The sequence below is a fragment of the Pleurodeles waltl genome, chromosome 8, assembly GCF_031143425.1.
Source record: "Pleurodeles waltl isolate 20211129_DDA chromosome 8, aPleWal1.hap1.20221129, whole genome shotgun sequence".
Taxonomy (NCBI): domain Eukaryota; kingdom Metazoa; phylum Chordata; class Amphibia; order Caudata; family Salamandridae; genus Pleurodeles; species Pleurodeles waltl.
In genome coordinates this window covers 120,804,139-121,092,496 of record NC_090447.1, presented here as the reverse complement: position 1 = coordinate 121,092,496, position 288,358 = coordinate 120,804,139, and the positions used below count along the sequence as shown (strand labels likewise).

General features: G+C 43.2%; 1 protein-coding gene across 1 annotated transcript; it reads right to left on the bottom strand.

Moving 5' to 3' along the window:
- Positions 1-57,072: 57,072 nt before the first annotated feature.
- Positions 57,073-251,888, bottom strand: ACER3 (alkaline ceramidase 3). Its single transcript, XM_069203905.1, has 11 exons — positions 251,676-251,888; positions 154,343-154,453; positions 109,869-109,921; positions 103,674-103,726; positions 90,812-90,893; positions 90,413-90,448; positions 84,643-84,701; positions 84,367-84,468; positions 72,163-72,267; positions 63,345-63,390; positions 57,073-58,467 (listed from the first exon to the last, which is right to left on the bottom strand). Exons 1-11 carry the CDS (start codon positions 251,776-251,778, stop codon positions 58,414-58,416), a joined length of 804 nt encoding a protein of 267 aa, XP_069060006.1. The 5' UTR covers positions 251,779-251,888; the 3' UTR covers positions 57,073-58,413.
- Positions 251,889-288,358: the final 36,470 nt, after the last annotated feature.

The window sequence follows — 288,358 nt, the reverse complement described above, 5'->3', positions numbered from 1 at the left end:
GCAGTCTCCTTGCTTCCATCTGATTGAAGGATGCAATGAGTGTAGCAGGCTGGCTCTCTATGTAGTGTGCAAATCCAGGCACACTGTGCAGAGAGTCCGGGCAATCACATGTTGGTTTACTAAGGTAAAAACTAGACTACCTAATGGACTAATTTTTATGGTAGCTTGGTCAAGTAGGTAGGCCAGTCTTGGAGAAGCGCAACGCATTTGTTGTACTCACAGTATCAATAAAGCAAAGCACATTCTCAAAGGAATAACTCAAGAGCAGCTTACAAAAAAACTTCAGAATTTCGGAAATTCAGGTAAGTACTTTTTAAGTCATGATTTTTCAAAGTTTGGAATAGGTCTTGTTTCTGTGCGTAATTATGCACCATAGGCATCAGTCGGAGGACACTTTGAGAGAACACTTTGACAATACATATAAAATCAGGCAATGTGTTTCCCAATGACTCCTTTTGATTATAGTACACGTTCGTCAAGAAGTCCTGTGGGTCAGCCGAAGAAGTTCAGGCGGTTCCCAGCTTTGGCAGGAAGAGCAGATGAAAAGTCATTGGAGTTGGTGCAGGACCACTGCGGGGAACCACTTGAAAAAGCAATACACAGGTGGGCTTCAAGGTGAGTCCAGTTGGTCTTCTTGGAGTTTAGAGTTGCAAGGGGTGGGGTACCCTTAGGGCACAGTTGATTTTCCGGTGCTGGGCCCAGGGAGGCCGGCTGCAGAGCAGATAGATGAGCCAAGAGCTGTGCGCAAAGGTGCCATTGTGAGCAGGAGGTAGGTCACTTTAAGGGTCACTTGCAGGTAAGCAGGGCCACTCTGGTGGGTGGTTCTGGTGGTTTCTAAAGTTGCTTGATTGGGACTTCCCCCTGGTACTTTTGGAGTCCAGAGTGGACTTTTCTTCTTTGTGTCCGATGTTGAGTGACCAGAGCCCTGGATTATTGCCCGGTTCAGCCACTGGAGGTTGCAGTGCCACCAAACTTGGCACCCTTGCAGAATTTGTCCTCACGGTCTGTCAGGTGAAATTTGGTCTGGCTGCGCTGTCCTGTTCCTTGGTCAGCAGCTGGTCAGTGAACTGGATTTCACTGGTCTTTGGATCTTTGTTGCAAAAGAATGATACCTTCACTCTGGAGGGAGATCTTTAGTGATTTTCAGAAGAGTGGAGGTCCTCTGGGTTTTTTTAGAGTCTGTCTGATGTCCGAGTAAACCCTCAGCGGCGATTGTCTAGTCCTGGGTGCAGCAGCCAGGGTTTGGTGCCTTTTTCTTTGTACAGCAGGAATGCAGTTCTTGTGTCCTTGGAATCTGATCTGCAGTTCTAGGGGTGCCCACTATATACTGCATTTAGAAGGCATTCAGGGGAGTACCTACTAGTGACCAACGGGTCATCTACCTTAGGGTGATTACACCCAATATGTGACCACGTCCTGTGGCCAGAGGTCACTTCCCTACCCCTGATATGCTATTTTCCTACCATGCAAGACAGAGGAAAATGAAATGGAGGTGTCACCTCACACACAACATCTTAGGGGTAGTGCAATCTTGGGGTGGCCACTCCTATTGTCCTTTCTGCATTTTCCTGCCATTGCTCCCGCCAAAAGTGGGGGTTTGAAACAGGGGCGGCCATCTGCTGCTAGCAGCAGGGCTGGGGGTCAGGTTTCAAGGGTGGTAAGCCCTTTGAAGCTCTTAGGCAGGGCTGTGCACATTCCTGGGGAAGGAGGTGTAACACCTCTGCCCAGGAAGGGCTCTTTTCTCTAGACCCAGAAAGCACAGGCTCTCACCCCAGGGTTATAAAATTCTGTCTGGTGCTGGAAGGCTGGTTGTGATCGGCCAGCAACTATGCTGGATTAGTTATCTTTTGCAGGGGGCACCTCTAAGGTGACCGCTGAGTACATTTTGCAATAAATCCAAAACTAGTACAATGTTGGATTTAGCATTCTGAGTTGCTTGATACCAAACAACCAAGGGTGCAGAGTGGCCATCATGTTAGCAGGGGCCCTGGGCACTAACAACTTTTAAACCACATGTAATACAAGCAAAATGTGGGAACCAACCATGTCAAAAGAGGCATTTTCCTACACGCCCTACACCAAACGAAAGAGGATGAGACTACTCTTTCCCTAGTGATTCTTAATCATCTAAGTGTAAGAACCTGGAAAGGCCATCTGCATCGGCATGGGCAGTCCCAGGTCTGTGTTCCACTTGAAAGTCCATTCCCTGTAGGGAAATAGACCAGCTAGGAAGCTTGTGGTTTCCACTTTTCATTTGTTGCAACCATCTGAGAGGCCGGAGGTCTTTTTGAACAATGAAGTGAAAACCAAACCGGTATGGCCTCAGCTTCTTCAAGGCCCAGACCACAGGAAAGGCTTCCCTCTCTATGGCACTCCATTTGTGTTCCCCTTAGGAATAGTCTTCTGCTAATACAAGCAACAGGCTGGTCATGTCCCTCATCATTTTTCTGGTCAAGGACCACTCCTGCCTCCAATTCTGAGGCATCTTTTTATTTTACAATCTATTTATTGTTTATAAATTATTTATTGTTCGGACAATAAACTGCCGGGGAAAGCAGTATCAGGTCGCGATGGACAGGCAGAGAGCTTGACATTAGAGTTCAGGAGGAAAAGAAGCAGGTATGACAGGGAAATAAGTAAACATGAGTGGAGAAAGGGAAGGCAGGATAAGGTTATAGGGAGGGGGAGGCCAGGTTAGGGGAGGGGGAGGATAATTTGGATAGGTGTTTCGATGTCTAGTGAGGTTTTGTAAGGCAGAGGCCAAGGTTTACAGGATTGTAAGTGCACCTGTTCCAATAAAGCGGCCTTTTCCACACAGCAACGGTGTCATGGTGTCGTTCCCTCCTCCCCAATGTTCACTGTAAAGAAAGTACAGCATTTCTCAGGAGGTCTATAATTCATAGGAGGCTGTAGTTCTTGTATAAAAGACCATCTCTAATTTCCTTTCTACAGGTGACTTGTGACATGCCTGTAATAAATAAATGGTGTATCCGCTCAAATGTAATGACAGAGTACAATTGAGTTTTGACGTCACAATGCGAAAAGTGGCTTTTCCTTATTCTGCTCTGTTATTCCAGGTTAACAGAATGAAAGAAAAAATAGTTACTGATGATGTTTATTTTTTCCACTAAATACCAGAAAGGAAGAATCTCTCCATGTTTCTACACATTCTGAGCTTCAGCGTTTTAAAAAAAAGACAAGTGTTAAATGAATTCCAAAATCTTTTTACAACAGGCATTTAGCTACTGTTTGGTGCGCTTAGTTTTGCACTAGAAATTCTACGCTTGCTCTTTAGATTTACATGCATCCTATCTCTTTCATTTGAAAGAGCATCGCCCAAGGATACCAGTGGTCTGTGGGAAAGTAGTCCTTGCCACGCATAATAAGGGTATTGGAGGTCACCTCAGAGTTCCATGAACTTATATAGAACTTGGTCTTCTGCCTTGTTCCTCCATATGGTCAGGGAACTCCTCGCTGACCTGCAATATACATATAATGTACGGTGGAGGTAATTTATCCCATATATTGTACTAATGAGGAATGGTGCAGCACATGAGACATTTCACCCTTGTATTTCCGTGGAGGGACCTGATTCTGAGACAGAAAGGGCTAAAAGTCCTCACTCCCCCCGCCCCCTTTTTTCATACTAATGCCCTTGGCTAGGGTTGTGCAGGTTGCTCGAGGGGGGTCTGTGATATCTGGTATTGACGACTGACTGAACCATGCCTTGACTGCCACAATAAGCGGATAGAATCATTCTCCAGTGTTTAGCTTCGGGTTAGTTAGGCTGATGCAAATGCAATTTCTCATTATTAAATAGCATCTTTGCTCTGTTCTGTGACCCACTGCCAATATCGTAAACCATTTTGCACCAGCTTTTCAATGCTGTCATGCTATTATTTAAAAATATTCTTTGTAATCTCACAGCATAGATAATTCAGGGGTTCCCTCTCTTGGGTCATAATGGAATTTGATTGACAAGTTCTTACACCAAAAATAATCCGCTGAGCTCCTGTACGAAATGATCCATCCACAGTCAACACTGACAAAAAGTGGCACAAATCACTGTTTGTGCTGGAAAAAGTGCACACTTCCAGCGTAAAATACCTTCTACATTGCCAATTAAATACCCATTCAAGACTTTTGCTCTGCATCGCTGCAAAATCATTACTCCACTGCAGAACATTTTATCAGCTGGAAGGAAAGTTTTACACCCGGCTGGTAGGATCATATTACATTCCTCTTCCCAGCCTGACCAAGGCTTCCTGCCTCTTGAAAAAGGAACACATTTCTTCAAAGATCTGGATATACCCATAGAAGCCTACAGAGAAAATATTTTTGGGGGTGATTTGGTTTGGTAAGTAGTGCATATGAGTGTTTATCTTTTCTTGCACTCACAATGTTAAGCTGTCTCCAAAGGTAACTTGGAGGCAAGCTGCTTTGCACAGTGAAGCTGTACTTGACCGGAAGCTGTACTTGGTCCAGAGGGCATGGAGGGCAAAACCAGAGCAGGAAAAGCAGGAACTGAAAAGCAGACAATGTGCTGGCCAATGAGAACTGAGTAAATTAGATCGACGTTGGAATGAACAAATGGTAAGTTCAGGTCAGTAAGGGGCAGGTTCCAAGCCCCTTCTAAGATTTCTTTTTGTTCACAAAAGATTTTGCAAGCACAGCACACAAGAGTGCATGTGAAACCTAAAAAAAAAAAGAGAGGAAAGGACGACCCAAGTAAGGCACAGTTGGAAATGAATAAAGGACTGATCCATGTAGCTGAGGAAAGTTTTATTTAAAAAAAAAAAAGAAAAAGAAAAGCCATTTGCAATCGAACATGAAGAACAAATGTGTGCAAGCACCTAAAGAACTGATGCTTCCAACAAATTGTGGATAACTAGAGAGAAACCATCAGTTGTGACAAATATAAGAACCCCGCTAAAGACAAGTCCATAACAGAACAAATAGACAGATACAGATATGGACAAAGATGTCAGAGATGCTCCACAAAATGAACCAAGGATAAGAGAATAGACGAAAAGTGAGGGAGGTGGGGTGATAAAATAATTAAAAAGTGGTAAATAGCAACTGGAAATGGCATAAATATACTAAGTAGATTACACAACTAGTTCAAACCATCCTCATATCCCAAAATGAAAATTAGAAAATCACATTTTACAAGTATAATAAAAAGCAAATAAATATGTGGCTGGCATAGAGATTCATATATAAAAGAATAATGTTTCTGAAAGCATTTTTATAGCCAAACTGGAGAACCTTATTGTACTTTCAGCCTTACATTTAATTCAACACCAGCCAAGAGTTTACTGGAAGAGAAATAAACGAGTTGGTTTCCATTATAGTAGAAAGAGTAAATTACTCAATGAAGACAACACAATAACCAACGGCTATCACTATCACATAACATATCTATGTTTCAGCTACGAACGAAAAGCCCTCTTTTCTTGTTGTTCGCAACCAAGATCAATATATATGAGCGCTTAGTGGTTTTAAATATTTAGTATTTATAGAAAGTGTATTGTAGCTAATTGGGACTAGACACTTCCAGGGCATGTAAAATTTAAAAGTGCATATCCTACTTTTTAAGTACCCTTCACCCTGCCCTCAGGGATGTCCAGGGCCTACTCGAGGGTATTAAAAAGGAAGGTTTAGGTCTAGCAAAAGGTTTGTTTTATTAGGTCGACATGGCAGTTAAAAAACTGCACACACAGGCTACAATGGCAACCCTGAGACATGTTTAAAGTTGCTTAAGTGGGTGGCACAATCAGTGCTGCAGGCTCACTAGTAGCATTGAATTTGCAGGCCATGGCCACAGATAGTGCCAATTTACTAGGGACTTTTAAGTAAACCAAATATGGCGATTGGATATAAGACAATTAGAACTTGTTTTAAAGAGACAGCACAAGCACGTTAGCACTGGTTAGCAGTGGTAAGGTGCACAGAGTCTGAAGGTCAGAAAAATTGATGTCAGCAAAACAGGAGGTCTGAAGGCAAAATGTTAGGGGGATAACCAGTCCAAGGATCCCAGGTCTATCAAGTACCCTTTTCATTTATTGCTGCACTGCAGCATGTTTACTTTCTGCACCTTTGGCGTTCATGAGGCCTCGTGCATGGTGATGGTCTGGCGGGGGCTTGCACGGTGCTGGGATCGTAGGATGGTGTGTGCCAAATATGACCTATCAAAGGTCCTCCCACTCAGACCATTTATTTTTTATTCTTTACCCTCTTTTGTCTTCATCTCTCTTCATAGCAACTGTGGCTGATGCAAAGGATGGGAAGAAACATTCTCATACTGGTGGTGAATGAAAATAAAAACAGTGTAAAAGAGACTCTTTGGCCATCAACTGGTTGTCAAAGACTTCTGAATTTAAGCCGCTGGGAAAAATGTGACAAATTATTTGAGAACAGAAATGTAGCTCGAACAAAAATACAAGCATGAGGTAATAGCCACGAAAGCCATCTTTCTTCAGCGAAAGACCCATACCTTCATAAACAAACTAAAAGACTTTATCAAATTTAGAATAAAACTACACCCAAACCCAGAACAATTCGAAGGAGAAACATTGACATTATAGAGTTCTTGTGGTAGGCTGCTGGCGGTACAGAGGGGTCTGAGACTTAAGTATGGTGAGTGATTTTTATTTATATTTATTTATCGAATGCAGTTCATGTGCTGTACAGGTATTGTGATGTTCATAAGTCTTGTTGATCCTTCTGTTATCTTCTAACCGTCTTGTCTTTATTCTTTCCTCTAGGCTCGGCGGACGTCTGCTCCTCTTGTCTCCTGCGGATACCGGAAAACAAACATAGGAGATACCAAAGGTAAGTTTGTTGTGGGGTGTCTTGTGCGGGGATTTTATAGGGTTGGCATGCAAGGAGGGAGGGTTCTCAGGGTTTTGGTGGTGGAGGGTGCCCAGTGGTGACGGTGTGGGGCTCAGGTACTTTCGGCACGCTCTGTTTCTTCTGTCATCCAGAGCTATGCCCCAAAGTGCTTTCCAGTGCTTCACCGGTGTTCCCTTTCCCCTGGCCCGCCTCCGACCCTCCCCTTTTCCCCCCCGGTTCCCTTCCCCTGTGCCCCTATTGCTTTTGTGTGGGTTTTCTGTCCTAAGAAGGACCGTACCTTGTATAGCCACGACCCTCCAGGGTCGTGGCGGGATTTGTAGGCCGTTGCGTCTCGACTTCCAGTGGAAGCTGCCTTGCTTGTCTCTGGCGTCTTATCAGGACCGGGGAACTCCCTCTCGGCGTCCAGCGGTCTTTTCTCCTCCGTCTTCCTCGGCTCCGTACGACACACCCCTTCCGTTAAGTCCGTCGTTGCTTTTCTCTCCCGAATCCGGAAATCCGTCTCTGAAGCGTCCGATGGCGTTCCCATGGTAACATGGGGACGCGGAAGTGAGTTGAGAGAGGCGCGCGAACCGCGCCAGCTCTGGGAGTCACAAGACGCAGTCGAGGAGACCCGTCTACAGTTCTTCTCTACCGAAATTTCATTAATAAGCACACTTGGAAATACGTCAAAGCAATCCAGTTTAGGAGTCGCACTTCCTTTCTTCAGAAAAAGCACTTAGGTATGTTTGTTTTCAATACCAAACTATCAGTTCATTGAAATCCACTCTCTATTTCGGCCATCCTTTACACACTACTTTTATCAAAACTGACGTACAGCTTTTCTCTAATATTAGCGCCACATCATCTACTATTAACAAGTATTTGCAATGCAATGGGTCTTGCATGTGCTCAAGCTAGAGCTATTGGTGTTGTAAATTCATAACTGCCACATTCATTGAAAAGTAAAAGTAAAATAGTTGACATAAGCGAGCCAATTCAAAGCGCTATGGCTGCCATGAGAATGAGCATGAATAAGACGCACAAAAGGAAAAAGACATTCACTCAGTCAAACATATTGGCAATCGTGCAATTATCCATGTAATATAGTCAGTCTGTAAGGTGGTAACAAAACCTCCTGAAGGGGGGACAAATGTAAAACATTTACCAATGATTATAAAGGATTTTTGAAAGGCAAGCCCATGAACGAGTGAAAGTGATGGGCGTGAGGTGGACATGGTTAAAAGCCCACAAGACTTACAACAGGCCAAAGCGCTTGCACAGTCAACCTAAAAATAAAATAAAGTCAACTCAAACTATAGACCATTTACAAGCTTTTCATGAATATCTACTGGCCACCCATCAATTATGTGTTCGTAAAGACAGCAGCGCGTAAACTGCTACCACCAAGATTCTTAATGATAATCAGCACGTGTTGGACCATGGAGGAACTGGCTTCTTATCCTTCTAAGCAGCCCTTGCCACAATTGACCATTGGAGGCACAACGAGACCATCGAGACTAACAAAGGATTCAAGGGTATGATTCAACTCATACCGCATCAACCACAAATACCAGTAGAAAATGGAAAATACTTGCTCTGACTCTGCCACAGTCTTGATCATTACATAGTTCAGTCTGCGCAGAGAGCCGCTGAGAGTCTTGATAGAGGAGGAAGGTTGCCCATCTGCCCATGTATACATATATATATATGACACTCAACTATACGTGAAAATTTTATCTTTTCCTGACATCATTACTCGTACAAGTTGCCTAATAATAATATATGGCCCCAGGTTTACTCAGATTAATCCCAGGAAACACGAAATTCATCCCCATTGCCAGAGAACACAAACAAAAATGTAATTCAGTTTGCTTGAGGGTTTAAAAATTGCTTTAATTCTATCAGCACGCAACTGTGTCTCATTTACCTTTCAATCTGCGCCGGCAGCTTGGACCAGGAGCGGTGCAGTCCCTACCAGACTCTGGTGCTCCCCATTGAACCTGTCTCTAGTTTGCCTGGATTCCATATATTAATATTTAGTTGGAATCTTTTCCATTAAAACCGATAGACAAGGACTAACGTTCAAAGGTTACTCAAGGAAGATCAGTACAAAAATGCATGAGCTGGGCCATCAATCAATTAGGAAAATAAGTATACAAATGGGATAGTGGCCTGCTGGGGTCAGCAGACCGCCATGTCTGTGATTGCTTTTAAATAAAGCACTCAAGACAAAATGGAGCCAGTTTTCCTTAAAAGAAAGCAGGATGTGTTTAAAAATAAAATAAAAGTTACACAAAACTAGTATGAACCGAATGCTAAAAATCCTTCCGGCGACATTCAAAAGGGAAGTGGCCACTTGAAGACCCCTTTCCCCATTTGTGAGGGGGGTACCCCCTCCTTTGCGTTGGGGGTAATTGATTAATGTTTTGAAACTGGATTTTGGTCACCAAACATTAACACATACCAAAAGAAATAACTATTTAGAAAGAACGCCCTAAACAAGCTTGTTCCAAATAGCGATTGCTTGTTGTTTCCTAAACTCATTAAATGATGTGAAAAACCTTTCTGAATCATTATGTGGGTTTAGTACATTTCAAACAGTTTTTAGGGAGTCACACACCCTCAGATTTGCCAATTCTGAGGGTGTGCAACTGTTAAAACAATTTGTACATATGGCCCATCGTTCAGTAAGGATAACTCATATGCATGAGGATATTGGGGGCATGGATGTAATTTTGGGGTTGTCAGGGTTTACAGCTGAGACCCCCAGCTTGCCCTTTGCCACCCCTGGCACTGCCTTTGCAACCTGTGACCTCAGAAGTAGCAAAATCAGCACCAGGAACGCAGTGGCATCTCGGTCGGTTGGGGCATCACTCTGTTTTCTCCCATTTTTCTATTCCACTAATAGTGAATCATTGCCCTATTCTTCACAATTAGTGTAATACAAAATGGAGTGAATTAGGTTGAATATGACCTTCCCTGGCAGCTTCTAAATACATGTTGTGTATGTGCTTGTGGGTGAGTGTGTGTTTTACATGAAAGACAGAGGAGCTCATTACGAGTTTGGTGGTCAGACGAGTGGACTGAGAAACTCACATGGATGAGGCGGCCATCATCGGGCTGTCTCACCCCACCATATTAGGATGTTCCCACTGGGCTGACCAATGGGAACATAGTATTATGATGTTCCCACCGGTCAGCCTGGCGGGAAAAGTGCTACAGTGTTGCTCTTGGCTTCGTCAAGGGAGCCGAGGCCAATACCGTAGCACAACAGCAAAGCAGACAGTGTGCATTCCGAGTGTGCTGGGCAGGGCCCCCCCCGGCACTGTGTTTCTGCTAGCCTTTCCGTGGCAGGGTTCCCACCATGGAAAGGCTGGTGGAAACAAGAGTCGTGATCAGCACGGCAGTGCTGAGTTCAGCGCAGCCATGGCTGACCACAAGTCGGACTGCCGGTAGTCCATCAGGAACCAGGTTCCCAGTGGTGACAGCGGTCCACTGCTGGTCCGACCACCAGAGTTGTAATGTGGCAGTCAGACTGCCTAGAGTCCGGGGGTCCGACCGCCAGTCTTGTAATAAGGCCCAGAGTGTGTGTTAATGTGTGTGTATGTGCAAGCTTGTGTGTAGGAGTCTGGCCCAGTGTGTGGTGGAAACCTTTGCCGTAACACCTTATATTGGGTCAAGGCAACCTTTATTAGATAGTGTTACAGTGTCTAGGTAGCCAGGCTCTCTAGTGGTAGCTGTGGTGAGCAGCCAAGACTTAACTAGGAGGAGTGTGAAGCACTTGCAATACCACAATAGCCACACAGTAATTTATCACACGTGAAAGGAACCACACAGTGTTGCACAAATAAAGGTACTTTATTACAGAAACACCAAACTAGATTACTACAGGCAACCCCCTTCTGGAGGTAAGTACACATAAAAAATGCACAGGTAAGTATCAGGAAATAGCAAAAAAAAATTAGCAAGGGCCCTATAGTGGGGCCACACCATATAATAAGAAAGTAGAATTTGAAAATGGGTCCCCCACCAGACGATATGGAGTAGTTAGCCAAGGGGAGAGTGGAACCCCAAGAGGTAGGTATCTAGAAGACCCCCAACGACCAGGAGAGCAGAGGTAATTTACCTGTTCATCCAATAGGCTAACATGGGGACTCGTAAATAAAATATTGCAAGAACAGGACCGGTGGAACCCAACTGTGGTTTCTAGATGATGAGGACCTGCAAAAGAAGGGGACAGAGTCCAGTCCACGCAGGAGGATCCAGGTGGGGCAGGAGGCAATCCTTCTGTGAGTGAAGATCTGCGTCGACCGTGGTGTGCGGAGTCCAGCACCGGCAGAGGAGTTCCTTAAGTCACCTAGGTGATGTCTATCGATGGTTGCCAGATTGCAGATGGATCAGTGGTCAGGAGGACGACCAACAAGCACAAGCAAATACTGGAGCTGTTGGAGATTTGCAGAGCTGAAGAGGACCAGCAGGGTCCTGGGGACTCGACCCTTTGACGGGAGTGTGAGCTGACACTAAGATGACAGGAGAGCCAGCAGAAGCAATTGGAGCCCCTACGAGCAACCCACAGGCAGCAGGCACAGTAAGTTGCAGTGAGGCCCAGGCAGTACACCTGAAGAGGAGTCCCACGTCGCTGCAACAGCAGAGAGGAGACTGCCCTTGCAGAGGTGAGTGCTGTGGACTGGGGCTACTTGGAGTCTGAAGATCCCTCGGAGCAGGAGTCAACAAGCCTTGGCTGCTGCAACAGTCATGGTGCACAGGGATTCTGTCTTGGAGGAAGATGCAAGGACTCAGCATCTCTCAAGTTGGACAGAATGCAGAGAGGACCCAAATGACCCCTCAGAACCACTACCTGTGTTGGAGAGTCTTCGCAGGTCCAGAGCACAGAAGATCCCAGCAGCCGGACGTTGCTGCCTTAGGTGCCTGCAGATGCAGGGGAGTGACTCCTTCAATTCAAGGGAGATTCCTTCTTGCTTCTTTGGTGCAGCTGAACTCGTGCCAAACCCAAGGGATGCACAGCCATGGAAATGTTGAAAGTTGCTGAAAGGAGCCAGAGAAACAATCTGGGTGTTGCAGTCTTGTTCGGTTCCTGTGAAGTCCAGCAGCAGGTCTGGTGGCCAGGAGCAGAAGAGGTCATTGCAGAGGAGTTCTGGTGGAGTCTTGCATGCCGAATCTGGGGACCCACCCGCAAGGTAGTCCCTATATAGCCCAAAAAGTGGCTTGGTCACTATGGAAGATAACCACATAGTCAGATGCTCCCAGGGGCCTCTGCTCATCTTGTTTTCAAGATAGCAGAATCAAGTGGCCACCTGGAGGAGCTCTGGGCAGCCCCCGGGGGTGGTGATGGACAGGGGAATGGTCACTCGCCTTTCCTTTGTGAAGTTTCGTGCCAGGGCAGGGCCTGGGGGTACCTGGACTGGTGCAAACCAGATTATGCAAGGAGGGCACCAAATTTGCCCTTCAAAGCAAGCCGGTGGCGTAGGGAGGCTACCCCTCCCCAGCCTTGTAACACTTATTTCCAAGGGAGAGGAGGTTGCACCCCTCTCCCACAGGAAATCCTTTGTTCTGTCTTCCTCTGCTTGAGCTGGTCAAGCAGCAGGAGGGCAGAATCCTGTCTGAGGGGCTGCAGCAGTGTGGGCAGCATAGGAGCAATACTGGGGGGTCCTCTAAGGAGCCCCCAGAGTGCATAGAATCATGCCACCAATACTGGCATCAGTATTGGGGTATGATTCCAACATGTGCGATACCAAACATGCCTAGGTTCGGACTTAGAATTATGTAGCTGGACCATAGGTAGTGACCTATGTCGAGTACATAGCTAAAATGGCTTCCCTGCACTTATAAAGTCCAGGGAATTGGAATTGGAGTTCATGGGGGCACCTTTGTCCTGCAGGGGTGCCCACACACACAGGGACCCACCCTTAGGGCTGGAAGGGCCTACCATAGGGGTGACTTACAGTGACCTGGTATAGTGACCAGCAGTGAACGGGTGCATGCACCTTTACACAATGGCTGCAGATGGCAGGCCTTCAGACACAGTTTGCATGGGCTCCCATGGGTGGCATAGTACATGCTGCAGCCCATTGGGGAGCCCTGGTGTACCTATGCCCTGGCTACCTAAGTACCATATAGAAGGGACTTACAAGGATACAGCCAGTATGCCACTTGTTGGGTGTGCAAGATACCAAGACAACCACATTTAGAGGAGAGAGCACAATCACTCGGGTCCTGGTTAGTAGGATCCCTGTGAAAACAGTCTAAGCACACTGACAACAGGCAAAAAGTGGAAGTAACCATGCTAAAAAGAGGGAGTTTCCTACAATGTGTATGAATGAAACTGAAGGTCAAAGTGTGTTTGATACCACTTTTGCTACTCCTGGCATTTTTGTGAATTGACCTTCATGTTTGGGCGTTGTGCCCCGTTATGTTAATGTGACCAAAATTACTTTAGCACTCCATGGCGCCGTGCGCAGTCAAAAAGCATAACACGTCCTTGATTCAAAAACAAAAACGCACCATGCACATTTCAAATAAGCTCAATAACATTCTCATAAGACTAAAATACGTTTCTACAGTCCTCTAGACCCTCATAGTTACTTCACTACTATAACCTCTAGATGGCGTACACAGCACAAGTAATTCTGAATGTGACTGTGCAGAACTTTAAGTAATAACTGAGGCGCTCATAGCATGTATGCAGTTTGTCTCTGACGATTTTCATCTGCGTTTGTATGAACACACAGAAAGCCCGCCCACTACGTGTGCCCAACAAATACCGGGCTTTACCTAATCCTATTATCGCTCCCAAAATGAAATTACATGTCAGTTTTGGGGATTCGGCTGAGTAGGGTGACCAGACGTCCCGGTTTTGCAAGGACAGTCCCGGTTTTTTAAGGGCTGTCCCGCTGTCTCGACACTTTTTGTTAACAAAATAGAGATGTCCCGGTTTTTGAGAGAGGGTCAGATGAACGTGGACATTAATCACAGAGTTGTGCAGGCTCACGTCTCATCCGATCTTCTTATCACACCAGAGACACAACTTAACATTTGCAGAGTCACCTGCTGTGCTGCCTCGCATCTTTCAAGCAGCACAGCAGGATTTATTTAACTAATTATTAATGTAATTAAGCCAGGACCAGGCCCATCAACAGTGGGACCCTGGAGCTTCTGACAGCAATGGGGGGGGTCATCATATATCACTGAACGACATCATTCAGCGATATATATATATATATATATATATATATATATATATATATATATATATATATACACATATATATATATATACATATATATAAATATATCGCTGAATGAAGTGTCAATATTTAGACCTATGTCTATGTTTGTGCTCGTCCAGGTTTTTGATTGTGAAAATCTGGTCACCCTAGGCTGTGGTGTGTGACATGTGCCCCATACCACTGGTTCAATACATCAATAAGCAAGGCTAATGAGGCTCTCAGGCCCTGGTGCTACAGCCCCTGCTGCACAATCGAACAAAAGGTTCAGCGCTGTTACTTGGTGAAGCCCACAAAAGGAAGAGGATATTTCATGTAAGAGTGTAACATTCCCACACAGTGTTACGCACAACATGGAACACAGGACTGTGTAGATATGAACTGAAAGGATGGGGCAGGCGAGGCACCTAGCTGGGGGCAACAGGGGAGCCTGGCCTGCTCTAGCTGGACACAAGCAGGGCATAAGTCGGGGGTATACGCAAGTTCACGGTGTCCACCCACTTCACCCTGCAAGGAGTGGATCCCACTGACTGAAATATACTGAACATGTCGGGGTGTAAATTTCAGACACCGAGGCACATTCAGCAGCGCCTGCACCTTTGTCTGCTTTCATCAGAGCAGTAATGTGCAGGCTGAGAGGTGGCTTACTTCTGCTGGGCCCATAACAAAGGCCGAATTTAAGGGGCCATCAGGCTTCCTTTTGTTCCATTTACCTGAGGGGGAGCTATCTGATTCTGGTATCGAGATGGAAACGCAAGGGAGGGGGAAACAAAGGCAGCTTGTTGCTGTCACTTCACAAATATTTAGAAGAGGCATGCTTTTTCCAGTGTTCAATCCCTGTATATCAGGCTTAAGCATGCACTGTAAGAGTTTTGATGTTTTGGTATGTTCCAGTGTTTACACAAATAACAATTTACTCACTATTTTGTTTTATTTCTTTTATAACGCTACTCATCTTAATTCAGGGTGTCATAGCACTTTACATCACACATACACATTATACCTTGACAATAAATCCTATAAATGTGTAAATCAGTATACACAATGTGTGACATAAGACAGTGAGGGTTATAAGGTGTAGGAGTCACATTTATTTCATTGCTTGCTATTTTAGAAGGATTACAGTTAAGGAACAGTGAGTAACAAAAGGATGTTTGTGTTAAAAGCAGTAACTCACTTACCTAGCTACATAAAACAAAAATCTGTCATCTGCATGTTAGATTATCTGGTTTGCAGGAGATGTATTAACCCTCTACGCTGCTTTGATTCAAAACTGGGACAAGCGGAAACACAGGTCTCTCCACCAAATGCATTACCCTCCAAAGTTATCTTACCATTATTAGTGTTCCTTGGGATTTACTGAGTTCGTCCCTCAGCCCGACCCTCTTCAACGTCTAGATGGCCCGCTTGCTAACATCGCCCGATCCCACAGCCTCAATATCATCTCATACGCCGACGACACCCAGCTGATCCTCTCCCTCATCAAGGACTCCGCCAAGACCAACCTCCACAAAGGAATGAAGGCCATCGCCGAATGGATGAAGAACAGCTGCCTCAAACTCAATTCCGACAAGACAGAAGTCCTCAACTTCGGCTCCACCCCTCCGCATGGGATGACTCCTGGTGGCCTGCCACTCTCGGAGCCGCTCCAACTCCCACCAACCACGCACACAACCTAGGATTCATTTTGGACTCCTCACTGTTCATGACCCAGCAAGTCAACGCAATCTCCTCCTCCTGCTTCAACACCCTCTGCATGCTCCGAAAGATCTACAAATGGATCCCCACCAAAACCAGAAGAACAGTCACCCAAGCCCTCTTAAGCAGCAAACTGGACTACAACAATACCCTCTACGCAAGAACCACGGACAAACTCCAGAAGAGGCTGCAACGCATCCAGAACGCCTCCACATGCCTCATCCTGGACACCTCCCGCCACTGCCACATCACAGGCCATCTGAGAGACCTGCACTGGCTCCCAGTCAACTAGAGAATCACCTTCAAACTCCTCACCCATGCCAACAAAGCACTGCACAACACCGGACCAGAATACATCAACAGACAGCTCTCCTTCTACACCCCGACCTGCATCTCCACTCCACCGACCTCACCCTCGCAACCGTCCCACACATCCGCAGAACCACAACCGGTGGCAGATCACTCGCGCACCTCGCCGCCAAGACGTGGAAAACTCTTCCCACCCACCTGCGTCAGACCAAAGACCTCCTTACCTTCAGGACACTTCTCAAGACCTGGCTGTTCGAGCAGTAGCAGCACCACCCCGTCATCCCCCCAACTCCCCCACCTCAGCACCTTGAGACCCTCACGGTGAGTAGTGCTCTTTACAAATTCATGATTGATTGATTGGGCACACAAAGATCTCTGCAGCAGGTGCATTAATCCCATAAGATATTTTAAAATGCATACTTTGCAACCAATTAAGCAGAATAGATTTACAATATGTTTTTCCTTGTTGCCAACTTCTTTGTGGCAGAGTTTAAAAAAACATTTTTATAAATTGAGGCCCACATTTTGTGTCGGTTTGCTTCACATGTTTGGCACAACCCACACACAAAATCTCATCTGTTAAATCTTATAATGTGCTCATATGTACTCATTATAGACCTGCGAAATGTGTGTGAAGAGTTAAGATCTCGTCACTTCTTGTGATGTCACCTCCTGTGAGGTTATGGGTTGTGATGTCACTTCATGTGATGCTGTAATGTCGTGCTGTTATGTCATGCACCATGATGTCACTTGCATACTGCCTAACTTGGTTAGCCCCCAACTTCTGTTTTTAGGACTTGTGCCCTGGACACATGTTTCACTGACCAGCAGCTTGTAGCTTTCCCATCCCAATCCCAATTTACTGCGGTGTTACCCCTCCTGACAGCAGTGTGAACACTGTGTATGAGAAGATTCAACCACGCAGCTTTTAAATTGAGCAAGCTGTAATTTACTCATCTTAATGACAGACAAGTAGGGGTGACTCGTGGGCCACCCGGTGTTCTGTCAGCTGACATCTACCTTGAATAGAAAGTCTAAGCCACTGGAAGTACAACACTTTTCATGATAAGAAATATCTACCCCACCCTTCCCATTTTAAAATTCCAATTGTTAGCCGATGCACTGCACCGTGAAACACGGAGCAATTAAAAGTAATCCCCAGTTGTCAGACTGCCAAGTGTCCCATGTGGAATAATGGAAGGGGGCATCTTTGTCTTCATCTCGTGGGCCCCTAGGGCAGAGAACATGAAGTTTGCCATAGTAGAACAACAAATGTGTATGGGTGCTAATGCACATAAGAGCTATTCCTCTCCCCGCAAACCCTGGTTGGAAGTAACAGACATAATGCGGGGGCAATGTGCCTTGTGATAGCTGTGCCCCTGGGTAAAGGGCATCCCTTCTATTCTTTTACATCAATAGAAGTGTTGCGGCTGCCTCAGGAAACAAGATGGCAAGGTGCACCTGCAAGCCCTTTAATTATCATCAGGGTCACATTGACTTTATACTTAAAGTTAAGATGACTGGCCTAACAGTGATGAAATCTCCTGTAGGCCAGAGTTTCTTTCAGAGTGTCTAATGCCACTTTATATAAAGCCCAGTTACTATTACTATAGCGTGGATAGAAGCAAGGTCAAGTCTTATTTAGATATGACTGCACCGATGAGCCAAAAACAGTGGAATGGAATGCACCTGGAGGACTGCCATCACTTAGACGAGGGTGCAGTAAAAGAGCAGCCGCAGATGGGTCTGTTTGTCCCCGCCAGCAGGTGCTCAGCTCCCAAACAACAAAGAGCAATTCTGCTTTTAAATGATGGAGAAAGGGCCTGCATGGGGCTGAGCTCTACAGGAAGACATCCCCGGCCTCATTTCCGGGTACCAGGTTCACAAACAACTAGTAAATCTGCAACCATAGTAGTCCTCCTTAGAAGTGATGCAACTTTACTACTTTTCGCAGTTGACAAATACTGCTAGTAGTACGCCTGGAAAACAGACTAGCCTAGCCTCCCTGGCCTGCTACCAGGGACATTTCAACACAATATTATTTCCCCAGTGTCCTGTATATAACACAGAGCACAGTTCTGCAGTCGGAAAGTTATCCCCAGTAGGATACTGTAATTTCTTTTTCACTTCTTTCCTCTACCAGGAAAACATCTTTCCTCCATGAAGCATCCTCCTTCCCTACGCCAGGACAAAGCGTGGGGGTGCTCTGTTCCCTTTTCTATCTCGGAAGGGGATTTTCTCCAGTCGGCAAATGTCCACAATTTCCAAGATGGTAAAGGTTTCGAAGAGTTTTTGAATGAGCCCATTCCGCCCCTACCACTTACAAGGGGTTTACGTCTGCGTAATTGTACTCACACAAATACAGGTAGCTGTGGGAAAATGCTTCTAGCGCAGGATTGGATTTGGTGAACGCTTTAGCAGGCAATAATCAAGCACTGGTGCTACCGCAATAAAAAGCACCCCACTGCCTAGGGATGTCTTCATAGCTTCTGGCGGTGTGACCTTCACTATTGAGAGTTACTTTCATTCTATGTAATGTAGATTTTCCAAACAATTTATGCTGTAAAGTCTTAATTTTATCAAAGACACGGAGGCGAGTATTATGCTTACTTTTCCTGCTTTAATTTTAATAACAGCTGCAGTCAAGAACAATAACCAATCCCATAAACTCACGTTCTCTCAGCCAACGTTCCCTTTGGATTGTCATCATCTTAATTCCATCAAAACTACGTCTACGTTTTCTCTGGACTGGCTTCAAGACTTATTAGCTCTAATTTTAGCTGCCTGTATAATTGCTTGCATATTTCCAATGTTTAAATCCTTTTAATGACTTCCTCGCAGAAGAAAAGAGGGCTGCTTGCAGTCAAGCATGGTATATCTTTAGGTGTATTGCGTTCTGATTGGTCCTTTCTATCTCTTTGTTTCCCATTGGTAGCTTGTTCTGCTACGCTTATGGGATTGGTTATTGTTCTTGACTGCAGCTCAGAGCTTAATTTGTGCTTGTTCTTTCCAGTGCTGAGCACCGGCACTTATTTTTGAGGGCCGGGTCTTATTCTTCTGCCTAAAGCATTTGCTTCAAGCAAAAGACACAAATGGGAAAGACGGATGAAGGGAAACACGAAAAAGCGTCACGAAGGGAGAAAGTAGAAAGCTGCAAGAGTTAGCTGAAGGGGCAGGGAGTGGCTTTATATGAATTGAAGAGGCCCGAGATGGCTTCAGGATTACGCCGCCTCAGTATTCAGTGTTCCCACATTTAATTGCAGCAGCCGCATGTTTATGAGGAGGGCTTTGGGCACCGGCACGTTTTTATTTACAAATTAAGCACTGCTGCAGCTGCTATTAAAATTAAAGCAGGAAATGTAAGCATAATAGGAGCCTCTGGTCTTGTCATAAAATTATGCTTTTACGTTATCCAACTGCAGCCTTGAGGAAGTCTGTTGGGAGGAAAGACGTGTTGGCTAGATTGATGTATGTTTTCACCTATTTATCAAGATAAACTACAAATGTTGTACCAAGAAAACTTTGTGGACTATTGGATTTCCGTACAAGTTGATTTGAGTCCTGTGAAAGAGAACCCTTTTTATCAACTGCATAATTGTAGGCTTTCATGGCATATAATTATGCAATTTTGCTTACATTAATGCCTTCTGGGTATCCTTTTGTGGTTACAGACCTTCTTAAATACAGCCATTTTCGGCAATAAACGCATGTTTACAGCTAGAAATGGATGAGGCCCGTGTTTTTAGTGATAACTAAAGAACAGCCATTATCCCTCGAAGTAGTGGGAGGAATATTTAAATAAAGAACAACAGATTTTTCTCAGAACAATGCATGTCACTGAGGTGTGACACGCAGAGCGCTAAGCTAATAACCAACCCTCGTTGGTGGCAGCTACTATAAGGTATCAGGTGTAAATGTAATGTGTTCATGATGAGTGTACCCCAGACCCTCATCCACAGATTGTGGCATGCATCATCATCGGGAAGCCTGTAGAGGGCAGTATGAGCTGTAGCAGAAGTTTGTCTTACACTGTCCGGAGCAAACTATCTTCTGTCCACATTCTGACAGCAGGCCATGCATCTATGCAGCAGACAGAAGCATGCACGGTTATATTTGTGTCACGTGCATTGCTCAACGGGTGACTGAAGGGCGCTGCTGCTTCCAGAGACCCTTTGCAAATTCCTCAGACACCTTTACTGAATTCTTGCTCTAGCAACTACTGTGCAGGTCCAGATTTTTTGCTTGACAGATGTGCCATTGGCTTCACAATGAAAATGTCTAATTTTCTCCAAATATATAACCGACAGAAGTTTGCAGCATGAACCAGTACTTTCATTGTTTGATGGCTGCCTGGCATACAGAGGGGCACAAGTTGATTTTCTGGCAGGCTGGTGCCTTTCACATGCGAGTTATGCTGCTGTATCCCAACCCAATTTCATTTGTCAGAAGTCGTGGCCTCCTTTGAAATCTCCCCCTTCTCACATGTACAGCTATAAATACTCGACCTATTCGTGCATTACAACACTTTCACTTTAAAAGAACAGTCCACTTCACCCTAGGTGGCTCCCATGCCACCCTAATCTTTGGTTCACCTCCAGATTCTCTCAAACGTATTGGTGGACATCAACATATAACTGAAGAGCAACAATATTTACAAAAACATACATACGTACTAGAGGCGGTTGGGACCCTTTGAAAGTGGTAGGGCGAGTGAAGTGCTCTACCACTTCCCCCCAAAAAAATAATCCGCCTCCCTCCAAAACCCCAAAGTAAACCACCCCTACCTAAAAAAAAAAAGCCCAAAATAAAATAACCCCTCCCTCAAAAGCCCAAATAGAAACATAAATACAAAATAAACACAACTACTACACTTACATGCATTACACACTTAAATGCATTACACATTTAACGTAAAATAAAACAACACTTGCCCCGAGGCTGCCCGTCCTCCTCATGTTCTTCTGCTCTCTTAGAGGAAGAGCTCCCCTAACGAATCCAGACACTGCTTTTATGCTGTTAACTAGCATGAGAGAAGTGCCTGGATTGGATGGAGTGGGCTGGGTGGCGCTCCTTCAGGCCCTGGAGGCCTGTGCTTGGTCTCTACTGAGCTGTTTTAAGACAGCTGAATGGAGAGCTTCAAAGTGCGCATGTCACTTTGGCTGGTGCAAAACAGCCGACCAAAGTGACGTGCACTTTAGAGCATCCAAACAGCCCTGCTTCTGACCTCTGTTGCCAACCAGCAGCAGAGGACACACCCAGTATGTTTCTGGGCTCAGGGCTTGTGCACTGTGTGCTGTGGCAGTAAAAATAAAATGGCAATGACATTTTTCATTGCCATTTTATTTTTGCCTGTGTGGCTCACTGGGCAGGGGGTGGAGGGCTGGGCGGGATTCTCCCCCACCCTTGAGAAAAAAACACCGCTAATACGTTCAGTACTGGATATGTCAAGATCGTTGTGAAGTCTCTTATCTATATTCAACTTAATAATAGCACTACTCTATTGTGGGCTCTCCTGACTAACAGGGATTGTTTTTGGAGTATTTATTTTAGTAAATCTCTGATTATTCCCAGCTTAACTGCTATGGACATGCAGATATATTTGTATTTTTTTCTATTCACATATATGGTGCTTTGCTTCAACTTTAACCAGCTTATTTTTTCTTTTAGATTCTGGCTCCTGATCCCAGCACCTGTTGGCCTGTCCCGGGGATCTGGCTAGCTCCAAAAACCGAAAATGACACGTGAGGGAGGTGTTACCTTTACGTTTCCTTTCCTACTAGCTTCGCTTGTTGTTTCTATTCTTCTCATCTAATTTAAGTTTTGTTGGCACTCTAACAAAATCAAGAGGGTCTCTCAGACTTAGTCCAATGCTATTAATAAAACTGCACACTATAAAACTGTAAAGCTATCAACTTCGAGGCAAAGGACTCTGACAAAGCAAAAACAACTCCGCAAATGTCTTGAAGCAAAAGGTCTGCTAGCCAAAGGTCGTGCTCACCTCCAAATAGCAATTCTTTATTAAAGTTTTAGGAACAGAAGGGACACACATTTCATCATATGGCATTACATGAAGGGGATGGAAAAGAAGTGTTTCAATTATTACAAACAATCCATTAGTTCACAAGGCACCTCCAGAAATTCTTACTCCCAAATGGATCTAATTTATTAAAGCTGTACATATTTAATTAAGGATATAATCATATGCTTATGAAATACAGATAGGGAATAGGTTGTTTAACTAAAATGGAGCTTGGCTGAGCAGCCTTTGAAAAACCTGTAACAGAAAGAACATCCTGTCTTTCTTCTAAGGCAAGAACAAATATAATCAAATTGAATAGCAGAGACACTATGGCTCAGTCTGGATTTTGATGACACGCACTTTGAATGTGAGACGATGTTAGATGAGTAGCTACAGTCCCAGCTTCATCATCTGGAAGTGGAGCTAGGTTGAGCAGCTTAACACGGCATGTATGGCACTTAGGAAAATGGTATGGGATAGGGCGTGTCAAAAAGCAAAGACCAAGCAGGTCTCATGTTTTGTGAATTATGAGAAAATGGGAAGGTTACCTGCGTTCCAAATCGCAGACATGAAAAGCACAAGTGTTATTTGAGGCATTGAAAACACCCTGGGTAATATTGTTACAGAACACAGTGAAATATTGTCAGTTTTTAGGGAATACTACTCTATCGTGTATCAGGATGACTGCTTAGCCCCCCCAGAAATGGTGGAGCTCTATGTTCATGCTCTAAAATTGAATCAACTTACAAGCCATCAACCAGAAATTATTGATGTCTTAGTTGTTCAGGAGGAAATGAAGAAGGCCATGGGGCAGCTTGCGGCCAGCAACGCCACTGCCCTTGATTTAATACTGCTTGAATTCTATAAGGTATTCTCTAGTTTGTTGGTCCTCGTCATGTTAGATTTGTTGAAATTCTCAAGCCTTGGTATTCTCTGTGCCAGCAACATCTGGTGAGACATTAATAGCAGTTTTGGTATTAAAATAAGAACGTCTCTCACATCATCTCTTATTGCCCAATTTCCTTAAACAATTCAGATTCAAAAATTTATGCCAGGATACTTGCACATTGTCTTACAGCCCTGGTAGTGAAAAACTCACAAATTAATTTTCACTGTTGTGTGGCCTACCTCTCCCATAAGATAACAAGGTAACCTTATTACATTTAATAAGTGATAACTTCAATTTGGGAACAGATAGGAAAATAATGTTTACACTCAAATGAATTGTAATTTAAAACTTGCTTTAATGGTAGAGACTGATCTTAAGTCAAAATTCCGAAAGTGCCACTTTTCAAAAAGGTGGCATTTTCTTGTCTTAAACATTTGGTACCTGCAGCCTGTGTTACATGACTGAGTGCAGCTGGCGTTTGTGTATTCATCCCAGACAGACACACAATAGAGGGACTTGGTGTTGGTATAAAATGAGGACCCTCAGACCTACTCTTCAATTCACTTCTGGACCTGTGGAAGTAATCTCAGAGGACTGCCCTGATTTAGTTATAGAGTTTCTGCAATGTTAGGTCCTTAGAGATAGGAATTTGGTGGTTTCTTTCCAGACTATTAGATTTTTGAACAACAAACAAAGGAATGGCAACTCAACTACTGAAATAAATGCACATTCTAATAGTTTGATCAACACAAAATAAGGGTGCTCATACACTAAAACACATCGTTGCCATGATGTGTAATACCGGATTCCTAAAAGCAAGCCAGTAAAGTGAACTGAACAAATACAAAATTAGTGGAGCACACCAGAAAAAATTCAATATTTTCCCAAAATTATTTTCTACCTGAAAATAACTATCTTATAAATCGAAACAAAGAATCAATCCTCAAATTATTGATGTCCCTGACATTTAAAATTGTGCTGTCCCCTAATTCAGACCAGAGGGACAAAAGAAAGTTGTTAATAACACTTTATGGACTACACCTTGAAGATACTAAAAGACGGGTTTCTTTCTTGCTAAAACCGAGGTGGACACGGGGCCAAGTGCCATTGGAATGCTCAAGCCTTGAAGAAGTCCGGTTTGGACGAAACACGTGTCGGCTGATGTCCTTTGTATTGTTCATCTATGGATTGTGTTTAGTGTTTGTATTATATGTACAACACTGTGACTTTTTTATGACATAAAGTATCTTTGTTTGTTATCTTTTGTCTACTTATCAAAAAAATTTCTGTATGTTTATTTATTCATACTTTTTACACCAATAGTACTAACACCATCATAAAATATCATTTACCAATATCATTATATATGATCATAAGAAATAATTTGAGGATTGATTCTTTGTTTCGATTTAGAGGATAGTTATTTTCAGGTAAAAAATAATTTTTGGAAAATATTGAATTTTTTCTGGTGTGCTCCACTAATTTTGTATTTGTATTAGATTTTTGAACATGGTGGCCTACCAGCTAAAGGCCTTCTAGATATGGCATATCTTAAACATACACACTTATCTTGTAGGTTTACCACAATAATTGTCAGTCAGTCACAGTGATCTGTGATGTGTCAAGTTTAACTGCTACACTTCACTTGGTCATAACCCATATCTGCCTTCCTTTTTTAACAATAGTTATTTACATTACTTTAGAGACTTGGGTTTTCATACATTAGGTCAATTTTATTTGGATGGAATACTGAGATCTTTTGAAGATCTATCCAAAGAATTTGTAATGCTTTGCAGAGGATGTTTTAGAGGTTTACAGCTAAGGGATTTTTTGAGGCTGCTCCTGACCAAGGAGGCTGTGCTTGAGAATAATGAGTTTCTACACAAATTTGTTAGGCTACCGAGTCTGGGCACTACCAGTATCTTTCATAAAATCTTGGCGGGCACTTAGGACTCTGAAGTTAACATCAAGAATTTGGCTAGCAAATGGCAGTGAAATTTTGGCTTTGAAGTCTCCACGGCTGAGATCACTCAGAATATTTTCTTATCACAAGCTGTCCTCAATGTATCTCAGATCAAGGTTCATTCTTTTAAAATGTGGTACAATCTGTCTTATACACCCCATAGGCTTAATTGGGGCTTAGAGAGACTTTGAATTGTTTCCGATGTCAGAATCACACAGGGTATACCAAACATATTTTTGCCTCCTGCCTTAGTACAGTGCTCTTCTGGGCAAAGGTGTTTGATAAACTCAAAAGGGTGGTTAAGCTTAGAGTTTGTTCAGAACCTCAGGTTATCTTGTTTGGCCATTCTCCTAACATACCATCTTATCAGTCAGTGATATATTCCTTCGCTATCGCAGTAGCTCATCTGAGTGTGGCATGAGCATGGTTACAGATGAGAAGCACCTGATTTTAAAGAATGATGGCAGGAGCTTATTTTCTTGTATGGGCGTGAAAAGTCAACAATTGGCTGTGTTAGACCTGTCTGCCTTAGGGTGGTCCTCCCCCAAACTTTTTGCCTGGCTGCCTTCAATTTTGCTGAATTTGTTTTTGTTGGCCTCAGGACTGTGCGCACTTTACCACTGCTAACCAGTGCTAAAGTGCTTGGGCTCAATTCCCTTATTATGGTTTGATTGGTATATACCTAATTTGCATATTTAATTTACTTATAATTCCCTAGTAAAGTGCCCTACATGTGCCCAGGCCTGTAAATTAAATGCTACTAGTGGGTCTGCAGCACTGATTGTGCCACCAACTTAAGTAGCCCTTTAAACGTGTCTCAGGTCTGCCACTGCAGAGCCTGTGTGTCCAGATTTAAACTGTGATGTCAACCTGGCAAAGTCAACCTTTTTCCAGGCCTAAACCTTCCTCTTTAATACATATATGTCACCCTTAGATAGGCCATAGACAGCCCCAAGGGCAGGGTGTAGTTTATTTAAAAAGTTGAAAATGTACGTTTACGTTTTACATGTCCTGGTAGTGAAAAACTCTTACATTTGTTTTTTTTACTACTGCAAGGCCTATCTGTCTCACAGGATAACCTTGGAGCTGCCTTATAACATTTTTATTGGTATAACTTCCAGTAGGGAAGAGAGAGATTTTTCGAGTTTGGTGTCTCTAGAATCTCTATTTAAAATCACAACTTATGGTGAAGTCAGATTTTAAATTGAACTTCTGAAAATGCCACTTTTAGAAAGTTAGCATTTTCTTGCCTTAACCATTTGGTGCCTGCAGCCTGTCTCTAGTCACATGGCTGGGTGCTGTTGGCAGTTGGGCTTTATGTATTCCACCCAGACAGTCACACAATAGTGGGATTAGGTGTGCTTCCAGGGGCCATCAACCTGCTTGAGGGGGGTGGAGCTAAGCAAAGCCCAACTTGCACTTGAATAGACTGTGTCCTGCCCACACACATAGGGCTTACCTACCCTATATTGTCTCTCCAGCCAGGTTGGAGCCAGGGCAGGGGAGGAAGGTAATTCCTTACACTTCAAAGCCACTGTCTAGAAGCTTCTCCCACCTTCCAGAACCAAGGCACCAAAGTATAAATACTGGACCTCAGACACCACTACTTCAGAATACTTCTGGCCCTGTGGATACTCTGCCAGAAAAAAGGACTGCAGTGCTGCTGAAGGCCTGCCACGCTGATGGACTGATGTTTGCTGGACTCTTCTTAGCGGTTATGACTGTGCCTGCTTCCCTCTTGCCTGGGAGTGAGAAGGGCAGGACCTGAAGCTCTCCAACCTAGAGCCCAGAGTGACTCCAAGGGCTAGTTTGCTGGCCTCCTGCTCTGAAGTATCAGGGACATATAGACGTCTAACCCCTCCCCTCATCCCCCCCACCTCAAGCTGCTGGACTCTGCCACATGTGAGTCTGTTCTGCCAAGTGGTGCCACTTATATCCTAGACCCTTTGAAGTGGCCTAAGGCCTATAGAAACACCACAAAAATGGTTATGGTTTGATATCACTGCATCCTGAATAGTTCCCACAAAGAAGGTGCTCGTTCCCAGGGCCAACCAACCAAACAAATGCCCCAATACTTCCTAATATCATGACAGGAGGGAGAAACACTCCTATACTAGTATATAGCAAAAGGTTAAGACTAAGAAAAAGGGCCTAATATCCCACAGAGAGTCAAAGAGCAGAGTTATATAAATCTTCAATCAATAAGTACAAATATTATGGAACAAATGTAGAAAAGACCTTACTTCTTTATTTCTTGGTTGTACTTTTAAACATGGACAAAGACACAGCCAACACGTTTCGTCCCACAGCACTGGGACATCTTCAGGGCACAAATATCAATGGAGTGCAATTACTAGCCAATATGATGGTATGACATTCTTCCCCGTATTTATTACGTAAATTTCCAAGCGCAGAAGTATATTTCAAATTAATTTTGTCTTGAGTCCTGACGTTTCACCCAAGACTAAAGTTATAGCATTTACAGGAATGTGCACCAAGTAAAAAAGAAAGAGAAGAATTTCTTTCTAAATACTATCATATTGGGTACTTCTGGTATGCCATTGACGTTTGTGCCCCAAAGTTCAAGCAAGAAATAATGAATGTCTTTACTACATTTCATTGAAGATTTATGTAACTTTGCTCCTTGACTCTTTGTGGGATATTAGGCCCTATTTTTCACTCTTAAAATGTTGCTATATATTAGTATAAGAGTGATTACATTGGTGATGATTTAATACTGAACCGTTTGTTTCCAAATGATGACCCATGTGACTGGAAGAGAAAGATTCAACTGACTTGAGTCATGTCCCACCCCATATACATAAAGGTTAACAAAAGTAGAGAAATGTTCTTGCTTTTTTCTTCTTTTATATGTCATACTCCGCAAGAGAGAAAGTGTTCAGTAGAGCACATACCAGCTCATTTCCATTGTTTACATTTACAATAAAGTTGGATGTTCCAGACAAAAAGGCAACAGGCCTTTTGAACAATAAATGTAAAGTGAAACATGCTACTACTCAAAGTTTCCCAGGTAGACAATGAAACGTGCAATACCAAAATGTCCACTTTTCAAGTTGTATCTGAAGCTGCTGACTTTCTGTATCCATCAAAAAAGCCCACTTAACTCCACTGAAGTTCAGCAGGGACTTTAAAATCTTCATCTCCTGACTGAAGAGACTCAAAAAGCAAGTGATGAGATCTGTAGGATTCAGGTTTCGTCTGTGTTATGACCAAATTAAAGGCTGTCTTCCCCATGGAAGACATCTATGGGGCTACCTGTTATAGGGATTAAGGTTTTAGTATGAGAGTGGGGATTCGGGTTAACGATAATTCTAAAAGACACCACAAGCTGGCTAGATTTTAATGAATTGCTAATAAAATCTAGTTATTTAAAATATTCTGTAATCACAAATAAAGAAATAATCAAGAAAGGAATGAAAATAGGGAAGTTAATAAATGTATAAAGTGAAAGACGATTAGAATTTGTCCATGAAATGTAAACAGCCTTCGAGAATAGGGCAAAAGAAAAAAGGGCTATGACTCCTCATTATTTACAGACATTAGTCTATGACATTATTTGTTTTGAAGAAATTTATCTCAATTTTGATGAAACTAAGAAAAATATGCAACTAAATTGGACAGTTGAAGTTTTTGTCTCAATATTAAGTTCAAACATCTGTGAGCTGGCTTTCCTGGAATTTAAGACCTTTAGTCCAAAAGTTAGGGATAGTTTGGTGATAGTATAAGTCCTAATTTGTTAAAAACCAGTACAGTAGTGGTGTAACACCAATAAGTGGATTGCTTTTTTAAAAAACAATTCTACTGCAAACACCTGTAACATTTTCCTGTCTGTTATTTAAGGAGATTTTACATTTCTGTTGAATGTAAGGATTGATAAAAACTAATCTTACTTTAGTAGATCATCTACTTAAAATAAGGTGTGTGGCAAAGGGGATTATGGAACATCTCCAGCTAGGTGATACCTAGATGGTTCTATACAAGGATGAAAAGGGAGACTAATCCTATTCCACAAACCATAAACATTTCTCCAGAGTAGTACTTAATCCCTGACAGGCTTAATAATGAAACGGTATTATATGAGAAAAATCTGATCATACTATGGTTTCTCACACACTAAATTCAGGTAAATCCATTTCTGTTTCATGACAGCCTTATGTAGTTATGTCATTAGTTGTGGACTTTTGCAAGGAAATTGCATAAAAGATTAGATTTTTTTATGAATTATAGCACTCCTGCTGAAAATGCTTTGTTTAAGTGGGATACCTAAAAGGCATATTTAAGAGGTTGGTCCATAATAGCCAATGTAAACCATAAGAAAAAGAAAAAAAAAATCAAATAGCTACATTAGGAGAGGAATTGCAGAAATTAGAGAGTGAGTATGGGCTGCGAGCCAGAAAACGTTCATTCAACTTTTATATGAAGTAAAAAACAAAAGCTATTACTACCTTGAGTAAGAGGTAAAAACTGAATGTAAATTAGCAAGCCCACTCAAATACAACAAGATATATATGTGATAATGACTTGCTAGTATCAGGCATTATTCCAGTTTTGAGGAGTTTTTCTTTAAAGGGAACATTATTATAAGAAAAATTAAAAGATATTATTGCTATATTAAGCTGACTGATGGTCAGATTTCTATTTTGATTGTATCTTTAACAGGTCAGGACATATGTGAGATGTTAATGGGGGTGGCTACTGGGAAAGCAGCAGGCTCTGATTGAGTTGCAGTGGAAATGCAAAAAAGCTGTGCAGAAGTATATGTTCTATTGCGCCATAATTTGTTTGGCCAGATTTGTTAATCAGGTGCTGTTCCACAATTAAGGAATCCTGCCTTCCCTTAATAATTCTCATTGTGTCAGTGTAAGTTCCATCCTTATTTGTAATACACAGATCTGTCGTAAGATCTTAGCTAATAGGTTGGGCAAAGAAATAGAGCGGTTTATGCATGAAGATCAGAGGGCTCACTCTCTAATTCATGCGGTTGATACTGCAATCTCAGAAAATAACCATTTAGGTATAAAGGTAGTTGATGCTGCAAAAGCATCTGAGCCTCTGGATTGGAGGCATTTGAAAGGAACTGCCTTATTTTGAGTAACCAGAGTTTTGCTGAAGGATTTAGTGCCCTGAATGAAATCAAGAAGCTAAGGTGGTGAAGGAGTGGCATGTGAATAGCTCATTAAGGATCAACAGAGGGACCAGGCGGTGATGTCCACTTTTCACGTCTACTTGCCCTAACTGTTGAACCTTAAGGGGAAACATCCTAAACCACAAGCCTTAATAATGAAATGCCTTAACCATGAAGTCTTAACAACAAAAGCTGTTACAAAGAAAGTCTTTACCACGGATGCCTTTTTCAAGAACAAAAATGTAAGTATTTTGCAGGTAAGTATAAAGCCTTTAGATGTACGTGTGTGTGTGTATATGTGTGTGTGTGTATATATATATATATATATATATATATATATGCATATATAGATATGTGTGTGTGTATATATAGAGCAGAGTAGGGGTGTTTTTAGGAATTAGGGTGGGAAATTGAATTTTGCATGCAAGTATAAAGCCTTTAGATATTTTCATGTGTGTATATATATATATATATATATATATATATATATATATATATATATGGTGGCAAATGTATTTTTACGGTTTAGGGTGGGTATGAGTTTTTTGGGTTGCAAGGGTATTTTTAGTTTGGGTGGCAAGTGTTTAGGGGCTTATACATATGTATGTATGTATATATATATATATATATATATATATATATATATATATATATATATATATCACCAAAAGTATTCACTGCCCTCCACGAGGTTTCAATAGTGCATATTTATTCCAAATAACAACCACCAATGTGTTTCAACTCCCTCAGGAGTCTTGTTCACAGTGAGGGAGTCCCTTTTCCCTTTTACTATTTATACCCCATAGTGTTACATCATTCACAATGCATTATGGACAATGTAGTTTCCAATTAAAAAGAAATGTTATACTTTTCTAAATAAAAATAAAAATTAAAATTAAAATATATAATTCTCAATGTGTAATGCTCTTTACGTTTGTTCTCTTGTGTGATACTTTTCCTTTCTGATTCATGATTTCATACTGATTACATCTGCTACTGATTAATTACTTCACTATAATTATCGAAACTATATATGTATGATAATATTGTCCCTTTAAAATCTTGCATATATGTATTTAAAGAGTTAGTGTCAGACTAGTGTTTCTAAATTTTCTTAGTCAAAACATTTCTATATATCTGCAATGATCATAAAGTTTTGAGATTTGTTTATTTCATTCATTATTATACTTATAACAGTCTTTAACTTTTTTCACTTAATTAATTCTGTTCTACATAGATATTAATGAACATCAATTCTCTCTAACTTGGTATCTATCATTACTTGACAAGAACATATCATAGTTTAGTAGTTTTTAGTAATTCATAATCAATAGCCATCCTGCATCATTGTTACCATGTATTTATCCATATTGCATAGTCACAAATGCACATGTAATTCCTCGTCCATATTCAGCCCGTGAGGCATCTTTGTACTCTCCATTTGTCTTAACTTTTTAATTCTATCCCCTCCTCTCTCACTCTTTTTCATTTGCGCTATACCCATGAATCGTAACGATCTCCAATCGTTGGTATGTGATTTTGCAAAATGTTTTGCCATTGTATAGCTCATATCTTGATTGGTAATGGCTCTAGTATGTTCCAAAATCCTTTTCTTTAGTGGACAAATTGTACTCCCAATGTATCTCAAACCACATTCACATTCAAGCATATAGACTACATATTGACTGTCACAAGTCATTCTTTGTAGAATGTGTATAGTTTTGCCACTGTGATCCATATAAGTTTTACTGTTTCTTGCAATTTGACATACTTTGCATTTATTGCATTTGTAGAAGCCCGTCATCTCGTTCTTTAACCAATTCCTCATAATTGGTGCCTCATAATGGCTTTTTACCAATATGTCTTTCAATGAGCGTGACTTCCTATATGATATTTGTGGTTTGCCACGTATTCTTCTTGCCAGATCTCAATCACTTCTCAATATCTTCCAATGTTTTCTGAATACTGATTCTATGTCCTTGCTTTCCTTATATATATATATAAATAGTAAAAGGGAAAAGGGACTCACTCACTGTGAACAAGACTCCTGAGGGAGTTGAAACGCGTTGGTGGTTGTTATTTGGAATAAATATGCACTATTGAAACCTCGTGGAGTGCAGTGAATACTTTTGGTGATTTATATTTTTCGAGACTGGTCCTCTCCGTCACTGGCACCGGCAGTGGAGTGCGCCGCCCAACAACTTTTAGACCATCTTTGTTTGAAGATATATATATATATATATATATACATACATATATATTCACTTAAAAAGCTAAAGGTGACAGGGAGTTTATAGTTAGGCTCAGATTTTAAACATACAAAACCACAGAAATTCACCAGTTATAGTTACCTCAAGTAACTATAACTCGTACCCTAGGGTAACTATAACTCACCCTCGTCACGCACAGTTTTTTTAATCAAAAATGTTACTGCAAATATTACATTGATATTATGAATGATGTTAGCAAAGATGTCATGAGTGCCATAATTTGTGGGTTAATTAGCAGTGCATGGCTAGGGCGTGAGTTAGTTACTTTAGGGCACGAGTTATAGTTAGTTGAGATAACTCTAACTATAACTGGTGAATTTCTATGGTTTTGTACGTTTAAAATGTGGGCCTAACTAAAAGTATAATTTTGTTTTTTAAATGATAATAAGTCCAGCTGGATTCGAAGGTCTGCGCCCTTCACATTGAGCTATGCTTTTTTTTTTTAAGCCCTCTATGGGCTTTTAGGGAGCATGAGGAAGCCCTTAAGGGCTTCCCCGTGGTCCCTATATATTTTTTATTCATTTAAATATTTTTTTTTAAATGTTTTTTTTAAATAATCAAAAACCCTTTGTGGGGTATATGGGACTGAGAGGGAGCCCTCAACGCTTCCCCCCGCAGTGCCATTGCTTTAGCAAGCACAGAGCTGATTTGATGGAAACTCTGTGCTTGCTGAAGCATTTCATCTCTGTTCTCGGCACGCATGCAGAGGACTGAGATGAAACTTCGGACTTTGACAATGGGACCTGCTTTAAAGGTCCCGCTATGAAAACCCAAAGTGTTTGCTGTGGCTTGACTGCAGCTGCAGTGCTGCAGCCAAGCCATAGTAAACAACTATGTCCCGGGGGTGGCACCCTCGAGACATAGCAGGAGCCAGCCCTGGGGGGTGGCGGTCCCCAGGTCCATCAGAGGCTCCTTGAGGGGGCCACCACCCCCCCTCCAATGTTTACATAGCCCAAGGATAGCCCAAGGGAGGTGGTGGTCTCTGGGGTGCAGGGGTTCCACAGGGACCCCGTTTCTTTTTGTAAACATTTGCCCCAGGAGTGGTGGTCCCCGGGTCAGTGGGGTGGGGAGGTAGGAGCGGGGGTATGGTCCCTGGGGGGGGCACGCAGCTTCTTGCTCCAACTACAGTGTTGCCCCGTGGGGGGGGTGGTCCCTGGGGCAGCAGTCAGGCATATATCATTAACGCCCTGGGGAGGTGGGGGGCCTAAAAAAAAATGACCCCTGGGGAAGTGGCTGTCTGGGGCATCGGGAGGGGACCAGAAGCTCCCCCCTGCCCTTTTTTCTTTAAAAAAGCCATGGGGCTTGGCCCACCCAGGAGCATTAAACTAACGAAGCGCGGGAGACCGAGCTTTGTTTTAAAAAAATATTTACAAGCTGATTCACGGATCCACTTTGTCTCCGCTCGTAAAATTTAAAAAAATGCTTTTTTGCCCCGGGGGTCCATTTAGGACCCCAGCACCAGAGCTACAGGGTCAGGGTGTTCTTGCCCTGGCCCCTTTTTGTTTTTTTTTTACTTTTATTTTGGGACTAACAAGTCTTAAGATGGCTGACAACACTTCAACAGCTTCTGTTGCAGAAGTGTTATCAGCCAATCAGATCTCAGCACGAGATCGTTAGGGGTCATGAATCCTTCACGTCCCTAGATATACAAATTTGTTTTCCCCTTAATTAATCAAAAACTACTGAACGGAATTACACCAAAAAAAACAAAAACAAACACTATCTGGACCTGGATCTACCGTCTTGCCAAATGTGGTGCAATTCCATCCAGTAGTTTTTGCCCTGTTGCTGTTCAAAATCCCTACGGAAAAATAAATGGGGAAAACATGTTTTGGGACCCCCCCTTTTATTCTTGCCCGCCCTAGATGGATCACCCCAAAACTTTTCAGGCAGTAGCTGACAGTACTGGCAAATATTTTTGGAAAGTTGTGAAGATTTGTCAAGCGCTGCCAAAGATATAGACAAGTAAAAAACGCTTTTTGTATAGAAACGTAGTCCTGGCAACTGCCACTATATATATATATCCCAAACACGAAAAGCCCAGGCATCAGTCCATGTTAAAATCCAAGCATTTAATAGCTTTTCTGAGCAGCAAGACAAAAAATCCTGACGCGTTTCGGCAACAGCATGCCTTGTTCACAGGTAAGTAAGAGCAGGTTTTGTGGGATGCTTCGCCCCAGTAACCCAGGCCGCCCTGCAGGGTCTGTGGCCCCTTACGGAGCAGGAGGTGACAATGATATATATATATATATATAATGTCACTTACCCAGTGTACATCTGTTCGTGGCATGTAGCTGCAGATTCACATTCTATGCATTGCTTCCGCCATCTAATGTTGGGCTCGGAGTGTTACAAGTTGTTTTTCTTCAAAGAAGTCTTTTCGGAGTCATGGGATCGAGTGACTCCTCCTCTCGGTCATACTGCGCATTGGCATTGACTCCTTTGTTAGATTGGTTTCCCGCAAAAGGGTGTAGGAAGGAGTGATAGAGTGTAAGAATGTAAATGTACTATAAAAGTAAATGTAAATGTATATACATATGTACAAATAAACTGCAACGACTCCAGGCTTCTGGGGAGGAGGGAGGGTGCATGTGAATCTGCAGCACTACACGCCACGAACAGATGTACACTGGGTAAGTGACATTTTCCGTTCAATGGCATGTGTAGCTGCAGATACACATGCTATGCATAGACTAAAAAGCAGTTTGCTCCCCAAAATAATGCAGTGGCTAGCCAGTAGGAGTTGAAGTTGTTTGAAACAATGTTTTTAGGACAGCTTGACCAACATTGGCCTGTTGCTTTGAAAGTACATCCACACAGTAATGTTTTGTAAATGTATGTGGTGTAGACCATGTGGCAGCTTTGCATATGTCTGCCATTGGTATGTTTCCTCAGAATGCCAAAGAAGCACAGTTTTTCCTAGTGGAATGTGCTTTAGGTGTTATTAAAAGTTGTCGTTTTGCCTTAATGTAGCATGTTTGAATACATTTAACAATCCATCTAGCTAGTCCTTGTTTAGAGATAAGATTACCTTTATGTGGTTGTTGAAAAGCAACAAAAAGCTGTTTAGTTTTTCTTAACTCCTTTGTTCTATCCACATAATACACTAGAGCACTTTTAAGATCAAGGCTCCTTCTGCAGTTTAATCTGGCTGTGGGAAGAAGACTGGCAATTCCACTGTTTGGTTTATGTGAAAAGGTGATACAACCTTTGGCAAAAATTTTGGATAAGTTCTAAGTACAACTTTATGTTTGTGTACTTGGAAAAAAGGTTCCTCGAGAGTGAATGCTTGTATTTTACTAACTCTTCTTAATGAAGTAATCGCTACTAGGAAAGCAACTTTCCAAGTTAGAAATTGAATCTCACAGGAATGCATGGGTTCAAAAGGTGGACCCATTAGTCTTGTGAGTACAATATTGAGATTCCAAGCAGGAACTGGTAGTGTTCTAGGTGGAATGATACGTTTTAGTCCTTCCACAAAGGATTTCATAACTGGAACTCTAAAGAGAGGTACGTTGTATAGTCTGCAAATACGCTGATATGGCAGTAAGATGGATTTTAATAGATGAGAAAGCTAAATTTGACATTTGTAAATGAAGTAGATAGCATACAATATCTTGTATTGAAGCTGTAAGTGGGTCAGTATTTTTAGATTGACAGTAATAAACAAATCGTTTCCACTTGTTAGCACAGCATTGTCTAGTTGTAGGCTTGGGTGCTTGTTTGAGAACTTCCATATATTCTAATGGAAGTTTTAATCATCCAAATTCTATGACTTCAGGAGCCAAATCGCTAAGTTGAGAGCACTGGGATTGGGATGTCTGATTTGTCCCTCGTTTTGTGTTAGCAAATCCGGTCTGTTTGGAAGTTTGTAGTGAGGTACTACTGACAGGTCTAGGAGTGTTGTGTACCAATGTTGGCGTGCCCACGTGGGGGCTATGAGAATCATGGTGAGAGAACTTCGACACAGTTTGTTGACCAGAAATGGAAGTAATGGGAGAGGGGAATTGCCGTTGGATAGAAGTTTTGGCATTTTGCATTTTCACTTGTTGCAAATAGGTCTATTTCTGGTGTCCCCCACTTTTGAAATCACTGTTGAAAGTACCTGAGAGTGAATCTCCCATTCGTGTATCTGTTGGTGTGTTCTACTTAGGAGATCCGCTAGCTGATTGGGTATTCCTGGAATGTATTCTGCTAGTAGATGAATGTGATTGTGAATTTCCCATTTCCACATTGTTTGGGCTAGAAGGGACAGTTGAGATGAATGTGTCCAAACCTTTGTTCTTTAGATAATACATGGTTGTCATATTGTCTGTTTTTATCAGGACAGTTTTGTGTTTGAGAAGTGGCTGAAACGCTTTTAGGGCAAGGAATACAGCTAATGATTCTGAATGGTTTATGTGATAATTTAGCTGTTTTGAATCCCATTCCCCTTTTATGGTAAGGTTGTTGAGGTGAGCTCCCCAACATATCATCGATGCATCTGTTGTTATTGTGGTCTGAGGCACAGGGTCTTGAAATGACCACCCCTTCATTAAATTGCTGAGATTCCACCATTGAAGGGGCCTGTGTGTTTGGCGGTCTAACCCTAGATATTGCAATAGACCCTGTGCTTGAGACCATTGCTGTGAGAGGCACTGTTGTAGTGTTCTCATGTTTAGTCTTGCATGTGGTACTACTGCTATGCAGGATGCCATAATTCCCAATAGTTTCATGATAAGTCTTACAGTATATTGTTGATTTGGCTGCATTTGTGGTATGAGATTTTGGAAAGCTTGTATCCTTTGTGTATTTGGATATGCTAAGGTTTTTTGTGTATTGAGAATAGCTCCTAGGTAAGGTTGCACCTGTGCTCTTTGAAGATGGGATTTTTGGTAGAGAGTGAACCCTAATGTATGTAGGGTTTCTATTGTGTGTGTTGTTGACATTGTATAAAATTGCTTGATTTTAATAGCCAATCATTTAGATAAGGAAAGACATGTATGTGTTGTCTTCTTAGGTAAGCTTCTACTAATGCTAGACATTTTGTAAATACCTTGGAGCTGCTGTTATGCTGAATGGCAGAACTTTGAATTGGTAATGCTTTCTGGCTATCACAAACCTTAAGTATTTTCTGTGAGCTGGATGGATGGGTACATGGAAATACGCATCTTTGAGATCTAATGAGGTCATGTAATCTTGTTTTTGTAGTAGTCGAATGACGCCCTGTAGAGTTACCATGTGAAGGTGTTCTGACAGAATATATAGATTTAGTGATCTGAGATCTAGAATGGGTCTGAGAGTGACATTTTTTTGGGAATGAGGAAGTATAGTGGATAAACCCCTGTTCCGTGTTGGGATTTTGGAACTAATTCTGTTGCCTTTTTTAGTAGTAGCGATTGTACTTTTTGTTGTAATGGAATGTTGTGTTCTGTGGACAACCTGTGATAACAAGGAGGAATATTTGGAGGGGTAGAAATCAATTCTAGGCAATAACCATTGCGGATAATTGAGAGTTCCCATTGATCGGTGGTGATATTTTGCCATTGGGAGTGGAATTGCTGCAGTCTACCCCCCACAGGATATGGGTGGGGTTGTGGCCTGCTTATGAAGTTACTGTTTTTGATGGGGTAGTGACGTTTTTGAGGCCCGGAATTTGCAGCTGGCTCTGAAGTGTTGTCCTCTATAAGAGCCTTTAAATCCCCCTCTCTGGTACTGCTGCCCTTGTTTAGGCTGGGAGGTAGAAGCCTCCGTAGATTGGGGCTTGAATCCTCCTCTAAATTACTGCTTACGAAAGGAACCTCTATAAGGTGTTGTGTATAAGGCTCCCATTGCTTTGGCAGTGTCTGAGTCTTTCCTACGTTTTTCTATTGTGGTGTCAACCTCAGAACCAAACAGGTGTTTTTTTTTTTTTTTTTTAAATCGAAGGGCATATTCAGTACTGCCTGCTGTATTTCTGGTTTAAATCCAGAGGAACGTAACCATGTGTGTCTGCGTGTGGTGACAGCAGTATTCAGCCCCTTTTCTGGCGGCACGGACCACCACTGAGTCTGGAGGTACTTGATGGGTAATGTAGGCAGGGTCTGTAGGTGCAGGCTTATATTTCTTATCAATGCATGGCGTTAAATCCCTAGCTTTAACCAGCTCATTAAATATCTCATCTGCATGTTTGATCATGCCAGGTAGCATTGGGAGGCACTGGTAACGTGAGTGCGTGGAGGATAAGGTATTAAAAAGGAAACCCTCTTCCAGGGGCTCACTGTGCATAAGTACCCAGTGGTACGCTCCTGCCCTATAGCTGACCTGCGTGTATGCGGTAGTGTCTTCTGGTGGGGAAGGTTTGGAAGAATATAAGTTTGGTTCATTAGCAGGTATGGGATCTGGATCATACAGATCCCAAGGATCAACCGTATCACCATGACAATAAGTCTGAGTTGGTGAAGGCAAAGGTGGTGGGCTAGTGGGTGGTGGTGAAAAAGAAAGTTGTGGTGAATGAGGGGGAGAAGTATGCAGAGGTAATGGCTTCTCCTTCCGTTTAAAAATCTTTGCTGGTGGTGGAGCAGTATCTAGATGTACCTGAAAGGCCAACTTTCATTTAGTCTGTGGAGAAGGTGCAGTAATGATTTTGCCAGTCTCTTTATGGATATGGATCTTTGATTGTCTCTCATCCATGATTTTGAGAATGGGTTGAATTTCAGTGTCCTCAGAAATATATTCTGATGGTTTTGATGATTTAGAGGACTGTTTATCACATGGCTAGGAGCTCTGCTTTAGATGGCTCGAAAGTATTTGTTCCTCTGTGTAAGAATACTTTTTCGGCTCCAAAGTTTGCAGTTTTTTTGGGCCCGAAGATACAGCCTGTTGTTTCGGCTCTGAGGCAGGACCTCGAGGTTTCGACTTCGAAGAGTGTGGATGCCGACTCGGTTCGGAAGTTGAGCTTTTGGTGGTTTTCCTGACTCCGGTACCGAAGGTCAGTTGTCGAGTATTTTCTTACGGGTCGAACCATGGCTCTCTGGCAGTGGTGCACCCAAGGCCTTCGAGGACTTTTTTGGAGTGGGCGTAGGGACAGTCGTACTCACGTGCTGCCCAGCAGTGATGAGTGGGCTATCTTCCTCCGAGCCTTCCTCGGAGTCGGTGTCCTGAATGGAAACTGCTGTCTGCGCCTGTTCTTCCTTAAGTGTGTTGATATACTCAGTACTTTTCGACGCCATCTCCAATCTCTTGGCTCTCCAGTCACGTAGCATCTTCTTGGATCGGAACGATCGACAGGCATCACAGTCCTCTTCTTGGTGATCTGGAGAGAGACACAGATTACATTCTAGGTGTTGATCTGTGTATGGAAATTTCATGTGGCAGCGAAGACAGAATCGGAATGGAGTCCGATCCATCAGGCTTCAACGCGGTAGGCCCGAACAGGCCCCAGATGGGCGCTCGCGCACAGAAGGGCAAAAATTGGTTTTCAATGGTACTAACATCTCAACTATAGATGAAAAGCGCGATTGAAACAATGCCGATGGTGAAAGAAAGTTATCTAGATTTTCCGATTCGAAATCTCAGAGCGAGAGGAAACACGTCTGAACCCGACAGCGGAAGGAAAACAATCTAACAAAGGAGTCGATGCCCATGTGCAGTATGACTGAGAGGAGGAGTCACTCGATCCCATGACTCCGAAAAGACTTCTTTGAAGAAAAACAACTTGTAACACTCCGAGCCCAACACTAGATGGCGGAAGCAACGCACAGCATGTGTATCTGCAGCTACACATGCCATGGAACATATAGATAGATAGATAGATAGATAGATAGATAGATAGATAGATAGATAGATAGATAGATATGTCCGCTTTATACTTACCTGTGAAATACTTACCTTTTGTGGTAAAGGCACATACGTGGTAAAGGCTTTAGTTCTAAAAGCATTTGTTGTTAAGACGTAGTCATTGTTAATACTTCGTAGTTAAGGCATTTCATTGCTTAGGCAATAGTTGTTCTGACATACAACCGCTTAGTTGGGAAATATGATATTCACACCCCCTGAATGGGCTTAGGGTCCCACAATCGTAGTTTAGAAGAAAGATTATCAGCATTTAGTTACAAGGACTTGAAACTGAAATCTGTATTCTATGCTGATGATCTGGTTATTTATAGAGATAATATTTTATCCTGTTAAAGGAAACAACTAAAATCTTTGGTCAGTTTGGGTCTACAGAGTAAACACTACTAAAAGTGCATCTGTGTAATAGAGCTCCAATTTTCCAATTGAGTTAGAAGTCCCCTAAGGCAAGGCATTATGGGTAAGGTTCAACAAATGATCCTGAAAAATAACTTTGATTAATTTCTGATCGAGGAAAACGTTGTGTTTAGAAAATGGCTTCCTTATACTTAAACTTAATTGATAGGATTAAAGCTGTGAAAATGGCAGGCTTCCTAAAATTTAGATTTCAGGCCCTCTCTATAAAAAATAATAATAATAAATATATATATATATATATATATATATATGGAAAATGTCACTTACCCAGTGTACATCTGTTCGTGGCATGAGACGCTGCAGATTCACATGCTGTGCATTATCCTGCCATCTAGTGTTGGGCTCGGAGTGTTACAAGTTGTTTTTCTTCGAAGAAGTCTTTTCGAGTCACGAGACCGAGTGACTCCTCCCTTTCGGCTCCATTGCGCATGGGCGTCGACTCCATCTTAGATTGTTTTCCCCGCAGAGGGTGAGGTAGGAGTTGTGAGTATACTAGATGTGCCCATGCAGAGTAGGTATGTATGTACATAATGTGTATTAAAATAATAGTTATTTACAAATTTACAATTTTCATTGAACTAATAACGGCTGCAGGCTCCCGGGGAGGTGGGAGGGCGCATGTGAATCTGCAGCATCTCATGCCACGAACAGATGTACACTGGGTAAGTGACATTTTCCGTTTGGTGGCATGTGTAGCTGCAGATACACATGCTGTGCACAGACTAATAAGCAGTAATCTCCCCAAAATGCAGTGGCTTAGCCTGTAGGAGTTGAAGTTGTCTGAAATAATGTTCTTAATACAGCCTGTCCTACTGTGGCTTGTTGCGTTGCTAACACATCTACACAGTAATGGTTAGTGAATGTATGAGGCGTAGACCAGGTGGCTGCCTTACAAATTTCAGTCATAGGTATATTCCCAAGAAAAGCCATTGTGGCGCCTTTTTTCCTAGTGGAATGTGCTCTTGGTGTAATAGGTAGATCTCTTTTTGCTTTTATATAGCAAGTTTGAATACATTTAACTATCCATCTGGCGATGCCTTGTTTGGATATAGGATTCCCTGCATGAGGTTTTTGGAAGGCTACAAACGATAGTTTTGTTTTACGAAATTGTTTTATTCTGTCACTGTAATACATTAGTGCTCTTTTTATGTCTAATGTATGTAAGGCTCTTTCAGCTACTGAGTCTGGTTGCGGAAAGAATACTGGGAGTTCCACTGTTTGGTTTAGGTGGAATGGTGATATGACCTTTGGTAGGAATTTGGGATTTGTACGGAGAACCACTTTATGTTTATGTATTTGTATAAAGGGTTCTTGAATAGTAAATGCTTGTATCTCACTTACTCTTCTAAGTGATGTGATAGCTATTAGGAAGGCTACTTTCCAAGTTAAGTATTGCATCTCACAAGAGTGCATGGGTTCGAATGGTGGTCCCATGAGTCGTGTTAATACAATATTAAGGTTCCACAAAGGTACTGGTGGTGTCCTTGGGGGTATGATTCTTTTTAGTCCCTCCATAAATGCTTTGATAACTGGGATTCTAAAAAGCGATGTTGTATGTGTAATCTGCAGATAGGCAGATATTGCAGTGAGATGTATTTTAATGGAAGAGAATGCTAGATTAGAATTTTGTAAGTGTAATAAGTAGCTTACAATATCCTTTGTGGAGGCATGTAGTGGTTGAATCTGATTAGTGTGGCAGTAATAAACAAATCTTTTCCATTTTTTTGCGTAACAATGTCTCGTCGTAGGTTTTCTAGCTTGTTTAATGACCTCCATACACTCATGTGTAAGGTTTAAATGTCTGAATTCTAAGACTTCAGGAACCACATTGCTAGATTGAGCGATGCTGGATTCGGGTGTCTGATCTGTTGTTTGTGTTGTGTTAACAGATCTGGTATGTTTGGTAATTTGATGTGAGGTACTACTGATAAGTCCAACAGTGTTGTGTACCACGGTTGGCGAGCCCAGGTTGGTGCTATGAGTATTAGTTTGAGTTTGTTTTGACTTAGTTTGTTGACCAGATAAGGAATGAGTGGGAGAGGGGGAAAAGCGTAAGCAAATATCCCTGACCAACTGATCCATAGTGCATTGCCCTTGCTATGAGGGTGTAGGTACCTGGACGCGAAGTTTTGGCATTTTGCGTTTTCTTTTGTTGCGAATAGGTCTATGTTTGGTGTTCCCCAGCGGAGGAAGTGATCCTGTAGGATCTGGGGATGAATTTCCCATTCGTGAGTTTGCTGGTGATCTCGACTGAGATTGTCGGCCAACTGGTTCTGAATGCCTGGGATGTATTGTGCTATTAGGCAAATGGGATTGTGAATTGCCCAATGCCAAATTCTTTGTGCTAAGAGACACACTTGTGACGAGTGTGTCCCTCCTTGTTTGTTGAGATAATACATTGTTGTCATGTTGTCTGTTTTGACAAGAATGTGTTTGTGGGCTATTAGTGGTTGAAATGCTTTTAATGCTAGAAACACTGCCAACAGTTCTAAATGATTTATGAGCAGTTGTTTTTGTTGATTGTCCCTTTGTCCCTGTATGCTGTGCTTGTTGAGGTGTGCTCCCCACCCCATTATGGAAGCATCTGTTGTGATCACATCTTGAGGCACAGGGTCCTGGAATGGCCGCCCTTGGTTTAAATTTATAGGGTTCCAACATTGAAGCGAGAAGTGTGTCTGGCAGTCTATCAACACTAGATCTTGGAGTTGACCCTGTGCTTGTGTCCATTGTTTTGCTAGGCACTGTTGTAAGGGCCGCATGTGTAATCTTGCGTTTGGGACAATGGCTATGCATGAAGACATCATGCCTAGAAGTTTCATTACAAACCTTACTTGGTAGTGTTGGTTTGGTTGTATGTTTGATGTTATATTTTGGAACGCTTGGACCCTTTGTTGACTTGGAGTGGCAATCGCTTTTTGTGTGTTGAGTGTTGATCCCAAGTATTGTTGTATTTGGGATGGCTGCAGATGTGATTTCTGGTAATTTATAGAAAACCCTAGTTTGTGTAGAGTTTCTATAACGTATTGCGTGTGAAGAAGACACTGTTGTTGAGTGTTGGTTTTTATTAGCCAGTCGTCTAAGTATGGGAATACGTGCATGTGCTGTCTCCTTATGTGAGCGGCTACTACTGCAAGGCATTTTGTGAATACCCTTGGGGCTGTTGTTATCCCGAACGGTAACACTTTGAATTGATAGTGTACGCCGTGTATTACAAACCTTAAGTATTTTCTGTGAGAAGGATGGATGGGTATGTGAAAGTAGGCATCCTTGGGATCTAATGTTGACATGTAGTCCTCCTTTTTTAATAAGGGAACCACGTCTTGAAGTGTTACCATGTGGAAGTGATCCGACTTGATGAAGAGATTCAGTGTTCTGAGGTCTAATGTAGGTCTTAACGTTCTGTCCTTCTTTGGAATTAGGATATATATAGTGAGTAGACGCCTGTTACTTTCTGATGGTTGGGTACTATCTCTATTGCTTGTTTTTGTAATAATGCTTGGACCTCCATTTGTAATAGAGGTAAGTGTTGTTTGGACATATTGTGTGCCCTTGGGGGCACATCTGGCAGGAAATTTGTGAATTCTATGCAATAACCATGTTGGATAATGGCTAGGACCCATGCGTCCGTAGTAATGTGTGTCAAGTTTTGATAGTATGCGGTAAGTCTCCCCCCCACTGGTGTTAAGTGTTGGGATTTTGTGACATTGAAGTCACTGTTTGGTTTGGCTTGTTTTAAGTGTCTGGAACTTTCCCCTTCCTCTTGGGAATTGTCCACCTCTATATGAGCCACGAAACCCTCCCCTCTGGTATGGTGCCTGATAGGTGGGTCTGGTTTGCGAGGTGGAAGGCTCTGGTGTTGGCATTCGAAACCTCCCTCTAAATTGTGGCTTTCTAAATGTGCCTCTGCCCTGTGGGGAGTAGAGCGCGCCCATGGCTTTGGCCGTGTCGGTGTCGTCCTTTAATTTTTCAATTGCTGTGTCCACTTCCGGCCAAAACAATTGTTCCTGGTTAAAAGGCATGTTCAACACTGCTTGTTGGATTTCTGGTTTGAATCCAGAGCTTCGTAACCATGCATGCCTGCGAATGGTTACCGCAGTGTTGACTGTTCATGCTGCTGTGTCTGCCGAGTCTAGTGCGGACCTTATTTGGTTGTTGGATATTGCTTGTCCTTCTTCCACAACCTGCTGGGCACGTTTCTGGTGTTCTTTGGGCAAGTGCTGTATGATGTGTTGCATCTCGTCCCAGTGTGCCCGGTCATAGCGAGCAAGTAGGGTTTGTGAGTTTGCGATCCGCCACTGATTGGCTGCCTGTGCTGCCACTCATTTGCCCGCTACGTCAAACTTCCTACTCTCTTTGTCAGGCGGTGGAGCGTCTCCTCACGATTGAGAGTTTGCCCTCTTTCTTACTGCTCCTACAGCCACCGAGTCTGGTGTAAGTTGCTGTGTTATAAACACAGGATCCGTTGGGGGAGGCTTGTATTTTTTCTCCACCCTAGGCGTGATAGCCCTTCCTTTAACTGGCTTCTGGAATACCTGTTTTGCATGTTTGAGCATGCCCGGGAGCATTGGCAGACTCTGGTAGGAAGTGTGAGTGGATGCCAAGGTGTTGAACAGGAAATCATCCTCTATTGGCTCAGAGTGCATTGCTACATTGTGGAACGTAGCTGCCCTTGATAGTACCTGCATATATGCAGTACTGTCCTCTGGAGGTGACGGCTTTGTTGGGTAACAGTCCGGACTGTTGTCCGATACTGGTGCATCATACAAGTCCCATGCATCAGGATCATCCTGCGTCATCCCTGTATGCGTAGGTGACTGCATAGGAGGTGTTCCCACCGGAGACATCTGTGGTGAGTGTAGTGGGGAAGGTTGTGGAGAAAAACTTGGTGGTGGTGTTTTGTCTCTGGCCACCTTCGCCTTCGGCTGCATTTCTGACTCTTGAAATGCCAGTTTTCTTTTTGTTTTAATTGGAGGAAGAGTTTGTATTTTTCCAGTCTCTTTCTGGATATGCAACCTCCTTTGCGTATGGTCTGGCTCATCCATACTTATTTCCTGCTCAAATCTGTGTTTTTCATGCATTTGGCTGGAATGTCCTTGCTCTTCTGTGTAAGAGCTTCTTTTCGGCTCCGAAGCCGCTTTTTTTGGTACCGATGTTTCCGATAAAGTCTTTCTCGTTTCCAACGTTATTTTCCTTGGGTGAGTCGAACTCTCGGTGTCGAGATCTTTTGGTGCCGGAATCTCGACCTGAGTCAGAAGTCTTCAGCAAATCTATGGCCTTTTTCGGTGCCGATGTTTGGTCACCTTCTTTTCGATGGGTTAAGCCATGGCCTGCTGGCAGTGGCGTCCCCTTGGCCTTAACGATCTTTGTCTGAGTTTTGGACAGGGCAGTTTTACTCACTGTTTTCTGCATCGTCGTGGGTCGCTCACTTTCAGATTCGTCTGAGTCCGTCCCCTGGATGGAAATTCTTTCCGCCTCCTCGGCGTCGAGTTGTTCTCTCGGTGTCGACGCCATTTGCAGTCTTCTCGCTCGTCGATCACGTAGGGTCTTTTTAGATCGAAACGCTCGACAAGCCTCACAAGTATCCTCCCTGTGTTCTGGTGATCAACACAGATTACAGACCAGGTGTTGTTCTGTATAAGGATACTTCGAGTGGCACTTCGGACAGAAGTGGAAGGGGGTCCGGTCTATTAGTCTTCGACAATGGATGTGGTCGGGCCGAACAGGCCCCGCTGAAGAACGGAAGCCCCGAAGGGCCGCCGAAGCGCTTCTGCGATCGGTGACGATACAATAACACTAACCCGGTACCGAACGAGAACAATACCGTCGAATTTTCGATATTTAGCTAACTTTCCTGATTCGAAATACGGAGCGAAGAGGAACATGTCCGAACCCGATGGCGGAAAGAAAACAATCTAAGATGGAGTCGACACCCATGCGCAATGGATCTGAAAGGGAGGAGTCCCTCGGTCTCGTGACTCGAAAAGACTTCTTCGAAGAAAAACAACTTGTAACACTCCGAGCCCAACACTAGATGGAAGGATAATGCACAGCATGTGTATCTGCAGCTACACATGCCACCGAACATATATATATATATTTTGAGCCTAATCTTTTAAGGTCTGACCTCCTTAGACAACTGTCCAATTCCTCTGCACTTAATTCATCATGGTCCTTAATTAGATCATAGTAATGATCACTAAAGAACAGGTTCATCTCTTACAGCAAGTATACCATATTCACACTAGCCATACAAATGCTCCTAAGAGCTCTTCCCCGCAGATGGAAAGTCAGGCCAAGAGCCTCACCCATTTCATCACCATTTACATGAGGCCTAGCTAAATATTACTATACTCAAAGCATCTTAACCTTTCTTCTCCTCTCCTCTTTCTATCTGTCCTGCATCACCGGGTCCCAGATCTTGCTCGTTCTAGTTCCTCAACTGTTGCTCTTGGTCCCCTAATTCTCCTTCAAAATACAGTCATTATGCATTTGCCCAAAATGACCACCTTAAAATGTTCCCCACTCTACCAACAAATCTGTGGTTGCCCTCCTGTTCTCCTGAAATAAGTATTGATGTCGTCTCAGATCACAGCTCAAGATGCAGAGTCCTCTAATGCACTGGCCTGCAACATCCTTGTGGAAACAACTGCAGGTAACGTGCCCCACTGAAACGCTATCAAAGTGGGGCTATGGTCTGAAAGCATTTTGGCCTGAAAGTGTTTTGCAAAGTTCTGTCTTAATAACAAGTCTGTATATGAGTCAAGCAAACTCTATAAAGCCTCACATTCAAATCATACCATGGGGAATGGAATGAGTGTGCCTTAGCAACAGGGAACTGTCATTTCCATGAGTAAGTAAGTAAGTAAAGTAAGTAAACTTCGTACTTGTAAAGCGCACTCCGACCCCTAAGGTATGGAGGCGCTGAACGCATACCGCTGTAGAACCCCTCCTGGCTTTTCCCTGTGAGGTGCCCACTCCTGGGCAACCCCCAAGGTGAAGCCAGGCATCCCAGCGCTGTTGGGGCCGTTATGGAGATTAAGCAAGCTATTGCCCAGAGTTGCAGAGTGAGACCCATGAATTAGATTAGGCACTGAGGCGAGAATTGAACCCTGGTCCCGGGCCAGATCTCTGCATCAGGGTCTGCCTCTCTAACCATTATGCCACACTTCTCCATGAGTCCCCCAATCCCCAGCTAGTCAGTCTGTTCCTCGGTGAGTGAGCCACCCTGACCACTACTCAGTCTGAAAGAAGTTTGTGAGATCTGTGCAACATCCCATCTTAAAATCAAAGGTACTTAAGCCAGAGGCTCAAAGTGCCTTATCGCAGAATTGAGTGTTTAACACTAGGAGCCTAAACATTGCCCAAAACCACGTCCAACCCATTCAACTTAACAACTACTATGGAAATCAGCCAGTAAAGACAATCCCTTGTCGAACCCTGTTTGAAGCTTCTCTCAAATACAATGAGAAACCTGTGTAAAACAGTTTCTACCTTTCAACACTTTTGCTATCTGCTTACCTTCTTGCATGAAATGGGTTTCTTGCAAATGCATGATAAAGCCTGAAAACTTCATGTGGGGGATAAAACCTTGGGCGATCCACTCATTCTTCCTGCTTCTGTTGAAAAAGAGGGAGTGGCACTGATTCCATCAGTCATGCATTCAGTCGAAGCACTGGGTTCATTAAGGCGAACTGAGGGTATACCCTCTCGAGGGGTCAGTGTCAATTGATTAACCAACATCAGCAAGAATGTTCTCCCTTGCTGGGTAGTTTTTAAAAATAAATTGTATGTGTGAAACGGCTTGGGCCACTACTTGAAAGAGATTGCCGGCAGAATCAATGAGGTGGGCAAGTGGCCTGGAAAACTGTCAGGATTTGTTTTAAGGGACAAAACTCGCCCGGGGATAAGGTCCCTATACCCAATGGTTCACCAATTCCAGCCAAAATACTGGATAGTAAAACTCCATTTATGAACCAGGAGAAAAACTGGGAAGGGGTAAGAAACCGGAGACTCTGTTTCAGAACGGTGACCTCAGCAGCCCTGGGTCATCCCTGTACCACTACTCTGTTACCTTGAGAAAATAAAACACAGGACAAAGAATGCACTACACACGAATCAATCAGATGAAGAACTTACCTTTCGCTAGGCTTAGGAGGACTGCGGCTAGTCCTGCTCCTGCCAGGATAGAGGCCTTGAGTGTTAGACACAAAGCGGAGCAGTACTGTGGAGGGCTGAGGACATCAGAGGGCCAATGGTTGGGGGTTCACTGATTAGGTAAGAAGTTGAAGGCAGAGAGAGACAGGAGTCTGGAGAGGACTTTAGCCACAGTATAGCTAAGGGAACCAAAGGAATTAAGAAACGGAAAAACGTGAAGGGAAAAATTAAATTGTAGCGACACCATGCTGTGTGATGAATTGAAGAGGAACCGAAAAGCCGAAATAACTAGGAATGTTGCCAGACACTGATCCATTGCCAGAGTCTTGCATACAGATGCTGCCATAACTGCCCCAGAAGTTTCAACTCCAACCCAGAAGTGCAACCACACTATATTCTATGCTGGTTCCCATGTCTTCGTCTTTCAGTCTCCCTGCCTGACTTTTGCTGAACTTATGCGAGACTCTGAGCCCTGGGCCCTGGTCAGTATCCCATCCTGTGCTCTTCTCTCGTTCCTTACGTGTACAGAGTCCCAGTTAATTTCTTGGATTACCCTCGCCCTCCTAAAGTGAGCACACATAAGAAAGTGGGACTAGTACTTTATAAGATTTTATTCAAAACCACGCTAGTGCAGAGTATGTGCAAAAGTAATGTAGCAAATTTAACAAGAATGTTGGTGACTAAAAGCAAAAAGAAAATAAATAATATCAAACTGGCCAACATGTTATGCACATAATTACATCTCCTTCTGAGTCTTTGCTAATGAGAATTAGTATTGAAAAGTCTGTCATCGAGAGAGCTGAAGTACATCATCGCATACCTGTTTGCTAGTCTGCATGAGGGTGGCAAACACAGGCTCTGAAAACCCATCTTATCAACCAGTCCCCTCACCTGAAAGCCAACGACGTGTTTGTAGTGTTGCCACTGCCTGCACAGACCAAATTGTTGGGCCTGTGGTCTACCAAATCAAGCCCCTCTGACCGCTTGTCAAGGTATCCGGGCAGACAAAAGGAAGAGAGAAGTTCGGAAAGTCAGGTCAGTCAGGCCAGGTCTGTACCAGGTCAGGTCAAGCTAGTCACAACAGACAGGCCCGTCAAACTCAGACAAGGTCAGTACAAGGAGATCAGGGCAAGGCAGAGTAATATTAAGCAACGGGAAGTCTCAATCAATCAGGTGTTATTTGTATAGCGCAGCTTGTTACCGAGTGCGTATCCAGGCACCTGCCACAGGTGTTTATTCAAAAAGCCACGTTTTCAGTCTCTTTCTGAAGTGAGTCAGCGAGGGAGCAGAGGTGGAGGGGAAGGGTGTTCCAGTCATTGGTGATGAAGTGGGAGAAGGAGCGTCTTTGCAAGGGTGATGTATACCGAGTGGAGGTTCCTGGTCCTTTGGTGGAGGTGAAGGCGGTGGTTAAGGTAGGCGGGTCCTTGGCTATGGAGAGCTTTGGGTCAGGAGCTTGAAGTGGCATCTTTTCTGGATTGGGAGACCCAATGGAGGCCCTTCGGGTGCTGGGGGATGTGGATTCTCTTGGGCAGGTTGAGGATCAGTCTGGCAGCTGCGTTCTGGATCGTCTCGAGCCTCTGCATGGCTTCGGTGGTGGTGCCTTCATAGAGTGCAATGCTGCTGAGGGTCTGCTTCTCTGTCTTCCTTGTGCCAATGGGGATACACTTAAAGATCTTGCTGAGCATGTGGAGCGTGTGGAAGCAGGCTGGGGAAACAGCACTGACCTGGCATTTCATGGACAGTTCGCTGTCAAGAATGATGCCTAGCAGTAACTCAGATTGAATGATAGTCCATCATACCCAACTGTGAGTATGGAAACACTGACAACAATGGCAGGTCGTAAAGCACAAGATGCAATTATGGAAGAAACGGAACAAAGACTACTACATGACACCGCACACCAACATCATCCGATCACAAGACAACACTGTCGTATCCTATGCTGATGACACCCAACTCATCCTCCCCCTGACGCACTAAGACAACCACCACCAGGACCAAATTCACCAACTGCATGACCATAGTAGCGGAGTGGACGCGAACCAACTGCCTGCAGCTCAACTCTGACAAGATAGAAGTACTGGTTTTTGGCAACAAGACCTCCCCATGGGACTCCACCTGGTGGCTGTTGGAGCAAGGATAAACACCTACACCCACAGACCACTCAAGAAATCTAGGGATCATCCTATATGACAAGCTCAACCTGATGGCTCAAGTCAACGCAAAGTGCAGCTCTTGCTTCCACATCCTACACATGCAAAGATCCTCAAATGGTTTCCTTAGAACACCAAATGGACCGTCATGCAAGCACTCATCGCCAGCAGGTTGGACTATTTCACCACTTTCTATGCTGGCATCTCCAAACAACTCCTACACAGACTGCAGAACATTCAGAACACTGCTGCAAGACTCATACTTGACCTCCCATGCCACACCCAAATCACACTGCACTTCAGGAAGCTTCACTGGTTCTCCATTCACAAGCGCAGCCAATTCAAACTTCTCACGTGCACATACGAAGCTCTAGGCAACACAGGGCCAGAATACCTGAACAGCCACATACACTTTCACCAACGCACCAGACACCTATGCTCTACCTCACTCTCACACACTCCCCGCATCTGCAAAAGTAAAACGGAGGGTCGCTTATTCTCCTACATTGCACCCAATACATGAAACAACCTCCCTCAACACATCAGAGTCCCCTCTTCACTTCTAAGAGTTCCTCAAGAAGCTGAAGACCTGTCTCTTTGAATAGGCATCTTGGGGACCACACACACCTGCCCAAGCACCTGAATACCGTCTTGGGTGATTAGTGCGCTATACAAATCAATAGAACATAAGGTATCATTAAGGTATAGAGAAAAGCAGGTTCTAGGCAACACTAATTTATGCGAGGGAAGGGACTGGTCACCGGAGAGTTTGTCTGCCTAATGTTTTACCATTTCACTTTATGCTGATATAAGCAAAAGAATGTTAGACTTGGCTTACCATGGTGGAAGTGGTACAGGCCAATATCTTGACTCTTGTCTAAATCAAGATGGCAGAGGACTCACTTCAAGAGAAAGAGCTGCCATGGAATAGAAAACCCAAACCCACCTATTCCAGGGTTCCACTTGGCCCTGTGGCTCTTGAACTGGAGTCCAGAGTATCCTCCAGTGAGCAAAGGGAAAACATGAATCTCCATTTCACACCTCACACACGTTCTTGGCAGAGTCCTGAGATATTTTTCACCCAACACCTTACGTCAGGCAAAGAAGATGGTTCCCAAATAAACGCATCTTGAATATGTGACAAATTTCTGTCACCTACCCAGGTGTAAACTTGAGCACTTAATCACCCTCTCGCTGAGTGAATGTATAAAAAGAGAAGTTTTAATAACGTTTGATCTAATTAAGTTTTATAATTCAGGGTTCTGATTTGGGGGTTTTAGCGCCACATCTAGCATGGATTAGCCAGGCTTTAATCTGACAATTAGATCCTGCTCGTTTGCGGGGACCTGTCATGTTGATCTAGCTTGGCATGGCTCACGTTGCTAGACAGCATTTTTAATCCTGCTCATAAAGTTAACGTAAGGACCTGGTCTGATAATAAACTATCATTTAAACATCAGAATCCGAACCTCTGGTCCTTCTGCCCAATGACACCATACACCATGAAGAAGATGCTCTCATTTAACCTTCTGATAAACCTACTCAGGTGGTAGGCTCTGTGATTGTGCCCTCCCCCACTCGATTACTATTAAGCGGTCACCTTGGTCTTCTGGTCACTCAGATCAAGAAGTTGCAAAGAATTCAAAACATGGCTGTGCTGCTGGTTTGTGTACTGCAAAGTTCTAAGCATTTCCCAACATCTTGCTGTGCTTAGCACTGGCTCCCAGTGACACTGCACATAAACTTTAAGGAGGTATGTCTGCTCTATAAGGCCTCCTATTGCACTTGTCCTAAAAAGTTCCTCAACAGGAGTTTACACTATCTTCCCTCCAGAACCTTTCACTCATACTAACTCTTTCAACTTAGGACCTCACACCACAACATGGAATGCAGACTCGGTAGATCATTCCTAACTATGAGTCCCAGACTTTGGAATGCCCTCCTGATGGACTGAACCAAGACCTCTAACGTTGCTCTCTGTAACTCTAAGATGACAACTACTCTGTTCTCTTAATCTTTGTCTGTCCACTGTTCCTCTCCTCTCTCTGCTCTCTGATCAGGTGCCATGCTGCCCTCGAGTGAAAGCTGTGCTTTACAATAAACACAAATAAGTGAATGTGGTAGAACACACAGATAATGTCATGCACAAACACACATACTATTGGTTTTGTCTCTCTCTGCAACCTACAACACTGAAAGCTTGGAAAACCAAAAAACAACACGAAAGAGGCACGTTGCACAAAGACATCACAGAAGGTCAACGAGACTTTAGTTATGCCGGTTTGCACGAATTAGCACATAAATGGCTCGTAAAAGCTGCTACAGAGAATATTTACTAAAAAAAAAAAAAAAACAGGATTTGGAAATTATTTTTTCATTGTTTCAATAATGACATATGCTTTTCCAAAGTTCACTTTAGAAAGGCGTTTCGCATATATTGTTACTTTACCTAATGTGTATATTATTTAGCAAACATGAATGTTCATGAATGATTTTGTTTAATGAATAAACAGTATTTGTTGCCGCAGGAACTAACGTTTACATAATGTTACTGCTTTTATTGACCTCTACTTGTTCATAAATAATCTATAAATTTACACTCCCTAGTAAATTAGGAATGAATGAAGATATTGCTTTTAGCAGTTATTAAATCTTGCTAACAGCTTTCCTGTTTATATGCAAGTCTCCAGAACTTAAAGAGCAGTCATAGGCAGGCGTTGCAATTTGCATCTTTCAGATGCCCTACCCAGATCTTTGCTCCAGACAGGTAAATTCCAACATGAAAGGAATAAATATTAATACTACGCACTTACACTGTAGTTTTTGCAGGAGTTACTATTAGCCAATGTAAGGGAGTCTGAGACAATTTATTGACTTCAGGAGTATGAAAGGCCGAGTAGGCCTGCTATGATCTGGGTTTGTGGCTAGAAGGCCAGAGCAGTCAGCAGTGAGCGCTTAACTCGCTTGCACACTCTTGCCCCTAAAATGATAAATTGCTGCTATAATCGTGCTTCAATACATTCACCGCGCCATTTTAACCAACTCTCTTACTGAAGGGCTTCTCGGTCGATAGAGACTATGGGCCAGATGTACCAATGCATTTTCCCACCTCATTCTGACCCTGGCGGTGTCTCACCGCCAGGGCAGAGGGCAGAGGAAGCACCGCCAACAGGCTGGCGGTGCTTCCGGGGCATTCTGACCGCAGCGGTAAAGCCGCGGTCAGAAAAGGGGAACCGGCGGTTTCCCGCCGGTTTTCCCCTGCCCCAGGGAATCCTCCATGGCAGCGCCGCCATGGGGATTCCGACCACCTTCCCGCCAGCCTGGTTCTGGCGGTTTTCACCGCCAGAACCAGGCTGGCGGGAACGGGTGTCTTGGGGCCCCTGGCACTGGCATGGGCACTGCAGGGGCCCCCTAACAGGCCCCCAACAAGATTTTCAGTGTCTGCATAGCAGACACTGAAAATCGCGACGGGTGCAACTGCACCTGTCGCACCCCAGCAAATCCGCTGGCTCCATTCGGAGCCGGCTTCATCTTTGCTGGGGCTTTCCCGCTGGGCCGGCGGGCGATCTTTTGAAGATCGCCCGCCGGCCCAGCAGGAAAGTCAAAATGCTCCCCGCGGTCATTTGACCGCGGGGCGGTGTTTGGGCGGTTTCCGCCTGGCGGGCGGCGCCCGCCGGGGTCAGAATGACCCCCAGAATGGGTAAAACCCTTTGATACATCTGGCCCTATGTTCGGCCAACAGAGCTGCATCAGTAGCCCCTTCACAGATACCTGTAGGTCATCTACTGTTTTGTTGCTACTTATTGGTTATTGTTTGAATCTTGCCCGCGGTTTGTGTCCTCAAGCCTTTTCCCTCTGACTCTTCCTTCGATAGCCCTGATCACTATGAGGTGACTCCATATAACTATCACTGTGCGATCGATGTGCGCTGTAGACTGCCAACAGCTGGATCTCTTCTGCGATTGATGATTTGCAGTGAAATCTGCACACGTGAATGCATCTCATCCTTTTCAACATCTGTAGATCTCATAGTGCTGCAGGAACTCTCTGCCCTCGGTCTTGGTCTCCTATCTCTCCTCAAGCCATCCTCTAACATAACGTAAGAGGAGTGGCAGGATTTCTAGTGGTCTAATTCAAAACCAGGTGAGCAGGAGATACTCGGGAAAGGATCCACTTGGTTGCAACCTTCTATGCGGACTTGGATGTAAATCCGTGCTACGCCTTCCAATACGAAGCCAACCACTCCCCGAGGGCCGATCCAAACTGTAAACGATCTGGCCAAAAGAGGAACCGGAGAAGTGGGATTATCCAATGTCACATTTTGTGGCTGTTGTCCTGTGGGTTCATCTAAGATTTGAATTACATACAGACTGAGCAATGGCTAGAGAAGGCTGACCCAAAGCCCTTCTCTATGTATTATGTCTATTATGCAAACAATATGGCAACAAGGATAAAGCAGTGTTTTATGTCAGACCTAAAGATCTTCTAAAATCATTGTATTGGCTGCAAAGAATTCAGAATCCTTAAATAAGGGATATGTGATTTGTTTTAAGAGGTTAAGCCTTCCGGTTTGTGAGCTACAAAAGTCACAAGAGACAAGTTTAACTATGAAGGAAAATATTAAGCGCTCTCAAACATGTAATCCAAGTACCTGCATGACCAGCCAGAGTGGTGCTACATGTATTACGGTGAGTTTAGAGTGCACTTTATTAGAGAGTCCATATTGGCCAATAGCCAGTCAAGTGTTCTGAAATCAAAACAGAGCATACAAAAAGCAGATTCTTGGATTCTCCTGCAGCAGCAGGGAGTCTTAAAATTTACAATGTATCAGCTCCTTGGCAAGTTACTGTATTTGTAACTCTATCCCACAGTACTTGTATACCCCAGCCCCCTTGAAATATGGGCTACACTTCTTAAATGTTGCTTCCTATTTTATGCGATTATGGATAAATTCAGTTATCTCCATGTACATGACCAATTGGTGCAAACTCTCATAGTGGAGTAGTACATAATATGCATTTTCAAGACTACCAGTATCATCTTTCCAAAGCGCGTATTACCTGGTAATATCCCAATGTAGGGCAAGAGAGAGCCACCTGATGGCCTACAGGAATAAGAAGGTAGAACAACCCGAAGGCGTTGCCAATGTTTTAAAAGAAGGCCGCTGCAGAGATGCTGAAGATACTTTGCTTCAGGAGGCGGTGCATCAGTGAAACTTCTCGATGAAGACTTGAGGACTGCGTCATAGAACGCCTGCTGCACAAGACACAGGGGGACCAACTCACAAAGGCATTCTAGAGTAGGTAAAGTAGTACTACTGTATGTATGTGTAATCGTGGTCACATATAATACATCACATTGCAAAGAGAAAGTAAGATGGAACACCCCTTTTAAGCCCCTTCCTAAATCTGATGTGGAGCAAGTCAGTAAACCAATTTTGCAATTTGGAACGACTTTATGACATTGGAAAATGGGTTTACTAGTTAGAAGAAACCTATTTTTGTTCACTAAACCTATGAACTTACGAAATGCAGGGTTTGAGACTGCAAAGTGGCTTTGTGACTACAAAATGGCTACGTATTTCAGGTCTCAGCTCCCTTGCTCATCACAAAATCATGAACTGCTACTTATACATTGACCCTGTACTTGCATCTACAGGTCTGCGAATTTGCATCATTTGCCTGCATTTCCCCTCCCCTGTAGCTTGTCTTTCACCAATGTCTTAGTTGTGTTTATGTACCTGATCTCAACTATCCATTTGCAGGTTTAACTTATGGTTTTCAATCTTTTGCTTCCACTGATTAAGAGCTGTTTTCTGTGCTCTGTAAATATATTGCCTTTCTTTTCAAATGCTAATTTGCAAGTGTAACATAAAAAATCTGAAAATATATTTTTAGGTATTAAAGTTTTCGAGAACAATATTGTCAGAGATAGAAACAAACCGTGCAGTTAGGGCTGGTTTTCCTCACAAAAGTTCTGACTAAGGACACTGGACAACACCAACTATCCTGGAACAGTGAGGACATGTGGTTCTTCTGCAAACGTTGCCTTTAAACCCCAGACTGAGAAACAATCCGGCCTCACAGGACATTAAGAAACATCAAGAGTAACACGCCAAATGACCACTAGACACTCCAAATATGAAAGAAATAAGCACAAGTTAATTAAGGAGATGTAAGTTTTTATTTTTACATCATTTGGCAAAACGAAGGTATGACACTGGAGGGAAATGGAGGCTGAACTGGAGATGATACAAAGGACTGATGTTTTGCATTGAAATGTACATTTTTCGGCATGAAGCTGGTTCCAGGTCTCCAGCAGGAATACTTGCATAAAAGCTCTAAAATGTGCCCAGAGTGGATGCATATTCTTAAACATTCACACCATAATGGATTTCTAGCAAGTTGGGATGAGCGACTATCGGTTTACACCTTGACTAGTAGCTCCACTGACGGTGTGTAGCGCCTGGTGGATGAATGTGGCAAGTTCTCCAACACTGACCACACAGCACTGCTAGGAGACAAAGGCCGAAGTCTGCGAGCTCGTGTAGTTTCTACACTCGTACTATGCATGTTACACCGTCGATAGACCTTGAACCTCAAGGTCCCCACCACTGCAAAAGGCTTCTCTTGAAAAGAAATGAACATTTAGGTGATTGGGTCATCTGTTCATTACTGAAGCTGTTGCATATCAGGCATGTGGTAGGAAATATTAGCCAGATTTGGTGCCTACCATAGTGGCAGACTCACCACAATTGTTTTTGTCATGGTAAAGGTCACCGACAGCGAGTTTCGGAGGCACAAACACACTTGTAAAATAATACAGACCATGCTTGAATATAGTTGATTTCAGACAACTTCACACTGCTGTTATTTAGGACCAAAGGTCGATAAAAAACAACTTATGTCCACTGCCCATTGACATAATTAAAGAACTTTGTTGTCAGCAAAGCACAGTCCTTCCACAAACTGCTAATACCATAACCCAATTCTGATCGTCCATATTGTAAATATATTTGGGGTTTAGTTGTGAAGAATGGGAGAAACGTTCAGTTCAGACCACACCCTCTTTCTCTTGCTTAAATGATCTGGATTTCGGTTTTTAAGCTACACAAACCAATAAGCAATAAAAGAAAATGCCCATCCCATCCCAGAAAACGTCAGTTTTCCATAGCCACAAACAAATCCAACATGCCTGATTCTACCCAAAAGGTCAAGCCTTATATTTAAAACAGTCAAAAATATAAAAGACTATCTTACTCATTAGGTTTTAACACCATATATTCAGAAAAGCAGAGTTCCCCATGGATCATCCATTCCGGTCTTTGTGCTGTACCTAGCAGTACCACTTGCAAACAATTACACATAAATAGTCCCTTTACTGCAGTTGAACTTGGTCGCAGCGCTTCATATGACACTTCTGCATTATCACACAACTGGAATGTCTCTATCCTTCCGCAAGCTTCGCCTTGGGTGCCTTTGCCATCAACAGCATGGTCGCCCCTGTCAATTCTTCTTTGGCCGCTCAACGAGGATCACAGGCCAGATCCCAAACAGGAACTGTCGAAAGGTGGAAGAACAATACAGTTAAATACATCACTTGTGACAGATGAAACCAAGGTGATTTCAAAGACACATCAATCCCAGAGGCAGCAGCCAGGTACAGATACTGGGGGGGGGAGAGGGGGACAGAAGATGAATCTCAGCCAATCAGTCCCATCTTTGGACCATGCATCTTACCATCTACGTGCATTACGGTTTTCCTACAAAAAATGGGATTGAAGCAAAACGTATTTCCCACTATTGTACGCTTACATACATTTATTAGATTTTTTTTTTAGATGGTAAGTATCCGATTGCATTAATATAAACAAATCTTCTGATTTTGTTATGGAAAAGGTACGTCACATCAACTAAACACACCTACATGTAAGGTTTCAGTGCATGTGTTCAATATTCATCTGAAAACCGGGCTTAATGTAACACTTGACATGCATGAACAGGCTACATGTGCCTCAACTTCCATCCTAAATCAAACCAACGGCGATGGAATAATTCACAAAATTATTAATATCTTAAGCTACCAAGTTTGGGTTAATCAAATTTGCTATGTAAATCAGTAGTAGTTGACAAGTCAAAGGTTCAGCTCAGCCCCTATGCATTCCAAGTCTGTGAGGGTACAAAGCAATATTTCAAATACGAAATATATATTGACTTATGCCTATAAGACATTCAAATTTCCCACAGAACAATAAGAGAATATAAGATTTCACTGACACTGCTGCACTCCTGATATTAAAATAATGGGAAATGCCGATGGTCATTTTAATTTAACTTTATTTAATATGTATCGAAAAACAAGAGAATCTCAGAGGCATTTTTGGCCCGATCTATGAAGTTTTATTTTGGAACAAGTTAGTAGATGCTGGGAAGCACCTCAGATACAGATTAGAAGTTTTATTACATTTAGTACAAAGGACTGCACTTTGACAAAGATTAGCCTGGTTTAAGAATGATAATATTTGCGGATTGTAGTTGCACACAAATGCCTTAAAGATCTGAGCACCACTTGCTTTGCGGCACTGAACATATTGGAGAATATAGCAGAAAATGTTGTAATCCTCTAACTCCCACATATTAATTTGACCTGGATGAATCCATTGAGTTTAATGGTCAACGTCATGACGAGGACAATACATGTCAATTGGAGTGATGGATACAGATTTACATAAATAGCTGCATTTGACAAGACAAAGCAACCCAAAACAATTCTAGGTCACTGCGTTCACCACAGTGTCCTTGGAACTTAATATGGATTTTGAACCACCATTCATCCCAAATACATTTACAAGGGTAACTGCTACTTCCAGAGCCACAGAATCAGATAAGAAATAGCGGGTATTTGCCCTTGCAAAAGTGATTTAGAATTTCCTTGTGGGCACATGTACTGCTAGTGACAGGTTTGTGGGTGTTCATGGGTGGGTCTACCAGCAGTATTTGATCAATTCAGAATGGTTGTGTCCCGGAGAGAAGTGTGCCATTGAATATCTGATGTCTGTTTCAGGTTCTGTAGTTTGCACCTCATGCTTTCCCCAAATCAGCATGTATGGTCCTGGATCTGAGAAAGGCATTTGACTCACTGGACTGGAGGTATATTTTGAGTTTCTCGGACAGTTGGAAGTTGGCAGACGTATGCTCAAATGTATTCAAATGTCTTGTACGCTCCTTTCAGCACGGGTCCATCTTGGGCACCGTATCTCAGACCCTATCACTATCTACAGGGGCACGAGAAAAGGCCGTCCTTTTCCCCCTCTCCTCCTCTTTGCACTGGGGATGGAACTTATTGCCATTTGTTTATGCAGAAAGTGGGTTGTGTGAGGCATCCCCCTGGAAATTATGCAATTGATGTGCTATTACACTCCAAGGATCTCGCTGCAGGCTGCACAGACATTGTGCTGGTCCTAGGTGACTTTCACAAAGCCTTGGGGCTACAGGTTTACTGGCTTAAATCTTGTCTCTCCCCCTCATGCTCCACAAGTGACACTGGATATAGGTGGCCTTGTGCTCCAGTGGCAGCGGCATACCTTCCAATTCCTAGGAGTACGTGTCTACCAAGAAGATTGAATCCTGCTTGATGGTAACGTGATGCATGCTGTCAGTGTTCCAGAGACAGATGACGTTCTAGGGGTCACTACCGCTGTCAGCGCAGGGCAAGACTTTTCTTTCTAAGATGACTATGCTCCCACAATAACTTTATAATTTCACTAATTTGCCAATCCATCTGTTTATAAAATTCTTCTGTATTGTAGCTACTCTTCTGGAGGATCTGATCTGGAGCAATGTACTGCCTACGGTTGCATTACCTAAGCTTCAAACTTCCACTGACATGGGCAGCCTGGATGTTCCCTGTTGTGAACATACTATCATGTTTCCCAGCTACAGTGGCTTGGCTGCTGGGTCACTGGTGTTTGCCTTGAAGACAATCAAACAGCGTTGGCACCATGGACACCTGCCAGGGTGCTCCAGCTCTTTTGACCAGTGATGTGATATTCCAAGCCTTCCCCCCATCTATTATGGGTAACATACATCTGCTATTGCAGACCCTTGTGTGGGTGGCCCTTGTGCATCGGCCACCCCACTCTGGAGCCTAACGCATATTGGATGCCCTCTGGCTCTCGCAAACCTGAAACAATGTCATTCACTTGGACTGGAGACTTTAGGCGACCTTTTCCAGGCTAGACACTCACGGACACGTACTCACCTTTGAAAAGCTCAAGGAACAATACAATATACCTCAGGGCCAATTCTTGACTTATACTGCATTAACTTAATCATTGCAATATCCGCTGGCAAGAACAGCCACCACATGCAGTAATGCAGGCGAGCCACACTATGGGCACCTTTTGCCACTTCATTAGGTGGCTGACTATGGTGCTTGTTGCCCACACGCGGTTCCCTAATTCCAGACAGATGAGAAGCAGAGTTTGTTAGAGAGTTCAACAACACTGAATGGGGCCATATATTACCTCACCCGCTGCAGTATCTAGGAATATAGTTCTGTATTCTGCATAACATCTTCTTGACCCTTTGGAAGATAAGATAATTCTTTCCAAGAGCCAATGTTTGTTGTCCTCCATGCCGGTTATTAAACATGGATGTGCCGCATCAGTTTTGGACATGAACAGGGTTGGCCCAATCAACCTAGTAGTGATCAATTAGACCAGCTATCTGGGCACAACAATCTGTGTAGATGAGATGTGTGTGCTCTGGGTTTATTCAAACGCTCCAAAAACAAAGCATGGACTCCCCTCCTGAATGTAGGTCTTCTGCTGGCAAGGTGCTCCATCCATCCTTTGGAAGGGCACTACACCTTCTTCCAGCCTCTGCGTGGTGTTGTGCAGTCTGAGAGTATGCTACATTGGCATGAAGAGATAAGGGGACTTCCGAAATACCCCTTTTGCTGAGGTGGGACAGGCTCAAATCAAAGACAATACCCTCCCTCTGTGGACGCACCTCTGTGCATTGAGCATGCTCTATTTGATGTGCTATCTCTTAACTACTGTTACCCCTGCTTAGAAGCAGCTATCTGCCACTGTTACCTGCTCCCTTTCTCAAGTTTGCGCATGCAGAACGCTAAGCGGTCTCAACTCTCTATTTGCATGGCTTTTTTCTCCGAAAACATCACTCCACATGGCAGGAAGCATCAACAGTGTTGTACTGAGTGCATTTAAACCATGTTGTTCTTGTCACAGTAGCGATTATGCTGATCTAATCGTTCATACACTATTTTGTATGTAACTAGCTGTACGATTGTACTAATTCAAATGTTTAATACAATTAAGTTTCAAAATAATCAGTGGTGTTCTATGATAAAGCTGGACCTGCTGATACATCAAATATTATAGAACAGAGCAATCCACACTGATGTGCAGTACAGCAAGCAAAGCTAAAAAGTCCTTGAAAACAGGATGGAAAGTGAAAACACCCTGCATGCCGGTCCAAAGGACCAGGAAGTAGCTGATTTAGAGTCTTTTAAGAGTTACCGCCTGACGTCTATCTACTTGATCTGTTGGAAAAGTATCTTCAGATGCAATGGATCCACCTAGATGGACCACAGTAAGTCAGTTGTTGCCCTGTATGATGCACATTCTGCACAGGGAAATAGCCACTGAAAATCCATCAAGCTCCGGCCATTCTTCGAGGATAACCTCTCAAGTAGCAGGAAGAAAGGGATTCTTGAAAATTGAATGTGGCCTATATTGTTTGTCAATGAGGACAATGGCGCAAGATCCACAATCTTGGAAAGCCTACATGTGGGCCAGGCCTTGCCACAGCTATGATGTGCCTCCAACTAAGCCACGAAGTGGCAGGGACTTACCAGGAGAACACGTACTCTAGGTCTAGACAGGACTACAACAACCAACATAACAAAGAACACCCCATACAACAGACAAGAAGACCCTAGAGGACGAGCTTAGATAAGACTTTTTCCAGAACTCAAAGGGAAACCTGTTTTGAAAGGACTCGGTCAAAAACTGAAAATGGAAGGGGCTAAAGGTAATTTTGTATTGTCCCAGGGCCGGGGCTTCATTTGTTAAAAGAACTAGAAATGGAAATTATAGGATGGGTGCCTTTCTCAACATAATGTAGTGCCTCGTTCAGTGTGGAAGCAGGCCATATAGTTCTAATTCTTACTGTTTTATGTTGATTGTTTAAAAAGCATGTTTACTTAAGTGACATTTTGTTAGTATTAAATTGTTATGAATAACACTGGCTAATAATTTTTATTGCACGCATATCTATAGGAGTAAAATGTATTTCAGTATAGTGAAGGCCATAGCTTCGTCTCCCTTTCTGATTATACGGAAAGAAAAATGTACGATTTTGGGTGGATCATGTTAAATGTTACTTTGAATGCACTTGATGTAATAACTTACCTTCACTTTTGGCCTGTATTTAAGGTAAAGTGTTCTTGTGTAAAGGCTGAAAGGAAAAAAAAATGATATACTTATAATACACCTAAATCAAAAATGCACTACATGACGGATAGAACAAAGTAGGCACATACAAATTGCATGTAATACTACTATGTTCAACCAGCCCCAATCAGAAGCAATAGGCAAATCAGAATTAGAGTAAACATGTTCAATTCATAGGGACCAAAAATGCAGGTTCCTGAATGAAATCATGGAGAACATGCCTTTTTTAATACCAGAAGTTCAATTGAAAAGAATACCTTTAAACATCAATACATGCTACAATACAGAGAGCAGGGTGTCCCAAAAGTCACAAAGCCATACATGAAACTCATTCTGATGACCAAATACTAATCGGAGAGTTTATACAAGTGACCAGAAGTAACATAGTTCTGTTTTGGGAGATGAAGTCTAAAACGTACACGTCAGCAATGGGAATCCCCTGTTTGATAACGGTGAAGATGATACAATACTTATAAAGTGTGTAGCGCTGTCTGACTAGGGCGTCTCAGCGCTAAAATTGTTACAGTCAGTGGGATGTAGCGAACGCTTCTGTGCACAGTGAGGCACAGTCAACAGCTATAGGGACTTTTTATTTGACGAGTACTCTCCGTCAAAGGTCACTGGAATTCCAAATTATTAAGCATTATATATCTGTGCAGGTTTCTATAGGCCTGTTAACACCATCCTATAAGAAGCTGGATTAACTAATCTGGCATTCGCAACCAACCAACAACTCTGCGACCAAACACATTTTATTGGTAGTGTGTTGTTTAAGATGACATCCTAATCCCAAACCCGAACTAGCGGCAGGACAAGAGGAGCAACTCTCTGGAAGGAAAAATGTCAACAGGGATTTAAATCGCGAGATGACAGGGGAAAAATAAGATCAGATCACCGACTCAACGCAGTATTGCGAAGAACAGTTTATTACCTTGGAATATAGAAAGGTAATGAACCATAAATTGGTGAGATGGTGAGCCCTATTATCTCATTATCAACATTGCTTTAAAATATAAGATAATTGTGTCTTATATCATAAAGATTTCATGTACAGCTGACATAACACATGATCCTCTTGTGTACATGAAAGCAGTTCCATAAGAGCAAAGGGACTAGACTAGATTTGGGGGACGGGCTACTACGTCACAACAGTGACAGATATCCCATCCAATGAAATATAATGAAAATGTCACTTACCCAGTGTACATCTGTTCGTGGCATCAGTCGCAGTAGATTCGCATGTTCTGCAATAGCTCGCCATCTGGTGTTGGGCCGGAGTGTTACAAGTTGTTTTTCTTCGAAGAAGTCTTTCGAGTCACGGGACCGAGTGACTCCTCCTTTTGTCTCCATTGCGCATGGGCGTCGACTCCATCTTCGATTGTTTTTCCCCGCAGAGGGTGAGGTAGGAGTTGAATTGTAGTAATAGTGCCCATGCAATGGAGTGACGAAGTATGCACTTATTTAAGGTTGAGATGATACATATATAAATAATTGAAGGTAACTTCCAAACTGCTACAGGCTCCCGGGGAGGCGGGTGGGCACATGCGAATCTACTGCGACTGATGCCACGAACAGATGTACACTGGGTAAGTGACATTTTCAGTTCGATGGCATCTGTCGCTGTAGATACGCATGTTCTGCAATAGACTAGTAAGCAGTTATTTCCCCAAAAGCGGTGGATCAGCCTGTAGGAGTGGAAGTAGTCTGAAATAATGTCCTTAATACAGCTTGACCTACTGTGGCTTGTTGTGCGGATAACACGTCTACACAGTAGTGCTTGGTGAATGTGTGAGGCGTAGACCATGTGGCTGCCTTACATATTTCTTGCATTGGGATGTTTCCTAGAAAGGCCATGGTAGCACCTTTCTTTCTGGTTGAGTGTGCCTTTGGTGTAATGGGCAGCTGTCGTTTAGCTTTAAGGTAGCAGATTTGGATGCATTTAACTATCCATCTGGCTATACCTTGTTTTGAAATTGGGTTTCCTGCATGAGGTTTTTGAAATGCAATAAAGAGTTGTTTAGTCTTTCTGATGTTCTTTGTTCTGTCAATGTAATACATTAATGCTCTTTTGACATCTAATGTATGTAGTGCCCTTTCGGCTACGGTATCTGGCTGTGGAAAGAACACCGGAAGTTCCACTGTTTGATTTAGATGGAACGGTGAAATAACCTTTGGCAAAAATTTAGGATTGGTCCTTAGGACGACTTTATTTTTGTGTAGTTGTATAAAAGGTTCCTGTATAGTAAACGCCTGAATCTCGCTTACTCTTCTCAGGGAAGTAATGGCGATGAGAAATGCCACCTTCCAGGTTAGGAACTGTATGTCGCAGGAGTGCATGGGTTCAAATGGTGGACCCATAAGTCTAGTTAGGACAACATTTAGGTTCCATGAAGGAACAGGTAGTGTTCTTGGTGGTATAATTCTCCTAAGGCCCTCCATGAATGCTTTAATGACTGGTATTTTATATAGGGAAGTTGAATAGGTAGTCTGCAGGTATGCAGATATTGCTGCAAGGTGAATCTTAATGGAAGAGAAAGCTAGGTTAGATTTTTGTAAGTGAAGCAAGTAACCCACTACATGTTCTGGAGTTGTGTGTAATGGTTGTATTTGATTAATATGGCAGTAGCAAACAAACCTCTTCCATTTACTTGCATAGCAGTGCCTGGTGGATGGCCTTCTTGCTTGTTTTATGACTTCCATACATTCTTGGGTAAGTTGTAAGTGCCCGAATTCTAGGATTTCAGGAGCCAGATTGCTAGATTCAGCGATGCTGGATCTGGGTGTCTGATCTTTTGGTTGTGCTGTGTCAACAGATCTGGCCTGTTGGGCAATTTGATGCAGGGTACCACTGATAGGTCTAGCAGCGTTGTGTACCAGGGTTGCCTTGCCCAAGTTGGTGCTATCAATATGAGTTTGAGTTTGCTTTGACTGAGTTTGTTTACCAGGTAAGGAAGGAGAGGGAGAGGAGGAAAAGCGTAAGCAAATATCCCTGACCAGTTCATCCATAGGGCATTGCCTTGGGATTGTTTGTGTGGGTATCTGGATGCGAAGTTTTGGCATTTTGCGTTCTCCCTTGTCGCAAACAAGTCTATCTGAGGTGTTCCCCAGAGTTTGAAATAAGTGTTCAGTATTTGGGGGTGAATTTCCCATTCGTGGACCTGTTGGTGATCTCGAGAGAGATTGTCTGCGAGTTGATTTTGTATCCCTGGTATAAACTGTGCAATTAGGCGAATTTGGTTGTGAATTGCCCAATGCCAAATTTTTTGTGCTAACAGGCTTAACTGCGTGGAGTGCGTCCCTCCCTGCTTGTTTAGATAATACATTGTTGTCATGTTGTCTGTTTTGACGAGAATGTATTTGTGAACTATTATTGGTTGGAAAGCTTTTAGTGCTTGAAAAACTGCAAGAAGTTCTAGGTGATTGATATGCAGTTTTGTTTGATGTACGTTCCATTGTCCTTGTATGCTGTGTTGATCGAGGTGTGCTCCCCACCCTGTCATGGAAGCATCTGTTGTTATTACGTATTGTGGCACTGGGTCTTGGAAAGGCCGCCCCTTGTTTAAATTTATGTTGTTCCACCACAGAAGCGAGAGGTAAGTTTGGCGGTCTATTAACACCAGATCTAGAAGGTGACCCTGTGCTTGAGACCACTGTGATGCTAGGCATTGTTGTAAGGGCCTCATGTGCAGTCTTGCGTTTGGGACAATGGCTATGCATGATGACATCATGCCTAGGAGTTGTAATACCATCTTTGCTTGTATTTTTTGTGTTGGATACATGCGTTGTATGATGGTGTTGAAATTTTGAATTCTTTGTGGACTTGGAGTGGCTACTCCTTTTGATGTGTCTATTATGGCTCCCAGGTATTGTTGTACCTTGCGTGGCAGAATTTTTGATTTTGTGAAATTGACGGTGAACCCTAGTTTGAAGAGGGTTTGTATGATATGATTTGTGTGATTTGAGCACTCTATTAACGAATGGGCCTTGATTAGCCAGTCGTCTAGATATGGGAACACATGTATTTGCTGCCTTCTGATGTGTGCAGCGACTACCGCTAGACATTTGGTAAAGACTCTTGGTGCGGTTGTTAATCCGAAAGGCAGTACCTTGAATTGGTAATGTATTCCTTTGAATACAAACCTTAGGTATTTCCTGTGCGATGGGTGTATTGGTATATGGAAATAAGCATCCTTGAGGTCTAAAGTTGCCATGTAGTCGTGCAGCTTTAACAATGGCAATACTTCTTGTAGTGTGACCATGTGGAAGTGGTCTGATTTGATGAAAGTGTTGACTACTCTGAGGTCTAGGATTGGTCTCAGTGTTTTGTCCTTCTTTGGTATCAGAAAGTACAGTGAGTAAACTCCTGTGTTTATTTGTGTGTTTGGCACTAATTCGATTGCATTCTTTTGCAATAGTGCCTGCACTTCTATCTCTAGGAGATTGGAATGGTGTGTTGTTAAATTTTGTGCTTTTGGTGGTATGTTTGGAGGGAACTGTAGAAATTCTATGCAGTAACCATGTTGGATAATTGCTAGAACCCAAGTGTCTGTAGTGATTTTTTCCCATGCTGTGTAATAATGACCTATTCGTCCCCCCACTGGTGTTGTGTGGAGGGGGTGAGTGACATGTGAGTCACTGTTTAGTAGTAGGGGTTTTGGGGCTTTGGAATCTTCCTCTATTTCTAGGGAATTGCCCTCCTCTATATTGTCCCCGAAAACCTCCTCTATACTGTCCTTGGTAACTGGACGGTGTGGCTTGTGAGGTGCTGGCTTGTGTGCTTTGACCCCGAAACCCCCCTCGAAAGGGCGTTTTACGGAATGAGCTGTAATTCCCTCTGCTCTGCGGGGAGTAGAGTGCGCCCATGGCTTTGGCAGTGTCCGTATCTTTTTTGAGTTTCTCAATCGCTGTGTCCACTTCTGGACCGAACAGTTCTTTTTCATTAAAAGGCATATTGAGAACTGCTTGTTGAATCTCTGGTTTAAATCCAGACGTTCGGAGCCATGCATGCCTTCTGATAGTTACAGATGTATTAATTGTCCGTGCAGCTGTATCTGCAGCGTCCATGGAGGAGCGGATCTGGTTGTTGGAGATGGCTTGTCCCTCCTCAACCACTTGTTTTGCCCTATTTTGGAAGTCTTTGGGCAGATGTTCAATGAGATGTTGCATCTCGTCCCAGTGGGCTCTGTCATAGCGCGCAAGTAGTGCCTGGGAGTTCGCGATGCGCCACTGGTTTGCAGCTTGTGCTGCGACTCGTTTACCAGCTGCATCAAACTTGCGGCTTTCTTTATCTGGGGGTGGTGCATCTCCAGATGTGTGAGAGTTGGCCCTTTTCCTAGCTGCTCCTACAACAACAGAGTCTGGTGGCAGCTGTGTTGTGATGAAAGCCGGGTCCGTAGGAGGCGGCTTATACTTTTTTTCCACCCTTGGTGTGATTGCCCTACTTTTGACCGGGTCCTTAAATATGTCTTTTGCGTGCCGGAGCATACCAGGGAGCATAGGCAGGCTTTGGTAGGAGCTGTGGGTGGAGGAGAGTGTGTTGAACAAGAAATCATCCTCGACCTGTTCTGAGTGGAGGCTTACGTTGTGAAATTGTGCTGCTCTAGCCACCACCTGAGAGTACGCGGTGCTGTCTTCTGGTGGAGATGGTTTTGTAGGGTATGCCTCTGGGCTGTTATCTGACACTGGGGCGTCGTATAGGTCCCATGCGTCCTGGTCTTGGTCACCCTGGCTCATGGTGGTGTGAGCTGGGGAGTGTGATGGCGTTTGTGCTGGTGAAACGTTAATCACGGGCGGAGGAGAGGGTGGTGGTGTAACTCTTTTCACCACTTTTGGTTGTGGTGCTTGTTCCGTCTGGAACTCCAACCTTCTCTTTCTCCTAATGGGGGGAAGGGTGCTTATTTTTCCTGTCCCCTGCTGAATGAAGATACGCTTTTGCGTATGGTCCGCATCAGTTGCTTGTAGCTCTTCCTCAAACCTATGCTTCTGCATTTGGGAGGTTAGCGAGTGCTCTTCTGTATAAGAGCCTGAAGCTGGGTCGCTTGCAGTTTGTTTCGGCGTGGAAACTTTGTCTGCGTGTTTTTTCGGCTCCGAGGTGACTTTTTTTCTTTTCGGGGCCGAAACCTCTCGGCGTCGATCTGTTTCGGTGCCGCTGTCTCGGCGTCGAGCCGTGTCCACACCGGCATCTCGGTGTCGAGGCTTGTCTCCAGCACTTTCTCGGTCCCGAGAAGGCTGCGTGCCGGTGTCTCGACCGGAGTCGGACGATCTCGGCACCGTTTGGGCCTTTTTCGGTGCCGACGGTCGGTCACCGATTTTATGGGTTGAGCCATGGCCTGGTGGCAGTGGCGTCCCTTGGGCCTTGTAAATGTTTCTTTGTGTGGTTTTCGACGTCTTACTCACGGTTTGTGTATCGTCGAATCCTTCGGAGTCTGAGTCTTGGATCGAGAAGGTACCTTCCTCTTCCTGTTCCTCGAACTCCCGTCGGGCTGTCTGTGCGGACGCCATTTGAAGTCTTCTGGCTCGACGGTCTCGGAGTGTTTTTCGGGACCGGAACGCACGACAGGCCTCGCAGGTGTCTTCGCTGTGCTCAGGTGACAGGCACAGGTTGCAGACCAAGTGTTGGTCTGTGTAGGGGTATTTATTGTGGCATTTGGGGCAGAAACGGAAAGGGGTCCGTTCCATCGGCGTTCCTCAGCACGCGGTCGGGCCGACCAGGCCCCGACGGAGGATCGAAAAACTACCCCGAAGGGCACCGGAGCTCTTCGATCTTCGATGCGGTGTTGAATGTAAGTACGCCGATCCCGAACGCAACAATACCGACGAAAATCTTCCGAAATTAACTATTTTTTCTGTTCCGAAACTCGGAGCGACAGGAACACGTCCGAACCCGATGGCGGAAAAAAAACAATCGAAGATGGAGTCGACGCCCATGCGCAATGGAGACAAAAGGAGGAGTCACTCGGTCCCGTGACTCGAAAGACTTCTTCGAAGAAAAACAACTTGTAACACTCCGGCCCAACACCAGATGGCGAGCTATTGCAGAACATGCGTATCTACAGCGACAGATGCCATCGAACATCCCATTATCTCCTATGGGATTTAGATTTCAGTAGACGGGATATTCGACGCCATTGTGAAGGAGTAACCCATCAGCCAAAACCCGTCCACCAAAATCTAAATCAGGTCCAAAGATGTTTAAACAAAACTTCTAAACCTTATGTGATTTTTTTTAAATATCTGGGCATCATCTGGGAGTGAACTCCTAAACTGAAAGTCAGTGGTGTCAAATAGTGGTGTACCAGCAGAAAATATTTCAGACATGTGGAGAACTAACTAGTCTGGACTTCCATCAATGACCTTAAATGGTAGTATTTCAAGCTCAACTGAACAAACAAGGACTACAAATCCCCTAGCCCAGAATCTGTAAATTATGGTGACACGCACATTTATGGAAATATCTAGCAAACCTAGTAACACTGCAGTTCAGTATGATGTAATTTTACTGACTTAATTTCCCACAACAAATATTTTGGTATTTATGACGGTGTTCCAACACGTAGTTTTTAATTCCCTCCTCTAAAGGGTTTTTAATGTGTTCCCCTAAGTTGGTATTTTGCAACGGTGTTGATAAAAACCAAACACTACATGGTCACTATTCTACTTGCCTCTCACTTTCATCACCCTGTAATGATATCTCTGTACAAGCAGGAAGTGTGCCCCATACAAAAAATGTTTTAATGGGATGAAGTAGATAAGAGCTGCTTAACCACTTTAAAATAAGTGACTTAAGTAAGGCAGTTCAGTTGTAAACAAACAATAGAAGAACAACGGCAAATGCCTGTTCCCAGATTTGGGGACAGATATATAAATAACAGGTGCAGACTGCAACCAGTCTAAAATGTTAAGAATTGACCTATGCTGTAATAGGTCGGTTCTTAAAATTTGAAATCATTTTGGGACACAGTCCAACCTTCCTCATGATACTGAATCGTGACTCACTACAACTGGAGGCCATAACAGGGATGCTGGAGACTACCATATCTGCATTTGTTTGTAATTAAAGCCAACTTTTTTTTTAAATGAGACCAATTTGCTTGAAACGGGGCTGTGTTTTTTTGTTTTGTTTTTTTAAAAAGGTTTTTTTTAATTCATTTTTTTAAGTTCTATCTGGGCCAAAGTTTACACTTCAACAAACTTTTTATATTCACAAAGGGGAATGAGTCCCAAAGTCAGCTCTGGACCCCTTGCATGGGTGATTACATTACTAATCCTTTAAGTTACCAGTAAATTTTCAATGATCAGCGTCAAGATATGATAAAAAAATATTGATATTCAAGGTAACAATTCAGCTTTTTGAAGGGATGCCTACAACACACTACTTCTGGATCCAGAGATAGTATTAATTTGGAATCCCATTTTAGGAGTAATGAAAAAAATTGAATTAGTGCACAGAAAAAAACATTTTAATCGTTGTAAACGATGAATTGGAGCATCTGTGACTGTTAAAATGCGTATAATATAATTTACCTTGGATCCGCAAAAAACAGTAAATAGAAATATAGGCTAGACGGTGAGAACTCCGCAAACTAAAGTTGTCCCTCTAAACAGGAAATGTAGAAAGAAGAGACATTCCTTGTGCTATTCTGCAGCCTTTAATCAAATGAACATTATAATTATGACAGAGGAAGGCGCAAATTGACGCAAGGGAACTCCCGCTCTGTAGGTTCAGAGACTCCACTGAGGTTGATTAGTAAAGTTGAAGGAAATGCCAAGTTCCTACCTGAAAAGAATATGTAAGTAAGAGCCAAGGCCAGTCAGTATATGCCACCAGGCATGAAACTGTGTCACAGCTCCCAGGACAGGGGGCATCTTCTGTCGTAGTCCTCTGTTAGAAGAAAGGACAAAATACATTTGAAGTAAAAAAAACAGAGTTATTAGGAACCAGATGCATGGATTTTACAGAAACAAAATGATTACTTTCTACCTTGGAATAGAGGACTGCCTTAGACTCACGCCTGAGGTCAACACCGTGAGGATTGGCTGCACGGTGGGTGTTCAATTATTTTGCCTTGGATTTTTTTTCTGGGTCTTAACTATATTATATGCATGCCTTTTATTTTTTTTCCATATGATACAGACATTGTAAGTACACTCTGTGCTTCCACACAGTTTAACACATGCATGTAAGCAAGGATGACCCTGGACTTGTATCTTAGTTGCAGCCTGCATCCTGACCCGGTAAAAATTCCAAACTTCAGCGATCTCACTTGGTACTTCCTTAAGGGAGTATGCTGGATGTACAAAACTAAAAAAGTCAATAATCTATTACTTACATCTGGTGATTTTTAGTTCATAACTTGGGTCGCTACTCAGCAGACCACATTATTATTTTTTTACAATGATTTAGATACTGGCCAACCCCTCACGATAGACTTGAGGCCCACCAGATAGTATCAAGTGAATGCTTTGTGAAATTTGATGTGACCTCTGTGTTCTTTACAGCGATGGAAGGGAAGACACACTTGGTGTGCCTTAGTCTGTTGTATTGCCAAAAAAGAATATCTCCATTTATCCATAGTTATCATACACCTTTACACATTTATTTGGTTTATTCGTATAAAAACCCCATAAAATAGTGACCCCATTCCTTCACCAGTAATAAAAAGCAATGAATAAGACTTGAATACAATTGTACTGAAATAATTAACACAACATGCATAACATTTAAAAACTTTTATTTACCTTTTATTGAATTTCCTTTGTGTCGGAACAAGGAGTAAAACACCACACTAGCGAGTGCGCACACACACACACACACTTTATTCAGCCGAAATTCGACCATAAAACCACAAAATAAATAACTATTTAAAAATTTTATAACAAAAATAAATCACATTATTATAAAAAGAAACCATAATAAAATTAATCTTTTAAAATGCATAGGTTGCGTCCTTAATTTAATAGCAGCAGTAATATAGCTAGGTACAGCATTACAAATTTCAAATGATGATAAACTTTGCAAATAGATCAGCGCCTCTTTATAGGAAGGAAAGTGCTTATTCAAAAGAACTGGACGTAGACAGTGCAGTCAAAGAGTCAGGCAAAGTGCAAAAAGGCATGAAGTGTGCAGTGGATTGGGCAGCAATAGAGTTCCAAGGATAACATGGGAGGGAAGCAAACCAGGTGGGCCCTGAGGGGAAGGCCACTGAAAAAGAACTGTGTTCAGTCTCAACCTGGTGAGATAAAAAGCTATGCTCTGGGTTGGTTATCCATTTTAAATAGGGTTCCATGCTAGAATTTGTAAACGTTTGCATGTACCTAACAACTGAAGGCAAGGTACTGTTCAAGTCTAATTCCCTCTTTATAGGATTCAAAGCTCACTTTGACTTTCAATTTAAGATTAGGGCTAATGCTTTCAGGTGATTCAAAAAGGTGACTATGCTCCAGGGCATAGAAAGTTTTATTTTTTATTTTTATTATATATATATATATATTTTTTTTTTACAAAGGCCAGCCATGGGATAGCAGACAGGTTATCTAATTTTAAGTCATACACCAGCACCTGCCTTCAATAATCTGCCTAAGTAGTACACCACAACTTTAAGCACAGTAAAAGCGGTGCCATGGAAATCTGATCCTTAATGAATCCTATTCCCAGTTCCAAATGTGCAATGAGACTCAAGGAAGATTTAGGCATGGCTAAAAGCCTATACACGAATCTATTCTCGGCTACTTGAAGTTTCCTGGAGGCAACATAGCCCCAAACTCCGGCTCCTTATGTGCCCACTGATAGGCGCTTGCTTTTATAGAGTGAATCATCACCTGAACCGGCAGGTGGCCTAGCCTTTTAGCAGATCTAATTACATCACCAGCTGCCTACACTTTTTACACTCTCAGGGTCAATAACCTATCCCATGCCCCATTTGCATCAAGCAGAATTCCTAAATAATAGAAGGAAGATACTTTTTCCATAGGTGTCCCCCCTTATAAAAAAGATTATGGACTTAGTGTGTTTGGGGCCGCAAGTCATAATAAGTGATTAGCTGGTTCACCTTGAGTTTGAGGCTAAGCATAAAATTATTAAAATCATTCAAATGACCATGGAGGCCATTTGCTGTCAATGCTAAATGTACTGCATCATCTGCGTAAAGCAATACCGGGAAAGCCTGTATACCAATCCTGGTGACCTCTTTGATGCATAGTCCTAAAGCAGTATCTAAGGAATTAATATAGAATGAAAAGAGGAAGCAGGCTAAGATGCAGCCCTGCCTAACCCCTCAGGCCACCTTCATTGGAGCTGTGCACTCCCCATTCCGCATGAATCACACTCATTGTAGAGTTCCAATGCAAGTGCCTTAAAAGATCTAATAAAGGGGCAGCAACTCCTGCCTGTACCATCAAATCTCACACCATACCCCTGTCTACAAAGTCAAAAGCAGAGGAGAGGTCCATAAAAGCGATATGCAAGGCCTCTCTCCTGGCTTCGACATATTTACCCAGAATGAGTGTCAGATTGAGCACTTGCCCTGCGATCTCTCAGCCTGGTCAGAAGCCATATTGGACCGGACAGAAAAAAAAAAAAAAAAAAAAAAAAAAAAAGAGTTTGCCTCTGCCCAGTCCTCCATTTTGCCCAAAATGACCCACCCTAGGATCTTTGCCGTAGAATCAATCAACGAAATTGGGCGGTAACAGGCAGGTGAATTGCAATCATCTCTTTTGTAGATGGGTACTATAATGGCTACTCTCCAGGAATTGTAGAGGTCGCCTTTCAGTGCTGCCCGCAATACAACTGTAACAAGCAGAACCCAAAACTCTACATTGCTTTTAAATAGAGCAATTCCCATTTGCAGCACTCATGATGGCTTTGGTAATGAAGATAGGTTTACAGGGTCAGTTAACCAATACTTGTTTATATGATGGTGGTCATAGTCAATCCAATTTTGTTCAATGTTAGAAACTCGCCTGTCCCAGAAAAGGGTCAATTGACTATATCCCACAAAAGTCTGGTATCTTTCAGGCGGACCGCTTTGTTTAAGTCTTCTCATACTTTTGCTCTGATTCTGGTTTCCTTTTCTATAGAGCTCACTTGTATTTATTTCTTGCTTCCTGATATCACTAATACATCATGTAATTTTATTGGTAGCTAACTTTAGGGCTTTGAGTGCTACAGTGCACTCAGGACTAAACAATAATTGCTCAGCTCGCTCTTTTGAAGGTTTATTTCAACCAAGGCCTTGGGATATAGCTCTACAGATCCCAGTGAAGCTGTCCCGAATTTTGATGGGATCATCTTCCATGGAGAGACAGCAAGAAATCCCATTAGAGGCCTCAGCAATCGAAATATTTAAAAAATGTATGTGGTTCGATGAAGCTCCAATTTAAATGAACCCCCATATTTGCTGCATAACTAGCAGGAGGTATAGTCTTGCTGGCATGCCATAATGGAAAGAAGTTTGAAAACTTAAAGTAACAGGGTTGTGATCATCATAAGGGAGTGAGCACACCTCATAATGCACAAGATCTTGTACCAGGTCCCGCGATACTAGAACAAAATCTATTATAGCGCCATTACCCTTTCCTACAAAAGTAGGTGGATTAACCTTACCACTGCCCTGAACATCAGAGGAGAAGGTTAAATTATGCGAGAATATCAGCTGATTTAGGGCTTCACCATAGTTCAAGTATACAAAGTGGCCAGTGTCATCTCCTTGGGCGTAAGTAAAACCCCCTATACGATCCCCTCTATGCAAACATTTAGAAATGTTAAAATCACCCACCCAAATAATTGATATGAGGATTTTCTTCCTATGTATAGAATCTGAGACTGTCTTACCCACCTCTTTAATAATACCCACTGGGTGGGCAGAAAACAAATTAAAATAAACATTATTAAAATAATATTTAACTATTTTGCAGAATAAAGATTTAAAATTCGATAGCATGCCTCTGATGCAAGGACCTTGACCTTCACATTTCTGATGGTGTATTCTACAAAAATAGCTAAATCCCACTTCCCTTTTCCAGTAGTAGCAGTTGCCTCAGAAAAATAAGCTTTGATCCCATTAATAGCTATAAGGTCAAAGGCCCAAGTCTCGCAGTAACATAATATATCAAACTTCTTGATAAAAGACAACAGGTCCTCATTATGAAGTTTATGACGGATCCCCACAATGTTCCAAGATAAAAACTGCATGCCCCGTCTGCCCTGCTTGAGCCAAGATGTCCCTGGCAACCTTGGGTTTGCGAAAGTTAATAATTAGAGTGTCACCAGGATAGTTCCAATCTAGGGGTCCAATACCTCCCACTAGGCACACAAACAGAATCCCATGGTTGAGGACCCAGTGACAATTTACTGTACGATTTAACCAGAAAAGAACTTTGTTTCTAAGGGGCCCTGTTGATTCAGAGGAACCTAAGGGCAGACTAAGTGCATTTGCCAAAATAATAACATAAGGGCAGGAAGCAGGGGGAAGATCAATCGCAGGCAAGGGAACCAGGTTTGAGGTATTGCTTTCCAGCTGTCTTCCTTGATGTGGTACAGCAGATGCAGCTGTTGAAGACACATCATCATGGTGTGTAGAGTGGAGCACTGTTCCTGCAGTAGTAGTCAAGTTTTGACTATCCACCCTGCCATTTTCACTCAATGCCATATTACCAGTTGGAGGCTACAGGGCAGATTGTAAATCCAAAGTTGCGGGGATTTGCAAGGGGGACTGGTCAATAGATGTATGTGGGTGGGTGGCCTCTGAATTTGCAGGCCATCCCTCTGTGGATTTTATGAATTGGATTAAGCTGGCCCCAATAACGGTGAGGTGATCGTAAACAGGGTGTAATCTGGCATCAAAAAGGTTGCAGATATGTTTACTTAAGGCCTACCAAGAATTTTATGGGTACAGGGTGCGACAAATCCACTTGACCACTCACATTGGCAAGTCTTATTTGCTCAGGTCCAGCTATTTTTAATACTTATACTTACTTGCCCTTTCTGGCAAGTTGACACTGAACAAAGTGAACAACTGTTCAGATGAAAAGTGGAGGGGCAGTAAAAGATGCCTTTAAATCTTCTTCTTATGTCACATTTGCTCTGTCTCCACAGACGGGTAAAAAGTAAGATTTTCCTACAATTAATTTTGCTTCCGACTGCAGAGTTCCAGGACTTTGTAAGGTGAACTGTGTGACCTGCTGCTTAGAATGTAAAATTAAGGGATATAGGGTGTCAGGGTTTTCCTAACACACAACATTTAAATGACAAAGTGAACTGTGCAAACATTTTAAAATATATGTCAGTAGTTGTGAAAGCCCTTTTTTATATTTCTGTGTGATGAGAAAATATTTCAATAGGATGAAAACAAATCAGAATATTTTACACGTTGATGTGTAAATGATAGGTTTTCTGAAACGCAATTTTCACAGATTGTTAATACACTATATAGTTTTATAAGTAAAGCTGCAAATTAGGTTTTTGGACATTTCTTGGAAAGTTACTGTGTGTAGATGACAATATGTTACCACATCATGGTTTAGTAATATATTTATTAAAATTTAGTGTTTAAACAAACTGAGAAACACTCCTGCCCTGATGGCAATGTTGTTAGTAAACTAAAAGCTATGTGGGCTAGATTCTTGTGATGCATGCAGCAAACTTTAGTCTACTTAATCAAACAAAAGAGGTTTTTGTGCTGCAGAAATGCTGAGCTCACATATTTGAAGGTGCAGTCATATGTGAGAATTAAAAAAAAAAAAAAGGCGACTCTGTAAACTATTTGCCTAGAATCACACAAATTGAGACCCGTTTACGGGTCAAGTACATTACAGTTAGGTCGAGTAGATTATTTAAGTTACTCGACCTGCAGGTCTAGTAAAACTTTTAGGATTTTTCGACCTCTGGGGTACTGCATCAGACTGTCCGCATGTTTCTGGCACCTATTTAGATAGTCATTCTTTGTTTGGGGACTCTTTTCCTACACTTGACCAGCGGCATCAGATTTGGTGAAAACACAGGAATAACTGGACCACTGACCAAGTTGGGACCTTCTGACAAATCAGGGCTAGAGTGGCCTGGATCCCCAACAGCACCCTCAATAAATGTATTAGGCGACTTAATAAGAGAGACTGCAGCATCAATAGTTTCAGCATTCCTTGCCACGAAGGCACGGGCCAGTCAGTTGGGGACAGTTGTGATAAGGAGGTCGTCTGCTGTAAGTGAGAGACGCCACTCTGCCAACTTTATCTCATCTGCCACAAGACCAACCCCCCCCCCCCTTCACCCAAAAAACGTTAATAGTGGCGCATGGATATTGCTGCAGTTCAGTGCTACTCGTTGGGGTGCCTTTCTTGTACTCATATTACCAAAAATACCAGAAGCGGGTGAGCATGAAAGAACAAGTAAAGGAGAAATTAAAGACACAAATATCGTCGGAAATGGGAGGCAAAACCACTATCAGATGACAGGGGAGCTGAAATCCAAGGGCCAAAAAAGCAGGCCCTGTCTGGGCTCTGTCAGACTATGACGGGCTAAGATGGGCCAGTCTTGGCCCCAGCACACACCCGGGCACGTCTCATGCTGCAGGAGCTGTAAGCACTTTTTAAATGAGTGCCTCCTGGGTAGGGTGACCAGACGTCCCGGATTAACCCGGACAATCGTGGTTTTTAGAGGACTGTCCCGGTGTCCCAACGCTTCTCTTAATTTTAAACAAATGTCCCGTTTTTTTGGACAAAGGTCAAATTATTACATAAATGTCTCGGTTTTTGGGACAAAGGTCAGATTATCTAGGGAAGAATAAATTAAAGGTATGCTCTACTTTAACAGACGCATACAAAGAATGCAATAATTAAGTAATTTATCTGTTACTGTCAGGCAAAACAGTCCCCTAGATATATATATATTAGATATGTAAACACACATGTATAGGAACACATTCACAAAGCTACGCAAAAAAACGGGACAGGCCAGATATAAAAGTGAGTGTAAAGTCTTTAGTCCTTCTTTTATGTCTGGCCTGTCCCGGTTTTGCTCCTCAAAATCTTGTCACCCTACTACTGGGGTTGAAATGAAGTCAGCCTTTCTGCTGCAAAAGAGCCTGATGCGTGTGGTTTCTGGCCCCCTCCTCTCTTCACCAGCAAAGCTCTCTTTTTCGTGCCGTGGGAGCCAAAAGCAGTTTTTAAACGAGTGCCTCTGGGCGAGGAAATGCAGTTGGAGGTCTCCCTGCCGCAAAGTAGCCAGGGGTGTGTTGTTTCTGAGCCCCTCCTCTCCGCACCAGCACCGCTGTCCTTTCTGCGCTGCCGTAGCAGAAAGCTGCTTTTAAACTAGCACCTCTGGGTGTGGAAATGCAATTGGCGGCCTCCCTCCCGCAAAAAAACTGTGGGTCATGTGGTTTTTGGACCCCTCCTCTCAGCACCAGCAAAGCTCTCATTCCGGAGCTGCTGGAGCCCAAAGTAGTTTTTAAACTAGCACCTCTGGGTGTGGAAAAGCAGTTGGCGGCCTCCCTGCCACAAAGGAGCCTGGGGTGTGTGGTTTCTGGCCCCCTCACCTCTGCACCAGCAATGCTCTCCTTCCTGGGATGCGGGAGCCCAAAGCAGTTTTTAAACTAGCACCTCTGGGTGTGGAAACGCAGTCAGCGGCCACCCTGCCCACAAAGAAGCCTGGGGCGTGTAGCCTCTGCACCAGCAACACTCTTCTTCCCCAAATAGCAAAACAGTTGAGCACAACAGCACATACTTTTAGCATAGTATCTTATGTTAAAAGCCCAAGAGACTAGTAAGAGCTAATTTTCCCAGCAGTTTCATCAAGTGGATAGGATTGTACAATCTTGCTTCAGTCACATAATCCTTATTGTACTTGAATATACAGGCTGTAGCAGTGCTTCATTTTCTTGTCACCTCTCCATCTCGGAGGGCGAATGAAATGGGACAGAGTGATCGAGTACATGGAGGGTACATACTCTCATGAGAAGGGTGGAAGCCCTTGACATTTCATTTGACAAGACAGATATTACCTCCACCGTAGAAGGTTTTAGTTCCAACTGTAAGCCAACTCCTAGTCTATAATGTGTCAGATGAGAACCACATATATAAGGAAGATCTAGGTTATAGCCCGAACTATTTATGCTTGAAGCAAGGATGTAATGCACGGCCCCATGGAGAAAGTAGATGCTGAAAGAATAGCCATCAGGGTACTCAGGGTGCCCATCAGTCCACAGCCACATCCACAAAAATGAGCATCTTAGTTGAGACGGGGGTAAATGCTCGATTATCCCATCCTTCATGCAGGACCAAAATGGTGTGGCTTAAGGAAGTGACATTCATGATTTTTTTAAAAGAGTTTTCAACAAATAAACAATTCACATCTGTCTGTTCCCAGGGTTCAACCCCATAAATGGAGTTACCAAGACACCTAGCAATATAAAAAGTAAAAGCAGGTATAAAGGCAAGGCCTCCATACTTCCAGTTCAAGGACTGCGAGCCGGCAGCTACTGAACTTGGAATATCTCTGGGGGGTTTCCCAGCTGTTTGTCCTACTTGCCAGATGCAAATTGAGTAATCAAACTTTTACACTTGGGCCAAAGCAATTCCTTTATTAAAAAAAATCTCTTTCAACTTTTTTTGCCTGGAGGCCACAGCTTGTCTCTCAAGACTTTTTCACCTTCTGAAGTTTATTTTCAGTGCAGTACCTTTCGAAATCTGCCAGAAGAAACTCAAATTGGTAGTTTGTCCAATCCCAATTTAGGAACATCACGCTATATTGCCTTTAAGGCAGCATTGAGACCCTTAATGAAGATATTAAAAACAAAGGAAGTTAAAGTACAGCCTTGTTAAACTCCTTTCATGATGATTAACTCCTTCGCACATTTTCTGTCCAGACCATTCAAGGCTCTACGCCCAGAAGTAGTAAGCGGACCAACATTATCGAGCTTACATCATACTCCGCTGCCTTCATGATATTATTCAATCAAGATCTGTTCACCACCTCAAAGCATCTTTTAAATAAAAATCCTAGATACATAGTCAGATTTTTTAAGATTGACATTTTATCCTAATCAACATTGAGATTGTGTGCACAGCGGAGGACTTTCTTTACGCCAAAGGGTGTAAGAAGTACACATTTTGCAGGGATGATTCCAGCTGGAGTTGGTTAACTATATACTTTGTAGCTTCAACATCTCCTCTGTGGGAAGACAATTAAATGTTTGAAGCAGTGGGCACATTTCATTAGGTCAAGGAGTTAGACCTAGAGCATTAGAGGCTCCATTGTGATGTACCGTTAGATGATTATTTTTTCCTTGGCCAGTATCTGCTTCAATCAACCCAGAATTGAAAACTTCCAAAGGTTTACTAAATGTTAATGCTATAGTGTATGAATGATTTTGAATCTCTCCGGCTGATTATTGAATCCAACCTTGCAAAGGATCTGTCACATCATTCAGATTTGCTGTGCTAAAGATACTTTTACAAGAAAAGTTACTGAGATTGAAAGAAAGAACTTTCAGGCGGACCAATTATCACTATGTATTCAAACACATGGACTCACAGGTTAGTCGCAGAGGGTGCCAAGGTCCTGGTGAATCCCATGAGGGTTGGGGACCCTCATTTTTTTACATTTTTGGATTTCCCAAAGGATAACTTTGAACACTTTTTCCAGTGCTTTCCTTTTCTTTGAGGCAATACTAATTTTCTATTGCCTTTTTGGTGCCTATAACAGACTGTCATCATTTTGTGACCTTTTTTAACACAGCTTTTAGGCCTTTCAACTGCCTTGTTTTAGGAATTTTAAATTCTTATGATGAACACCTTCAAAGTACTCCCAATCACACACTTGACAGACATCCTACAAGATACTAAGATGAAATCATACCATTCACTACTGAAGTCATCCTGCATTGAATCCCTTATCCAGTTCCCAATAGGAAAACATTTCTTATTCATGACATGTTATATCAATGTGCAAAAAATATGATAACCATTTTTGGAAAGAATGCAGCCACTGCACATATTCTGAAAACTATCAATCAACAAAAAAAGTTGCCATTGAACTGTGGGACCAAGTCAACAATAATCATCTTCTACAAGAATACCACCACAGATTTATACTGTTGCTTCCCCAAGGGTATAGCCACAAAGTCATGAATGATGACTTAACAACAAGAGCTACCCTTGCATCCCAGTCTTGTTCAACCTTTCAGCAACCTTCAACACCACCGATCATCGAACCCAGATGAACATCCTGTGAACTTGCGTGGAATATATAGTTAATGCACTCAGATGTCTATCAGACCCACACCACCACACCAGAATAAGAAAATGTAACGGCTACCATTTACCTATGTAGTACATGAAGGCTCTATCCCTTCTTGTCCATCACTTAAAAATATGCCTGGAGCCTTGCAAGAGTCCTCCTTGCCACCCATAAAATTAAAATTTGCCAATTGGCGAATGGTACATTGTTTCATCTGAAAAATACCACAATCAAAGACATCCACCGACTTAAGGCTTGCTTGAACAATATCTAATCCTGGGTGTTGAATATGTGGCTTCAAACTACGCTTGAACAAAATTAATTGATTATCAAAAACAACAGTAAAAATGCAGAGATTCCAACCTGAAGCTGGAAAGAAGTCATTTGGCATCACTGTTGAAGCTCTACTACAAAGCACACAACATACACACAAGAGAACCATACTCTGTTACCAACTCTTAGTGCTATGCAGCATAAACCCTTTCCACCAAGAATCGGACTCTGTAACCATGGTCAAAAGCCCATTCCCCTCCTAATGGGATGCTGGCAGCATCCAAACTGCCAACATCACATACCAAACACTGATCCCCTCTAAAGGTGTTCCATTCTCCAGCAAACTGACTTTTACAATGATTCTAGAAATTGGACAACATCCCTTTCACACAGAGGAACATGCACTGGATGCCTCACTAGAACTGCATCATCTTCCAGACCTGATGCATTACCTACAGAGTACAAACAACCTATGCACTATTGTACACTACAGAAAAAAGCTGCCACCTTAGGAGTCCAGGGCAATACACGCAGTGACAATGTGCCCATTCTGAAAATGTAAAAAAGGAATAAAAGGGGCAAGCATTCTCAATATATGCATCTAGTCTCTGGACCAAAATCTCACAATATGCGACACTTGTTATTGCAGCTACGTAGTTCAGAGAGGCACTAATGAATTATCACTTTAATGGGCAATCTGTAGGTAAGAACATCACACACCCTTCTGTCCCAAATATCCACACCACCGCCACTGACTCTGACAGAAGACAATCCTGAATCATTCCCTAGCGCTATGCTCTAGAACAAAACGTATCCCTCTTCAATACGTACGGCAACCGCTGCTGCATAGCTAGGTTTGTGCTTTATAAATACCAATTCATATGTAAGTTAACATTCTATGTCTCAGTAAATACGCACATGTTTTCCACTTTTTAAAATGGAGGCTGCAATTCTTTAGCGCACCAGAATTCATTGATCACATTCTCATGGTAGTAATATTTAGGATAGGAATAGGCACTCTTGCCAATCCACGCGGGAGCCCTCTTGTGGGATCTTAAATGTATTTACGGCCCAAAAACTACTGTAACGGATGCTCATGAAGACGGACTTCTTGGAACCCAGAGAAAAGGCATGACAGCTACTGTGATTGGAACCACCTTAGTATTTGACCACGATATCATAAGACCAATTTTAAAATCTTCATCTCAGAGGCCTCTACTCTCCCTCAAGGGAGATGGTATTTGGAAAAGTAACTACAAACAATTGTAGAGGCATGGCGTTATCAGCACAGACATGTCTACGGTCTACTGCACAATGAGAAAAAATAGTTTTTTTCTTTGGAAGAGAGCCATTCTCAATCAATTTTGTACAGCTACAGATATTTCCAGAAATGATTAAATTCAATTGATGTTAGCATCTGTCAAATAAAAAGTTCTGACAAACTCAAGAAATGTTATAACAAGTTATCGTAAAACTCACCTCCATGTCTCACAGAAAATGTTGTCTATGTTCCAAAGTAAAAACCCTAAGAAAAATAATCCTAATGATGTATAAGCGAGACCCCTAAGCCATGGGTACACCCTGTGGATACAAAAAAAGCACTTAAGTAAAATTCTAATGATAGGATCCTTGCAATCTATGATGCACAATAAAGTGTTTTTATTTACAAAGGTTGTATTTTAAAGTATAAACAATAAAAATAATGCCAATGAATAGTTAAATCCCCTACCATAATAAATCTAGATTCCTACTTACCACGTAACAATGTAAACAGATCGTAGTACTAAGCAAGAAACCAGGAGCCCGTACATAACCTGAGGATGGAGAGAGCAGGAATAAAAAGTAAGCAACAATGTTTAAATATCTCTAAACACACACAATTTTCAGGACTTGAAAACGGCTTGGAATAGGCATAGCGAATAAACAGAATAAACAAATTCAAAGTAAATACTGAGGGTCTGATTCACGAAGAGCCTCTGCGCGTGTGGCAGCATCTCCACAATGAGATAATTGTGGAGATTTGGCCATGAGAGTGAAGACTCCCTCGTGCCCTTCCGCCTCTGCCACCAGTGTGGAAGTCCTTTGTGAATCAGGCCCTGCGACTATGTTACGTTTTTTGTTGTTGGAGCTGTGTGTCAATGGCAGGCTGGACATTGGCAGATCTTGCTGTGTGTGACGAAATGCACAATTTCTTGTAATAACCAGTTCGAATCGGCGGCTGCCTCCTAGATGAAGCCGCAACCTTCTCCTGTGATTCCTAAAGCTTTATGGGTGAGGTCTGAATTCAAAAGCTACTAATTTACTGCTGAATTTTCTTGCACTGTTTCACTACCCAACTCCTTCTTCATACCTTTTAAGGTACTAAGCAGTGGAAATTTTCTTTGATGTGACATTGAAGATAACAAGCACAAATACATCCACTTTGTGGTTGTGACAGTACACTGCTAAGATTTATACTGCTATGTGTGGCTCTCATAGGGAGCCACTATCAGGTATTTCTGTTTCTAAATATCATAATCGACATAGCAACAGTTGATAACAAAACTGGTTACCCGATGTTGTGATGTCATGAAGGCCTTCCAAGCCATGTGACTGGGCTCTCGAGAGCCTCTCAGCAAAGCGCTGCTTTTTTTGTTTGGGGACTGCAGGTAAAGATTTTTTTATTTTTTTATTTGGAACAGGAAAAGGAGCTGTTATGGATCCCCTCCCCCTCACCCCCCCATCCCCCTCCCTTTACTCCACTGCCCCTGCATAGCAGTTATAGGCAGGGTAGATACAGATGGGTAAAAAGTGAATTACAGGGATGACAACTTGAGCTTTTCTGTCATCTATCTGATGTCACTCAGAAACCCCTGGTGAAACACATCTGCACAATTCATATAATTCTATATTTTGTACAGGGTTTCGAGTGAGCTATTTAACAAGTCTTCTCGTTAACCAGCAGCAAGGCATGTTGTTTCTGTAAACGGTTGTTAACGCAGGGAACGTGTGATATGTGAAGTTTTGACTGCTAAGGCAACCACAAAGCCCTGTGATTGACAGAGGGTCCGATTCGCTTGAAGCTGTGAGTTTCAAGCAATCAGCTATGAACTCATTCTGGACATAATAATCAAAGACTTCACTTAATCAGCTTCTAAACGTCCCATCCTGCACTAGGGTTTCATCTGGATTAGTGTGCAATTCACTTCTGAGTCGCTCTCGGCACTGGAACGATTGTTCACTGTTGACCAGGCGGACCTTATAGTTTTAGGCGGGCCGCTTGGAGGTCCACACCAACACCCTTACAAAGGAGTTCACAGCTTTCTCCAGAATAAGTCATAAAGGGGCCGGGAGACAGCACAGCATCCTGAAGTAGGGATATCAATGTTGGTGCTGTAGCCAAAATTCCTGGGAAGGTGGCTGATTTTCTGAGAAGCAGGTGGACAGCTCTGCGGACATTGTGGACCCCCACTTTGTATTCCTGCAGAACCCAAGATGTACATCCTATGGAAAGGGACTGGGGAGCTGCTGGATATCCCATTACTCAGCAGCGTGCTGGAGGTCCCTCTTCTGGCAGCGAAAAGCAGCTGGAAGTCCTACCCCGCAGGAGCCAAAAAAACACCTCCAAATTATGAAGTTGCAATAATGCTGTGAATACTTTGCCAGCACTACCTTTAGGGTTGGAAATATGAGAATCAAAATGCTCAATTAATAATTGCTCTGGGTGCATTCTATGCCATCAGTGTTATGTGACTTGAGTCATTACAGGCAAGAACTAACAGGCAATTAACTAATGGTCATGCACCAAAATGGACCATTCAGCTTCAAATGAAAGGCCACATCACCTTCTGAACAGCACTGCAAATACCCTGATCTGGTAAACTCAACGTTGCATCACTTGAACCTCTGGCACTTCGGAGGCATAATATTTAGGAAGCACGCCAGGAGCCTCCTGGGAAATGCATACAGAGCCGGCTTTGTTGAAAACCCTTGACCAGGATGGGGAATTCACAGGCATGAGTTGGATTACAATTGCCATATTCAAAAGAATCAGGCAGAGGTGAATCACCGCCATAGCTTTTAGCCATAGATACTGCTGTTAGTATTGAGCTGCCATGCTGGATCCGCGAGTGGTTTATGAACAAGCTGCATGAATACTTTGCATATATCAAATCACTTCATGCACTTAGGTGTTGGAGTAGTAACTGGAAAAGGTGTTAACATATAGGAGCACATTATAAAGCACAGCTAAGCAATGCTACTAGATGCTTAGGGGAAGTAAAACACTGCCTTGGTGGGAGTGGCTGAGGGCTTGACCAAGATGCACTCAAAAAATTCATAGCAGGCCATGGGACCTCCTTCTAAGCAACAGCATCAGAACAGAGCTGGTCATCATCAATTTACCGACCCGTCAGTGTTTCTGTTTTTGCGAAGGCTATCATATTTAGGTTAAAAATAATATACTAAAATTGCACAATGCTTATGCCTTCAAAGATCCATTAATAACACAATTCAGTCATTCAGTTAGATACATAGCTGCCTTGGACAGCAATGTTTTTGAAACGCAGGATGACACAAACAACTACATCTCTCCCTCACACCTACTGGACATAGTGGGAAAAAGAAATACAAAACATAATTCTATGCTGTCCTGGGCAGACAATCATGGGACTCTCTTATCATACCGGAGTACAACTTACTGCTGCAGCTAGCTAGTTAAATCATGGTTCAAGATAAACAGCAGACCAAAAATTATAAAGTGTATCAAAGAAGACCCAATCTTATGAAAATGCATTTTAGTGGAAACAGCAAGGTTGTTTGATAAAATACAACACAGAATTACTAATTTTTTAAAGTGGTGTCTGTGATGGCAGTTCTTCCAATGCTTGGCATATGGACTAATTAGCGCCAGCTACCAATGTCGATTGTTTTCAATATAGCGGCATTGAAGAAAGCAGCAGAACTGAAGTAGGGAGGCATATTTAATTCCAATTATAAAAGCAGAATACATACCTTGTTTTTAATATCTGCCTTAACAGAAATTCAGAGGCGAAGCACAAATGAAACAATTTCAACAGTCATCTAAATTATTTTAAATGAGCTGGAACGGGGTGTTTGATAAAAAAGATAGCCTGTAAGATCTCTTCCAGCTCATCTGCTACCAAAGTGCCTGGGCCTGCCAAGCAAATACAGGGTACATTCTGCGTTCCAGAATTAATTAAAAATCTACATCATACCAGAGTACATAATTAAATGGACATGTCTGTGTTATAAACTATTAAACGTAACAATAATCAAATTCAAAATAAAATGTAATTCCTTATGAAACTTGATACAAAGATCTTTCTAAAAAATGAATAATCCTACAACAAAATCAAACACACACAAAATATCTAAGAACATACTATAACATTCTAAAAATTGCCTAAAAGTGTCTTACTGCAAACAAAAATATATCTTAAGAGTTCTTAATCTTAGTTTTTAGAAGGAAAGAGAAAATCTGCCAAAACCCAATATGCTATTGTCATTAGTGAATATTAAACAACTATCAATACTACAATTTCTAAACATCAAAGGCTATGGCAAGATTACCGGACATGTGGCCTGACCAGCATTGCATGCCAGGCACACCTTTCTTGCTTTTCTTTATAACAAACAAATACTGGTAAAAGAGCCCAGGATTCCTTCTTGTGTTAATACTTCAAACTCTATTTGTTGGTACTACAGTGCTTAACGTGTGTTTAACATGTTTCACACTGGTGGTGTCTATACAGGTAACCAGACCTCCTGAAGGGCTGCCCACTGATTTGCATGCCAAGTCTTTTACACAAAGTGCTGCACACCTGTTAACTTTGTAGCTCAGTAGTTTTTAACATTTTGACTTCTGTGGTCCCCTAATTATTACTTGAAATCAGGGAACCTCCAATGAATCGTTTTTGGAATCAGGGGCCCTCCACAGAGTTATTACTGGAAGTTGGCGGCCTCCACTGTGTCAATAGTTGAAGCCGGGGATCCCAGCCTAAGCAATTTTGATGATTTAGACCTCAAAACAATACACAAAAATACAGAAACAAGTTGGTTAAAAAATGCTAAAACCACATACATGCATAGAGAGGCTCTGGGTCAGCCCTCTTCATGCATTGGTCTGTTTCACCTGTCATATATATTTTCTTTCCACCCACCAGGAAACACAGCAAGGGGCAACGGGTAAGCACACTTCATCCCTTGGCCCACTGCGTGTGACATTTCACCCCATCACATGTGTATTTCCAGCTAAAAACAAGTGCACCGCAAAGCCACGGCTGATGCATTTACAATTTTCCCTGCCAATGTTTTTTCTCCACATTCTTTATCCTTTTTTTCCATTTTTTAGTCATAGTTGAGTATTTCAAACTATGGCCTTCATTACGAGAGTGGTGGTCTCAAGACCGCCACAGACAGGGGGGGTCCGACCGCCCTATTATGACCATTGCACATGGGCCACGGTTCGACCGCCGGCACCACCAGGTTGCCGCTTGTCGACAGTCTGGCGGTCTTGGCAGTCGCAATCTGCCAGACAATCAAGCAGCACTGCACTGGGAATTACGAGTCCCCTTTCCACCAGCCTTGGCATGGCGGTCTCACCGCCATGCCTAAGCTGGAGGAAAGGGGGCATCAGGAGCAACATGGGGGCCCCTGCACTGCTCATGCACTTGGCATGGACAGTGCAGGGGCCCTCATGGACAGCCCCGTGGCACATTTCACTGCCCGCATTATGGGCAGTGAAATGAGCAACGGGTGGTAAAGCACCCGACGCACCACAACATTACGAGCTGGCATCAATGTTTGGTGAGTTTTCTGCTGGGTCAGCGGGCGGAAACGTTGTTTTCGCCTGCTGGCCCAGTAGAAAACTCATATTATGGCGGGCAAAAGACCTCCATTACTGGCGGTCTTTTGCCTTCAGTGGCAGGACCTCATAATGAGGCCCTATTTCTTCAGTTTCTAGGAATTAAAAATTAATAGTACATTTTTTGTGCCAATAAGAATCATTTTTCAGATCGCCACCCTCAGAGGCCTGACACTGGAATCCTAGTTATGTATTTTCCTCATTTTCCTATGATTGTGAAGGTTCTGGCTCAGGTGAGGAGGCACAAAAGGAGTCCCATTCTGATCTCACCAGTTTGGAGAACTACAGCGTGATTTTAAGTTTTAATGAAACATCTATGGATTGTTCTAAACCTCCTTCTCCGTTACACATACCTTTTCATCCCTGAGGGCATTCCTCATACTTTGACACAGGATTATTTAGTGACTCTGGCAGCAAGGAGAGTTCCAAGACTAGGCGAGGCAAGTAACCTTGGGCCTTCAAAAAATTTAGAAAGGCGCACCAGAATCTAATACAGTCAGGATTCACTAATATTATCTGTAAACATTCCTAAAAACAAACCATTGCAAGTGAAAACTCATCATCTTTGTGTTCAAACTGACAAACTGAAAATAAAGGCTGACATTCAAAGTAACATTTAACCTACATATTTTCAGTAATGATCTATGGATATGAACTCACCTGATGAAACACGGGCTCTTTCCATCTTAAATAAACCTGTAACAATATGACGAAGAACAATTTAAAAAATGAAACAAATTCAGATAACTTTGACTTTTTCACTTTTGCGCGGTTCAGGTACCTCTGCCAGAAATCTACCACAGTAGGATGTAATTTGAGAACAAATGTAGTATTGAAATTGTCATGTAGTTTAACCAACTTGATGCCTCAAACACGAAATGCGCATGTTTTACATTTTAATTTAGCATTATAAATTAACTTTAAAATATTCAATTCTGTATGAGGGCTTACATCACTGGGGGAGGAGTTAGATTTATTCTAAACAAATGCTAAGATTGCATTTGACAAAAATCAAATGAAAATAACATTAAGGAAAGGAAGAATTTAAAAGGCACTTACTGTAGTTACTGTTAAACTGAAAAGTAGTAGTATAAATATAAGTGCATAATTGTATGAGTTTCTGGATTTGAAACATTCATACCTGGAAGAAAAGCATGAATCCGCACGTTAGAACAATGTGGTGGTGTATGCAAGAACAGAAGAATATGCAGTTTTGCATCATAGATAAAAGGAATCAAACAATTTGGAAAAGGTATTTGACACCGAGCTGGACACTTACGCACCAAAACACAGCACATAAAGAAAAGCAGGAGTTCTGAAATTGCTTAGTCAAGTTGTGGAAATATTGCAATTACCTTATAAGGAACTGTATGGAAAACTAGTTTGATTCAGGCAGGATGGGATCTAGAGCAAATCAATACTAGGTTGATGTCAGCAGGCAAATGACTCCATTGTCAGGAGAGAAGAGGCAGCAAGATGTTATTTCACCCATGATCGCTAAATCCCTGCCCCACGCCCTAGAATGCCATAGAACATAAAACACAGTTTGAGCCAGACAATGTCCTAATAGCGTCAACCCCATTAGTTTGTCTGACCATTCCTTTCCTAACATCATTACTTTGACTGCCATTACTAAGATGCAGAATCACTTTCACCAAAATAACTGGACTTAGACTTTTAAAGTAAGTGTAATTTAGCTTTTGGGCCATCATAATTTTTTTAATTTAATTTAAATGTCCTTATTTAATATGGGGTATGGTAAAAGTTAGTCTTCATTATTCTAAGTTAAAGGTTAGGTTTAGAATTACTTATTGTTTTACTTGATTTAGCTAGTGTTAGTATAAATATAATGTATTATAATTTCATATAGGGCTAGGTTCAGGGTTAGCCTAAGGATCAGAATAAGATTACTTTGCTTTTTATCTAGTTCATTTGGGGTTAGAGGTCGTATTTGTTTAATTTAATGTTAGCTTTAGCATTACGGTTAGCATCAGGTTACCCATTTGAGTTATTTTTTATTTTATTTAGGACCAATATTAATTCAATATAAATTGAATTAAGTGTTAGGCTCAACTTAGCTTTAGGACGTCAGTATTATTACTGATTAATCATGTGGTTGAGATATAAGACATTCAAAAACAAAAGGAAATGGTAGACGACCAGCTAGTTTAATGACATATTGCGACACAGCACAAATGGCTTGGCAATGCAACACAAGGGCCACAACAAACCCTTTGACTGTGAGCAGCACCAGAGATAACAATAGTCAACATTTGGCAGGATACATAAATTGGAACAGTGATGAAGTGAGACTAACACAAACATATAGAGAAGCAATAAAAATAAAACAAAGATCTGCAAATCATCTGCAGAGGGGTGGGATCTAATAGGCAAAATATAAAATATTACAGGAAAACTTTCTAAAGGAATTGTCTTACAAAGGAGGAGAATGCGCCACTCCTGTCTTTAGCAATTTGAATAACAGTCCCTTCCCACAGGGAGCCTTCATCATTTTCCAGAGACAAATACTCTGGCTAAAGACTTCTAGTTTCCTAAACTTTTTCCAATCACATTACTGCACAAGGTGACTTCCATTTAAAACTGGGTGACCTCATCTGCAAAAAATAAAATGTATATATCATGAGCAAACACTTACTTTTGCCAAAATCCAACACGACAATAAGATAAGAGGACACACAGTCCTGTAATTATACCTGTAATTATAGCCCAGTCGAAGACTGATAACTCCATAATCACACGTAACCCTTAAATTATAGGCACAAAATAAATCTAATCCTATTATAACTATTACTGTGCAATATAAGAATATCTAAAGAAATATCTTGACAAAAACGACTTAAGTGGTTAGAGAAATCCAACCATTGAAAAATGTAATTGAAAACCCTGACAAAGCTTTTCTGTTGATTTTCAGTATCAACTGAGTATACACATATCAACTAAGTATACCTGGTTAGTGAGGTCTAACTGTGGATATTTAAGGCACAATTTCTTATTCCCACATTGGAATGATGTGTGCTTCAATGAAGACAATGGCTCTGCAGAGGGCCAGTAATTAAACAATATTATCCAAGGGTGCAAAGCACCCCAAGGTAGTTATTAACTGGGGTGCAATAAGGCCTGATTGTAGTGGATTGGAATGGGACCCATAACAAAAATTTACTAAGATTATAGTGCTTGAATGACAGGTTAAAATCAAAGACGGTACTGTCCTACAGAATGTACATTAGCAGTACTGGTGAGCTAATGAAAAAATAGAATAACAGTTTCTCCCAAAGAATATTCACTTCCACTATGAAATCTAATTCATTTTCAATGACAGTTAATGTATAAGGTAACACAACCGCAAGGCACTGTAGCTATTGACTCAACAGATGTGCACTGGCTAACAATTGTCCACTTCATAAACTCTAATTTATGAACTAAAAGCCAAAACTTTGCCCCATAACCATACCACTGCATCTCCCAATATTCATGTTTCTTCTTTAATGGGAGTGACTCAATTTAAACCATAATCCACAGTATTTGTTTTAGATAGTTATATTTCTCTTTAAAAAGATACACAAGACAAATTGCAGTTATGTGTAGTGATGAATTGGGATTCTTCATTTCCTCAGGCACAAGCTGGTCAAGTATATAGAAGTGGAGGATGCCTGTTCAAAGAAGCAACGAAAAGCTAATAGGTTTGTCCTTGGCAAGCTGGTAAGATTTTGAAAATGTCACTTACCCAGTGTACATCTGTTCGTGGCATGTAGTGCTGCAGATTCACACACATATCCAGTCAGACATCTAGTGTTGGGCTCGGAGTGTTAAAAGTTGTTTTTCTTCGAAGAAGTCTTTTCGAAGTCACAGGATCGAGTGACTCCTCTCGGTTCCATTGCGCATGGACATCGACTCCATTTTTAGATTGTTTCCCGCAGAGGGTGAAGAAAGGAGTGATAGAGTATGTAAGAGAAAGATGTCCATGCAAATGTAAATGTATATACATATGTACAAGTGTTATTAACTTAAACAACTACAGGCTTCAGGCTTCCGGGGAGGAGGGAGGGTGTATATGAATCTGCAGCACTACATGCCACGAACAGATGTACACTGGGTAAGTGACATTTTCCGTTCGATGGCAAGTGTAGCTGCCAAACAGTTGTTTGAAATAATGTTCTTAGGACAGCTTGTCCTACAGTGGCTTGTTGTTGTGAGAAAACATCAACACAGTAGTGTTTAGTAAATGTATAAGGGGTTGACCATGTAGCTGCTTTACATATATCAACCATTGGTATGTTTCCAAAAAAAGCCATTGTTGCACCTTTCTTTCTTGTAGAATGTGCTTTAGGAGTGATTAAAAGTTGTCTTTTTGCTTTACATAACATGTTTGTATACATCTAACAATCCATCTTGCTAAACCTTGTTTTGATATAGGATTGCCTGTATGTGGTTGTTGGAAAGCCACAAAAAGTTGTTTTGTTTTTCTAAACTGTTTAGTTCTGTCTATGAAGTACATAAGAGCTCTTTTGAGATCTAGGGTATGAAGAGCTCGTTCTGCCACAGAATCTGGCTGTGGAAAGAAGACTGGCAATTCCACTGTTTGATTGATGTGAAATGGAGATACTACTGTTGGTAGAAATTTTGGATTTGTTCTTAGTACAGCCTTATGTTTGTGTACTTGAAATAAAGGTTCTTCAAGAGTGAATGCTTGTATTTCACTAACTCATCTTAAAGAACTAATAGCCACAAGGAAGGCAACCTTCCATGCTAGAAATTGAATTTGGCAATAGTGCATGGGTTGAAAAGGTGGTCCCATAAGTCTTGTAAGTACAATATTTAAATTCCATGATGGAACTGGTGGTGTTCTGGGTGGACTGATGCGTTTTAGTCCTTCCATGAAGGCTTTAATAACAGGGTCTCTGATTAAAGAACTATGTTGAATAGTTTATAAGTATGCAGATATTGCAGTAAGATGTATTTTTATGGAGGAAAAAGCCAAATTTGATTTTGTAAATCAAATTTAAATGAAGTAAATGAAGTAAGTAACATACAATATCTTGTATAGATGCTGTAAGTGGATCTATGGTTTTAGATTGACAATAGTAGACACATCTTTTCCACTGGTTTGCGTAGCACTGTCTAGTAGTGGGTTTTCATGTTTGTTTAATGACTTCCATACATTCAGATGGAAGTTTTAAGTATCCAAATTCTATGACTTCAGGAGCCAAATTGCTAGATTCAGAGCATTAGGGTTTGGATGCCTGATTTGACCTTTTGTTTGTGTTTACAAATCTGGTGTGTTTGGGTGTTTGGAGTGATGTACTACAGATAGGTCTAGTAGTGTCGTGTACCAAGGCTGACGTGTCCATGTTGGTGCTATGAGTATCATGATGAGTGACGTTTGAGGCAACTTGTTGACCAGAAATGGAAGGAGTGGGAGAGGGGGAAAAGCGTAAGCAAATATCCCTGACCAACTGATCCATAGAGCATTGCCCCTGGATAGGAGATGTGGGTGTCTGAATGCAAAGTTTGGCATTTTGTGAGGTCATTACAACTTTGGCGGGCAGCGGAAAACCGCCGCGGTCGTAATACGCCAGGAAGCACCGCCAGCCTGTTGGCGGTGCTTCCGTCGAAACAGCCCTGGCGGTCTTGGACCGCCAGGGTTGTAATGAGGGCCTTTGTGTTTTCTCTTGTTGCAAATAGATCTATGTCTGGTGTTCCCCACCTTTGAAAGTACTTTTGAAGTACTTGGGGGTAAATCTCCCATTCGTGTGTTTGTTGGTGATTACTGCTGAGGACATCTGCCAACTGATTGTCTATCCCTGGAATGTACTGTGCTATTAGGTGAATTTGATTGTGAATTGCCTAGTTCCAAATTGTTTGGCCTAGAAGGGACAGTTGTGATGAATGTGTCTGTGGTAGGTGGAACGGTAAAGAGACAACTGAGAGCTGTTATCGTGATAAGTAGGTGTTTTATTAGTGAGTTTTCTTTTCCTTTGTCTTTCAGTCATACAATTCACAGTATTATTTAAGTTTCAGGATGGTATCTTCTGATCTTCTAATTAGACTTTTCTCCTACTTCTTTGTCTTTTAGGGCGAGGATTCCTGGGTCTCCGGCAGGGTTCCAGAGGAATACCGGGAAAAAAAGAAGAACGCCAAGGTAAGTTTTGACTTACTTCTGGGCTTTGGGTTTTTACAGCAACCACCACCAGGGGAAAAAAAAGGAAGGTAAGGGAGTGCGAAGGTAGCGTTTTGGGACACCTGTGGACAATGTACACACTGGTGAACGTGATATGCCCCTGTGCCCGGTTCTCCCTATATAGCTGCCTTTCCACCCTCCCCCTCTTTCTCCTCCCCAATTCCTTTCCCCAGTGCCTGTTTAGGTACTACACTCTCCCTGTGTCCCCACAGGGACCGTACCTTAGTAAGCCACGACCCTCCTGGGTCGTGGCTGGCTCCTGGGCTTTGGGACCCCGGTGCTCCTCCTTGAGCACCTTTCTTCTCCTGGCTTCCTCCTGCAAGTCGGCCGTCCTCTGTCTCAATGCGCTCCACCTTCGTTGTCGCCGTTCTCTCCTCCGCGCCTGTCACTCCTCTCTCCCCTTCTCTGCTAGGCGCCGCGTTTTCATCCTCCCCGGCCCGGAAGTCCTTTTCTGTTGCCCTGGTAACCGGGCACTGCCGCTCTCGTTGCCAGAGCGTTCCCACGGAAACGTGGGAACGCGGAAGTGACGTGTGGGGTGTCCCCGACACGTCAGTGCCTGCCGCTTCCGGCCCCGCGATCGGCTCGACCCGATCACAGTGTCCCTCCTTGTTAGTTGAGATAATACATGGTTGTTATGTTGTCTGGTTTTATAAGAACATTCTTCTGTTTGAGAAGAGGTTGAAATGTGTTTAGGGCAAGGAATACAGCTAATAACTCTTAAGTGGTTTATGTGTAGCCGTTTGACATCCCATTGCACTTGAAAGGTGGGATTGTTCAGGTGAGCTCCCCAACCAATCATTGATGCATCTGTTGTGATCATGGTCTGAGGCACAGGGTCTTGAAACAAACGCCCCTTCATTAAATTGCTGCAAATCCCCCATTGAAGGGACATATGTGTATGGTGGTCTATCAATACTAGATCCTGAAGTTGACCATGTGCCTGTGACCATTGTTGTGCAAGGCACTGTTGTAAGGGCCTCATGTTTAATCTTGCATGTGGGACTATTGCTATGCAAGATGCCATAATTCCGAAGATCTTCATAATAAATCTTACAGTGTATTGTTGATTTGGCTGTATAAGTGGAATTAGATTTTGGAAAGCTTGTATCCTTTGTGTATTTGGATACGCTAGAGCTAGTTGAGTATTTAGGATTGCACCTAAATACGGTTGTACTGGTCCTGGTTGAAGGTGTGACTTTTGGTAGTTTATAGAAAATCCTAGTGTGTGCACAGTTTCTATCACGTAATGTGTATTTTTTGGGCATTGTGTACGATTGTTTGATTTTATTAGCCAATCGTCTAGATATGGAAAGACATGGGTGTATTGTCTTCTTAAGTATGCTGCTACTACTGCTAGACACTTTGTGAACACCTTTGGAGCTGTTGTTATGTTGAAAGGTAACACTTTGAACTGGTAGTGTTTTCCTTGCATGACAAACCTGAGGTATTTTCTGTGAGCTGGGTGGATAGGCATGTGGAAATACGCATCTTTGAGGTCTAGGGCCATCATAAAATCTTGTTTTTGTAGCAGTGGAATAACATATTTCAGAGTTACCATGTGAAAATGTTCTGATATGATGTAAAAATTGAGGGGCCTGAGGTCTAATATTGGCCTAAGGGTGCCATCTTTTTTGGGAATTAGGAAGTATAGTGAGTATACTCCTGTTCCTTGTTGGGACTGTGTAACTAATTCTATTGCTTGTTTGAGTAGTAGAGAGTGAACCTCTTGTTGTAACAGTACTGTATGTTCTGGGGATAACTTGTGATATTTTGATGGAATATTTGGAGGGGTGTTTATCAATTCTAGGCAATAGCCATTGCGTATAATTGATAATACCCAGTTGTCTATGGTGATATTTTGCCAATGAGAGTGGAACTGCTGTAGTCTTCCCCCCCACAGGAGATGTGTGGAGAGGAAGGGAGGGAAGAAAGTCACTGCTTTGGTTGTGTTGTTGGTTGTTTAGAGGTTTGGAATTTACCTCTATTTCTAGAGTATTGGCCTCTGTATATTCCGCTAAACCCACCTCGCTGGTACTGGGTTTGATATGGTTGTTTTGTTTGTGACGTGGAAGCCCCCGAGGATTGTGCTCTAAAACCCCCTCGAAACTGAGGCTTACGAAATGATCCCCTATTTGGTGTAGTATACAGAGCACCCATTGCCTTTGCTGTATCAGAGTCTTTTCATAATTTCTCTATTGTAGTGTCCACTTCTGGGCCAAGGAGGTGCTTTTTATCAGAAGGCATGTTTAACACAGCCTGTTGGATTTCTGGTTTAAAACCAGAGGTGCGTAGCCATGCATGTCTTCTGATGGTAATGGCAGTGTTCCTTGCAGCTGTGTTAGCAGCATCAAGGGCAGATCTTATTTGATTGTTACTGATGGCTTGCCCTTCCTCGACTACTTGTTGTGCCCGCTTTTGGTGTTCTTTTGGGAGATGCTGTATGATTCCTGCATCTCATCCCAATGAGCTCTATCATACCGGGCTAGTAGTGCTTGAGAATTAGTTATTCTCCATTGATTTGCTGCTTGGGACGCAACTCTTTTCCCTGCAGCGTCAGATTTCCTGCTCTCTTTATCAGGAGGGGGTGCATGTCCTGAAGACTGGCTATTTGCCATCTTTCGGGCTGCACTAACAACCACTGAATCTGGAGGCACCAGATGAGTAATATAATCTGGGTCAGAGGGTGCAGGCTTATATTTATTTTCTATTCTAGGTGTGATGATTCTGGATTTCACAGGCTCATTAAAAATTTGGTCTGCGTGTTTTACCATGCCTGGTAACATTGGGAGGCATTGGTACCTAGAATGTGTTGAAGATAATGTATTAAACAAAAAATCTTCTTCCAGTGGTTCAGTGTGCATTGTTACCCCATGATAAGCTGCAGCCCAGGCTATGACCTGGTTGTATACTGTGGTATCCTGAGGTGGAGATGGTTTGGATGGGTAGGTATCTGGGTCGTTATCTAGGACGGGATAAGGATCATAAAGGTCCAATGGATCTACTATGTCTTCTTGCGTATAAAAAGAGTGTGTTGGAGAAGGCATTGGTGGAGGGCTGGTGTGAGGAGAGAGAATTAGCTGTGGAGAATGAGGAGGAGAAGACTGAGGAGGTACTGGCTTCTCTTTTTGCTTCTGCACTTCAGCCGCTGGCTGGGCAGTGTCCAGTTCTTCTTGGAATGCCAGCTTTCTCTTTGTTTTTAGAGGAGGTGCTGTAATAATTCTCCCTGTCTCTTTATGGCTGCGTATTCTAGATTGTCTCTCATCCATAATTTGTAGAATGGGCTAAATGTCCGACTCTTCCTCAGAGGTTTTATGGCTTTCTTGTAATTTCTTGGAAAGTCCTTGCTCCTCTGTATATGATGTATTTTTTGGTTCTGAAGTCTGTTGTTTTTTCGGTATCGAAAATGTTGTGGAAGGTCTCGGCTCCGAAACTGCCTTTTGAATTTTCGACTCTGAAACTTGGTGTTTCCTGCTGGAGTCCAAAATGGAGCCCTTTATAGTTTTACTCAACTCCGAAGTAGTCGGAAGAGTGGCCTTTTTTGGTGCCGAACCCAGAGGTTGGTCGCCGACAGTCTTTTTTCGGGCTGACCCATGGCCTTCCAGCAGTGGTGTACCCAAAGCCTTAGGATGTTTCTTGTGTGGGGATGCAGGGGCAGATGTACTCACATGCTGGCCAGCTGTGATGGGTCTGTTGTCTTTGGATTCCTGTTCAGAGTCTGTGTCTCGGATAGAGACTGCTGTCTGCGCCTGCTCTTCTTCGGTGACATTGAGATGGTCACTGCTCTTCAATGCCATTTCAAGCCTTCATGCTCTTCGATCTCTAAGAGTCTTTTTTGATCGAAACGATCGACAGGCCTTGCAGTTTTCATCCCGATGTTCTGGAGAAAGGCACAAGTTGCAAACCAAATGTTGGTTTGTATATGGGTACTTGGCGCAGCACCGGAGGGCAGAATCGGAATGGAGTCCGATCCATCAGGCTCTCCACGCGGTCGGCCCGAATAGGCCTGAGTTGGGCGCACGCGCCCCGAAGGGCGAACAAAGTGATTTTCTGATGGTACTACCAGCTCGATGCTAGATGGAGAACGCGATTGAGACAATACTGATGAAAAGGAAGATTTTCTAAAGTTTTCCGAATCGAAATCTCAGAGCGAGAGGAAACACGTTCAAACCCGACGGCGGAAAGAAAACAATCTAACAATGGAGTCGATGCCCATGCGCAATGGAACCAAGAGGAGGAGTCACTCGATCCTGTGACTCCGAAAAGACTTCGAAGAAAAAAAACTTGTAACACTCCGAGCCCAACACTAGATGTTGGAATGGATATGCATAGCATGTGTATCTGCAGCTACACATGCCATCGAACATATATATATATATATATATTTTTTTTTTTACTTTTCACCGGAATCATATTTTGCATGAAGAAAAAGAAAGCATTCCTCCACCTAGAGTTTACGATCATATCCTTGCTAAAAAATTAAATTTAGGAATAAATGAATCATTGCATAAAATGTTACCATTAAGCCAGGAGGCAAGGGAACTCATAACAGTCATGGAAGCCATTTTTTGTTTTATTGAACATCACAGGAAAACATGGTTCCTACTGGCAAAAAGGGAATGTACTATTGTCTTTGAATTACTATATTCTGAAGATCAAGTTTTAGCACACAGGAAGACTAAAAAATACAATTTGATACAGAGAGGAAAGAAAAAAAAAAAAATCAGCAAAGAAAGTATTGGTCCGCCATCCCTCTTACTGAAGTGAATAGCCTTTTTTGGAAAAGCTAGGAAGGGGAAAACGATTGTCATAGTGTGGCTCAATCTGGTCACTGCTTCTGGGCAGGTTCGTCCCAGCTCTTGGGACATCAAGCTCTTAGGTGGGATGTAGGAGTGAGTGATAGGAACTCTCTGCAGGTTCAAGACCGAATGCCTTACTTGATGGGGGGGGGTGTTGACCCTTGCTTTTCGTGCCGTCAGAGAGATACATGATGATAAAATTGATAGGGGAAATACTATTCTTGAAAGGTGGTGAGAGGAATGATGAGATAGGTCAAAGTCCTTCTTAGCTGAGAGTAGGGGGCAGGAGGAAAGTTCCCTCTCATATGTAGAGGAAGCAAACCGTAGTTGGCAGAAATTCAAGTTAGTTCAGATGGATGGCAGGTAGACAGATGGCAGAGTGACTGCATTATGTGTAATGTATCCATGAACAGAAGGAGTAATATTAGTAAACACTGGTTATTGGCCCTTCTTAACTGGTAATCCCTGAAATTGTGCTTTTCCACCAAGGCTCTAGCTTCTATTCTGTGCTTTAAGATATTCGGTATAGCAGATCTGAATAGTCGCATGCAGTGCCCACACAACACTGCGAAGGGTGAAGTCACTTCATGAAGATATGGAGTACTTTACGAAAATGAAATTAACATGCTTAGAAAGTCACAAACGTTGAATAGACAACACAGCTAAATCATCCAGAATATATCCTAGAGAGAAGGGATATTAAAAAATTAGAAAACAACTACCTCTAGATGACAGAAGAAGAGATAAGGGAACAAGTGGTTGTCTTTGTAAGTGAATACAGTGGCTGAGGTTACTTTGTGAGTGGCCCTGGTTTTTGTACGGGAAACCGGTCATATGATCTATTACTTACTCAGGTTTATGTCTCATTTAAATCAATTAAATGTATACAGTGATATTTTCAAAAAGCTACACACAATGAAATATTATAGCACAAAAAGACAGTATAAGGTGGAATTGCCCAACATTGCAATAACCCTAATTCTAATTGAAGAAAAAGTTGATTCTTATGAAGAGATTGAAATGAATGCCCAGCAGTATCACAAAAGAGAGAAAGGGGGAGTGTACTCCCGTGTTAGAGAGAAGCAGAGAGAAACATTGAAAATCGAATTGGACACAAGGAGGATAAGGACTGGCAAATCAAATTTTAGTGGGCGAATGAAGGTTAAGAATGGGAATGTAAAATGCAAGAATAAGTGAATGATTTAGAGTGGCAAAACAATGAACACACTTTAAGACAATACAGGCTAACAAATCAGGAGACGAGAACGATTCTGCAGTTATTGAAGATAATAAGGATCAGATATAAGTGCTTGAACACTAGACTAACAGTATACTTCAATACAGGAATGAAAACTGAAAGATCATGAGGAAAGAAAGAACACTGGTCCTGCTGAGATACGCAAGGGCAAGAATGAGGAGTTTAGAAGCATGAAAGTCAAAAATGGTACATATGTCTGCTATTATCCAGCTGGAAGTAAAGGGCAAGAGCAATACAAGAGATGTGGTTAGAGAGAGTTCTGGCTAAAAAAGTACCACTATGTTGTGGGGGAGACAACGTAGGAATAGAAAGAGGACCATTAATAGAATCAGGAGAAATTGAAGCATAGGAAGAAGCAGTAGAAAATGATAGAAATGTAGTTTAGAGGGATTACAATGAAGAAAATGACAAACAAAAGCATTCCTAGACCTTGGATATGCACCATGAAATAGTAACATGAAGATCAGAATGAAAGGACAAAGAGATGCATTTGTGAATCGTCCATATGGAAATGGCAGGACAGACCAAAAGAGCAATTAATTAAAGCAAGGCTGCTATAGAAGGGAGGAGGGTAAAGGCACCATTTAGGGTTCAAAGATAATAAAAAGACTGACCAACCATGGAGATGAAAATGGTGCAGTCAGAGAGAAAGGACAATGGTCAGGTAAAGTTATATGCAGAAACCCCACGAAAAGCAAAAGGCGGAGCAGCAGTAGAGTTGTCAACCATATCAAAAGCAAATTGATGATAAAAGGAGATAGACGTACAGCTTCTTAAGTGAACAAGGATTTCCCTTCAACTAACTAAAGAAGGAATGAGGCGTCATTTGTGATTAAAACAGGTCATGGTGTGTACCTTATTCAGAAACGTCTGCTCAGTAAATCTGAAACTGAGCCGGCTCACAGTGCAGGTCTCGCGGCAGGCCACACTGCACTGCTCCTACTGGAGAAGGACCAACGCTGATTTGCACAGTGAACAAAAAAGATGGACGATATGTGACCCAGAGTAATAGCCCATGGCTGTGATGAGTTGAATTACTCCACCCATCTCTTCGTGTGAGTTTCTCACTGATATTAATAACACGATGAGGAAGGAGCAGTCAATCAACATCTCTGTTGAGCATATTTATGCACCTATCACTCTCTTTAAGTGTCAACAGTTCTGTCAGGCCACTTATCTAGGAGGTCTTCCTATGCATTGCCTTTTATTTATTGTATCGACTCTCCTCCTATTTTGTTTTTTCTTTTCTTACATCTGTTTAGTCAACACCCCAGTCAAAAAGAGCTCAATAGAATTCACAAGTAATCACAGAAGTGTGTCTGGCTGCCAATGTATGCCTGGTTCACTACAACAGTACTGTGGAGTTTGGATCCATCAAAAACACTGCAGCCTTTGACAACTTTGCTTGGTTACTAGCTAGCAACTACTGAAAAAGGCTCACGGGCGATTGCATCTTTGTCTGTAATGATTTCTTTCAATTCAATTGGAAATTCGATATTCCTAACAGGCAGAAATCTAAGCAACCACATTGTTTATAACCTGGAAAACATACCATTCTCGTAGTTACTGGTGTCAAAAAACTGCATTACAAGGTTTCAAATATTTAGAGCATCCACCTTAACCTTTAACCAGGCAGATCCCCGAGAATGTCGTTCAACAAGTACTTACAGGCAGTAGACAAAAATACAACAGCTGTAGATCATTGGCAATTCATCCAAAAGCTAGAAAGAAAAAACACAAAGTATGAAAACCGGAAAATAATGAGCCCTTGTACAGAACGAGCTCTCTGCGGCACATTTTCTTGGCTGTCAACTGCAGTAAAGTGATTCAGCATTACATCTCCAGCCTTTAACATGACAGCTGCAAATAATTATCAAAGGGAAACAGAAGCTCATATCTGTGGACCAAATGGCAAGAGGGGATGACGTGTGGAGCATTAAAAAAGGGGTCAAATAATTTTTTTAATTAAAATGCCAATTCATCATATTCCTTCAGGGTGTACCAGAGATAGACGTGTGGGGGGGAGGGGGTGCTTAAAAAGAGGATCATGACAATGTCTGGCCTGGAGGCTCAAAAGGGTAAGCAATAGTGAATATTGGGCTTTCTGGAAAATATTCCCTTTGCTGTTCATTTCAAAACAATGACAAGCATTGGCAAAACCAGTAGGTCGGGCTTTCATGTAGTGTATCATGCCAACACCTGGCATGCTCAGATGTTGTTTCAGTAATTGTGGTGCACTGACAAAAACACCATGGCAGGAAAACAAAATACAAAAAATGATTACTTTCTGTATAAAATGCATGTCAGAGATAGATAATTAAATGTGTGAAGATTAAGGGTAACTGCCAATTACATGAGGTGAGAAGGTAATGCCCGTGTGGGTGGAGCCAAAGCCCACTCTTATTTTTTTTTAAAGACTTTGCAATAATAGATCTGCAAACAGCTGTGCTGTTACGCTAGACCTAACAAATCTGCAACAAAATGGTGTCTTTACGACCTACCTAAAGCCTACAACAGAGGGATAAACACAGAAATACGGTCTTGCACTTGCGATTATGTTTTAATAGAGGAATCCCACAATCAGGAATTAAATCGCAGATAAGTGCAATCAGGACCGTCTACCCTTTGGATTTTCCTGCATCGATACCAGATTTGTGCCACGCTGTCCCTCTCCCTTACAGTTTCTGAATTGGTTGATGGTAGCTGCCACATGGCTCCTGCTGGCAGTCAGTTCTCTTGATGTAGAAGCATGCCCGCCTTCCATTACTTTACCAAAAGGGAGTCTTACTTGGCACCCCTTACTCTGAACCCATGCCTTTTGTGGAACTTGATTGCTTCCATCACTGTAGATCAGTGGCTCCCAACCTTTTGACTTCTGGGGACCCCTACTTTATCATTACTGGAACCCGGGTCCCCCACTGAATCATTATTGGAATCCGGGGATCCCCCACTGAGTCATTACTGAAAGGTGGGGGCCTAATCTGTTAATATTATTTAACTTTCTAAGCAGTCGTGGACCCCTGAGGAGGCTTCGAGGACCCCCAAGGGTCCCCGGACCACAGGCTGGGAACCACTGCTGTGGGTCAATTCTTGAGTTACTTCTATCATTTTACGATTGTTCCCCATTACATGTTGTATTCTAGTCTACACAAATGTGCGTCCTTGCATCACTTCGTTCGAGGTTTGGTGCAGCACATGCACTTTCTACCTGTGTATCTTTCCACTGGACCCTCAGCGTCGGACATGTGGAGGCAGGACCACACAAGTTGCCACAGTACAGCAGGCGAAGCTCCAGTAACGATGGGAAGAAGGTGACTTTTTGGTTGATTAAAGCTCGTGATAAAACCCACATATAATCGAGAGTACCTTGTCAAACTCTTTGGAAACTTTCAAGACAAATAATAAGGAAGACCCTCGGACCATTCTGTTAAGTTGACTTAAAAATCCAGGCTCACATTCTGCTCTCTATGCGTCTATTCACGTCTTCTTAAAACCACTGTTTAAAATTCCTACTTTGGCCCAAGTTATATTTGTTTGGGTATCAAACATGATGCAATCTTTTATGCAACTTTAGTAAGTCGTAAATATGTGAACTGTTTCATGTAAACCTTGGTATATGCATTGTTTATTTGCAAAGTTGGAAGGGTTGTACAGCGAAGAGATGGATCATAGAATTTTGCAAACGTCATGGTTAAAACATGTTAAGAGATGAGAACTCCACTACCATGGTTCCTTTTAATTAGCGCACAAACCTGCTGTTCTAGTTTAGGGTGGGAAGGAGAGAGAGGGTCCAAGCCCTAGGCACAAAGAACTAGAAACCCACACTTTTACTGGACTGTTACAATGGATTTACATCCATCCACACCCAAGTGCTTTTACTACATCCGCCTGGGATCTAGAGGCTAGTCAGAAGCTCATACACCAGAACCTCATCTCCCAGGCAAGTGTTACACTTTATACGTCTGTGGAAGCCTCAGTGTCTAGATGCAGTTAAAATTCATCTGCCAAGTCTTAAGAACAGATTGCCTTCAGACACCTGTGTTCACAATATTTTTCAGCTAGGACGTTTATGAAATACATGACAATCGTTATTGCTGATGCCTCTTTCCATTGCTTTAGGTCTTTTTTCCATTGAATTACATCTTACACTGATGCTTTAATCATGGCCATGGGTGGGATCCACCCTGAGGGATCAGCAACCTCAGTACAAGCTTCTAAAGTAACTGTTAGTAAAAGAACCATGTCTCAGAACCAAGAGCACAACAGATGCTTGCCAACAGTCTAGCCACTGGCAAAGGATTTACATAGTATTTCAACAGTTAGTATTTCAACACGGTTAGTCGCCTAATGTGCCACTCTGGACATAAACCCATCTTATCTAAATCTGTACTGACCCTGCTCCTTGTGGTAACAGTTCAACCTGAATTGCCAGTCGAGGCCCCTTTAGAAGGGAACACAGGCAACCCCAGACAGTTTTGGTCTCAACAGTGAGGTATAGCTTGGACCCTGTGGTGGCGTGAGCAAGGGACCCATGTCTGGGCTTCCCCTTGGCCACTTAGAGCGTTACACCAAACACAAAACGTGATGGAGGAGTGCTTGTGAAACGTCTAAGCACTGACAATCACCTGCGTAGTATTCTAACCCATCGTTTTTGCTCAATTTGCAAATCTAGAAAGAGGCCGACCTTATGCAAATCAGTACTGACCCTTATGCTCATGGGAACAGTTGATCCTGTGAAGAAGTTGGTTCAGTGCTTACCGCGCCACTGGAACCAAGCTGCATCTGACGGCTGAGGTCCAAACAGGTCAAAATGGGTCTGCAGTTGCTTGTGCTCCTGTTCAGGCGGAACCTATCTTGGCAGTTTCCGCTGGAGGAGTCTTACTGGACCAGGATCAAGGCCAATTTGTATATTGCTAGTTCCTGTCTGAGGTGGTATAGTGCACAAATAAACAACAGAAATGCAGCCAAGAGTAGTTACTGGAGGGCAAGATTCAGTCATGTATTCAACCACTTTGTTATTTTCTTCAGTGCAATGTCCTACCTGCGATGAGTATGCCAAGATGTGGATTCTGTGTTCACTATGCACCACTGGACCTAAGCAGCACTCTATTAGTGAGACCCAAATAGATCAAAACCAGTTTGAGATTGCTTGAGTTCTGTTTCAAAGGGCACCTGGTCTGGCAGTTTCAACCAGACGGTTCCTATTGGAGCAGGTTCAAGACTAATTTGCCTATGGATCTTTCCTATCGGAGGGGCCACAGTGGGTAAAAGAAACCATGGACTGACATGCAACCTGAGTAATTATCGGTACTGAAATTAATTCAAGAATTCTACCATTTTGTTTTCATCTGTCCTTTAGAAACAGCATCTTCCAGAGATATCCATCTACCAGTCTGGAAATCAGAACACTTTTGTTATGTCATGTAGATCTGCATGGGACAGCTAATCACCCATGAGGGTATTCAGGCACTGAAGCAGGAATGTAGGCCCAGTAGCGCTACTACTACTGAGCAGCCAGGTCCTCAGCATCTTGCGGAAGCTGAGAAGTGGCGTGGCAGTCCTGATGTGTAGAGGAAGTTCTTTCCATTTTTTGGCAGTGATGAAGGAGAAGGCGCACCCTCCTGTCCTGCTTCTGCAGATGCGGGGGATTTGTGCAGGGCGAGAGGTTGAGCATACCTGTCTGGAGGGTTATGTAGAGTTGGTCATTGAGGTACTCTGGTCCTGTGCTGTGGAGAGCTTTGTAGACAGTAATTGAGCAGCTTGAATTTGCAACATTTCTGGATGGGTAGCCAGTGTAGTTCAGTAAAGTATGGAGTGATGTGAGTGCTTCTGAGGACGTCTAGGATGAGTCAGGAGGCAGAGTTTTGGACTGCATAGGACCTTTCCTTTGATGACGAAGCATGGGTACATATGCGTCTGGACCTTCTGCCAAGTCCTGATCCAGTGCACGCACCCCTGCTGACTTCTAGGGCATGAGTGTAACTCTCCGTCCTGTGAGATAGGCCAAAAGCACAGGCAACTGGCAATCTAGGTTGGAAGAGGTGATATTAATGACTGCCAATACAAGAATTACAAGGTAGTAACTTTGTACTTAATGCTGTGCCCACCACCTTACTCCATACTCACATGAAAATAACAAGGAATCCGAGATGATACTGCAAGCAGACAGCATCTCGCCAGGATCTAATGTCTAAAGCACAATATTTACAAAAAGAGTGCTAGCAGGGAACGTAGCAGCCAAGGTGAACATGATGCTCGATTGACCAGAAGCTGCCACGGCTATGACCCTCAAGTGCAAGGATTAACGAATAGGAGCAGAAAAACACTTCTTTGAATAGTACTCAATTTTGCAGAATTTCGAAGAATTTCAGTTTTAAGAGCAACTCCTGAGTATCTTCAGTCGAGCCACATCCAGTGAGCACCTTGGTAATGGTTCCATAGGAGGAGCCCATGGCAAGGGACCAAATTACAGGTAATTTTGAGCTCCCTCAAAAAAAAAAAAAAAGCCGAGTCAAAAAATGGGATTGCTAACCTTTTAATGCCATGTGCAAAAATCCTACAACTCCTGAGGAGGTAACAGCTGCAAGATGGCTCCAAAAGGCTGTGTATTATAGATGTAGCACTCAAAGGTGTCCAGCTTCCTGGACGCAGACATGAAGAAAGCGACTCTGTAAGACAGGGATTGAGGCAGGAGCCTGTGAGTATTTTTTTCAGGGGCGAAGTGTATGTGTGTTTTCCTCTGCTGTTGAAAGAAACAAGACTACACTGTACAAAAGGCAGTAGAGTTGCTGACAAGGTAGCCATTCATTTTCTCAAAGATAATAGGTCTCGCCTTTGGGACCTACTGACTTTTCCAATGTTTTTTAGCCTTGTAGTACAACATTCCGAATACTGTGCAGCATGGCTAAAAAAAAACAAGGAAAAAAAGCGCTAGGAAGCAGTAGTTGTGCCATTTTGTAGGCATGCGCACCACGTGTAGGCAAGCCTACAAAATGTTACAAGTTTTTTTTATTATTTATCAAGGAGGATCAATAAATAGGAAAACAATAAGTAGTTTGAAAGATTTTTGAAGCACGGGTGGATGTAAGCAAAACAGAGGGTGTGGTGGAGGGAAGCAACAGAGGAGGGTAACAGAAGCAAACGGAGGGCGGGTGTGGGGAGGAGAAGCAATGGATGAGAGAGGAGGGCACATTTGGGGGAAGTGACCCTGAGAGCTGGTGTAGAGAGGAGGAGCAACAGGCGAGCGAGCAATATAAGGCAGATAAAGTAGAAGCAGAAAGACCAAAAAGCAAAGGGTGGAAATACACGAGGGCAAGCACAACATGGATGGGAGGCAAGGAGAAGCACACGGGATAGTCAACAACACAGATTGCAAAGGAAAAGAAGTGCACAACGGAGACAGCTGGAAAAAACATGAATGCTCATGGTGTGCTTAACCCAAAAGAAAGAAATAGAAGCACTGAAGCCAGACAATCTAAAGAGATGGTGTGCTCCAAAGGAGTGCGAAACACAAGACTGAGAAATGAGTGCTAGAAAGGCAATAAACGGTAGGCAGTGGGTGGGTTCCAAGTCACTGTATGGTCTTTGTAAGTCCACAATATGTCTTGCAATAGGCAGTGCATTTGTTGTCTACTGGGCTCGCCCTAAAAAAAAGACTGGATGAACCAATATTATTGGAAACGATACAGTAAAGAGAAGGAATGCACAAAACCAGATTCAATGGGAACTGGTTTCCCGATGGCGTGACTGCACATAAAACCTCCTTCAGCAGCAATCTGAGCAATGATTAAAACAAACAAAAACAGAAAGGTTAAAGGAGTAACAGTACATCTTCATAAATATGAGTGAGGAGAAAATCCATACCTGCATTTCATACTGTAGGGTCATGTGAAAGCACCAAGAGCCTAAGCCGACAGCTGATACAAAAAGGGACAGCATGTTATATGAGGCCACAGTATGCAAGGACACTCAAGAATGTAGACTATTTGGTAAGTATGTACATTACATAGTTGGGTGCTTTTACTGCACAAAATATGCGGGTCTAAAACCCATATTTCACAGGGACCCATGACATCCATCCAAATGACAGCCCCAAACCACTTTGCACGTATTTACTGTTTCACATGGTTTAACCAACTTTCTGTTCATGAAATGTAAACAAAACCTGATCATTCCAATTCCAATCAGTGACTTTTGCTAGCTTCAATTTGCACAGAACAATGTTAACATTCTCTCCCTTCACAGATAAGATACGTTTTTTTAAGCCAAGCATCAGGTGTTTTTCTAAACTTTGCCATTATGAACTACACAACTATGGATTTTTCGCATGTTTTCACTACTTAAGACCAATAAAGTGTAGCCAGGTTTTTGCTTATTTTTTCAATAAACATTTGGTTGTTTAGAAAAACACATTTAAAAGCTATGTGCCCAAATAAGCATGAAAGATTAAACAAGCATCAGCAATGGGCGACCTATTGCCTTTGGCAATGGGGTGGGGGTGGTGAACAGGAGTACAATGGGGGTGGTGAACTGGAGGGCAGGTGGGGGTGTGTGCTTCATCGCTGTGGGCGGATCATGGATGGGGCAGAGTGGCAACGAGACCGCTCCTGTATTTGGGCCCCAAAGATAGTCGTACTGTGGGAGTAAGTGCTCTCGGGTCACCTGGGTTACTGAGAAGACACAGAAAAAGTTGTAGAATTCAGTCATCAAGGAGGGCAGTTGGGGGCGGGATGAGATGAAACAGGACAGGGGCGGATGGGGATGAAGACGAAAGGATGGGTGGGTCGGTGTTTGTCAGGGAAAAGAAGCAACAAGGGACAGATATATGGCATATAGCATAATAACAAGAAATGAGCAGAACGTCACAAACACGGCAAGAAAAAAGCAGAAAACAGGCACAGAGACAAGAAATAAGCAGAAAGACAGAAACAGGGGGTATGAAATGAACAGAAAGGCACACAGTGCAAGAAACAAGCAGAAAGGCACAGAGAACAAGAAACAAGCAGAAATGCAGAAACGGCAAGAAATTAGCAGAAAACGAGCAAAAATGCAGAAACGGCAAAAATAAGCAAAAATGGCACAAACAGAAGGCAAGAAACGAGCAGAAAGGCACAAACAGAAGGCAAGAAACGAGCAGAAAGGCACAGACAAGGCAAGAAACAAGCAGAAAACAGGAAGGGCAGCAGAAACAGAGGGCAAGAAACAGACAGAAAGGCACACATGGGACAAGAAACAAGCAGAAAGGCACAGAGGGCAAGAAACAATTAGAAAGGCACAAACAGAGTGCAAGAAACGAGTAGAAAGGCACAGAGGGCAAGAAACGAGTGGAAAGGCTGAAACAGAGGGCAAGAAACTAGGAGAAAAGCACAAACAGGGCAAGAAACAAGCAGAAAGGCACAAACAGAGGTCACGAAAGGCAGAAACAGAGGACAAGAAACAAGCAGAAAATGAGCAGAAAGGCAGAGGTCAAGAAACGACAATAAAGGCACAAACAGAGGAATAAACAAGCAAAAAGGCAGAAACAGAGGTCAAGAATCGAGGAGGAAGACAGAAAAAGACGGCACAAAAGGAACACAAAATAAGAATGAAGGAAGAAATAGAAGTTAATAAATGAGCAGAATGGCACAAAGAGAGGAATAAACAAACAGAAAGTTAGAAACAGAGGTGAAGAATCAAGCAGAAAGACGGAAACAGATGATATGTAATGATCATAAAAACAAGCATAACGGCAGAAATAAAAGTCAAGAAACAATTAGAATGGCACAAACAGAAATGCACAAACTAAGGAATAAAAGAGCAGAAACAAAGGTCAGGAAGAAATAAACAGAAAACAGGTAAGAGACACAAAAAGAAAATCAGGCATAGGACAACCGAGTGACAGGAACAATATCACTCCTACAGTGCGCCAGGACCAGTCAGCCATTAAAAACGAAATAAAAAAGTAGTCCCAAACAATGGCTGAAAACGTGGACACTGCAGACCTTAACTGTAGTTGGCCTGTGCTCTCGGGGAGGGCTAAGCATGGAAAACGCATGACGTACGTATGCCCTTCACAAATGAGGATACAGAAAAATGGAGCGACTATGGTGGCAGCAAATGGTGAGGCTATGGGCAGACTGAAGTCCACAACGTAGACACAGCAGTCTCGATTCCAGACGCACATGTGCGCCATCTAGAGCAGAGACCAAAAAATAGAACAGTAAAATGGGTTACAAAGTATAGTAACAATGTCCCTGCCTCTATTAGGTAAAAACTAACAACACACATATTTTCATAAATTTACAGAATGTTATAATCCATTGAGGTATTTATACGAAGTTCTCCACAAGCTCGGACTGGGAACTCGGTTTATTGCCTGGACAAAATTACTGTACTTTAATCCCAAGACCAGAGTTCGCACAGGGACTATTATTTCTGACAGCTATGAGTTTGCATGGGGAATTAGACAGGGCTGCCCGCTTTCCCCCTTGCTATTCGCCATAGCGATAGAACCGCTGGCCTGCATGGCTAGGGATGGCAGAGCTTATGGAGGCATCACCATAGCAGGCCAGACCCATCATATAGCACTATATGCGGACGACCTTCTACTTTTTCTTAGGAACGTGGAGGGAGACCTACAAGGGGTAGTCGTTACTAAAAAACTTCTGAGACTTATCGGGCTTGAGAGTGAACTGAAAGAAATCCAGCCTCTTCCCATTCGAGGAGGGAGGGGACCCCCCTCCTCCTCCCCCCCAGCTATAGGAGAACTGCAGTGGGAACCTAGGTGCCTAAAATATTTAGGGGTCCATATTTACTATGACTCCCAGAACTCCTATGAAGGTAACAAAGAACGAGCGCTAAGAGGTATTAAAGGCTCAGTGGGGTTCTGGGCTACACTACCTATCTCAGTGGCAGGCAGAATAGCACTTTTAAAGATGATAGCCCTCCCTAGGCTACTCGATTTTTTTATGGCCCTCCCAGTGTTGATACCGGGTAGCTTCTTTACTAACCTGAACTCTATGCTCACAGGATTCATATGGGGTTCAGGCAGGCGGAGACTCTCGCTTGCAGCAATGCGAAGGACAACTGAAGAAGGCGGTATGGCTGTCCCAGACTTCGAAGCTTATTACCTTGCTGGCCAACTTCAGTGGCTGACCAGGTGGATGGCTGCCCGCACAGTACCCGAAAGTGAAATTTTATCTTTCACTCCTGAATTACGTTCATTGACTGCAGTCATTCTGGACCTGGTCAGCCCAAAGGCCATTGGTCTTCAGGCTTTAGAGGCCATCCACAGATGCTGGAGGAGACATCTACGTAAGACACAATGCCCCAGACCCTACTCCCCTGAAATTCCGCTGAGATGCTTATTAATGTTTCCACACACAGGGAACTGGGGCGCGATTAGGGGTTGGGAGAGTGCGGGAGCCACTACACTGGGCTCATTATACGAAGCAGACTCCTTGCTACCATTCGCAGACTTTCGTGACAGACACCGGTTATCAGTGGGGAGTTGCCTGCTACATAGAGCAATCACAAACACGATAAGAAGACACTGGCGCACGGGACGTACAGAGCCCCCCACCTCGGAGGTTGCACAGTACCTCGTGAGCGCAGAAGGGACACATAAAGCAGTAACCACCCTCTATAGAAAAATCCGAACTACCATGACCCGCCCCTTGTCGGACCTTAAACAAAAATGGGAAACGGACCTGGGGGCAACAATAGAAGACCAGGCGTGGGAGGAAATACTATCCCGGACCACGAGAGGCTCTAGAAACGCCCGATTTAAATTAATCAATATATACGTTCTACATAGAGCATATCTAATGCCGGGCAGAATTAAAAGACACTTTGGGGTCTCAGGTGCTAGTTGCCCGAGATGCCGGGAGGAGGGAGCTGAATTTCTACACATGTTTTGGGCCTGCCCAGTAATACGTGAATATTGGCATGAACTAACACAACTTCTCTCTGACATTACTGGGCGTGCGGTGCCAGAGGACCCCAGACACTGCCTTCTAGGAGGTTATCGGCGTCAGCCCAAACACAAATACACTAACCAATTTCAGGATCTGGCACTTGTCTTAACCAAAAGAGAGATAGCAATGACAGGGAAAGCGGCGACAGGACCAAGGAAACAAGCTTGGACAAGGGAAGTCCTCAGATGGTTTAAAGCCGAAGAGACGATTAGACATAGAGAGGCCAGGAGCCTATAGACAGAGCTAGGGCTTGGAGCACAATGGTAGGTGAATGGGAACTGCGAGCCGAGGAAGCTCAGGGCCCCGGACACACATAAGGGAACGCCAGCAGAATGGCACAGACCCCCGAAGCCCTCCATAAAACACGTACTCTAGCGAAGCACCCATACAGGAATGCCCCAATCACACCCATGAGCGAAACACATTCCAGACCAGCTCATATGAGACCAAGTTCTTACAGACAATAGCTACTACATTGCGCTTACCAGACACTCAAACGTTAGTTGGGAGGGGAGGGAGTAGGGAGGTTTGATCCCCTCAGGAGGAGACATAAATCGACAGCATCTAGAGGGCCACTGTATCATTGTATGATAATCGCCTATCCCTTAATGTAATAATAGATATAAATGAAGATTTATATGAAAATGGCAAATCACAAGTCTGCTGATGCAGAAACCTGTGCAAAAGGACATAATGCCTGCAAGAAATGCTATAATTGGCCATTGTCAGATCTCTTTAATCTACTTGAGGGGAATTTCCGTTATGTTGGAATGTTTGTTTTTCTATATGTACCAAAAATCAATAAAACGTTAAAAAAAAAAAAAAAATGTAGATATGAGATGTCTGTAAAAGCAAAATCCAAAATCTTAAAAGGAAGCACCACTATGGGTTCCATTGTTACTTCTAACATGGACACCAAGATGATACAAAGATGGAGAGGCAGGCAGCACATTAGCACTGCAGTTGCAGTCAGGGGGAGTAAGGCACCTCATGATGGCCCGCAGATCACATAAATAGCTCTAGTGTGGGACACTTTTGCTGGGCATTTTTTCATTGGTGACCGTAACTTTTGCATTAGGCTTCAGCTAGCATGAGCTTTGATTGAGTGCTGGAAAATATATTGCACATACTGTCAGTTGTTGAAAATGTTAGTTTTGGGCTATTCATGAGTCCAAAGTCACTGCAAAGTTGTCTAGAACCAGCACAAATTTTCCTGGCGCAAACATAATTTATATCTGGTGGCTCAATGGGCGAATGCACCCAACGTTGCAGGGACCACAATTTGGTCTCACGGTGACAGGTTTAAAATTTGACTGGCTCGCTCGGCATCTCATCCTTCAAAAGTCAATAAAATGAGCAATTAAACTGGATAACAATAAACTTCTGTCATTCAGTGCCAAGATTCCTTTCTGTCTGAACGAGTACTTTAAAAGGCTCATGTTATTTTATGGTAATATGGTCCAAGGTATTTCTATAGGTAAATTGGAAAAATTAAGAAAGAACGAACTCTTAAAATGGTGGGATGGGGCAACATTAAAACAATATGTCAAGCTCAATCGTATCCCAAGGGGATTACGCTCCTAAATTTTTCCTACATATGATGACTTGGACCCAGATTTACTGACTCTCTGGGACAAAGAACTAACCTCTAGTTCATTAAAACTTATGGATATTCTTATCACTAATTCCGAAAGGAAGGTTTCTAAATTACAAAAAGAAATTGCCACACTCGAGATAGAAATTAAGGAGCTTAACCTTCCAGAGGCTACAGAGAAAAATTACAAAATCCTAGAGGAGATTCTCTCCTCATTTCAACAAGAAATTACTCAGCGAAAGGCAAGAAAATTAAGAAGGGATGAAAGGGATTACGAATCAGGAAGAGTATTTACTTTTGCTCAAAAATATGATCATTTGGTACAATCGAATCTCACTAGGCAAGTATCACAGTCTTCTATTAACTCAGGTTCCACATCCATTAGTGCTCAGATTTCCAGTGACAGCGACATTGAAGGTGGTGGGGGAAGTGTACCACAAAGTAAACAGCCTGGTAGTGGTGGTTTTTTACAAGAACTTATGAGAATAAAGCAAAGCAATCGCGATCTGAACATGAAGACCAATATTCAGGAGGACCAGAAGGGGTAGACGAGGGGGGAAACATAAGGGAAAAAACAGGCATGAAAACAAGATCCTGGGACAAGAGGGTATAAACCAAAGCACAACTGACTCTATAAATGTTGTTAACCTATCCAGTTTGACTTTCACATCTGATATGAGGACATTGTTGGAAAAGGGCCTTCATTTTTGCCCCACTGATCGGGGAGATGTAAATAAGTTGAAAATAGATTTATTTAAATTTGTTCACAAACTTAAACTGAAGAAAAATTTCTCGCTTTATCAATCTGATATACAGAATCAAGACAATGTAATTCAGAGTTTAGATTTAAATGAATTTTCAATTAAAGATATTCAGACACAGCAACATTACTGTCTATCTCTGAACATGAGGAATTTCCAATTATTTTCTCTCGGGTGGTAAATGATCTTGACATCACACATAATATCAGTATAAGTAGTGGTCTTAAAAGTAAGTCCAAATGGGTTCCTAAGCTTATTGGTAATAATAAGTTAGACATGTTCTTTGATTTAGTGTGTAGAGATTTGGATAAAGCTAAGCCACATTTATCAGGTTCGAACCTGAGTCATGGTGAAAAAATGGCCCTGAAGGATTTACGACAGAATAAAGAAATCATCATCAGACCAGCGGATAAAGGGGGCAATGTAGTGATAATGAATATAAATGACTATGAGACGGAAATTGCTTCTCAATTACAGGATAAATGTTGTTATGAGAAACTTACATATAACCCAATTCCGGGATTTATCAACTGTATACAGAAGAAATTGAAGGATTGGTACGAATCAAAATTACTGGATAAAGATGAATACCAATATTTGTTGAATGCCCTGCCTAGATATCCATGTATTTACACTTTAGCGAAAATACATAAAGCATTACCATTCCCCCCAGGAAGACCTATTATTTCGGGGATCTCAGGACCTACAGAAAAAATATCTGAATTTGTAGATGTTTTCCTCCAACCCATGGTCAATAATTTACCATCATTCCTTAAGAATACTACACACATCCTGAGTATTATAAGTGATTTTGAATGGGATACTAACATGACACTTTTCACCTTAGATGTGGTTGCTTTATGCACGTGAAGAATATGATTGAACTTTGATTAGAGAAATCTGGACTTGGACTTTGGATCATAGCAATCTTGGAACAACAGATCAATTAATTCTACTATTTGGATTTGGACAGTGATACTGTAATTGGGGATTATGTTGGAAATAATCCTATTAATTTTCAGAAATATATGACAAAACATTACCTATGTATACTGACTTATGAGTACTATTATTTTTCATGTTATAATGAGTGCCTCTTGTACTTTATATTATTTCTATAGGTGGGCCGTCATGTGTCATAAGGCAGAGCTGTTTGACATAATTAATTAAAATGCAAGATCATATACAACGTTACCAAATCCATGACTGTAACCCAGTTTAAACAGACATTTTAGGGATGTGGATTTCCAATTGCCCGACACCCAGGACATATTGTTTGGGGTCAAGGGCAACAAGTTTTCATGTTTAGTTTGTCCGTGGGAAAAGTAGGCCCACACCCCCTGCAGCACAAACCCTTTGGCTGCCAGTTTACAGAGAAGGGAACTGTCTGAAGTTGAGGTAATATGTGTGTCCATATGTTAATGCTTTTCAAACTTGCATTTGTGGGTCATTAAATAAAAGCCTTAATTATTAGGTTGAATGCTGTAAATAAACGTTTTAAGGTCATGCTGCACTTCTGACACACTGTACACATGTTTGAAAAGTTTAACAAAATAATGCTCCCAGAAATGCTCTCTAATTAGATGCAAATGTTTGCAGACGCTTGATGATTCTTTGCTTTCAAAATAAAACGTACAGGAAAAAAATTCTTTGTTACTATGAAATTTTAGGTGCTATTTCTTTGAAGTATCATTTAGTAAAATGTGTTGATGCGTGCTAGTATTTCCCAAAAATATTTCTAATGGAAAATCAGTGTAACCAATTTCAACAAGATTATGGGAAGCATGAAAATAAACAAGCACTGGCAAAGCCAACTAATCCGACATTTTTTGTGAGTCTTTTGGTTTCCTCAATGTGTCTTGTTTTGAAATGGCCTTTGTGACACTTTATTGTTGTGGGAGCTACCAGGCCCTCATCATTGTAACAAACACTGGCAAAAAAATAAAAGTTTTGGGTCTCAAAAAGCATACATTGCCACCAGTGGCATAACAAAGGGCCCAAAGCCCACCTCCAGGGGAACCCTCACAGCACCTGCCCTGAGTAAGTCTGGGGGGAGGGGTGGCATCTATGTTCTTTTCAGGGGGCCCGTCCAGTTTTGTTACGCCACTGATTGCCACAGTTATTTCTGGCATTGAACAAAACTACTACGTGTGCCAATATGATCCTTTTTGAAGAGCAAAATGCGATCACTCACAGTAAAGCCAGCTGATAGATCGAGAAATAGAAGTTTAATAAAAACAAAATGTCATTGTTAATGCCAGACCTAATTAGGGACCAATTCTTAAAGAAAGTCACAAAAGTGCACCCATGGTATATGTCCTTGAATTAGTGGCTTTTATGAATTCACAATAACTTACAGAAGTAGACCAGGAAATCGTACTCCTAGAAAATATTTGTGAACTGTACTTTAGCACGAGCAAATATGCATGTGTAGATCTGCTCATGTGAAAATCTATTGCGCGTTTACAAGTTCCATTTCCCTTCAACCACTTTTTTCCCCAACCCTGGAAGAATTTCTGCCCTTGTCAGGAGTAAATTTCCAACCTTTCTCATTATGGGAAAAGATTAGAGAAGAGCTGGTGAAAATTCTTAAAACATGCAAGTTAGTAGGTTTGTAGACTCAAAGGCATTCCAGCCCTGGAACTATTGCTAACTGCTTCCTCCAGCCCTAGTATGTAGACCTGCGGAGAGGGGTCAAAATAAGGAAATTGGTAAGTAGGGATTGAAATTGCAATTATTCAAGCCCTACTATACTAGTAGCCCTGGCATTATAGAGATGCTATTATCGGAGCTTTCACATAATGAGATTGCTGCCATAATTTGTCGCCGCACTACATGGCACCAAAGGGGCAAGTAGATTTTTTTTACTGGACAAGTAGATTTAAGAAGCAACCTGTTTCATGGACAAGAAGATATTTTATTACATTCCACACCCCTGTAAGCATTAATCGTAAATCTTTTATAATGACGGAAATAATGTGACTCCCTGAGAAGGAGGAAAACCCTCTCCTTATCGTCCTCACTCACTTCATTTTCACAGTATCAGTGATGGAAAGTGCATTTTAAATATATATTAAGCAAGGAAGAAGGTGAGACGCTAAGGCAACCAAGCCGGTGGGCACATGCCTATTTCTCAACGCTTCTCCTGGGGTGCAAGCTATTCTCTCATCTAAACCACAAATATGAAAAAATTGATTTGTATACAAAACATCATCACCCAATTACATTTAGTGCACTTCATAGTGACAAGGAACTTCTGAATTCTTAACTCCCTCTATGGAATAGCTGGGGCAGGGTGAGATAAAATGTTGCATTCATGAATATGCACTGTTATTGGTCAACTCAGAGCATGCCACAAGATCTGCAGCCAAATGTCAAGGAAAGGATGCTCGGGTTGAATGACTTTTGCAACAGCTATATGAAATAAAGCGTTTAACACAGTGATTTTAATACACTGCCCCATTTTCACAAAGATGACACGCGTGCACTATTTACAATTTCCAGTTTTTTATTTGTAGCATTACTCATTTTGCTGTATTTTATTTAATTTCTCAAACAATGACCTTTGTTTTATTGAAAAGTGATGAAGTTTGGACAGACTGAGGCTTGGGCTAACAATGCAGAAGGGGTCATCCACAGGGGATGCAAGTTGTCTTGTCTGTAGTAAAAACAGCCCATCTTCCAGAACGTTGCTTTCTTAAAGGGGGGAAAGGGCAGGAGATGCAGGCTGATGTACATTGAGCTGCACAGTTCAGGGAGATCACGTTTGATGTCTGTGACACCATAGCAGAGAAGGTCTGAATTAAAAAGATGGATTGCCCCTGTCAAATCGGATAATTCCAAAGCGGCCTGCAAGTACAGCAAGACCTGCATGCCCATTATAATGGTTTGAAGCAACATGCAGCAACCACAAAACACCACTCTCGCTGTAATTCAGCAAGTGCTTCTATGGCATCCTTTGTACAACCCATTCCTTCAATATCTAATGATCAGAAAATAAGAGAAATTAGGTTTGCCATACAAATGGATTTTTGCACATCCATAGATAATGTAGATGGACATAGTGACATTTTCAAAGGATGAATTCCCTGCCTTCCGAATGCACTGTACAAAATGTACAGCACTAATTACTTCTGTGTTAGGCCCATACTCCAAAGACGAAATGCTGAAAGATATCGGAACATCACCTTACTCCTTATTAATGTATGAATCAACAGACATTGAAATAAAAAAACTGCTTTGTATTTGTGTGACGTATTTCAGCATAATGCATAAAAAAATAGTAAGCACCTTCTTTGGAACTGTAGAACTAAATTAGTCCTGTGCCGAAGATATAGCAAATGTAGTCCTAAACTTGCTTGAAAGTTGTAACCTTGAGAGTGAAAATTTAATAGGCAGAGGCACAGATCGAGCAAGCGTCATGTGCGGAAAGCATCACTCAGCATTCACCTTGTTGCGAGATAAGCAACCTTCCTTCCAACTTGTGCACTGCATTTGTCACTCCCTGGACATCATTGCAAAGAAAGCAATAAGGAGCATTCCAAGCAATGCAGAACTAATGATCAGAGAAACATACAACTGGTTTTTCCACTCCCGAAAACACCAGGCCGACTACAGGGAATTGTATCGGACATTGGACGGAGGCATGCCCCTCAAATTAATTACGCCTTGCAAAACAGTGGCTAGTGATGACAGATTGGGTAGAGCATTTATTAGAACGATATGATGCCTTAAGCTTACACTTTAGCACAGCATGCAGCAAGGATGCTCCAAGAAATGTATCACGATGAGACCAACCTACTTTACCTTACTTTCTTGAAGCCTATTCTTCAAGACATAAAGGTTGTTAAAATCTTTCAGCTAGAATCTGGAGATGCACTCTTCATCTTTCCCAACCTATATACTCTGTAGGTGTCCATACTGAAAAGGATACTTAAATCAAGTGTTTTCACCAGTAATCACCAAGAACAGTTGCAGAGCCTAGAGTTACAAAGTTCTGCCATTTACCTTTCTCAAAAGGATGTGGATCTTGGACTTGCTTTCTGTAAGAAGCTAGGAGAAAGTAAAGTCACCTCCGTTTCAAAGGATGGCATTTTGAAAGGCTGCCTGGAGTTCTTGTAAGTATTGGCTTGTGAATATCAATTTCGCCTTCCAGTCACTAAGCATGCTTAAAAAGTTCGAAGTTTTGAGCCCCCAAAAAGTGCTCGCAGATTGCAAACCTCCTGTAACTTACTTACCACATACATTTTTCACATACCCATTGGAAGTACCGGAGTCACAGTGGAGAATTATATCCTTATGTTCATTTCCTGAGACTTCTAACATGGAATCCTTCTGGATGGAAGTGTATAACTACACTGATGCTGCTGGCAAACATTGCTTTCACAAGCTTGCAATGGGTGCTATAGAAATGTTGACACTTCCGACATCCAATGCTCATGTTGAAAGGATATTTTCCCAAATGACGCTGCTGAAAAATGATAGACGAAACAGAATGGGCCGAAAACTACTATCAACTATTCTCTACATAAAGTTTGGACTGAAACACATTGAAATTGAGTCCTATTCGTTTGTGCCCCCCCCTGCAATTGCTTGCAAAATTTAACAGCAGTATGTATGATTAAAGTTGCAAAATTCAGCCCTCCTCCAAGGAATGCATGCAACTCGGACCTGCCTTTGCCACTGCTGGCTGCAGAAGGAGCCATGCCTGTCAACCAGCCCTCTAGTGACAGGACCAGAAGAACACTTTCTCAGACCTGCCCTCGCCACTGTCAGCTGCAGAAGGAGCCGTGCCTGCCAGCCCTCTAGTGATAGGACCAGAAGAACACTTTCTCAGACCTACTCTTGCCACTGTCAATCCCAGAGCACCGCATGGCAATCCTGCAGGTGGTGCCAAGCCCAGTAGAGCACCATACTCCACTTTCTCCTACTTTAAGCTACGGACATTGAAGTAAAGAACTTGCTTGTAGCCTTGAGATTGGAAATTGAAAAGGCATACATGGGGCAAGCGTCATGTTCGGAAAACTCAGCATTCACTTTGTTGAAAGATAAGCAACCTTCCTTGCAACTTGTGTGCTGCATTTACAGTTCTTTATGATCATTGCTAAGAAAGCAATAAGGAGCATTCCAAGTAATATAGAATTGATGATCCAAGAAACTTACAACTGTTTTTTTCCACTCACCAAAACGCCAGGCCGATTACAGGTATTTGTATCTCACATTGGATTGAGGCCTGTTTCTGAAATTAATTTTGCCTTGCGAAATGCATGACTAGTGATGGCAGATTGTGTAAAGCATTTAATAGAACAATGATGCCTTAAAATTACACTTTAGCACAATATCTGCAGGAAAGATGCTCCAGAAATATATGTCATGAGGTCTTAAAATTACACTTTTGTATGGTGTCCTATGTTTAGCACTGGTATGCATCAAGAATCCGCAGCAAAATTTATCATGAGCAGACAAACCTATTTTTCCTTACTTTGATGAAGACCGTGCCATTGCCATGTATTAGCTCTAGGACTACCACAGTTATGCCAGTACAGATGTGGAGATGATCTACGGTTGAAGTCCCAAAACAATTTATGCTCATTTGCTAAGACATCAGACCTGGTAACTTTATGAAAGGAAGTGTGTAACTACACTGATGCTGCATCCACCCATTGTTTCCATGAGCTTACTTTAATGGATCCTCTGCCACTGTCATATATTAACTCTAGGATCACCACAGTTATGCCAGTAAGAGATGTAGAGATTGACCCCCCTATTTTGAAGAAAGGCTGCAACAAGTTTTGGGAACATCTGGATATCTCTTTATTGATTGGTGGCTCTGTGGAAGTAGGCGGGGGACAAAAACCCATGCGCATGTGCCTGAAATACTAGAGTAAAAACCATCACACATTTGTAAGCGGCTATCTTAGCTTTATGGGATTAAAGCCGCCCCGTACAGAAAATGGAGCAAATCTGGTAATAACGTTCTTGCAAACCCTGACTGATGCCAAGAGTCATTCGCAGTTTCCAGTCACGAGCTTTGTCTACCTAAAAGTACATGTCTTATTATGGGTGTTGGACTTGCTTCCGGTCTAAAGGTGAAAGGGAATAACTATTCGCATGGACTCTTTTACAGACACATCTCCTTGCAACCTTCGTGATTGAGATTTACAGTTGTCGAACACGCCAGCTTTCACATTCTAACGCACCTAGTGTGTCTGTGATCCTTTTTGCTGCCACTTCGAACGATATGACATGACTAGAAAAGGAGAGGAATCAGATTAGCATCAGAACCTGATTCAATGAACCATTTGTAGTTTCCCTTTACCACCAGCCATGTACGTTTTTCAAGCAATATGATGTCTTAAAAGTTACACTTTTCTGTGGTGTCCTATGTGTACCACTGGTAAGCATCACGATTGCTCTACGAAACTTATCAAGAGCAGGAAAACCTAGAATTCCTTACTTCGATGAAGAGAGTGCAATTGCCACGCATTAGCTCTAGGACTACCACAGTCATGCCAGTACAGATGTAGAGATGGTCCCTTTCTCTCTTGCAGTTTCAGGTAGTCCCCTGTCATCTCAACAAGACAGTTATTCATTGAGCAGGTTATCCCAGTTGCCAAGCAGTTGCAGTTAAATTATTGCAACATGGGCAAATGGCCTCAATGTATTAAAAAGAGTAGTAGTGGTTTCTGAATTAAAAGGACTGAATGCCCTGTAAAATGAGCTAATACCTCGGCTGCATTCAAGTACTGCCATAAAAAAATGTATGCCCATTCCAATGATTTGAAGCAACCTGTAACAAACAGAGTAAGGGATTTAATGAACCATCGCAGCTTCACTTTACCAGCCATGTTTACTTATCGGTGCATGCCTTGAACTCTGAAACAAGCATCTTGCGGCCTAGGAAGTGACTACTGCCCTTGCTTTCTGTCTGCAACCAAAGGAAAATGATCTGCCTGCTACAAAGGGTTCCAATGCCAAAACTGGTGTCAAAAGGACTGCTGTGAACTTGATGAAAGCGATGTTCAGCCAAAAGCTATGAATCCTAGAAAGGATCAAACCGTATGTGACTGAATTAACCATTTACAGTTTCACTTTACCAGCCATGTTTACTTACCGGTGCATGCCTCGCACTCAAACAAGCATCTTGCGGCTTACGAAGTGGCTATTGCCCTTGCTTTCTGTCTGCAAACAAAGGAAAAAGATCTGCCTGCTACAAAGGGCTCCAATGCCAAAACTGGTGTCAAAAGGACTGCTGTGAACTTGATGAAAGTGATCATCATCTGTCGGTCTCCAAACAAAAGAAAATAAAGTAGCTGCTACAGGCTTAAATGTCAAAAGGTTTGTCAAAGAAGGACTGCTGTGCACATAATCAAAGATTTACGTGTCTCACCAAGTCCAGATTTACTACTTGGGGAAGGAGGACACCTCACAGGACCTTACTGTGTGTAAAAGGCCGATGTATTGGAAACAAGTGCACTCACAATTCATTATAAACCCTTGGCCTTCCGCCTCACAAAACTAAAGCCTCACTATACATTAATTTTCCTACTTCCTCTCTCCCCCGTCCCCTCCCCACTCTCCTCCCCTACTTTTTAATCCCATGTCCTTTTAACCCTTCAACTATACTGCTTTTTCTCATAATCCAAACGTCACGTTACTAGTCTCCTAATGTCTAACTATCTGTCCTAATTGTCCTGCTGTCGTCCACTCCCTTTCCCACCTGAAAATATGTTGTCGGCACTGCCGTCCTTCCCGGTTGTCATATTCCTGCGAACTGTCCCAATCCCCGCCACCAGGAAAAGGCAGCATTGCCTTTTCCTGACTCCCCCCCCCCCCCGAGTTCTCCTTCTCTTCCTAGACTTTGCCTTAAACCTCTCGGAATAAAGCTTTTAAAGCTTCTTTCAATTGTAGCAAGTAGAACATCATGCCCATGAAGGACAGGTGTACACCACCCTCTCAAATAAAACTCCTTGTCTTCAAACTTCAGGTCACCGTGTTCCAAACACGTGATATCCTGCATTCCACAAAATAATTTCATCTCCTTATTAATCTTTCTCCGTGCCTTATCTATGGCCCCTGGCTTTCACGCCCCTCACCAAACCCTGCGAGGTACAAACGCTGTCCATGCCAAATGGCACCCATGCCACAGGCGTTTAATTTCAAGTAAATCCCTTTTCATGTCCTTAAGCACATCTAACCCAGTTCTCTGCACCAAGTTGTTCTCCCCTAAGTGAATGAGGAGTATATCTGGACAAAACCTCTGACCCTTCATATACCTTAATGTCGCTAACAATTGTCGCCACTTCCTCCCTCATTTTCCTGTCCATCTCACCCTATATCTGTCCCGGTCCATTCCTAAGTTATCCCCAATTGCCATGCTCTGAGCTTGACGTTGTGCCCACTTAATAAAGGAGTGTCCGACGACCCATGTATACAGGAACTGCACCTCCGGTCAGTGTACGGAACCTATAGTAAAAGGAAAAAAGACATGTCACTCCACTAGTCAAACAAACCAGAACCCCATTTCCTCACATAACGCCTATACGCGTCTGACTTCCACCTTCCCAAAGTCATTATTCGCCTGTCCGTCCATCCCCTACACCCTGCTTCCGTTGCCATTCCGATCCGAAACGAATGTGTGCCTAATTGATCTCCATCTTGACCAATGCTCCGCAAGCCCGCACACAATACACCTAACAACTGATGCGCTGACACTCTCGCCCCCGTCTGATGCCTAAAAACCTTGTCCTCTTTCCCAAACCGTCCTTTTCAACTCTCAACCCCAACGAATGGGGGGGACACAGAGTCCGGATAAGCTGCCAATATAACCTGCGCCCCGAAACCTTGTTGGTCCGTCTTGGAACTCCCAATTCTCACGACCAAATGGTCAGGGCCAAAATCTATGTCGTCCCAAGTCACCTCGCTCTGTCTCCTTGCTCCAAGGAGCTCCGATACTCTGAAAGCTCCAAAAAACATCCATGTCATCAAAGTACGGAAAAGCAGGCATTTGAACGCATTATAACAAATGCTATCCAAAACGTGCGTCACCGTCTTCAACAAGGCCAAAGTCAGCGGCTGCCTCCTTGATCCATTTCTCCCATCCTCCTTCGTCCAACCGTTCAGAATACGCTGCCCCAACTCCCCCGCAGATGGCGAGTATCCTCATAACAATTTGCCCATAAATGTGATGCCTGCTAACTTCCCGGAGATGGTAATCCTGGACTGTCGTCTCTCTACCAACTCCATAACAAAACGTACCACATCCTCCAATCTATCTCGCTCATCGTCCTTGCGACAAGCTCCGGACCGTGTGAATTCCTGCCAAGCCTGCACATACGCCTGCTGAGTAGATGGCGCCAACGAGTTCAACAGCAATCGTAGCATTCTGTCTCTCCTGCGGACCACAGCGCCGCCGGCATCTAACTCCTACACAATGTTTCTCCCGCAACCAGCTTTATTATAATTTGCTGCTCATCATAAGAAGTGAGTGACCATTTTTCTATGTTTATTTCCATTTTTAGTGTGTAATGCAACGAATAATCTAGGCACTGTGAGTTTCACATACTTGCTTACAACAGAAATTTGATTTCTGCTTCAAAATGTTTGCTTCAGCCTACGATTGCATTATTTCAGTGTTAAATGTTTGGGCTACTTTCTACTTTTTGGGCTGGAACTGGTTCATTTGGGCTTATTTTGGGCTGGTCGTTCAACAGCTTTGGGCTTTAGAAGGCTTTTAAAATCTGGCAACACTGGTCTAGAGCCGGGCCACAAAAATATGTAACAAATATCATAAGCATTATGGTCCTACATTGCTATCTTGGAGTATTATGGCATTTATAAGCCAGATTTCGGCCTTGTCGTACAGTGTCACTGGAAGCCTTCCAAGGAACATGAAGGCCATGTTTTTTACAATTGCTGATTATGTATCCTTTATTAGAACGTGTTCAGATTAGTTTATAGCACAAAAAACAGTGGTAAAAAAACACATTTTACAGGGAGAAAGTGTTATTTGACAAATACCTGTAACATAATGATTTAATTGTTTAGAAGGCATAGAATCAATCGGATTCCTTTACACCAGCTAACCAGTCTGTAGGCATGGCAGTGCATTTAGACAACAATGCCCCATAACTGCTCCATAGGTTTAATCATTGCTCACTGTTTAATTAACCACCTTTTCATGAAAACTAAGCAAAACCTGAACTTTCTAATACAAATCAGGTACCATTGTTACATTTTACAGGAGCAGCTTCAAAAGTCTGAGCTTAGTGTCCGTCTGTTGTTTAATCAGCAGTCTATTCATGGAAGTTAAACAATCTAATTGCAATCATGCCTCACTGTTAGATCGACCGTGCTACACCAACCTTCAAAAATCTCTGCCTGTTTTCTCTACAATTTCTGTATTCCTAGCAGCATATTTCAATGAACTTCCCTTATTTTTATCACTGACAATCGAACTATACAGCCCAATATTTTACTTACTGTTTTCAACAGACATGTTCCTGCTTGAAAGAAAACACTGTTTTATGATAATTGCATCAGAATTAAGATATGCTATAAAAACATATCATGGGGAATGAGAACCATGTTCCTTTGTTGCCACTTCCGGGTTTTAGTGACACATACAAATAACTCAGAATCCAAGCTCAAGGAGGTATTTACGAAAAAATTCTCAAAAGCCAATTAGTCTGGCCTTGCAAGCTGGGGCAGTGGTTATATTTTAATGCATTACAAGAATATACCACAAAAAAGAAATAAAAACATGCTAATAAACATGTGCAAATACAAAAAATAACCTTTCAGCATGTTACTAGACCAGTATGGGTGCTTTGTAGCTGGCAGGCAAACTTCGAAAGGAATAGAAACTCTTTTATTGCACTTCACAAGAAAATATGATCATTATTGCTGTAAAGAAAAGAGGTTTCAATTACTAGAACTTCAAGAAATAATTTAAACACAGAATTACTAAAAATGTTTAAAAAAAAAAATAAAGAATGGAAGGAAAATGTCAATAGTAAAGGACTGGCCGACCAGCCCTGATATTTGGTAGTGTACTTCTTTAAAGGCGGATGTGCACACGTGATATGGCAAAGTACTGTTATGCACAGTGCAAGAAGACCAATGGCTGAAGGGCAGTAACACACTGGTCCATGCGTCACCCTGTGGTGGATGGAGGCAAAATGTGAATGACAGACTAAAAGATCTAAGGATAAACAGGACCGATTCATGGCACCTGAATGTATGAATATATGCTTTTTTTTATTTAATATCTACTGAAGTGCTAAGAAAAGCTATCTCTAGGCCTGACCTAAACAGGACACGGTTTGTAAGTGGCAGCCGCCTGGCAAATTACAACACGTCATATTGTAGGAATGGAGCGCCACTTTAATTATAAATGAGAAGGCTAGCAACCATCATTTGCGGGTCAAATGGCAGAATTAGATATGCATATCAGTTCTGTCCTTGATTACAATCTCATGCATTGCGTTTGCCTTCTATTGGAGTCCTTCAAGCATGTAATAGAGTTTCAACGAGTTGGAACCTCTTGCCTCTGCCAATGATTTACTGGCACACTGAAAGGCACCAGACTCTTAACGTTGGTGTAACCTTGAGAAAGAGGATGAAGTCATGGCACAGATGCGTGACACCGACCAAACAGGTTGATAAAAGTATTTCCAGCTAACACCCATGAGCCACCAGATTACCTTCAGTTTCTCCATCTATCAATGACATGACAAAGCATGAGAAACTACTGTGGTGCCCACCTCAGTCCATGTCATCACTGACTGTTTCCAACCCTGGCCTTAATGTGACAACCTAATGCATTCTGGGTATTGTAGTCTTGGTGTGCTTCCAATGAACCAGTAAGACCAACACACTTGTTAGCGTTGATCCATATGTCCACAGTCCAAGACAGGTAACATGGCGCCCTTGATGACACTGAAAGAGATGGTCAGGCAAGCTAAAGACCACATGCAATAAAAAAAAAAGACAACGGGGTTGGCTTTTGGATAGTGCTTGCACACAGAGGCAAGACACCAACTGTGTTCTGTGGAACACTCACAAACATGCCCGCAGAGCGCCAATCCAACATACATCAATGCACACACAGACCGGAACGTATAGATTCACTTGTGCACTCAAACAAACAGAGAATCAGACACCAAACCTACTGGCTCCTGTGTACATTTAGGCAACACACTTGAGCACGGCTCACTGCAGAAACTGTTAACTCTGAAGGTGAAATGCTTTATGCGGGGCAAACGGAGGTGTATAGCGATGCTGCAGTTACATGTACATATATATATATATGCTTTCAAAGTCCCATGAGATGCGACAGGCACTTATATACCTGTCCACAGAAAACATCCCTACAAGCACACAAATCTGGATGGGTAGATTTGGGTGAATATCCGGACGGATTAATAATCGAATTTGTGTGAACAGATGCTTGGATGGATGAGGTGGGGAGTAGGTGAAGAGAGTATATGGATGCTTGGGTTATGTTGATATATTCACATGTGAATGGATGGATGGAAGTGGGTGGCTGATGAATGGCAGTTACAAATTTAGGTAATGCTTTTAATGCTCACAAATAAGCTTATTTTTATTTTGTTGCTTTCAAGTGATTAAATTACTTTCCCATACTCAGCTCATATTTCCTAAGACTATGTTTTGCAACAGTGATCAAGACCTACAGCTAAACTGTCTAGCATTTGAGTTGAAATCTTTGAGCATCTCTTCTACCCAACCCTAATGGGTCAAGACTGGTTGACTTTAGACAACTGGATGGCCAAGTAGTAGTAAATTCAATGTTTATTCAGACCACAGTCCTTTACCCGGAGTACATAATAGCATATATAACAAGTATAATTACATGTTACACAACACCACTGAAAAATTAAAACCAGCATTAAAATATGATACATAAAGCTTGTACATCTCAATGTTCCTAATGCTAGCAAACTTCACAGCCAAAGCAGCAGTAACATCCAATCAAAACCATGGTTAATTAGGGCCATGATGGATGGCCAAAGCTATCAGGAATTGAATCACTGCACAATGGAAATCTTAATTCTTGGCAATCCTACATTGAATGTTCAGAATGTAAAGTGTTGCAGATGGGCGCGCAGAAGGACAGAGATGCCCAACCATCTCTAAAATCACCATAATAAAAAAAAAAAGTTTATGGGATATCTGATACTGTAGGACTCATTCAAAGTGCAACTCTAGTGCTCCTCAGGGACAACCCTTGGTGTCCTTTGAGATGGGGAAACCCTTTAGTTATTACCACACATGGCCCTCTTAGGACCCCCCTGTACAGGCCGTCTGGTGGCAGAAATGATAGTTTTCTGGGTGAAATAGCTGCGCCAGTGTGGTGGAGGGTGTCAGTGGGCCTGTTGGTTGCCCATGTAGACTCAGCTCAGCAGCTTATGGGAGACTAAGGATTCTTCTTAGTTTACTTTTATGTTGTGCGTTTGAAATATTCACAAGCATTAGATGCAACAGTGTTTTATATTAGAGATCATTAGTGATCAGATCACTAATTCTGCACCGCTTATTAAGATGACCATCAGGTGATCGTGACCAACTGCAAGTTTATAAGAAGTGCAGCTACTAAAAGAAGGATGGATGCAGTCCACCAGGGGTAAACAAAGGCAGATCAATTTCCCCCCCCTTGGTTTTCCTCTCCTGTTTCTTGGATTCCAGAACACTGGCTATCGAGGGATCAAAGCAGCAGTTGATCCTTCACCCCTTCCTCAAAGGTTCTCAGGAAAGAGCGACCACTTCTAAGACCCACATTCTTGCTCCTGATTGCTAGGGCAGGCCCTTGGCGATGCCACCTGATCCACTGTAGTCAGTTAGCACCAACACCGATGTATTTTAGGAAATGAGCAAGGAGTGTCCCAATCAGGATGGACAACAGCTTAGGCAGGGTGACTAGTTAAAAAAAAAAAACTAGAAAGGATGCACAAACTCCGAATAGTAGTGGGCTTTAGGCAACTGACAGAACCTTGAAATGTAAACTGAAACTTCCCACTAACTCAGAGAACAACGAGTACACAGACCAGCAGGGGGCTGAGTGCTGTCAATGTTCTTTGGGCTGGGGTCAAGCCTGAACGCCCTGACAGAACTCTGCTGGTTTGTTGTGCTGCTGGCCTTGCCTGTTTGGTATTATACGGGTAAGGGCGTCTACAAGGGATTTTGTTTAAAGGAATATTAAATCATTTAAACCTAGATTCCTGATGCCTATTATTGACATCCAGCTTCGCTCTGACGCAATTTAGAGTCAGCACAATTCCTTTAAATTTCACAGAAATAAGTAAAAAAACAGGCGTATTTATTGAAAGACTGTATTTAAAGTCAGTTATAGGGTTGAACACAAATCACATTACTTCAGGGGTTATGTAACAGTTGTTTCCAGTACACTGAAATTGTCTGTTATAATACTGTGATATAGAGTAACACCATGATATTTGCGACAGATGGCAATGTAGTAAAAGCCCACTTTTGGGATATTAGGAACATGTATGTGTCAAGGACACACCATCACTTCACTGATGGATTCCAAGCGATTATCAAAGAAAGATGGGACGTGCGTCGACGTTTCGGTCTTTCAATTAAATCATCCACAAACCATCTTCAGGACAAAGTTGTTTATACTTAAACATAAAGGCCCCTTTAGTAGGTAGAATAAGGGGTGTCTCGATCTTTAAGAGATCTTAATGTAGTAAGTCTTTTCTATAGTTTATAACTGACATAAAATATGCTAAATAATGTCTTTGCAGTTTACAGATCGATTTTGTGCTATTTCAGGTCCCAGGTTGGGAATTTTGTTGGCTGAGTCAATTGTGTCATGAAATGGGACCTAGATATGCTGAGTTGTAGAAAAACTTTATAGCATTTTACAGTAAATTGATTTTCCGTGCCCAAAAACCTAAACTGGTTTCTTTGGGGAAGGCTACCCTGTCTCAGTGCTGAAGACAAAGTGCAAATGTAAATGTATTTTCTACAAATGCCTTTCCTACATCCTGCTAAATTATCTGCAAGGTACAAATCAGTATTCACCAGCAATGTAAATATTTGTGTTCAGCATGAAAGCAAAAACTCAATTTCAGTAACCTTTAGTATAGCATCTGGTCACAGCTTGAAAAGTCTGAAATACCTTATCTTTTGAATTATCTATGTCTGATCTCCATTTCACCTGGTAGGCAAGGCAGCAGAAAAGCAGCTGCAGACAGATCACCCTGAAGACCACTTCATTAATACACTCACATAATCACACACTCATTGTCCTTGTACTGCAAACTCATCATTAAGGTGAGGATGCCCCTTGCATAGCTGCCCACCACCGTAGATCAATATATCATGGAGAGAACATGGATTATTAGTTGAGAGTTGATCGTAGTCACAGTTCTTGTTAGGCCTAGTAAAGGTTTCAGTAATGTAAAACTGAGCTCAATTGCCCATGGCTATGGCAAAGAGCATACAGGCTTAACTTAAGAAAGTATGTATTGCATTTAGAAGTACCAAAACAGCTAAAAAGTCAAAAACACAACACAATAATAATCCCACTCCAATGTAGAAAGAGAGAGAACATTTAAAAGAACACAATGACACCAAAACAACAAAGATCAAATAATGGGAACCTGAGATATGAATTTTAAAATCTTTAAGTGAAACTAGTGCCAAAAAGCAATATATGCTAGGCTCGGGCAACTGGTCCCACTAGACGAGGACAAGGGTAAGGTCTGAGGCCAATCACAAAGGAGCGTGGTTCAGATAATAGGCCAAGGTAGGTCCTGGTCAAAGAGTTACCCTCAGACTTGGATTTTTCTCTGGAGAAAAGGTGGTCGTCAATGAGTCAGTGGCTGAGCAAGCTGAAAGATGGATCCACGTTGAGGTTTGATGATGGTGGACTGCTGAAGAGCGTGGTCCCGGTGTAGGGGGAGAAAGCTCTGCATGAGCAAAGTCCGTGCTCAGGAAGGGCTCAATGTTGATCTGCTTCTGCTCAGCTTCGGTCTCAGTGAAGCCCTCCAAGTCTAGACTTATACACTTTTTGGGAAGAAAGACCTCCATCAGTGGGGAAGGCCAGCAAATTGGAACCAAGCAGCAATGATGGCTGTGGCCTGACAACTCTCTCGTCTCCCATCAGTTCTTCAGAGGAAAAGTTGGGAAAAAGTTTCTTAAGCCCAGATTTTGCTGTCTGGATAGGGGGAGTACATTTTAAAAGAGCAAAGTGTTTCAGGCCCTCATGAACAGCGCTTGGGGGGTTGGGGAAGGTGGGTCATGATTCCAAAAGAAGCCACCAGCTGGGTCCAGTTAGAGCTGGGCCCTTCAAGAAACTGAGATTTGTGCAGTATTTTTTTTTGCTCCTGTAGCTTAACAGGAATTCAGCAAACTGAAACTTAGAGCCAAATTCTTGGTCCTGGGTAAATGTGGGAGAAGGTTAAGCCCTTGGGGTTCTCCTCACAAGTCTCAACAACAGGTGCAGTCCTTCTTCTGTCTTCCACAGGTCCGCCAGTGTTCTGAAGAGGGTGCCCAGGGGTGCTACATTTATGTCTGACACTAGCCAGTGGGTTGGGGGTGATATCTGGCCCCTCCCTGGCCAATAGGGAAAATGTTACTCGGAAGATCCCCAACCACTTTTGCAGCAGGTCCCGTGGGCCTTACTGCAAACAATCCCACAGTGCCTCTTTACCTAAAACCAAGATAGTAGACCCTCTCTGCTCCTGTAGCCAACCTAGAGGTGTGACCGGGGAAATGAGAAAACCCTCCTCTGTAGTCACTCAAAACCTGCTCTGGAACAGCTCCTCTCCCACTGGGATGGGTGCCCGGCTGGCTAGTGAGATACCAGAGGGAACAGGCCCAGGTGAGAGCTACATCTGATTATTACAGGGCAGGCCCCTTTGAAGATGATATATTTCCATGGCACTGAACAGATTGCCATCCTGTCAGAGGAACAGGATACCTCTCCACACCAAGCCACATATCTCAGCTCTGGGAGCCAATTCACACCGTATCTGAAGCTATTCAGCTATTGGCTGACTGTGGGAAGCTCAGGCAAATGGGCTTCTAAAGGCTTTAGTCAAGTTAAAGCTAACTAAAGGTAAAGTTTTAAAAGTACTCTTTGGGGAATATTTGTTACAAATCCAACTTTCCAAATTAATTGTATTTGTAATAAAATATGTATAAGTCTAAGAACTAACTTTTAAACTGGATCCTATACAAGGACAACATTATTTAATTATAATGTTAACTACCAATGCTTTCCTGAGGAACAGCTAAACCTGCTGCAAATACATTTCTTTTCAGACCTTTTAACTGTAAGGATATGTTTCACTGTAAACATTTACATGCCCCACTTGTAAATACCATGCACCCTGTCTCATGGGCACTTAAAGCTAACTTAGGGATCACTTATTAATATTTAAAAGGAGGGCTTAGGCTTCTAAAGAGTGATTATTTTGAAAGGTGAAAACAGTGTTTAAACCCGCATGGGCAAGCTACTGGTGGGAGGCCTGCAGTTATGGTTTGCATTGTCACTTTAGTGGTGGCACAACATGTGCTGGAGTGCACTAGTGACATTTAGCTTGCAGGCCATGGGTACACTTGGTACCATATACTAGGGACTTATACATAAGTTAAATATGGTGTTTAGGAGAATAGCCAAATTCAACATGGGGTCAGAGCACACACTCTGAGGCCTGGTTAGCAGAGTCCCAGTGCACAGAGTGAAAAATACATCAACATCAGTCCAAAAAATGGAGGTGATTATGGCAAAAGGCATTTTCTCACAGGGAGTAATAAAATAAAGGTTAAATACCCAGTGCAACATACTAAGATTGCTTGTGAAAGTATGAGTTGTGCTTATTTTCAGCTCTTGGTCAAAAACATGCAAGTGTTTGGCAGCAGAAAGTAGAAGCACTGAAGAGAAATGATCGCTAGAAGGCTCAAAAGAAAATACTATTTAAGTTTGCTCTGTAAGGCTAACTGAAAAGAAACTACTAATAGGAATGAAGAGCAAACCATTTCAAAGATAACTGCATGTCAAAGATTTGGGTAACAATAGTTCACTCATCTCACTGATTGCCTGTCCTCTTGCACCCTTGGTGCACGATCTTTGAAAAGCTCATAGCTAGTTTCAATTTGATAACCCTGATTCATAACCATAGAAAAGTGGCTGTACTCGCACTGCTCTCTTTCCAGTGTGTGGAGTACCGGGAAAGGATTATGTTACTTACACTGTACGCACCTGTTTGTGGTAAGTAGTGCTGTAGATTCACATGCTCCTGTCATCTAATGTTGGGTCCGGATGAGTGCAAGTTGTTTCTTTGATGAAGCTTCTGGAGTCATGAAGTAAAGTGACCCAACCTCTCTGTGATAATGCACATGGGCATCTACTCCACTGTCAGATTGTTTTCCCGCAGTCGGGTGAGAATGGAGTGTGAGTCAAGTGTTAGAAAGAGATGTCCATGCATATAGAAAATGTATACTGCAACGGTCACAGGTGATCTGGGTAAGGGGGGGGGGGGAATATGTACATTTACAGGACTTCATGCCACAAACTGATGCTTACAGGGTAAGAAACATAATCCGTTTGATGGAATGTGTGGCTGTAGATACATGTGCTCTGCATAGACTGTAAAGCAGTGCCCTTTAATTAACCTGTGGGTGTTGCAGTGGTTTGAAAAAGGGTGCGAAGCACTGCATGTCCTACATTTGCCTTTTGGTGTGCTAAGACATCCACACAGTAGCGTTTAGTAAAAGTGTGGGAGTTGACCATGTGCCTGCTTTACAAATTTCAGTTATCTGTATATTGCCCAGAAAAGCCATGGGTGCTCCTATCTTATGAGTTGTGTGCTGTAGGAAGTGTGGGCAGTTTTTTTTTTTTTTTTTAGCTTTCGCGTAACAAGTTGGAATGCATATAATTATCCATCTTGAAATGCGCAATTTAAATACGGCATTCCCTGTGTGAGGGGGTGAAAAACCAACAAACAGTTGCTTGGTTTTACGGTGTCGCGTAGGTTCTCATTATTCTGATGAGGCTACTGAATTTGAGCGGCAGAATCGCCTGTGGTGTGGGGGGACTGAGTCTAACCCACTACAGATGACACCTGTCAGCCTAATCCGGGTTTTGCTCCGGATAACTAGCAGTGCCTCATCTCCACCCAAGAGCAGGGATGATTGGGCAGCCGAGCGCATGACAATTGACTCCTCAGGGAAATCGTGGTCGCTCAGATCACATCCATTTCTCTCAGTTACATTAGTCTCACGTATACAAGGACAAGTATAGGCAGTATATGTTTCAATAAGATTTTAATGAAACAACTGCATCTTAGATAATAAAGCATGTACTGCAATAACCAGGACGATTAAACATGACAGGGTTAAAATTGTGACAAGGAGAGTAAAGCATAAAAATAACGCTGCCATGTTGTCACTAGAGTCATTAAAGTAAATCCTACCTAGGTTATGTTCGAGCACAGCATGTGAAGCTCTAGTTCTGCGCCTCAGGTTCCCCTGGGAAGACATCATCCCTCATACCTGTGCAAAAGGCCTGAAGCCGGCATGAGCAGCTGTAGCGAAGCATTTAGCAATCGGCATACAGCCGTGGTCATCTGGCTGGAATCTCCCTCTAACGTGTATGGGACGGAGAAGTGTTTTTATAATAAAACAGCTGATGTTCTGAGAAAAAGCCCCTACGTAAGGATGTGTATGTTTCTATGAATATCAGAGGTAAGGCATTACCACGTTTACCAGCAATCTTATCTTACTGCAGCCTTGAAAAAAGCACAGAGTGAAAGAAATGTCTTGTTTAAGAACGCTGTGCTGGCCTAGGCAATGAACAGCTAGATAGAGAGAAATAAGACCGCAAATGTGACTATTGTTAAAATAATAAACAAAACTGAATAAAATATATCTAGGTTAAAGTGCACAGCTGCAGGCCTAGTTTGCTAAAATAACGTGCATGGGGCTATAACTAAAAATTGCTACACAGCAACGGAACTCTTTAGTTCTATCAATATAGTACATAAAAGCTCTTTTTTCATCTAGTGTGTGCAGAGCTCTTTCTGCAACTGAATCGGGTTGCGGAAAGAAAACTGGTAATTCAAATAACTGGTTTAGGTGGAAAGCTGAAACCATCTTTGGAAGGAATTTTGGGTTAGTGCGAAGGACTACCTATCTCTGTGTATTTGGAAAAAAGGTTCATTCAATATTAGTGCCTGGTTCTCACTGACACGTCTTAGTGAAGTGATTGCTATTAAAAAGGCTACTTTCCATTAAAGGAACTGAAGAGTACAGTTATGCAATGGTTCAAATGGTGGCACCATAAGTCTGGAAAGTACAATATTGAGATTCCAAGCAGGTGCAGGGAGCACTTTGGGTGAAATTACTCTTTTCAGGCCTTCCATTAATGCTTTAACAACTGGCACTTTAAAAAAGGATAAGTGCAGCCTGTTTTGCAGGTAGGCAGCTACTGCAGCAAGATGCAGATGTACTGAGGCATACGCTACGCCACAAGTCTGCAAATGAAGTAGATAGCAGACAATATACTGAACAGTTGAATTAAAAAGATAAATATGTTTGTCACAGCAGTAGAAAAAATATATTTTTCACTTAGCAGAATAACATGCTCTGGTTGTGGGTGCGTGCCTCCTTGAGAATGGTCATCCATTCCGGGGGGATGTCCAAGTATCCAGACTCTGACTTCAGGAGCCAAATCGCAAGGTTGAGTTCCTTTGGATTTGGATGCCTGACTTTTCCATGGTTCTAAGTGAGAAGATCCAGGTGGAAGGGAAGCTTCTCATGTGGCCCTACCTAGAGCTGGAGTAGTGTGGTGAACCATGGTTGTCATGCCCAAGTGGGAGCTAGTAGAATGAGGGTGAGAGACATCTGCCTTTCCTTCCAAAACCACAAATGGAAGAAGATGGAGAGGTGGAAAAGCATAGGCAAATATCTCTGACCAGTTCATCCACAGAGCACTGCCTTTGGATAGTGGGTGTGGGAGCCTGGAGGCCAAGTTTGGGCATTTTGTGTTGTCTGCGGTTGTGAAGAGATCTACGCGTGGAAACCCCAGCCTATGAAAATATTGAAGGAGTACTTGAGCGTGGAGTTCCCATCCATGGATTTGATGCCACATCCTGCTGAGGAGGTCAGCAAAATCTTTGTCTGTCCCTGGAAGGTTTTCCACTAACAGATAAATGTGGTGTAGTATTGCCCAACGCCAAAAGGTCTGAGATAGGAGTGATAACTGTAGAGAGTGTGTGTCCCCTGTTTCTCTAGATAAAACATAGTTGTTGTCTTGTCTGTCAGACTAAGACAACTTTGCCTGTTAGGTGAACTAAGAAGGCTCTGAGCGCCATATGAATGGCTTGAAGCTCTAGGTAGTTGATGTGTAGGACTTGGTGTCTAGACTCCCAGAGTCCATGAACTGTGAGGGGCTGTAGGTGAGCACCCCATCCTGTGAGGGACACACCCGCTGTGAGAATGATTTGGGGAACAGTGTTGAGAAATGGCCACCCTTTCAATAGGTTTTGTGTGTTCCACCATTGCAGAGAGGGACAGGTGTGGTTGCCAACCAACATTAGATCTTGTGACTTCGACCATTGACTCACAAGACATTCCTGCAGTGGGCGTTTGTGTAGTCTTGCATGTGATACTACTGCAAATAAGGACATCATCATGCCTAAGATGCGTTGAACTGCTCTGACTTATGTGATGATTGGGGTGAACTGGTTGGAGAATGGTTGTGATGTTCTAAATCTTGATTGCATTTGGGTAGGGGTAACCTTAGCTGTGTGTTTAGGACAGCCCCTAGACATGGCGGGATCTGTGAAGGTTGTAGGTGTGATGTTGGTATGTTGATGGTAAACCCCAACTGTTGAAGAAGGTGAAGCGTGGTCTGGGTGTGTTGCAGGCACAGTGGAAGTGTACTGGATTTGATGAGCCAGTCGTCCAGAAATTGGGAAGACATGAATACTCTGTCTGCGCAGATGTGCTGTGACTACAGCCAGACATTTGGTGAAAACACAAGGCACAGTAGTGACTCCGAATGGGAGCACATTGAACTGGCAAGGATTTCCCTGTATAATGAACCTGAGGTATTTGCGGTGAGCTGGATGGATTGGAATGTGAAAGTAAGTGTCCTTTAAGTCTAGTGCAGACACAAAGTTGCCTTGCTGTAGCAGAAGGATCACATCCTGGAGAGTTACCATATGAAAGTGTTTTGATAGGATGTAACGATTTAGTGGCTTGAGGTCTAAAACAGCCCGAAGTGATCTGTCTTTTTTGGGAATTAGAAAGTATAGGGAATATACTCCTGTGCCTTTCTGGGAAGAGAGACCTGCTCAATGGCCCCTTTGTGAAGGAGAGCCTGCACTTCTTGATTTAGCAAATTTAAATGTTCTATGGAGAGTTTGTGTTTGCAAGGTGTGATGTTTGGAGGTGTTCTGATGAGATCGGGACAGTAACCATGTTGGATAATGTCCAGCACCCACTGGTCTGCTGTCATGCTTTTCCAAGTGGGGAAGAAATGTTATAGGCATCCCCTGACAGGTGTTAGATGGCTGGAGAAGAACAAGAAGAGAGTCACTGTGTGGAGGTGTAAGGGGTGGCGTGAGGCACCCTTTCCACGATCCTTGGAGTGGTTTCCCCTATATGAACCTCTGTAATATCCCCTTGAAGGGGAGGTTTGATGTTGCTGTCTATAGGAAGTAGAGGCATCTGATGATGTTGTTTTGGTGCCCTGTTTGTATGTGGGTCATTGAAAGGAGCCATGAGTGGGAGTTTGAAGTGCCCCATAGGGGCATGTGCACTCACTGCGAGCTGTCCTGAAGGAACATCTTGTATCTGCATACTGAGCTCGGTTTTGACATCTGAATAAGAGACAGAGATGGAAAAACTCTCTTCCTCTGCTGCCCAGGCCTTGTGCAGTTCTTCCTCATGTTCAGTATCATGGTGACCCCCAGGTCTTTGCGCTGCATTTCTCTCCAAAGTGCCCAATGATCCTGCAATGTTTTCTTCGACTGAAAAGATTGGCAGGCCTCACAGCTCTCCTCGTCGTTGTCGGAAGACAGATACAGGGGTGTGCTGGTAATTCACGTTGCAGTTGTGAAGGAACCGAAATGGATTCCTTTCCATTAGCAGCGCATTGTCGATCGTATCTGATGAGAAAGAAAGACCCGAAAGTCGCGAGCAGAGTGTTGAATTGATGGATGATGATTTTCTTCTGCTTTCGATGATCAAAGGTAAAATGCGAACAAAAACAATACTGACGAACAGAGATTAACAACGGTCTGAAGGGAGACCGAAAATGGTCTCGAACCGAAGCACAGAACACGTCCGAACCCAAAGGCAGAAAGAAAACAATCTAACAATGGAGTTGATGCTCATGCGCAGTATCACCGAGAGGAGGGATCACTTTACCTCACGCTTCCAGAAACTTCTTTGAAGAAAAACAACTTGCACTCATCCGGACCCAGCACTACATGGCTGGAGTATGCATAGCATGTGTATCTACATCCACACATGCCATAGAACAGTACATTTACCAGAATAAGCCTGACGTTTGCATCTAATTCTTTGGAGAACAAAATGTACGACAATTTTGAGACTACAGGCCGGGTTCATCTAGTGTTTTCAATCAGTAGGAAACTCCTATGGGCAAAGAAATCAACATTCCCAAACAGAATCGGTGTTTCCACACGTAAACCCATTTACTCCTGGTGCTATTTCTGCCGAAGTAGTCTTTTTTTCAGTTGTGAGGGGCGTGAGCAGCGGAATACAGGAAGTGGTCAAACAACGTATCTGCAACAAGCACATTGTTAGACATCTGTGTGTATTCATGAACTTTTTTCATGCACTTTCCATGGTGAAAAACTAAAAAGGTACTACAACAATAGGAAGCAATGTGTGTTTTCAGAGAGAGATGGTGCATGGAATATCCCTATATTTAATGGAGATATAGCTGAGATGGTTTAGAAAACAGGTCAATAAGAAGAAAACAGATTAGCATCCTAATGCTAAACCAGCTGCCTTCAGTTGTCTGCAGACAATTCACCTGACATAGGATTATAATGTGTACTCCTGGAAATATGCAAGTTGTATGTTTACTGAACTTGCGTATCACCTTTATGTAATTTAGGAGCACTGAAGTGGTGACAAAAATACAGTTATGAAAGAAGGGAAGGGGAAGAATGTTATGCCATGCGTCACCCAGCGGGTGACGTATGGCATAACATTCTTCAATCACAACCCTTGTTCTGTACAATTTCAGACGTGTGTCGAAAAGCTCAATTTTCAGGACTTTTTTTTTATTACTTGTGGCCAGTTTCAGGTATTGAGGTTAGATGTAGGGCATTCCAAAGTTTGGGGCCTTTCGTGCACAGGATCTTCCTTTGTGTTTCAATGTCTTGAAGCGCGATTGGATGAGTGGTGTGGTGTCAGTTTTTTAAACTATTGTGCGCTTGCCCTAGTACGCTTTAGAGGGGTTTCGAATCTTAACGTTGATCCTGGAGTCAAATGGAACCCAGTGGAGTGCTTTAATGGAAGGTCTGATGTTGTTCCACTTGTGGTGGTTTAAACACATTCTGGCTGCTTGGCTCACTTAGTCATCAGAGCCTGGTGATGCGTTTTGCAGGAATGCCAGTGACATGATGCTGTGAAAAAGAACATGCCAGCACAACAGCTCTTGTCCGCTCTAGCCCGTGGATGGCTTTGAGAAATAGCAGGCTTTTCAGAGTGAAGAGCAGTAGATTGACAACCTACACTGATTTTAAATGGGGGAGGGGCAAATGTATGTCAAATATTCAACTTTACAACTGTGGGTTGTGCAATATATATATTTCACTTGAAACTCGACATGCTTGGCATTGTCTATACTATTGTTGATGTGGAAAAGTTTGAAGGAATCGCATCCATTAAGAACATGCCTACAACTGTATCATCTAGTAAAAGTTAAAGATGTGATTGATAACAGCAGAGACTGCAAGTAAGATCTGCTGGGAACAAAAGAGTAGTATAAGTATCTGGGGGTGAAGGGTTGAACACACAATGGGGGACGACGAAGTTCCTGGACCATTCAAGGGTATGAAAGGTACTGGGTGGGACACAGAACAGAGAATGGATGGAAACCACGAATGGCCAACCACGTCTACTGACTACAACGAAGAGCGAAGTAATGAGAATGTATACTGTGCTACAGAGGAGCATGCCAGTTCACTTACGGATAGCTGCAAGATGTGTAATGTTAATGTCCTTGAGAGAATGGATAAATGAATTAAAAGATTTTTTTTTTTATTAAAAAGGTGATATTGATCAAATAAGCCTTAAAACTCATCACTCCAGCAATTTAAAAATGAAAATGGTTGTTTCCTCTCCAGCTTTAAAAAAAAACAATACAGTTAGCCAGTTTTAACCACTGCCCTCGGACTTTCTGTTCTTCAACTCTTAGAAATTCACTTGTTTTCTCTAGGCTGGATGACACAAGGATCCTACGCATGACACCCAGACCAACTGTTGGTATGATTGACTTGTGTCATCTAAAATTGAAAGACATCTAGATTTTGCTGGTTCACATAAGATTACTTACTGAAAAGTCTTTATTTTCACTGTAACAATTTGCTGAGTCTACACAAGGACCTCTGCACAACTGCTGTAGAAAGGAAATTATATGAATACTTACTGGATATCTAAGAATTCCTAGACCTTACAATGCTGAAAGGTTTGCAGGTTGTAGCCTAGCCTATGACTGGTACAATTAAACTGCCAAATGGTCATCTTTACCTAACTTTCTCCACTGAAGACCATCAATATGTTTCAGGTGGACAGCTAGTCAACCTTATCCCGATAGCTTAAAAATTATTTTAAAAAACAGAATACATCAATTAGATTAAAATGTAGCTGACAAATGGCAACCGTAGCTTTGTTGAAATAATGTAATTCTCTCTGAGATAGGAAGAGGAGTCTTAACTGGAATCTGCATTTTCTATTTAAAAACCTAGGACTGACGTCTGTGTTAAGAGCACAGTGGAATTCATGTTATTCACACTGTGCCTTCCTTCTTCCCCTCTCTTCAACCTGCTCACTGGAGCTTTACCACGAACCTTTGTATTTACAGCTTTGATGTTTTCATTTAATGCTCAATACTGTAACCAGCCTTTAATACTACGAGGTTTGTTTCTTCAGAGGTGCATAGTTGGGCTGCTTAGGCCTGCACATTACTATGTGTTGTACAATATACTGCAGGTTATTTTTGTAATATCACTTGATAATATGGGTGCCCTGTATGTCTACCTTAAAATAACATGAAAGCATGCCTCCTACCTGAACCTTAGCAGTGTAGCTAATCTTTAATTTAGTAACACATCTGACTAATGCACAAAGAGAAACTCAAATATTTTCAAGGACCCTTTAACACCTCCATGGCCTTTCGTTTACTGTGTAAGAGGAAGAAGGCTTAACCTCAGTATTGTATTCGCATTCACTCTAATCTTCTTATCAAGAGGTACCTTCTACACAGAAATATAATTCCTGGTAAAAAACAAAGCATGATAGTCGTCTTTCCATAAATTGATTATCCTTCCCTTTCACAATGCTATGAAATGAACTATTTCAACGCCTGTAAATATATTAAATTAGGGTTGGGGTACCCTATGTAGTATAAAATGCATATTTTATTAAAGGACACCCAGGTCCCCAAACCAAGACATCTTCTCATGTTTCTAGGATTTTTCGCAGTGAGGAACACAGAGGTATGTAGATCACTGGTGGGTCTCCCGGGGAGTAATCCCTGTTCATTTCTGTTTTGTGCAAGGTGCTCACTCGCCCTGTCATTACTCTTACGTATCATTTTTTATGCAAGCCTGCAAATCCGCATGCACTCTAGTGTGCAAGACACTTACTGTTTACACCAAAAGGCTTGAAGCCCACCCATGGTTTCCCATTTGTTGACTTCTGTTTCACTCTTCTTTGCAACCCCCTAACTGACTAGCTCAGCCAAGCATCACTTCCTTTCCATTCTGTGGAGCAGAGCCGAAGCACAGATTGATTCAACATAATCAGTGTCAGCCCGCTGCTCCCGATGCGATTGAGGTAATATTTCTTCTTCACCCGTGTGGTACACCCTTACCCCGCTCTTGTTTTGTTTTTCCTACAGCCCCCCTAATTCTGCTGTTGGTTATCCCTACTCTCTCCCAGCACCCCTCTTGTTGCCTGCCCAACTGCTTGTTTTTCAAACGTGTTGCACAGCAGCCCAGGCTGCTGTGCAACATGGCTTAAAAAACACACTCATGACTTAGGCTGCATTACAGACTTTTGTTTCATGACTTCACGCCATGTTGTGGAGCAGCTCTTGTTGCAGTGCAACATGTCTTAAAAACATTGACAAAGTTAAAAGATCTCACATAGGCGAGACCTATTGGCTTGCCATCCATCCCTGGCTCTCTGTTTTTAGTGAAGGGCACCCACCAACTGGCATGCCTTAAAGGGGTGTATTTGGCTTCTAAAGCCCACCTCCCTTGCAACACTTTTTGCTTTATTTTTGGGTGTAATATTATAGGATGCCCTCTAAACCAGAGTTTATTTTCTATGTAATGGTGGATCCCATGCTTCCCCTTCGCCTCCTGCTGCACCCCTCCTTTGTGGAAGGTAGAAGAGAATGCGTGAATGACCAGCGAGTGCTGAAGCGGTGGGGAGTATGAAGTGCTGAAAAGCCTGCAGACTGTCAACTTATATGGCTAAATCTATCACAACCGGGAGAGGATGCATTTGGACATTAAGGGCTTCCTTTATATTTGGGTGGTAACAAGATGTTTGCCAAACAAATGATAGATGGCCATGCTTCATTTAGAGGCAGAACAACCTCTGATTTTCTGAAGGGGAATCCACCACTGACTCCGCTACTGTAAACCCAGTCATGATGGGTCACCCAAAGGGATTTAGTGGCCAACATGGCTATATGTAAGGTGGGGCTTCTAGCGCCATGCCCATTTTTTCCGCGCCAGAAAAAATAACCGTATCCCTGAGTTAGTGGGTGTAAACATTAAGAAAAACCACGCTCCCACTTTGAAACTTTTGAAAATGTGGACAACTACTAACCAGGCTACAGTGCTGCTGCCAGTAAGTCTGGCCAATTTATTTTGAATGACGTCATTAAAGTGCCCCTGCTGAGTTGTCAGAGATACTGGTGTGCAATCCAAGTCAACTAGGTGGGGGAACAGGCTGTTAGATGTGTCACTGGCGGAGGTGGGGCACCAGTGGTTTGTGGCATGGGCAACATACTTCAAATTAGGTCCTAAGTCTGCCCACCAGCATCCATTTTAATGCCTCTTTTGCGTTAAAGGGGCTCTTAAGTTATAGTTTCTTAAGATGTTCTGGTCACAGAGAAGGGCACCTCTAAGTCTTGATTTCTGGTGTGTCTATTAAATTTCCTTTATTCACAAAACTAGATGATGCATGTGAAACTTCACCTCCTCCCAGACCAGCCTTGTCTGAGATCATCTAAACACGGAAAGCTTTACACTTGTGTACCTACACATTAAGACAGTTGAGTTATGTTTATACAGTTCTTAAAAATATTCAACAAATATAATCCTATACCCACATAATAAATTATTGAGAGAAGGAAATAACACTACACTGTGGATGGTACCAAATACCATGCAAAAGATGTCTGGAGGCCAAGGTTGAATGAGCACCCCTCTCACAAATGCTGGTCCATATATTGTGCACTCTTGTGTCTCGCTTATCCTGAGTAACAACCAGTGACCAGAGAAGTAATTCCAACATGGAATAAGCGTGGAATTTGATAATTTAGAGACCATGCTCTGTTCACAGATACAGCTCTCTCAATTCCACATTTTTTTCAAGCAGTAAACAAACAGTAGGGTGGGAATAGCATGGCCTTAGGTACAGTTGTTTGAAAGCTGCTTGTGTAGACAGACTGAAAGCAATGGTAAACAGGGAGACTCAAAGCATGCAGCCTTGACATGCATATTAAATGTCTCTGAAAAACAACTAAACCAGCCTCCAACAATGGAGAAATTGGCATGGGTAATTTCTGGAGGCAGGCCCAGCAGAAGAAGCAGCATACTGAGGGACAGGATAATAACAAGCAATGGATGCATTGGAATGCTTCCAGCTTGAGCTCAAACCTGCTAGGAATCATTCTGGCTTTTCTTGCCGCATTATTCCTACATCAACATTGTGCTACAATAGTTCTGCAAAAAGAACAGATGAACAGAATGAGAAACAATGCAAACATTCACCCCAGTCACAAAGATCTGGGTTTAGCCCGTCGTTTTTGTCCCACCATGCCACCCCAGCTTAGACCCAGGCATATGCATATGAGTCTTGACCCTGATCACCATGGGAACAGTCCAGCCCCACTTACCAGTCCATGTTCTCCCTGGACCGGAAACAAGCATCCTGGGACCGGTTTTGGGATATCACCTCTCATCAGCCAGACTAGCTTGAATTCAGTTGTGCAAGTAAGCATCAGACCCACGTCTGGGCATAACCTTCCCACTTAGGATGACAAAGGCAAAAAGAGCCAAATGATGGACAGAATGCTGAACAATGCAAACATTTGCCCCTGTCACAGAGGTCTGTGCTTAATCCACTGATTTTTTTTTACCACCACGCCATCCCAGTTTGGACCCAGCCATATGCAAATCAGTCTTGACCCTGCTCCCCCTTGTGAACAGCCCAGCCTGAACTGCCAGGCCCTCCCAGGACTGGAAATAAGCATCCTGGGACCGGTTTTGGGGTATCAACCCTCATCAGCCACGCTAGCTTGAAACTAGTGGCACAGTGAGCATGGGACCCACGTCTGGGCATACCCTTCCCACTTAGGGTAACAAAGGCTTGTGTAGACAGATTTGAAGCCATGGTTAACAGAGTGACTAAAAGCATACAGCCTTTACATACATTTTACAAAAACAACTAAAGCAGCCTCCAACAATGGGAAAATTGGCATGGGTATTTTCTGGAGGCAGGCCCAGCAGAAGAAGCAACATACTGAGGGACAGATTGATACAAAGCAATGGATGCCTTGGAATGCTTCCAGCTCTAGCTCAAATCTGATCAAATCATCCTGGCTTGTCTAGTCGTAATCTTCCTACATCAACATTGTGTTACAATACTTTCTGGGCCCAATCCAACTCATTTTACTGCAGCATTTAGGAAAAAAATGACTAAAATATCCATTCCTGACAATTCAAATATGCTCCCAGTCTTATCCACACGAAAAGTAATGAGATACACTTGACATAGGTGCCATAATGCCCAAAAACTACACTTCGACAGCACATATTTGGGCAAGCAAATTATTCCACAAGCTTCTGCTGTGCTGCCGTGCATTGACCAGAGGCGGCATGATGCCTTATCAGACAGTCAAGGCAAAATGATGTAGTATTTTTGTACCATGTATCTCAATGTGAATGCATCTATCTATATAGTTAGGCTCTAAATTTACTCGCACATAAGCACAGAAATTCAGCAGTTCTAGTTTGAGTTACTGCAAGTAACTATGGGCCAGATGTATCAAACGTTTTAGCGATAGCAAACAGTCCAATGGGCCTTTTGCGATCGCAAGAATGCATTTTGGTATTTATCAAGTCCAATTTATGATTCAGTAACAGCTATGTCCCGGGGGTAGACACTCCGAGACATAGCAGGAGCCGGTCCCCAGGGCCATCTATAGCTCCGCCTTGCGGCCCCCCTCAAACATTAAACAACCCTGGAGAATCAGTGGTCCCAGGGGTCATGACAGACACCCTTGATTATTTAAATTCAAACCTAGGGGATGGGGGACGGAACGCTACACAACCCTCCCTCTTAATTTACATGAATAGCCGTGAGGAGGTTGTGGTCCCCAAGACTGCGGGGGGAGGAGAGGGCGGCACGACCTCCCCTGCATACATAATTCTTTAACCCCCAAGGGGAAGCGCTGCATAGAATGGGGGCATAAAAATGACCTAGAAGGGGGGGGGCATGTGCCCCCCACCCTTTATTCTTAAATCCCCCTCGGGACCTGGCCCACCGGAGGGCTTTAGTAAAACAATCCTGGGAGCTAGTTTGCAGGAACATTTATTTTTCTGGACTCCAGCACCAGGTCTCCCTGTCCTGGCCCCCTTCCTTTAACTTTTTTTCTCAGACTTGGCTAAAGCTCTGCAGATTTCTATACGACCTTGTTATTATTCGCCACATCGTCGCAGCCAGAGATATACAAATTTGGATTTCCTTAAATTTCTCAACAGCTACCAAATAGATATACACCAAATAAAAAGCGTAATCTGTGTCCCGAAAGCTACCTTTCTGCCAGATTTGGTGTAATTCCGTCCAGAGGTTCGGGCTGTAGACATGTTCAGATTTCCTATGGGAATTAACAAGGGGAAACACACATTTTTTTACCCTCCCTAACACCTCTTCCCCCTACACACACACTTTTTGGGGAACATTTCAGTAAAATTTGTCAAATGGCGCAAAGATATAGGCAAGTAAAAAAAAAAAAAGGCTTTTTTATAGAGACATGGTCCTAACTATAACTACCTACTGCCGACCCCCAGTAGTTAATATATATAGTTATACTCCGGGCCTAGTTTCCATAGGAAATGTGTCTTTTGTTTTGCTAATTACCCTGTGCTGTCTGACAAATCTTCACAAACTTTTCAAAACTAGTAGGCCACTCGCCTCACTTCAGCTTTGTCTTTAAAGTTTTGGGGTGATTTGTCAAGTGGGGGCCGAGAAAAAGAAGGGTCCTAAAACACATTTTCCCCATGCAATTTCCCTAGAGATTTTAGACATGACTACTGCCTGAAATGCTGAACGGAATGACACCAAATTTGGCAGAAAGCTAGATCTTGATCCAGAAAGAGTGCTTTTTATAATTTGGTGCAAATCTGTCCTGTAATTTTTGAGTTATTAAAGAAAAAACATTAATATATGTCAGAGACACAAATCCTCTGTGGATCCAACAGATCTCATGGTGAGATCTGACTGGCTGCCAACACCACTTCAACTAGGAAGTGCTAGCATCCATCATAGGACTCGGGACCAACTCCCCAAAAAAATGCAAAAAACAAAACAAAAAGGGAACAGGGCATGACGGGGGCGCAAGTTATAGTTACGTTAGGGCATGAGTTTCTCGAGATAAGTATAATTATAACTGCTGAATTTCTATGTTTTTGTGTGTGTAAATTCTAAACTTAACTATAACGTTCCTGTAACCTTTGTTTTTTTTTTTTAAGTGTGTGTATATGCCTATATATAGATACATAGAAATAGATATATATATAAAACCTACTGGCCGGCGCCAGTGGATAGTAATAGTTAGGATCTAGTTTTCATAGGAAGAGTATTTTCTGTTTTGCCAATTACCATGGCGCTGCTTGAGGAATCTTTACAAACCTAATACGATAGTCAGTTTAGTTGCCATCTTAAAAGTTTTGGGGCGATACGTCAAGCAGGGTCAGAGAAAAAGGAGGGTTCCCAAAACACATTTTCCCATAGGGATTTTGAAAACACGACTACAGTCTGAACCGCTGGAGGGAATTACACCAAATTTGTCAGAAAGCTAGCCTTTGGGCCACGAAACATGTTTTTGTGATTCAGAGCAATTATGGGCCTGGCCAAAGGCACGGACAAAGGCCGAGCTCAGCGGTGGCTGGATTAACATATACTCATTAAAATTACTTTTTTTTTTTTTTTTTTTAAACCATAGACATTCACTGAAAAAACAAAGGTTACAGGGACATTATATTTAGGAAATAGAATGAAAAAAAACCTGAAATTCACTTAAAAAAGACAAAAAAAACAAAGGTTACAGGTGCGTTATAGTTAGTCTCATATTTTAAACGTACAAAACCACAGAAATTCAGCAGATATCTTTAGAGTTATTTCAAGTAACTATAACTCGTGTCCTAAGGTAAGTATAACTTGCACCCTCGCCATGCACTGCTAATTACCCCACATATTGCAACACTCATGACATCTTTGATAACATCATTGATAAAATGAATGTTATATTTGCTGTAAAACTGTTGAGGAAAAACTGTGCATGGCAGGGCGCAACCTATAGTTAGTTACTTTAGGGCACAAGTTATAGTTCCTTGAAATATCTCTAACTGCTGAATTTCGATGGTTTTGCACACTTAAAATGCAAGCCTAACTATTAACGTCTCTGTAACCTTTATTTTTTTAAGTGATATATATATATATATATATATATATATATATACACACCCCACTGGGTAATTCTAGTTATGACTGTGTTTCTGCAGGAAAAGCATTTCTTGTTTTCCTAGTAACTTTGGTGCCGTTTAAGGAATCTTCCCAAGATTTTCCCAAAACACACGCTTCCATCTCAGCTGCTAACTGGGAAGAACTGTCAAGCGGAGGCCAAGAAAAAGAGGTGGGGGGGGGGGGGTGGCGGGGGGGGTGCAAAATCCATTTTTACCATGAAGTTTTACATAGGAACTTTAGACAAAGCTACAGCCCAAACTGCTGAAGGGATTTACACCAAGTTTGGCAGAAAGATAGATCTAGGTTCAGAAAGTGCGTTTTGTGATTTGAGCAATTAAGGCTCAAAAGATTGTACGTATACATCATGCTGCGGGGGATGCACAGAGCCAACAGATCTCATGCTGAGGTCCAACTGGCTGCCACCACACCAACAGCGCCGTGGCAGCAGCTACGGTAAAGTTATCAGTGTAGCAATGGTGTGGTGCCTGCAAAGCTCATGGTGGAGCTCCTTCCACTTGTTCATTTAATTTGTGAGAAGCATTAGCTCATAGTAAGAAGCTGCGACTGCAGGTACAGTAATATTAACCTGTTATGTGACACTGTATTGTCCTGATAATATCCCATTGATGATCCGTGCAAAGGTGAACACGTGCTGACTGCTAGTAAGCGTACATTACAATATTGGCATTATCTGACAGGCCTGTACAGCAGTGGAGGTCCCGGTCAGCAACTTTCCTGTCCTAAACTGTGCATTACTTGTTCACCACCACAAACTTCCAGGCAACGCTTAAGGGCAAAGTTCATTAACGAGCAAGGGACAAGAAGGCTGTTAAAGTGTCTTATGGGCATTCTTTCTATGACCTAGTGACCTGCAGAGAGATTGAAAATCTCCACGAAACATGGCAAGGTCACAGGGCACTTCAGGTGAGTGCCTGACTTTTAACATCATTATTGCCTTAAAGTAAACATGTGTCCTCAGGAAAAGGTCAAAGGTCTGACGACTGGTTCGCACGATTTTTTTTTTTTAGTAAACACAACCGAAAAGTGGTAAACAGGCAGTCTAGATAAGGCATGGACCATGCGACTAATGCCATGCTGCACACGGGCTTCGTTTCCAAAGCCCCAATGCTTTGAGAAAATTAGGTGAGAGTGAAGAACTGCAATTTCACCCAACCACATTTTTTTTTTAAATGTTTCAGATTTTGTAAAATGTGTGAAGTTCTTTATTTTTTTTAATGGCGTTTGGGAATAAAGAAGTCAAATATCTATTTTTGCAGACAAATAGAAAACCAAGTTGTAGCAGGTTAGCGTTTCTGGAGAACAAAAGGTTTCTGTAAAAAAAAAAAAAAAAAATTATCGAGAGAGAGGGGGGGAATAATCAAAAGCGGAAATAAATTTGTGTGAAAACATCCCCCTTCTCACAATGCTTCATTGGGTAAAAGGCACGCCAGTCTATCACCAATGTATTTGTCTTTACAGACAGGAAGAATGCAGGTTCTCCAAGAAGGCAGTTAGGAGAACGTGAATGACACAAATGTTCGTGTTATGAATAAAAGTATTTTTACTGCTGCTTTCTAGAGCACTTAGAAGTTTAGCAGAACATCATATATTCCAGAACTTTGAGCACTCAACAAACCTTTACTATTGTCCACACATTCATCTCTCTCTTTTGGGACTACCGCAAGATGTCTAGGTTCCTGCTGTCAAACTGTGACGTCCACTTCTGTAATTCTTCTAACTGCAGTCTAAATGTTTCTTTTGACTACTGGCCAGCTAACAGAGAAAGTATAAAACCATCTCCTTGTAAATCAATCAATTCAAATAAAAACATTCAAATAACCAAACCCTACAAAGGGTGGCTTGGGAGGGTTCCTGAATGTATTTATTATATTCCAGATTCTCTTAACACCTTACTTGGAGAATCTCCATTTTATCTGTCAGAACAGAGTATCCTAATGCAGGTTCAAAACTTCTTAACACAGCACGTGGCATGCTCAACTGGTTTTAGGTAGAACTTCACAAGCACCCATCATTCAGCCAGCCTACTGCTCTTAAGATATCCTCCACATGTCCTCCTTCCTGAAATGCCTTACTGACCACAGGAGCTGCAAACCTCTCCAAATCCAAACCCGAGACTCCCATCACCAAAAGAAAACAAATTTAGCTATAGCAGCTGGTGTCCCGGCATCATAAGACACCACATCGGGGCACCTGCCCAAAACACACAAACACGCTTCTCATTTTAAGACACTTAACTACACACAATTTTGGTTTAGTCTTAAACTTGGGGTAATAAAAACAGACAAAATCAGTCTTCATGCACCTAAAAATCACAAGGATCCCCCACTGGTGAAAGTAACTTATTAGTCTCATTCAAAGCACAAACAACTGAAACCCTCCTAAAAGAGATTAGAAAGAACATTCCCTTACAATTCCTCTCAGCTTAAGACCGTCTCTCATGTGTTGGCTTAAAAATACTCTGATGCGGGGGGAGGGGGATGCCTCTCTTTCTCCTGGTAAACGCGACCTCCTCTCCCTGCTCCCCAAAGCAACTCCCTGTGCCTCCAAACAATTTATTTTCTTAGTGTTTTCCTCCTACTTTGTCTACCCTCTTTCCTTCCTCATTTAGAGAGCAGACCTTTTTGCCTAACTCCTTATCCAACTAGCTTTTCTCACCGAATGCACTTTTCAAAGCCTCCCTTAGCTCCAGTACGTCCCTGTGAATAAATCCTCTCAGCATTTTATACTTCACCTCCCCACTTGAAATTGTGGACAACTCTTCCTGTCTCAGAGCGATTTCCCTTTTGAAATATATGCATTTTTGTCAACGCCCTACAAGAAGTATACCAACACTTCTCTACAGACGTTCACTTGGCATCTCAAACTGTCACACCCTGAGGTTACACCCGTCAAGACCCATAGCAGTGCGTCAGAGCTACTGGTTTAACTGAAATGCATTTTCTATAGCTCATCAAATTGACCACCAAATTGCCTAGGATTCTAAAACTCCCAAAATCCTTCTTTACTTGCTATACCTGGTCAACAGGTGAAAAACTGCAATGCGGGGTGGCCTCGGAGCAGCGTGAGCTTCCTCATGCTCCCCTAGGCTTGAAAGCTATCTGCCGAAAACCTCCAATGGCCCTTCAAGAAGGCAGCAAATGGGGACTTCACAAAAAACAAAAAACAAAGGGTGCGTTGGGCTACTGGCCTTGACGGCCATTTTTCAAACTCAATGCTGCATGGGAAACAACTATGAATCCGGAGTAAGCCCTTATTAAATTAATCTGCAAAGATTGGTAAAAAGGACATGGTCAAGATTTTTTTTTATTCTCTGCACTCCTTACCTTTTATTTACACAAAATGGTTATAAGAAACTCACTCATAACCCATTCAGTATTTGTAAAAATTAGAAACTCAACAAAACTAACTGAGTCACATACAACTCAGTTCAGCAGCAACCAAATTTAAAAAATGAAACATAATACAGTCTTTAGATGTCTGGGAGCAGCAAAGAAAAGAGGAAGATACAGAATGTTGGGGATGTCTTCATGGTTTAATTAATGTTCAAAGTTCTGTAATATATGGTGTGGAGTTGAGCTTCTAAGTGCTGCAAGGAGTGGCAGAGTGGCATTAAAAGACTCATCCATAATGATAGCCTACAGTCTGCAATAACATCGCTTGCGACAGTGGCACAAACCTGGTTCATCAGATAATGTAATAAAATACAACGACTTAAGGTTTCTTTGGCAAAACTGAAAACAAAGATCAAAAGTGGAAACTAACCTGCAAGGCCCAAATAGGCAGCTAAGTAGCAGGTTTCAAGGCCATCCTGCAGGGTCTGAATCGCACCATAGATAGGAGGTAGAATCATAATCAGGTTACTGAGTGTGTTCCCTGTGGTAATGAAATAGAACAGAGATTTAGTGCTGGGCACAGCAGCACCCGCATAAACAAAGCTGCAGTCATTCGATAAACAAGGACCCAACAGTGTTTCAAAATTCAAAAACATACACCTTTTCCCTCAAGCCTCTTGCAGCTTTGACATATTCCATACAGATCAGAAATACATTTTTCTAACTTTAATCTTATCCATGCAGCACTGTAATTATTTTTTAATAGCATTTTAAGGTCTATTTATTTGTTTATAAATAACATGAAAAATATCGAAGAAACAGTAAACAAAATTTTGAATGGAGATGTTCGCACAAGTAGATTTCTGCTGCCTATAACAGGGCAGAGATCTCCGGACAGATGTTTTTCACCAATTCTGGGTGGAAGCCTCCGCCCAGTAGTAGGGTTTACAAGTTCCACCTCCCTACACAAGAGGGTGGAAACTCTTATGATGGAAATTACAACTGGATTTCTAATCTACACCTATAGGTAGAGCTCTTCACCTCAGCAACGGAAAACTCAGAATGGAAAAGGACAGGGAAACCGCATTCACCAGACTTAAATAACACATGCCTAGCTCGCATTAATCCAATAAATAGACAAAGCCAGCCCACACCCTAGCTTCTTCCCTCTTCCATTTGGGATGTATGACTTTCAAAATGCTCTATCAACGCACAAGCCTCCGGAAGGCAGTCAAGCGGAACAGGAAGAGGACCATCACTGGGAAGGATACAAGCCCTGTATTTGCCTTTGTAGATCATTATAAGAAAACGACAAGGTCTACCCTCAAATACCCTCAGAGGAGTAGTAAAGAAGACGAGTGGAGAAGGCGGCCATGTGGCAGGATTTGAAAAAAATTGCAAGAGTTTTGGAAGTGGAGATACGCACCATACTGAACCTCAAAGGAGGTTGGCCGGAGAGGAAAACAGAAAAGGGGTAAAGGAGAAACTCTGCAGGACTCATGTGCAAAAGGCTCTTCATGGACGTGGAACTGGATCCTGTCTCTCAATTCACTGTCTCGAAAGCTTTCTCTATATCTATTGACATAGAAGAGGGTATTTGTTGCATCTTGGGACATTCCCCCATGACATGGAGAAAGAGTCTAATGGACATCGAAGTACACATATTGGGAATAAGCCCAGTTTATTTACTAGTACCCAGATGTACCAGCAAGGGGGTTATCCTGGTGGCTATGATCTTGGCTAATATCTTGTAGTCAAGACTGAGCATTGAAAGGGGTCGGTACGCTTTACGCACCTGAGTATCCTGTCCTAGTTTATGGATCTTGCCAAGGAGTGTCTGTCTTGCAGGCTGCAAAGGCATTCCTCTCTCACTTGCCATCTGGTGAAATATCTTTCATTTAGGTCCCCATGCCACACCATACATGGAACTGAACTCCACAGAGTCTATCCCCATGCAGCATTTCATCTGGGGCCAAGTCCCTGATGGCAGCTTTTATTTCCTCAATGCAGCTCCTCAGCCTGCACTGGATAGAGTTATTTTAACACCTGCCTTCTGAACATACATTTGTATTTAGTTTAATTGCTGATAAAATACAGATATTACCCCATTTATTTGTTCTTCAGTGTCTTCTGTATGTGTCCCCGGATTCCTTAGTGATCTGATCTGCGTGTGGTCTGTCTCACTGTGGACCAGCCATGACAGCAAACAGATGGACTTCAACTTCCTTTGTGTGCTGGCTAGCATTTGATGCCCTACTGTACAATATACATTGCCTGTTACTCTGCTGTGTTTTAGAGTCTACATGTTTTGCGCCCCCAAAGTCACTTCCTGCTCTAAATTAAAATATATTTTTCTAAAGTTAAAATATCACGCTTCTGTGTGGATTTAGCTTTATACACTTATGACGCAGATACCACATATGTACATCTTAAAGGCATCCCAGTCAATGCAAGCATCTTTGTTAAGAAGTCACCCACTTCAAAATGTTGGTGTATGTGAGTCAATATGGTTTCCCAAACTTCTGTGTCTTCTAATGCTTCCAACCTCAATTTCCACCTCAGGATTCATGGTCTGTCATGCCACCATCTGAACCTCTGCCATCACTGGTGCGTGATCAGAGATAATTCTGGCCAAGGGTCCCATTGCATGGAGGTCCCCTGCAGTTGCTCAGAATTTAGCAAAAAAATCTAGCCTGGAGAGCAGCTAGTCTACCTGTGAATAGTATGTGTATTTTCTGATCACCACAGGCCTGATATTTGTCAGGCGTCAATGCAAAAACAAGTCTTGTAGTGCAACTGATGCTCTTGCCATCTGTGTTGGCAAGCAGAGGAAAAAACATGTTCATTGTCTTGCCAGGACCTTTTTAAATTCTCACCACAGACTGATGGTATGTGTAATCTGAAGCTATGAAGGGTTGTAAGGTGTTCAGGATGTCTCTTGTTCTATGCTGGGTGATCATACAGTCTAGTCAGCACTTTATCATCAAGCAGCCCAACTGCAAAGAAGACTTTGGCTTCTCCATCATGTCTGTTTATTGCACTGTGAAGGGGATGCCCAGTGTGATCTGGACTAGAGCAACTTGTGCACAGGAAAAATATTCAGTGCAAAACAATTAGCCTCTCCATTTCTTGGGAAGTCTGTCCCCTTCGGCTCTCGTAATGTGGGTTTCTTGAACCACCCCCCCTGTATATTAAAAAATGGCTCTTAATTCGATTTCCCATGCCTCGCAAATTGCATGTTAAAAATCTGTGTCTGTTATTACCTGGCATGCTGGGAAAAGTTAAAATTAGTACAGACAAAGGAAGGTGTACCTTGTTTCTTGTCGAACATAAAATTGACATACATGTGCTATGTGTCACTAATGTGTTATTTGAGGGCAAGAACATTGCTAATGCACTCGCATGCCTAAGCTCATCAATGAGACGCAGCCTAACTCGAAGATTTATAAAAACTGATAAATTACAGGGCAAAGCACAAACGTCCCAGTGCCTATGTACAAATCAGCAAAGAAACAGTCATTCTTAGACTACTTTGGCTGGGGGAGGGGCGCAAATAAATGAGAGCAGCTTATAACTCAGACTTCTCGTAGGGGCTCCGCAATGTTGATTGATGCCCAGTTCACATTGCAAATTGCACTTGCCACAGGAGTTCTGGTCTGAAAAATGTATTTCAGCCATGTTTCCCAAACCACAAGCTCCTAAACCAATCAAAATACTCTACTAATGCACAAGCCTCTGGAAGGAAGTCAAGGCCAATCAAGGGGGAGAGGAACATCACTGAGGAGGCTACAACCATGTACTTACCTTTGTAGATCATATAAGGAAACTACAAGGTATACCCTCATATACCCTCAGTGGAGTATGGAAGGTGAATGGAGAAGGCAGCCATTTAGGATTTAAAAAAAAAAAAAAACAATCAGAGTTTTGGGAGTGGAGCTATGCACTATACTGAACCTCACATACAAAGAACACATTGCCATTAAAGGACAGAAGGTTAGCTGGCTCTTGCTCCTGAAGAAAGCTAAGTGCTTTCTTTCACAAGGCAGCTTCAGGCAAGAGTACTGGTTCTTCTTCATCTGTATGGCTGCAAATCTGTGCTGAACAGTCTCACACACCACTCTGGCACAGCTGAAAGACATCATATATACATCTGCACAGCTCATCAAGATCTAGAAGAAGTTCAACCTCATCACCTCAGCTCTTAAGAATCTAAATTGGTCGTCGAGATCCATATTATCTTTGAAACTAGTGGTCTCAACATCTAAGAAACAAACCGCCTGAGACAGACTGAACCCTACGTGAAACCAGGTCAACACCACACTCAAAACAAGAAGAATGAAAATCAGAAGGCAAGCCTTCTTGAAGGACAGATCCAGGATCTGGAACAACTCTTATACTGACACAAGAACTACTTGAACACTTCAAAACTTTAAGAAAAAGCAGAATATTTTTGCAGGGTCATCACCCTCACATCGCTATGGAAAGCGTCAGTAGTACCCGCTAGCTGCCTCACTGTTCTGAATTAATCATATTCCGGGGTGCCTGCCGGTTCACTGCTCCTTTGCATCCCAGTTGATTTCACACTATACAAGACCAATTACAATCGGTCACAAGGAAAATGATATTAGAACTTGTAAGAGGTTATCACTTCAGACTACACTTGAATCATCAGTGGCATCAATCTCTCAGCCACCACAGTGGAATCCCATCGAAGGGAACACACGGTCGTTGATTGGAAATGCTGCTCTAATACTTGTCATTATTGCATTTTTGGACTTAAGTGATTAAAATTACCTCGTCCGCACTTTCGTGCCCCAGCTCTGACCCCACAAAAGGAACAAATATCCTCAAGAAATATATGCACAATTACCAAAAGATTATATTTCATATTTTAGAAGTCACTTAGCATGTTTTACTCCTGGTTTTTAGCTGCTCGCCATGCACTGTCTGAAAGACGCCTCCAAGGTGATTTTGATGGCAGTGGTCAAGGGATGTGCTTACAAGAGAAGGAAAAGACAAGCACTGGCAAAACCAATCAGTCGTGCTTGTGTGTGAAGGTAGGGAGTGGCTTGGTAATATAGCAGTGAAAAAACACGGGTCAAGCCACACGCCTGCCTCCAAGACGGATGCATTTGGGATTAACAGGCACCACAGTTCTGCCTTGGCCTACAGCTTTTGTCACCATTTTACCAAGTCACTCCTTAATTTTAGATAAAGCAAGACAGATTGGCGTCGAAAAATGCTCGTTTTAAAAAGAACCTTAATCCAACAGGCGAATTTCTACCTAAAAAGACTGGCCAAAAAGCTGTCTGGTTTTATTTGCATATTTATTTCTACTTTAGAGCAAAGGTCAGGGCACATCCCCTGACATGCTGCTGCATTTCTCGTGCCCCTATGTCGATCAACACGCTGAACCTCTGAAAACGCATTGCTTGCTGTTCCAATTCTTTTTGAAGGGTTGTTAACAAAACCATGTAGGACCTTTTGGCTCCAATGTCGCTGCCTCGACCCTGCCTTCAAGTCGTGCATTGTGAAAAGTGCATTTTTTTTCAATGTTTAGGTCATTCTTGATTGTTAAGTGCACATCTGCTAATTAACCTCCTTAAATCTTGTGTGCAAACAGAGTTTTATTAGTCATAATGTTTAGAAAACATACTGATGATTTTGTTAAATATGCCTCTTTAAAACGCTGACATGCATGTCACAAAGACATAAAACTCTTGATGCCATTGCCATGATGCAGTCACTTTGGTCAATTACGCATAAATTGGGCGGTGGCTGATTTTATTAAAGACATGCACCTTCTTTTGCACAAATAATTTAACCCTCTAGGGCAGCCCCGACCTGTAAATGAATGAAACAACAGGAAAAGGGTAGGAAAGACGTTATTTTTTAAACAGTATTTTGCTGTGACTTTCAGAGGAAAAAATAATCAGACTAATCATATTCTGCAATGCCAGGTGAGGGAGTCGCCCGAATGATCGTAATCTCAAAGGGCACTTCAATGGGACATTACTGTGCTGACATTCACTTTGTATGACTCATCTGGGCACAGAAGTGAATCAAGCAAGCTTAACAGAGTTTTAACCACATCCTTGAAATTGTAAGTATCCAAGTTGGACCTTACCAATAGATACTGATCCTGCCATTGGCGCAGCACAGCACCCATCACCTGGATGTGCCTAGACCATGAGAAATCTACTGATGGTGAAACCATTAAGATCCTGTGGGCGGGTTGAACATGGTAAGTGAGGAAAGACACCAATAAGATCAAGCCAAACAAGATTGACACACAGGCAATCAAATCTCGAACAAGGGTTAAGTCACTGGGGTACTGTATACAATGCTGCCGGAAACACATAGAGCTGTGCATGTAGTGAGAACGCTTCTGTAGTATACGGGCGAGCGAAAGAACGAATGAGAGAAATTTAGTATTATAAATAGAAAAAGAGAAAAAAAGAGATTTAGTTAGAGAAATACAATTTTGTTTTGCTACCTGGATTTCCAGAGGGCCATAACAGCTCTTACAATTGTAAAGTGCACATTGTCACCATCTGAATGAGGGGAGGGTATCTTCCTACAAGAGGAAGTTTGCCACCCATGATAATAATAATACTAATACTGCTGGGTGCCATCTCTTATCTTTTATGATCCCTGGCATTGTTAGTTGACTGCTTCGAAAGTTTTTTTGCCCGTGCCCTCACAGTAACTTTCACACTTTGTTCTGGGCTCTGGGTAATGTCTGGTGTTTTAACAACCACGGCCAAAGGTGGAGACATCACTGTCTTTGAACAGCACTACCTTCAGAGGCGGATCTATGATTCGATGGAATGGTTTAACTAAAGATCTTATAAAAGTTTGATTTAAAAAAAAATAATGAATCCTGCATTTTAGGAATGGTGAACATGCAGGAAGCACTACGGTAGACTATAAATACCTAACGAGCAAAGTTTTATATGGAGAAAGCCAGGCCTTTCGCCTATGAAGGATTTACAAATAACCATCCAAACCAGTGGTTGAAGTGCATTAAAAAAGTATAGGAACTGTGATGCTGCGCACAAAAGTGGGCTGGATGAGTGCGTGTGGGGGTGGGGTCAAATGCGTGGCTGAAAAAAAAACAAAATATTCTATAACTTTTTTCCGTCTTTCACCTTAAGGTAACTACATATAAAATAACATACAGCTTAAATTAAAAAGGAATACAAGTTAGTTTAATTAGTAGGAAATCCACTATCCTACATAATGAAACCTCTATTAGTTAATGCACTGCAGAGATCTGTAACCAGAGAGCCACAGAATTGAATCCTAGCTGGTGCACTGGAGGCCTGTCTATGTTTAGTGCCACGAGGTCCCAGGCTGTGACAGAAAGCACTGTGAATATGTAAGGCATTATATTACATTTGCATTACACAGAGTACGAGACAGGCTCCTACAAAATAAGCAAAAATGTTAACGATAAAAAAGGGTTTAAAAACAGGGATTTTAGTAAAACCCAGGCTGTACTAGTGCAATTTTCACAGCGCAGCTGAACTCCATTGGGATATCACTCAAAAAGCCATAAATCAGTGTTATCACAAGACTTCAAGCGATTCCATCAATTAAAGCCATTACCGGCTTCCATGCTCCGTTTACACTTGCAGACTGACCAGTTGAGCATATTTATATTTTTTGAGGGAAGCAGGTACCCTAGCAAGAAGGCTTGTTTAGCTGTTTGCCCCTTCCTCGGTTTCACAGTGCAGGAGGCTCCCTGCCTTACACTTAAGCTGAAGTATATTAATCCTCGGAATTACTCGTCCCAGGACAGTTATCTTTTCAAACAAAGTAGGGGAACTCTTGTTTTTAAATTAAGAAAGTATGGGCACGCTGTGCCCCTCAGATCCCGCCCACTTCCACCACTGATCCAAACACCTCACGTTCTTCAATATCACCTTCATATTTTTTCAAAAGTTCCATCAGACAGAACAAAGATGACCTGTTTGTGTGAAAGAACCATACAAAAAACAGCCCATTTGATTCGAACCAAGTTTCACATAAAGAGCAAAAGAGCATTCAGTTGCTCAGGGATCAACCGGTCATCCACACAACTGTTCAACAAAATGAATAGACAGTACGTTCCTCATTTCATTCTCAGAGACATACCCTGCTAAGATGGCACCAATTACTCAAAAAACGGTACATTCAGGGTGATAAAAGTGCTGAAAACTCATATACTCAGGACAGGGGCTGGTCCAGCTTATCTGACAGAAATTTCTGAGTGGTCAAGAGCAGGTCTTTAGACACCAATTTTTGTGTCTGGGTGTAGAGGATTCCCAGATAAAAATTGTTAGGGTAATATAGTCAAGCAGCGATGACTGAATTGTTATCATCTTTAGAAGGAGAAAAAAAAAAAGATGGTGGGGCTTTACTTAACTGTTTTAGCAGCAAAGAACAGGAGAACCAAATCATTACCTAGATTTTCTTGTTTTTTTTGGCACTGAACAAACATCTCGGTGTCTTATAAAGTCAGACATGTGAGGGACGGGCCCTACAGTAGGAGACCGATGGTAGATTTCCAGAAGTGTTCTCACGTCCTAGGACTATGATCTGTTTGGCCTGTGCTCATTTTAAAGACAAAATAGCAGTCAGCCAGCCCTGTGCTGCAATTGCAAAATTTGGAAACTGTTGTGTTCCAGTGGTGGATACTACGGTGTAGTAACGGTAAGATAACTTGCATATCATCCTTAAAGTTGTAAAGTACAGAGCAAAATAAACTAATTAATTTGGAAAGTGATTACTCATAAATATTAGGTGATACAGTTGATAAAGAAGATCTTGCAGGGCCCACAATCATTTATGTAATCTGAGGAGGTAAAGCCAAGCCTACACCATCAAACCCAATGCTACCCAACCAGTTCATAAAATAACTCCCACATGTTCTTTTACAACTTTGTAACCTTCCCAATGCTTGCAAAATATGCGCAGTTTTATTAAAAAGTGATTTGCGATGATTTCAGAGTATAAACTTGCCACACCCTAGAGGTGAGAATGCTTAGTGCCTTCATGTTCACCTTCCACTCCTAGTTGCATTGCCTACCAGAGCATGACCCTGGAGAAGGTTTCTGTTTGAGATCCACCCATCTGGAGTATTTCCATAAATGAGCACGCCACACAGAAGTGTCCCACCCAGCTTCACCGTTTTTTCAGTGATGGCTTCTGTAGTACCCGGTGTCAACAGGAAGAGCACCATTTGATTGTCCACCCACACAGGTTCTCAATGTCTTCACAGGAGATGTCACTAACTGGACCCGCCTTTATTTCATTGCCTGAGGACTGGATAGTATGCCAAACAGAGGCGGCCGACAAAATAAAATTGGTGGGGCAGTTGCAGGGGGCAGTGCAGGTTGAGAGCACAGGATGGGAAGCAGTATGCCGGGGGAGGTTTAATAATAATAATAATAAACATACCTGGTGCTGCCGGCCACCTCGCACTCCTCTGCTTTCTGGTCCCAAAGACTCACAGTCCAATCCCTGCGCTCTTCTCATGCTATGATCAAGCATGAGAGCAGCGCTGGGTTTGGCCTGAGCGGGCTGGTTTGCTGCTCGCTTAGACACAGGGAGTATGTGCTGTTTGTCCAACCCAGATGTCAAATACAGCTGGGTTGGAGATACCTAACTGCGCATGTATGTTTGGCCGGCCTAGAACGGCTGTCAATAAGACATGTGCAGTTAAGTGCACTTGCTTCCCTCTCCCTACCTGCCTTTCATGGCCCAGACTTTACCCGCACCACCCTGCACAGGCTGGCTCAGCCAGAAGCAGAAAAATAAAATGATAGTTATTAAATATCGTTTTATTTTTCTGCTGCTGGCTCTGAGCCAGAGGGGGGCATTGCGGAGGAGCCGCCGCTGATGCCAAGAATGCCTTCTCTGCCAAATTGTTTCATTCTGAAAGCAGCTAATAAACAGAAATCTTCATATTTTCAAACGCCCCAGGTTTTGGAGCTTATCAACACTTTTTTCAAGTTCTAGCTTGACAAATATATTAATTACCCTTTAACCCATTATATTATCAGTTTGGTGCATCATTCCACCTTGCAGGAAGTGCTTTGACTAGAATACAGGAAGGACTATTTCACACCGGAAAGGTACACTCAACCATCAAGTTGTTTGTCATGTACAATTAATTATTTATTTCCTCAACGTATTCCAGACAGAAAACGTTGGCTTTTGGCTACTTTTTCCTAAAACCTTATTCTGAGAAACATCATTCGTGCATGCAGCGAATATAAGCAGCTTTTGTGAATGCCTGTGCTTACAAAATTTGCCTCAATGAACCCAGATCAATAGCGTGCTAGCGCTTGTTTTCAGTTAGTGGCCCTGTCGACTGACCTCTGAACCCCTTCTGCTCTCCCAGGCAATTCACTTGCATACTAAATCAACAAGCAAACAAGACATTAAAAGCTCCGACTTATGGACCCCAAGAAGGCGATTCCTTTACATTGTGAGTTTCAGAGAAAGCAGCATGTCACGGAGCTGGGAACCACTAGACAAATGTCACAATACAAGGACGAAGGAGCTTTTTCTTTAGTTACGTGTTACACGTGTGCCTTTGCAACAAAAAAAAAATGTCACTAGGTGCCTCTGACTAGGCCCTAACGCTACTCGCCTTTCAGAAGCATCAGCCCCCGATGCTGTGCAGCGTGGCTAAAGTAAAAAAAGAAAAAAACCTTCAAGGCGGACAACCACGTCATTTCGTATGTATCCGTCTACAAAATGATAAGGGCGCCTTTTTTTTTTTTACCTTTTAGGCACCAATCCGAGTTGGATCGGTAAATAAAAAACAAACAAAAAAAATGTGCAAATGCAAGCATATGCATGCTGAGGAGTCTAGGAAGTCCCTCTGATAGCAATCTTAAGAGCTAGGCAGCACACGTCATTGTGTAAGCATATAAAGGTAAGACAAGTACAATAAACTAAAAAATTACCCAGTAACAATCAAGGGTGTGTGCAGTGCAGGAAATGCAGGAAATCCGAATCTTAAGGACACAGAGGCTACTCATTTGAGCTATTTCTGTCACTCAAATTGTAACAATATTTACACACAACAAAAACAACAAGCAAACAATATCATAGTGACTCTGATGTCTCAAACAAGTCAAGGATAATAAGAGTTCTGGTAGGTCAAATTTCACCTTCTTTCTTGATGTGGGGGAGGTTAGGAGGGATGACCAACCAGCCTGGTCAAAACCTGGATTGCCTAAAACTGAAGGCCCAAACAGGAGTGGATACAACATGCTAGGTGTTGTGACCAGAGCAACACTAGTAGACTCAGTTACTTTAATACAATCAGAATTTCTACCCAAATGGGAAATTTCCATTTTACTTCAAGGTTCAAGGTCTAACATTATGCAAGACAAAAGCCATGAAGCAGCATTAATTATAGGCCTAAAATATAACATCTAACCATAGAGGTGCATGACCAATACGCTGGGCTGAGAAAGGGGCCAAGTCCATGCTATTCTGGTGGTCACGGCCAAACTTGCAGAGTAAGGAGATAATTTGGGGTTCTACCTAGAGGGTGGCAAGGGCCTCTAAGATGGGGCAAAGACATTTGGAGAGCACCATTATATAAACTTTATAAATGAAATACAGCTAAACTAACCTCAAAACAGTTAAGGGCCATGTCCTTTCATACAATGGGGGGACTATAGGTCTGAAAATGGTAAAGAATTGCTCCAGCAACCTACAAATTGGGAAGAAAATGGAAGCAAGGAGGCATTGTCATTAAACATTAAGTCGTAACTGGCGAAGTCAAGAAGGCTGTAGTCACCGTTAGCCTTTGGTTGATGGAAACATATGCATTATTTTCAAAAACTCTTATCAACAAAATTGAAAACAGAGGTAAACGCTCTGTGTCAAGACCACTGCATGTAAGCTGTGGGTCAGAAACGCTGCAAGCAGCTGTATAGACCCACAAGGATGCGGAATTCCTGTAGCCAGACTCCCACTGCATATTGTTTGGGGTCAAGGACAATACGTTTTCATGTCTTTTTTGTCCTTGGGACAAGTAGACTCAACCCCCTGCAGCACAAACCATTTGGTTGCAAGTTTAAAGTACATTATGGATCTGGGAATGGCACTGCCAGCAGTTAAAGTAAGATTTGTGCTCACATGTTATTGCTGTTCGAACGTGTATTTATGGTTCATTAATTCAAAACCATTATTATTAGGGTGAGTACTCTAAGGAAATGTGGTAAGCCCCGGAACTGCACTACTGACAGTGGTTCCTTTATAAAAATGTATATACACGTTTGTAAAGTTTAACCATATGATGCTATGTATAATGCGCCCATAATGCTCTCTGATTAGATGGAAATATCTGCAGAATCTTGAAAGCAAGATTCATGATTCTTTGCTTTCAAAATAAATTGTTCACAAAAATGCAACTTGGAAAAAGACGTTTTGCTAAGCTAATTTTAGGTCCTTCTTTCCTTGAAGCGTCATTTAGTAAAATGTGTTGATGCAGTCTAGTATTTAAAAAAAATATCCATAATGGAAAAATCGGGGTTTTGACAAGTCTCAACAGGATTATAGAAAACATGAAACTAAACAAGCATTGGCACAGCCAAAGGTTCTGTTGGTCAATCTTCTGGTTCTGTCAATCAATCAGGTATTTGTATAGGGGTGCTTGTCACCTGCGAAGGTATCCAGGCACCTAAATTAGGTCTCATCCAAAGAGCCAGGTCTTGGACCCCTTCTGGAAGTCAGCCAGCGAGGGGGGGATGCAGAGGTGGAGGATGTTCCAGGCTTTGGTGGCGAGATTGGTAAAGGAGTGCCTGCCGGCACGGCAGCGGCATGTGAAAAGGATCTGTGCAAGAGCTAGGTGAGCGGAGGTTCCAAGGGGGGGGGGGGCAAGGGGCAGTGGAAGTGCAAATGGTGGTTCAAGTAGGTGAGTCCTTGGTCATGGAGGGCTTTAAAGGCGTGGGTCAGGAGCTTGAAGTGGCATCTCTTCTGGACCGGGAGCCAGAGGAGGCCCTTCGGGTGCTGGGTGATGTGGGTTCTCTTGGGCAGGTTGAGGATCAGTCTGGCAGCGGTGTTCTGCATTTTGACAATCTGTGTCTTGTTTTAATATGGTTTTTGTACAACTTTATAGCATTGGGAGCTGCCGGGCACTCACTATTATAAAAAACATAGGTAAAAATAAAATAAAAATTTCTCAAAAAGTACACATTGCCACAATGGTCCTTGCACGGAATAAAACTACTTTGTAGGCTGATATGCTCCTTATGAAAAAGCAGAATGCAGTGACTCACAGCGAAGCAAGTCGATCAATAGATAAAGAGATAGAATTTTAATAAAAACAAAAGGCTTTGGTTAATGCCAGACCTAATTATGGGCCCAATTCTTAAAGAAAGTCACAAAAGTGCACCTATGGTATATGTCCTTGCATCAGTGAAGATTTACAGCTTTGACATATCCACAGGAATCTACAGAAGTAGGCCAGGAAATCAGTCTTCTACAAAATATTTGTGAAATTCATTTTACCACAAGAAAATATGCATGAGTTGGTTTGCTTATGCAAAAATCTGTGTTTACAAGTTCACTTCCGTCCAACCACTTTCTTCCCCAACAGTGGAAGAAATTTTACTTCTGCCCTTGTCAGGAGTACATTTCCAACCTTTCTCAATATGGGAAAGGCGTAGAGAATAGTTGGTAAAAAAAAAAAAAAAAAAAAAAGATATAGGAAGTATTAGTTACTGCTACCTCCAGCCCCAGTAGGTAGATCTGTGGAAAGGTGGCAATAAAAGGGAATATATAGTTTTAAATCCTACTATAGTATGAGCCCTGGCATAATCAGCGAGGCTATAATCAAAGCTCTTATTATAATAATAATGCTGTCATAATTTGTCACTGCACAACATGGCACCAAAGGGACAATTAGATTTTTTTTATTTTTTTTTTTAACAGGGCAAGTAGATTTATAAAGCAACCTGTACCGGGCAAGCAGATATTTTATTAAACTGCATGCCCCTGAACCAGAAAAAGCATCTTTGGATTTTTGTAAGATTTAATTCATTTTTTGTTCTTCTTGATGGAGGAAAAGGATAACACTGAGTTGGGTAGTAATTAACACCAATAAGAGACAAACAATTCAGTGTTATTGTGTGATATATAAACTGCTAATGTTAGTGTAATTACACACCCAGACTTCCACATCATATGAACGTAAAATTGTTCAAATGCAGTTTATTTCTTGGGTGCATTTTTATTACCCCTGATGACCCACTGAGCCAGGAGATCAGGTGCATCCGTATCAACCTGGACTACCTTGGATTCCCACTACCAAGCAGGGAAACAAAGCACCTCAAAATCCTCTCCACCCTCTCCAAGGATGCCTCACAACACTACATTCAGAATGTTTTCAGGCACAGATGCAGGTGTCCTGTTGTGAACATACTGCACACTGGAGGATTTGTGGGAACCATACTGAACATAGCTGCCCGGACTGTAGCACTCACTGCCAGTCCCAGCTTTATCACAGCACTTGGTGTATGAATTTGCAATATAAAATAGATTGACATACTTCATAATGTCTTGTTGGAACTTTGCAGTGTTTGGGAAACTACACATAGTTTGCATTTTTTTTTTGCAACGCAAGACAAACTTGCAAAATGTAATTTTCTACTTTGCAGATTCCGTTTAAGTGGAACAAGATTTCTTGTATGTTACTTAGAAAATTTAAAAACTGTTCATGCAAGCCGTTTCTTACAAAAAGGATTTATTAAAGGAGAAACCGTGTCTCAGGTGGAAAGAGGAGGAAAGTCGAAATCTAACTTCTTGCATCATACATACTTTGCTGACTGCGATTACTTGACTAGGGCTCTGATGATAACTATAATTAACCCTTGTTTGCTCAGCTGGGTGGACCTCTCAAGGATCAGCCTTAGAGCTCATTATTCAAACTCATTCCAACATGTCGCCATCACTTCTAGAGCCACGGATGCCTAAGGGATATCAAATGATGGAGCCACATGATGTGTGCTCTACTTCTTATCCAGAGTACGAATGGCCTCCTCACCCAGGTATCCCCAGTGAAGATTCTCTCAAGTAAAGGGTGACTTCTTGTGTGACTTCCTGGTTCAACCCTGTCCTGGTGAGTTGTGTGCCAACAGTGTTGCTCATTTTGCATTAATCTCGCTCCTATAAAAACTGCCATTGTGGAAGAAGACCTTAGACCATGTCCTGAATAGCATGTCCTGTGCCGCTCTTGATATGTATCCAGAACACTTCCAAATCAGTATATTTCTACTATTACTCTGTTGTTCCCAGTGCTTCCCTTTTGATCATATAATAAAATGTCTTCTGTTTTTTGATCTGTACTCTAATGGGTGGAAAAGGTATCAATTCATCACAGTGGTTGCATATACTTCATCACTATAAAACACTTTCTTAATCTATGTTGTTTTTTTGCAGACTATATCCCAGTTATACCTGTAAGCATGAGCTACAGCCAGGGGTCTCCAACCTTTTTTGTAATAAGAGCTACTAATGTTACAAGAAATTCTTCACAAGCTAGTAATATTATTAGTATTCTAATAGTGACCACATCATACAAGATTAGATTAGTAACAACCATGTCCAAAATTATCAGCAGTGACCACCTCAGTGCATCAGGAGGATTGGCAGCAGTGATGTAAACAAAGGTACTGTTAATCGGGAAAGCCTACATATAGGTAATGCATGCCAGCTACAGCTGCAGTGACCAGCGCAAAATTGATTGTATTACAACTAGGTCTCAGCACATGATTTATCACTAAAAAGTCACCTTTAAAATAGTTTGGAAATTCAGCCTTTTTCTCCAAACATCAGCTTATGATCTGTGAGAATTCACAGATTTTTGTCTTGGAATACACAATTTGTATATGTCATGCATATGTTAATTTAAGCAAGCAAAATGTCCAATTTAGAAGACTGGGATGCACACAGGAGAGCAGCTATTCGTTGGAGAAGCCTGATCTGCACCATGATGATTGGGAACATCTGACAAGGGATCTGTGATGCTGGCAACCCTAAGCCGTTTGGGGGTCATCTGGGCGGATCTGTCATGCAAACTTTGGCCCATCTCATCTTAGCAGGGTGGCTTTGTAAAGAAACAGTGCACATCTGTCAGATTTCAAGGGAATACACTATCCAATCAACCCACATGAACATTTTATTGCAATGACAACAACAGCACTCCCTTACTCCTGTACATCTCACTGCTTCTGCTTGCCCACCGTCCCATCACGACGTGTAGGGCTTCATGCGGCCTCCGTACACCATATATCCCTCTATGCTTACTCACGCCTCATTGGCAACAACTCTTCCTTTTGTACATTCCCTCATGGCCTTCATGATATCTCCTTACATAATTTGCTAATTTCTCTATCCTTTACAAGAAAATGGTATCACTTGGGCAATCATTCTCAACTTCTCCGCTATCCTGTACACCATTACCATTACTCAATATACCCCATTCTTGGGGCGTGTCTGCGGAAGAACTGGTATCTCACCCGCAAATAGGAACAGGGTGAATACATTTCCAAAAGGGACAAACATGAAAAACGCACACAACATACATTCTTCAAAACCTCTGATTATTTAGGCGATAAAGGGTATTATATTTGTAAAAAAAAAAAAAATTAAATCTGTTTTTTCTCTATCCATTTTGCAAAATGTTGAAGAGTGGGAAGAAAGAATACGGAAGTTAAGGTAAAAAGGAAAATAGCATGTATCATAAAATTCTGGGAGAACATCAAGGCTTCTGGGTTGGAGGTCACTGGCTTCCTTGACAAAATATTAGTATGGAGCCCACATAACCTGACGCGTCACTTGGGTACATGCACCCTGTCTATCAGAAACGACCAGACAGTGCAAATAAAAAGAATGAACATACATCAAATAATCTTAAGGAAATAAAAGGGAAATTCAAGCCAAGTAACAATGTCCTTTTGAGGCTTGGCGGGAGTACTACTGTTTGAAATCTAAAAAGGCAATCCCTGGCTACAATGTTTCATAGATGCCAGAAAGAGTTTCCCTCCCCTCTAGTGACTGCCTTACATACAGTTGCCTTTTAACTGATGAGTATAATGCATACCAATCAGCCAGCAGGAACTCTTCTGACTGTAGGTCTGGTCTCTTTCCAAAGCAAACAATGGACCCAAATGATGTGTAGAATTGTGCGCCATGAAATGCAAAACAGCACAATAAATTAAGGCGATTCAGAGAGTTCAGGATTTTAGGAATTGAAAAGTGAAATGTCTAGACAATCTGTAAAGCAGCCAGAGAGCACAAGGATTTACAACTGGAAATATGTAAAGAAAGTCCAAGGGCTTTGTGCTGGCATAGTGCAGGTCACATGTTTGGCTTCTATTAAAACGGCCCTAGACCGCTCTGAACAAGGGGGACATTGTACAGGCCTCACTTAAGATGGATGGCAAAACAGAACACTCATCGATGTGCTTCTTGCTATTCAAAGCTGCAATCTTCTGCGTGCTTAGCATCCCATTCTGTGGTTAGAGCCCATGCTTACTAGTGCTAACTATTACTCACACACTGCACCAAGTGGACCAGCTTTTTTGTACGAGATAATGACTTAAGTGCTTATGAACGTTCACGCCTTTCAGTGTTGTTTTAGACTCATTTTCATAACCTTTCCCGTCAATTTTTTCCAGGGCGTGAAAATCCTCTCTATTTAGCCAGTGCTCGGCTTTTGCTGCTATACTGGCTGGCTGCAGCTTTCTGAGTATGTAAGCTGTTCTTTGGTTTAGTGTGGCAAAAAATCTGGATAATTATGCTCTATTAAAAAAAAAAAAAAATCTGTTCAAGGTCTACCCAAATTCTGAACTTTCTCAGCTGCATGCCTCATTGTCTGTGCTGACAAATTATGCTGTAATGAAAATGTCACTTACCCAGTGTACATCTGTTCGTGGCATCAGTCGCAGTAGATTCGCATGTTCTGCAATAGCTCGCCATCTGGTGTTGGGCCGGAGTGTTACAAGTTGTTTTTCTTCGAAGAAGTCTTTCGAGTCACGGGACCGAGTGACTCCTCCTTTTGTCTCCATTGCGCATGGGCGTCGACTCCATCTTCGATTGTTTTTCCCCGCAGAGGGTGAGGTAGGAGTTGAATTGTAGTAATAGTGCCCATGCAATGGAGTGACTAAGTATGCACCTATTTAAGGTTGAGATGACACATATATAAATAATTGAAGGTAACTTCCAAACTGCTACAGGCTCCCGGGGAGGCGGGTGGGCACATGCGAATCTACTGCGACTGATGCCACGAACAGATGTACACTGGGTAAGTGACATTTTTAGTTCGATGGCATCTGTCGCTGTAGATACGCATGTTCTGCATAGACTAGTAAGCAGTTATTTCCCCAAAAGCGGTGGATCAGCCTGTAGGAGTGGAAGTAGTCTGAAATAATGTTCTTAATACAGCTTGACCTACTGTGGCTTGTTGTGCGGATAACACGTCTACACAGTAGTGCTTGGTGAATGTGTGAGGCGTAGACCATGTGGCTGCCTTACATATTTCTTGCATTGGGATGTTTCCTAGAAAGGCCATGGTAGCACCTTTCTTTCTGGTTGAGTGTGCCCTTGGTGTAATGGGCAGCTGTCGTTTAGCTTTAAGGTAGCAGATTTGGATGCATTTAACTATCCATCTGGCTATACCTTGTTTTGAAATTGGGTTTCCTGCATGAGGTTTTTGAAATGCAATAAAGAGTTGTTTAGTCTTTCTGATGTTTTTTGTTCTGTCAATGTAATACATCAATGCTCTTTTGACATCTAATGTATGTAGTGCCCTTTCAGCTACGGTATCTGGCTGTGGAAAGAACACTGGAAGTTCCACTGTTTGATTTAGATGGAACGGTGAAATAACCTTTGGCAAAAATTTAGGATTGGTCCTTAGGACGACTTTATTTTTGTGTAGTTGTATAAAAGGTTCCTGTATTGTAAACGCCTGAATCTCGCTTACTCTTCTTAGGGAAGTAATGGCGATGAGAAATGCCACCTTCCAGGTTAGGAACTGTATGTCGCAGGAGTGCATGGGTTCAAAAGGTGGACCCATAAGTCTAGTTAGGACAACATTTAGGTTCCATGAAGGAACAGGTAGTGTTCTTGGTGGTATAATTCTCTAAGGCCCTCCATGAATGCTTTAATGACTGGTATCTTATATAGGGAAGTTGAATAGGTAGTCTGCAGGTATGCAGATATTGCTGCAAGGTGTATTTTAATGGAAGAGAAAGCTAGGTTAGATTTTTGTAAGTGAAGCAAGTAACCCACTACATGTTCTGGAGTTGTGTGTAATGGTTGTATTTGATTAATATGGCAGTAGCAAACAAACCTCTTCCATTTACTTGCATAACAGTGCCTTGTGGATGGCCTTCTGGCTTGTTTTATGACTTCCATACATTCTTGGGTAAGTTGTAAGTGCCCGAATTCTAGGATTTCAGGAGCCAGATTGCTAGATTCAGCGATGCTGGATCTGGGTGTCTGATCTTTTGGTTGTGCTGTGTCAACAGATCTGGCCTGTTGGGCAATTTGATGCAGGGTACCACTGATAGGTCTAGCAGCGTTGTGTACCAGGGTTGCCTTGCCCAAGTTGGTGCTATCAATATGAGTTTGAGTTTGCTTTGACTGAGTTTGTTTACCAGGTAAGGAAGGAGAGGGAGAGGAGGAAAAGCGTAAGCAAATATCCCTGACCAGTTCATCCATAGGGCATTGCCTTGGGATTGTTTGTGTGGGTATCTGGATGCGAAGTTTTGGCATTTTGCGTTCTCCCTTGTCGCAAACAAGTCTATCTGAGGTGTTCCCCAGAGTTTGAAATAAGTGTTCAGAATTTGGGGGTGAATTTCCCATTCGTGGACTTGTTGATGATCTCGAGAGAGATTGTCTGCGAGTTGATTTTGGATCCCTGGTATAAACTGTGCTATTAGGCGAATTTGGTTGTGAATTGCCCAATGCCAAATTTTTTGTGCTAGCAGGCTTAACTGCGTGGAGTGCGTCCCCCCCTGCTTGTTTAGATAATACATTGTTGTCATGTTGTCTGTTTTGACGAGAATGTATTTGTGAACTATTATTGGTTGGAAGGCTTTTAGTGCTTGAAAAACTGCTAGAAGTTCTAGGTGATTGATATGCAGTTTTGTTTGATGTACGTTCCATTGTCCTTGTATGCTGTGTTGATCGAGGTGTGCTCCCCACCCTGTCATGGAAGCATCTGTTGTTATTACGTATTGTGGCACTGGGTCTTGGAAAGGCCGCCCCTTGTTTAAATTTATGTTGTTCCACCACAGAAGCGAGAGGTAAGTTTGGCGGTCTATTAACACCAGATCTAGAAGGTGACCCTGTGCTTGAGACCACTGTGATGCTAGGCATTGTTGTAAGGGCCTCATGTGCAGTCTTGCGTTTGGGACAATGGCTATGCATGAAGACATCATGCCTAGGAGTTGTAATACCATCTTTGCCTGTATCTTTTGTGTTGGATACATGCGTTGTATGATGGTGTTGAAATTTAGAATTCTTTGTGGACTTGGAGTGGCTACTCCCTTTGATGTGTCTATTATGGCTCCTAGGTATTGTTGTACCTTGCGCGGCAGAATGTTGGATTTTGTAAAGTTGACGGTGAACCCGAGTTTGAAGAGGGTTTGTATGATCTGATTTGTGTGATTTGAGCACTGTATGAACGAATGGGCCTTGATTAGCCAGTCGTCCAAATATGGGAACACATGTATTTGCTGCCTTCTTATGTGTGCAGCGACTACCACTAGACATTTGGTAAAGACTCTTGGTGCGGTTGTTAATCCGAAAGGCAGTACCTTGAATTGGTAATGTATTCCTTTGAATACAAACCTTAGGTATTTCCTGTGCGATGGGTGTATTGGTATATGGAAATAAGCATCCTTGAGGTCTAAAGTTGCCATGTAGTTGTGTAGTTTTAGCAATGGCAATACTTCTTGTAGTGTGACCATGTGGAAGTGGTCTGATTTGATGAAAGTGTTCACTACTCTGAGGTCTAGGATTGGTCTCAGTGTTTTGTCCTTCTTTGGTATCAGAAAGTACAGTGAGTAAACTCCTGTGTTTATTTGTGTGTTTGGCACTAATTCGATTGCATTCTTTTGCAATAGTGCCTGCACTTCTATCTCCAGGAGATTGGAATGGTGTGTTGTTAAATTTTGTGCTTTTGGTGGTATGTTTGGAGGGAATTGTAGAAATTCTATGCAATAACCATGTTGGATAATTGCTAGAACCCAAGTGTCTGTAGTGATTTTCTCCCATGCTTTGTAATAATGACCTATTCTTCCCCCCACTGGTGTTGTGTGGAGGGGGTGAGTGACATGTGAGTCACTGTTTAGTAGTAGGGGTTTTGGGGCTTTGAAATCTTCCTCTATTTCTAGGGAATTGCCCTCCTCTATATTGTCCCCGAAAACCTCCTCTATACTGTCCCTGGTAACTGGACGGTGTGGCTTGTGAGGTGCTGGCTTGTGTGCTTTGACCCCGAAACCCCCCTCGAAAGGGCGTTTTACGGAATGTGCTGTAATTCCCTCTGCTCTGCGGGGAGTAGAGTGCGCCCATGGCTTTGGCAGTGTCCATATCTTTTTTGAGTTTCTCAATCGCTGTGTCCACTTCTGGACCGAACAGTTCTTTTTCATTAAAAGGCATATTGAGAATGCTTGTTGAATCTCTGGTTTAAATCCAGACGTTCGGAGCCATGCATGCCTTCTGATAGTTACAGATGTATTAATTGTCCGTGCAGCTGTATCTGCAGCGTCCATGGAGGAGCGTATCTGGTTGTTGGAGATGGTCTGTCCCTCCTCAACCACTTGTTTTGCCCTATTTTGTAAGTCCTTGGGCAGATGTTCAATGAGATGTTGCATCTCGTCCCAGTGGGCTCTGTCATAGCGCGCAAGTAGTGCCTGGGAGTTCGCGATGCGCCACTGGTTTGCAGCTTGTGCTGCGACTCTTTTACCAGCTGCATCGAACTTGCGGCTTTCTTTATCTGGGGGTGGTGCATCTCCAGATGTGTGAGAGTTGGCCCTTTTCCTAGCTGCTCCTACAACGACAGAGTCTGGTGGCAGCTGTGTAGTGATGAAAACCGGGTCCGTAGGAGGCGGCTTATACTTTTTTTCCACCCTTGGTGTGATTGCCCTACTTTTGACCGGCTCCTTAAAGATGTCTTTTGCGTGCCGGAGCATACCAGGGAGCATAGGCAGGCTTTGGTATGAGCTGTGGGTGGAGGAGAGTGTATTGAATAAGAAATCATCCTCGACCTGTTCTGAGTGGAGGCTTACGTGGTGAAATTGTGCTGCTCTAGCCACCACTTGAGAGTACGCGGTGCTGTCTTCTGGTGGAGATGGCTTTGTAGGGTATGCCTCCGGACTGTTATCTGACACTGGGGCGTCGTATAGGTCCCATGCGTCCTGATCTTGGTCACCCTGGCTCATGGTGGTGTGAGCTGGGGAGTGTGATGGAGTTTGTGCTGGTGAAACGTTAATCACGGGCGGAGGAGAGGGTGGTGGTGTAACTCTTTTCACCACTTTTGGTTGTGGTGTTTGTTCCGTCTGGAACTACAACCTTCTCTTTCTCCTAATGGGGGGGAAGGGTGCTTATTTTTCCTGTCCCCTGCTGAATGAAGATACGCTTTTGCGTATGGTCCACATCAGTTGCTTGTAGCTCTTCCTCAAACCTATGCTTCTGCATTTGGGAGGTTAGCGAGTGCTCTTCTGTATAAGAGCCTGAAGCTGGGTCGCTTGCAGTTTGTTTCGGCATCGAAACTTTGTCTGCGTGTTTTTTCGGCTCCGAGGTGACTTTTTTCCTTTTCGGGGCCGAAACCTCTCGGCGTCGATCTGTTTCGGTGCCGCTGTCTCGGCGTCGAGCCGTGTCCACACCGGCATCTCGGTGTCGAGGCTTGTCTCCAGCACTTTCTCGGTCCCGAGAAGGCTGCGTGCCGGTGTCTCGACCGGAGTCGGACGATCTCGGCACTGTTTGGGCCTTTTTCGGTGCCGACGGTCGGTCACCGAATTTATGGGTCGAGCCATGGCCTGGTGGCAGTGGCGTCCCCTGGGCCTTGTAAATGTTCCTCTGAGTGGATTTCGACGTCTTACTCACGGTTTGTGTATCGTCGAATCCTTCGGAGTCTGAGTCTTGGATCGAGAAGGTACCTTCCTCTTCCTGTTCCTCGAACTCCCGTTGGGCTGTCGGTGCGGACGCCATCTGAAGTCTTCTGGCTCGACGGTCTCGGAGTGTTTTTCGGGACCGGAACGCACGACAGGCCTCGCAGGTGTCTTCGCTGTGCTCAGGTGACAGGCACAGGTTGCAGACCAAGTGTTGGTCTGTGTAGGGGTATTTATTGTGGCATTTGGGGCAGAAACGGAACAGGGTCCGTTCCATCGGCGTTCTTCAGCATGCGGTCGGGCCGACCAGGCCCCGACGGAGGATCGAAAAACTACCCCGAAGGGCACCGGAGCTCTTCGATCTTCGATGCGGTGTGGAATCTAAGTACGCCGATCCCGAACGCAACAATACCGACGAAAATCTTCCGAAATTAGCTAATTTTCCGTTCCGAAACTCGGAGCGACAGGAACACGTCCGAACCCGATGGCGGAAAAAAACAATCGAAGATGGAGTCGACGCCCATGCGCAATGGAGACAAAAGGAGGAGTCACTCGGTCCCGTGACTCGAAAGACTTCTTCGAAGAAAAACAACTTGTAACACTCCGGCCCAACACCAGATGGCGAGCTATTGCAGAACATGCGTATCTACAGCGACAGATGCCATCGAACATAACTTTACTAGTTACTCAAAACTAAACACCGACCAGGATGCCCTCACACATTTTAGATGGGCTCATATAGGTAATATAGCTATTAACTAATTTAGGAATTAAAGCACAATTTTCTCAACAGGAAAGCCTGTCTCGCATGCTCTCGCCGAGCCCCTGCAAAGATGCTATGAATAGCTGACAAGGCAATTTGCCTTCAAAAAGAAGGCCCTTGCACACACCTGAGAAAACCATGACTGAAGATCTGTGGAATGGAAAAAGTTTCAGCCTCAAGTCTCTATATCTGTGCCTGGTGACTCAGGTGCTGCACTCTCACCAAGATGCTGTGCAGGACCTGGTAGAGAAGAACAAATTACTTATCTTCAGTCAATCTCTCTCCTGTGGATCCTCTAACTGCAGATTCCTTACCTTGTGATTACTCACAGGAACCAGAGTGAATCTGGAAATTTTCTCAGCATTACCCCGTTAGGTGGCATTGTGAGCCTCCTAATCAGCTTTGCCCCAACGCACACATGATGCTGGAGCCACATATATGTATGCCACTCATACACTGACATCAGTTTCTTTCTTCTCTCTGTCTGTATTGTCGGACACTGATACGGAGCTCACTCCTACTTTTCCATGTCATGTTGCTGAATTGTTGCCAAAACCTTCTCTACAGTGTGAAAGGGTTCATGTCCCCTCCAAAGATGTAAAGGTTTAAACCCTAGAATGCCTGCTGGACCCTTTCACGGGAGGAGAGGGAGCTCTTGATTGTCATCAGAACCAGAGTGGGATGGATCATTGTGCTTGGTTTATAGGGTTGAGCCTGCAAGATGCTGTTTTGTTTAGAAATGGGCTTTGAAGCCACCTTTTGCTTATCATTTGTTGCATTGCGTGGCACTCTTCTTTACAGCCTCGTAGTTGGTCACCGCAGGCATTTCATCATTTCCATTCCTGTCTGTGGAGCAGGCACTAAGCACTGATTAATTCCCACATCCGCTGCTCCAGACGTGACTGAGGGACTATTTTGTTGTTTTCAACTTCTAGGGCCCTGCACACAGGAGTGTGACCGGTTATGAAGGTCTGGTAGCTGCAATCAGCTGCTGGGCCGCTCCTTTTCAATGTGCTTTTGTGCGCATTTTACCTTTTTTTTTTTTTTTTTTAGTTTAAAGACAGCTCCAAGATTCAAATTAAAAAAAGGCAGAGTCATGTATACATATACAGTCATCGCTCCTGTCTGTGTTGTAAAGGTGCATGTGGACTTCCTGTGTGCCTAGAGGATGTGTCTCATAGGCTCCTTTTCATTCTTTGTAGCACTTCTTCTCTTCCCATCTCCCATGTATGAGATACCACCGACTCCTGTCTCCCCAAAACATGCATTGGCAAAGCCAATACATTTCGCTTATATGAGAGCTATTGTCTTTGTCAATGTTTTTTAGCCATGTTGCATAGCAGCACAGCCACTGTCCAACGTGACTGAAAGAACAAAAATGAAAATGCTATGACGGAGCCACTGTTGACAGCGCCATACTGTTTTCATTTTCTTTACTTTCAGCCATGGTGGACAGCGACCGCGCTGCTATACAATACGGATAAAAACATGGACAAAGCCAATAGATCTTCAATAGGCAAGACCAATTGGTGCTGCCAATGCTTATTCTATTCTGTATCCTCATTCTTAAGGAAGTTACAAGTTTCCAGTTATCTGCAAGAATAAATACACAGTACTAACTTTTCCCGTGCCGATCTAAATAACACTGGAACAGGAAGTAATCCATGAGCATGTGCGGAAATCCAGCTGTGTTCTCTTGCACATGCGCTAAGCACAGTTAGGTATATGGAATTCACTGCCACACCCAAGTTTTAAACAACTGCTGGATGTAAAGAGGCATCTTCTCCATTTATCTCCTGCCACTTTTTGCACAAGGTAGGATCACTTACCTGCCTCGTCTGCTAATTCGCAAGAGCCTGATTTAGCGGTCTCCTTCTAGTGCACTCCACGATACCGTAGCTTTCCTGAGGGGCCTCCAATGTGTATTGCGCTACTTAATACGCTGTGCCAGGCCCAGCTGGGTTCCAGTGTACTTAGCCAGTTGGAGGTCAAAGCATGGCAGGGAACCTTAATCTACATCCTGGTCCAAGTCATGAGACAGGAAGAAAAAAAAACAGGTGCAACTGTGGGTAGTCAAAGCTATTATCAAGGCCCACGTGGGTGAGCAGGTTCTATGCTCAACAATTCCTACTTTCTGATTTCACAGAAACAACACACTCTAAAGGCTCAATCCTGGACCTTGTTATTTCTAAAGCAGGCTTGCTGACTATAGCTACCCCTATCCATGTAGACTGGTCAGACCACCTCCTCATCCCATTCTCTATTCACCTATCACACTCTATAACTCTTGGCCAGCCCAAGAGGGCTACTTCCTGGTTCCGTGACACTAAAAATATTGACCTCAGCACCCTCTGTGACTCTGCTTTGCTATCACTTCCAAGGCTAGACCCGGACCTAGATGTTAACGAACTCACCTCCCAATGCCTCACAGTCGAAATCAATAATGTTGCTCTGCTCCAAAGCAAAAAGAAAAGGCCCACTCCCTCGGCACCTTGGTTCAACAAATCCCTCTATCAAGAAAGGAAGTTCCTAAGAGCCCTTGAGAAACAATGGAGACAAGCGCCCTCCACTGAAAATTTGGCCACTCTTCGTTTAGCAAGATCCAAGTACCACAAGCTCATCTTCCTTGGAAAAGCGTCGCACTACAAATCCCTCCTTGACTCAGCCAAAAATAGACCCAAAAAACTATTCGACCTCATCAAGAACCCAAACAGCTCTCACCCAACCTCCAAATTGGAAGATTCCACAAAGAAAGCAGAGGAATTCGCTGTATTCTTTGACGAAAAAGTAAAATCACTTTAGATCAGGTCATTCATCCTACCCCTACAGAGGAGCGCAAATCCTTAACCATTTGGCAAAACTTTGACCCCATCTCTGATGATGCTCTCCTTAAATGCATCCTCGATACAAAGCCCTCTAACCACTCTCTTGACCCCATCCCTAGTGCCATTGCCATTGACTTCTATACTAATTCTCTTTCCTATTGGACCACTCTGGTCAACCTCTCCCTCAGTCAAGGCTCCCTTCCTGTTTCCTTCAAAACTGGGCAGGTCACCCCCCTGCTTAAAAAACCCACTGCTGATGCGAACGACCTCAACAATTACCGTCCCATCACTAACCTACCCTTTCTTGCAAAAATCACAGAAAAATGTGTAGCGAAACAACTCTCTCGCCATATCAAGGAAAATGATCTTCTTGACAATTTCCAGTCCGGCTTCATTCAAAACTGCAGCACTGAAACAGCCCTGCTGCTAGTGATTGATGACGCGCTGCGGATACTCGATTCAGGGGAGTCGTGTCTTCTAATTCTTCGACCTTTCTGCAGCCTTTGACACTGTCAATCACAACACTCTCCTTAACACTCTTCAACAGAGAATGGGCATGGAGGGCACTGTGCTCAAATGGTTTGCCTCCTTCCTCTCTGATAGATCCCAAATGATCAAAATAGCGAACAGTCTTTCAGCTCCTTTAGCGGTCAGTCAAGGTGTTCCTCAAGGCTCCATACTTGCACCCACACTGTTCAATCTCTATTTAGAACCGTTGGGAAATCTCCTGAGTAAATCCGGGATCCACTATCATCTATATGCGGATGACACTCAGATCTACCTCAAGGTGGCCTCCACTCATGATCTCTCCTTCCTTAGCTCTACTCTCGACTCCATTCAAAACTGGATGGTAACTCATCAACTGATCCTGAATCCCTCCAAAACAGAATTCCTCCTCCTCTCCTCCTCACTTTCTCATCCCCCAGTGCAAACATGGATGGATCAGATCAATCTAATGAACAATAAGCCCATCATTGTCGAGAGCGCAAAATCCCTTGGTGTCACTCTCGACAAAAAACTCAATCTACTCTCCCACATCGACTCCATTGCAAAGTCTGCTCGACACCAACTGCGCCTTCTTTGGGGGATTCGTCGCTTCTTCCCAGAGCATGACCTTAAAACCCTGGTCCAATCGCTGGTTCTCTCCAGATTGGACTACTGCAACTCTCTTCTTACTGGCCTTCCCAAATCCCACCTTTCCCCCCTGAAGTCTATTCTCCATTCAGCAGCTCGTTTCATATATGGGGCCAAAAGAAGCGACCACATCACACCCATTTTATCCACCCTCCTTTGGCTACCCATAGAGGCAAGATCTATCTACAAAACTGCATGTATCACCCACAAAGCCTTGCACTCCTCCTCCCCTCGCTACCTGGTGAATAAACTGAAACTCTCTGGGGGCTCCAGACCATCACGTAATGCAGAAAAGTTACTGCTTGAACCTCCCATTTTCAAGAAGGAAAGATCGATGGCCCAATCCTTTTCAGGCAACGCGGTGAGAATCTGGAACTCACTTCCGCCTCAGCTTCGGACCACCACCTCTTCCCAGGCCTTCAAAACTGACCTCAAAGCTCTCCTCCTTCAAAGACACTTCCAAATTTAATTCTAGTTCTCTGTTTCCTGAAGGAAGTCCTTCCATTATAGGAAATTCTGTTCTCCACGCCTATAGAAGTGCCTTCCCAGGGTGTTTTTGTGTTTTGAGTGTCTGCCATTTAGTGCAGTTTTATACCTCTACCTGTATTTTGTACTCTTTTGTATCTTGCACACGGCACCTTTCCTTTTACAACGTATCATTTGCTACCTCTTATATCTTGTTTACTTTTGATACATGCACAACGGCCACCACTGCCTCATGTAACGGAACTATTGTTTGAGTGTTTTGAGTGTCTACCATTTATTGCAATTTTTTTTTACCTTTACTCGTACTTTATGTGCTCTTGTAACCTGCACACGTCACTTTTTCCTTTCGTAACGTATCGTTTGCTACCTCGTGGACTTTTTTGCTCTTGATACTTGCACAATTTTCACTATTGCCTCATGTAATGTAACGTTTGTTTTTGTAACAGGCTCACTTGTAATTCTTCTCCTCTTGTATCTCTACTTTGCCTATTGTGAAGCGCTCTGACACCCTCGGGTATAGTCCGCGCTATATAAAAACGCATTAAATAAATAAATAAATAAAATTGGTTTCCCCTTCTAGAGGTGGGATCCACCGGAATAGTAAAAGAAGGTGATGAGGATGGTTTAAGACTAAGGATAATAAAAATTACTGGTGAGTAATTGAGGAGGATATTGCACCGCTAAAGTGAACAGGCAGGCGGTGTCTGCGTCCTGTCCATCTGCCCGCAAGACTCCTCCCGGGACTAATGGGATGCTGAAAACGGAATGAGGGGACTGGACTGTGTCCCTCTCATTGAATACCCCCACATCCCCTGCTCTCGCCGCCTCAGCAGGCAGGCTAACCCCATGTCACCAGCTAGATGCATGCCCAACCTAGAGAAGGAGGTGTTCCCATCCCTCTGAAATGGAGTAAGGCCAGATGAGGGGGTGCTTGGCTTTCCTCGTGTCTCTGACTTTCATTGGCTAAGCATGCTGCATATTTCAATTTGGCCGCTAGTAGTTACTGAGTAATTACGGCTCATCTACCTTGAAGAAATTGGATGCTGAATTTAAAATCACAAAAACGGGGATGTACTGACATATTCCCCATCATCAGGGCATCAACTGAGGTACCACTGGTGTAACAGGTGGAGTAGCAATGGGGTCCAATGAACCCTATTAATTGCTATATCCTACTACCCGAGCAGCAGCCAAGGGGGCCATTTTCCCTTGCTCGTAGCAGGGCTCTCGGCATCCTCGCTAGGTTACTGCATCAGTCACCGTTTCAAACCCTGTCCACTGCAGGTGTGTGGTGGTTCCCGCCAGCACCGCAGAAGCCCTTCCCTCTTCACCCCACTGAGGTCTGTCCTACATTTGAGAACATTTCGTCCAGCTCTGCCTCGAGTCGATTTGAAACAGCAAATTCAAAACATTTTTTTTTCTCCTATCTGTAGATTTCACTTCATTCCAAACACAATGATGAACTCACTTGTACCTCACTCACATCAGTGTGTGATTTTAGGGGGACTGACATATACACAAAGGAAAGCCCCTGGACTCGAACGTCTTCTTTTAGGGGCTGCTTTGGGGCCTAGAGTGGGCAGCTAGGGGCTAGATTTAAATCCACAGTTGAAACAGGAGCAGCCATCTTGCCTGCCTAAAGAAAACTGACTGCAGAGGGGTAGGAACCTCTGCTCACAGATGGGCATGCACATACCCCAACCATCCGCACATGACCTTCACACCAACTGCATAACCTGGGCGTCATGGGCCCATATGAAAGCTAGGAAAATGACCCCCCCCATGTTTACTGTGGTTCCGTGTTAAACTCCTGCCCCTTGCTTACTGTTGTGCAAGTTTTACCTTTAATCCCTCTTCTCGCCATCCTTTTCGCCTCCAATGTCCTTTGTCCTTTTTTCCCCCGGCATTATTATTTTTGGCCCTTTTCTCTTTCCTTACCCTTTTTGCTCGTGCTTACCTTCTTTCTTTTTTCCCCTCATTGTTATGCTTCCCTTCTCCCATTCAATCACTTTTCCCCCTCTTCTCCTCTCCTATCTATCGGTTACCATCTTTACTTTAATCTCTTCCCTCTCTGCCACTTCTCTCTTTTCCTCTATTATCTTACTACCATCCTTCTCTAATGACTAAACCCTGAGTTAGGTCCTCCTCACCCCATGTGGCAGGGTCTGTATTAAAAAAAAATGTATTTGTGAGAGACACTAGCTACAGCAGGCTGGGCCCCTTCCTACATCTGGGCCCCTTCCTACACCTATCGGTACCAGTGAGAGCTACACCCCTGCTTCACACCCCAAGACCATGCTCCGAACAAGCCATAATGGCGCCGTCCTAAAATGAAGGCCAACATGGCTTCTCCTCTAAAGGTAGAAAGAGGCTCTAGTGGGCAGTGGGGTGGGGGGGGGGAGGGGGGGCTGATAACTTGCTATAGTAAATCCGACCTAGAATATTTGACAAACTGCAACTTTCCCCAGAAAAGCAATGAAGCTTATGTGCTATTGTTTAACTCCAGTTACAGAATATTTTGGGTAAAGTTACAATTTTTCCAAATACCTTAGTAAGAGTTTGAATGTTGTAACCTAGCATTACTAGTGGGTGGTACCCCGAGGCCGCCGCTGGAAGCAAGAACAAGGAACACTGGAGACCACTTAGTGGACACCTGGACTCGGAGTTTGGAAGAAGTCGGATTATTCGCCTGTTGTAAAACAAATATTTAATGACTTTGTGAAATACAAAATTGCAATGCCGAGTAAAGGCAGTGTGCAGCCCAGCCTGCACAGGCAAATGCAGAGTCATTTCAGGACAGAGTTTAACCTATTTTAAGAGCACCCATTCGATGCAGATAATAAAACAAGCGTTGGCAAAGCCAATAGATCTCGGCAATGGACTACCTATTGTCTTTGGCAATCGGAAGGGGAGGTAGGAGTGTCTGTTGGCCTACTTCCGGCAAGGCGGGCTCGATTCCCACTCTGACCAGGATGAGAAAAGACACGCATGTGACCATGGGCGGCAATAAACACGAGTTTCACTACCTGCCTCCTCGCGTTTTATTGCTGGTACACATCTCATTCAAAGGTGCCTGGCCTCTGCCAGCCGAGTCCCGCTTCTGAGTCGACCAAGCCATATATTGGGTGTTTTAGTGCCTAGTGGTGCTGAGAGATGCTGCTGCCAGCCAGCCGCTGCAGCAGCACACTGAGCACAAAACCTAGCGAGGAACATGTCTACAGACACACAACATACACTGATGCAGGAGTGTTGGGTCAGACGTGTAGAAAAACACACACACAAGACACATAAATGCTGGTTCTAAAACTAGTAGGGAAAAGTCACAAAAGCCAGAGACAAGAAAGGCAAGAGCGGCCTGAGAACGTGCACAGGGTGAGAAGAAAATATATCCATAAAAAAGAATGCAGACGGAAACACAAGCACACAGAAAAACACAATGGAGCTCATGACTAACATTTGCAAAAACACAGGAATGCAAACAATTTCATGCACGATGGCGGAGCATTTTTTACACATACGAGAAGTAGTAACAAGTGGAGGCTCGTGCCTTGAATGAGCAAGGGTTTTTCCCCCAGTCGTGGTGGGATCGCGCAGCCTTGAGTGAAGTGCCTCTGGGGCAGCAGCGAGAAGTGCTCTTCTGCCCCAAAACGTGCTGCACTCACGATGAGGATGTGCAAGGTCCCAGACTCTGCCGGACATGCGAGCACCTGGCAAGGGAGCCACGGCATCCTCAGCAACCGGTCACCCATTAAAAAAAATAAAAAGTAGCCCCTAAACAATGGATTAAAATGACTGCTGCGTATGTTTAACTGTAGTTGGTCGCTTCTCTAAGGGGAGGGCCAAAGTCGGGAAGAGGCATGACGCATGCATGCCATGACCAATGGGGAGAAGGAATAACGGAGCGACATTGGAGCCAACAAACCGCAAGCCTATAGGCGGGCTGAAGCCCACTACAGTAGATACAGCATGTCTTGGTTCGAGAGCGCATGGTCTAGAGCCGAGACCTAAAAAGGGGTACAATGAAATGCTCAGCAATGCAGGCTCGAACACTTTGTGAGTCAGCGTGTACAGCTGTTTTCTTCTGTGCTCTGTTGTTAGCCCTTCTTCGTCTAATCGTAACCTCCCTTGTTTTTTCATACAGGGTATAGGTAAAGGAATAGGGAAGCATGTGGGGTACAACATGCAGCTTGTGGGGCTAACACGATGACCCAAATCTAGGTCATGACACCCATCTTCCAATTGGTTGCAAATCAGCCATGCTATCAATAACCACATTCATCACCCTCTGAACGGTTTCCACAAATGCTGAATCAAATTAGTTCCCTAAACAAGCACTGCTAAACCCATAGGACTGGCCTACAACTGAAAGTGCTTTTCTCCGGCGAGTTTAGGAACTCAGTCATTCCTTTGGTTGCCTGTGCATCCCGTTCGGGTTCAGCATGCGAAGAAGACAGCGTGGACAAAAAATACAAGGGTCAGAACCAGCAGTTCTAAAAAGCCTGGTTAGGAGAGTGGTGTGCCATTCCATTTAGGATGGCAATTTCAGCCTGCTTAGTTGGGAGATTATTCGAATATGGATACAGGTACTTAGTATGGACCATGGAGAAAAGACCTAGTACCAGTAGAGTGCTGAATAGTCTAGTTGGGTCGGCTACAGTATTTTTTATCCATTTCGATGACCAACTAGTGCAATAAGAACAGACTAAGGTAAGGCTTGTTCTGCCACAGGACTCTTCTCTTTGGACATCACTATCACTACAGCTGGGACAACAAGTTAACTTTCTAGCTTGTCATTCAACGGCTTGCATTGTCCATCTTGTGTTTTTCCCTCCTTTGCAGCATAGAGCCTTTACTTGTATCTTTCCACAGCTCAGTTATAGGGAATGTTTTTTGCTTAAGCATTCCAAGAGTGCATGTATTTTCCATCTGTTTCACTTCAGTGTTTCTCTCCCTTCTGTGATCCATTTTAAACTGGCCACTTTGCTTCTCCTTCCGCCCACATGTTGTTTTCTCACACAAGTGTGTCTCCCCCGTCCTCTTTGCTGTGCTTTTCCTTGTGTGCTTCATTTACCTTCCCTCCACTTGCTATTCTGACGCTCCTCCACACCGCGTCCCCATGCAGTTCCATTTTTTTGTTTTTTTAATTTTAGATTTTTTTGGAAGGGTCAGTCTCCAAACTGCTGCAAGCAACTCCGGTTTATAAAGAAAAGCACTTTCATACAGCTACATTTTTTTTAAATTTACCAATCGATCTCAATTCAGTAAATGATGCATGCAAGTGCCTATAAAATGACGCATGTATGCCCCTTCAAGAAGGCAAAGATGCCTCATTGTGCCTTTTCCCCTCCTTTTGTTTATGCTGTTCAACACTGGCATTTTAGCAGATTCCATACAGTATGAACAAAAGCCATGAGCAGAATCAATAGATCTCAAAGATGAGACCTATTGGCTTTGCCAGTTCTTGCTTAACCTCTACACGAGGTGCAGAGACTACAAACAAGAGGTATGCAATGCTTTACAAAAACTGATATAAATAAATTTAAAATCTACCTTTTTAAAAATGTTAAAGATCATCCTTGCAAAAGAAAAAACAAAAATGCCCCCTACTCCGTACGAGACATAACAAGCCGTCATATTTCCAGTCAAGTCCTCTCTTTCAGTAAAGACATTACAATCGAAAGGCATCATCCTGGTTGCTCGTTCAAGTGATGGGGATTACTCCCTAATCTCTTATGGATCTTGAAAAGAAAGTTCTGCTACTGACAAACCAGTAACACCAGAGCATGCCGCTGTTTGGGTGTTAAAAGCTGTTCAGCAAGGATGCTTTACAATACCTTACTTCAGATAAATGTGCTGTGAAGTATTTATGCCATAACACAAGCTATCCCTTCTATTTGAAAGTGTCCATCTTATCCACACCCCATTGGATATCAAATACATTTGGTAAACAGATAAGAGCATCCAAAACAAATGTGGATGAGCCCTCAATCATAACCCACTTGCTGCCACAACTGACATTAGACCCTTCCTCACTCACTCAATGCATCTTTATTTCTATGTCCAGATGTGCATTCCTCTGACCACTGATGCTCTGACTATTCGTGGTTGGGCTAGAACATACGGAGGCTCATTTCTTTGTTTTGTATGTTGTTTTGTCTACCCAATTAATTAGCAAAGAGCAACTCTATGTGTCACTCCTGGCTTCTTGAAACAAAATTATTTGCCCTATCCTGTGTAAATTCACTGTAGACCGGGACAGTGCTAGCTAACTACTAGCCGATATCAATCGAGAAATATCTCTTAAAGTAAAACAATGAACTGCTCCATTTGGACCCGACACTTGAGCCTACTGTACAACAGTGATGTGTCTGACCTGTTAGAGGTACTGCAACTGCAAACACCAAAAAGAGCTTCTCATCTCCATAATCCAAGACTGTCATGCAGTGCTGACGGACTGTGCTCTCTGCCGTTACAGTATTGTAGACCATGATATTTTCCTAAACAGACCCATAATCTTGTGGCAATTCCAAAGTGCTTGCTTAGTGTAAATTCAATAATTTCTCCAAAACCTGACGCAACAAAATTAAATTTAGATGGATAAATGCTGGAATATAAGACTCCATGTGCGTTTTCTCAAACATTTTACCTCATCATCACTATTCATGAAATATGCACCCAGACAACCCAAAATCGACATCTGAAATTCCAGAGACATGTTCATGAGATTTATATGCATGGAGGAGATGAATTAGGTGGCTCGGTCAAAATCAGAAAGTACCTCATTCATATACACCTTTGAATGAAGCAAATCTAACTTTACCTTGATGTCAGAAAGCAGAGATCCTGCAGTATAGTTAATTCCTGCACAAATGTTAGGTCATTCAAGTGGAAACAATACTAATCTTGGCAAAAGAGTAAAGAACCAGAAACCATGAGACGATCCTTCTCCGCCTAAATCAATAATGTAGTTTATTTTGTGAGCCATTAACAATCCTACATGGTAACAATCAAAAGGAGGTAATCAGTTCCTAGATAGCAAATAGTTAATAGCCTCCTCTGGGTCTTCTGAAAATTAATTGATTAACCAGTTGCACGCGTTGGACCACCACGATCCGTCCGACGGTGCGATGCTAGTGTGTGGACAGCTTCCAGTCGTTCATGCACATGGCACTGGATATCCCTCTGGTGAAGGCACCAGAGGGATTTCCTGCCACCAAAAACAGCCCTGGGAGCTGGGGAACAGCTTCCTCATCTCACAAAGCTGTTTTTTGCACCTTAAATAAATACAAGTGAACTTGAAGTTGTGTAATGGCCTCTGGTACATATGAGAAGTGCCCCAATGCCCTTGGTCCTAGTTCTTACTGTGTAAAACTGCAAAATAAAAATAAAGGCTATGACTGTGTTCTGTGAAAATGAATGATTGAGCTAGTACAAGGCTGGTCGATTGGTGGGCGAATGCATAGACTGAGGAATGCCTGGATGAGTGCACATTTTCCCACCAAAACCGCAGTGAACCATTTTACTTTCTTACTCGAGGGCCAATGACACCAATACTACGCCACTTTTCCTCTCTATCTTTACTCCCGACTCCCTCTTTCCTTTCACCCTCCAAACCATCCCAAATGATATTTTTGTTATGGTGTTTTGAGCATTACACTGTAGTGGCAAAAGTTTATTTCTGATAAAGATTTATATGATAATTGTATACGTTTTAAGATAGAGGAAGAAGGTAAATGCAAGTGCTTTAGTAACATGCTGGGCCACTGGAATTATATGGCTGAAAAAGACGAAATTATGAGGCAGGGCTGGCCAATTTATGTGGCAAGAAAAGTAAATTATAAATTTACAATGCCAACAGCTCTAACTCAGGAAAATGCGAGACCTAATGCATTGCAAATGCTTGTTTCTGAATTGCATGGGGTGGGAGCTGCCCAAAATGGAAATGCCAATATCCCCACCCCTCAAAAGCAAATGGTGACAGTCTTTCTGCCCCTCTGGGGGGCAAATGGGGGTTATATCCTCCAATTTTCTCCCCTGGGGGGGGAGGAGGGGGCAGAAAGCCCACTAGGCACCAGAGACTACTTTTAAAAAAAAAAATGTATTTACTTTTTTTCTTTTTTTAGGGTCGAGCCTGCGTTGCATGCGCTCTCGCATGCGTATCGCAGCAAGACGCTTTAGTTCTTAGAAAAGGGCTCGGAGCCCTGTCGACGTCACACCAGTGTGTTTCATTGGTTCGTGGGCTTGCCTAGTAAAATCTGCTTGCTTTCATTAGCGGAAGGCATGCACACGTCATGCCTTTTCCGGTGGTTAGTCCTCCTCAAGCGCAGCGACCAAGTACAGAAAACATGCGAGGTTCGCTGTTTTCTGTCGGATCGTGGACTACTTTTTCTCTTTTTTCCTAGCTCGATTTCGCTTGGCAGAAGTCGAGCGCTTTACACAGTTAATTTCACTTTTTCGGGTTACTTACATAAAAGCACTTTTGCCGATAGATGAAAAGTCGGGTTAGGAGTTTACAACGCAATCAGCTCTAACATGAGCAAACGTGAGACCCGTTGCATTGCAAATGCTTGTTTGAAAAGTCGAGGGCACAGTCTTTCTGTGGTAACTATCTCCAATCGGCCCCCCATGTGCAGAAAGCACACTAGATGGCAGGGAATATATTTTTTTTTAATAAAAAAAGAGGAGTAGGGACTCTGCCCACCATGGGCATGGACATACCCCCACCCCCAATAAATGGAGATACAGTCTTTCCGCCTGGGGAGCAGATGGAAGTAATTACCCTAGATAAGCCACCCTAGATGGGAGGCAGACAAGTCTACTAGACGCCAGGGAATAAAAACAAGAACAAAATATAGAGGGGTGGGGGCTGCCCACCACCTTGGGCACGGTTATGCTCCCACCCGAACTGAAGGGGCGGGAACAGTCTTTCTGCTCCCTCTGAGGACTAAAGCATCTAACCTCAATGGTAAGCAAGAGGATATTTGACTCTTTTGAGTATGATTTTACATATGGGCCAGGAGAGATTGGCTGACAAATTCAGATGTGCGCAAATAACCACTGCTTCTAAACTCTATATCTTATGTCCATTTCGGAAATACATAGGTTTCCTTGATACTTATATTTCACTAATTCTATTTTACCAAATGAATTGCTGTATACCCTGAGCACAATAAAAAACAATTGCAAGGGGGAACTCAGTTATTGGCTCTGGGTACCTCGGATTCCTGGTAGACCTACAAGCCCTTTAAATCCCTGCAACCAGAAGGGTCTAATGGACGTAACGGTATATTGCTTTTGAAAATCAACCATAGATAAAATAAAAACAAATATTGAAATTGAGTTGAAAACAACAGCTATTTGTGTCTACGTTTTCATCTGTAACTTTTTTTAAGTGTTATTTTCAATAGGAAAACCTTTAAGGATCTACACAAATTACCCCTTGCTTAGTTCTGAATTTGTCTACTTTTCAGAAATGTATAACTTTTTGGGATCCACCATTGGTTTAACACCCGTTTCCACTACAAACCGGAAAAAGGTTGAAAGCACAAACAATGGGAAAAATGGGCTATGCCCCAGTAAAATGCCAAAACTGTGTGGAAAATGTGTTTTTCTGATTCAAGTCTGCCTGTTCCTGAAAGATGAGAAGATTTTAGCATTGCAAACCCTTTGCTGCTGCCATTTGCAGAGGAAAGAAAACCAGACACTTTCTTCTGCAGCACTTTTCCCCCATTTTTCCCCCCCAAAAACAAATTTTACTGTATTTTGGCTAATTTCTCGGTCCTCTCCAAGGGAATCCACAAACCCTAGGTACCTTAAGAATCCCCAGGATGTTGGAAAAAATGAAGAATATTTTGCGTGGATAGCTTATGTGGACAAAATGTTATTGTGGCCTAAGCGTGAACTACCTCAAATAGCCCCCAAAAAAGGCTTATCATGGAGGAGATGAATAGGCCTAGCAGCTAAGGGGTTAACAGCAATGAACAAAAGACCAGGCAGCCAGTTTGTAACTCAAGAAGCACGTTTACAAAAAACCCGCTTCACAAGTATTTGATGGGCTCACAAGAGAGCAAAACAGTCCGCACCTAACCCTGCTTAACAAGTTCCTAGCTATGCACCTCCCAGATGGCTGGGCGAGCTCAATACACTCTTTTAAACATAATTCAATTAGGTTTTTCATTTTAGGCATTACAGTGAGAGTGGAACATCAGAGGCATCACAAAATCTGCAGAGGCATTTGTAACACCTCTCACATACTACGTCTTTAATGGCCTTAAGGAAGAACATTAATAGTTCCACTAACAATGTTTAAAACTTTTGACCTTCTGCACCCTCTCCCTGTACAGAAGGTATTCCAAGAGAGATCCTCAAATAATCATCATCATAACAGCAAAACAGACTGCTAAACATTTTAAAAGCTCCAAGGGAGGTGGGAAGAATAGCCCTTCTAGACATCCGAGAATATGAAAATTAAACCCAAATACACATAGTGGGAGAAAGGTCTCTGCATGAATTTTGCAAACACTGAGGCCCTCATTACAACCCTGGCGGACGGCGGTGTTTTGGAGAAAGGCACTGCCTACAGGCTGGCGGTACCTTTCCCCAAAATATGACATTGGCGATTTGTCTCCGGCCAAACCGCCAATGTACCACTCCGTCCGCCAGGGCAGTAACAGCCGCCGGGCTAGAGACTCCAGTCTCCAGCCCGGTGGCTGTCACTGTCCCACCCGCGGGCTTCCTTACCACCACGAAAACCATGGCGGTAGGCACTATCAGTGCCAGTGAATTCCTTCCCTGCCACTGACAGGGGTCTCCCCCGCCCCCTTCCCCTCCCAGAGTACTCACCCACACTCCCCCTCCAGCCCCCCACAACATAAATATACATTCACACACCAACATTCACACGCATACACACACTCATACCCACATTCACCCACGCATGCATACATACATACACACACACACACACACACATCCATACACACTGACATACATACAAGCACACACGCATTCCACAAGCCACACACCCGCATGAACGCACACAGACACATACACCCACACAACACCCCGCCACCCTTCTCCCCTGTTGGAACACCCGACTTACTTTCTTGCAGGGGGTCCTCGGCCAGGAGACTGGATGTGACGCTACTGCCACAGCAGCGTCCGCCAGCAGAAAACCGGCAGGCCAGATCATGATACGGTCTGCAACGCACCTTACCGCCAACCGCCACCATGACCGTAGAGAAAGAAGAATTCAGTGATCACCATTTTTGTCCCTGGGTTTTACACCCATAAATTGGGGGTGCAGCCATTATGCCTAAATGGGCCTATGAAATCATTAATACCTTTGTGTGACCACTAGGCACCTGGTCCCAGGTCTTGATAGGCTGTTGAACCCCTACCAAATGCAATAAATCAAGATATATGTGTAGGTGGAAACAGATCTGGAGCTTAAAAACACCGGACATGAATGCTAATCATTGTGGAAAGATGCTGTTAGATGCAATGAAGCTATTCAGCACAATGGTGGATGGTATGCTAAACCCCCCCTCCCCCCCATAGCTAATCAGGAAGATTTTGAATGCAAAAGACAAATACTGGAGACAAGGTGGGGTGAGGGGCAATCTGACACATTTGGTATCAGTGTGCCCAAATTGGAGATTTATCTAAAGTGTTGTTAGCAGCCATCAGGATGATTAAAGGAGTCCCCAACCAAAGACACATCTGTAGTTATCCTGAGAGAAACTTACAAATTAGGAGGAAGTTAGATTTAGAGAATGAAAGTTAGTTAACTTAACAGGTGCTGGCATTTGTGAGAGCAGTGACTGCCAGGCACTGAAAATAGTGATCTGACCATCTTCTCCGGGTGGTTAGCAAGGGCATGGGAGGTACTTGTGATCAAGAGACATTCCATGCATTTGGACAAGGATGGAGGTAATTGCCCTGAAATTTGGTACCATCTACTGTACATGGAAGATTTTGCAGGAAAGCGACCTGCCCATCAAACCCACAGATAATTACATTTGTTTGAATATACTTAATAGAGAGTGAAGACCAAGATTAAGGGCCGAGGAGAAAGATTATACCCTTATTGGAGACTGTTTTAAAATGCATTAGAAAAATTGTGAATGTAAAATGGGGTAATAAAATAGCTGTTTGGGTTTCTTTTATGGTACTCCGTGTCAGCTCTCCTGTCCTCTCCTTATATTGTTTGAATGCTATTCAGATTACGATATGAAATCCAAGTAGGCTAATAAAAAGATATGTAAATAAAAAGTTACCAAGAAGGCAAATAAAGTTTACTGAAGGGGAGTTTTGGGCGAACAGTGGTCACGCTGGATTCACAATGCTGGTCTCCCTCCACCTTGATAACTTGAATTCATAGGGCACCCTGCATACAATTCCCATGCACAGAAACAAGGGGCTCTAGTTCTCATTGGCCAACACAGTTTTGAAAGGATGTGCAGAGGAAGAGCCATACTGTACATGTGATCATAGATAGACTTAGACACAATCCCTGTAAGTGCTGTGACCTCATGAAGTTACCGAGGGGGACAAGGGCTCAGGGGACTGGGAGAGGAGTACTGCCACAAGGGTATTGGCACCATCCCATCAGGCAGTGCGAGTGCTCTGACAATCTGATCAATGATGTTTGTTTGTTTTGTAAATCATTAACAATTCTACAAGGTAATCATCAAAAGAAGCCAACCAGGTTCTAGACAGCAGAGAGTGGTGCCATCCTCAGGGTTTTCTGAAAATGTACAGATTAACAGCAATGAATAGAAGATCAGGCAGCCAAACTGTGACAACTTAAAAAGCTAGTGTACCAAAAACCTGCTTCACAAGAATTCGATGGGCTTACAAGAGCGCGGAGGAGTCCACACCTGTGAAAACCACCTGTGCTTAACCTGCCTAACAGGTTCCCAGTTATGCACCTCCCAGGTGCCTCTGTAAGCTCACTAAATATTTTTAAACATAATTTAATTTGTTTTATTTTTATTTTTGGCATTACAATAAAAGTGGAACACAAGCAGAAGCATCACAAAATCTGCAGACGCATTTGTAACACCCCTCACATGCTACATAGGGGTGAGCGATTGATATCCCACTTCTTACACCTTTAACGGCCTTAAGGGAAAACATTAACATTCCACTAAAAATGTTGAAAGGTTTGACCTTCTGCTTCCCCTCTCTGTACTGAGGGTATTCATTCCATGAGGGCTCCTCAAATAAACATACTACCACCATGGCTGCGGTTCCTTTTAGGGCAGTGGTTCCCAACCTTTTGACTTCTGTGGACCCCCACTGTATCATTAATGGAACCCAGGGACCCCCACTGAATCATCATTGGAATCCGGGGACCCCCACGGAGTCATTACGGGAAGCTTGGGACCTAATTTGTAATTATTTGTTTATATTTATTCATTTTCTAAGCAGTCGCGGACCCCCTGAGAGGGCTTCGCGGCCACCAGGGGTCCCCGGACCTCAGGTTGAGAACCACTGTTTTAGGGTTTGCACAGTTGCTAGACAAAGGCCCCAGCAGCCCCCTTGGTCGGGGAGGGGAGGGTTGGGGGGGGGTGGGGGTGGGGGGGGAGCTCTACATGGCCCCGTCAGCACAGTACCCTGGCCTCATGAGAGCTCCTGAGTGGGGGGGGAGTGGGTTCCATGTACTGTGCAAGAGGGACCCCTCAAATTTCATTACGCCACTGGGTTTGAAGGAAAGCAACAATGTTTCTAAAGCAACTAAGGTAATTGCAACACAACCTGACCCCTGTAAAAGAAATCTTGGACTCTAACTGCCCCCCCCAATTTCATTGCTATTGGAAGTGTGATGGGAACCTAGGCATGCACCCCGTGCATATCACCCCAGTTTCAAGAGCTGTAGACAGTTCCATGTGCACATCCTTAGATAATAATGCATGTGGTCTTCAAATTTATTTTAAGAAAAAGAAAAAAAACGTGCACACACGATGGCAGAAAAGATGACATCCCATCCAAAATTATTCACACTTGTGTAGATGATACTACTTCTGTGAAAAACACAACTGAAAAGCATAAAGCTCTTTACAGAAAAATAAACATGAGAGGAAATGACCTAGAAATGAATATGGGGACTACTCCAAAATATATATATATTTTTTAAAACATATGAGCCTGGCAGGAGGCTAAACAAGCATTTGCAATGCAACGGGTCTCGCATTTCTCCAAGTTAGAGCTATTAGCAGTTGTAAACTCCCAACCGGACATTTCTTGCCTCATTAAATGGAAAAAAAACAAGCACGATCCCGCTGCTAAACAAGCGAGATCGCTCTGCGAAAAAAAGAGAAAAAGTAGTCCATAGCGGGCCTCTTATGTTTTCAGTACTTGGTCGTTGCGCTCGAGGAGGGCTAACCACCGGAAAAGGCATGACGTATGCATGCCTTCCACTAATGAAAGCAAGCACATTTTAAAAAGGCAAGCCCATGAACCAATGAAAGACACTGACGTGACATGGGCGGGGCACCGAGCCCTTTTCCAACTACTACAGCGCTCGCAAGCGATACGCATGCGGAAGCGCATGCTCGGCCCTAAAAAAGGGGGTTTGGAAGGAGTTTCACCAACGATAGAGCACTAACACGCAAAATGTAAGGAAAGGGGGAATAACGAAGCAAGGGGCAACTGAAACACACCAACAGGTGCACTCACCAAGCTGGATTCGTTATCTTGGTGAATGCCATTCCAGGAGAAGATTACGAGGAACACTGTTTGATGGGAGAGGCTGGTCAGAACCGGTTTCACCACAGTTATTTTTCTCTAAATTCACAAACAACCTGATAAGGAACGTCGTTATAAAAGTTTGAACTGCCGAATAGGCCAGGCGGGTCCACAATGTAGATATTTTTGGAAAGCCCACGACATCGCTAAAAGAGCAGCATGGCTGTTGCAAACTTTAGGAAACTTTGTGAGCGGGGACAGTTCGCTTGGAATGGAACACTGTGAAAGAATAGTTCATACTCCACAGAGATCTGTGCTGTGTTCGTTGTAATGAAAAGAAGGAGAGTTTCTGCGTTTTCTCCCACACTCTGACCCACTCACATTCTTTCAGAGTTATGATCTGTTCCCTGGAGCATTGCCTCCTGCCAGCCACGGTTTATGGTCTGAAACCTGTGCAATTTCACTGGAAATTCTAGTACATGAGCTACCTTCAAGTGGCAGCTCAGGAAAACTGGTGTTCCCAGAACACAGAATGTCTCAAGGCTTTCGAAAGAAAGACAGGGGAGTTTAAGTGCACTGCAACTTGAATATTTTTGTGCAATTAAACCCCCACCACACAATCGCTGATTCGTCAAAAGAGAAATCCAGGAAAGGGGAGGTTGAACTGCAGCAGTAAGACACAAACATCTCCATTCCTTTTAAAAGCAGCTATTCACAGGAGTTTATTGCATTAAAATTAGGGCACACAAACATTCCTGTCAATGATCTAACAAAATCTTGGAAAACACAACTCCAAATCAAAATATTTAAAGCTAGGATGCACATATTTATAATATTTTATTTTTAATGTTTAATTAGACTGAGATAAAGTAGTGTCCCAAGTTCTCAACTCATCCTGCATTCCAGCTCCCAATGTTGGGCCTTCAGCACTGGCAAACCAGGCAATTGTGCCTCCTCTCCCTCTGAATTCAGGCCACTAGGTTCAGTGTTTGCCCCGCCCACCTGCATGCTTGAGGCGAACGGAGCAGGGGAGTGCATAGCATGACTTGCACTCCATCAGCACTATAGTCTAGTCCAGCGGTTCCCAACCTGTGATCTGGGGACCCCTGAGCGTCCGCAACGGGATAGAAAATAAATTAATAAAGTCTACATAAATAAAGTGGGTAAATGTAAAAGTGAACATTTTAAAACATACTGTAAATGTCAAAGAATTTGAAATTGGAGGCTAAAAATTAAATTAGTATCCTCAGATTGATTGGTAGGAGCAGAGCAGGTGCATCAAACAGAATATAGTTTGGACAGTATGTGGCTTCTATTGAATTTAGAAATGCTTCAACCTTCCTACTGATATTAACATTTGCATTTTATTTATATTTGTGTGCAAATAAAATGAAAAGTTATCATTTGTGTATGTGTTTGATAAATGCTTTTTTCAGTACTTTATGTGTGGTTCAAATTATCAATAATGTTTAGGCCGGGCTCCCTGGCTTCCAGTAATGACTCAGTGGGATGTCCCCTGATTCCACTATAGATTCAGTGGGGATCCCCGGGTTCCAGTAATGATGAAGTGGGGGTCCACAGAAGTCAAAAGGCTAAGAACCACAGGCCTAGTCCATTTATTAAGCTCACCAGGGCACAGCAATTCAGAGATGGGCAAAAATCAAACACTGATGGTAGTTTGGGCATTTTGTGGCATTACTGACATACAGAGGTATGCATATGTCGCATTATGAACATATAAAAAGTGTGCAAAGAGGAGATTATGTGAAAATGTAGGAAATGCAAACAGGAGTTTTAGGGGCACAACCATATTTAGATAACTGGGAAACCACTGAAACGTACAAGTCTGCTAACTGGCAATTAGCATTTGCAAAAAGCTTGCAAAGTGTGCTAACTTGTGCAATACAGGAAAGTGCAACCGTTTGCTGAGGCACTGTAGAATATTGCAAAAAATGTTTGAAGAAGACAACTAAAACCTTTCATAATGTTGTCGTCAAGCTCTATAATTTTTCAATATTTGGCTATTACCTTTCAGAAAACTCATTGAGAATGGTATCCAAAGCCCTATAACCTAAGTTTTAAATCCTAGCTTAATCTTATCAAGGTTACTGATCTGCATTCTGCCATATAGTGCACAATTTTCCATTAAAATTCCCCCAACGTACTGTAAACTACTGTATATTCATATGCCTCATATCAAATAGTAAGTTCAATAGTCATAATTGATGCTGCAGTCGTTTTATCACCACATGTGAGCCGATATGCTAAGTTACGTGTATTTGTAGCGCGCACTATCACCCATGACAGTATCATATCTCCTATGCTCCTCATCGCACGCTCATTTACAATGTGAGAATAACTCTTCAACCTGACTTATCATGGTCGCTTATATTTCCTGATTTGAGATACACACTGCTTTTGGGTTAACCCAGCTACGCGTTTATTATATATACATCATCTATGGGACTCCACAGCGCGTTGGATAACGTGGAAGACATACATTTTTTGCCTTGAAAAAGTCAATCTGACGAAACACGTGTCGGCTGTTGTTGCATGGGACTAGCTGCTCCTTGTTTATTTTTCTTAATCATGGAAGAATAAAAGTTCTGAACGGTGAAGTGTGACTACTCAAGACTCATCTTTTCTGCATGGACTATAAGAACAAATGGGGTGTGCCATGGTATTTTGAACATTGTACTTGCCTAAAACATGTTCTTCACTTTCAGGGTTACCCTCTGCTCTACCTATAGAGCCTCGAGTTTCAACTAAGGATCGGTCCAGCCGAACAATATGGTACATTTCATCAATATTTAGTGTCTCACCAGTAGGCAGTTTAAGATTAGGGACATTTTGGTTATAAAAAAAAAAAAAAAAAAAAAAGTCTGAACGTGTCTAGGATTCTTTTAAAGTCTGAGGACTTCACAAGATTACTTAAGAACGGTTATGTACATCTGCTATGTAAATATGAATGTGTATGTTAAAAAACGCCTTCAGAGCAAAACGGTATAATTTGCCCAGTTTGTTTTCATTAAGCTTATGTATTTAGGGATTTTGGTTGCTGCTGCAGACAAAAGCCCTTCTAAGAGCCCATCCATTGGATATGTACTTGTCGCATCCTTGATTTCCTTAAATACAGCTATTAACAGATGGAAGAAGTCAACTTCTGCAAAGTCTCAAAAGCGTTTCTTGCTGCCTGCATAGAATGTTGATAACTTTTTAAATATCTGAACTAGAGACATTTTTTTTTGTTATTATCTACAAACTATGTAGCATATGGTACGGCAAGAAGCAAATTCGTATTTAGATGGAATAAGAACTAGATATGAAATCATGCTACTTAAAAGATCTACTAAAACCTTACTGATCTACTGTGGCATCATGATCTGCAAACAAGGCCTGACTGATTCCCATAAAAAAGTGTCAGAAAGAAAACTGAGGGAAAAACATTCCCAAGCATGGACTGCTCATTGTGGAACTCTGAGGCATACACAGCAAATAGTGCCTTACCGAAAGGTCACCAAGACCAATGTTTATAGACAATGGAACCTTTGCTCCACAGTAGTGCTAAATCACCCTTTAGGTGCCTTAACTATTTTGACTGATTGATTGACTGGCTAGTGAGCTTAGAGTTCCCCAATCCGGCTTCCGCAGCAATCACAGCACTAAAACTGCCCTGATCGCAGCCACCGACATCCAAACCCCTCCTCGATCGAGGACAAACAGCAGCTTTGATCCTCCTCAACCTCTCGGCAGCCTTTGACAGATAAGTCTGCAGGGCTGAGATTGTTGCATCTGGGTACTAGCCACAGACTGGTTTAGCTGAACTAGGATATCTCTTCTGCGAACAATTAAAGTCGGCTGGATCAGTTGCCCACAACAGAAGTCAACTCAGCTAGAACAGTTGTGTAGGATACATGCCTGCGGCACAGGCAAATTCAAGAGGGTTGAGCTAGTGCTCCGTGATCAAGATTGGAACTATTACGCCAGACCACATGTCAGCAACAACTCCAAAAGGGTAAGGATTACCCCGCTGGATGTAACCCATAAAAAATGCACAACTAAAAAAAGCATACTGATTACCTAAAATGAAAAGCAAGTAAAAAATAAAGTTCAGATAGCCAGGAGAATATAATCACCGCAGCAGGAGGGCTGTACTTTAATAATAGAAAGACAACAACCTAATGGACGACGCCTCCTATCCAAGACCTGTAATTTTTCTAAGGGAACATGCTGCAATGTTATTCAACAGAAAGAAACTAGGTATCAGATCTCACTGGCACACAGGATGGACCAAATCCCTGAATGATCCTTTCACTTTGACCCTTCCCAATTCCACTCTAAGAGACCAGGACCAACCAGTTCCCACATTCTTTCAGTTCTAAATCACTTCCCCAATCCACCCCACACACTATCATTCCCTCCCCACACCATGGCTACTACCACACACATTCTCAAGACTGCAGACATCCACTTGCTCAGGCCTTTCAGTACCCCATACATCAAACCTTACTTCCACAGCCAAAACAACATCTTTCAACTCCACAACCCATGCCTACTACACAGCACCACACCCCAACATAAGCCAATCTACAAATCACCACAAGTATACTCTTATAACACACCTAATCCACCCGCAACCTACTTCCCATCCCAACCAGTAAGTGTACTGCACATGCACTACCAGGATTCTCCTACGAGTAGCTCACAAGCTATTAGTAGCTCTCTAGCTACTTGGAAGTAGCTCTCCTGTGTGCAGCCCTGCCTTCTAGATTAGAAGCTTTTCTTTAGTCAAAATAAATGCATGTATCCCAGAATTGAAAAGTATACATTCTAGATTCAAATGTGTACATTTTCAAAACTTGAAATCTGATGTTTAAAGAAAAATGAATTCCTCAAATATATTTAAAGTTGATATTTGAGTGAAACACCATGCAATATTACTAATATCACCTTGGTGACAAGGATACTTCAGCTATGGCTGTAATGTATTACACATGTAGAGACATTACAAATTGAACAAGCCTTTTCTACATTACTGTTGGCAACCCTGCATGATGCACTGAGGTAATCACTGCTGGTAATCTTGCGTGAAGTGGCCACTAATGTTATGTTGCTTGCCGTGGTCACTAGTAAATCACTAATGTTAGTAGCTCAGGATGCTTTCCATTGAGAACATGAATAGCTTGTTTCACAGAAAAGGCTGTAGACCCCGGCACTACACATTCACAACTCTACACCCCACACACTACACCCACCCATTTCCATCCCATCTGCTTCCTCCCTCATCTTTCTCAGATACTAAAGACTCATGCATTCAGAATCTCAACCTCTTTCTCACCAATGTCCATTCCATGAATAAGAAGCCACTATACACGTTGTATCTGATCTAAGATGCATGTGTAGATATTATCTTCATGATTTAAAACCTAGCTCAGTGATGGGGCATCACTAGCGGGCCACAAAACCACCCGCTGACAATACAATATCACCTACCACAATCCGCCCAGAAAAAAAATAAAGGCCACAAATACTGAACAATTTACCATGACTGAATGAGAATCCTTACTGGAAAGGTATTGACCTATGTTTACCTGCTACTGTTCTTTCCTCCTGATACATAGAGCAGAAGTTTCAAGGTTGAATTGTTTGACACAGTGACGGAGACCACCCTACATCACAGCAACCCATGTACACTAAGACATTTGATTTTACTGCTAAGTTCTGTCTCACAGTAAACCAAATTAAGCCTTGAGGTCCTCAGGTTCCATGAGCTCGTCATCTGGCCAAACAAGCAGCAGGACACACCCTAGATGTGATATTCACCTCCCCAATACATGCGGAGGTAAGAAGAATTTTCCCCACAATATGGAGTGATCACCACATCATCTTCAACGGTAACCTGGCAGAATGAGGAACCATCACCAGAGAATCCTCCGAACAACAACAGAGACAGAAAATTGAAGAAGCTAAACCCTGCAACACTGAATTCATACAAAGTGGAAACCTGACCAAACTATCACCAAACAAAGGTAACCAAACTCAACAATTAAGTCTTCCATAGCAAGCAAATGCAACAAAAAGACCTATGAAAAAATAAAGAAAGAGAAAACACAATTTGGCATTTTACAACACAAATGCACAAAGTCAACTGGCAATAATGGCAGAATCTTTAAAATACGTCACAACAAAGCATACAAAATTATAATAGGGGTGGTAAAGAAGATGTACTCCTTGTCGCGCACTGCCAAGGCAGAATCTTTTGCAAAAGTAGTAGACCAGATTCTCAACAAAAAAGCAAACACACAGCGTACAATCAACATGACTGATGAAACAAAGGGCCGGACCAATCAAAATATAATCACAACCTTCAAATACCAATCTATTCTTGAATTCAATGAACTAATCAAAGCAAACAATCCAACGTGAACACCAAATGGACCCTGCTCCAGCAGGGACTTTCAAATGCAGTATACTGAATACATGTGCTGGGCCCAGGGCGAGGTCTATTGTGAAAAGGTCTCTAGATACAGGTTCTTTCCCATCTAAATTGAAGACACAATTTATTAGACCTCTGCCCAAGAAAAATAATCTAGACCGTTGAAACCCTGCCACCTATAGGCCAATCTTTATCAGGCAGTTTGAGAAAACTAAGAGCGGTATTCCTCTAGCCCGGCCCTTTGTTTAAAAAACTATTTATTCTCTGACCAACAAGCTGGGTTTCCACCAAGACATGGGCACGGAGACCGCATTAGCAGCAATCTGGGATGACCTAAAACTCACAGTGGACAAGAATGGAGCGGCTTCATTATTATTTCTGAATCTATTTGCAGCCTTTGACACTGTTCACCATCAAATGCTGCTACAGAGAGCAGAGCTCAACATACAAGGAAATATGCTAGAATTGGTCTCCTATCTCAAAGAAGAGAGTGCCTGGTAACAATGTTACTCTTGCTCTCTGCTCCCCACGTCCCTCTTTGCAGTGTTTTACAAAGCTCAAACCTCTCTCCACTCTTCCCTCTGCCCCGCAACCTTAATGGACCTGATCAGATCATTTAATCTCACATGCTACCCCTATGTTGAAGACACACAAATCATACTAAAACTGGAAAATGTCAATGACATAAATAAATCAAGACTCGACAAATGCATCCTCTGTATTGATGAAAAGAATGACCAACATCTGAAGCACGACTACTCAAAAATTGAGTTCTGTACCTACAGACAATGGAATAACAAAAAACCCACCTCGACATAGCTCAAGGAAACAATTGGAGGCTCTACTAGTAACATCTTGGGAAATAGGAAACCTCAGTGATTACAGAATCAAACCATTCTCTAAATGAACATTAGTGAAGAAAGGAAATGCATCTTGTATACAGTGTCAACAGTAAAGTGCATCTTTGCTTAATTAGAGATCGTCAAACCACACACCATAATCATCCTCATAATATCAAGGGGTAACTGAGCCTAAAGCTTATGCCTTGACATTAGGAGTTTCTTACCACTGAAAGGATAAAATGATCTGCATTACTACTTCACATCCAACCTATATAGCACGACACCAATACTCCAACCTGGCTACATATATCAAGACTCTCAGCTCAAAAAAAATCTTAAAACAGGACAACAGGGTCAAGATTAGCACCTTAATTTGTCATTGCTGTCCAAAAAAAAAGCCCATTAGCAGATCCTCTTTCTCCATACAAGCAGCAAAACTTTAAATGCCTGTCAGCCCAAATGTGAAAAATAGAAGATCATCTAAAACACTAAGCAATGATGTAAATCCTGGCTATTCCCAAATTCCCTAACAACTGGATTCTCAGGCAGCAGCACAGTTTGGATCTTTACTGAATACACTGCCCAAGAGGGACCAAAGTTCCAGAAACACTATCAAATCATTCATGGTCATGTGAGTATGCTCGAAAGCCACATAAGGATCCTCTGCTGACCAGATGTAATCAGTGCAGGTTGGATAACAGTAGCATGCAACTTGCAAATGAATTATGGTTAATGGAGATTCCAACAGCCCATTAAACACAGCAAAGGCTATGTAAACACTATACACCCTGGCAGCCCTAATAAAGCACACTTATCATGCGAAACTGCTTTAGGGACATGCCACATCATATGAAATCCTACATCCATTCAAACGTACTGAACCTCTCCATATCAAAATGGATAGGCAACTAATGAGGGCTGAGATCTACCACATACAATTACCACCCTGGTGAACTTGAATATAGGTATAATCTATCCAGAAGGACCTGTCCATCTTTGTGCCCCTGACCAATTTTAAGACAGTGGAAGACTGTAATACTAACCACATAGGTAGTCTCATCTTTTCCATCTGCCTGACTCTCCCACTTCCACGCCAATTGACAAGACCGGTCAAACCAGCACCTGCTATCAGCAAGGGAACTCGATCGCAAAGGGCAAGGAACACCATAAACATAACATGTGATCTACAGAGTCATCTGAACTGCCAGCTAAGAACTATAATTTGCGTTTCTCTCACTCAAACCACCTCCTCCATCACAATGCTACCAAAGAAAAGATAAAAGCATCTCTCTGGTCACTCATGCAAATCACCAAAACACTTTCCACATGGGTGCACTACAAATATAGCAATCTTATAACCACACTCTCCCCCACAATATGGCAGGGGAGACAACTAGTCTAAAAATGCACACCACTACCACACAGTAGGATAAGAGGAGCGAAAACCCATAAGAGTAGCAGTCACATGCTACAAGAAGCAATAGGAGTCTTACACTAGTAGAATCACTCTCTACCCCTTACAAACTAGCATCAGAGCCAATGGGACTGCGTGGTAAGTGAACGTGCCTCTTCTGATCACTATATATGTCAACAGAGAGCGTTAACTCACAGAGCCATCCTGCTGGTACATAATCTTTCCAAGTCATTCTCTGTTGCGATGATCCTCAAGGTAGACAGGGCAGCAGGATAGGAAACATTCTCCATCTTAGAAGCAAAGAACTGGAAAGCTTTGCCCAATGCCTTGAGGCGGACTGCAAAACTGTAGTCAATTCACAGTCAGCTTCCACAGCTAATGAAGTATACACTTTCCAGTAAGCTTAAATTGCATACCTACATTTTTCTTAGTGACAACCTAGAATACAGTAGTAGAGAACAAGCACACCATAAACAGCATCACAAATCCTACCACCAGCTGCTGAAAATTGGATTATAGGTTATGAACAATGGAAAAGGAGCAGCTTAACCCGGAGGGCCCCCAACCTTGCCACAGACAATTAAACATTTAATAGGTTTAAACCCATTTTATTGGCATTTAAATTGTCAACTTTGTAATTCTTATCAATTTAACTAGACGAATAGGACAACAGAAAGAACAGCCCATTAAGTTCCCCCCTTTACTGCTCACCTGGTCCCTTGCTCTATCTTCAATTCCCCCCCCCCCCACACGTCTGTCAGTCTTATTATGATTTCAAGAAATTACTTAATCGGCTTTCCCTTGCTCCTCGATATTTCTCAAACTGGGTGTGTGCTTTTTCAGTGGACATCTTAAACATTTTATAGCAAGTGACAATTAGTTTATTTAAATTTTAGGAATTGCAAAGTTGAAGGTGGCGGGGTTGTTAACTTCCAGACAGAGTCCCTGAGTCTTTTGCAGTATAGACTCCTGCAGCTTGCCGGAGGCTACCCAGGCCTCCTTGCACCCCATGTAGGTTTCCAAGGGACTCTCAGACAATATCAAGAGGCCTTCACCAGGATGCCTGGAGGCTTTGTGCTGCCACCCCCTATGGAGGTTTGCATCCCCAAGGGTGGCTAAATGCTGTGGGTCACCCCTCTTTCTTGACTGCTTGCGGCTGTTGGCTGAGGGTTCCATGATCCACTCTCAGATGACTCTCAATCCTGGCATGTCTCCTCCACCGCTCTTCATGGGAGAAGTAAAAGGGCATGCCTGGGAACATGGGATCTGGAGGCACAATCATGCTGCTGCGGTGGGCTGTCCAGTTATCATTTTACTTTTTTTTTTTTTTTTTTTAAAGGAGGAACTGTCCACTTCTCTGATGCTCTAGTGGGTTAGCCAAGAGTGGGAGGTCGGCCCTGGTAGTTCTCCTGGATTTTTTGTTAGTAGAAGGCGCTCCTGGAATATCTGAAGAGAACCATGGCACCAAATGGTCAGAGTAAGAAAATGCCAACTTTCTAAAAGGGTCCTTTTCAAAATTACATTTTAAAATCCAACTTCACCATGAGTTGTGGTTTTAAATTGTGATTCCAGAGACGCCAAACTCGGGGGTCCCATCTCTTCCCAATTGGGAACTACACTTATAACACATAATAAGGTAATCCCAACGTTATCCTATGGGAGAGATAGGCCTTGCTGTAGTGAAAAACAAATTTAAGAATTTTTCGCTACTAGAACATGTAAAAACTTAAAAGTCCATGTCCTACTTTTTAAACACTACATCCTGCCCTTGGGCCGTCTAGGATCTACCGTAGGGGTGACATATGTATTAAAAAGGAGGTTTTGGGTCTGGCAAGAGGGTTAATTTGCCAGGCTGAGATGGCAGTTTAAAAATGCACGCACAGGCTCTGCAATGGCAGACTTGAGTCATGTCTAAAGGTTTACTGAAGTGGGTGACACAATCAGTGCTGCAGGCCCAGCAGTAGCCTTTAATTTACATGCCCTGGGAACATATAGGCCATTTCCTAGGGGCTTATAAGTAAACCAAACATGCCAATTGTGAACACGCCAATGTTAACATGTTTCAAGCAGGCAGCTAATGCCCTTTAGCACTGGTTAGCAGTGCTAAAGTGCCCGGAGTACTAAGTACAACAGAAACAAATTCAGCAATAAGGGAAGGCAAAAAGTCTGGGGATGACCATGAAGAAAAGGCCAGGTTAAACAGAGTTCCAAAGGATGGGTGCCAGCACCCAAAACCTATGCCCCTTGCCCCCACATTCTTACTCTCGTGTGCCAGACTTCCTGGAAATTTTGTGATGGAGACACAACTCCATTTATCTTCACTGGATCACCATGTCCCAACAACAGGGGAAGCAGGTGGACCGGAACAAGACTGGCGACAGCTCCTTGGAGATAGACAACTTATGTCTACCGAAAGATCCTCGCTCTACCGTTTTTTTACAATTTTTGTCTGAATTATAAATGTCAAGTCTATATCTTTGATAATCTGCATTGCAACATTTCATATGCGCTTAGGTATTGTTTCTGTTCTTACGTAAAGAGTTCTCACACTCACAGGCCTCGCTCTATATAAAAATACAAAATATTTGTAGAAAAAAATAACATTGTTAAACCGTTGGCTGTTCATCTGACCTCTTTCCACATTTGTTTCTGGAACATTTGGCTTTATTTTCACTGGCAGCGGTAATTATCACAAGCTGTTTTACCATAGCGCCAGCAACAACGTAGTAGCTGTCTTCTTTTTATTTTGTTTATTTACACTCCAGATTAACAGTGATAAGAATAGGGGTGGGTGGTGAACGCTGTTCCACTCGTGGAGTTTGCAGAGTTTTTCCAACTCTGCGCTCCGCTTAGAGCGCATAGTTCTGAAAAACTCTGCAGAGCAGAGTTTTTTTCCTCCTTCGCGCTTGCCAACTTTAAGTTGGCGAGCGCAAGCTAGGAAAATCTTGCTCCAGACCACCTCCCAGCGACATTTCTCAACGCAAGCAGTCATGGATGGTTGTTACAGGTCCTGCTGAGAGATCTTCCGTTCGTGTTAAGAAAATCTACTCATGGGGCAGAAAAGAACAGCGCCCTCTTGCATGTGGTGCAGTTTGTGCGGATTTTTCACCATGGGACAAACACCTGGTGCTAAAAATCCTAACACACTCCACCGCTTGTGGAATTCCACGTAGTGCAGCAGAGTTTTTTGGTCACTTCACGAGTTCTGAATAGCAGAACTCCACAAACTCTGCCCAGCCCTAGATAAGAGCAAGGACTCCGATAGGTTTAATTCTGGAACTTTACTTCAAGGCATTTGTATTGTATGATTTTTATTCCTATTACAAAGTGCTCCGGTGCGCTTTGTGTTCTGGTTTATACTTTAGAGAGTCTCAAATCCATCTGCCTAAAATAAAACTTATTAAATTCAGCTGCATTTTATCACTTGTTGAAGGTATTAAAGAAGATTAGGTAGGCTCAAGTAAAGTGAGCCAGAGGTTATAATGGTGTTTCATACCGCTTCGTGCTTTAAGCAGCACACATTCCATTATGGTAAATTCAGAGAGTTTGTCAGCATACAAAGATGATGCATGAAGCACAGCAAATTTATACAATATAAATGAAAGCTCTAGAAATTAAACATACCAGTCACCTATATGCTGGCGAGAATCACTTTGAACAATATTTCACTACTTTGGGCTTGTGTGCGATGTTATCTGCCTGAACCTGATGGATAAACTGTTGCTAGATTCTGATCCGTTGTGTAGTCAGAAATCTTCCCCTAGCCGTCTTTGCTAAACAAGGTGGAAGTTCGCTCTGGCTCCCCATATCTGTATTGTTGATGTCTGGCTAGGAATGGTGATTACACCCTCCAAAAGATACCTTGTGTCCAGTCACATTCCTTGCCCCAAGTAGAGGAAAGCAGGAAGAAGCTTGCAAAAGTGCCAGTTGCTTTGATTAATCGGGGATATATCCAAGGCATGATCTTTCAAAGGCCACAAGTGTCACACCAGTGCCCATGAAGTCGTAGAAATTCTGGCCTTTGAAATGGTGTGAGCACTTGTAAGATGCCAACATCAATGTCAACATACACATGGCCCCTCTTGCTGTCATCGTCGGATGTTACGGTATGAACACCGTGTCATATGCCGATGACATACAACTCATCATTTCCCTCACCGAAGATCCGGACACGGGCAAAAGGAACTTTCACGTAGGAATGGAAGACGTCGCCACCTGGATGAGAGAAAGCTGCCTCAAGCAAAACGCCGACAAGACGGAACTCATCTTCGGAAACGCCACCTCAGCTTGGGACGACTCCTGGTGGCCCAAATCCCTCAGCCCGCCCTCCCTGCACTGAGCGAGCACGCCCCCAACTTAGTAATCATCCTTGAATCCTCCCGATCCATGACCCGCCTGGTAAATTCGGTCGCCGCCCCCTGCTGGCACACACTCTGCAAACTCCGGAAGACCTTCAGATGGATCCCAGCAGACTGTCTCAGGACAGTCACCCACGCCTTGGTCACGAGCAAGCTTGACTACAGCAATGCCCTCTATGCCGGCAACTTAACTAGGAACATCAAAAAACGTCCAACTCATCCAGAACGCATGGACCTCCCTCGCTGAGAACACATCTCCCAACACCTGAGGACCCTCCACTGGCTACCGGTCGAGAAGTGAATCAACTTCAAGCTTCTCACCCACATGTACAAGGCAATACACAACACAGGAGCAGCCTACCTGAACTACCGCGTCTCCTTCCACAGCCCCGCCAGATCCCTCTGCACAGATGGCCCTGGACACCATCCCTTGCAACTGCAAAACCACTGCCGGAGGATGATCTTTTACCTACACTAAAGCGAAGAGCTGAACAACCTTCACCTGCACCTCAGACAAAGCCCGTTGCTCACCATCTTCAGGAAGAACCTCAGGACTTGGCTCTTCGGATGAGGCCCCTTCCCTACCCCCAGTGCCTTAAGACCCTCACGGGTGAGTAGCCGCGCTTTACAAATACTGATTGATTGAGGATGCATGCTGTGACTCAGGTCACTATTCCAGATGCTGGGACCAAACCTGATTGGCTGCAACTGGAGTTGTTGCAAACCGGAGAACAAGAGTTCAGCCTACATCAACTTCTCAATGAAGCCTCTACTGTTAAACTAAGAGATGGGTAAAGTCAGAAGTAGTAAAAGAATATATCCAAACAGCCAATAGAATGACGTGAAAGAGCAGTAGTACCGTTCCCCCCCCCCCCCCCCCCAAGGACCAGCCAATATCCACTCTATCTACAGCAATGAAATACTACTAATAGGTCTCCAAAGGCTGTTTGCAGATAGACCTAAAAACGACTGAGAATTTATTTTTAAGATCCTCGCTGTGGGAAAATATACTATCCCTTCTGTCCATCACAAATGAAACTTGGGAACAATAATTTTGACTTGGCTATAATCATAAAGACTGCAACATATTCTTGATGCCTTAATGGATATAGCATATCTTAAACATTAGTCTGCTAAAACGCATTGAGCATTAAAATGACTTGCCAAGTTAAAAAATTATTTTCAACATATCAAAATTGTTTACTGTAAGGTATGGGTTACTTTCCTTACAAATAGGGTATTTGCCCTTATTTAAATAGTGCACTTGTTTATTTCTGAGTGGACCTATATAATGTTTGCATCATCTCAGCATGAAAGATTACAAGAAAATAAAGTAAAATTGAAGTGAAACCCACATATTAGTGCAGGAAGGTTGGAAATTAAATTGAAGTCGACTTTCAGTGGTTACCACTCAAGAAGAGGGATGCAAGATTCACACAAGCTGTTTTGAGTCTAAAGGCAACTCCGCTCACTTTTGACAATTAAGGATAAAATGCATATATCACAACTTGTAGCCACTATGTATGTTACGTAACATTTACATGACGTCATCTTTATCAGACTACAACACACCTAAAAAATGGATAGGAAAGACAGTAGATAGCGATGCTAAGCAATAGTATGTGAAAGAGATGGGAGAGAAACAGTATGAGGTTTTTCCTGGATTTGTGCATTAGCATGTGGAATCTAGAAGCAGGTTCACTAAACCTGTGTTGATTGATTTGGTATTTGTACCTGCATAGGGGAGGAAGCCAGACAGTGACTGATTAAGGAAAATATCAGGTCTTTAGGCTTACAGCTTAACCTAGGAGATTGTGCTCCAGACCTAGAGAAGCTGGTTGACTGTTCCGATGCCTGACAGGTGGGAAAAGGATCTGACTCCTAAGTGGATACAGCAAATGTTAGGGGTAACAAGAAATTTCGCAGAGACAGAGCAAAGGGATCTGGATCAAACATGGGGACTATATGGGGAAAGAAGACAAGCTTTTTGATAGAGTGGACCAGAGGGACTTTAAACACTTGGCCACAGGGAGTCAGTTGAGAGTGGTTAGAGGATTAGAGACAGGAAAATGAGCAGGAAGTCCTAACAAAAGCCTAGCTGTCATGATCTAGATGTGTTGTAGTTTGAGTGAGGTGACAGAGAAGACCAATGTTCAGTAAATTGACGTAATCGGTGCACAAAAAAATGATGACCTGAATTAGTGTTTTCCTACGGTACTGGGAGCAAATACCTTTCCTTAACATCCTAAAATAATAGAAACAGGCAGCATATGCCTGACTGGTGTTCAGAAAATGTAATTTTTTTATCAAAGATGATGCCTACTAGGCTCCTGAGGACTGACAGGAATCAGAGATCGAAGTTCAAGAGGCCACTAACCAGGAGACCACAGACTAGGTAGTCTTTCAAATATAAAAACTTTAGTTTTGTCCCCATTAAGTTACAGTGGATATGCCTGCATTTAAATTACATCCTAAGAACTGATCCTGAAAATGTCCTAGATCCATCAGTGAAAGAAGCTCTGACTTGAAGTTAATCAGCTTGCGACATCAAGGAAAATACAATAAGTCTGATAAGAAAGGCCAACAATGCTAAATTAAGGCTCAAAATGCTCAGGTTCAGAAGGGAATTGGTTATTGGTTGATTGGGGTGTGAGCCTGGTCGGGGTAAGCCCAAGCAAACCCCAACTTAACCTTTCCTCACCCCCTGGTAGCTTGGAACAGAGCAGTCAGTTGCAACTTAGAGGCCTTGTGTAAATTATTTGTGCAACACTTCAAACAGTAAAACATCACACAAAAAGATTACTAGAACAACAGGTTAGAACAACAGAGCTTAATTTAACCCCTTCTATGCCATGGAGGAGCTGGTCTCGTCCTCGGCCACAGCGCTCATGTGCCGAGGATGAGACCAGCTGGTCTTGCACCCAGCCCATTGGGGTAGCGCTAGCAGTCCACCCCTCTCCCAGGGTCAGGAATGGCAGGGGAAGCGCTTCCCCTTGCACCCTCGATTTCCCAAGTGACATCTGATGACTCAGAGGTCGCCCCCATCTCGCTGAAAGTTCCGCTTAATTAGGCCAATCTGCCCCCAAGGGGGGCAGAAGCCACAATGCACCAGGGATAATTTTTATTTTTTACAGGTGCGGAGTGACCGCTAGGCAAGGGTAGCTCCCCTGGGGGGCAAATTTATTTTAGGCCATTTCTGCCACCCTTGGGGGCAGATCGGCCCATTTTTTTTTGTTTAAGGCCAATCAGCCCCCACGGGGGCAGAAACCACTAGACACCAGGGATTTTTTTTTCTTTACTATTTTATGTAAGGGGAGCGGCCCCTTGGGCAAAGGACGCTCCCTATAGGGGCAAGTTGTTTTAGGCCATTTCTGCCCAGCCTATTTCTATTAGGCCCAGTTGCCCCCAAGGGGGGCCGAAACCACTTAGGCACCAGGGATTGGTGTGTGTGTTTTGTTTGGGGGAGCAGCCCTTTGGGCAAGGGTTGCTCCCCATGCGGGTAATTACTGTTGGCCATTTCTGCCTAGACACCAGGGAAGCCTTTTTTTTTTTTTTTTTTTTTTTAAAGAGGGGGGGTGGGGTTATGGCAATATCCCCACCCCAACTTAATGGAGACAAAGTTCTTCTGCCCACCGGTAGGCAGATGGGGCAATTACCCTCGATCCACTCCCCAGGTGGGGAAAAAGCCTTCTAGATGCCAGGGAAACTAAAAAATATATATATATATATATATAGTGGTGTGGTGGCTACCCACCAGTAGGGGCATGGTTATGCCACCACCCTAACTAAAGGGAGTAACAGTCTTTCAGCTCTTCCCCCGCACACTAAAAGATCTTACCCAAAGGCAAGCAAGAGGACATTTGATTATTTTCTGTTTTGATTTTACATTTGGGCCATGAGAGCTTGGCTAACTCTAAAAATCGTCCCACTTGGAATGGTGAGGACTGAACTTTTTGGACTTTGGGACGCTGCCATGTAGAAAAATCTACGAGACCTAGACACATCTGAAAACTAAACATCTAGGTGAGTCCAGGGTGGAGTGCTTCACATGCACCCCACACCATTTTCTTACCCTCAATGCCCTGCAAACCTCCAACTTTGCTGGAACTCACACCTTTTTCCCACATTTTTGTGATGGAACCTTCTGGAATCTGCAGGAATCCACAAAATTCCTACCACCCAGCATTGTCGCATCTATACCGATACAAAATCTGCCTCACTTGTCAGCCTAACAAAGTTTTTTTTTCAAACTGCCCTTTTGGACCCACTTTGTTTCCCCTCAATTTTGACATGTTTTTGGCTCTTCCCTGTCACAGGCACTTGGCCCGCCTACACAAGAGAGGTATCATTAATATCGGGAGACCGAGGGAAATGTTGAGTGGTAGGAAATTTGTGCCAGTGTGGTGATCCCACACAGAATTGTGGGGGAAATGTGATTTTTTTTTTAGCACAATTTGAGGTTAGCTGAGGATTCTGGGTAAGAAAACACTGAGGGATCCACGCAAGTGACACTCCCTTCGGTGTCTAATTTTAAAAAAAATGCACAGGTTTGGTAGGTTTCCCTAGGTGCCGGCTAGAGGCCAAAATCCACAGCTATGCACTTTGGGAAAATGTGATGTGTCTATGTTGTGTTTTGGGGCATTTCCTGTTGCGGGCACTAGGCCTACCAACACAAGTGAGGTACCATTTTTATTGGGAGACTTGGGGCAATGCTGGGTGGAAGGAAGTTTGTGGCTTCTCTCAGATTCCAGTACTTTGCAGCACCGAAATGGGAGGGGAAAGTATTTTTTAGCCAAATTTTGAGGTTTGCAAAGATTCTGGGTAACAGAACCTGGTGAGAGTGCCACAAGTTACCCTTTCCTGGATTCCCCTAGGGGTCTAGATCTCAGAAATGCCCAGCTTTTTCAGGTTTCCCTATGTGCCAGCTAAACTAGAGGCCAAAATCCACAGCTAGGCACTTTCCAAAAAACATGTCAGATTTCAATAAAATAAATTGATGTGTCCATGTTTTTTTGGGGGGGTGGGGGCGTTTCCTGTCGTAGGCACTAGGCCCACCCACACAAGCGAGGTACCATTTTGATCAGGAGACTTGGGGGAACACAGAATAGAAGAACAAATGTTATTGCCCCTTGTCTTTCTCCCTTCATTTTTCCTTTCAAATGTAAGGCAGTGTGTAAGAAAGAAGTGTATTTGAGAAATGCCCTGTAATTCACATGCTAGTATGAGGCCCCGTGAAATTCAGAGATGTGCAAATAACCTCTGCTTCCCAACACCTTATCCTGTGCCCATTTTGGAAATACAAAGGTTTCCTTGATACCTATTTTTCACTCTTTAGATTTTACCAAATTAATTGCTGTATACCCGGTATACAATGAAAACCCATTGCAAGGTGAAGCTCATTTATTGGCTCAGGGTGCCTAGGGTTCTTGATGAACCTTCAAGCCCTATATATCCCCGCAAACAGACGTAACTGTATATTGCTTTCAAAAATCTGCCATAGCAGGAAAAAGTTACAGAAGAAAACGTGGACAGAAATGGCTGTTATCTTCAGCTCAATTTCAATATTTTTTTTTCAGCCGTTATTTTCTGTCGGAAAACCTTGCAGGATCTACCTAAATGACTTCTTGCTGAATTCAGAATTTTGTCTACTTTTCAGAAATGTTTAGCTGTCCAGGATCCACCATCGGTTTCACATCCATTTCTATCACTAACTGGAAGGAGGCTAAAAGCACAAAAAAGGTAAAAATAGGGTATGTTCCAGTAAAATGCCAAAATTGTGTTGAAAAATGTGTTTTTTTCCGATTCAAGTCAGCCTGTTCTGGAAAGCTGGGAAGATGGTGATTTTATGACCGCAAACGCTTTTTTGATGCCATTTACAGGGGGGAAAACACACACTTTCTTCTGCAACCCTTTTTTCCCCATTTTTCTGAAAAAAACTAAACAATTTTAGCTGTATTTTGGCTAGTTTCTTGGTCTCCTCCAGGGGAAACCCGCAAACTCTGGGTACCTTTAGAATCCCTAGGATGTTGGGGGAAAAGGACACAAATTAGGCGTGGATAGCTTATGTGGACAAAAAGTGACGAGGGCCTAAGCGCGAACTACCACAAATAGCCAAAAAAGGCTCTGCACAAGAGGGGGGAAAAGGCCTGGCAGCGAAGGGGTTAAAATATACAAGACCGAAAAAACAAAAATACAATCAGGAGAACCAGAGATACTGAATTCTAAAGTTTTTGGTGAAAATAGCACCAAGAAGCGTAAATGGCCAACTGTGGATATCTGGTCGTGCCTGACTGGGACCAAGTCAGAAGCTCAAGCCAACTGTGATGGGGAGTGGGCCAGCTACAGGAACCTAGTTATGCCAGGAGGACAGAGTACCTTAAATCTTGGATTGCAAAGTGTTGCATGGATCCACATCGAAAATGTGTTACACAGCCAAGGCGATGCATTGGTTTCGAAAAGCGGCAAGGCTGCGGAGTTGAGTGTACAATCCCATTGACAGGGCTTGAGATGTGAAGTCTGGTGTAGGGGATGTGACATGCAGTTGAGGCGATATGTCGGCTCTGAGGAGCTGCGAGGTTGCGATGTGGAGTCCGATGTCATCATTGAGGCTGCCATCGACGAGAGATGCAAAGGTCCGCACCGAGGATGCATCACGCAGTGGTGGTTCTGAAGGTGATGTGGGCTGCAGCAGCGATGAGTCTTTTGCGATCGGTCCAATCCATGTAGCTGATATGCGTTGGTTCTGCTTGGGGTCTACCAAGCAGCAGAGGAGATGCACCCATTCCGCTGGATCGACAGGCTGGCAGAGCACCTTAGGCCCACTTCCAAGGGTCCAGAACTAGGGTGGCTCCACTTGGCAGGGTAGACTCACAGATGGCAGAGTCCGGGTGCTGATGCAAGGTTGTTGGAAGCCCGTTATGTCCCTGAGGATTCAGATCAGGAGGCCAGCCAACTATCCCTGGGAGTCACTCTGGGTTCAAGTGATGCAGGTCCAAGGCAAGAGGGCAGCAGGTCAGCACAGCAGGGAATCAGTTTTTTTCAGAGCAACAGTCCAGCAGAGTGGCAGTCCTTATAACAGCACAGCAGTCCCTCTTCCTGGCAGAGTACCAACAGGTCCAAAAGTATACTAAAGTGGTTGTGTGTAAGTTTATACCCAGTTGTGCCTTCGAAGTGGGGAGAAGCTTCTAGAGGTAGGCCACTGAAGTGCACAGATGCTCTACATTCCCTGCCCTTGCTCCAGCTAACTACAGAGGGTATGCAGCCCTTTGTGTGGAGAGAGGACACATCCTATTCAGGTGTAAGTGAGGCTGAGCCCAGCTCCACCCACCCACCCACCCACCCTGCCAGTGATGGGCCATCCAGTAACACCTAATCTCCCATTGTGCGTGGCTGTCAAGGAGGAACGCACAAAGCCCAACTGCCAACTACACTCAGCCATGTGACCAGAGACAGACTGCAGGCACCAAATTGCAAAGGCAAGAAAAGGCCAACTTTCTAAAAGTGGCAGTTTCAGACTGTATTTTAAAATCCAACTTCACCATAAGTAAGGATTTTAAACTACGATTCCAGAGACACCAAACATGAACCAGATATTGCTTCCCATTTCGAAATTACACTTGTAAAATCCAATAAGGCAACTCCAATGTTATGCTATGGGAGAGATAGGCCTTGCAGTAGAGAACAACAATTTAAGAGTTTTTCACTACTACGACATGTAAAAGTTAAAAGTACATGTCCAACTTTTTAAATACACTGCACCCTGCTCTTGGGGCTGTCAAGGGCCTACCGTATGGGTGACTTATAAGTATTAAAAGAGAAGGTTTGGCCCTGGCAAAAGGTTTAGTTTACCAACTCGACATGGCAGGTTAAAACTGCACACACAGGCTCTGCAATAGCAGGCCTGAGACATGTTTAAAGGGCAGCTTAGGTGGGTGGCACAATCATTGTTGCTGACCCACTGGTAGCATTTAATTTACAGACCCTGGGCACATGTAGAACACTTTACTAGGGACCTATGGGTAAGTTAAATATGCCAATTGGGGATAAGCCAGCGTTTACATGTTTTAGGGAAAGAGCACAAGCATGTTTGCACCAGTTAGCAGTGGTTAAGTGTGCAGGGCCCTAGGGCCAGAAAAAACAAAGTCAGTGAAAACAGGTGGTCTGAAGGCAAAAAGTCAGGGGGAAACCACACAAATGATGTCAGGCCTACTTGTGATACATTTCTATTTTAAAATAATTTCAGACTACAACTGAAAACAGTCAAGAACGTAACCAAGAAATGAAATGCAGGTGTCTGGAGTACTTTTAGACCAGGCTCAATTGGATATTAATTTTGTGGTATCAGAAGGACCTTTTATAGGTGTCTGGCATCTTAAACGAAAAGGGGCTCCATAATGGCCTGACCAGGACAACTGGAATAGTGAAGATAAGGTAGTGAAACTTACCAGATACAAAAACAGGATCAAGAAGGTGGGGTGGGGCACAGTTGGATTGGAGTGCCAAGGCTAGGCACAAAGGCTGTTCTACCAGATGGTAAAGTTGCTGAGAATATGAAAACTGAAATGTTTATATACAAGAGGAGACACATCATCTTCTAAATCAGCACCAAATGAACTTGAGGGTCTCATGGACAAAATATCAGTAAACCAGTAATTTACCATTTTTGGGGTTGATGTAACATGAAAGAGTAATGTTTGTGGTTAATTGCAGTCAAAGTAAGACTGCAGTGACAAAATAACGAAGCCACCATCTGGTTTACTGCAATGGTCAACATGTCAATTTGTGGCTTAGTAGGGCTGCGACAACAAGACTAGATGATGAATAGGCTTCCCATATGCTTGGACTCAATGATAAGGACCAACTTCTCTTTATTTTGTGGAAGCAAACTACCATTGATGAGACAACAATGGAAAGTAGATCAGGGGATTTAAGAGATGGAGTATGAAGTGGCCACTGCTAAAGAAGTCTCAACAGAATGGTCTGATGTGCAAATTGGCGTGGCTCTCAAAAGGGCCACCAAATTAGGGAATGTAGTACTAAAGATGGCAGTAGATTTTATCGGTGGAACCTTCTAGGGGAATAGCGGAAAGAAAGCTTCATCTGGAGCTGCAGGTGACATTAAGTCACAAATCTGGAGTAGTCACAGGAGTAGAAAGGTTTGTGGGCCAATGGACCACCAGTCAGAATTTGGACAAGGGCCTGAAGCTGACAGAGATAGATGAGCTTGCCTTTGGCATGCCTTCAGCACACACACTGCAGTGCCTCAGCTCTGCAGCCACAGAGTGCATTCTGATACTTTCATGCTGAGATAGGGAGAGGCATTAGGAGAGTTATTATAGAGAAATCCCTGGCATCCCACCAGTAATGGAGGAAAAACAGATGGAGAAATAAAAATGTAACCAGAGCCCTGTAACTCCTGCAGTAAAAGGAAAGGTGTTTTCACTACACTGCTAATCAGAACTAAAGTATGACTAGCAAAAAATGTGAAACATAAAATTAATAAAATCAAGTTAACATAACGATGTGAAGACACTGCGATAACAGAATAAGCTACAATAAAGTCAGGGGGCAGATCACTGAACAGTTCAAGGAATGAAAAAAGGTGGGCAAAAGAAAGTGAAAACAGATCAGGTGCACTGCAGAAAAGGATTCTGCTGGACACTGCTAGTTAAGCATGCTTTCTGGCTAAAAAGTAGCAACTTTGCTTTGAGGAAAACGCTGCCCTGAGGGCAATGGAACGCAAATAATCTAGAATATCTTTATTAACTGAGGCAGCTCACCTTAACTTCCAATATAGTCCCTAATGCATGGGATAGTATGAAACGTCTGTAGTTTTTCTAATCAACAGGCCCCAGCATCCTGCCCAGTCAAAGACAGGGAAAACAAGTGGAAAAATAAAAATAGAACTGAAGCCCAGTTACTCCCTGCAGTGACAGGAACTAGCTAATGGCAACTAAAACATAACCAAGAAAAAAGTATGAAACATAAAAGTTAACAGTATCAAGCTAAAATAAAAAGGGTGTGAAAATGCTTATACATAGAACAAGTTACTTACCTTCTGCAACGCTTTTTCTGGTAGATGGATAGTCTGTCTAACTGCAGATTCCTAAACTTTAGCATATGTCTGCCCCAACTCCCTGGCGCCAAGCTGGATCGGATGAGTGTTTTTTTTTATTTTATTTTTTAGCAATGCTCGTACACTTTGGTAGGTAGCAACATTCGGCTCCACACGGACTACCGACTGCCCCGGAAGGGGTGGCGCACTGCCACATATAAGTGCACCTGCGTGCTAACATCAGTTTCTTGCCCCTTCCCTTTCTACATCTTCGAACAGAGAGTGTAAAACAAATATGGGCAACATTGTGCTGCTCTCTATCTAATTTTGGACATTTTTATCTGTTAAAGAGAGGCCACTCAACAGTACAAGGAAATGAGGGCAGAGAGGGATTTGCTTAGATATAGCATCCAGCATAAACAGCATTATGGAAGGTAAGTTAGTAAAGGGAGTCAGAACTTTTGGTAAACATACCACATGAGTCCTCAGCACCAGTTTGCCCAGGAAGAAGGTGGTGTGTGGTGATTGCGCTAAAAGTGCCTGCAGTTCACTCAAGCGAAGTTGATATCATTGCAAAGAGGAAGACAGATTTTGTGGCCATGAGGCACAGGGGAAATTATGCATAGGCTTGAATGGAATACACATAAAAAAATGACAAAATCAAGATAAGGTCCCACTGGGACATCACAAGCTGTTTGGGAGGGAACATGTGTGTCAAAGTTTAATAAACCACAACACAACTGGTGATTTAAACATGGATGGCTGGTCAGACAACCGTAGAAAAGCTGACAGGCAGACAATAACTTTTTACAGTGTCCACTGAATGGTCTTTTTGGGTCAAAGAAAGAACAAACAGAACTTCTGAAAGTTTAGTCTGTAAGGGGTCAGTATTTAACAAACAGCACCAGGCAAAAAATTGAGCACACAGCACAAAAGGATTTTGTGGAAGGGCGTCTGGCAGCGAGAATTACATACAGCACCTCAGATGGTAAGTCAAACAGTCAAAATGAAAATATGCCAAGTCCCCACGGTCCAGGGCAGATAGAATGTGACGAACTTGAACATTTTGAGTTTGTCCTTTTGCAGGAAGGCATTTAGAGGGCAAAGCCCCAGGATAGGTCTGAGGCCTCTGTCTTTTTTCAGTATGAGGAAGTAGTATGAACAGCCCTAGTCTCTGTAAGAAGCAGGTATTCCTTCAAAGGCAACATTAGAGAGTAAGAGATGCACCTCCTGCAGCGCGATAGACTGATGCTCCCCTGAGATTCGTTCTGATACATGAAGAAAGAAGGGTGGGGAGGTAATGAAAGGTGGAGCGTAGCACCTTTAAACAGCCTAAACGACCCATCTGTTAGATGTGATGGATTGTCAACCTAAGAGAAAATAATGAATTCTACCCCCTACCAATTGAACGCGAGTTGCTGAGCACAAACTAAAGTGGCTTGGGGGCTGTTGTAGCAGGGGATGAGGATTTGTAGGACATATGCCCCTGCTGTCTTGTGTGGTGTGCTGGTGCCACATCCACACCCCAGAAGGAACTAGGCTGTCTGCTGCACCATTGGCTGGGAAGACGGACATTGTTATGGGCTCACCTCCAGCCTCTACATTTGCAGAACTGATGGGGGTATTGTTTTGCATGAGACACATTAAATCCAGAAACATGTTGCAGTTCAAGAATTTAAGCAGGGAGCAGAACTCCTGTAAAACTAGGATTGGACTACTCAATGTACAGCAGAACTCATCAAAAATCTCCTGGATTCATGTATGCTGCAGCAACCTGGAGGTTTAGTTAATTACGTTCTGTTATACATGTTTGTTCTTTGTGACAAATGCATAATGAAAAGATTGGAAAAAAGAAACATGCTGTAGTCTTAGCGTCTATACACCATTTCAGTGCAGAGTCTGACTTCTCTCCGATCAATCTAGAAACGTGGAAGGCAATGCCTAAACATCACCAGACCATCCAGTGGACCTTATCCAGGCATACCAACACTAGTGCCAACCGCCCTGCCAAGGTAATCTGTGGTGTCTACTCAAGCACCAGGCTGCAAAAATCTTAAATATATTGCCAGTGAATTAAATTATCTCATCAGCCTATCTACAATGCACTCAACCCACAACAAGGTCACACTTAAAAAAAAAAACCAGTTCAGCCATTCCAAAAAACTGTTTGTCAATACCATATTGCTATTAAAAAGAAAACACGAATTGGCCACTAACGTACATCCCTGAAAAACTGAACCATGGTCTTGAGGTGTGTCACCATTGGTTTGCCTTGCCCATCCTGCAACCTTACTTTTGCCCTGCAAAAATATAAAATAGTTGATATGGTTTCCTCAGAAGAATCGAGTATCACTCACAGCATGGTCTTTGTGTGGCGTCTCACACCAGGTGAAAGACACACAAATAAGTCTCTAACTTTCTGAAGGAAACTTTATAATTGATTTCAAATTTGTGGATTCTACAAAGGCAATAAGTTTCACACCCTGTTAGACAGCTGACAGATGCTGAGCAAGGCCTAAGCTGATCTCAGAGGATATGTATCCGTCAGGCATCCAGTCTGTAGATTGACGTCCCTGTGGGTTACTTGGTACATATCCTATAAAGTGCCTACTCTCCCCAGCTCCTGAACACACAGGCAATCTTTCCCAGCTGAGTCTACGCCCTTTACATAACTCAGCCAGTGTTGCCAGATTTTGAGACCCGTCTCAATCCCAATGTTGTCCAAGTTCAAGCCCAAATTTAGCCCAACTCAGACCAGTTTTAGCCCAAAAACCAGCGCAAACTTGCAACATTCAATTTATGCAAGTACAGCTTTCAGGAAACATTTTAGGCACTTTCCTAATGTGTATAATAAGAGGAGGTTCAGTGGGCACCTAGGCACTTCTATACTCATGTTCCAAATTCCAATAGTAACTACTGATTTCGACGATCAGTCCCCATTACGATCTAAATGTTACTTTGGTCACAAGAAATTAAAACCTGGGAGAGAATGTGGCGTAATGGCCAGAGCTGCCGGCTTTGGAGATTTGGTAACAGGTTCAGGTGTCTGGGTCACATCAACATCCTGTGATTGAGGGCAAATCACTTAATCTCCCCATCCCTACCAAAAAATGAACTAGATTTCAATTCAATTGAGGGAAACAGGCGCTTATTTGCGAGCCCCTTTCGCCTCCGGTGCATCACATTTTATACTGGCGGCACAGAGCGCAGACCCAAATATACGAGGCTACGCAAAGCCACTTTGCGTGGCTTTTCATGGCCTCTTAGATATGGTGTAAGGCAACGGAGCACAAGTCGCTGCGTTGCCTTACACTGCGTCGTGGGGGCGCTGGGGTAGGTTTTCACGCAACACCCACAGGTTTTGCACGTTTCCAGATTTACAAGGATCTATAAATGTGAGCATGCGTCAAAAACTGTACGCCTCCACAAGGGAAGAGTAACAAGGAGAAATGTCTTTATTTCTCCTTGTTTTTTTCCTCTTTCTATGTGTGCTGTATTTTGCAGCACACACAAAAGCCTCCATGGATTGTATTTGTGCAGGAAGGTGTTCCTTCCTCTATGGTGTAAGGATGCTATGATATGGAGCAAGGTTTTGGGCTTTATTCAACCTCTTCATGTAAGAGATATGCAAGTAGTGTAAGAAACTCAGCTCTGTAAAAGTAATGACAGTAATGATGAAAATATCACCTACTCATTTTCTTTTCTTTTCTTGTACAGCTCTAGTCCTCATGTCAGAGTAAGAGTATGTAGGATGTTAGAGTAGTTTACATCGCAAACATATTACTATCCAAAGGGAACTCCTGACTGTGCTATATTAGGATTGTGACTAAGTAACAAAAAGATCTCTGCAACACAAAAAGTAATCTACTGAGTGATATACATAGAATACTATAGAGGAGGACAAACCAAAAACATAACAGTGTGAGCGAAGCCAGAACCTAGCCAAGAGTGGTCTCTGGCTCCATGAGCCCATACGGGAGTCGAGCCAAGAACATGTTTGGAATGCACAGTCTGCAGCGAAAAGTGTGTTAGAAGATAAGACATCTTCACAATTCAAAAAAGTGTATTTTTAACACATGGAAGCATTTCACCTTAGCACATCAAAATATACCACCCTACTGAGAAGTATTTATAACATGTGGGAGTTTTTAAACATAAATTGAGAAGAACCCTCTGCCCCCTCCATGATGACAATGCTATTAGTGTACTTAGAGGCAAGTCAGGTGTCATGTACCCTAAATGTGGTCTAGATTCTTAAAATAGATGGCACAACCATATAGGGTATTAAATCAAACACAAGAAAATGTTTTAAACGTATTCAAAGGAGTTCTCATACCCGACAAACAACAAAAAAAGGAGGCTGGCTAAAATAGTATTTGCCTAAGATCACACAATTTTGATCAAGCAGAGAAACTGGCATTTATCCCACATTTCCTATTTCAGAATGTGCTATTCGGCCACTAGCTGGTATCTCTTTCTAACAGCATATGTTAACTCTTTACTATTACCTATTGGAGAACACTAGAACCCACATTTTATATATGACAGTTTTACCTGGTGCAACCCATGCCTCAGGACATAAGAATGTTTCACAATAAACAGACACTAAATTACAAAAATAGATCGCTCCAGCAGGATAATTAATATATTAACGAACCTGAAAACTGTTGGGTACACAAGGACTTGCAGACTCAGGCTGTTAAGTGCCAGCCACATTTCATTCCCCTCAACGTGAAAAGTCTCCCCTCGCAAGGTCTGGACCATGTCAACTAGCGCTATTTCCACTTGCGCGCTCAGCTTGCATCAAGTGACAGTGTCATGTGTGCTCAGCGAATCACAAGAGCAAGGCGGGTGGTTTGACAACTCGGATGGCTTCTACGATGATGGTGCCGCCCGCACTTCCCAGTGACTGACTGCACTAATAACAGGCCAAGGCCAGGAGCTCTGCTGACATTTCTGAGACACCGCCCCGGCTTCACTATAAGCGCACAATGGGCTAATATTCGCCCAAAACGTAGACACCCACCATTTGGGTTTTTTCTCGCACAAATGGGGAAAATGTCGCCCATTTGTGCAGGAAATAGCCCAATCTGGCAACACTGAACTCAGTTTGCAAATAGCACAACTGATGACACTTACACAGCCCATCCTAGAAGTGCAAAGTTCAAACAAAACACAACTCAAGTCCTGCACAGTTCTTTCCATGCACAACTCACACTGTACAGCTCATATCAGGGATGTGAGCTCCACAGCACAGCCCTTACTTTGCATAGCATGATTAAGTAAGCTTTGCATAGCTGACTCAATCATGCGCCCTCCCCCACACTGAACATATGCCAGTCAGCACAGCTGATATTGCCTACCGGAAGTTCCTTGTTCATCGCTTATCCTACACAGGTTACTAGAGAGCATACCCGGCCTAGCTTTATAGGTAGGCAAACCAGCAAATTAATGGGGAGATCTGAGCCAAGGATATGGAATGTCCATGGCCACAAAAGCATTAGCTGAGCGCTAAAACCATCTGGTATGTAAATGACACAGCAATCGGTGGGGAAAATACGGTATATTTTCAAGTTCCTCAAATAATATTTCAATATCCTTTGGAAATATTTCAGTTTAAAAGTGAAGCTTCCAATAATGAACCTAAAAGCATTCATGAAGTCCCCTCCACCCTGGTAGCGATGCCAAGAGTGAACCAAGTATGTGCCCCTCACGTAGGGCCAATATTGTCATTATGAATAGTACAGCATCATATTCTGTTAAAGCATACTTAAGAACGTTTTTTGCAAAGGGCACACCTTGATCTGAATGGCTTGAAAGTGCCCTAAAGTGTGACATTCAAGAAAAACAAGACAAAGGAAGTAATGTGATTTGGCGAAGATCATATCATTCTTTAAGTGGGAAGCCGGGTCTGGAACCTGGTTGCACATCTTAAAGTTTAGCTGCTGGTTTGACAGCTTTCCTTTCCCGCTTAACACCAAAGGGTAGTGATTTTTATTCAGTTTTACAAGGAGGACACTGTGCTTAATAAATTACTTAATCACATGTTAAGTCAAAGGTGTCCAACTTACGTCCACGAGGGCAAGGGACATGCTAGATTTTCAGGAAAACCTCTGACTAGGTAGATATGTTACATTCATATGGATCGCAAGCACTATTATCTTATCTGGATATTCTGAAAAGTTCGTAATGGATGCAGCCTTCAAGAAGGTATGCTGGACGTCCCTTTGTTAAACCAATCGGATATAAACAGACTTTTTATTTAAATAAAAATAAAAAAAGAAGAAGAAGCAAAAGTTAAGAGAGGGCAGGACACTCTTTGTGTGTTAACATCACTAGCAGAGATGCTAAATACATTAACAAACCAAAGAGGCGAGGAGATCCCATGAAGTGGGCTCTCCGGGACCCAGTACCTGGTACCGGCTCCCACCGTGCTTGCTCACTCACCTGCAGACACCTATATCGTTTATAACTCTTCAGAACACCAACACTAATCCTGACGGGGATTCATGGCCAAGGGGTAATTTGGTACAGATGGCCCTGGGATGCCCAGCCATGAGGCACAGTGAACACTAGAAGAGTTTAAAATAACAAGGCACAACTGAGGTGACTTGAAAAGCCTGCAGCCTTTTACCAGGCAGAGTCGAGACATTTTCGAGCAGCACGAATGCAAATGATTATTACTATTATTACTATTTTTTTTTACATGAAACTTGTAACATGGCAGTAGTGTGGTTATTGCAGACTATAAACTAGAATTTTGTCCCTGTGCAGTGCCTTGAAGCTCAGTTTGAAACCAAAGGCGCAGACACATTTAAGGCATTTCAAGCTGTAGCACAGTGGTTCCCAACCTGTGGTCCGGGGACCCCTGGTGGTCCGCAAAGCCTCCTCAGGGGGTCTGCGACTGCTCAGAAAATGAAATAAAATTAACAGATTAGGTCCCCAGCTTTCAGTAATGGCTTAGTAGGGGGTCCCCAGATTCCAAAAATGATTCAGTGGGGGTCCCCGGGTCCCAGTAAGCTCCTTCTGTGCGGCCTACACAGAAGTCCTGTGGCCTCGAGCTTTAATCAGAGCGGTTGAAGGACGGGGGCTCTGCTCTTAGCCACTAGTGTAGTAGTCTTCTCCACCCAGAGGACTAGTTAGCTCCAGGAAGTTCTAACCATTCCGGAAAATCGCCTCGCCTTAGTGAGCATGCGAGAGGAATTTCAAAGGCCTTTGCACTGATGATGTAGTTTATCTTGTATAGTCTGAGCTAGGGAGGCCCCGAAAGTCCTCTGGGACCACCGGCAAGAGGAGGCTTGCATGTAAGCAGACTGCACTTATGGACTACAGTGCTAGGCTGGCAGAAGAAAGATCTGTTTGCAAAAGACAACAATCTGCTTGGATTCCATATCTGGGGCACTGGTTGGAAAGGAGTTAGGATTACCCTTATCCGTTGAAGCCTGCACAGTAAGACTTTCCAGAATGGGGTGCTTGGGGAGAAAGTTCGGATCCTGGAGGCAGGCCTGTGTTATCTAAGTACTTGACGACTAACGGACACATATGGATCTGACCACGTGTCCATCAAGGCACCCTGAGGGTATAACTGAACAGGATTAGGGGCATTTCGTAAATCAAAGTATAGTACATCATCAGCAGCATCTTAGAGTACTCACTATTCTGGTATAGGATTGGACTCGGTCACCAGTTCTGGGTCAGAGTCAGGCAGCACAACAACCAGTTGCTTGTGTGATCTTGCAGCATGACATCAGTCGAACTTGGGCGGCCATCGGTTCGGGGTTTGACGCGGGTGTCGGTAACGGGCTTTCTATCGGCACCGGTGGAGGGGGAGGAGCGGGAACCCACTTAAATCTTAAGGTATTTGTGGGCGTATTTGCCGGAATTGGTGCGGGTACAGGGCGCCAGGAAAAAGACAGCATTAATAACCCGAATGAAAGCTCCTGTGGCTACTTGGAGCAGGAAGACACCAGAGGGAGTCGAAAGTTCACTACTGATTTGCAGCATGGCTTCCTTGAAGTCCTTATCTGCTGTGAGGTTGACAATGGATGGGAAACATCAGGTGCATCAGGAACTGGCTGGGGTATTAAGTCCGTGGTCAGTGATCTTGAAGGAGTGTGGCTCAGATAGACACCCTTGCCCCTACTCTAGGCAACCAGAGTGGCGGGATGGGGTTGAGTCCTGCTTTGATTTGTTGGACTTGCATTTGTACTTTGACTAACACAAAGATTTTGAGCAATGAGTTGATCTGTTTCAAGAACAGCCTTATGACTAGGACAGAGCCAGCAACCTGAAACAGGACCTCGACCTGTGGGAAAGCCATTACTTATTTTTAAGCCTGATGATGTACCGCTCCACCTCCCACTCGTGAATCGTCTTCAGGTGCATTAGGGAGCATGGACACACAACATGGACATGAAATAGGAGCCCAGGTACCAAAGGCACACCTCATGGGAGTCTGTGACTAACACCTGCTTGTGGCAGTCTCAGCATGACTTAAAGCCTGTCGTTTTCAAGGGGGAGGCAGGACCGTGACACAGTTCCCTAGTACACTGTCTTGTTAGAATTTCTAAACTGACAGAAGACCAACAAAGTTGAGAGAGCAGCTCTGGATCATCATCAAAAGGCTTACCAACAAGTGATGACAGCGCACAGGGGTGGCAACGCTCTATCACATCTGGGACAGTATGGAGTAGCGCAGAGCAACACAGTGTCACCTAGTTGCAATCCATAAGCTAGTTTACGTGTGAGCCCATCACCTCGCACTGATACACAAAACGTGAGAGGTGATTTGTGCAACGTGCTCTATATCAAATCATATATGTTTAAACTAAAGTACCAATGACTGACAACAAACAGTGAGACTTGCTAAATACCAACCTGCCTGGGGTTTGTTTTCATATTCTTAGGAACCAAATCTGAGACAACCCTGGGGGTTAAATATACATCTTTTACTTTCCGTAATAGAGTTCGTGGATGAAGGACGCAGTCCATTATTTTAAAAAGTCCTTTTTTTGTAGAAGTCTTAGTCAAGAATCTCCTTCGATTTAAACCAACAAGGGTTCTCTCCCATATTTGGAGGCGCTAAGTGCAAGAGTCTACCAAAGGTGCGTAGTCATAGTTACTCTTCCAAGGATTATTTTGAGTAACTAGTATAGATGGCTCCTATTTTGCTAAGGATTGCTATATTTAAGTGCCTTTGTCTGCCAACAGACACTGTTCTTTTAAATATGTTTGAAGGAAAAAGAAGACAATACGGCCCTTCATTGGGCAAAGAGAAATTCCACTGCAACAAAATATTTAGAGAACGTTGTCTTCAGGCTGAACATGAAAACAGAAAAAGAAAACAGGGAGATTTAACTCATCCATTGGGCAGGAATCTACACTTACACCAGTTCAGGCATATGATCTTCTGTTGACTTCATTTAATTTCTGGAGGTGCAACTCTGCCCAACACAGCAATAATCATCTTGGAGAATAGGGTGGCAGGTTGGATCAGTGCCGTGTGCCTCCAACCAGCAATATAGGTCAGGAATAAACATGTAGGTCTTGGCATCTGAAGTGGATGGTAATGGGAGATAGGTAATGGTACAATTACAAATTGATATATATATATATATATATATATATATATATATATATATATATATATATATATAGAGAGAGAGAGAGAGAGAGAGAGAGAGAGAGAGAGAGAGAGAGAGAGAGAGAGAGAGAGAGAGAGAGAGAGAGAGAGAGAAAATAATATCGCTTTCTGCAGGGTCATTCCATATTTGCTGGCTATAAAACGTTGTGCACTTTACTCATGTTACCAATTGGTGAAGTACTTGTGCTCATCAACATATTAACATTGGTATACTCCAGGTTGGCATCTTTAACTTACCTATAGGTTCCTAGCAAATAGCACCCACGGTGTACCCAGGACCTATAAGTTAAATGTCACCAGTGGGCTGTAGCACTCATTCTGCCACCTACTGCAGTGACAATGTAAATATGACTTTAGGCCTGCCACCAGTAGCCTGGCTGTGCAAATTTGAACTGCCAATTTGACCGGTCAAAATAAACCTTTCGGACAGGCCTAAACCTTCCTTTTAAATTTTAATAAGTCACTCCTAAGGTAGGTCCTAATGTCCATAGGGCAGGGTCCCATTCTGTAAGTATTCAACTGTTATCTTGCAGCTTGATGGTTCCTCTGTGGAAAGCTGAGAACTGGTCCCAAGACAGGGACAATAGGTCTTAGATGAGGTACCCTCCCTTTGACAGGGCAATCTGGGGCCCTGTCCAGATCCTTAGTACAGTTCAAAGGGACCTACCCTGTCATAGGCAGATGTATCTCACACCTGGGCCTGCCTCCCCTTTTATCCTTCCTCGCGTGTCCTTCTAGGCCAGGCACCCTCCCCAGCAAGAAGGAGAGGGAGTGCTGCCCCTGAATTAGTTTAAAGTAACCACCGCCGTGGAGCTGTAAGCATTCTCCTTTTTATATATATATATATATATATATATATATATATATATATATATATAACACATTCAGGACACACTTTAGAGGAGGGAAATAGAATGCCAAAACAATTTGTGCCTATTCACTGTCTGGTTGCTTAAAGCTTAGCTTTGATTCAGGGGTGTGAAATTCCCATAGCCCAATGCCCAGGATATACTGTTTGGGGTCAAGGACAATAAATTTTCATATTTATTTTGTCTTGAGACAAGTAGGCACAACCCCCTGTAGCACAGACCCATTGGCTGCCAGTTTGTCATACCACATTATGGATCATGGAAGAGCACTGTCTATGGTAAAGGTAATATCTGTGTCCATGTGTTTATGCTGTTCAACCTTGTATTTGTGGGTTATTAATGCAAAGCGTTTATTATAAGTGTGAAGGCACGCAAAGGGAATGTTTGAAGCTTGGACAGCATTACTGATAGTAGTTCCAGTATAAAAATGTGTACACTCATTTCCAAAGTCGAACAATATGAGGCCACAAATAATGCTCCCCGAATGCTCTCTGATTGGATGCAAATATTTGCAAAAGCTTGGAAGCAATATTAAGGATTACTTGAAATCAAAACGTTCATTAAAAAATGCAATGAGGGAAGAAAAAGTTTTGCTGAGCGGCTGTGAAATTTTAGGTACCATTTCTTTGAAGCATCATTTAGTAAAATGTGTTGATGCATGCTAGTATTTCTAAAAAATATATATATCCATAATGGAAAAATCAGTGTAACCAGTTTTAACAAGATTATGGGAAACATGAAAATAAACAAGCATTGTCAAAGTCAGTAGATTCGACATTGGTTGTCAGCCTTTTGGTTTTGTCAATGCGTGTCTTGTTTTCACAGGTTTTTTGTAAAACTTTATTGTTGTGGGAGCCAGGTTCTCACTATTATAACAAACATTTCCAAAAGCAAACATATTTTTATAGCAAAAGCACACCTTGCCACAGTAGTTCCTGGCATTGAACAAAACTATGCTGTGTGCCAATATGCTCCTTGTGGAAGGGCACATTGCTGTCTCTAATAGTGAAGCCAGCCAAATGACTGTAATAAAAGCAAAAGGTTTTGGTTAACACCAGACCTAATTTGGGGCCCATTCTTAAAGGAAGTCACAAAAGTGTATCCATGCAGATTTACGTCTCATGAATTACCAAGAATTTACAGAAGTAGGCCAGAAAATGGTACTCCTACAAATATTTGTGAATTGCATTTTAGCTCAAGCAAATAAGTATGTCTAGATTTGTGCATGCGAAAATCTGTTGAGCATTTATAAGTTCACTTTCCCTCCAATTACCTTTTCCCCCACTGTCACGAATACATTTCCAAGCTTTCTCAGTATTGAAAACAATTAGAGAAGAGCTGGTAAAAAACCATAAAATACGCAAGTTTGTAGGTTTGCACAGACTCAAAAGGGCATTCCAAACCTGGAACAATTGCTTACTGCTACCTACGGCCTGATATAATGAGCTTCCTGCCATAATTTGTCACTGCACTACATGGCACCAAAGCGACAAATGGATTTTGTTACAGGACAAGTAGATTCATGAAGTAACCTGTCCCATAAACAAGTAGATATTTTATTGAATTCCACGCCCCAGTTTGATTTGACTAGACTTCTGTCTCTGAGTGTGTAGGAAGTACAGGGGCATCTTAAGACTGGACTATAGTGTTAGAAATAGGAGGACAATTTGTTTACCATAGTACCCTCCCAACACACATCCTCAGCTTGACACCTGTTTCATAACAATCCTGGACATGTGGAAGATCATAAGAGCCCTAAACCTACAGTCTGAGACCTGCAAAGAGCCTAGAAGACTGGGCTTGCTCTCTCTTGTACCCAGGACAAAGAAACACACTGCAAGGATTATAAGGCTGACCTCTTGTTCAAGTTGGAGATACAAGATATCTTTCCTGCAACTGCCCAGGTGATCAGTGGTAACTGGACCATGGCTGCCACCATGCGAGTCTCCAAGTGCCTGCCCTGAGGCCTTGGGGTGGGGGCTTCAGAGGAGTACTCCTTTGGTGGATTGGGACTTAAAGGACTAAAGTAAGAAGGTAAAATCTTTGACCACAATGAATCTTGTTAGTGTCCCTGACACGTGCTCCACCGCAGTCAGCGTCAAATTGCACCTGGTCCTGTTCTACCGTGACCATTTATTACCATTGGCAATTTGGGTTTCTTGGCACTATTTCTACTTATATCTTTAAACATTCATATTACCAGTTCCCTTTATTGAATTTGACTCAGCTATTTATTAAATTTCTCTACTTTTGTAATTTGTTTTGAAATTTTTGTTGCTTTTGCATTTCAACTATACTGTTTTAGTACTGTACAAATACTTTACACATTGTCTCTCAGTTAAGCATGTCTGCTCTGTGTCATAGCTATCAGGGTGTTGAGCTCAGGTTTATTTACTAACTTTAGCGGTTAAAACTGGAAAGGATTGTGATTACTACTTGAGGTGGGTAGTTACACTCCTCAACAAATAACCCAGTTTCTTAAAGTGGGGTACCATGATCCCAATATTCATGGCACCTCCCGATTTAGATATCCCTTCAGCTATTTGAGTGTAATGCTCCGAGCCTATGGCATGGCAATTTCAATAAACTAATGAATAATCTCCTTGATCGCTTCGCCACCGGTCCACATTTTAACACTTCCTAAAACAGCTGCCAGTATGAAGAATATTGTTGAAGATTTACTTCTTTGTGATCTAGAGAGAGAAAGAGCTGACCAGCAAAGGATTTACTCGCTTCATATAAAAAAAAATGTCCATAGCTCCTGAATATGTTATTGGTTTGTGGACTACAAATGCTGTGACCAAGTTAGGCACTTTGCAAATAATGCATACTTTCTATCAGACAATGCCTTAGTCACATTAGATTTGGCACTTTAAAGAAGGAAAGCCTTCCAAGGATGGACAGTGGAGAAAGGCTGCTTTCCCAACCATTATCGATGCAGGACCATGAGTCAAACATGAAGCTTTTTATAAAAACAAACCAGAGTATTTGTGTAATAAACATAGAATGGGGCACATTCAATTAATTGTAATAAAGGATATAAATGGCCAGAGAGGGCCACCGGTAGGCTGAAAGAGCAGCTATCAGACCCAAAATCTACAACGCTATATGAGGAAATTTAAGAAGACGTAGAAAAATGTAAACATAACTGTAGGGTATTACTGGAACAAAACGTATAGGCAAAACAGAAATTCAGGACCTCCAAAATTTTGAATGTGGGGACAAATATGGGAAAATCCTAGCATGGAAAGTTAAGGCATAACATGGTAGGAATAATATTGCTCTTATGCAGGATGGCTAGATAGTATCCAAGAGCCAAAAAAAGATCAATTCTGTTTTTCAAAACACCTACTAAGTCCTACATAATGAGCAGACAGTCATGGCACCCCAAAATATAGGTGTTTGGCTTGATTCTCTCCATCTTACCACACTAGACCCTTAGGATCTGGAGGAATTGATTGAAGAAATTTCAGAGATAGAAATAAAAGTTGCAATGTCTAAAATGAAAAATGGGAAAGCTGCTGGCCTAGATGGCATTCCTGGGGAATTGCATTAAATATAAGAGGAAATTATTCCACTCCGGAAACAGCTGTTTAGCAGTATTTTGAATAAAGGACAATAACCCTTCTTCGGATGAAGCATGATGGAGGTTATTGTTAAACCTAACAAGATCCCAACCAAATGTGAATCATACCAACCAATATCATTACTCAAAAGCAACTACAAGATCTTTTCAGGGATACTGGCTAATAGACTGGCAGGCTTGGTGGGGAAATTGGTTGGCGAGGATCAAAAAGGATTCATCCCCGGAAGACAATTAGGTGACATGGTGAACCAGGCAATTGCAGCTATAGATCTTGCTTACACTTAGTAACTTTTGATGCTACTAAAGTCTTTGATCAGGTGAACTGGGTCTACTTGGGAGCATGTTTAAAAATATCTATCTGAAATTCTACTCAATTTTATAGAGTCAATTAAAACCTTGTATGGTAATTTCACAGCCAGGATCTTGATAAACAATTTTCTGACAGATAAAGTGTGTATACAAAGAAGTACCCAGCAGGGCTATCCCCTTTCGCCTATTTACGTTGACTTATTTATTGAATCTTTGGCTCAGCAAATGAGAGCCGATAAAGAAATAATTCCTTTCGAGCTTCATGGGCTTAAGAAGAAGTGTGCACTTTACGCAGGTGATCTAATGATCTACCAGAGGCCACAATTCTAGATTTGAACTTTGGGTCTTTTCAGGATACTCCATCAACCACAAAAAAATGGAGATAATGGCCTGAAATATAAAGAACATTAGTTGACCAGTGAATATACAGATGAGATATCTAGGCATTGAAATTCTGCATAATATAGACTACACTACCAAAAATGTAGCAAGGGTAGCAGTTAGTATAAATAAATGCTTTAAGAAAATGACAGAATCTCTCGCTATCAATCTGGACCATCTTAATAGAAATGTATATCCTTCCAAAGATTACATTTTTATTCAGCAGCATGCCTCTAGATTTTAGAACCTCAACTATCTGTGAGATCCAGAACAACATAAACACCTTTTTATGGGCTGCTAAATAAACAAGGTTTTCTTGGAAAACGCTAACAAGGAGACTAAAAAGGGTGGCCTACAATTTCTAGAAGTGCAGTTGTATAACTGGGCCTTTCAGCTACAATTATTTATAATACTTTTAGGTTCAGACAGAAGCTGCATGCTTTTAGTAATGATCAGAGTTACAGTGCATCTGATTATTTATTTTTTTACATAAATTCACCTCCTCATGTATTTTTTAATTCAGACTTAAGGTCTTAACAGTGGGGGCTACGACATGGTACAAGGTCAGGTGCACAAGGTCCTATCATTGTGACTAATCACCATTGTGGGATACACCAGGCACTCCAAAATGTCTGAAAGTTGCCTTAACTCTTAACTTTAAATCTAAAACATAATCCGATGGTGTACCTATTAGACAAAAATCACTTGAAATCATGGGACTATTTAAGATCTATTACTGACAAAAAAAAATATGTAAATGCAGGTTTCTACAGCTTTTCTTGTGGCATGCTACTCAAGGAGGCGAGGGGCATAAGGCTGCATACCTTGTGTTGCACTCGACTGGTGCACTCAAAAAGGAAATAGCCAAGTTGTATGTAAACATGTGAAGCTGAAGACAAAAGGGGTCCTCCTATACACCAGTCGATGAAATGGATGCTTGCCGAATGATGAGCTGGAGAGACTATGGAAAGTATCACTTAATAAGCTTTATTCCATTGGCAAGCCCTCTACCCTCAAAAGGAAACATTTTTTTTACCTTACACAAGGCATACTGGACACCCAGCAAGATGGCAAAGCAGCAAAACCACATGAAAGTGTATGTAAAAAATGTAGTGTTCCCAATTAGGATGACGTACGTATTGTTTGAGACTTGCCACTCACCTAAAAATATTCTGGGAAGAGGCAAGTAGAGTAATATCAGCCGCTACCAAACATGAGTTTGAGGTAAGCCCACCTATTGTTGTATGCAAAAATGACAATAATAAACAGGATCAGAAAAAGGTAAAATTACATTTCTACTTGATGCTGATTGCAAGACATACGAGCTGTAAAAGAAAATAGATAAGCACTAATCCTCCACATGTTAAGGAATGAATCAAATTAGACAAAGAACTTATCAGCAAGATAAGCCTCGCTCCAGCTAGACAAAAACTCAATTTTGGCATCAGATAATAGACTAGGTGAAGGCAAAGTATTAAAGTTTGGTCCACTGATTATACCAAGATTCTGTTTGGTAACTGATATTTACAGTCTGTCATCCCAAGAAACCAAACTGAGATACCACACATAAGGTAGGGTGACCCCCCCCCACCTAACCTCAGCAAGATGGACCAATGGGCATCAAACAACTAAAAGTGATAGTATAATCTCTGGAGTATACAAAAGAGTGATGGGAGGAAGGCTTGAATTAATCTAAGCCATTGGTAATTACTCCGGGCCGCATCCCAATCCATTGTTACTTTGCATACCATACCACCTCAGTTTGGGACCAGCTGTATGGAAATCATTCTTGACCCTGCTCCAATGGGAACAGTCCAGCCTGAACTGCCAAGTGAGGTCCTCCCTGAATTGGAACACAAGCAGCCCAAGACCAGTTTCACCATAGTTATGGGCTCATCAGTCGGGTACAGCTTGGTTCCAGTGACACAGTGTGCACTGGACCCACGTGCCCAGGCATACCCGTCCCACTTAGGGGTGAACTAAAGTATACAGACCTGGCTTGGCAGTTTGGGCTGGACTGTTCCAATGAAGAGCAGGGTCAAGACGGATTTGCATATGGCTGGATCCAAACTGAGGTGACATGATGGGCAAAATATGATGAATTGGGGTGGACTGGATGCGGCCCAAGTGATCGCCAGTGCCTGAGATTAATTCAAACATTCCATCCATCACCTTGTTTTTGATATAATCTCTGGGGCAGACAAGATGGAGTATGCATTTAAGCAAACCGGGGTGGCAAAATTACATCTGTGCATTGCAAATAACTGGATTAGCAAGAAACCAAGATATCTGGAATGGATTAGGCATCAAACATTTATAAAATAAAAAATGAACACACAAGCAGATTTGAAAGAACTTGGAATGCAGTAACTCAGTGACTAGTGCATTTTATGATTTGTTTGCTCAGAAGTATATTCTCTGGGATTGTAAACTACAAGATTGTGCATAATCAAGGAGAAATGGCACGTTAGGTGTAGAGCTCCTCCCCGCCTAGGCCTATACACTTGAGGAACCTGTTAACGGCTCACTCCCAACCAGAAGCCATGAACTTTCCAACTATAGTGAGTCCTTACCCATCATAAAGAAAAAACTGAGACATAAAAAGATGATTGCTCTCTTGTATGGAATGGGAGCAGAACTTGCCCCAATTAATATTCAGTAAACTTTAGAAAATATATTAAAACAAATCAGAGAGTTCAGAACTTCCTTTAAGAATGTGGAGAATTAACTATAAATATAAAATAAAAGGTTGTAGCGCTGAAAGAGACAACAGAAATTAAGGAAAGTTTAGTCAGTTTATAAAACTGCAAAGGAAATAAAATGTGTATTTGTGGCAAGGTTTACAGGTATCCCTAAAGTATAAGAGAGTGACACAGAGGTCATGTTAAATTACTTTAAAAAAATTAAAAAATAAAAAAACATAAAAAGCGTTGAAAATAAGAGGCCCATTGAGTAGACTTGTCTCACAGAGTTACCAGAAATCACGCTCTGCATTATTTCCCAGCAGGTGTTGGTGACATTTTTTAAACTTTCAGTTAAAGCTCAAATATTTGAAGAAGCTATCAGTGGTGTGCATAAGGTGGAGTAATCAGCATCTCAGTGTATTTCGTGATTCATAAAACTATGATTCAAAGTTGAAAGGTTTTAACAAGGCTGAAGCAGCTGTAGCTCTTCAGGTACATGCATATGCAACTTTTTTACAATATAACAATGACGACTACATAACAATGACTGCACAGCAGCAGTAAAAAGATTTATAGACACAAGAAGTTTCAGTGTCAGTAAATCTATGACTGTGAGTAAAGAGTGGGAGTTCCAGGGTGGGGATGCCCTGGGCGTTTTTGAAAGCCCACAAGTGTGTATTCACATTAATTTTCGACCCCTTCCCAATTTACAAATGGTCTGAGATTTACTCCCAAAAAGACCAGGAGAGAATTCCATTCCAGCATGTAAAGGGAACCGGAGCATCACCCAAAATGTGCTGGGGTCATGGGAAAAGAGGTCTCTCCATGCGGAAAATTGGTTCTTACATTGAGGGTGGGGCTGAAGGAAAACGTGAGCTCCATTAGTTTCCTTTCATACATTCATTATGTGTATATTTTTTGCACATAGAAAAAGGATTTCACAAAGCTTTTTCAGGATTACACCTGGAAAGCTGAGACTGCCACGGATAACCTGGAAAGCATTTATGAATTCCAAACAATTGTCAATGTACACGCATGAAAGATTGTAAACTATGGATCTCAAGGTGGTTACCTCCTTAACTGCTGAAGTTTTTCCAACCCAAGGGTAGAGCCCTTTTTTGAGATTTGTGGCGCATACGTTTGCATAACCTTTTTCCCAAAAGAAGGACCCTGGTCAAATTTGAACCCTTTTTCCCCACATGCAGTGGATTCTAAAGGAACCCGGAGTTTGTGGATTCCTTTGGGGGGGGGGAGGGGGGGGGGGGGAAGAGACCAAGAAAAAACACTAAAATATAGCATTTGTTTAAAATGGGAGAAAGTACTTTAGAATAGGCTGTGTTTATTTCTAAAATGGGCCCAACAAAATGATCCCCACCTCCCAAGCTTTCAGAAACAAGCAGACTTGTAAGCATAATACATTTCTTACCACACTATTGATATTTTTCTAAGTGGTAGTCGATATTTTCTATTTTTTAGGCTTCTATCTATTTGCAGTTTGAGGTGGAATCCGAAGTAGAAGCACATGGGTGAACCCACAAAGCTACATACTTCTGAAAAGTAGAGAACACTGAATTTGGCAACGGGCCATGTGTAGGTGACTCAGTTTTCTCTGAGAAACTAATCATTGAAATGTAAAAATTAAAACAATTAGAAAGAAAAGCAGAAATAGGGACAATGTTTTCATCTGCAATTTCTTTGCTCCATTGGCCGATTTACAATAGTATGCCATTTTGCCAGTCAGACACTTCTGGTTGGAGGAATGTATAGTGTTTATTGCTAGACTAAAAACACATGCTACCCGGAGTCAACAACTGAGCTACAGATTATGAGGATAATCTGGTGTGTATCGACTACACATCAATTTGTATAGTAAAAACTAAGCAATGAAAAATGGGTGTAAAGGCACTTTTGACATATACCGTAGATACTGAGTTTAGGAATATGGTTATTTGTATGATTCTGATTTCGGGGTTACCCAAACTATCATGTGAGCCGGAGGGAGTTTTGCACAATGTGTTGTTTCCTGCACAATGGCTGATATGGAAGGCAGGGTTCAAAAAATCCACTCGACCACTCGCATTTTTAATACTTCCTCTCCCTTCCTGTGAGTTGACATTGAACAGGTGTTCTGTTCAGTTGAAAAGTGGAGGGGCAATAAAAGATGCCTTTAAATCTTGTTCTTATGTCACATTTGCTCTGTGTTCAGACAGGTCAAAGGTCAGTTTTTCTTACAATTAATTTTCCTTTGGACTGCAGAGATCCAGGACTTTGTAAAGTGAACTGTGTAACCTGCTGCTTAGAATGTAAAATAAAAGGATATAGGGGGTCAGGTTTTTCCTAACACACAACATTCAAATGACTAAGTCAACTGTGCAAACATTTCAAAATATATTTCAGTAGTTGTGAAAGCCCTTTTTTATATTTCTGTGTGATGAAAAAATATTTTAATAGGATGAAAACAAATCAGAATACTCTACTTGTTGATGTGCAAAGGATATGTTTTCGTAACCCAATTTTCACATATTGTGAATACACTATGTAGTTTTATCAGTAAATCTGCAAGTTAGTGGAGAGGTTTTTGGACATTTCTTGGAAAGTTACTGTGTGGATATGACAATATGTTACCACATCATGGTTTAGTAATATATTTATTAAAACTGAGAATTTAAACAAACTGAGAAACACTCCAGCCCTGATGGCAAAGTTGTTCGTAAACTAAAAGAAGTCCTAGGTTATGTCGGCTAGACCTCCTGGGTATGTGGGCTAGATTCTTGTGACGCATGCAGCAAACTTTAGTCTACTTAATCAAACAAAATAGGTTTTTTTTGTACTACAGAAATGCTGAGCTCACATATTTGAAGGTGCAATCATATGTGAAAATCAAGAAAAAGGCGACTCTGCAAACTATTTGCCTAGGATCACACAATTTGACACCCGAGTCAAGTACATTACAGTTAGGCCGAATAGATCATTGAAGTTACCCGAGTCAAGTACATTACAGTTAGGCCGAATAGATCATTTAAGTTACCCGAGTCAAGTACATTACAGTTAGGCCGAATAGATCATTTAAGTTACTCGACCTGCAGGTCTAGTAAAACTTTTATGATTTTTCGAGCCCTGGGAATCTGTAGAAAAATGGCTTTTGTTTCAGTTATTCCCCCTCCCCCACTCTTTGCCTGATATTGATGCAGAGACCCTGCTAATCAGGCCCCAGCACCAGTGTTCTTTCACTAAAAAATGTACCATTGTTTCCACAATTGGCACACCCCTGGCACACAGATAAGTCCCTTGTAAAAGGTACCAGTTTCACTGAGGGCCCTGTGACCAGGGAATGTCCCTAAGGGCTGCAGCATGTGTTGTGCTACCCTAAGGGACCCCTCACCTAACACATGCACACTGCCATTGTAGATTGTGTGTGTTGATGGGGAGAAAAAGACAAAGTCGACATGGCAGCCCCCTCAGGACGCCATGCACTCAAAATACTGCCTGGGGCATAGTTAAGTCACCCCAATAGCAGGCCTTAAAGCCCTAAAGCAGTGTGCACTATACCACAGGTGAGGGCATAGCTGCATGAGCAATATGCCCCTACAGTGTCTAAGTCCATTCTTAGACATTGTAAGTACAGTGTGGCCATATAAAGTATATGGTCTGGGAGTTTGCCAAAACGACCTACACAGCTCCATAACGGCTACATTGAACACTGGGAAGTTTGGTATCAAACTTCTCAGAATAATAATCCCATACTGATGCCAGTGTTGGATTTATTAAAAAATGCACACAGAGGGCATCTTAGAGATGCCCCCTGTATTTTACCCGATCCTTCAGTGCAGGACTGACTGGTCTGTGCCAGCCAGTGGCAGACAAGTTTCTGACCCCCTGGGGTGAGAGCCTTTGTGCTCTCTGGGGCCAGAAACAAAGCCTGCACTAGGTGGAGGTGCTTCACACCTCCCCCCTGCAGGAACTGTAACACCTAGTGGTGAGCCTCAAAGGCTCAGGCTTCGTGTTACAATGCCCCAGAGCAGTCCAGCTAGTGGAGATGCCCAGCCCCCAGACAAAGCCCTACTTTTGGCGGCGAGTCCAGAGGGATAATGAAAAAAACAAGGAGGAGTCACCCCCTGAGCCAAGACCAACCCTAAGGTATCCAGAGCTGAAGTGACCCCCTCCTTGAGAAATCCTCCATCTTGCATTGGAGGATTAGGACCAAAAGGGATAGGGGTGTGCTCCCCTCAGGGAGTGAGCACAAGGAGGGTTTAGCCACCCTCAGGGACAGTAGCCATTGGCTACTTCCCTCTGACTACTAAAAACACCCCTAAATCTTGTATTTAAGGGCTCCCAGAACCAAGAGGTTTAGATTCCTGAAGACCTCACAAGAAGAAGAAGGACTACTGAGGTGAAAACACCGCAGAGAAGAAAAGGAGACGACAACTGACTTGGCCCCAGCCCTACCGGCCTGTCTCCTACTTCGAAAAGCTGCAAGAAGGGAAGCGATGCATTCTGCAGGACCAGCAATCCCTGACAAACCCGTAGGGGACTGCCTGCATCACCTAGGACCAAGAACTCCCGTGGGCAGCGGCTCTGCCCAACCAGAAGAAAGGAAACTATCTTCAAAGGGACTCTCACCTCACTTGTGAAGCGTGAGTCCCTACCAATCTGCACCCGATGCCCCTGGCCTGTGTTCGGAGAAACCAAACAGCCTGAGAGCAACCCCAGGTGACTCCGACGACGTGTCCACCCTGCGTTGACCTCCCTGCACCCCCAAGATGAAGCCTGCAGAGGGAAACCAGAGATTCCCCCCCTGACCGCGACTGCCCGAGACGAAGAAACCCGACGCCTGGAAGAAGCACTGCACCTGCAGCCCACAGGCTCGTGAAGAACCGACCACGTGTGCAGCAGTGACCAGCAGCCGTCCCTCACCCTTGCCCAGTCAGTGGCTGGCCCAAGAAACCCCCCTGTGCCCTGCTTGCAATGTCTGAGTGACCCCCAGGTCCCTCCATTGATTTCTATTACAAACCTGACACCTTGTTTGCCTACTGCACCTGGCCGCCCCTGTGCCGCTGAGGGTCTACTTTGTGTGCCTACTTGGGACCCCCACCCAGTGCTCTACAAAAAACCCGGTCTGCTCCCCAAGGACGTAGGTACTTACCTGCTAGCAGACTGGAAACGGAGCACCCCCTGTATCCATAGGCACCTTTGTTATTTGGGCCCCTCTCTGACCTCTGCACCTGACCGGCCCTGTGTGGCTGGTGCTGGGTGTTTGGGGTTGACTTGAACCCCCAAGGGTGGGCTGCCTATGCCCCGGAGACTGAACTTCTAAGTGCTTTACTAACCTCAAAAAACTAACTTGTACTTACCTCCCCCAGGAACTGTTGAATTTTGCAGTGTCCACTTTTAAAATAGCTTATTGCCATTTTATGCCAAACTGTGTACATTACTGTTTTGATTCAAAGTTCTATCTATACTTATGCAAAGTACCTTACAATTAATGTACTTACCTGCAATTTGACCCTTGTGGTTCTAAAATAAAGAAAGTATTATTTTTCAATATAAAAAAAACTATTGGCATGGAGTTAAGTAATTTAGTGTGTGTTCTCATTTATTGCCTGTGTGTGTACAACAAATGCTTAACACTACTCTCTGATAAGCCTAACTGCTCGATCACACTACCACAAGTGGAGCATTAGTATTATCTATTATTGCCTCTGTCAAGCCTCTTGGGGAACCCCTGGACTCTGTGCACACTATCTCTCACTTTGAGATAGTATATCCAGAGCCAGTTTCCTAAAGAAGCCAAAAACCAAGAGAATTCAATTGCTAACAACAAACGTTTAAAAAATATTTCTCACACTTCTCCCGAGAAATACAGTACCTCTCTTGCATGGTTAGACCTATATTGCTCATGACAAGAAAGGCCCCAAAACGTAGATACATCAAGTTGTCACCAAAATTGGCCCATTCTGGCGATGTAGGTAGCTGACATATTTTGGCCCAGGCTCAGTCACCACCAAGAGAAACCTATCAAACTCAAACATTTCTGAAAATTAAACGCCCAGTGGACTATGCAATTTTATGACTTGTGTGGCTCTTATATTTTTGTCTTACCCAGAATGCCTTACACACCTCAAACTTTGGCTGAAGTCACACATTTTCTTCGTATTTCTGTGAAGCAAAGTTACAGAATCTGCGGAGATCCAAAAAAAGAATTTTCATGGCACCCTATGGTCCACTCTTCACCTGATAAAAATGGTACTTTACATGCATGGCTGGGACTATCGCCCATGACAGGAACAGATCAAAACTCAGACAGGTTGATTCTAATGACGTCCTCACATGGTTACAATTTTGGTCTGTTACAGTGATGTGTGTTAGGTCCACCCACACATGGAAGGCAGCGTTTCAATCAGGAGATGCATGGGAATGCAGGGTAGTAAGACTTTAGCCATTGACTGCAAGTGCCCAAATTTTATGTCACATAAGTATGGGGAAAATGGCCTTTTTAGACCATGCTTTGACATTTACAGGGCATTCTGGGCAAGAAAGTGTCCTGGAATTCAATAAAAGTAATTGCACCCCTGAATTCCGCTGGGTATTTAGGTATCAGAAATGCCCAAGTTTGAAGAGTTTGCTGGGTGAGAGCTGACCCAAAGCAAGAATAGTGCAACAAATAAACATGGCACGTTAGAGATAAATGGGATTTGTCCCCTCTGTAATGGCCTTGATGTCAAAACCACACTCAAAAAGAATCCACATTTTCTCTCGCTTACAATGGGGATGGGGAAGTTCTAGGACACAAGGAGTGGGATGACTCAGAAAGACTGAAAGGCCCTTTAGGGTGGGTCAGGCCAGATGTCTGGGTGGGCTACTCCACCCATTAAAAAAAAAAAAATAATACTAATGGCGCCAACTGCTTTCACATTTAATTGTGTGATGTTCACATGCTGCTCCCCACACAATACAAAAAGAGTTAAACTCAGGACACAAGGAAGGATCTTCCCTTGCACCCTGATTTTACTTTTTCCAAAGAAAATCCTTCTGGTGCATTCACCAAAAGGATTTTCTCCATGAATGTGGAGGATGAGACATTCACGTCCACTGAATTCCAGTGGTAGTGTGGAGGACATAAACGTCTCGTTCTTCACAGTTAGGGAGTTAAGAGTCGGGACCTCCTTGTTTATTCTGGACCTGAGCATCTCCAACCCCTGAAGGAACTGTGCTTACTGGAGGACAGGGGTGAAGGCTCAGGTCACAAAGGTAATTTCAGAATTACATGTCCATGAAGAAAGACTAAGGCCCTTATTAAGAGTTTGGCGGGCGGCGGAGGCCGCTCGCCAAACTCTTTGGGTCGGAAAACTGCCTCTTCGATTTTCCACCCGCTGGCCCTATTATCAGTTTCCCCGCTGGCCCAGCGGGAAACTCACCACAACTTAGACGCTGGCTTCTAATCGAGCCTGCGGCAATGTTGCAGTGCGTCGGGTGCAAGAGCACCCATTGTGCTTTCACTGTCTATAATTCGGGCAGTGAAAAGCGCAACAGAGCTGTCCATATGGGCCTCTGCAGTGACGGTGCAACCGCCTTTGCATGACGGTGGCAATGAGAGTAAAAGCAGGGCATCAAAAATAGATGGAATAATGTTGGTGAATAGTGCCTAGTCATTTTTAAACCCTGGACACAATAGGATGTTTGAGACTTGTTATAGGAAAGCTAAGTGGTTAGGACTTTTCTTTGGACAGATCTTAACTGGTGTATACAGCAACTTGATTAAGAACCCAAATATTTGAAGTGAACTGGATTGCACAATGTTTGAGCCTTTTGCCAGTGTACACAGGTACTGATTAGGTTATCAGGAGACATGCAGAAGTTGACAAGCTTAAAGTGAAGTTCCATGCTTAGGGTGAAGGTTTGTAGTTGCACAGTAATGTGGTAACTTTTGAATCGTTACAAAGGGTGCTCAGTTGATATTATCAATGTTGACTAATATTTCCCATCACCCAAAGACCGAGGGTCATGCAACACCAGCCCCTTTTATACAGATGAACTTCTTTTATTGAGTCAAACAAGAATCCAAGAATTGGCCTGCAGAGTCTGTCTGATACTTCACAGCTATGGACAAATTCACAATCCAGTAGTAAACCCCAAGAGAACCAAAATCCTGATCAAGGGAAACAAAATTAAAACAAAACAGGGGCTTGGTACCTGAACTGTAGCCAAATTAAGATGGAAAGTCAATACAAATATTTAGATGCTCTTATTGACAATCAAGGTTCATTTCGGCCTCACAAGCAATATATCAAAGACACAGCCACATTGCTCACATGTTCTGTGGCTGTCGAAAAAACACCAGGGCTGGTCCCCGACTGCAATCTTAATTGTCATGCAAGCACAATTATTCTCAATCACCGCATATGGTTCAGAAGAACTGAGGGGAGGAGATACACAATACCTAGAAAATATCATTTTCAATTTCAAACATGACTAGAATTCAGATCAGATAAACAAGTGCCCGGCAAGGATCTTTCCTGGGGGATGCTTCAAACTCTGACGAGCCAACCTGACTGTTTTGGCAGGAAAGTATGTAATCAGGTGAAATGGTCCCGGCATGCAATTTTTAAAACAAAATCTCTGTCAGCCTTGCAAATAAGAAGCAATTGCCACACTCCAGTGAGCTTAGGGATCGTTAAACACCTCACGAAAAGCATGCAAGCCCTTTTCCTCTTGGAAAATAAAGAAAAATTAGCAAAGCCTGCCCACGCCTGGACGCATATCACAAGTTACTCTTCGCTTCTTGTGCAACCATGCTAGGCCTCTGGCTTCTCCAGGCTCTTAAAGAAATAAATTCATGCTGCTTCAATTGGGAGGATTACCAACCTGACTCATCCCTAAAATGGCTAAATATCAATCATGGGAAGAAATTCAGACTTTGTGATGTGCGTAGACAGAATCAATACAACACACTGTGTGCTCTTGCCCAGTGTTGTTAACTGACAGAAGGAGCAGGTTAAGGACTTCAACAGATTGGACATCAACCCATGCAGGAGTGCTGTAGCAGTGTCCATGCAAGGAACCAATATCGTGTGAAGTGCCCGCTTGGTAAATCAACTGAACTTTGCAGAAAATAAATTGAAACCTATATGAGCAAATTAACTAAGAGATGATTTTGTTCTTAATTATTTGCATGGAACATTTTTGCAAATTGTTTAATATGCAACGGTTTTAAGTCAGCATAAATACATTTAGTACCTTTTTTACTTTTAAACCGTTTGTGACTACTGCATATGTTTGGAAAAAATAAATTTTTAAAAAAACAGCATTGAGTGTGGCAGGGGGTCCTTGTGATAATAATAAAGGATACATGCAGGTCAGGTCTGAGTGCATGTGAAGATTGCTGAATTAAACAATGTGTGTGATAGGTGTAAGACCTAGAAAAACAGACTGTTTAACTAGCAAATGCTAACATGTGCTTGACTGCCATGATTTTGAGTTTAGAAACTCAATGTTTTTTACACTTCAAATTAACAAAACAGAGAAATTAAGCTTTCTCTATCTCTAGGCCATGCTTTGCAAGCAGCGTGCTTCAGGAAAAGGGCAATGTTGGCACATTTTTCAACAAATTAGGAGCAGAGTATGAATGACCACCCACTCCTACTGTGAGATATCATGGTATGGTACGTATATAAGTCACAGGTGCAGAAGTTGGGTTAGACACATGGAACTGTTGCTGAAGCATAATGATGAAGGGTTGAATTCTGATTACTACAACAATGACATCAAAAAGTGTGGAGGTATAATACAAATGTGTCATCATAATTCATGCTTCATAAACCAATACGTATAGTATATGAATTAGATGGATGGTACTACCCAAATACTTTGGGTAGGGAATAGATTAACACAGTAGGGATGCATGATGAAATATGATCGGGACTTAGCTAATATTTGCTTTAATCTGCATAATATCTTCCAAGTTGTTTATAATAATAATCATTCTGATGTATGATTCAGTATCTGGCACAGGTGATAGGAAACAAAAAAAACCTTTCAAGCACCCTGATTCCACCCCCCCCCCCAAAAAAATTAAATAAGAAACAGTAGTGCATTTGATAGCACTTCACTGGATGTACCCTACCTAGCCTTACCGAAGTGCCAGGAAAAAAAAAAAAGAAAAAAAACACTTTCATCCTTTTTTTCCTGGCCTCTACCCCACTAGTCAAAAAATAAAAAAGATATTAATGGGAGCCATAAGACTCCATAGAAAACTAAAAGCTCTTCAGAAACCTAGTCACCTATTTGAAAGTCTAGAACAAAATAACTTGTTACATTGGTGCAGAGGGTCAGAGGTGGCGAGTGAGTTGTGACTGCCACCACCCGGCAGAGCAGTCACATATATACGTGGGGCAAACCCCTATAACCACCCAATCCTGCGCTGGGCTGTAAGGGTTGACTGCAGGGCCTGGCCTGTATGCACCCAAACCCAAACTGCGCACTGACTTTAGCCGTGCGCAGCATGAGCTTGGATGCAGTGTGTGTGGGGGGTCCATTTTTTTCTTGCTCCACGGATCACCTGTGGAAGTGTGGATCCACGGATCCAGCAGCCGATCCGTCAAAAAAAATTATATAATAATTGGACAATTTTTGCCCATGAGGGACCCCTCTATGTGTTCTATGGGGTCAGGATACCTGTATCCTAACCCTTTATGTGTTTTTTCACTGATCATTTCCCACCCCTGAGCCGTGCAACAAAAGAAAATGGCGGAAGCAACTTTTCTGTCAGGTGCGGCCAGCCATTCAGGGCCTTGCTTTTCCCCTGGATCTGTGAGTCAGAGGTCCTGTGTATCTATATTTTTTAAACTCTACTATCTCAGAAACTACGAACAGATTTTCACTAAATCACAAAAAGAGTACTTTTGGGCCCAATATCTAGCTTTCTGCCAAATTTGGAGTAATTCCATTCATCGGTTTGGGCTGTAGTCATATCTAAAAACCCTTATGGGAAATTCCATGGGGAAAAAGCGTATTGGGACCTCCCCCCTTTTCTATGTTTTTTTATGGGGATTGGGGGGAGAGGAGAAAGAGATCAACCTATCCATAAAGTCCCTTAACTAACACACACACACACACACCCCTCCCCCCCCTCTTTAAATGGGCCGGCACTTTTTTATTTTGAGAGAGAGAGGACCGGCATATCTCAAGAAAAATGTAATACTTTTAATTGGAGAGTACCGGCACTTCTCAGAAACAAGCAGGTACTCTATTACAGAGTACCTGCACTTCTATTTTTCCATTTAAAGCACTGTACATATATATATATCCATCTAACTCCCTACACTTCTCAAAGACTAACCTGGTGCAGATGGAGCATTGCACACCCTTTAGACAGCATTTATTTGCAGCAGTCCTCATCAGGACTTCACGAGGAACCAGGTGGACTGCATCAGCAGAGAGCACATTCCTGTCACACAAGTTTCTATATCCTGCAGGTCAGGTCCAGCCAAATGCCATGTTGTATTGACAATGACAACAGGGGAACAGGTGTAAGGCTTCAGCAAATCTGCTTGATCACTCTACAAAATAATGTGTTCCCCATGGCCGAAATTAGCTTTAGGAAAGTTTGGTGCAGAATTATCAAAGGGGAAAGTTATTGCAGATATCCAGAAACAACACTGCCCATTCATGTAATATGTAACACTGAGATGTGTACATCTTGTAGAGCCTAATGGGGTGGGGGGTTGAAATGGCTCAGAGACCTTGATCATGTTTATGTTTCCTGTGATAAACTTGTAATGGTTTTTAAATGCCAATAAACCTTATACTAAAAATAAGCATTGCCCTTTCACAGCCAATGATAAAACTGGAGACAAGTAAAACAGTGCGTTTTTTCTGGTTTGGTGCTAATATGTTGGCCACTTCTTAAAAAACAAGTGAATGTTGTTTAGCAGTAGCATTTATCTCTGCCTCTCGATTCCTCTTGCACCAACACCAATGTTCAAAAGCATGTGGCTCCTCTTGTCTTCCCTAATGGTTGTCCAACAACATCCCACCAGCACTATGAGCTCCCCAATGGTTTACACTAGCTACATTCATAAAACACAGGCAGTTCTGAACCTTCAAAAGCAAGGTTCCAAATTCCAATAGTACAGACCCATAAAAACTCAGGTCTTCTACAGGTCTCGGTCCGACTAATAAGTCAGCATTATTTTCACAGCCAAACATTGGAGATTATGTCTCCCACGATTAAGAATATTTCCAGAAATAAAATGTTTCATCTGTAAATGTCCCTAATCTATCTTACCCAGAGTTGGTCACTTATCCCTCACTCAGGCCTGGAACCAAAAAGCATCTCTGCAGCATTGGTCTGGCTTTCTACAGGTCTTCAATAATAAATATTATCTTCATGCGCCCCTCTGGGTTCTGGAGTTATTCATCAAATACTCAGCCTTACACCAAATCATACAACCAAACCCAGTGCGATTACTGGGCCAGAATACTTGTTACCTGTCATGTATATTTTATTGCTTAGGCTTTTGAGGAAGGTTTTTAAAATCCTTCCATTTGTTGCCAAAAGACTTATCATCCAGGACCTTACCATCTCATGCCTAGATTATGGTAATGCTTTGTAAACTGGATCCCCCAAATTTGAGATCAGAAATCTGCAGGTGGTGCAGAATGCCTCGGCCAGTTTGCTTTTAAATATACTGAGGCATGAGTGACCCAAATCAGCTATTTCCTCACTCCACTGGCTCCCTGTTGAACATCGCAGAGTTTAAAACCTTATGCTGTGTTCACAGAGCCCTGTATAATAGAGGTCCTTCCCTGCTTAGGACACTGGCTTCTTTCTACATATCTGCTAGACAGCGTAGGTCCTTAACAGCTGCTCTGGCCCTTATTCCTGGAGTAAAGAAGTCTAGATGGGGTGGAAGTTATCGGTCTTATCGTGGGGCCAAGTTATGGACTTCCCTGCCTTTCAGCCTTCACCTTGCCAGCCATGAAGTCTCCTTTCAGAAAGCACTAAAAACTTGGCTGTTCAAGGCATAGCCCTTCAGTCTACTTTTCAGAGTTTCGCTCTCAGCGCTGGGAGGCCTTCGGGTAGCCATGCGCTCTATAACTTGACATAACCTAACCTAACATTATATATACACAACTACACATATATCAATACGATGACAGTTATTTATGGTGCTTATTAAGAGTTTCTCTAGCTAGCACCCTCTCACATTAATGGCTGGTCTGACGACGAACTACAGGAAACAAAGTATAGTGATAAAAACTAGAAAACTACCCAACATACATATCCCACTCAATTAACCGTCATTTGAAGAACCCAGCTCCCCTAAGCAGTAGGTTAATTACTGATTTTCTTAAACCCTACACATCATTGACCCACATCAAAACATTCAGATTCGACCAACATATCATTTTTTCAGGGTTGTTTTTTTGAAGCTGCATGACTCAGCGTGAAAACTACAGTGCTTATAGTTCAGATTTTTAAAAATAACAAAAGCAACATTGTTACTTATGTGCAGCACATGAAGTGAAAAGTGGGGACAACTGTTCCACAATGGCAATTCAGAAATGTCGACGTTTGAGATAAGTTCTCAAGAGGCAGAGTGGTTCCAAAGCCACAAGGGTTCATTTTGTGTGTTTTGTACGCTTGCTACACATTGACCGACGTTTCGTACACAAAATAATCATTTAAAAATATACCTAGTGTGCACCCACCAAAAAGCAAGCCAAGTGGCCGCCCGGGATGCTGTAAGCATGAGTTTAGGTTTCACCTGCTCCCACAGTGCTGAGAGTGCAGATGAGGGTGAGTCAGATTGCTACAACAGCTAAACCACAAAGAAGTGGGCTGTACTTCCACTATACAACCGGGAAGAAGGCAGGCACCGGACTGGCGCCGGCTAGCCACCGGCTTCCTGACAGCAATACTGACAGCGCCTGAACTACATCAACCCCACCCGTCCCTCGCCTCCAGCGGGGGGCGGGAAGGTTATCACCCGGAAGAAGGGGTTATCTGTGGGTGATGGACAGATACATTCGCCAGATACACACACACACACATGTTTATGTGTCGCTCTAGCCGAGGCTTTTTATAGGGTGTGCGGCCGCGGAAGAAAACGCGTCGGGATACGTGATGTAAAATAGTGCGTCACAGAATAAAAACTCACAGAATTCTGCGACGTAGAAGGAGACGGCGTAGTTCTCCTCGCACCACTCCAGGGTGGAGGTCGGCGGACCCCAGTAGCCGGGCCTGTCCGCTGCGGGAGCCATGGTGGAAGCGGGAGGGAGAACTGAGTGGATGGAGAACGAGGCTCCGCCCCGTGGAGGCACCCGGTGCCTGGCGGCGAAGGGCAGGCGGGCCTGGGAGGAGGAAAGAGAGAGTGGGGAGGAGACTAGGGGAGGCCTGATTTTGCACGGGATTGTCTACCCGCCATGGCAACGGCACACGCCAGAGAGAGGGGGCCAGTCACCCTTGCTTTCTCCAGTCCTGCACAGTAATTAAAGTAGACCTGGGAGTGGTTTCTGCTGGTTTGTCATACTCCGGCTTTTCACAATTTGGACTAATTGTCGACTTTAATTGAAATCAATGGATAATTGTCAGTTTTGACTTTTTTCACCGTTTGAAAGTTATTTTTATCACGTGACCTGGACGCTGTGCGGTCCAACACAACAGAATATTGCAAATCGAAAAAAATTCTTTAAAGTTTGTTTGACAATCTTCCCATATTTTACCTGTTAGTTAGTACGGCCAGATATAACGAGCAGAGTCTGTAATTCAGCCCTTCCATGTGCCACACATGTCGGGTTATACGAACGCATTTGAAATGTTTTTCCTGCATCACACAAGCGCCAAATATTGTAAAGCAATTTGTGTTTACCCTGTGTTCTGTGCTCACTCAAGATAAATATATTGACCCCGTTTTGTGCAGGGTGGTTGTTGCTTGAGGTAATTGCCGAGGTGATCGGTCTCAGGGTTAGGGCATTAGATGTGAGTACTAGTGTCTCAGGCTGCCTGACATACTTCGCAGGTGGACACCCGTGCTTTGAGTTGGTGTCTTTTTGGTGTTTTTTCCTCATGTTTTCACTTTCAGTCGTTTCACATTTTAACTTCTTCATGGGTTTCTTAGTGGTGAGCTTAAACTTAAGGTGCTGGAGACTGTGACTGTTCACTAGGTGGCAATGTATCAGTTATAAAGGGGAAACTGTACATGGGGCAGTGGGCATTGCCCTTTACATGAGCCTTTCAAATCGCTGCTATAGTCCTTGAAGCAAAATTAGAGGCCAGGTGTTAGCAATGGCCCTTTCTGTAGGGTTATCCCCAAACGTTTTGCCTTTCTCCTGCTGCTAACCAGGTCTAAAGTGCATGTGCTGTCACCCATAAAAACCTGGTGTGTTTGGTTTACACCTGTTTGGCTTATTTAATTTACTTGTAAGCCCATGTTGTATATGTTACCATGACAATGGAATTTCTGGTATGTAAGAAGAGTAAACAAGTAGTGGAATGTTGAGGGCGGAGATCAGAGAGTCGGTTGGAAGCGGAGTAGAAGGAGGGTGGAATATGTGTGCCGTGACTACTATCGTACTTGTGCTTCGTTCCTGTAATTTGTACCAAATAAACTTCTTCTTGGAACTACGAGCCTCCTGTGACCTCACTACAAGGTGGCGACGAGCGGATTCAATGGAACCTTCAAGTGTGTACACCACTTTATGATTGACTACTGCTTCCTATCATTTAAATCTTCAAGCAACTCTTACGACGGCACATATATTTCGCAAGTATTTTCTATGTAAATTGCAGATAAGGTAAATTTACCTTCAGCTGCAGTTGGGCGCGCGAGTCAAGGTGTGTCTGCGCTTGCACTCAGCGAGTGACTCCTTTCCTGGAGAGGTGAATGTACGCATGACTTCAGCGCGTGCGATTCTGCGCGTGACCAGCGCATGACTTCCTGATTCTGCGCATGACCAGCGCATAACTTCTTGACTACAGGTCACGCTACATGACCCTATTCGCGTCCATCTTGGATCGGGAAAGCGTTACTAAAGAAGAAATTGACTACGGCTACTTTAACAGTGTCGGGGAAAGCGTTACTAAAGAATAAATTGACTACTTTAACAGTGTTGCTGCGTTTATTGTTAACCCTTTCAACTTATCTTTCTGCATTCACAAAGTAAATCTTTCTAAATAACATTCTGACTACTTTTACAGGTTTTTTTCTGCGTTTTATTATCTCGTTCAGCTTACCTTTCTGCATTCACAAAATAAATTAATGGACTTTTATCTTCATATTTAAAAAAAAATAAAAAACACTTTTATTTGTGGTGAAGCACAAAAACTGTGGACTGGTACTCAAAATGTGAAAATTGGTCATTGAACAATTCCACAAATATGAGTGCTCAAAACTTCAGTCTTGGTCCTCCTCAAGTTTTTTGGCCTTCTGGCTCTTCCCCAACAATGAAATGGGGAGAGTGGAAAGAATATTTTGTTAACTACATTCAAGCTGTAGATGAACTCAAGAAAATGTCACCTGAACAGATGAAAATTTTATTACACTCACTTGGTCCTCAAGGATTAAAAACGTATTATCAAATAACCAGGACCGCTACTTTGGGTGACATTAACGATTTTGATGCTGCAATCCATGATCTTGATTTACATTTTAAACCTAAAGTCTGCATGGGTATTACTAGATTTACATTTTTCCAACACAAACAAGGAAAAGAAGAATCTATTGATGATTATGTTGCTGATCTAAGTCAGTTAGCAATGGACTGTAGATTTGGGGTGTTACAAGATGAGCTTATTAGGGATCAAATGGTTATGCACACTTGTAATCCAGCTGTTCAAGAACGATTATGGGTAAACAAAGACTCTGCTCTTGATGATGTTTTAGCGATCGTGCGTACGCCTGAGATTTCTAGTAGATGTGCTGTAGAATTAAAAAAAAGAATTGAAGGATGTAGATACTATCTGCAAGTTGAAAAATAAAACTACTCATGATTCCTTTAAAAAGGACAGAGAAAACAAAACTAGACAGCAACCTAGGTGTTACCGTTGTGATAGCAAGGAATGTTTAGCTAATAGCAGGAACTGTCCAGCACTTAAACAAAAATGCAGCAATTGCGATACTATTGGCCATTATGCGAAGCTATGCAAGAAGAAGAACTGCATTAAGTGCATCTGCGAGGTTGACAGAGATGATTCTGTCACTTCAGATGGTGATGATGAAACAAACCGTGGAAAAGTAGCTAGGCTGTGTAGCAATTAGTTTTTTTGGTTTTGAAAACAAAATCCTGGACCCATCCCAGTCAGGGTTCCGCAGCAACCACAGTACTGAAACCGCCGCCACCGACGACATCACGGCCCTGCTTGACAACGGCGAAACCGTGGCCCTCATCCTCCTGGACCTCTCGGCTGCCTTCGACACCGTCTGCCACCGCATCCTACGGACACGCCTCCACAATGCAGGGATCCGGGACAAAGCTCTGGAGTGGACCACCTCCTTCCTCTCCGGCAGAACCCAGAGCGTCCGCCTCCCACCTTTCCACTCCGAAGCTTCCAAGATCATCTGCGGGGTTCCCCAAAGTTCGTCCCTCAGCCTTACACTTTTCAACGTCTACATGGCCCGCTCGCCCGCGGCGCCCCGCTACACAACCTCAACATCATCTATGCCGACGACACCCAACTGATCCTCTCCCTCACCAAGGACCCCCTCACTGCCAAATCCAACCTCCACGAAGGAATGAAGGTCATCGCCGAATGGATGAGGAACAGCAAACTGAAGTTGAACTCAGATAAGACAGAGGTCCTCATCCTCGGCGCCAACCCCTCAGCCTGGGACGGCTCCTGGTGGCCGACCGCTCTGGGAGCAGCCCCAACACCCACCAACCACGCACGCAACCTGGGCATCATCCTCGACTCAACACTCTCCATGACCAAGCAAGTCAGCGCCGTCTCCTCATCCTGCTTCAACACCCTCTGCATGCTCTGCAAGATCTACAGATGGCTCCCCACAGATACAAGAAGAACAGTCTCCCAAGCCCTCGTCAGCAGCAAACTTGACTACGGAAACACCCTCTACGCAGGAGCCCCGGCCAAACTCCTCAAACGACTGCAATGCATACAAAACACCTCCGCACGCCTGATCATCGATGCCCACCGCCACAGCCACATCACTTCCCTTCTGAGAGACCTACACTGGCTCCCCGTCAACAAAAGGATAACCTTCAAGCTCCTCACCCACGCACACAAGGCGCTCCACAACACCTGTCCAGCCTACCTCAACAGACGACTCACCTTCTACACCCCGTCCCGCCAACTCCACTCAGCCGACCTCGCCCTCGCCACCGTCCCCCGCATCCGAAGAGTGACTACCGGAGGCAGATCCTTCTCCCACCTCGTCACCAAGACCTGGAACACCCTTCCCTTGCCCCTGTGACAGACCGAAGACCTGCTGTCTTTCAGGAAGCGGCTCAAAACCTGGCTATTGAGCAGCAGCAGCACCCCCTCCCCCCCCAGCACCTTGAGACCCTCACGGGTGGTAATGACAATAAGTAATTGCACACGTGTACAAGTTACAATAAAACAGTACATCAAACATCAAATATTGATTTTAAAAAATAATACGATTGTATCCAGAATAATGTCCTTTCTTGAACTCAAATACACAATTTATTCCAAATGTAATTTAACAATCCAAAGATCCATAAGTGTGTCCTCATAAAGATAAAGTCCCAGATCAAACAATCTCTAATCCAAAATTTCAAATCAATTCAAGTTTCACTTGGTGATCCGAACATATTCCAAAAATCCAAAATTATTCCATTCAAAAGTTTTTATCCACTTGCTTGTCCGTCAACACGTGTTTCATCCGGGGAGTGCCCCTGGATTTCTTCAGGACCTCCTTCCAAATAGACTTAAGTTGTCTATCCAATTATCTTGCCAACCTGATACTCTGAGACATCGCAATATGTTTAGCTATGGTCGATTATTGTTGCTTGTATTAAGTGTGTATCAGTAACCGCGTCTCCAGCTGTCGGGGGTCGCGTAACCTGGGCGGGTACGCCCTCGACTATCGATAGTCCTGATAGTTGCGATGTCTCAGAGTATCGGGTTGGCAAGATAATTGAATAGACAACTTAAGACTATTTGGAAGGAGGTCCTGCAAATTCCTACATAAAATTGGTGAACACTTACTTCCTTCTGATGTCAATCCAGAAGGTTACAGTGGGGAACGTATTGATATGATAGGGTTCAGGTGGTTAACTTTCAGATTCAAACACCGATCGGCTCGTGGAAAACTTTACATAGCAAAAAAAGCCCCTCCCGTACTTGGTTGGGTTGATCAAGGAAAACTTCATATGGTTCTTGACCCTAATAGCAAAGAACAAGTGCTAATTATTGATGAAGGCACAAGTCTTGGTAATAAGCTTCTAGAAGAATTTCCTAGAGTTTTTAGCAATACACTTGGTAAGCTTAAGGGGTTTGAGCATAGGATCCTGTTAAAAGAAAAAGCCTCCCATAAAGCTCACAAAGTTAGGAATGTACCATTTATGATTCATGAAGAAGTTTCAAAGGAATTGACTAGACTGGTTACCTCAGGCGTTATTGAACCTGTAGAAGCTTCTGATTGTGTTTCTCCCTTAGTGGTAGCTAGGCGGAAAAATGGTAAAATTAGACTATGTGTGCACTTATGCCATCTAAATAACAACATTATTGATGACCAATTTCCCCTGCCTAAAATTAATGAAATGGTTGCATCTCTTAATGGTGCTACATGGTTTTCCACAATTGATCTTTCTTCTGCATACCACCAAATTTCCTTATCTGATGAATCAAAGAAATATACTGTATTCATTACCCCTGATGGTTGTTTTCAATTCAAACGTATGCCGTTTGTGCTTGCAGCAGCTGTTTTTCAACGGTTGATGTTTGAATTGTTTTCAAAGCTGGATGGTGTAAAGTTCTTTCAAGATGATATTTTAGTATATGGAAAAACCAAGGCTGACCATGATGATATACTACGCCATGTACTTCAGATTCTTGAATCTCGGGGTTTCACTGTTGAATTTTCGAAATGTATGTTTGCGGAAAAATAAGCAAATTACCTTGGGCATGTGATTAATGAGAATGGAATTAAGCCTTAATCTTCCTTAATCAAGGCAGTAGTTGAGGCTTCCACTCCTACTAATAAAGATGATGTTCATTCTTTTATGGGTTTAGCGGAATATTGTGCTAAATTCATTCCCAGTTTCTCTGAAAACACATTCCATATTTGTCAATTGTTAAAGAAGATGAACAAATTTGAATGGTTGTTACAATCTGAAAAGGACTTCTGTGACATCAACTTGCTATCACAAATATTTCCTCTTTAAAGAGTTTTGATCCATCTGCAAAAAACATTGTTACTACTGATGCCAGCAGAAAGGGATTAGGCGCTGTACTCACCCAGATTGATACAAATGAGAATGAGTTTATCATTGCTTATGCGTCCAGAACTTTATCCCCTTCTGAGGAAAAATACCCTACTATTGAGCGGGAAACCTTAGCGTGTGCTTGGGCGTTGAAACACTTTAGATCATTTTTATGGGAGAAATCATGTATTTTGCGATGTGATCATTAACCGTTATTAAAAGTTTTGACAACTGAGGGAACTATCAAAGCTTCTGCTAGGATTGCAAGATTGTCTATGCAAATGCAAGATTTTGATTATAGAATTGCATATGTACCTGGCAAGGAAAATGTATTTGCTGATTTTCTTTCAAGAATGCTGACTGTATAAGGAGAGTGTGAGGATGAGTTATGGAATGGGTTTCAGGTAGCACTTGTACATGATACTGGTACAGCCGCTGTCAAAATGGATGAGTGGACTAATGAATATAGAAAGGATACTAGGTTACAGAAGGTTTTATATTACATTATTAATGGCTGGCGAAATAAGAATGACTTGGAAGAAGACATTAAACCTTATTGGGAAGTCAGATCTGAACGTTCTGAAGACACTTCCAAGAGGAGAAAGAGTGATTACGCCAATTGGGCTATGTAGTATGGTTATTAATCTTGCTCATGAGGGACATTTCGGGATCACCAGGACCAAATCAGCTATAAAAAAAATAATCTGGTGGCCTGGTATTGACATTCAAGTGGAAAGGTTTGTCAGATCTTGTATTGAATGTGTGCGAGCTGATAAATCACTTCAAACGCTTAGACCGCCGATGTGTGTTGGGTCCAAACCTCAGTATCCTTGGGAATCAGTGGCTGTTGACATTATGGGTCCCATTGGCTTTCCTCAAAAGTATCTATTAGTTCTTATAGATTTATTCTCAAGATGGCCTGTGTTTAAGGTTGTGGACCAAGCTGACACTGATTCTGTATTGGAGTTTCTAGACCAGAAATTTACTTCAGAAGGTATTCCGACCACTATGTTAAGCGATAATGGTGTACAGTTTTTATCTAAGAAAGCTAAGGTGTACTTTGATAGAATAGGGGTACTACATAAAACCACCTCCTTATATAATCCGAGTGGGATTGGTATGGTTGAGAGGTTCGACCGCATTATCAAAGGGGCTATTCAATTAGCTATTGCAAGCAACATCGATTGGATTACGCAACTCGGTAAATCTGTGTGGGCATATAGAGTTACGATTAATAAAGTGACTGGTGTTTCTCCATTTGTAATGATGAGGCGAAGGAACCCTAGAACAAAATATAGCCCTAAATGGCTTTTTCATGCTGGGATTGTAGTTTGGTTGATACATGATGCAAGGGACAGAATTGATTCCAATCTGGGAAAAAGCAAATTATACTTTGACTTAAAGAAAGGTACTAAATATGTAAAAGTCAAAGTTGGAGATTGGGTACGTGTGAAGAAACCTGGCCCTGTGGCGAAGGGAGTAAGTAAGTTTTACGAACCAGAAGAGGTTGTGGAGGTTTTGAGAAACTCTGTCAAGTTAAGAAATGGTAAAGTTTGGAATTTAAACAGAATTGCTCTCGGGCCTTCTGAGTCGTGGAAGGATATGCATGACAAATCCCCTGTAAACACTACGGATCTCTTGATGACGCTAGCAACCCAAACATTAATGATTGTGTGCATGATTCTGGATTGGATGACAATGCTCCTATTCCTAGTGGGGTGTTTCCATGTGTAATATCTAGGGATGATACTAGAGATGACTCTAGTAGGGCTGTTGAGGAGAACTTTGATAACATTCAGGGTACTGGAGGAAGTGGAGATAAAGAAAATGCAAATTATGCCATAAAGGAGATGGTTTCGTGTGATAACAAAAGACTCAGGAAACCACCTAAGTGGTTAAAAGATTATGGCCCTCATTATGACATTGGCGGTAAATGCCGCTTACCGCCATGCTGACTTCCGCCAACATACTGGGACCGCGGCGGTATACCACTACCCCTATTATGACCCACGCATAGAAATCCGCCACTATACAGCTACACACACAAGTCTGCCAGCCCAAAGGTCAGTGGTAAACTGGCGGTACTAAAACCCACACTGTTACGCCAACAGAACTATGCCCACACCATTATGACCCAAAAATCACCACAGCGGACATTCAACCGCGGTAAACCATTGGCGAGCGCTCAAAATACACACACACTAACAAAGCAACACCACATACACACATCTGACACTCATACACACACCACACCCACACACGACTATAAAACACACACACACACATTACCCACAACCCTTTACCACTCTACAAAAAATTTACAACAGAGAGAGAGCCACACCAGGAGTACCCACAGAACCAGAGCCACAGAACACCATCACCCATACACCATCCACGCACCTCACAACACATCACCTCACACACACTACACCCATGGCACCACAAAGACACCCCAGGTTCTCAGAGGAGGAGCTAAGGGTCATGGTGGAGGAAATCATCCAGATAGAGGCACAGCTATTTGGATCGCAGGTGCAGCAGACATCCAGTGCAAGGAAGATGGAGCTATGGCGGAGAATCGTGGACAGGGTCAATGCAGTGGGACAGCACCCCAGAACAAGGGATGACATTAGGAAAAGGTGGAACGACCTACTGGGGAAGGTACGTTCTGTGGTTGCAAGACACCAGATAGCTGTACAGAGGACTGGAGGTGGACCCCCACCTCCTCCCCCACAACTAACAACATGGGAGGAGCAAGTCTTGACAATACTGCATCCTGAGGGCCTGGCAGGAGTAGCAGGAGGACTGGACTCTGGTAAGTCAACTCTTTCCTACTTTCACCCCCCTATCTTGCATGCCATCACATACCCCCACACTCACCTTCACTCCCATCACTCCACCACCTCCCATATACCCCACCATCACAACCCATCCATCCCAATGCCAAGCCCTGCATGCAACACCAATGCATGGACACCCATCACAGGCCTGCATGGACAACTATCACCACTGCATGCACACTAGAGACAATCACTTAGCCAACCAAATAACAACTCACACAAGGCAAAGCTGCCATGGTAATAACAACCATAGAGGGCAACTTACCCATGCACAAGATGGCACACGCAGAAACAATAACACTGCATTTACATCCCCACAGGACCCCCCACACAACGTCACCGGAGAGGAGGTGCCAGCAACCTCCAGTCCCCCCACAGAAGAGGCCCACAGTGATGACAGCAGCTCTGCACGCCTGGATCAGGATGACCTACCGGGCCCATCAGGGACCTCTGGACAGTCGGTTACCCAGGCACAGTCCCATACCACAAGAAAGCCTCCCCACTCAGGAAACACCACCACAGCACCCACCCAGTGGGCCCATACTTCTGTCCCCAGGACACGTCAATCAGCAGTGTGTCCACCACTACAGGGACCCCTGGCAACCCCACAAACACAGGATGATCAGGGACCTGGGGTCAGTGGCAGTGGGCACACGGTTCAGGGGACAGAGGCACAGGACAACAGGGAAGCTGAGAGGACTGCTGTGCGACAGGGGGAGGACAGGCCCAGGGAACCGACTCTCCACGAGGCACTCACCAACATCCTGGGAGCATACCACCATTCCCAAGAGACCATGGGCCAGATACTGGACAAGTTGCAGGAGACCCAGCGGCTGCAGGAGGGACAATACCTGGGGATCAGGGAGGACCTGAGGGACATCCACACCACCCTGGTCACCATTGCAGGGGTGCTGGCTGACATGGCCAACACCATGAGGGAGGCAGTGGCACACCAACGGGCCCCTGACACTAGCCACACTGATGAACAGCCTTCCAACTCCGCTGATGCTAGTGGACAGTAGGCCCTGCCACAGGAACAACAGGCCACCAGCACCCCTCCTCCTGCAGAAGGAGAACCACCACGCAAATGGTCCCTGCGATCCAGGCAGAAGCCAGAGAACATTGCCAAGACCCCCACCAGGAAATAAGACTCTCCTGATTGTCACCCTTGTGTCCCACTCTGTCACCCTGTCCACCTTGGACTGCCATTGCTCCACTTCCCAAGCCTCATTGGACAATGCACATTTGATACCAATAGACTGGACTCCATCCTGGACTTTCCTCCACCATGACCCCAGCCCATTGCACATCCCCATTTACTTCTCAACACTGAAATAAAAACCCTTGGAAAAAAAGGTATGGAGTATGTCAAATGATTTAGGGATGTAGTTGTTTAACAATCTGTAGACATTGCAAATAGACTGTACAGTTATGTATATATAGATATGATCTATAAAGTGCTGCAGTCAATACACCAGGAGCCACAGGAGGGCACAAATATCTGCAAATAGACATGTTAAAGGGTACAATAAGTGGCCATTGTAGTGGGAACAGCAGCCAGCTAGAGAAAAATCACTTCAAAAATCAGCAATGGAAGGTGAGGTTACAGTGTCACCTGTGTGTCATTGGAAGAACTGTTGTATGATAGTTGTTCTGTTGTCCACATCATCTTCCTCTGCCTCCTCTTCATCACTGTCCACAGGCTCCACCGCTGCCACACGACCATCTCCAGCCTCAGCCTCCTGTAGAAAAGGCACCTGGTGTCTCAAGGCTAGGTTGTGCAACATGCAACGATGATCTGGCAGACCTTCTTGGGTGAGTAGCACAGGGATCCAACTGTCAGATGGAGGCACCTGAACCTGGCCTGTAGCTGTGCATGTGTTTCATCAGGGCAGACAAAACTCTGGTCAGCACGTTAGAGAACAAAGGCTATGAAATCCCTGCTGCTATGGCCACTGATATTTGGAAGGAGCCTGTGACTGGCTGGCTGGAACCCGCCCGCATACTGCAGCGACTTGTGCTGATGCTGCCGCTATTGCACCAGAACACTGCGGGTCGCCCTCCAATGGGAGAGCTGAGGTCAGGACGACGCGGGAAGGAGGAGTGCTGAAAGAGGCAGCGTCGGGACCAGAGAAGGGGAAGGAGGCGGGAGAGGAGACGATCCCAACAAAAGAGGAGCAAGACAGAGAACCGACAGGCCGAGAGGATACCAGGGAGAGAAAACCCGGGCAGAAGATTTGGATGGTTGGAGAGCAGTTTTGCCGCAACCAGGGATTGAAGGTCAACGGAGCCGCCGGAGGAGACGGAGGCAACGCTGCAACCCGGGAAGCCGACTGCAACAACCCGCCACGCTTCTGGAGAAGCATGGCAAACTCAGGTATTTAAGAGCACCATAATTCAGGGACGGGAGGATGGGTGGAGTGGAAATAGAGTGAAGGGAGGGGGTGGGAGAAGAAATGGGAGTATGAGAATGACGGGGCAAAATAATTGAAGCACGGGTGGGGAAGGGATATACCTAATAACACATATAAAAAAACAAGCACCAGGTCACACTAGTAGTACGAGAGAAGAGGAAAACCCAGGAAAACCCACCGTTGACAGAAACAGAAGAGAGAGAAGACAGATAAGGGAAAAGCCACAGGAGAAGACTAAGTCAAACCCTGACAGGAAGGGAAAGAGAAGAAAGATAAAAGAGAAGGAAAGTAAGGAAGAGAGAGAGAGAGAGGGAAAAAGAAGCAAGAAAAGACCGAAGACAAGGGAAAGCAAGAAGCAGTTAGGAAAAGAAGAAAAGAAAATCTAAGCACTTACCGCTCTTATTCTCCTTTTCTTCACATGCGCTTCCCGGTAGTCCTAAGAGATGAAGAGAAACAAGGAAGAGGTTTAGAACCGGGGATCGAGGGAGCCTTAATCAAGAAAGACGGAAGGACAAGAGGAAGAAACCATCAATCACCCATCCACATTATCAAACAATAAAACCTCACTTACCTACTTGAAGACTGACTCCTGCGTTGTTCATTACACTGCATTTGCCACAGAGCCCCTTGCCAAGAAATGGAGCACTGATAGGACTTGCACAAGAGGGGGGATCCCAGTGGGGTGACTGATAGCTGAGATCAGGTCTGGCTCCAATTGGGCACACAGCTCTGTGATTGTGGCCCTATCAAGTCTGTAGGTGAGGATAATGTGCCTGTCCTCAATTGTTGCCAGGTTCACCAGAGGTCTGTACACAGGGGTATGTCTCCATCTCCTATTCATCCTGAGCGGTTGAACTCTAGGGTGAAAAACGGTGTGCAGCTAGTCATATTCAAACATATCCTCAGAGTAAAATGCCTTGCATGTTGTGCCAGAAACAGTATGTTAATGTGTAGTCCCATAAATGTGCCTATGTCTGCTGTGACACAGTTAGGTGCCATGGCTTGCTCCCCCCTGAAATGGCGTCCGCCTGACCTGTGTGGAGGGACAAGTGGAAATTATGTAATTCCGCTGACGTTGTGCGCTGTTGTGGGAGGCGGTCAAGGACCGCTGTGCAACTCCTCATTGGTTATCATTGGGCCTTATGGGTTCCAGTAGCCAATGATGATGTACGCCGGCAGTAACGGTACGCACCGCCGTGGATGTGACCGCTATTTTCTATCTGTTCACTCCCTTGCTACCTGACCTTCAACAGGAGAGGACCTACACTGCAAGTGCTGCTGTGACCTGTGTCTGGAAGCGACCATGGCTCAAGTGTCTGGGGAAAGGGCCCCAGCCTTCACTTGGGATGAGTTGGAAAGTGGATGGGTCCTACCCCAATACCGTTTACTTTATGGTCCTCCAGACCAACAGGTGAGTACACTGTGAGCATGATGCATGGGGCATAAGTGCATGGAGTGCTGTGTGTGTAAGCCTCGTGTAAGGGGGGGCGGCTGAGGGGTCCTGGGCAGAGTGCTGCATGTATGGTGGTCCATGTCTGTACGTAAGGGGATGGGAGGGATATGGTGGGCCATGAGTGTAACAGGCCGGACGGTACGGCTGATACCTTTTTCTATGTATCTTTCTCTGCAGGTCAGCGCCCATCAGAAAAAGGGTATTTGGCGTACCATCGCCAAGGACATGCGGACCCTGGGGGTCTTTGACAGGTGGAGCACCCACTGTTGCAAACGGTGGGAGGACCTGCACCACTTGGCAAGGAAGACGGAGACCCAGCTGGGGATGGCCTCCAACGAGGAAGGGGTGCCCGTCGAACCCTGACCCCCCCTGATGTTCTGCATACTGGTGGTGGCCTATCCGGAGTTGGATGGGCGCTTGAAAGCATCACAGCAGCCACAAGGGGGTGAGTACAGTTTCAAAATCAGAAAATTGTGCGTGGTGGGGTGTTATCTGGGTGGGGGATGTGGGCCTGTGGGTGCCCCTAGGCCAGGATGAACATGGCAGTGTAGGTTCCATGTTGGGCAGAGTCTGATGCACTCCAGCCCCAAATATGCTAGTGGGCATCTACTACTGGGCAGGGTCCTGTGGGTTTCAGGTGTGCTGCTATTGGCGTTAGGCATTGTACTCCCTGGCCTTGTGACTAGCATTGTAACTGGTAGAGCATGGCCTAGTGCATAGGGCTGTTCCCTGTGTGTTGTGTACACCAACTGTGGTGTTGTTGCTGCCATTGACCAAGTGAATCCTCTGTCTCTTTCCCCCGCCCTTTTTGTTTTGTCACCCTGTCCTTATGTGCATTAGCATCATCTGGCGGAGGAACAGAGGCTCCGGTGACAGAGGAAGCTGCATCCCACATGGCCCATGAGGCCGAATCCACTGACGGTGAGGGCACCAGTGGGATGGAGGGCGAGGGAAGCACCACAGCGGAGACTGGAGGGGACAGTTCGGAAAGTGACACCTCCTCCGATGGAAGCTCCCTGGTGGTGGCGGACATCTCTGTGCCTACCCAAACTACAGGTACAGCCGCCACCCCCGTACCAGCACCTCCCTCCCAGCGGCCCCTCAACGTGTTTCTCGTGCCCGCTCACCCAGGAGGGTGGGCATCTCCTTCGCCCCAGGCACCTCAGGCCCTGCCCCGGTCAGCCCTGCTGCCCTCAGTGAGGAGTCTATTGACGTGCTGCGATCCATCTCTGTTGGGCAGTCAACGAGGGTCTGACAGGGCATTTGCAACAAACAAATGCATTCCTGGAGGGCATTCACTCTGGTGTGGTGGCCCAACAGAGATCATTCAAGGTTCTGGCCTCCTCCCTGATCTCAGCCTTTGTTTCTGTCTCTAGCCTCCCCCCTCCAACTTCCTCTACCCAGTCCCATTCCCATTACCCTCAACCCCAGCCTATCCCAAGCACACCATCAGACCAGCATGCACCCAAATCAACACATAGAAGTGGCTCAGGCAAACTCAAGCACCACACTTCATCCCACAGGCACTCACACAAGCATCATCCAGATGCAGACACACCAACATCCACTGCCTCCACTGTGCACCCCTCCTCCTTCACCTCCCTCCCAGTAGCATCTCCACTCACACCTGCATGCACTACATCCTCATCCACTACTCCCATCACCATCATGCCTATCACTACATGCCCCTCACTGGCAGTCACCAACCCCACATCGATGCACACGCCCCATGTGTCTTCTCCCACTGTGTCTGTGCCCCCCCCCCCAAAGTACACAAACGCAAGCACTCAGACACCCAGTAGCCATCCACCTCACAGCAGCATCCAACCCATGCACCTGCACCCTGTCAGGAATCCCAAGGTGCCTCCTGCGTTATCTGTCAGCATCCCCATGGATCAGGGATAAATCATAACTCTGTTCTTGGTTAAACCTTCATGTTTCTAAGTAAACATAATGTGCTGTGTTACACAATTGGTTTTGATCAATGCTTGTTTGCTAATGTGAGCAGGTGTAGACATGTGCTTCTAATTGGGCATGGTGACTCATCTCAACTGCTTTCCTGATTGGCTATAAATAGCAGAATGAAGCATGCCTCCCTGCTTGGCTTTGTTTTGCTTCCTGATCTCAGCATCTGACTTGGCAGTCCAGCCCCTGCTGTCACCCTCGTATTCAGGACTTTTGAGGCAATTCTTTTTTTCGTTCCTGTACCAGCTGACACCGGGCATTCCTCCAGCACACCGGAAAAGACTGCAGCTAAGTGACTAGTATTGTTCTTTGACCGCCGCGCTTTCCTAGAACAGCTGGTGTATTTCAGACCTCGTATTTTGGCAGAGTGCTTATCTTGAAGAGACAAATGCATTTCTGAACATTCTACATTATTATTGTAGTTACTTGCCTAAATGTGCTTCAGGAAATCTGATTGAGCTCAAGTACTACAAAAAGTGACAGTGCAATTTTAAAAGAGCATTTATGTGACTTTTCTTTCTCTAATAGCATAACTCTTGGATTTAAATTGTGTCATTCATGCCTGTGTTTCAGGTTTGAGGAATTTGCTTTTTGAAGGGTTTTTCACACACAGAGTGAAACCAAACCAAACTGTGCCACCCTAACTGTTTGAACCCAGGGTGGACATTTGTATTTCTTGGATTGTTTTTGTTCCTTTTAGTTAAACCCTATGCATGCAGGAAATTATATGTGATATAATTAATGCCCTTGTTTGTCTTTCTTGTGCATGATAAGTGCAACCACAGTTCTAATTGTAGTGTGCAACAGTGAATCTCTGTGAAGCAGCCCTAGTGTCATAGTACTTATTGTTATGGTACTCAGTTTGGGTTTTTGATAATGCAGTGTTAGTAATTGTGCCAACAGTTATTATTATCCAAGAAAAGTGCTGGAGCATCCCGGTGTTCTTCTACCGCTCCTGTGCCCATATCAGAAAGAGAGATTCAGTTTCAAGGAAGTTGAGTGTACTAATTCTACTATCACTCTGTCAACAACGACCTACCCCCTGAAGATACAGAGTACCTGGCTTGACCGGCAAGATGTGGCAATGTTTGTCTCTTTCTCTTCCACTCCCCCTTTCCTTTTGGAACACCTGCCGGGGTTTCTGTGTCCACCAAGAAGCGCTGAGAGGTGTTCGAGGAGGTCGGGGGACATACCATCGCCCCTGAAGACATCCTGCTTTTCAGGTGAGGGGCCCCGTCCCGACACACCCAAACACAGCAGACAGACACCTCTTACCACCACTCCCTCTTCCTCCACTCCCAAACCTTCACCCTCTTCCAGCCCCAGTGTCCCTAAAAAGCTTTTCCTCTCCACCCTTGTCCTATTCCCTGCCTCTCCCCCACCCCCGTCCTGCACTTCGGGCCAGGGTGGTCAGGACCCAGGCTAGCACCTCAGCCACCCAGTCCGAGGCCACTGTAGTTTCTGCAGCCACTGCAGTTGTGAGAGGCTCCAAGGAGACACCCGTCAGCACAGCCAGTGTGCCTGCACCAGCTGCCAAGGGAACAAAGGGAGCACCAGCTGGCAAAGGCAAGGAGGCACCACCAGCTGCCAAAGCCAAAAAGGGAGCTCCAACTGACAAAAGCAAGGAGGAACCACCAGCTGGCAAAGGCAAGGAGGCACCACCAGCTGGCAAAGGCAAGAAGGGGCCACCAGCTGCCAAGGGCAAGAAGGGACCACCATCTGCCAAGGGCCATGACAAAGGCACAGATCCTGCAGGCAGGCTGGATTTGGAGGCTGGTGCTGGTGCTGGAGCAGCATCTGAGCAAACAACACCAGCCATGGTACTTCAGCCATCCGAGGCTGCAAGGGATGGGCTGGAGCCTCCCACCACCACAGGCAGCACTGCAGCCAGCACCACCACATGCACCGCCGCCAGCACCACTGGCAGCAGCAACAGCCCTAGTGAGCAGCCGTCCGAGCCTGCAGGGGAAGGGCTGGAGCCTCCCACTACCACCGTGAGCAACGCCACCTGCACCGCCGCCAGCACCGCACCTGTACCGCCACCAGCACCACTGGCAGCAACCCCAGTGGTCAGCCGTCCGAGGCTGCAGGGGAAAGGCTGCAGTCTCCCCCCACCACAAGCAGCACCTTGACCAGCCCGCTACTGCCACCACTGAGCAGGCATCACCGCCGGTGGGCAGTGTGTAGTCATGCCTCCATGGGCTGTAGTGCGTCCTGACCCCTGCAAATCCTGTAGGTGTGACACCCAGGTGAGAGACTGTGACCTTGCACTCCCCAAGATCTGCATCACAAGGAACAAAGCACCCCCCCAAGAACCAGTGGAAGAAGGCATCCACTCACCCCCTCCTTGCCAGGATGAAGCACACTGGGCACAAAGCCCCCTCCAGAACCAGTGGAAGAAGGCATCCACTCACCCCCTCCTTGCCAGGATGAAGCACACTGGGCACAAAGCCCCCTCCAGAACCTGTGGAGAAGCCACCCACTTGAGAGACTGTAGCCTTACACTCCCCAGACCAAGCAGTGGGCAGACCACCCACTAGAGATACTGTGGCTTTGTACTCCCCAGGACGGAGTGATGGGCATGTGGCCCCCTCCAGGAGCAGTGGTGTTGTACCATCTTCCGGCTGAGGTGCCCCCGTTCCCCTTCCCCCTTCCCCCTGAGGGCCTATGTCCGGAGTAATGTATAAGATGAAAACCTATCTTTATACTGTTTTTACTCAATTTGTCTTATATATATATATATGTTTTAAGTTGTATACATATTCGTTGTAACTGTGATCTTATCATCTAAGCTATAATGTTTAGTTTTATTATATAACTTATTTCCTTGTTTGTATAAAGGGGAAGATTTGTTGTATATGTTACCATGACAATGGAATTTCTGGTATGTAAGAAGGGTAAACAAGTAGTGGAATGTTACCATGACAATGGAATTTCTGGTATGTAAGGAGGGCAAACAAGTGGTGGAATGTTGAGGGCGGAGGGCAGAGAGTCGGTGGAAGCGGAGTAGAAGAAGGGTGGAATATGTGTGCCGTGACTACCATCGTACTTTGCTTTGTTCCTGTAATTTGTACCAAATAAACTTCTTCTTGGAACTACGAGCCTCCTGTGACCTCACTACAGTTACCCCCTGAACAAAGGTATTTATGAGTATAAGTACAGGGGCCTGACCCCATGAGTGGGAGAGCACTTTTGGAACTGGGACCGAACCTCTAGCAGAAGAACTGCTGGATTACACAAAGGACTCATCTGGATTGCTCTTCTTATGTTGCCCTGATGCCTGGTGTCTGCTGGGTGGCCGGAAAGACTCATCTGGATTGCTTTTCTGTATGTTTTCCTGATGCCAGCTGACCTACTCACAGTGGGGCCCCTAGATCCTGTGGGACTGCCAGGAGGAACCGTCATAGTAACCAACATGTGCTGGCCTGCCTACTTTGTCCTAACTGCAAGTTGCAGGATGGCCATGAGACTGAGTGTGCCCAACCAGACCATCTTCTTTCGTTGACATATTCTGCTGGCATGTGGAAAGCTCTGAATTTAGTGGTCCCACTTGAGCACTTTTGCACGCTCCCCTTGTCTCCTTGCCAGGCGCATTTGGAGTGCTTTGCATTGTGCCTGTCACCAGCCTGAAGTGAGTGTCTCAGTCCGCCTTTGTCACCTGGACTTTTCTGGCAGTGCCACAGCACCAACAAGGGCCAAGTCTGAGGCACACTGCCTCCCCCTTTTTTATTTTCCCCTTTAGCAAGGGGGGGAGGAGGGGCGCGACGTACAAGAGTGCGGAGGTGGCTGCTGAAATTGACACAGGTGGAAAGCGCACAGCCGAGTGCCTCCGGGACACAAGCAGGCATCCCCTTCTGCAGCCACACTCTCAGCTATTTCTTCATCACCACAATGCTTCGGGAGAATTGCTTCAGCACGGCCCCAACAGCTCAGACAGCTTCTTCCTACAAGCAGCTATGTCTCAAGCCAGCGGGCAGCTGCTTTGGTCGCAAGTCTGCATTTGGGAGAGGCCCGAGGAGGATCTTCCCCGTTAACTCTTCTCGCTGTGCTGCCCTGTCCCCCTTCTCCCTTCCTGAGGGCAAAGTGGGCAGATGCGGGGTAACTTGGGGTATCCCATGAATATTGTTGCTGGGCCGTTTGATGTGTTTTCGGTGTAGCGTCCGGGGTCAGCATCTCGGCACTGTATGTTGCCCATAGGAATGCCGGTGCTTTTGCGCCCTATACAGCTGGCCCCTTCTAAAAAAACCACAGACACACATTACTGTATGGTACCTACTATGAGCTGCGATGCGCTACGCCCGACATGCTTATGAGGGCTGATACGATCCGTGATATATATGTACTAGTTCTGTAGTGCTTATGGGCATTTGTGCATCTATGATGGCCTTGGGGGATTGAGGTGTTTTCCCCCACCAGCTACCTTATGGACTGCCCTGACAAGATAGGGCCTATTGTTTTGATGTTCACTGTGCTAAGATAATGTGTAACTTTTCATTACATAATGTGCACAGCTATTACACTTTAGGTATTAATGGTATCCTATGATGTTTTCATGCTTCATGCATGTATTATCTTCTGGGTTACGCCACTCATCCACAGAGCGATTAGAAGCATGACCAAAATATTTCTTTAAAGTTCCCACTTCTATGCGATTGGGAGATTGCCTGGCAATGGGGATTGAGCAGAGCTGTGCGTATTTCTTCTGTTGGCTTCCGCATTCCCCTGCGCTCCAGTTGGTAGGCAATGTAGACACAGGAGATATATTGCTATTGAGCCCTTTTTGAGATTTTTTTGACAACAAAGTAGTTCTCTGACATGAAACGTTCTTCTGACAATCTCATCTTTTCATATATCTAAGCATTTAGTTTTACCTGTATTTTTACCTTCTCCTTCCAGTGGTCAGATGCTAATGGCCTTTTTGGCATCTGTTGAATGTGCATATAGTCTTGAACATAGGAGGACAATTATAAAATCTCCAGTGCATTAGTACAAATTCAATAGGATATACTGGTCCGGTATGAATTCTTGGTAATATTTTAAGAACCTTGAACACTGTGTGTCATTACGAATGTCTGCTCTTAGAAGTAAGTGCTCTCACCCACCCAACTGTGGCATGCTTCATCATCAAGCCTGCTTCTCGTTGGGCTGGCACTGCAGTGCCCAACAGGCGCTGTGAGGGGGCACTTTGCTGGAGTTCTTTCAATTCGCCTGAAGAAGACTGGGAATGGCTGTTGTGTATTACCAATGTAAATGCATTCCAAATTGACAAAGCCTTTTTTTTTTTACACTACTACTCGCAATTTGGCTTTATGCAGAGGTGATCACTCCAGCTAACTTTACATAGGATAGCATTTAACATATTCTTGTCTTATGCAATTACTATTACCCACTAATGACATTATTACCTCGCAATTATTTTTATTGATCATAAGTAGCTCTCATAACAGAAAAGGCTGGAGACCCCTGTTTTAAAACATCTCTCCATGTGTTAGGATACTCCAAACCAGCCACAGTGTCAAGCTTGAGTCTTCTTAGTATAGCTAGGTGGTTGAGGGATTAATAAATGACTTTGTGCTCCCAGATGGTGTGGAGATCAAATCTGGTAAAGTTGGTAATTGTTCTAAATAATATAGGTAGGCTGGGTACAAGTATCGTCTCTATGGTTGGGGACTCGTGTGGAAAACCGTTTTGTGTTCATTGGTGTGTTCAGCACTCCTCTACTGTACAATATTGAACCTCTATTGTAAAATATTGAACATGGATATAGAGCAGCCAATACCAAGTGCATGTAGTTGTGAAAGATACTCTTTTGGATGCTGTGCTGGTGTTTTCAAAGGCCTTTAGACCACACAGTAAAACAGATTGTCCCAAAAAAACTTAAGGGTTGTGTGAGGCTTACCTCTGGGGCCCTGTATATGGGTGGATTTTTGTATCAGACAGGAAGCATCAGGTTCTGTTTGTTCGACTCTAGCCTGCCAGGCTTCTCGATTTGGGCTTTAAGCCATAGTGAGTCCAAAGCAATTTGTCTCCGGGATGCCCAACAAATGGGGATTCTGGTAACCATTACCTGGGATGGCTTGATGAATTGGTAGGATGTGCCAGGGTCCACTAGGTGTATGCAAGTGATGATGTATGCTTGTGAACACCTGACTTGGGCATTTGACTTAGTCAGAGGAGGTCTACACTAGTTTGTACCAGTCTTTAACTCTGACTCTTTCTATCATTTTCTTTCTTTCTCTTGGTCTCTCTCTCTCGCTCTCTCATTCCAAATCTTGGTTTCTCTCTCAACCTCCTTTACCTTCTTTCCCTTATTTTCCCATTTCCTCTACTTCCCCTTCCTTCTATCCCTCCCCTCTCGCTACCATTTTCACATGTGTCCTGTTGTCAAATTTTCCCTTTTTCACATTTTTCCTCCCGTACACTTTCTCCTTTAATTTGCATCCCTGCTTTCCTACTCCCCATTCTTATTTATTCCACCCCTGCTTCCTCTTCCCCTCTACCCCTCCCTACTTTTGTTAATTCTGTTTCCTCTCTCCCATGCCTTTTCCTTTAATTTTCTCTTTCCCTTTTTCCTGTCTCAATTCCCCTCTTTTCCATTCTCTTTTTACTCTCCCTTTCTGTTCCAGTTTCTTCCGTGTTCTGCGGATCTTCTGCCAAATTCAGAATTCACATTCCTGTCCATGCCTCACAACCCTTCGTTGATTTTTCCCCTCAGTGGAAAGCTTTGGAAATGGCTGAGCATGCGCTTGTCTTACTGCTTTGGATTATTTTCCTTTGGGGTGCAGTGGCACCTGGTTTTTTAGCTGAAATGGGGCACTTGTGTCTGTTTGGTGCCCTTTAGAGTATTAACCTATAGAGTTAGCACCAACCTCCAGGCCCACTATGCCAAACCCTCAGTTAATTCAGCTTCATCCCCCCCTGTCTTTTGAGACGATCTTGGCTTTTGACAAATTTAAAAAAAGGCACTCATTTCAAATCTGCTAATGAAAATGTGTTCTCCCCTGTGGCAGAATCTATTCATAGCTTTGTAACTGTGCACTTAAAATATTTAAGGGCTATGACTGAGCCAGGATCAGATTTATCAGTAAATTTACCCCCATTCCAGTGATAAGAGGGACCAGGTTGTTAATCACAGTCCACTTTCCCAAATTTTTAAAGAACTGTCTTGCTTTTCCCTCTTTGAATCTTCGGTGAAGGACCTCACCCCTCCTCTTCTTCTTCCCTAAACAAACAGTTCTGTAGCAAGGATATTTCTTAATCGTATGAGGGACTGTTCAGTAACACTAGGCCAGGCTCACCAGCTTCTCCATAAGTATTTCCAGTTAGACCTTCATATGAGTATCTTTGTGTAGAACCTAATCCTCACAATACCATAGATTTTACATCAAGAGTCCACAATAGCAGATGTGCTTCTCTTAATACAAGGTAGTTAACAAGGGATGCTGGAATCCTTGGTTGTTGTAAACAGAATTCAGGAATTGCAGATAGATGTGTTAAGATCTCCGAATTACATCTGGTCATCTTCTGTCTTCTTTATTTGTTGAACCGGTTATGGAGATGATCGATGACCTGACAGCACCACCTGCTGCAAAAAGGAACATTCACTTTTAAGCCACTCTGTCCTTCTCAATTTTTACTGCTTCATCAGTATATATCTTACAGCAGTCAGTGATGAAAGAGATTCCAGTTTTACAGCGCCAGTCCAATGTTGGAGGGAGCCTCCTTAAGGGCTCAACACAATCATCACTACAACTGTAAATTGAGCAAAAATGGGAAGCAGCCAAAAATAAAATCAAGAAGAAAAATCTTACAAGTTACACAAATTTCATCTATAAACATTCCTAATTCCCTAGTATCAGACTCCACTCCATTGAAAGAAGACAAAAGCAAAATACAGCCTAATCAAGTGGTTAACTAGAAGAAATTAGCTCATCCCCAGAGAAAATTGGATCAAATTGAGGATAAACATCATAACTATTAAGTTCCACCCTAAGCAAACAAAAGCTAAAACACAGAACTGATGTAAAGAAAATTTAAGAAAAGTCTCACAGCTCAAACAACTTCTGCTATATCCCTCTCCTACTCATTACCACTGGGCATAAATTCTAGCATTGCTTTTAAAAATAGTTCCAAATATAGAGATGATGTTCAATTCTAGATCAACATCAGTGAAAAAGCGACAAAAGCATGTAAATTATTTCCACTGAATTAGTCTATTTTTTCCCTTTTTAAACAGATCCTGCAGTCAGTGAACTTCGATTCATCGGATGTTACACTGATCGGCTTGGAAAAAAGGTTAACTGGTTGTGAGGTCACTAAAGTAACTCTTTACTCATTAATGGTCAAATCAATAATTTTGCTGGCTTCAAAGGACTGCTCAGATTTGGGCCTAACAATAATTCTGCCAGCAGAAATCATACAACCTTTCTAACAAAATCTTAAATTGTCATTCAGGTCTAACTGACAATCAGTTATTCATGGATGAGAAAGCCTCTGGGAGCAATATTCCATCTAAGAAGAGAACATTTAAGTATCTCTTTCCTCAAAATAAAAATCTATGTCTTGTAATAGCTAACAATGATGCGTGTGATACCACCCACATTGAGCTACAAGTGCGGTCATTGCAGAAGAAGATATGGTGCGTTATCATGTGAACAACCAGAGCAAACAGATATTTGTTAATGTCTCTAAATGTGTGCAAATCAAGGACTGCCTTCATTCAGCTAAAGAAGAGCTGGAGCTCCAAGGACCTAATGTGACACACCAAGATCAGGCTTGTTAAAACTAACATAAATCTGTCCTTTTGTATGGACCAGAAACGTAGTGGACAACAGTGACCATCGAAAACAAAGTCCAGACTTTCATTAACACCTGTCTGAAGAAAATTCTCCAAATTCGCTGGTCAGACACCATCAGCAACAACTACCTATGGGTGTAGACTTTCCAACTCCCTGTCCATGAAATCATGAAAATAAACTGTGGCTGGATAGGCCACGTCCTCCACAAGCCTGTGTTGTGCACCACCAGGTAAGCTGTGGCCTGGAACCCTCAAGGGAAGAGGAGCAGGGTAAGGCCAAGAAACACCTCATGCCGAGGCCTCGATGCTGACTGCAAGGAGATGGGCTACACATAGAGTCAGATTAAAAGAAAAGCCCAAGACAGAGATGGCTGGAGGTTCCTGGTTCAATGCCTATAACCCAGGAGGGGTAGTAGGCATAAGTAAGTAAGTAATGTCTGGAGAACCCTCATGACCTAAGTCTCCTCCCCTGGAATATTAATAGTTATGAATGATTGGTGGAAGAGGACAGTTTTGACGTTATTCTCCAGCTGAACAACATTATTAAGCATGCTACAGAAGACATGGCTAAAAGGGGTCCCTATTATTCAATGCTTTCCTCCTGTTAACAAAATGGCAAGACAGTCGCAGAGCAGCATTCTGATGGCCTCATGCTGATTTCAACTTAGATAGCAAAAGGTGTTGATTTCACAAATACAGACTGTCTTTGGATTTGATTATACCTCGTTTATCTAGCCCACCCACGTTTTAATTCTTCTCCCATAATTTTGCTAAATGTATATAGACATTCTTAGGATCTTTCTTTTGATAATGAATTTCTGACTGCTATGGAGAAGAATATGACTAACGTTGATTCAGTTGTCCCCAAGACATTGATTATTACAGAAGAGGATTTCAACTTGAAGTTACTTCCTACAAGAGTGAACCCTTATGTGAGTGATCTATTGAACCTGTACCATGCTCTTTCGGCAATCCTCCTGCATGTGTAAATTGCTGGCCAATAATGGGTTGATATGCCTTAATGTCCGTCGTCATTTTGCATGAAAGCCAGACCTTCAATAATGGCCACCAATCATATACAGAAGATTTAGGGTCTGTTTTAATTCTTTGCAGAGAGGCAACTCTGTAACAACTGTGACGGAATTCCCTCCTTGCTAATACAATGGTCTTCCCACCTGATTTAAATGTGGACGGATCATAGTTTGAAGATGACAGAGACTACTCAATCTCTGCCGCAGTTCCTCCGATGGCCCAAAGAAGTAAGGACTGTTGGCGGTTTGGCTCTATGTACACCCACCTAATTTAGATGGGTATCATATAGCCATTTTTCAGTGCTTGTCACCGCAAGGGAAAACGTGGTGATTAGTGACATAGAAAAGGGCTCAATGCCCCCTCGCCATGGGAGGAAAGCTCCATGGAGATGGGGGCATTGTTTTTTTTATTCTAACGAAGAAAAACGTGCTTGAGGAATTTCTTTTCTAAAATAAAAAAGACTGTAAGTTTGCCATACAGCTCTGTCAAGTTGACAGAGCCACGAAACAAAATTACTATCCATTGATAGGAACTCGCATGTCGGTGGTTCCTGCCAATGCTGGAAATATCCCCTGGGCTGGCGGGCAATTCTAAATTTGCCCCTCAACACTTCCACCTGTTGCTCTGATGTAGGACAGGCCGACCGCTAAAATTTATATCAGGCCCTAAATCTTTGTACCCATCTTTCTCTTCGGTGCAGTCACACGAGTTAACATTTTAAAGTATGGGGAATTTACCACTGCCCATTACAGGCTTGTTTTCAAATGGGAAATAGTACTTCAACACAGAAAGTTGTTCCAACCTTGGTTGAATATCACAATCAGCTCACTACCAGATTTTGGGCCCGATTTAGGCCTTGAGAGTATTACCGGCAAGCTGTAACGGCAGTGGGCCCGAAAATACCGTCACGGCTGCAGTCTCCCGCCCACCAGCCATATTTAGATATATTGCAGCTGAGCCAAAGACCGCCACGACACAGCGGACTCAAATGGCGACGATTAGCACTCCATCGCCAGCTTGACAACAGCATCCCGCCAAGCCTATTTAGATCATACAGTTCTGCTGGAGGTATGTCAGTGGTGGGCCCATGAAGACGGGAATCCGTCTCGGGACCCATGCAGTATAGTACTATGGCTATGGCCATTGGTTGGAAGAAATCAGCCCACACCTGTTGTATACTGAACAATTGTGAACACCTGCAAAACACACTATAAAACACACTCCATTTCAGACCATGATCCTTTGCTGTCACACTGCAGAAGGCCAGGCAGGCACTCAAATTCACAACACTGGTTTCTACCCCCTCTGTGTGTTTTGTTAATTTTACTTTATTTCAGTACCCTTCATTTTTTGAGTACTAAATTTGTTTAGAAAAAAATCACAATGGAAGTAAGGAAAAATCTCTGTTTCACAGAGGGAGAATTGTCTGTCATGGTGGATGAAATCATTACAGTAGCGTCACAGTTGTTTGGAGCACAAGTACAAAATACTATCATTTCCCAGAAAAGGCAAATGTGGGCCAGAATAGTTGACAGAGTGAATGCTGTAGCTAACAATCTGCACAAACAGAAGCAGATTAAGAAGAGGTGGAATGACCTGCGGGGGAAAGTCCGTTCACTAGCCTCCAAGCATCATCTGGAGTTCCAGAAAACTGGTGGTGGTTCTCCTATTCCCTCTTTACAACTCTTTCCCTGGAGAAGAAGGTCTTGCAGATCCTCCATCCTGAAGGCTTGACAGGAATCCCTGGTGGAGTGCAGGCTGGTAAGTTACACCTGTGTATGTCTCACTAACCACAGATGGACTTCTGCCCTTAAGCTAGACCTTTAGAATGCTGCAACAACCTTAGCAAAACAGACATAGCTAATTTTGACTACACAGAATTTGTTGTGTCATACAAATTACTAGCAGCATGGTTATAGCTCTCTTTTGAACATTATGCAATATGTATATTCTGATTGTGTGTAGTTCCCCAGGGATCATCCCTTGCATGGGCTCTGCCCATTTCTATCAGTCTATGTTGTTTTGCTTCCAAAATCAGGCCCAAACGTACATCCATTTTCACAGGAAAGTATAGTGTTTGTAAGTGGCATCTTCTCCTACTTACATCATATCCACTTGTGTGTACATGTTGCAAATGTGTGTTCCTCTCTAATATAGTCATTGAAAGTGATCCGTGTAACTTACTATTCAAACAAGTATTGTCTATACCGTCAACAGATGATTACAAGTACCATGATGTACTCTTTTTTAGTCTGAAAAACAATAGTGCAACAAAATGTTGTTTCACCGTCCTTAACTTCCATATATACACACACTAAAAAAACTAGTGTATTTGTCAGACAGCATGTCATGCTGTGGATAAAAATAACGCCTTTTGTGTCACACAATCATGTTGACACCTGCCCATAGTGACATAGAATTGATGAAAATGCTTACAAATTTCTTTGCCTATTGAATCCAAGTTTTCATAAAATGTATTTTGGCATGCTGAATAGAAGTAGTAGCCACACAGAAGTTAACTTGCACTGTGCATATAATGACTAACTATAGTTTTATGAAAGGCCTAATCAGTCTATCATTCTCTTCCTAGTTTTTAGGTTGGCCCTTTTGTAGACAAGGACACATTAAATGCACAAGCTATATATTAAATACATATTCTCTTTAACCTTCACACGTCCAACCACCCGGCCCGGTGCACCACTGTCCGCCAGGCAAGAAACCACCACTTCAGCCCAGGAGCAAGCCTTCAGTGAGGACTCCACTGCTGCAAGTCAGGATGAACATGAGCCTGATCCATCTGGTCTGTCTGTCCAGACAGCTCCAGTGAGTCAATCTCAGCCCACACCTACACCTCCCATCACAGATGCAACAACATCTCAGCTTGAGGACACCTCCACTTCCCGTGCATTGAGGACCTACACACCAATCCTGTGCCCACCAGTCCTGGCTACTGTTGAGACACCAACAATACAGCTTCCATTTATGCCAGGTGTTAGAAATGGGGTCTCTAGTTGGCAGTGCTTTGCACCCTGTCCAAGTAGGAACCCTCAGTCTAGTCAGGGTAAGGGAGTCACACAGTGAAGACAACACCTGCTCACCCCCTTGGTAGCTTAGCAGAGGCAATGTGTAAAGTATTCACACACACACGCACACACACACAAACACCACACAAGTACTCCACACCAGTTTAGAAAAATAGCCAATATTTATCTGAATAAAACAAGACCAAAACGGTAAAAACCCAACATACAGAAGCAAAGGCACAAATTTTCAAATATTTAATCTTAGAGTAGCACTTAGGCCCAGTTGGAGCTATTGTGTTTCTATCACAACATCTTGACTGAGTCATTTCCAACAATCCGACGCCACTCATGAGGGAGTGTGCGCCGGTCACATGGCCCTGGTTACAGTACCTTGGAAAACGATGAGAAAACAAAAACGTTGCATAGAGTCGGGGAGGCATTGCTGGAAACGGTGCGGCGTTGGTTCCTTACTGCCACTGGGGAGGTGAGGCATTGGTTCCTTACTGCTGGACAGAGGAGGTGAGATGTTGGTTCCTTATGGTTGCAGGGGAGGTGATGCGATGTTGAAGACTAGGCGTCGGTTCCTCACCACAAGGTGAGGGCGATGAATCGAGCTGGTCAAGATGTGATGCGTCGACTTTGCGGTGTTGCAATCACACCACAGGGCCACAGGTGCTGCAGCGGAGTCAGAGTCGGATGCCACAGACATCGGTGGCACAGCACTGTGGACTCACGCTGTGGCGGTGGGCCTGCGACGTCTGTCGTGGTTGTTGCCCTTAGCGGGGACCACAGCTCCAGTGCAGGCAGCAGCGCAAAGTTGGACAGCGGTGCCGGTTCTGAAGTCGCTTTGGGGTCTATGTGCCTGGTTTATTCTTGGTTGCATCAGAATTCACTCCCAATGGCCTGAGAACTGGATTTGGCACCACTTGGCAAGTCAGGACTCTCAACAAGAGAGCCCAGGTGCTGGCAGAGGAAGTTGCTGAGATTTCTTAACAGGAGGCAAGCGTGGTCAAAGCCCTTAGAGAACCTTTGGAAGCAAGATGTAGAAATCAAGGTCCAGTCCTTTCACTTCCAGGACAGAAGCAGCGAGCAGCAGGCCAGCACAGCAAAGCAACAAGCAGAGTTGCAGTTCCTCCTTCAGTATCCATCTCTTCTTCCTAGCAGAACGTCCTCAGTCCAGAAGGATTCTAAAATTGTAGGCAAACTTCAAAGAGAATCCTTGTAAGTGCACAAGACCCTGCCTTTCCCTGCCCTGGCCCCGGACACACTCCAGGGGGTTGAAGACTGCTTTGCGTGAAGACAGGCACAGCTTTATTCAGGTGCAAGTGTCAACTCCTCCCACCACTCTGGCTCAGGAAGACCCATCAACCTGGTGATGGGCCATCAAGAAATACAGGACACACTCCGCTACCTTTGTGTGACTGTCTGGAGTGACTGCACCTTGCCCCAGACATGTATTCAGCAGACAGGCAGGACATGTAAAGCACCCTAGTGCATGACCTACCTTGTATATACATTGCACCCTTCCCATGGCGCTGCCTTGGGCCTAATTTAGGGGTGACTTACATGTAGTAAAAGGGAAGGTTTAGTCCTAGCAAGTGGGTATGCTTGAGAGGTCGAAATGGCAGTTTAAAACTGGACACACAGACACGGCAGTGGCAGGTCTGAGCCATGGTTATAGCCTACTCGTGGTTAGCACTATCAGTGCTGCAGGGCCACTAGTAGTATTTGATTCACAGGTACTGGGGACACACAGTGCACCTTACTTGGGACTTATTAGTAAATCAAATATGCCACTCATGGAGAAACCAATTACCAATATAATTTACACAGGGAGCACTTGCACTTTAGCATTGATCAGCAGTGGTAAAGTGCCCAGAGATTTAAATCCAGCAAAAACAATTCAGCATAGGATCAAAAACAGGAGGTCAGAAGCAAAAAAGAAAGGAAAACCACACCAAGAGCTGACACGTCTAACACCAGGGCCCAGTGGGATGGGGCACACTTTCTCAAGCGGAGAGGCTAGTAGGGGTAGGGCTCGTGAGAGGGAATCTGATTTGTCAGGTAGACCAACAATGACCAAGTCTTGGGAGCAGTACTACAGTCCCAAGACATGATTTGCCAGATCCTAACAGAGATCTGGGACATGAAGCAGGCACAGAGGGAGCACAATGTAGAGATGCATAATCTCAATTCCAATTCTGCTTCTTGACTGGGGTGATGTTTGACATTTATCATCATATGTGCAGGGCGTTTCCCATTCCATCTGCCCCTGTCTGTGGTCCCTCCACATCTGGACAAAGTACACCACTGCCAGCCACAGACAAGGAGATCCTGACACATGAGGCCATGCTCCTACCACAGCCAGAGCCTGCACCCATGTTGTGGGCCCAGATAATCTGGCAGTGGAAATATAATCCAATATATATTGGTGGGCTGAGAAAACAAATCTATTCTTCTGGCAATTCCCTGGCTACTGGAAGGGTGCAATAATAAGACCATTTTCTTTTTTTTTTAAAAAGGTGATACACTCCTACCTCAATTTGAATCATTTTATTAGATATTCTTACTAGGATGTATTGAAAAATTAATTTATTACATCTTCAAGAAGGGATCACTAAAAGAGTTTTAATCAACAGAGCAAGATGGTTTTCGAGAGGGTCATTCAACCTTTTTATCAATATTTTGCTCTGTGGGCTATGGTTCAGAGGTCCAATAATTGTACATTTGTGTTATTTCATCGCCCTGCTGATGGTGAAAGGGGGCAACCATTTGCTGCGGCCACTGCAGAGTTGGTGTTGCCGTTGCCTGGGGCCCGTCTGGGCACCTGAGGATATGGGACCTGGGAGAAGGCCCTGGCAAACACTATCTCTACCGATGTGCAGAACTGTCGTGGGCCTCTGACTGACCTGCGGCCAGCTCCTGTGATCTGTTTTAGTTACGCATCGGGGCACTGAGGCCTAGGTGGTGAGTACTCCTTTTGGGTACACGCTTTGCAGTGCGCTGTCCTTGCACTCTCAGCGATCGGTGCCTGATTTGTGCACATGGGGCTGCGTGCCCCAACTTCTGCCTGGCACCCCACCTGCCGATTCTGGCCCACCCTATACCTACCCTCTGTCATTGAATGTGCGGCCTGGCAGCGGGGCCCGTACTAGGGGTGACAAAGAAGATTCGCTTTGGGAGTTGCCACTCCCTCTGCCGCTGGGTTGAATACTTTGGGCCCACTCTCTGCACTTGCCAAATAAATACTGGTGAAAAGTGATCCCAAACAATGGAAACTTCCCTTTGACAGGCAGAAGCAAACTCCGCACTGGAAGCTACTTTCCATGATGGAGATGGGCATCCATGAGAGGGAAGCCACTGAAGTATCCATCACCGTGGCTACAGTCATGCTGGAACTCTGCACTGGTTTTAAAACGATGGATGCCAGATTTGACACCATGCCTGGCCGTCTTGATCACATGGGTGAAAGATGGCACAACCAGAAGGCGCGACAGGAACAGGCGGATAGGCATATTTTTGAGGCAGAGGATGCAGCTTCCGGGCTATCCCGCAGAGCGGAGGTCCTGGACTTGCGCCTTTGAACAGTGGCTATCAAGAACGAGGACCTGGAATTGAGGAGCCGGCGTAACAATACACGCATCATCAGAGTGCTGGAATCGACCAACATGGGCCGCATGGACCTTTTTGTGGAATGCGCACTCACAGATATATTTGAACGGACCAATTTTACATCTACCGTTGTGGTGGAATGGGCCCACCAGTCATTATTTGTGCGTCCTGTTCCTGGAGCTCCTCTGCACCCCATTGTCACCCACCTATAAAATTTTAGGGAATGCAACACTGTGATTCACCTAGCCCGGGAGAAAGCTCCCCTACAGTACCAAGGCTCCACACTCTACATATACCCCGACGACGCCTTGGTGGTGCAGGACGCATGGCGTATGTTCCAAGATGCTAAGTCTGCCGTCCAAAACCTTGGGCTCAGATATGGCATGCTGTATCCCGCCAGACTCCGTGTGGATGTACAGGGCAAACCATGCTTTTTTGATAAACCAGCAGATGTGTTTGACTTTTGTAAAACATAAAAAATAAGTTATCCGGCCGGGGAATCCCCAGTGCCAAACTGGTCATCCTGCGGTGCCTCTACTCAGGACTTCTCCTCGTCCTGAGTTCACAGTGAACACTTCACTCGCACAGCACATGCAGCACATTCCTTCCATTTTCCACTGTGCAGGAGGTTTCCTCCCTGGAGAACACATTTTCTTACAATGACACGTAGGTTATTTGATCTGTTCCTCTGGTTGATGGCACTGTACCAGGCTCCTATATTGTATAGTTAACAGTGGACACATGAATCAACAATGGGCCCTATCCGCTGCAGCGTTGCCACCCCTCCATGGTTGATACCACATTATACTGCGCTTTGGGGTTTGTTTGCTTTTATTTTTTAATATGTTTAGGGATATCACCGGCAGCTGTCTTGCCAGGTGTAGGTGGGGGAATGTTGGTATTGTTTTTCAATTTTGTTGGTATGTACATCACCATATTTATTAATGCATGATGCAGCTCTTACCTTTCGCACTCACTGCATGCCTGACACTCATTCAACTCTACAACCTACCCTGGATGTCACCCTCTTATCCTAGATTATTAGTGGCCTAAATAACCCGCACAAAGGGAAGTTTATTCTTCAGCACTTGAACAGGCATGGAGTGCAGATTAGCTTTCTACAGGAGACGCACTTGCCACCAAGGTCACACTGCGGCTTTGCGAAACATTGGGGACCCCATTGCTATTTTTCATAATATAGCTCTTACTCTTGTAAAGTTTGCACACTGATTCATAGGAGTCTACCCTTTTAGCTTGATGGAGGCATACTGGCGGGGACGGTGGCTTTGCTTAATCTGTACGCACCTAATACGGATGCACCAGAGTTTTTCCGCACTATCCAAGCACACCTTGACAGGGAGCCTGCTGATCATTTGATAGTTGACAGCAATTTCAACCTGCTGCAGAATGAGGCCTTAGATACCACATCCATTCACCCCACCACTAAAGCACACACTAGACGAATCCTCCAGGACATATGCAAGGTGCACTCTCTACGTGACCCCTTTTGACTATCTCCAGCATCGGCGCTCTTGTACACCTTCTACTCTGCCCCGCACAACATGTGGTCACAAATAGATTTTTGGCTACTGTCGCCATTACTACTGCCTTGGCTTGGCAACACTGTTCATCTTCTGCATACTCTGTCTGACCATTCCCCTATCCTGCTAACACTTTACATGGAATACATTGAACGGCATTGGCGTTTTACCACCCTGGCCCTCCACAATGATATCTTCCAAGTGAGCATTCACGCGACCATTGTTGAATACTTTACCATGAATACAACAACAGCGTCTTCTAGGGCAGTACTGTGGGAGATATCTAAGCTTACATTAGGGGGATCATCATATCTACACACTCGGGTCTTCTGCGCTCCATTCGACGTGACATGTGCCGGGTAGAGGAGGCTCTGGCCACCCTGGATTGGGATGACGCTATCCGGTTTCAGTGGGTCTCTTTACGTGACAGATCGTGGATTCTGGATGAGTTCTGGGAATTGCGGACTGGGAAATTAAAATCATGGGTAAATATGCTAGTGCACGTTGCTATGGCGAAAGCGAACAGCCCAATCATACAGTGGCATACGTCCTTCGGCCTCCCATGTCACTGTCATACATCTCCGAGATACAGCTCCCAGAGGGCGATATGGAGTCTGGGGCATCTGCTGTTCAGGCCCATCTTCTTGACTACTACACCCGTCTCCACACTACCCAAATCCCCTCTTGCTCTTCCGACCTGCTGACATTCCTCAAAGAGGTGGCCATGGTGTGGCTGAGCTCAGTGCAGCAGCAGTTTCTAGGTTCACCTTTCACTGAATAGGCAGTCATTGCTGCTACAGACACCCTGGATGGCTCCAAGACTCCAGGATTGGACAGATTCATGGATATTTTTTACAAAATATACAAATCCCTCTTGGCCCTTCATCTTCTCGAGATGTACCTGGAGGCCTTAGAAGTAGGAGTGTTGATGCCAGTTTCGATAACAAAATATTGGTGAAACTCCTAATCACCCGAATATCCTTACTACTTGAAGAAATCATTTTGCCGTCCCAATTGGGATTTGTGCTGCATAGATCAACGTCTATTAACCTTCGAACTGTTTTTGCCACCTTGCATAGGGTAGTCCCTGCCGCGATCACCCTGCTTGATGCGGAAAAGGCCTTCGTCTCCCTGGAGTGACCCTTCCTTGAGGCTGTACTCAGTAAAATTGGCATGCCCCGTGGCTTCACATCCCTAATTATGTTATTGTATTCTTCCACAACCGCTCGCCTCTGGGTTAATGGCACATTTCCTGTTCTTTTTGGACAGAGATGTTTAAGATCTCTGATTTGTTTGTATTGACTTTAAAGCCTGCTGTCTCATCTCATCGAAATCATACAGGCATTCACTTATTGCATTTAGGGAACTCTCCTGTTTCATTAACGTCAAGAGGGCAACTTTGATGAACAGACTTTTGTGTTCTTCCCCTCCAAGGCATTCCCCTGTGACCTCAGGATGGGACCATATGCGTGTGGCGAAGGATTGTATTGTAAAGGCAAATAGAATAGGTGAGAGTGGGCATCACTGTTGAGTGCCCCTCTGTAGGGTAAATTATCATTAGGGACCCCATTAAAACCTATGGACAGGTTGGATGTAATTAGCTAATATTCATCTTTTAAAATATTGGCCTAATTCTATCTTGCCCAGATTTGGTTTTAGGATCTCCCAGCTCACCAGTCAAACACTTTCTCTGTGTCAAGTGACATCAGGAAACCTGTGATCCATTTCGCCCTGAATTTCTCAACTATATGGGCCATCTTCCTCACAGTATCTGCCCACTGTTTTTCTCTAATTAAGAACTCTTGATCCAGTTCCCCTGGAGCTGACATGACCTTTCCAAGACATTTCATCAGTATCTTGGTGAAGAGCTTTATGCCAGTGTTTAGGAGGTCTACATGATATACAATTGTCCCCCTGCCCCCCCTGTTTTGGGATCACAATGCCATCAGCTTCTCTCGTTGTAGGTTTGATGTTCCCTGATTTTCTAATAGAGTTAAAGAGATCTGCAAAGGGTTGTGATAGCAACCCAGATAATTCCCTGTGGATTACATTTGTGAGTTGATCAGGGCCCTGTACATTATCTGTCTGGAGTCATTTTACTGCCCCTTGCACTGATTTAGGTTCCTCTAACTGCTTCACCCATTACAATGGGATGGAGGCCAATCGAAGCCTGTACAGGTAGGACCTTACTTGCCTCAGGGTGCTCAGGACCAGAGGAATAAACCTCCCCATAGAATTTTAAGAAAATATCTCACATACCTTGCTCACTTGTGACCGTGGTGTCCTGTGGTGTGTTGACATTTTAGTAATATGTTCTCTCATTCTCTTGGCAAAAAATCTGCTTCAGCTTTATTAGCATTGTCTCCGACTTCTGGGTTCTGAGAATCCTTAGCTGTCTCTGGACATGATTCCTTTCTCTTTCTGTTTGTGTTGAGTGATTGTGTTTGTGTTCATGTTCCACCTTTTCTAAATCTTCAAGTAGTTTCCTTTGACAAAAGCCTTGTCCCTCTTTTTATTCTGGCTGTCAGGGATATGGCTGCCCTCCTCCACCAAAAAGTGGCTTGAAACGCTTCCCAATGATTGTTTTGAGTAATGTTCTTGGAGTCTTTTTCTGTAAAGGTATTACATACGCTATTGGCAGTTCCTCTCTCTGTACCCTAACTGTTGTTGGGTAAGGCTGATATTTGCAAGCCTTTTTTCTTTTTCATTGGTAGTTATTCTAGCCATAGATTAACCTGGCTATGCTACTACCCCAGGTTATCTTTACATCAGTAATTTTCCCCAGTAAGTCTTTTGTGACATAGATCAAACCAATACGTGTATATGACTTATGCATTTGTGAGAAGAATGAATATTCTGTACTTTCTGGATGAAAGTGTCTCCAGCAGTCTAGAAGACCAAGCTCTCTGAGATGTTTCCTTAACCGCTTTGAGACTGCTCTAGCTTTGTATATAGAGTCTGTTCAGAGACCGAGATCATTGTAAAATCCCCACCCAATATTACTCCATTTTCTATTGGGCCCACTGCCATATCAAGGACATTGGAGAGAAAGAGATCTTGTTGAGTGTTGAGGGCATATATATTAAAAAGAGTAATTGGGAGGTGAGAGATCAGAACCTCTACTGTTAGACTTTCACCTTCAGAGTCTCACTTGGTGTTTTATATTTGTATGTGGAAATCCTTCTTAATCAAGATGGCCACACCCATTGCCTTACTTTCACTCAAAGTCCAGAACTGGGTCGAGTGCCCTCTAGTTCTCATTCCTAGTTAGTCTGTTTGCAGAAGGTGGGTTTCCTGTAGGAATATGATCTCCACCTGCTGCTGTCTTCTGTATCACCAGTCCATACATCTTTTCCTTGGTGAGTTCAGGCCCCTCACATTTAATATATAAGTTTGAATGTTGTGTTTACCAAAGCAGAGTTATTCAGGTGATATCCCCAAGTGTTTGTCCGATTGGGTATTTTGGAATGTGTGTTTGTCCCCAGAACATAACTTTAGTAACTCTTCCCCCCAACTTTTTGCCCTTTATAGGTAGGGGACACTTTAATCCCCAAGCTGTAAAGATCTTGGGTTCAAACTCTTCCACCTCTTAAACACTTGGTTTGATCATTGTGACAGTTTTATTGATGTGCCCGGTCCATGTGTTTACCCCATGTCACCAACCTCCCGTTCCACCCCACCCCACATTTTCATATTAAGGACCCTTCTTGTGGTAACAGGTTATAGGACCACATGTACAAACGTCAGGTCTTGAGACTCGCAAAT

What these genes read in the sequence shown, in the direction of transcription:
- ACER3 (XM_069203905.1), bottom strand. Translation starts at nt 251,778, where the DNA reads ATGGCTCCCGCAGCGGACAGGCCCGGCTACTGGGGTCCGCCGACCTCC. An exon ending in TCAGTTTAACAGTAACTACA is followed by an intron (nt 90,449 to 90,811) that starts GTAAGTGCCTTT and finishes ATATTGTTACAG; the next exon opens with GTTTATTTAAGATGGAAAGA. An exon ending in TACTTACATATTCTTTTCAG is followed by an intron (nt 63,391 to 72,162) that starts GTAGGAACTTGG and finishes TTTTCCTTTCAG; the next exon opens with CCTTTACACAAGAACACTTT.